The 288,358-nt window shown below is 42.0% G+C and overlaps 5 protein-coding genes across 12 annotated transcripts; 3 read left to right on the top strand and 2 right to left on the bottom strand.

The window, feature by feature from the left end:
• Positions 1–60,433: 60,433 nt before the first annotated feature.
• BRCA1 (BRCA1 DNA repair associated) lies at positions 60,434–163,429 on the bottom strand. Of its 2 annotated transcripts, none has more exons than XM_067470099.1 (21): positions 163,249–163,429; positions 159,709–159,833; positions 144,546–144,599; positions 141,378–141,455; positions 138,929–139,017; positions 134,333–134,478; positions 126,861–126,948; positions 123,696–123,744; positions 117,273–117,391; positions 109,676–112,876; positions 107,926–108,014; positions 101,271–101,430; positions 84,700–85,037; positions 81,908–81,995; positions 79,269–79,346; positions 75,519–75,559; positions 71,839–71,922; positions 68,217–68,271; positions 65,454–65,527; positions 64,831–64,891; positions 60,434–60,930 (listed from the first exon to the last, which is right to left on the bottom strand). In XM_067470099.1, the coding sequence occupies exons 2-21, from the start codon at positions 159,786–159,788 to the stop codon at positions 60,827–60,829; spliced, it is 5,076 nt and encodes a 1,691-aa protein (XP_067326200.1). In that variant the 5' UTR covers positions 159,789–159,833; positions 163,249–163,429; the 3' UTR covers positions 60,434–60,826. The 2 variants fall into 2 exon arrangements, with proteins under 2 accessions (XP_067326200.1, XP_067326199.1); XM_067470098.1 differs by having other exon boundaries at positions 126,861–126,951; positions 163,249–163,428.
• Positions 163,430–163,760: 331 nt separating this feature from the next.
• Positions 163,761–199,983, top strand: NBR1 (NBR1 autophagy cargo receptor). 2 transcript variants are annotated; one of them, XM_060781257.2, is made up of 22 exons: positions 163,761–163,929; positions 170,424–170,534; positions 172,258–172,320; positions 173,749–173,767; positions 175,452–175,474; positions 177,362–177,559; positions 180,636–180,692; positions 181,227–181,435; positions 183,051–183,212; positions 186,322–186,528; positions 186,837–186,993; positions 188,287–188,577; positions 190,838–190,990; positions 191,089–191,164; positions 191,386–191,496; positions 192,489–192,650; positions 192,745–192,876; positions 194,378–194,708; positions 195,136–195,227; positions 195,497–195,575; positions 196,776–196,881; positions 198,127–199,983. In XM_060781257.2, exons 2-22 carry the CDS (start codon positions 170,433–170,435, stop codon positions 198,304–198,306), a joined length of 2,910 nt encoding a protein of 969 aa, XP_060637240.2. In that variant the 5' UTR covers positions 163,761–163,929; positions 170,424–170,432; the 3' UTR covers positions 198,307–199,983. The 2 variants fall into 2 exon arrangements, with proteins under 2 accessions (XP_060637240.2, XP_060637239.2); XM_060781256.2 differs by lacking the exon at positions 163,761–163,929 and adding an exon at positions 169,928–170,017.
• Positions 199,984–207,739: 7,756 nt separating this feature from the next.
• TMEM106A (transmembrane protein 106A) lies at positions 207,740–226,229 on the top strand. 4 transcript variants are annotated; one of them, XM_060781251.2, is made up of 9 exons: positions 207,740–207,882; positions 213,365–213,541; positions 216,499–216,742; positions 217,409–217,472; positions 217,589–217,748; positions 221,213–221,353; positions 221,456–221,499; positions 224,261–224,314; positions 225,289–226,229. In XM_060781251.2, the coding sequence occupies exons 3-9, from the start codon at positions 216,517–216,519 to the stop codon at positions 225,392–225,394; spliced, it is 795 nt and encodes a 264-aa protein (XP_060637234.2). In that variant the 5' UTR covers positions 207,740–207,882; positions 213,365–213,541; positions 216,499–216,516; the 3' UTR covers positions 225,395–226,229. The 4 variants fall into 4 exon arrangements, with proteins under 4 accessions (XP_060637234.2, XP_060637231.2, XP_060637232.2 ...); XM_060781248.2 differs by having other exon boundaries at positions 216,421–216,742; XM_060781249.2 differs by having other exon boundaries at positions 207,740–207,903; positions 216,421–216,742.
• A 5,890-nt stretch (positions 226,230–232,119) lies between these two features.
• Positions 232,120–248,831, bottom strand: CCDC200 (coiled-coil domain containing 200). 3 transcript variants are annotated; one of them, XR_009631805.2, is made up of 6 exons: positions 248,643–248,780; positions 244,260–244,325; positions 244,049–244,163; positions 235,961–236,037; positions 233,449–233,569; positions 232,120–232,320 (listed from the first exon to the last, which is right to left on the bottom strand). XR_009631805.2 is itself a non-coding variant. In XM_060783158.2 (5 exons), the coding sequence occupies exons 1-5, from the start codon at positions 248,712–248,714 to the stop codon at positions 232,294–232,296; spliced, it is 357 nt and encodes a 118-aa protein (XP_060639141.2). In that variant the 5' UTR covers positions 248,715–248,780; the 3' UTR covers positions 232,120–232,293. The 3 variants fall into 3 exon arrangements, 1 of the variants encoding a protein (XP_060639141.2); XR_009631806.2 differs by lacking the exons at positions 233,449–233,569; positions 248,643–248,780 and adding an exon at positions 248,787–248,831; XM_060783158.2 differs by lacking the exon at positions 233,449–233,569.
• A 6,066-nt stretch (positions 248,832–254,897) lies between these two features.
• Positions 254,898–261,438, top strand: ARL4D (ADP ribosylation factor like GTPase 4D). The gene is made up of 2 exons (XM_060781247.2): positions 254,898–255,015; positions 260,500–261,438. The coding sequence occupies exon 2, from the start codon at positions 260,575–260,577 to the stop codon at positions 261,166–261,168; it is 594 nt and encodes a 197-aa protein (XP_060637230.1). The 5' UTR covers positions 254,898–255,015; positions 260,500–260,574; the 3' UTR covers positions 261,169–261,438.
• Positions 261,439–288,358: the final 26,920 nt, after the last annotated feature.

Genomic DNA, 288,358 nt, shown 5'->3' with positions numbered 1-288,358 from the left:
GCTAATGAAAGAAGATCTGCATGGACATCATTATGCTTCTGATAAGATGTTGAGAGAACTGTGAGATGCTGGTTGTGGAAACAGAGTGTCGACTTCTTCTGTGACGGCTTCAGAAAATTTATGAGAGCTGTTCAGCAGTGGAACTCTCTGCCTCGGAGTGTGGTGGAGTTTCCCTCTTTGGAAGCTTTTAAACAGAGGCTGGATGGCCATCTGTCAGGGGTGCTTTGAATGCAATATCCCTGCTTCTTGGCAGGGGGTTGGACTGGATGGCCCATGAGGTCTCTTCCAACTCTATGATTCTATGCATCGTTGGCAGAAATGTATCCAATTGTCTGCCAGTTAAAGAGCACATTGTAAGGATTATTTCTGCACTTGATTTATTAAAATATTCCCATCCAAACCCAAGTAACGAAGGTGGAGGCATTACTTTTCATTCAACCCTTGTATTTACATTATATTAGGTATTTCATTTGTTATTGTTGTGTGCCTTCAAATCATTTCCAACTTATGACGACCTTACATTGGGGTTGACATTACATTGCACTGGTTCATGTTCAATGCATAGTCAAGTGAGATACCTAGATCCATTCCACATGTCCTCCTGTCAGCCCATGGTTCCTCCATCGCATATTTACTTGTATTTTTTTCTTCCTGTTGAATTTCTCTTACTCATTCTGCATAGATCCTTTTGCATTGTGATCCTGTCTTCTGTGATGTTGCCTTTTCTTCTTAACTTTCTGTCATTGCTGAGCTGACCAGCATTTCCATGATACTCTTATTTAATTTTTTAATGCAGCCCAAGGCCTATAACAGATTCCTATAGTAGCTCTCTGGGCTACTACAGAGCACAGTAAAGAGCACATTGGGTTCAATTTACTGTGAAAATGCTCCTCTTTAATTTTGTTAATTTGGAAACATGTCATTTGAATGAATGAATGAACAGTACGGCTGTAGAACATGGTTGTGCAACTGTGACTCTCCGGTGGCTTTTGGGCCACAACTCCAACAATTGGCTATGCTGGGCAGAACTGGTGGGAGACATAGACCAAACTTACCTTGAGGTCCATAAATGCCCAATTGTGTTCTATGTATTGTTTCCCTGTGTCACACTATCTGGGTTGTAAGAATGTGCAAAAGTGGCTGAAGAACTCTGGAGTGAGTAGGAGGGAGGGCTCTGGTATTCTTGCTTCTGCCTCTGAACTGAATGTGTTTAATGTGTAAAGATAAGGCTGTGTAAAGATAAGGCAGCCCTGCCTGCTATTCCCCAAGAGTGTGAGTGTTGGCAGTTGTAACTCAACAGATGGTGAAGGGAAAGTATTCTTTCCGTGGTATTCTTTGCAAGCATCCTTGCAGGGTTCAAACTTGTCACAGAAAAAAGAGCCCTGCTCCAATAAAGTGCCAGAGTTGAAGAAGTAACTGAGCGTATTCATTAGTCTTTGCTTTCTTTGGGGTTTGTTACTCCTTGAATGATACACCACATCCTGCACGTATGTCTGTCGGCCTGTTGTTGCTAGGCATTTCCATGAGGTGTTGAAAGAGCTGGCTGTAGATCGGGTGACATCCAATTCAGCTCAACAATCAACAACAGAGAAGTGCCGTGGAAATACAGTTGCAGAATCCATGCTGGACGGAAGAGTTTGTGTACCTACCAAGTCCAGTCCTTGGCTCTAAAGTCCAGTGAACTTTGTTGCATCTACAAACATACAAATGCAGAGTATGGAGTATGTAAAACAACACTAATAGTTTCAGAGTCAATTATATTGAAAGCATAGATGCTTATCTAAATAAAAATAAGTCAACTTCACTGCCAGATGGTCAAGATACTACACCATCAAGACCTAGTGTAATTGTAATAATAATAATAATAATAATAATAATAATAATAATAATTTTACCATATAGTCCATCCTCCATCTCTCCAAGGGGACTCAGAGCAGATTCCCACAAACAAAAAACATAAGAGGCAAACATTCAATGCCTCACCACAAGTACAAGCATAAATACATTAACAACCCAACCAATCCCAAAGAAACAAACATCAAGCAACCAATCTATATAAATAAAAATGTAATGTTCGTATGTGGGATTAACATACCGTATATTCCGGCATATAAGACGACTGGGCACATAAGACGACCCCCAACTTTTCCAGTTAAAATATAGTGTTTGGGATATACTCGCCGTATAAGACTATCCTCTTCCAACACAAACCAAATAAAAATTTTAAAGCATCAGATTTGATTTCAATCTGGTAATTTTCCTATTACTGTCCCTCCTCCTCTGCCTCTCAGATCTCGCACATGCGCACGTGCACCGCTTCACTGCAGTCTTCAGGAGCGAGATCTGAGAGGCAGAGGAGGAGGTATGGTAATAGGATACAAGGGTGGGCCAGACAGGTAAAAGAGGTGTGTTTTTCAGAGCCCAGAGCCTATCTTTTTTTTCCCCGGGTGCCCAGGACGCCTGCAGCTTGCTCCGTCCTTCACTTACACCTTCCACATGAGGTGCCCCTTCACCTCCCCATCGGGACCGCACGAATCCATGAATCCTGATGAATGGATTTTCTTCTATCATACTTGTACAGCGTCGCCCTTAATGCTTTCATACAGTCACTGCATACGGCAGGGACGTGGCCACCCCCATTTTTGAGCTCCCCCCACAATATGCAGCAACCACAGATTCTCCAATCTGGATTGGAAGTTTCAGCACACTCTCTGTAAGATGACTCCTGGCGTATAAGACTACTCGCGTATATAAGACGACTCCCATGCATAAGGCTACTCCAGCGTATAAGACTACCTCCATATAAGACTACTCCCACGTATAAGACAACCCCTGACTTTTTAGAAGATTTTCTTGGGTTAAAAAGTAGTCTTATGCACCAGAATATACGGTAACTCAAAAACCACTGGACGAATTGCCACCAAATTTAGCCACAAGACACCTCCTAACCCAAGGAGTGACCATCACTCAAAAAAATTTGATTTTGTCATTTGGGATTTGTTGTTGCTGGCATTTATAGTTAATCTACAATCAAAGAGCACTCTGAACTCCACCAATTATGGAATTGAACCAAACGTGGCACATAGGACTCCCATGACCGACAGAAAACACTAGAAGGGGTTGGTGGGCACTGACCTTGAGTTTGGGACTTGTAGTTCACATACATCCAGAGAGCAATGTGGACTCAAACAATGATGGATCTGGCATGATCTAGTCCATATGCCCAACTAGGAACACAGATGGAGTTTGGGGGAAATGGACCTTGATATTTGGGATTTGTAGTTACTGGGATTCATAGTTCACCTACAATCAAAGAGCATTCTGAACCCCACCAACAACAGCATTGGGGCAAGCCTCCCACACAGAACCCCCATGACCAACAGAAAATACTTAAGGCCATCCAGTCCAACTCCCTTCACCAGGGCAACAAAATGTAATCAAAACCCTCCTGACAAAGAGCCATCCGGCCATAGATATAGATAGAGATATATGAGTCACACATGCACAGATATAGTATCATAGATTTGAAAGAGACCCCTAAAGAAGGACAATTCTGTGTTGCATGTTCCAGAATAGGCAAACCAGACAATCTCCACATCAACACTGACAAAGAAACAGCAAGAAATACTGCAAAAAGAATTTACATATATTAGAAACCAGCACTTTCTCATTACTTTATTTTCCAGATCACCAGACTGGGCCACAGCAATGTGTGGCAGGGGACAGCTAGTCTATATAAATAAAATGTAATGTTAGTTTGTGGGATTAACATAACTCAAAAACTACTGGACGAATTGACCCTAAATTTGAACACAATTCACCTATAAGGCCAACGAGTGACCATCATTCATAAAACACTGAAAAACACAGCAGCAGTGACTTTAAAAGACAAAAAAGCAAAAAGATTCTACAGCACATGCGCAAAAATGACACACAGACACAGACACACCCCGGCAAAAAAAACACACACATACACAATAGCATATCCACGCTCTCTTCTGGACTACAGCTCCCAGCATCCCCTACACCAGGCCCCTTTAGGAGAAGAGGATGATCGAAATGCACAGCTTCCAAGATGCAATCTTTCTTCTTGGATTTCTTTGAGAGCATCCCAATTCCTGCATATTTCCAATTTCCTATTCCTGGACTGCAACTCCCAGCAATCCTCTAGATAGATAGATTAGATCAGTGGTTCTCAACCTGGGGTCCCCAAATGTTTTTGGCCTTCAACTCCCAAAAATCCTAACAGCTGATAAACTGGCTGAGATTTCTGGGAGTTGTAGGCCAAAAACATCTGGGGACTCCAGGTTGAGAACCACTGGATTAGATAGAGATAAATAGGTAGGTACGTAGGTAGGTAGGTAGATTAATCAGGAGGACTGCTGGGAGTTGCAATCCATGAATAGGTAGAGAAGGAAGAACTGAGAGAAAGAGGAAGGGATAGAAAAGGGAAGGAAGGAAAGTAGAAGACAAGGAAGGAGAGAAGGAAAGAAAAAAAGGGAAGGAAGGAGAAAAAAGAAAGAAGGAGAGAAAGAGCGAGGAAAGGTTGGCCACAGCAATACGTGGTGGGTACAGCTAGTTATTAAATAAAATCTAAAATTACACAGTTCCATAGGTGAAGCTATGCTGCATCTCCTACCTTCTCACTTAGTAAACTGATCTTTGGTATGCCATCTTTCCTCAACACAGCCACAGTGAATGTGGAAGGGGGACTTCAGTAGTTGGTAGAGAGCAGGCCACTGAAGCCACTATAGTCAGGCCATACAGCCTGAAAAACTCACAGCACCTACGTGAAGATGCAGGTTTCTTTTCCTATCATTTATTTATTTACAGTATTTATATTCCACCCTTCTCACCCTGCAGGGGACTCAGGGCGGATTACAACGTTCATATACATGACAAACATTCAATGCCATAGACACACAACATATATAGACAGACACACAGAGGCTATTTAACATTCCAGCTTTTTCATGAGGGTATGAGGCCACCAGGGGAGCTGTTGCTTCACCGTCCATTTGTGACACTGATGAAGTACTTCCTCATTCATGCATGCTTGCTGGAGATTTTTATGGCGTCATAAATTAGTCAGATTAGCCTCCCCGCATAAGCGGCACCTAAATTTCCTACTTGAAAGATTCAACTGTTTTTCGGGCTGCAAAGGTCGATAGCAAGCTACACAAATTGGTTGGAAGCTCACTCCGACCCAGGCTGGCTTCAAACTCATGACCTTTCGGTCAGTAGTGATCTTAATGCAGCTGACTCCCAACCAGCTTCGCCACGGTCCTGCCACCCTATCATCCTATCACTGAAATATCCTTGAATGGAACTTCTTCCAAATCAGGGTGCATGAAAATATTGCAGTGAATGCAGACTGCATGGAAATGGTGGACAGAGATGCTGGTTCGTCATGAGAAAACCCACGGTTTCAGACCTCTTATACAAAATCATCCTATTTAGGTGTATCAACAGACATAGCCAAAGACATTCTGTTCCATAAAGAAAAATAAAAGATGTATGTCTTTCTCTGCTAGACCTACACACAGCTTCTACATATGAAAGTGACCAGCCTGTCATTATGTTTCATTGCTGAGACCAGCAGAAAAACCAAGGGGTAAGAGTAGGCTATACAGCAGTACATGCAGTTTATCATCCGACTGTCCATAGGTACCCACCACCTCTTTTTGTCTAATGCAGTGGTTCTCAACCTGTGGGTCCCCAGGTGTTTTGGCCTACAACTCCCAGAAATCCCAGCCAGTTTGAAGGTCAAAACATCTGGGGACCCACAGGTTGAGAACCACTGGTCTAATGATAGGATGAGTCAATTCTCTCTTGAAGATGCATTGGGTTCAAGCAGAATAATAGCGTCCTTGTAAACTATGAAGGGTTGAGTTCACTTTAGGGATAAATTTAAAGTCTCACCGCATTCTCATGAAAAATAGCACAACCATTTTGTCAAACGATTGTGCTCTAGGCACAAAAACATGTCTGATTAAAATAATGTCAGTCAAAAATATTGAATTAAGGGTGTAACATGTTAGAAAGTGCATAGCCAATCTGATTAAATTGGGGGGGGGGGCATTATATGCCTCCATGTTGACACTGATCCCATCCTACCGTTTTCTTGTCTCCTTTGGAGAGTGAGTCTCTATGGACAAGAAGGAATTTGAACCCTGGCTTATAGGGTCCTAGCCAACCATATCCTGGCACTCATGGAAGATGGGGCCTTTTTTTTAGTGCTTCTGAGGGACAACCAAATCAATGGGATCAAACTACAAGACTGGAGACTGCAAATAAACATTAGGAAGACTTCAACCATGAGAGGAGGAGGAGGAGGAGGAGGAGGAGGAGGAGGAGGAGGAGGAGGAGGAGGAGGAGGAGGAGGAGGAGGAGGAGGAGAACTTTATTTTTCTACCCCACCTCCAGCTCCCTGAGGGGACTCGGGGCAGCTTACATGGGGCCAAGCCTAAGACAACATACAATTAAAAGCAGAACAATAACATATTAAAATAGCATAAAAACAACATAAACAATAATAAACAAGCATCATAAGCAACAACAAACTCATTTGGGGGGGGAGGGGGCCAATATGCAAGACTAATTAGGGTTACAGCCTGTGTTGGATGGGGTCGCACTCCCCCTGAAGACGCAGGTTCGCAGTTTGGGTGTGATCCTGGACTCATCGCTGAGCCTGGAACCTCAGGTTTCGGCGGTGACCAGGGGAGCATTCGCACAGTTAAAACTCGTGCGCCAACTGCGCCCATACCTTGGGAAGTCTGACTTGGCCACGGTAGTCCACGCTCTGGTTACATCCCGTTTAGACTACTGCGACGCTCTCTACGTGGGGTTGCCTTTGAAGACGGCTCGGAAGCTTCAACTAGTCCAACGCTCGGCAGCCATGATACTAACAGGAGCGGAGCACAGGGAGCATACAACTCCTCTGCTGCACCAGCTCCACTGGCTGCCAATTTGCTACCGGGCTCAATTCAAAGTGCTGGCGTTGGCCTATAAAGCCCTAAACGGTTCTGGCCCAAGTTACCTATGATCTTTGATTGCAGGTGAACTATAAATCCCAGTAACTACAACTCCCAAATGTCAATGTCCCCCAAACGTATCTCTGCCTATCAGCCCGCCAGGACCCTAAGATCTTCTGGGGAGGCCCTGCTCTCTATCCCGCCTGCTTCACAGGTGCGGCTGGCGGGGACGAGAGACAGGGTCTTTTCTGTGGTGGCCCCTCGGCTGTGGAACACCCTTCCCATGGAGGTAAGATCAGCCCCCTCACTAATGGTGTTCTGAAGGAGATTAAAAAGTTGGATGTTTGAACAGGCATTTGCTTAATCAGTGCAATGAATGTGACGATTACAGGAATGGAAATATGGACGACGAATTTGGATCACGACTCTAGTTATAAGATGCATTGTGTTGTTATTGTTGTGTCAATATTGTATATTGTGCTCTAATGGTTTTAAATTGTATATCGTTGATTGATATTATCCTTGTTGTAAACCACGTTGAGTCGCCTGTTAGGCTGAGAAACTGCGGTATACAAGTAAATAAATAAATAAATAAATAAATAAATAAATAAATAAAGGATAGGTTGGTCAATAAGGTGGATAGAACGTATAGTAGCATAGGAATAGAGCAATTAAATAGGATCATTTCAGCTTAACTTAAAAGTGTAGTAATCAAATATAGGAATTTGGATTCAGGTCATAGTTAGAGACTATCTGTCGAAGGGGTCATCGGTCGAATGCACAACAAAACATCTCACAACCTCTGAGGATGCTTGCCATAGATGCAGGTGAAACGTCAGGAGAGAATGCTTCTAGAACATGGCCATATAGCCCAAAAAACCTACAACAACCCAACTTGTAGGTCAAATTCCAGACAGCCTTTACTTTTATTTTAGAGAAAGTGAGCAACGTAAACAGGAATCCTTGCTGGCACATTTCAAAACAGGGGAAAGGGAGGAGTAACAGCTGAATCTGACAGCTGTGGCAACCATCTGTATGTTTTATAAACGGCCTCTGGAACCTGCCCAGGCAGTTAATTCTTTGGTCACATTCACTGCTGGTTTGCTTGAGGGAATGAAGACGTTTGCTTTTGCTCATGCAAAGGACACCTGACTGTAGAAGCCTGCCTAGTGAGCAATTCGGAGTTTGTAATTTGCTTTGTGAAATCCTCCAGACCTCCTCCTTTTGAGCTTGCAACACTTAGGCTGGATTTATGCTGCCATATAATCCAGTATCTGAATCCAGATTATCTGATGGATTATAGGTAATCCAGTTCCAGGCAGATAATCTGGTATCTTCTTAGGAGATCCCTCGTTGTCTGAGTAGGATTGTCTTCCAAGATCAGTATACTGGTGGTGGGTCCTTAGGTGACTGTGGAGCCCTGTTCTTGATCTGCATCATCTCCCGCAGTGAGGGCATAGGTTTCCAGGTGGAAGGCGATCTCGGTCTGGGTTGGCTTGATGCACCTTCCTCTTGGCACGTTTCTCTCTTTCGCCCTCCATTCATGCCTCTTCAAATTCTACAGCACTGCTGGTCACAGCTGACCTCCAACTGGAGTGCTCAAAGGTCAGGGCTTCCCAGTTCTCAGTGTCTATGCCAGATTTTTTAAGGTTGGCTTTGACCCCATCTTTAAATCTCTTTTCCTGCCCACCAACATTCAGTTTTCTATTCTTGAGTTCGGAGTAGAGCAACTGCTTTGGGAGACGGTGGTTGGGCATCCGGACAATGTGGCTGGCCCAGCAGAATTGATGGCGAAGGACCATTGCTTCAATGCTGGTGGTCTTTGCTTCTTCCAGTACGCTGACATTTGTCCGCTTGTCCTCTCAAGAGATTTGCAGGATATTCCGGAGGCAGCACTGCTGGAATAGTTCTAGGAGTTGCATGTGATGTCTGTAGATAGTCCATGTCTTTCAGGTGTATAGCAGGGTTGGGAGGACAATCTATATAAATAAAAATGTAATGTTCGTTTGTGATATTAACAGAACTCAAAAACCACTGGGGGAATTGACACCAAATTTGGACAGAACACAGCATTCAGAGCAATCTATGTCCTGCACTCAAAAAATTTCCTCCCCACAAACAGTAAGACCTTAAATTTTAAAAGAGAACACTGCACATGTGTCCAAACCCATTCCCTTCCCCCCACTCCTGCCCCGCGAGTACAGCCAGCGCGAGAGGCACCAATGGCATGCCAGGCGAGGAGGCACCCCACAGCCATGGCAGAAGAAAGGGGCGGTGCTGGGTGAGTGAGGCCTGCCTCCAAAGCGCCTCCCTCCTGCCTACTCTGTGGATCCTTCTTTCCAGCGCCCAGGCAAGAGGTAAAGAAGGGAAGGAAGGGAAGTGGGGGAGAAGAAAGGAGAGAGAGAAAGAGGGAGGGAACAAAAGCAGGAAAGAGAGAAGGAGGGATGGAAGTGAAGAGCAAAGGAAGGAAAGGGAGAGAAGGAAGAAAGGAGAGGAAGAAGGAAAATAAAAGAAAAGGGGGGAGGGGAGAGGAAAGAGAGAAGGAAAGGAAAAAAGGAAGGAACAAAGGAAAGAGGGAGAGAAGGAAGGAAGGCGAGAGAGAATGACGGATGGAAGGTTGGCCACAGCACCTACTAACCCAAGGAGTGACCATCACTCAAAAAATTGAGTTTGTTATTTGGGAGTTGCAGTTCCTGTGATTTATAGTTCGCCTACAATCAAAGAGCATTCAGAACTCCACCAACAATGGAATTGAACCAATCTTGGCACACAGGACTCCCATGACAAACAGAAAACACTAGAAGGGTTTGGTGGGCATTGACCTTGAGTTTGGGAATTGTAGTTCACCTACATCCAGAGAGCACTGTGGACTCAAACAATGATGGATCTGGACCAAACTTGACATGAATGTTCCATAAACCCAAATATGGACACAGGTCGAGTTTGGGGGACATTGACATTTGGTAGTTGTAGTTGCTGGGATTTATAGTTCACCTGCAATCAAAGATCATTCCGAACCCCACCAATGACAGAATTGGGACTAACTTCCCACACAGAATCCCCATACTGAAGGCCATCCAGTCCAACTCCCTCCACCAGGGCAAGAAAACGTAATCAAAGCCCTCCTGATAAAGAGCCATTCAGCCATAGATTAGATAGATAGAAATGATTCACACGCACAGAGATATAGTATAGATTTGAAAGGGGCCCCTAAAGAAGGACAATTTCCATGTTGCATGTTCCAGAGCAGGGAAACCAGACAATCTCCACATCAACACTGGCAAAGAAACAACAAGAAATACTGTTGACCCACAAGCAGAAAGACATTACATATTTTAGAAACCAGCACTTTCTCATTACTTGATTTTCCAGATCACCAGACTGAGCCACAGCAACACGTGGCAGGGGACAGCTAGTAGCTTTATAAACCTTGATATCCCTACGGATGTCCAGTCCTCAAAAACTCTGTGCTTCATTGGGGAAAATGCTGCACTCGCAGAGCTCAGGTGGTGTTGTATTTCAGTGCCAATGTTGATTTTTGTGGAGAGGTGGCTTCCAAGGTAGCTGAATCTGGAATCAGATACTGGAATACATGGTGTGTAGATAGGGCCTCGGGTGTATATTTTTCATTCAATTCCTCCACCACCACGCCGGCCCCATGATTTTAGGTGAAGCAGCTCCAGCTCCAATTGTTAGGAACATTCAGCAGGCTATAAAACAGAGCTAGTGAAGTGCAACAACGTGTATTCAATTAGTGCTCAAAATGCAGGCTGTCAGTCACAGACAGTCGCTGTCACACTTGGATGCAATTAAACAAAAGTAAGCAAATGAACAAATTTAAGAAGAGGTAAGGATGGGGCACATGCGGCTTCTGTTCCTTTAATGATTGGGTAGAAGAGGGAATTACTCACACAATCAGATTAAAAAAAGCAACACTTGCTGAAAATGGCTAGGCAATGCAGCTATTAAAGGTACAAAAGCCTACTCCAGGTTTCAGTGTGGTAACCCAATGGCCCCAGATTTTCATGAAACAAAATCAGATATTCTAACCCTAAATGTGCCACAATAACACCTAAGAAATGAACTAAAAACAGTAAGTCACATCTCACAACCACCATGTCAGACTACACAGAGAAGCCATTGAAATCCACAAGCATGTGGACAATTTCAACAGAAAGGAGGAAACCATGAAGATGAACAAAATCTGGCTACCAGTATTAAAAAAACTCAAAAATTACAACAGCAAAACAACAGAGGGGAAACAAACAGGCACATAAAGTCACTCTCAACAAGAGATTCCCCCCAGGCGCTTCCAGGCTATTGAATGCAAATCAAGGTGATCAGCTGAAACATTACCCTGGTCATTCCACAGATATATAAACCCATTTTTCCTACTTCCAACAGACCTCACTACCTCTGAGGATGCTTGCCATAGATGCAGGCGAAACGTCAGGAGAAAAATTGCCTCCAGAACATGGCCATATAGCCCGGAAAAACCTACAACAACCCAATAAGTCACATCATTTGTAGTGCCTGGACAATATACCTATGCAACCAGACTAGGAGTATTTATTTATTTATCGTGTCAGGGGCAACCAGACCACTGTATTACATTTCTAACAGAACAAAACAAACAAACAAACAAACAGACAAAACACAAAGTTTGCAAGCTTGGTAGTTGATTAAATGTCGTTTGACCAGTATCTGGCCACTTGGAGTGCCTCTGGTGTTGCCGCAAAAAGGTCCTCCATTGTGCATGTGGCAGGGCTCAGGTTGCAGTAGTTTGCTCTTCTCCACACTCGCATGTCGTGGATTCCACTTTGTAGCCCCATTTCTTAAGGTTGGCTCTGCAGCTCGTGGTGCCAGAGTGCAGTCTGTTCAATACCTTCCAAGTCGCCCAGTCTTCTGTGTGCCCAGGGGGGAGTCTCTCATTTGGTATCAGCCATTGGTTGAGGTTCTGGGTTTGAGCCTGCCACTTTTGGACTCTCGCTTGCTGGGGTGTTCCAGTGAGTGTCTCTGTAGATCTTAGAAAATTGTTTCTTGATTTAAGTTGTTGATGTGCTGGCTGATACCCAAACAGGGGATGAGCTGGAGATGTCTCTGCCTTGGTCCTTTCACTATTGGCTGCTACTTCCCGGCAGATGCCAGATGGTGCAATATGGGCTAAACAGTGTAATTTCTCCAGTGGTGTGGGGCGCAGACACCCTGTGATAATGCGGCATGTCTCATTAAGAGCCACATTCACTGTTTTAGCGTGGTGAGATGTTTTCCATGCTGGGCATGCATACTCAGCAGCAGAGTAGCATAGCACAAGGGCAGATGTCTTCACTGTGTCTGGTTGTGATCCTCAGGTTGTGCCAGTCAGCTTTCGTATGATATTGTTTCTAGCACCCACTTTTTGCTTGATATTCAGGCAGTGCTTCTTGTAGGTCAGAACACAGTCCAGGGTGATTCCCAGGTATTTGGGTGCAGTGCAATGTTCCAGTGGGATTCCTTCCCAGGTAATCTTCAGAGCTCGGAATGCTTGTCTGTTCTTAAGGTGAAAGGCACATGTCTGTGTTTTAGATGGATTAGGGATCAGCTGGTTTTCCCTGTAGTAGGCGGTAAGGGCACCTAGAGCTTCGGAGAGCTTCTGTTCAACCATCTCAAAGCTCCCTGCATGGCATGATCGTCAGCACAAATGAAGCTCTCTGTCCCTTCTGGCAGTGGCTGGTCATTTGTGTAGATGTTGAACATGGATGGAGCAAGCACACTCCCCTGAAGCAGGCCATTCTTCTGTTTCCGCCATCTACTTCTCTGGCCCTGGAATTCAACAAAGAAACTCCTGTTTTGTAGCAGGTTCCCTATGAGGCGGGTGAGGTGGTAATCCTTTGTGATATTTACATTTTTCTCAGGAGGAGGCGGTGGTTTACAGTATCATAAGCCGCTGACAGGTCTATGAAGAAAAGCTCCTGTGATCTGCTGCCTTTCAAAGCCATCTTCTATGTGCTGAGTCAGGTTCAGCACTTGCGATGTGCAGCTTTTGTCTTTCCTGAAGCCAACTTGCTGTGGAATCAGACAGGGGTCTATTTTTTCCATAAATCTATGCAAAATAAGTCTCTCCAGAACTTTGTAGAGGTGGCACAACAGGGAGATTGGTCTATAGCTTTTTGGGTCATTATGGTCTTTGCCTAGCTTCAAGATGGCGATGAATCATAGAATCATAGAATCAAAGAGTTGGAAGAGACCTCATGGGCCATCCAGTCCAACCCCCTGCCAAGAAGCAGGAATATTGCATTCAAATCACCCCTGACAAATGGCCATCCAGCCTCTGCTTAAAAGCTTCCAATGAAGGAGCCTCCACCACACTCCGGGGCAGAGAGTTCCACTGCTGAATGGCTCTCACAGTCAGGAAGTTCTTCCTAATGTTCAGATGGAATCTCCTCTCTTGTAGCTTGAAGCCATTGTTCCGCGTCCTAGTCTCCAAGGAAGCAGAAAACAAGCTTGCTCCCTCCTCCCTGTGGCTTCCTCTCACATATTTGTACATGGCTATCATATCTCCTCTCAGCCTTCTCTTCTTCAGGCTAAACATGCCCAGTTCCCTAAGCCACTCCTCATAGGGCTTGTTCTCCAGACCCTTGATCATTTTAGTCGCCCTCCTCTGGACACATTCCAGCTTGTCAATATCTCTCTTGAATTGTGGTGCCCAGAATTGGACACAATATTCCAGATGTGGTCTAACCAAAGCAGAATAGAGGGGTAGCATTACTTCCTTAGATCTAGACACTATGCTCCTATTGATGCAGGCCAAAATCCCATAGGCTTTTTTTGCCGCCACATCACATTGTTGGCTCATGTTTAACTTGTTGTCCACGAGGACTCCAAGATCTTTTTCACACGTACTGCTCTCGAGCCAGGCGCCACCCATTCTGTATCTTTGCATTTCATTTTTTCTGCCAAAGTGGAGTATCTTGCATTTGTCACTGTTGAACTTCATTTTGTTAGTTTGACCCATCTCTCTAATCTGTCAAGATTGTCTTGAATCCTGCTCCTGTCCTCTGGAGTATTGGCTATACCTCCCAATTTGGTGTTGTCTGCAAACTTGATGATCATGCCTTCTAGCCCTTCATCTAAGTCATTAATAAAGATGTTGAACAGAATCGGGCCCAGGACGGAACCCTGCGGCACTCCACTTGTCACTTCTTTGTGACTCTTGCTTTCCTCCAGATTTTGGGGATCTGACAGGATGCAGTGCAGTTGTTCATCAGCTCCAGCAGCCAGCACGTTACTTTTGGACCAAAGTTCTTGATTTGTTCCATCCGTAGATCTAGGAGTGTGAAGGGATTAAAATTGACTGGTGCATGGAGTGATCGCCTACTCCATGTTGTAAGAGTGTCCTTGCAAAGGCAACTTTATCCTTCTTATATTTGCAGACGATACTATTATTTATTACACTATGTAACATGGTTTTTGTTCCTTTCTTATAAATATAATTTCCTAATCGGTTCTGTTATAAAAACATGGAAAAGGTTTATTAAACTGCAAAAACTTTGTTTCTGCGGCACATCCTACGGTACATTTTGCTATAGTATTTCATCGAGTCTAAACCAATTCAATATAGTATGTTGCAGCCACAAGAACAAAGTTTCTGGAGTATAAGAACTACTTTCAAAATAAGTACCACACAATTAAACAGGAAATAACACTTTAAAACCAGGAACATATTTTTTAATTTGTTATATAGTGTTATTATTTCCTCTCAGGCTAAACAGGTTCAGAGCTGATTAATACTTGAATGGTAGATAGTCAGCAAATGCCAGGTGCTTAGGGCTATATTTCAGAGGAAGGAACTGGTAAAACCACCTTTAAGTATTGCTTGCTTAAACAAAGTGTATGAAATTCATAAGGTCACTATTAGTCAACAGATGACTTGAAAGCTCAAAGGCTCATGCTCAGGTTGAAGGGTGAAAGGTCAAGGAGAGGCTTTGCTCCCTGAGGGGGGGGGGGGAATGCATTTAGCAATGCTATACCACTGACAAAATTTGTAGGGAAAAAAGCGGAGACCAAAATTTTTGGAAAAGCATTACTTTTTATATCATAACCTTTTGGAAAAACCAAAATCTCCATAACCTTTTGGAGAATAATGACATTCACAACCATTTGAAAATCATAACCTTTTGGAAAAGTATGATCTTCCAGAGAAGAGCCAACATTTGTTTGAGTAAAATCTTCTCTTCAGTGGTATATAACCACACGTGAGATCGAACCCAGAACGCCCTGCTTTGAAGCTGATCTGACCCGCAGCAGGGAGTTCCTCAGTTCTCCACTGCCCGCTTGGGCCATCTTCCCAGGAACGTGGTCACAGCAGCAGCTTCAATCAAGAATCTCTTAGACTGCTTCACTTTCTTCCCCCCTCCTAACATTGTAGCAAATCCCCTCAATACAGTATCAATTAATTGTAACTATTTCCTCTCTATAGTGTTACTTTGTGTCTTTTTATTGCCTCTAACCTCTCTCTGCATGAACCTTTCCTCTCCCAAGCTGCAGATGGCTGCCGGCTTGCCCAGGATGCGATTTTCGTGTCCCGGAAAGGCCGACACTGCGCTCCCCTGAACCGCGGATATGGAAACCCACCGGGCCCCTGTATCCGTGAATCAATGGATCACCTCAAAATCGGTGCCATTCTACTCCTGGGAGAATTTGTAAGACTAATGGCTATCTTGGTTTCGCTCTGCTAATCCCTCAGACCTGGGAATAACCATTTGGTGAGTCTGATAGATCTTCGCCTCCTGGCAAAGACCCCTAAATTCCTGCTCAATATCACATGTACTCATGCAAGGCAATTTGGTTTTCAGTTGTCAGACTGATAACCTAGTTGCCTCTGCTCTGTTAGGAACAGAGATTATGCCAATGCACAAAAGAGTAGAGTTTCAGAAGTGTTTTCTTCCAGTGCCTACAAACATCTACTCTCCCATAAAATAACTTGTTTATATATCATGCTCTCAAGAGACAAAATAAAGTAGACTTCATTAAAAGTAATATATCTGGTGTACTCACAGCCTTCATGTATTCAGCATACAAGTACATGACTTGTTAATTCAGTTACAGATAGGATTTGAAATAGTTTCTATGTGCAGATAACACAAGGCATCTTTCTTACAATCAACAGCAACATGAGTTTGCTCTTAACAGTCCAAAGTGTCATGGAGTCTGTGCTCTAATGGAGTCTGAAGTCTTATTTCTTCCTTGATTTCTTTGCAGTATTTATATACCTCCCTGTTGCACACCAAGGTTGGGATTGGCACCTTTGAACCCGTAAACACACCAGTGTTCTTTATAAGCTAAGCAGTTTATTGGAGTTTAATATAGCAATAGCCAAAAAAGGTAAAAAGCATTCAAACGAATAGTAAGGAGATGTCCACAAAATAGTAAATTGAGCAATGTAATATAATCCAGTCAAAATCCAAGTCAGGAAACAGAAAAGTCCCAAAGTCCAATAAACAAGTCCACAGGAGTAAAGTCTTTCAGTTCCCTTGAAGAAACAGAAGCAAACTTGAACCAATAAATCCAAATCCAGGAGTTTGAAACCAAGACAAAAAGCTTACAAAAATCTCAGCATGAACATGAATTCAAAGCAGGAGTATACAGGAATCTCAGCATGAACAGGAAAGCATAGATATCAGGCATGAGGCAAAGACATGGTTGTACATGAAAACCAAATGCTGGACTCACTAAAGGCTATAGATTCACAGGTCCTATATTTATTCAGAAAGCCATAGCAAAAGCATTCAGTTTCCCTTGGGAAACCTCTCCCTGACCCCTCTTTTCTCTCAATCTTCCAGAGTGCTTCCTCCCTAATTCCAGGTGGCAATCCTGATAAATCTGGCCTTTTCGGTCAAAGATTGACTCCCTCGGTTTGCCGATTAGTACATTCCTTTCACTATCACTATTTAGTCTTGATTGTTCAACCTCGGCCTCTTTCTCTGCCTGCACTGAGGCATCTTTGCCTTGTGAACCAACTATCCCATAATCCTCAGGATCAGTCTGGTTAACTGTATTTTCTTGATCATCATCTCCATTCACAAACCCCTGAGAGTCAGCAGAAACCTGATCATTTAACTCAGACATTGGAAACTCTGCAGGCTCATGATCATTCTCCTTTGAAGCCTGAGGCAAAGAGACATCACAGGCTGAGCTCCTACACTCCCTTCTCACCCTGCAAGGGACTTAGGGCAGATTATATATGTTGTGTGTCTATGGCAAACATTCAATGCCATAGACATACAACATATATCGACAAACACAGAGGCAATTTAAGTTTCATGAGGGTATGCTTGAATTCCAGCCACCGGGAGAGCTGTTGCTTCGCAGTCCACTTGTGACACCGAGTCCTTGAAGGAGTACTTCCTCATTCTTTCAACCACTGCTGGAGATTTTATGGTGTCATAAATTAGTTAAATAGGCCTCTCCACTTAAGTGGTACCTAAATTTCCTACCTCATAGATGCAACTGTCTTTCAGGCTGCAAAGGTTGACAGCAAGCTAGACAAATGGTGGGGGGGGGGGGTTACTCTGACCCGGGCTGGCTTCGAACTCAGTCAGTGGTGATTTAATGCAATGGACTCCTAGCCAACTGTGCCACAGCCCAGTCTAAAGCATCTCTTTGCTTTAAAATGGAGTCTGAGATCTCAAAGTACTCCCAGTTCTGATCCTGTGGTCTGCAACCTCTCCCACAACTTCAAGAAACATAGAGCAAAAGGAAAGCTGCATACCAAAACATACATATACAGTACACTAAGCAAACAGAATCATATACAAACAAATTACTAGTGGAGGCTTGAAGAAGGTTGCTATTTCCAACAAAAATGAACCCTACAGGTTTTGGATCACCATCCCAAAATCATAGTTCCCAACAGCTTCCTCGCAGTTTCTTTCAGCCTCATTTCACTTCTCAGGATGTATTGCCAGGACTATGATTTGTAAAATGTGGTGGGGCAACAGAGGCTGGCATTCTTTGGCCCCAAGCCGAGCGAGCGAGCAAGCTGTTGGGAACCATGTCATGGTAGCACAAACACTTCCAGATTCTCCTTGCCTGCCTCCTCACATGTGTTCAGTTCCAAACAAACAGGCATATGCGGTCTTTGCTATCAGCTGTTGCAAGGATGGCACTACAAACTGTTTTGGATTTTATTTTTTATCAAGTGGGTTTGTGGTTAATTTGCAAAAAAAAAAAAGAAAAAAAAAGAGGAAACGGAGAAGGTGGCACAGCTAATGGGCTTTGTGGCAACCTGGAAGCTACATCTTTGTGGTCTTTGTGTTCATTTCAGCCGCTTGTACAGAGACAATCCACTTGTATTCTCTATCACTCATGTTATTAGTTGTGTCAGGACCCTGATAAATTAAATAGAGCTTGGATAAGGTTGCTTTTGGGGAGTATGATGCCTAGACTCCTTGAGCCAGCATGCCTTTTTTCCAAGCTCTGTTAAATTGGTCCTGGGGCTGTAATACTGGACTATTGCTATGCACTCTACGTGGGGCTTCCCTTGGAGATGGCCCAGAAACCCCAATTGGTCCAACGTTCGGTAGCCAGATTACTAACTGGGGTAAATTAAAGGGAGCGGTCAACCCCCCTGCTTAAGGCGCTCCATTGGCTGCCGTTCATCTTCCGGTCCCAATTAAAGGTCCAAATTATGACCTATAAAGCCCGAAATGGCTTGGCACTCACATACCTGTACCCGATTGTTTCCATCAGTGCCTCGAGGCCATTACTGGATGGCAGGTTGAGGGTGAATCCACAAAGATGGAGATCCTATGGCTGGGTCACCCGGGCAGTGGGGATATCCAGCTGCCTACCCTGGATGGTGAGGCGCTACACCCTTCATCACTGGTAAAGAGTCTAGGAATCCTTTTGGACCCTCTGCTGACGATGGAGGCCCAGGTCTCCGCCACTAGCAGAACCACCTTTTTTCATCTGCGGCAGGCTAGACGGCTGGCTCCCTACCTGTCCAGGGACAACCTAGCTATGGTGATCCAGGCTACGGTCATCTCAAGACTGGACTACTGTAACGCCCTCTACATTGGCCTTCCTCTGTCGGTGATCCGGAAGCTCAAGCTGGTACAAAAGGCAGCTGCTCGGTTTCTTGCGGGAACTCTGATGAGATGCCACATAACACCAATCTTACTGCAGCTGCACTGGTTACCAATTGAGCACCGGATCACTTTCAAAGTGATGGTACTTACCTTTAAGGCCTTGCATGGTCTGGGGCCGATGTACCTGAGGGACCGCCTCACCCCCTACCAACCCAGAAATCCCTCCGTTCTGAGGACCAAGATCTATTGGAAATTCCCAGTGTCAAGACCTTGCGTCTAACAGCAACCAGACGCAGAGCCTTCACAGCAGTGGCACCATCACTCTGGAACACTCTGCCACCTGAAGTCCATGCCTTGCGGGATTTATCAGCTTTCCGCAGGGCATGTAAGACTTATCTAAATCCCAGCAACTACAACTCCCAAATGACAAAATCAAAATTTTTAGTGAAGGACATACATTGGGTTGTTAGGTGTATGCTGCCCAAATTTGGTGTCAATTTGCCCACTGGTTTTTGAGTTCTGTTAATCCCACAAACGAACATTACATTTTTATTTATACAGATACCAGGTGCCAGTGTTGCCAGATTAAACATGGAAGATGGCTCCTTGTTGCTGGCTACGTGAGAAGTAACACATTCTGAAATTCCTTCTTCTACCTAAACATTAAAGGCACAGGAATAATTTCCCTTTTTACACCTGGCTACCTTATCAAGGTACTGGGAAATGAGACTGGTCTCAGCCCTGATTCCTATTGAAGTTTCCATCTGCAATAGGTGCTTTATAGTGCTCACTATAATTTCTTGAAGTCAGATCACTGATTTGGCTAGCTCAGCTCTATCCATACTACTTAGTGATGCCTTTTCAGGATTTGGACAGTCATCCGTCATTATTATGAGGGCCTGGACCTTGTCTCTTCTGCACACAAACCCTGTGCTTTGCCACAGAGATGAAGCCTTTCTCTGTTTCATAAACAAATAGGGGAGAAATCCTCCCTTGGCTCCACAGGGTTCCATATCCAATCACACTGGCATCTCCATTTAAAGGAAGAGGAGGAGAAATAGTGCTGCATTCCTGGACCATTAAGCAAGAAAATCCTCCCAATGGTGTTCTCTCCCCCGCACATAGGTAAATAGCAGTGACAAAGAGGATCACCTATCTGAAGAGTTTAGAAAAGTCACTTGATTGGACTACAATGTCCCAAGTCCACCAACCAATACAGCTACTGTTGCCAGCCCTGTTCATCCACAGGCAACGTTCCCATAATAAGAGTTCATCCACATTGCAGAATGAATGCAGCTTGTTGACACCACTTTAACTGCGATGGCCCAATGTTATGGAATAGTGGGAGGTGTAACTTGACAATGTCTTTAACTTTCTCTACCCAAGAGTTCTGGTGCCTCACCAAACTACAAATCCCAGGATCCCAAAGTATTGAACCGTATTTTATTTATTTATTTATTTATTTGCTTTATTTCTATACCGCGTTTTTCAGCCGAATTAGGCGACTCAATGCGGTTTACACAGTGCAAGTTATCACAACAATAAACAGTTAAAAACACATCATATACAATAGCAAAATCAACAATTATTATCAATTCATGACGCCTCGATAACAGAGCAAAATCCATTCTCATAATCCTTGTGCCATTCCTATGTTCAATTTTACCGTCTTCCTATGTTCAGTTGCACTATTTAGCCAAACGCTTGCTCGTAGAGCCAGGTCTTAACCTTCTTCCGAAATGCCAGCAGCGAAGGGGCCTGTCTGATGTCTATGGGTAGGGCATTCCATAGCCGAGGGGCCACCACCGAGAAGGCCCTGTCTCTCGTCTCCGCCAACCGTACCTGTGATGCAGGCGGGACCGAGAGCAGGGCCTCCCCGGACAATCTTAATGTCCGCGTCGGTTCATAGGTGGAGATACGTTCGGAGAGGTAAGTGGGGCCGGAACCGTTTAGGGCTTTGTAGGCTAACGCCAACACCTTGAATTGTGCACGGTAGCAGATTGGCAGCCAGTGGAGCTGGCTCAACAGAGGAGTGGTGTGCTCCCTGAGTGCCGCTCCTGTTAGCAACCTGGCTGCCGAACGCTGGACCATCTGAAGCTTCCGGGCAGTCTTCAAGGGCAGCCCCACGTAGAGTGCGTTGCAGTAATCTATACGGGATGTAACCAGAGTGTGGACTACCATGGCCAAGTCAGACTTCCCGAAGTATGGGCGCAGCTGGCGCACGAGCCTAAGCTGTGCAAATGCTCCCCTGGTCACCGCCGAGACCTGGGGCTCCAGGCTCAGCGATGAATCCAGGACCATAACAGTTACAGTGGTGTCAAAAGGCATTAACTCAACAAGGTAGATGTACCACAGGCCCCTTCTACACTGGCATATAAAATCCAGATTATCTGCTTTGATCTGGATTTTATTTATTTATTTATTATTTAAAATATTTTTTATTGAATGCGTTTCAATGATTACAAAATTAAAAACTTAGGGAAAGTGTGTTTTGGATAGAGAAGGGAATGGAATGGACCAATGGGCAAGAGTTGGAGGGGGGGGGGTATACTTATTTATTTACGTACAATATTTATAGCCCGCCTTTCTCAGCCATACAGCGACTCAAGGTGAGTTACAGATTGGCAAATTCGATGCCAGGCATTCATAAAAGTGCCATTAAAAACAATCAACATTACAATATAAAACATAAATAAATGCCATTAAAGCATATACTCATTGGTGTCATCCTGTTAAAAACATGATCCAGTAACATCATATGGCTATTCCATGTTCATTCAAAGTTCCATGTTACCTATTCCACTGCATTCTCAAAAGCTTGCTTTACTTTTTTCCGGAAAGTCAAGAAGGGAAGGGGCTGATCTAATATCCCTGGGGAGGGAGTTCCATAGCTGGGGGCACCACTCAGAAGGCCCTGTCCTTCGTCTCTGCCAATCGCACATGTGATGCAGGCAGGATTGAGAGCAGGGCCTCCCCAGATGATCTTAAGCTCCTAGATCAGGAGTCCTCAAACTTTTTAAACAGAGGGCCAGGTCACAGTTCCTTAAATTGTTGGGGGGCCGGATTGTAATTTAAAAAAACATGAATGAATTCCTATGCACATTGTACATATCTTATTTGTAGTGCAAAAAATTACAATCATTAAAATGAAGAACAATTTTAACAAACATAAACTTATTATTATTTCAATGGGAAGTGTGGGCCTGCTTTTGGCTGATGAGATAGGGTTGTTGTTGTCGTTGTGTGCTTGAAAGTAATTTCAGACTTAGGTTAAACCTGAGTGAGGGCCGGGTAAATGACCTTGGAGGGCCATTTCCGGCCCCCAGGCCTTAGTTTGAGGATCCCTGTCCTACATGGTTCATAGGAGGAGATACGTTCGGACAGGTAAGCTGGGCCAGAATCGTTTAGGGCTTTATAGGCTAAATTGTAACATGCACAGATATCTATAACAACAATTACAAAAACTGTAGATTGCAAATCACAATTTCTATATTCGAAGAATTTCTACATTGAATGTAACATGAGAACATTCACACGATTAATTAAAAACTGTTTATAATTGGAAGATAATTTTTCAATACTTTGTTAACACAGTAAAACTAGAGCTTCCAAAATCACAATTAAATAATGTCAGGCACAGTGACACAAAATAACACTTCCTATATTATCGAAAGATCTTCTTCCATAAACAACATCAGAAATAGTGACACATGGTTTATCAATATCTTGTCAACACAATGAACTTAGAGCTTCCAAAATAACAGTTAAACAATATCCGGCACAGTGGCACAAAATAACACTTTCTATGTTGTAATTTACTTTCTTTGTTGTCGAAAGATCTTCTTCCATAAACAACATCAGTGACAGTGACACACAACAAGGTCTCCGGGGTTGTTTCCCTTGGCCCAGGTAAGCTGGGCCAGAATTGTTTAGGGCTTTATAGGCTAAAGCCAGAACTTTGAATTGTGCTTGGTAGCAAATTGGCAGCCAGTGGAGCTGACACAACAGAGGAGTAGTGTGTTCCCTGAGTGCCGCTCCTGTTAGTAACCTGGCTGCTGCCCGTAGGACCATTTGAAGCTTCCCAACAGTCTTCAAAGGAAACCCCACATAGAACGCATTGCAGTAATCTATTCGGGATGTAACCAGAGCGTGGACCACCGTGGCCAAGTCAAACTTCCCAAGGTGTAGGCGTAGCTGGCGCACAAGTTTTAACTGTGCAAATGCTCCCAAAACTTGGGGTTCCAGGCCCAGCTATGAGTCCAGGATCACACCCAAACTGCAAACCTGCGTCTTCAGAGGAGTGTAACCCTATCCAACACAGGCTGTAACTCTATGCCTTATGTAACCCTATTCATTCATGTTTTTTTCAAATTATAATCCAGCCCTCCAACAATTTGAGGTTCGCAGCTTGGGTGTGATCCTGGACTCAGCGCTGAGCCTGGAACCCCAGGTTTCGGCGGTGACCAGGGGAGCATTCGCACAATTAAAACTTGTGCGCCAGCTGCGCCCGTACCTTAGGAAGTCTGACTTGGCCACGGTAGTCCACGCTCTGGTTACATCCCGTATAGACTACTGCAACGCTCTCTATGTGGGGTTGCCTATGAAGACTGCTCGGAAGCTACAAATGGTCCAACGATTGGCAGCCAGGTTGTAACAGGAGCAGCACTCAGGGAGCACACCACTCCTCTGTTGCGCCAGCTCCACTGGCTGCCAATCTGCTACCGGGCACAATTCAAAGTGCTAGCTTTAGCCTTTAAAGCCCTAAACGGTTCTGGCCCGACCTATCTGTCCGAATGCATCGCCCCCTATGAACCAGTTAGGACATTAAGATCGTCCGGGGAGGCCCTGCTCTCGATCCCGCCAGCCTCACAAGCACGGCTGGTGGGGACGAGAGACAGGGCCTTCTCAGTGGTGGCCCCTCGGCTGTGAAATGCCCTTCCCACAGAGATTAGATCAGCTCCCTCCCTACTGGCATTCAGGAGAAGAGTGAAGACCTGGCTCTTTGAACAGGCGTTTAATTAAGCAGTGCAATTAATTGATTGATCATTGGAACATGGAATAATGGACAAGGAGATCGGATTATGATTTTACTGATGAGACGTGATGGATTAGTTATATGGATGTATTGATGTTATATTGATGTATTGATGTTTTGTTATATTGGTGTAGTTGTCATGGTTACTGTTTTAAATGCTAATGTTGTGCACTTTGTATACTGATTTGGTTGTAAACCGCTCTGAGTCGCCTACGGGCTGAGAGAGAGCGGTATACAAATGAAGTAAGTAAATAAATAAATAAATATGCCCTGTTCGGCCTTGCGACTGACCAGGAGTACCTCTGTCTTGTCTGGATTCAATTTCAATTTGTTTGCCCTCATCCAGATCATCACAGCAGCTGCAGAGTTATGCCAGGTTAGCCGACCCTGAATGGACTTTTATAGGACATTATAGACTCATATAATCCAGTTCAAGCAGATATTGTGGATGCTCAGCTTTGATAATTTGATTATATGGCAGAGTAGAAGGGGCCGTAGTCGAACAAAAAGGGCATCTGAATCTTTATCCAATTGCCAGTAAGACGCAGTCCTGGCTGCTGATACCTATGACAGTAGGACTGCAAACCAGGTCCCTCTTTTAGCTCAGACTTCAAGGAACTCTCCAAGGTGCTGAACCACACTCATAAAACATGTTCTATGCTTTAGAGCAGTGGTTCTCAACCTTCCTAATGCCGCGACCCCTTAGTACAGGTCCTCATGTTGTGGTGACACCCAACCATAACGTTATTTTTGTTGCTACATCATAACTGTAATTTTCTGTTGTTATGAATTGTAATGTAAATATCTGATATGCAGGATGTATTTTCAATCACTGGACCAAATTTGGCACAAATACCCGATACGCCCAAAATTTGAATACTGGTGGGGTTGGGGGTGATTGATTTTGTCATTTAGTAATGCTGGAATTGCTGGGATTTATAGTTCACCTAAAATCAAAGAGCCTTCTGAACTCCATCAATGATGGAATTGAATCAATCATGGCACACAGAATTCCCAAGACCAAGAGAAAATACTGGGAAGGTCTGGTGGACATAGACCTTGAATTTTTTGAGTTGTAGTTCACTTACATCCAGAGAACACAGAGAACAAGCAATGATGGATCGGGATCAAACTTGGCACAAATACTCAATATGCCCAAATGTGAACACTGGTAGAGTTTGGAGAAAATAGACCTTGCCATTTGGGAGTTGTAGTTGTTGGGATTTATAGTTCACCCACAATGAAATAACATTCTGAACCCCACCAACAATAGAATTGGACCAAACTTTCCACACAAAACCCTCGTGACCAACAGAAAATACTGTGTTTTCTTATGGTCTTTGGCGACCCCTCTGACACCCCCTCGCAACCCCCACAGGGATCCCGATCCCCAGGTTGAGAAACACTGCTTTAGAGGGCTCCTTTAAAGTTCAGACCAAAAGCAAGAATGGATTGATACAGATGGCCACCTTTTCTCGTTGGCTGAGCTTCTATGCCTTGATCAACACCTTGACAGGCACCTCCAAGGCTGTGCCTCCCATAAAAATGAATTGTGACAAATGCACTGAGAGATTAACTCCCTTGCTCACCAGCCAGGAACAGAGCAAGAGTAAAAGTCCATTCAGGGTCGGCTAAACTGGCATAATAGTTATTAACTCTACAGCCTCTGGGGCCAAGCCCACCTATACCTTCACTCTCAATTCTGCTCGCTTCGCAGACGGCATTCTACTGCTGTATATGAGGGTGACGTAATGTAGAACAAGTGCAGCTAAGCAGACGCCGCATATGACGGACGCCTGCATTGCGCCGTTTCCCCAGCCCTCCTTGCTGCAAGCCTCACATTTCCCAGGGAGGGTGCGCAGAAGCACATTTAGTCAGTGTGCCTGGCTCATTCACAGCTGTGGCTGAGCGCACAAGAATGCTATGGCAGCAGCTGCTGCTTAGATCCACACAGAGAGTGTTTTGTGAGCCTATGCCAGTGTCTACATGGCTCTCTACTTAGTCTGTTTCAGGAGGTTGGCTGCCCTATTTGTCACGCCAGCTAGACTAAGACCAGAGCTTCTTTCTTCCCTTGTGACCCCTTTCCTCTTGAGACGTTTTAATATGACCCCAAGTATATGGATATAGAAAACAGATACAAAAATCAAACATTTACTTTTAGAATCATAAAATCATAGAATTGGAAGAGACCTCATGGGCCATCCAATCCAAACCCCTGCCAAGAAGCAGGAAAATCGCATTCAAAGCACCCCCCACAGATGGCCATCCAGCCTCTGTTTAAAAGCTTCCAAAGAAGGAGCCTCCACCACACTCCGGGGCAGAGAGTTCCACTGCTGAATGGCTCTCACAGTCAGGAAGTTCTTCCTCATGTTCAGGTGGAATCAGATGGATCCGTGCTGCCAGCAAGATCAAATTTCCTCTTGCAGAGGCAAAGCTAGCCTGCCATTTTCCTTTTATAATAATCCATGAATTCCCCATTTGCCTCCTCTATATAAATAAAAATGTAATGTTCGTTTGTGGGATTAACATAACTCAAAAACCACTGGACGAATTGACACCAAATTTGGATACAATACACGTATCAGGCCAACAAGTGACCATTCTCATAAAAACACAGTGGGAGAATCATAGAGTCATAGAGTTGGAAGGGACCTCATGGGCCATCCAGTCCAACCCCCTGCCTAGAAGCAGGAAAATTGCATTCAAAGCACCCCTGACAGATGGCCATCCAGCCTCTGTTTAAAAGCTTCCAAAGAAGGAGCCTCCACCACACTCCGGGGCAGAGAGTTCCACTACTGAACGGCTCTCACAGTCAGGAAGTTCTTCCTCATGTTCATATGGAATCTCCTTTCTTGTAGTTTGAAGCCATTGTTCTGCATCCTAGTCTCCAGGGCAGCAGAAAACAAGCTTGCTCCCTGTGACTTCCTCTCACGTATTTATACATGGCTATCATGTCTCCTCTCAGCCGTCTCTTCTTCAGGCGGAACATGCTCAGCTCTTTAAGCCGCTCCTCATAGGGCTTGTTCTCCAGACCCTTGATCACTCTGGACACATTCCAGCTTGTCAACATTTCCCTTCAGTTGCAGTGCCCAGAATAAGACACAATATTCCAGGTGTGGTCTAGCCAAGGCAGAATAGAGGGGTAGCATGACTTTCTATAATGCACAGATATCTATGTAACAATGTAACAACATCGGTTTCAATAGCCAAAAACAATTCAAAACAATAAGAATTCCACAATTGTTTTAGTCTTGCTTCACAATTCCAACTGGGTTCTAATTGTAACTATACTGTAACTCTAGACATGGTCTACATGAATGTTCAAAGGAAAATAGTACACATGTCAAATATTATAAACACAACAACAAGTAATCCCGGGTACACTATTCTTGTTTCGGGGATTCTTCTTCAGGTTGTAAGTAGTCTATAACAGTTTTTTGGTGTGTATTTTCTTCATATACTCCATAGTCACAATGTCCCAGTCCTGCTCAAGTTCTAGGTTGTAGCATATATTGTCCTGTGGCTCAAACCAAGCTCTATTGGATCTTTTTTCTTGCAACTGCTGTGTCTTTAATTGCACTTGCTCAGTCCTGTTACAATTCCAGGCTTTGTGGTGTTTCTTGTATTCTAAACAAAACATAAGTACATACTACTAGTAATTTTACTAAATAAACCAGAATAGATAAGTACAATAAACCCCTGTGTTCTCCATAACCTTGTTAGAATATATACAGAATATAAAAATGATATTATATAGTGGACTTACATGCTGTGGCTCATGCAGAGCTCTGTATATTTTCTCTACCTGCAAGTTCCTTATGGTTTACATCCTGTCTTCAAATAGTTAGTTGCACTAAAGATAACAGGTGAAGTCCAGTCTGTCATTAAGGCCTTTGGGGAATGTAGAATTCAATTTAAAGGACCAGAAGGTCTCCCTTTGTAAAAGAAGTTTTTTTACATCACCTCTGGGTTTGACTTTCTCTATAGCAAAAAAATTAAGACTCTCATGGGAATGAGAGTGCTGTTGTTGTGCTGTTGTAATTTTAGAGTTTTTTAATACTGGTAGCCAGATTTTGTTCATTTTCATGGTTTCCTCCTTTCTGTTGAAATTGTCCACATGCTTGTGGATTTCAGTGGCTTCTCTGTGTAGTCTGACATGGTGGTTGTGAGAGTGGTCCAGCATTTCTGTGTTCTCAAATAAAATGCTGTGTCCAGGTTGGTTCATCAGGTGCTCTGCTATGGCTGATTTCTCTGGTTGAAGTAGTCTGCAATGCCTTTCATGTTCCTTGATTCGTGTTTGGGCGCTGTGTTTGGTGTCCCTATATAGACTTGTTCACAGCTGCATCTAAAACACTAAAATTGCAACAGCACACAACAGAGAGGAAGCAAGCAGGGACATCTAATTACCTCTCAACAAAAATTTGCTCCAGGCACAGTCAGCCCATTGTATGCTAATCAAGGTGGTCAGTTGAAACATTCACACCTAGCTCCAGCAAACAAGAGTCCTTTGTCCCACCCTGGTCATTCCACAGATATATAAACCCTTTTTCCTAGTTCCAACAGATCTCACTACCTCTGAGGATGCTTGCCATAGATGCAGGCGAAACGTCAGGAGAGAATTCCTCTAGACCATGGCCATACAGCCTGAAAAAACCTACAACAACCCAGTGATTCCGGCCATGAAAGCCTTCGACTCTGCTTGCAGTGGAGGCCTGGGCATCCATCGTCAGCAGATGGTCTAAAAGGACTTCCAGACTTTACCAAAGATGACTGGCATAATGTCACACCATCCAGGGTAGGCAACCGAATCACTCCTCCGTCCGGGTGACCAAACCAAAGGATCTCCGTCTTCGCTGGATTCACCCTTAACCTGCTGGCACACAACCATCCAGTAACGGCCTCAAGGCATTGATGGAAATTATCGGGTATGGAGTCTGGTGGGCCTTCCATCCTCAGAATGAGTTGAGTGTCATCAGCATACTGATAGCACTCAAGCCCAAAGCCTCGCAACATTTACACCTAGCTCCAGCAGACAGGGGTTCCTTGTCCCACCCTGGTCATTCCACAGGTATATAAACCCTTTTTCCTAGTTCCAACAGACCTCACTACCTCTGAGGATGCTTGCCATAGATGCAGGCGAAACGTCTGGAGAGAATGCCTCTAGACCATGGCCATAGAGCCCAAAAAAAAAAACCTACAACAACCCATATTATTTTGATCCTATGAAGTTGTGGATCTGCAATCCTGTTCTATCCTGTTGAATGGAAGCCAATCCTTTACTCACTACACGTAAGTTTCTGCTGCTTATGAACTGTGAGGGTTATTTTTGAGCCTAGCAGCTCTTGATTCCCTACATGAAGCACAGCCAGGAAATACAGGGAAAATATGACATTCTAGGAAGAAACAGCAATAAGTTCATTTCTTTTTAAATTGGTAAACTATGGGATTTCCCCCTCCAGACAAAATAAGGCCTTCAGGGGAGCCTACAGCTATTTAGAAATGTGCAAGTGTGTGTGTGTGTAATAAATACATAATGAAAGCCAAAACTAAATATACTAAATAATGATGTGGAGCAAACAAAAATTAAAGAGGAACCTGGACGAAATATTGAGATCTGGCTTTGCTATTCCTTAGTCCAGGGAGGGTTGGCTGATGCTGTCATTTGCTCTTGCTCTCTGGTTCAAGATGAAAATCATCTTTTCTCTTCTTAGGGCTTTTACAATCTGTCCATTTTAAATGAGTTTCTCCAGTGGGACTCAATGCTGCTCTGACAAGTCACTGCCAAGAGAGCACTCCAAAACCAAAGTACCCGCGCAGAAGAGATGCCATCTCTGAAAGCGGCTTGTCTTCCCTTAGTAGGGAAGGACATGAAGACAAAGGCACCAGAGAATGATAGCTGGCGAGGCTTATGTGGGACAAGGTGAACTTTTAAGGAGTCAGGTACCAAGGTATTTCAAAGCATTGAAGGCAAAAGCAGTACTTGAAATGGTGCACAGAAACACTGGTAGTCCTTGTAACTCTTTCAGGCCACGTACATTTCAGAGGATGGAACTTCTGCCATTTCACTCTTCTCCAGTTTGTTTAGAACTCATCTCCTTTCCATAATAATAATAATAATCATCATCATCATCATCTATAAATAAAAATGTAATGTTCGTTTGTGGTATTCACAGAACTCAGAAACCACTGGATGAATTGACACCAAATTTGGACAGCATACACCTAACAACCCAATGTATGTCCTTCACTCAAAAAAAAAAGATTTTGTCATTTGGGAGTTGTAGCTGCTGGGATTTATAGTTCACCTACAATCAGAGCATTCTGAACCCCACCAACGATGGAATTGAACCATCTCCCATGACCAACAGAAAATACTGCAAGGGTTTGGTGGGCAGTGTCCTGTGGTTTTGGAGTTGTAGTACACCTACATCCAGAGAGCACTGTGGACTCAAATAATGATGGATCTGGACCAAACTCTACATGAATACTCCATATGCCCAAATGTGAACACCGGTGGAGTTTGGGGAAAACAGAATCTTGACATTTGAGAGTTGTAGTTGCTGGGATTTATAGTTCACCTACAATCACAGAGCATTCTAGTATGATGACTGACCACTGTAGTTTTGAATATATTTGTTGTTTTAATGTGTTATTGTAATATGAACTATGATGTTTTTACCGATTGTATGGGTTTTTATGGTTGGAAACCGGTCTGAGTCCCTCAAAATAGGTGAGAAGGTCGGTATATAAAACTTTGAAATAAATAAATAAATAAATTCTGAACCCCACCAACGATAGAATTGGGCTAAACCTCCCACACAGAACACCCATGTGGGCCACAGCAATGCGTGGCAGGGGACAGCTAATATTATTATTATTAATAATAATAATAATAATAATAACCTTTATTTATACCCCACCACCATCTCCCCAAGGGGACTTGGGACAGCTTACATGAGGCCAAACCCAGCAATACAGTAAAACAATATACAAAAACAAAACAAAACAAAACAAAACAAAACAAAACAAAACCCAAAACCCAAAACCCAAAACCCAACCACCCAACCACCCAACCACCCAACCACCCAACCACCCAACCACCCAAAACCCAACCCCCCAAAACCCAACCCCCCAAAAAACCCCAAAAAACCCCCCAAAACCCCCAAAAAACCCCAAAAAAACAAAAACCAAAAAAACCAAAAAACCAAAACCAAAACCAAAACCAAACCAAACCCCATTTTAAACACATCAACAATATAAAATCATAACATTTAAAACACGAAAATTGATCACATTGGGCGGGCCGATTCAAATAGATTAAAAATTGAAAACACTGGTGAGATAGCAATGTAATGAGACAGCAATGTAATGTGTCTGGACAAAGGATCTGAGAGGTAGATTAGGGTATGGTTGTACTAGCAGGTAAAATAACGTGTTACCAAGGGTCATTTTACAGAGGTAGGTCATGTCAGGGTGTTATTGTTCATTCGTCCATTGAAGGCACACCGGAACAGCCAGGTTTTCAAGCTCTTCCTGAAGACTGCTAGGGTGGGGGTTGTCTAATATCTCTGGGGAGCGAGTTCCAGAGTTGGGGGGCCACCACAGAGAAGGCCCTCTCCCTTGTCCCCACAAGTCATGTTTGCGATGGGGGTGGGAGCAAGAGAAGGGCCTGTCCAGAAGATGGAAGGAAGGAACATTTGTACTAGGGGTGTGCAAATCTTCATTTTTAAATTGTTAAGTTGTATCTAATTTGTAAGTTTTTGATATACAAAGAGATATTAACAAACATGGGGGGAGCACTCACGCAAAAACTTAAGAATTAAAACTCACCCAATACTATTTTATTTGAATTCTGTAATGCTCAGAAGTCAGTTTCATTTTAATCGCAAGGAAGGCGAAGCCAAAAAGGCTCCCATTCCTCTTGAAATTAAGACGAGATAGGCTGCCTCTTGCCACGAGGGGAGGAAAGCAGCAGGTGGGACGAGCTGAGTGAGCTGGGAAAGAGACTGAGAAAGCACAGAATTCTGGGAAATGTAGTTTGGGAAGGCGAGGAGCCTTATGGCAAAGAATTCAAAATGCCCTTCCCTAAACTACATTTCCCAGAATTCTGCTCAGCATCAGAAAGCCCCAATTAGGAGAGGGGAGAGATTTGTCCCTGCTAGCAGCAGCCAGAGTTCCAATAAATTGTTGAATCTGCAAAGAGGAGGACTGTTTGATACTTCAATACTAGTAAGTAAATCAGTCCTGGACTGGTGAGAAGTCCCTAAAATGAAGTTCTATTGGTTATTAATATGTTGTGCTGTGTATCATACAGAGAGAGGCATTCGGTAATAGTATGATAGCTGGGTCTGGAAGTGCCGAGCGTTACGCAAATTCCGCAATGGTGGTTGTGAATCAGGGAAGGGGAGAGCGGCACACTGAGGGCAGAAATATACTTCAATTTGGTGGAAGGATAGAAAGGAGGGGAGGGTTAGGATAAAGTTTAGGATGAGGTTTAGGGTTTGGGGTAGGTAGGTTAAGTCTTAGGGTTAGGGTTAGAATTAGGCTTAGGGGTTAGGGTAAGATTTAGGGTTCGGATAAGGATTAGGATTCAGGTTTGGGTTAGGAGTAGGGTTAAGGATTAGGATTAGGTTAAGGTTTAAGTTAAGGCATAGGGTTCGGGTAAGGGTTAGGGCTTTACCATTAAATAATTCTTACGTTCCTTCTATAATATCTGTGTTCCATTCTGTGTTGTGCAAACAGCGCTCCCGAAGGAGTGAAGTGGAAAGAGGGTAAGGCTCAGAGTTTCTGGACCCAGCTGTCATGCTATTACCAGGCACTCAATGAGATAGCTGTTGTGGCTTTAAAAAATGTGTTTGTCAAAACTTTAAAAAAATCCCAAAAATCAATAAATGAATGAATATTTCTGAAACTTGAGCAGAATGATCCCCTGTTATCTTGTGTCACTGTATAGAAAATTCAAGGAGATATCGCTCATCATTCTTTTAAAACGTATTGTTTGTAAAAACTTTGAAAATTCCCCAAAAATCCATGGATGAATGAAACGTTCTGAAACTTGATGGGCTAACAGTGGTAAATGTGTTCTATTTGGTTATGTAATTTTAATTAATATCACTGCTTAATTGTTATGTAATTGATTTTATATTGCTGTTTTATATTGTTGTTTTGATACTGTTGGCATTGAATAGTTGCCTGTGTTAGCCGCCCTGAGTCCCCCCTCGGGGGTGACAAGGGCAGGGTAGAAATAGTCTAAATAAATAAATAAATTGTAGCAAGTTTCATGCTAATGGGGTAGAAAGGGGCCCTTGAAGTTTCCCAATTGGCACAATCACGTAACAAAAGTAACAAAAAAGTAGTTAACTTGTTATAGTTACGATACAGACCCTGTCCAATTTTGGAAACACTTTAGGAATTATCCCCCCCCCCCCCCAATTTCATAATTAGTATTGAAGCATTGTTTTCATTGATCACACAGGCCTCACTTGTACATACCTAGTGTTCTTTACATCCAGCGAAATATCCTAAAGGTATCAGATCCTGTCTGATCTTGGAAGCTAAACATAGCCCTGGTTAATATGTGAATGGGAGACAACCAATATATACCAAGAACTATAGACTATGTGTCAGGGGAAGAAACTGGCAAATCACCTTTAGATATTCCTTGTCTAAGAAACCCCAGTAAAATTCATGGCTGACGTGACTTGAAGGCACATAGGCTGACGTGACTTGAAGGCACATAAATACTCAATAGGGATGTTACAAAAGCATAACTGTTTTTCTGTTGCATGTGAAGTTACATCTAGTGCACCATATTGAGTTGGCAAAGATGCATCATGTCATAGAGGTCCCATGGCACCCTATGCTCCTTCTCTCATACACAAAACATTCCTAACAACACCCCTGGCTCAGAGGTTCAACCTCATGGGAGATTACAGATCAGCATATGAACACTTCCAAGCTTTGACCAACTACTCATCTGACCCTCACTTTGTCCACTATGGATCCTAGAGAGTGATCCACAGCTTCATTCAAATTCCATAAAAACCAAACATAGCATAAGGGGGGGGGGTGCCTTTGGTCACAAAGCAACACCAACACTGTATCCTTAGGTGACCCTGTTCACTGGCTCTACGTAGGTGTTGAACAACACAAGAGATAACATGTTAGAGCTAGCAGCATCTGCATGCCTATGCTAATAGCTAGTTTGCACATACTTTGACATCTTGTTTACTTCCAATCACCCTTTTCTTGCATCTCATGTAACTTGCAGCCATTTTCATTTCTCTTCACTTCCCCCTTAGAGCATGTTTAGGGACATGGGTTTTTTTAAACAAATAAATATATATTTTATGTTATACTAGTCGTCCCCTGCCATGTGTTGCTATGACGCAGTCTGTGTATATGTGTTTTGTGTGTGTTTTGTGTGTGAATATATGTGTACATATGTGGTTTTGTGCATGCGTTGTAATGTACTTTTTATTTTCTGGCTTTTAAGTCCCTTCTGTTGTGTTTCTCAGTGTTTTTATGAGTGATGGTCACTCATTGGCCTGATTGGTGTATTGTGTCCAAATTTGAGTCAATTCGCCCAGTGGTTTTTGAATTATGTTAATCCCACAAATACACATTACATTTTTATTTATATAGACTAGCCGTCCCCTGCCACACGTTGCTGTGGCCCACATGGGGGTTCTGTGTGGGAGGTTTGGCTCAATTCTATCGTTGGTGGGGTTCAGAATGCACTGTGATTGTTGGTGAACTATAAATCCCAGCAACTACAACTCCCAAATGTCAAAGTCTATGTCACACAAACTCCACCAGTGTTCGCATTTGGGCATATGGAGTATCCATGCCAAGTTTGGTCCAGATCCAGCATGGTTTGAGTCCACAGTGCTCTCTGGATGTAGGTGAACTACGACTTCAAAACCAAGGGACACTGCCCACCAGGCCCTTCCAGTATTTTCTGTTGGTTATGGAAGAACTGTGTGCCAAGTTTGGTTCATTTCCATCGTTGATGGGGTTCAGAATGCTGTTTGATTGTAGGTGAACTATTAATCCCAGCAACTACAACTCCAAAATGTCAAGGTCTATTTTCCTCAAACTCCACCAGGGTTCACATTTGGGCATATTGAGTATTAGTGCCATGTTCTAGATCTATCATTGTTTGAGACTACCGTGCTCCCTAGATATAGGTGAACTTCAACTCCCAAATTCAAGGCCAATGCCCACCAGGCTTTTCCAATATTTTCTGTTGGTCATAGGAGTTCTGTGTGCCAAGTTTGGTTCAATTCCATTTTTGGTGGAGTTCAGAATACTCTTTGATTGTAGGTGAACTATAAATCCCAGCAACTACAACTCCCAAATGACAAAATCAATCCACCCACAACCCCACCAGTATTCAAATTTGTGTGTATGAGGTATTTGTGCCAAATTTGGTCCAGTAAATGAAAATACATCCTGAACATCAGATATTTACATTATGATTCATAACAGAAGCAACATTACAGTTATGAAGTAGCAACGAAAATAATGTGATTGGGATCACCACAACATGAGGAACTGGATTAAGGGGTCGTGGCATTCGGAAGGTTGAAAACCACTGTTATAGGACTACATTTCCTATTCCAGAATGGAAGTGTGAACCAGAAATGTATAACTTCTAACTGTCTTGATTTGGCAGGGCCAGTCCCAAGTAATCCTTTCTCATCCCGCTTTTTAAGTCACGTTCAAGTGGCACAATTTTCTTTCCTCCGCTCACTTTCCGTCTTTGTACTCGGCTTTTTCCAATGAGTCTAAAGCAGTGTTTCTCAACCTGGGGGTCGGGACCACTGAAGGGGTTGTGAGGGGGTGTCAGAGGGGTCGCCAAAGACTATCAGAAAACACAATATTTTCTGTTGGGCATCAGGATTCTGTGTGGGAAGTTTGGCCCAATTCTATCGTTGGTGGAATTCTGAATGCTCTTTGATTGTAGGTGAACTATTAATCCCAGCAACTACAACTCCCAAATGTTAAGGTTTGTTTTCCCCAAACTCCACCAGTGCTCACATTTGGGCATATTGAGTATTTGTGCCAAGTTTGGTTCAGATCCATCATTGTTTTAGTCCATAGTACTCTCTGGATGTGGGTGAACTACAAATCCAAAACCCAAGGTCCGTGCTCATCAAATCCTTCCAGTATTTTCTGTTGGTCATGGGAATTCTGAGTGCCAAGTTTGATTCAATTCCATCATTGGTGGAGTTCAGAATCCTCTTTGATTGCAGGTTAACTATAAATCCCAGCAACTATACCTCCCAAATGATAAAAATCAATCCAGGCCCGGACCAGGCTCGTAGCCAGAATTTCAATTCGGGAGGGGGGTGAGTTTTTTTCAGGAGGGGTTTCGGGGGGGGAGGGCTGAGTTTCGGGGGGGGCTGAGTCTGAGTGAAAGAGGGTCTAGCCTAGCAAACCTTTTGTATCATTACCCCAATACCCCCATGCATATGGGATATATTGAGCATGGTGATCAGATCATGATATGAATAAACATAACAGTTTAAATAATGCACCAGTAAGGCCTTTTCGCTGAAGCCCTTCAACCCCCCCCCCCCCCGGCTACATGCCTGGCCCGGACCCCACCAGTATTCATATTTGGACGTATCAGGTATTTGTGCCAAATTTGGTCCGGTGAATGAAAATACATTCTAAATATTAGATATTTACATTACATTTTAAACAGAGGCTGGACGGCCATCTGCCAGGGGTGCTTTGAATGCAATACTCCTGCTTCTTGGCAGGGGGTTGGACTGGATGGCCCATGAGGTCTCTTCCAACTCTATGAATCTATGATTCTATAATTCATGACAGTAGCCAAAATTACAGTTACGAAGTAGTAACGAAAATAATGTTATGGTTGGTGGTCACCACCAAATGGGGGGCTGTATTAAGGGGTCACGGCATTAAGAAAGTTGAGAACCACTGGTCTAAAGTGCAAAAGTCAGTGGCATTCGATTAATTTGGGTCAGGACAGTGAGCAAGACACTGAATGTTGAAGGGTTAGGAAAGCTGAGACAAAAGCAAACTGCTGCAGCTTTCCTTAGTTTCCGGATTTTCCAAATTCAGGCATTTACATTTGCCATCTCAACCACATGTTGCTTGAGGTTGCTTTTGGCCACATGTGCCCTAGTTTCCATCTGTGAAATGTTGGAGGGTAGAGAAATGCCTCTTTTCTCACAAACTGCTTTGTAGGGGTGGGTCCTGCATTTTTTCCATCCCCACCCCTTTGGTGTGATTTCCGTTTGGACCCTCCTGGCATTTGGCAAAGGAACACCACGCACTGTGGATACGAGCAAAGAAGCAGGTGGCCCCGGGTGGAACAGTGAGCAAACCATTTAATAGGAAGGCGAGGGAAAAGTAACTGGCAGAGCGTCAACAACCCCTTTGGAAATGTTCAAAGGAGCAGCTTCTTGGCAAGCTTACTACTCATCACTTTTCGTCTTTGCGTAACAGGCAGAAATCAACAGTTGAAGCTTCTCGTGTTGTGATACTTCTCCAAATCTGGCTGGAAAGTTTGATCTAGCCTGTGTTGAAAACATAGTTTTTTAAAAATGGGTAAATCCAAGATAAGAGCCAGCATAGCATAGTAGTTTGCGTGTTAAACTACATCTGAGGGTATAATGGTTCAAATCCTCACTCAACCCTGAAAACCCTTGTTGTGTCTTGGTTTCCCTTTCACAACTCTGATTCTAATTCTCTGAGTTTTGCTTGGGTTCTTGAATAAGTTACAGTTCTTTCATTTCCTTTAATTGCCTCTTGCTATATATACATGACGTATAGGTTAAAAAGGTAAAGGTTTTCCCCTGACATGAAGTCCAGTCATGTCCAACACTGAAGGTTTGTGCTCATCTCCATTTCTAAACCAAAAAGTCGGCGTTGTCCACAGACATCTCCAAGGTCATGTGGCTGGCATGACTGCATGGAGCACCGTGACCTTCCCGCTGGGAGCAGTGCCTATTGATCTACTCACATTTGCATGTTTTCGAACTGCTAGGTTGGCAGAAGCTGGAGCTAACACCGCTCCCTACATTCAAGGTTGTGACCTTTCGCTCAGGAAGTTTAGCAACTTAGCACTTTAACCCTAAATAAAAATGTAATGTCAGTTTGGGGAATTAATATAACTCAAAAACCACTGGACAAATTGCCGCCAAATTTGGCCACAAGACACCTACTAACCCAAGGAGTGACCATCACTCAAAAATTGAGTTTGTCATTTGGGAGTTGTAGTTGCTGGGATTTATAGTTAACCTACAATCAAACAGCATTCTGAACACCACCAATGATGGAATTGAATCAAACGTGGCACACAGGACTCCCATGACCAACAGAAAATACTGGAAGGGCCTGGTGGGCATTGACCTTGAGTTTGGGAGTTGTAGTTCACCTACATCCAGAGAGCACTGTGGACTCAAGCAACAATGACAGCAACAACAACAACAACAACAACAACAACAACAACAACAACAACAATAACTTTATTTCTACCCCGCCACCATCTCCCCAATGGGGACTCGGAGCGGCTTACATGGGGCCAAGCCCGGACAACATAATACAGCAATAAAATCAAAGCATATACAACAAACAACAACAGCATTATCAAAATGACATTAAAATAAAAAAATCATAAAATAAACATTCCAATAAACACAATCACGGTAGTGATGGCAATGGGTGGGCCACATATTCAAGATAAAAACAGTTAACAAACTATGATGAGATAAAATAGGAGCAGGACGTTTATATGGAACTCATAAAACACAGAGAATTGTGAGACTAAACATCCTATTTGGAGGGCACGAACTCAATTAGCAGAAAACATTGAGGGGTGCAACATATCATGCTGTGTACTTACTCACCAAAGGCGCAGCAGAAAAGCCAGGTTTTGAGGTCCTTTTTAAATGTCTCTAGTGAAGGGGCTTTCCTGATCTCCCCAGGTAAGGAATTCCAAAGTTGGGGGGCCACAGAAGAGAAGGCTCTCTCCTTTGTGCCCACAAGACGAGCTTTTGAGATTGGTAAAGGTGAAAGGAAGACCTCCCCCGAGGAACGAAGGGCCCGGGTTGGTACGTGGAGAGATTATGGATCTGGACCAAACGTGGCACAAGTATTCCATACGCCCAGCTAGGAACACAGATGGAGTTTGAGGAAAATAGACCTTGACATTTGGGAGTTGTAGTTACTGGGATTTATAGTTCACCTACAATCAAAGAGTATTCTGAACCCCACAAATGATAGAATTGGGGTAAACTTCTGACACAGAACCCCATGACCAATAGAAAATACCTAAGGCCATCCAGTCCAATTCCCTTCACCAGAGCAAGAAAACATAATCAAATACTGTTTACCCACAAGCATAAAGAAATTACATATATTAGAAACCAACACTTTCTCATTACTTTAGTTTCTAGATCACCAAACTGGGCCACAATGTGTGGCAGGGCACAGCTAGTGTGTGTGTGTGTGTGTGTGTGTTTTATGACAGGTTACATGGTGGCCATTTTTGAATGGGCATCATAAATACACATACATACATCAGCTGTTATGTGAGAATTCTCAACATTTCAACAAAGGTTGGGCAAGAACACCATGAAGGCTGGTAGTTTATACCCAAGTATCAAATTGAATTAAGGATGGTGGTTTCCAACCTTTGGTCCTCCAGATGTTTTGGCCTTCAGCTCCCACAATTCCTAACAACTGGTAAGCTGAATGAGGTGTCTAGGAGTTGAAGTCCAAAACATCTGCAGGACCAATGGTTGGGAACTGCTGCACCCAGTAGATGCCCATATGGCTGGTATTCTTGCACGCAATGAAATAGTCCCATCAACTGCTGCCAACTAGTACATGAGTCACTCCCTGGCTGAGGATGGATGCCCAGAGGATGCCAGAGCCACATCCCAGCTCAAAAATTACATCATGTGGCTTGCATCTCCAGGTGTTGCAGGGTGGGGATAAGATACCCAGCAGCTATTTTGGAGAGATCTTAAAGTTGCTCTGTATTTATTTTTTGTGTGTGTCCAAATGCCCCATGGTAGACAAAGCTGAAGCTGGTAACTAATTATCTCAAGGAGCATCTATACTTTACAATTAATGCACCACTTTAACTGCTGTGGCTCAATGCTGTGGAATCTTGGGAGTTGTAGTTTGGTGAGGCACCAACACACTTCAGCAGAGAAAAATAAAGGCTTTGTAAATTACAACTCCTGTGTTTCCATAGCATTGATCCTGCGGCTCCTCCATGATGTCATGATGGCAACAATCGTGGACAGCAATGGCCCCCAAAGTGACCCATTTAAGGTGGAATCAGGAGTGGGGTCAAATTACATTGATTCTATGGATGCATCCTCAATTTCTTATTTGAAAGTTTGGGAGGAAAGTTGCATGAACAGACTGAATAAGACAATAGGAATAGACTCAGGCTGAAACTTGTCATGTATCTATTTTCAGTGTCCTTATCCTTGTTCATATGCATCTTGTATTGCACGTTGTCCTGCATTTAATTAGTTTTATCAGTTTATTAATCTGTTTGCAATTGTGTACCTTTTACCACTAAGACAATTGGGTTTTCAGACTATAATAAAGTTTTCATTCCTGACTGAATAGGGAGTTAATGTCTATATTAGATACATTTTTGATAACCTACACTGACCTATATCTCAGGATCTGATCCCAGATTATTTGTTTTGAACTGGATTATATGAGTCTCCATTGCCATATAAGATGGGCTCAAAGCTCTCTGGACCATCCTCCAAAAAATTGGGTGCCCTAACAAATTTGTGAACATCCTGCGGCTCCTCCATGATGTCATGATGGCAACAATCTTGGACAGCAATGGCCCCCAAAGTGACCCATTTAAGGTGGAATCAGGTGTCAAACAGGGATGTGTTATTGCCCCAACCTTATTCTCCATCTTCATCTCCATGATACTTCTTCTTCCCACCAGAGTTGAAATCATTTATCAGACAGATGGCAAGCTATTTAACCTCAGCAGACTGAAAGCCAAAACAAAGGTTACAACAACATCTATTATAGAACTCCAATATGCTAATAACAATGTTATCTGTGCACCTTCAGAAGAAGACCTACAAGCCACTCTAAACACCTTCGTAGAAGCATACGGGAAACTCGGCCTGGCATTGATCATCAAGAAAACCAAAGTGCTCTTCCAGCAGTCGCCAGCCAATCCCTCTCCAATGCCAGAAATACAGCATAATGCTGTAACATTAGAAAATGTTGACCATTTCCACTATTTTGGCAGACACCTCCCCAGAAAAGTCAACATTGACACTGAAATACAACACCGTCTGAGTTCTGCGAGTGCAGCATTGTTCCAAATGAAGCACAGAATGTTTGAGGACTGGGACATCCGTAGGGATACCAATGTGCTTGTTTATAAAGCTATTGTCCTTCCAACCCTGCTATATGCCCGCGAGACGTGGACTATCTACAGACATCACATGCAACTACTAGAATGATTCCATCAGCGTTGCCTTCGAAAAATCCTGCAAATCTTTTGGGAAGACAAGTGGACAAATGTCAGCATGCTGAAAGAAGCAAAGACCACCAGCATTGAAGCAATGGTCCTCCGCCATCAGCTCCACTGGACTGGCCACATTGTCTGAATGGCCGACCACTGTCTCCCAAAGCAGTTGCTCTACTCCGAACTGAAGAACAGAAAATGGAATGTTGGTAGGCAGGAAAAGAGATTTAAAGATGGGCTCAAAAACTCTGGCATAGACACTGAGAATGGGGAAGCCCTGGCCCTTGAGTGTTCCAGCTGGAGGTCAGCTGTGACCAGCAGTGCTGTAGAATTTGAAGAGGCACAAATAGAGGGCAAAAAAGAGAAACGTGCCAAGAGGAAGGCGCACAAGACAACCGCGACCAGCATTGGTTTCCACCTGGAAACCAATGCCCTCACTGTGGGAGAAGATGCAGATTAAGAATAGGGCTCCACAGTCACCTGCGGACCCACCAGAATACTGATCCTGGAAGACTATCCTACTCAGCCAACGAGGGATCGCCTAAGTAAGTGCTAGGGAATGGTACCATATTTCTATTCATAGACTGCAACCATTCCTTTTGCCTGGCACACACATCTTATGGGCTGGCTGTCACTTTGAGCAACACTGTCGTAAAATATATGTCCCTGCTGAATCAAGTGGTTCAGGCCCAGAGCCTGGGAAAGTTACTTTGGGTACCGCTAACTCCCAGAATCACCCAGTTAAGCATTCTAAAAGCTATCATCCAAGATGTGACTTTTCCAGGCTTTGGCCCAGGCAATCATTAGGAATTGGCTCCCAGAGCTAAATTTCTAAGAAAAAATAATAATGGAATGTACCTATAAGGTATATTGCCTGAGACAGAAAACTTTTTTCTCCAGTCTCAAAGGAATCCAATTAGACATTGGTTCCTGGAGAAGAAAGGCAGGAACACACAAAATACATAACCAGTGGTCCATTTTATCCTTGCTGAAAATACTGCAAAAATAAATGTTTTGGTTGGGAGGAGAGGTGAAGCCACTAACTAGGACTGTGGATAAAAGGATCCGTGCCCGGTAAGTGTATCCTAAACCAAATGGGCCAGGACAGAGAAACATTCACCAGACTGAAGACAAGCCACAGAGGTTTATTCATTTCGACCAAAAGGGATGCAGGTACAAGTTGATGCTTCAAAAGTACAAGCATAAAACATAGAGAGAAAGTATGACATACAGTTTGACATCTATTCAAAACTCCCACTCCCTCCACTGATTGGTCAGAAAGGGGGCCAGTTAGGATCTGTGCCCGATTAGCCAGGGGTCCCGCTGACATCACCACCTCCAGACGGGGATTCCCGTTGGCAGGGAAATGATTACAGCCTCAAGTGGATCATTTAACTAGACATATAATTCTGTGCTTATTTGATCTAGCATGGAAAACTACCTATCTCCAAATATATGAGCAATGGATTTTGATGATTGTCTGTCTGGGAAACAGCCAGAGGGATTTGCCCGACCGTCCTGTTCTCACGGAAAGATCTCAGCAGGGTTATGGAAAGGTGACAGTCTCTGGGCTACATCTTGTTATATTTTATAAAGAAGTTTATACATCTTCTATAAGAAATAGATATAGTACACGGAACGATACAAGTTACACAAAAAAGTAAAACAGATACAGTTTATTAAAGGGTTAGAAAAGATGAAATCATGGGATGGGGGTGGGTTAAGGCTGACACTGGTTCCTGATCTCTGATGATTCAAAATAGCACACATTCAAATATATATATATCTTTTTGAATGTATTGCCCTTGGAAAAGTATAGATCTTCTGAAGGGGAAGGTGTCATTGTGGTTCGACAACAAAGGTATAGCTGCCGAGGAGACAAATTGGGAGCTCCTTCCCCAAATAATGATTTTGCACTGCAGTGACATTTTTCTTCAGTCTCCAAATTTCTAGCACTGCAGAGTGAGACACTGAAAGTCTTCACATGTAGAATTTTTATACAGGGTGGACCAAAAATTATAACGCCATCTCATGTTTTAATAACTTTTTCAGAATTTTTGTTTTAAAAGATTTTGTACATATAGTGTTCCCTCACTTATTGCTCGGGTTACATTCCAGGACCTCTCGCAATAACTAAAAAACTGCAATGTAGGGACACTATATTTATTTTAATATTTATACATTATTTTAGTAGTTATACATTATTTTAAGTCTTTATAAACTTAAAATAAAGTGAAGGAAAGGAAGGAAAGGCCCTTGAAGGCTGGAGGGAGGGAGGGAAAACTGAGGAGGGAAAGCGCTTCGAAGAGCGGTGGCGGCAAAACCCTGCGAAACAGCAAAAATACTGATATATATATTTTAAATTAATATTTTTTGAAAACCGTGAAACTGCGAGTCTGCTAAAAGTGAACCGCGAAGTAGCAAGGGAACACTGTAATGAAATTTTATTTTCCATATAGACTGTGTATGATGCTATTGTAACTAAGGTAAAGGTAAAGTTAGTCCCCTGACATTAAGTCCAGTCATGTCTGACTCTGGGGTGTGGTGCTTGTCTCCATTTCTAAGCCGAAGAGCCAGCGTTGTCCGTAGACACCTCCAAGGTCATGTGGCCGGCATGACTGCGTGGAGCGCCGTTACCTTCCCGCCGGAGCGGTACCTATTGATTTGCATGTTTTCGAAATGCTAAGTTGGCAGAAGCTAGGGCTGACAGCGGAAGCTCACGCCACTCCCCGGAATCGAACCTGCGACCTTTCGATCAACAAGCTCAGCAGCTCAGTGCTTTAACCCACTGCGCCACCGGGGGCTCCTTTATTGTATTGTATTGTAACTAAATTGTATTGTAACTAAAGAAGGTATTAAATATTGAAATCCCTTTGTGATTTTTGACCCATCTTGTATTCCCTTGGTAATTTTCCTGCACATAAACTGTATTTCTAAATGTAATGATAATGTAGTAACAACTGTAATGATGATGTAGTAACAGCATACATAGCTTTGAATTGTATTAATATTTCATACAACTGTTAATGTCGATTCATGTAGTTTCTTTCCATTCATTATACCACGTGCTTTTCTTTTAATAGAAGTCCAGATCCTGCTTTTGGAAGTTAAGCAGGTTAAGAGATTGCCAGGAACATATTCAAAGGAAGGCAAGGAGAAGTCTGCTCTAAATAAATCCTACAAAAAATCCTAGGATAGGGCCACTGCAAATCAAGACCAGCTTGAAAGAACATAACATTATCTTTCCAATATTTATTTATTAATTATTTATTTATGACATTTATATTCTGCCCTTCTCACCCTGAAGGGAACTCAGGGTGGCTTAAAAGTAATAATACAATAAATAAAATAAATACAATATCTTCCTGGACCCCTCTCTTTATTCTGGTCCCAGAGCAGCAGTTGGTGTTGGGGAGAGGGGCTCCCAACTGATGACACTGAAGACAAGATGGCACTGTCTTCTTGGCCCCTCTTTTTACTCCGGTACAAGAGCAGCAGTTGGTGTTGGGGTGTGGGGCTCCCAACTGATGACACTGAAGACAAGATGGCACTGTCTTCTTGGCCCCTCTCTTTACTCTGGTCCAAGAACAGTAGTTGGTGTTGAGGGGAGGGGCTCCCAACTGATGACACTGAAGACAAGATGGCACTGTCTTCTTGGCCCCTCTCTTTACTCTGGTCCCAGAGCAGAAGTTGGTGTTGGGGTGAGGGTCTCCCAACTGACGACACTGAAGACAAGATGGCACTGTCCTCTTGGCCCCTCTCTTAACTCTGGTCCAAGAGCAGCAGTTGATGTTGGTGACAGGGCCTCCCAGATGATGACACTGAAGATAAGATGGCACTGTCTTCTTGGCCCCTCTCTTTACTCTGGTCCCAGAGCAGCAGTTGGTGTTGGGGTGAGTGGCTCCCAACTGATGACACTGAAGACAAGATGGCACTGTCCTCTTGGCCCCTCTCTTAACTCTGGTCCAAGAGCAGCAGTTGATGTTGGTGACAGGGCCTCCCAGATGATGACACTGAAGATAAGATGGCACTGTCTTCTTGGCCCCTCTCTTTACTCTGGTCCCAGAGCAGCAGTTGGTGTTGGGGTGAGTGGCTCCCAACTGATGACACTGAAGACAAGATGGCACTGTCCTCTTGGCCCCTCTCTTAACTCTGGTCCAAGAGCAGCAGTTGATGTTGGTGACAGGGCCTCCCAGATGATGACACTGAAGACAAGATGGCACTGTCTTCTTGGCCCCTCTCTTTACTTTCTAGGTTCTTCCAGCAGAGATTATATTCAAATGTTTTCCACAATGTTGTTAGCCTCTTCTTGATACCAGCCTCTGACAGACAACCAATTACTGTTTGAATGAGGGTAACTAATTAGCAACTGGGAACAATTATCTAACCTCAGTATTGCAATCCCTATTTAGGAATAAACTTGACTGAGATTTGCCCACAAGTAAAAACTGCAACTGCAGTCTTTGTTGAAGAGGAACTATAACTCATTAAAAGTAGTCTCAAACTTTTTTTAAGGTACAGAGATGTCAAGAAGATTATGCATTAAGAGCAAATTATATGTAAGACTCTGGATAATTCCTTTTTGAGTCTCTCTTAAACGTTTCCTTGCAAGTCTGCTCTCGCTTTCATCAGGAGCCAGTGTTAGATCAGATAAGGGCAGATTTTCCTTCCCACATCACTTTTGCCAGACAGTTAAAGAGGTAACCCAAGAACTTTCAATTGCCAGGCACACAACACACCCCGTGTAACATGCTTTCAAGTTGCTGATGCTTTCTTTTTCAATGCAACTAAAGCCATCAAGCGAAGGGAAGGAAGCTGGCTGAGCTACTTGGGGAGATAATAGTCTCAGCAGAGGAGAAAATTGGAAAAAGAATAGGTTTAAGATTGATGGGATGGAATGCCTGGCAGAGAAGGGATCAAGAGCTGCTCACAGTGGGAACATCTGGAAGAAGTAGGATGTTCTACTGTAGGAAAAATATGGTTAAAGGAGATGGAAAGAGGGACTGTAGATCAGTGGTTCTCAACCTTCGTAATGCCGCGACCCCTTAATACAGTGCCTCACGTTGTGGTGACCCCCAACCATAAAATTATTATTATTGCTACTTCCTACTTATAATTGTGTTACTGTTATGAATCATAATGTAAAAATCTGAAATGCAGGATGTATTTTCATTCACTGGACCAAATTTGGCACAAAATACCCAAAAACAGCACTCCATGTCGTCATGTCAGCCACATGACCTTGGAGGTGTCTATGAACAACACCGGCTCTTTGGCCTAGAAATTGAGCACCAACTCCCAGAGTTGGACATAACTGGACTTAATGTGAGGGGAAAACTTTTATCTTACGTTATCCAATATGCCCAAATTTGAATACTGGTGGGGTTGGAGGGAAAATTGATTATGTCATTTGGGAGTTGTAGTTGCTGGGATTTATAGTTCACCTACAATTAAAGAGCATTTTGAACTCCACCAATGATGGAATTGGACCAAACTTGGCACACAGTTCTCCCATAACCAACGAAAAATACTGGAATGGTCTGGTGAGCACTGACCTTGAGTTTGAGAGATGTAGTTCACCTGCATCCAGAGAGCATTGCAGACTCACACAATGATGGATCTGGTCCACACTTGGCACAGATACTCAATATGCCCCAATGTGAACACTGGTGGAGTTTGGGGAAAATAGACCTTGACATTTGGGATATGCAGTTGCTGGGATTTATAGTTCACCTGCAACGAAGAGCACTCGCTTGCTCCGCACCCCCGCCAGCCGGCGGGAGAGCGGAGCAGGCAAGGACGCCTGGAGAAGGCCTTGCTCCAAAGGCCCTCGCCTGCTCCGCCCCCCCCCCCCCCGGCCGGCAGGACAGCGGAGGAGGCAAGGGCGCCTGGAGAAGGCCTTGCGCGGCGCTAGGCCTCACGCCGGGTCCCCCTCACCCGCCTCTTGCTCTCGCCAAATGGCAAAAGCAGGAGGCGGGCAAGGAGGCTTGGCGCGGCGCTAGGCCTCATGCCGGGTCCCCCTCGCCTGCCTCTCGCTCTCGCCGAATGGGAGTTCATGGCAGGCGAAGGAGCCCTCACCTGGCCTGCGCCCTTGGGGCGGGGCCCACGGAGGCGACCTCGCGACCCCTCCGAAATGGCCAGGTGACCCCCCTGGGGGTCGCGACCCCCAGGTTGAGAACCGCTGCTGTAGATGGAAAGACATCAAAGACAGCCACCAGGAAAGAGTGGATGGAAAGGAATATGATGCATATCAGAATTTAAGGGCTTTTAGGAAAGCCTACAACAATGAACACCAAGGCCTACATATCCTGAAGGCAACAGACTCTGTCTGATATGAGATGCTAAGGAGGGTTAGGCCTGGTTCATACTTTGATATGGACTGTTGAGGAAAATACCAGCTGATGTTTGCTATACTTGAATTGGCAATGAGAAACCACTTCCAATCACACAATAGTCACACTTTTTATCCCTTATTTTTGGCTGAAAAAAGAAGGTGCGACTATTATGTGGTGAAAACATTCCAGCTGTAAGGCTTCGCTCAACCAGCAGCCAAGTGAAGCCCCGTAGCTGGAAGGGGGTAGGTGTGCAGGTAAGCAATTGAAGGATGAAACTATTATGTGATGAAAGCAAAAATACAAACTATTGGACTAAATAAAAAGAGTGTGTGACTATTACGCAGTGGCTACTATTACGCAATGAAATATTGTGATTCTTGCCTAAGAAATTAAGGGGGGGGGGTTATTTAGGTGATATGTAGGGAGTGGTTTTGTTCAGGAGTATGGTTTGTAGATGACATTCCGCTCTATTATTCCTTTCCAATGAATTCCAAGGAAGCCTTCTGGATCGTGAAGCAGTGCCTGGCAGCTGTGATGGACTGGATGAGGGCTAACAAGCTGAAGCTTAATCCAGACAAGACTTAGATCCTTCTGGTCAGTTGATAAAAAAAAACATGGTTCAAAATTGGTGGTTCGATTCTAAAGTCAATTCCGATTTTTACAGAAAAAAAATATTCAAAACTTTTTTAAACTTCTGAGACTTCCGAATCCTTTTGTTAATGGTTTGAAAGTGTTATCTCCTGTTTTATTGGGTGGTCTTTACTTTGAAAGTAGTTTTACTCAAGAAGCGGCGAAAAGCAAGCGGAGGAAATTCCTTCCTTCTCTGGTTTAAACCTGGCTTCTCTGGCTTTAAAACTGGCTTCTCTGCCTCCAGCTGAAGTCAGGAAATTCCTTCCTTTTCTGGTTTAAACCTGGCTTCTCTGGCTCCAGCTGAAGCCAGGAAATTCCTTCCTTTTCTGGTTTAAACCTGGCTTCTCTGGCTTTAAAACTGGCTTCTCTGCCTCCAGCTGAAGCCAGGAAATTCCTTCCTTTTCTGGATTAAAACTGGCTTCTCCGGCTTGAGCCAAGGCCAGGAAATTCCTTCCTTTTCTGGTTTAAAACTGGCTTCTCTGGCTTTAAAACTGGCTTCTCTGGCTTGAGCCGAGGCCAGAAAATTCCTTCCTTTTCTGGTTTAAAACTGGCTTCTCTGGCTTTAAAACTGGCTTCTCTGGCTTGAGCCGAGGCCAGGAAATTCCTTCCTTTTCTGGTTTAAAACTGGCTTCTCTGGCTTTAAAACTGGCTTCTCTGGCTTGAGCCGAGGCCAGGAAATTCCTTATTTTCTGGTTTAAAACTGGCTTCTCTGGCTTGAGCCGAGGCCAGGAAATTCCTTCCTTTTCTGGTTTAAAACTGGCTTCTCTGGCTTTAAAACTGGCTTCTCTGGCTTGAGCTGAGGCCAGGAAATTCCTTCCTTTTCTGGTTTAAAACTGGCTTCTCTTGCTTTAAAACTGGCTTCTCTGGCTTGAGCCGAGGCCAGGAAATTCCTTCTTTTTCTGGTTTAAAACTGGCATCTCTGGCTTTAAAACTGGCTTCTCTGGCTTGAGCCGAGGCCAGGAAATTCCTTCCTTTTCTGGTTTAAAACTGGCTTCTCTGGCTTGAGCCGAGGCCAGGGGGCACTTCATGAGTCGTAACAAAAATGGCGGAAAAAGCTTTGGGAGGGCAAAGGGACTTCTTAAAAACTTCAAAATTGTTTCAAAAAGGTAATTTTTCCAACTTTATTCCAAATTACGAAGATTCCAATGGTACCTAACCATGCCTGTTACTTATTAGTGTGACACACCATTTAGAAAGCTCTGGTCTAGACTCTAGGGCAGTGGTTCTCAACCTGTGGGTCCCCAGATGTTTTGGTCTTCAACTCCCAGAAATCCTAAGAACTGATATTGCTGGGATTTCTTGGAGTTGTAGTCAAAACACCTGGGGACCCACAGGTTGAGAACCACTGCTCTAGAGCATGGAAAGAATGTTTATGGGTATGCATGTGTTATCCTCATTCTAAGAAGCAGGAGAAAGAGTTGCACCTTCCAGATTTTCTGGAAACGTTCCAACCAAGGCCTAAATTCCTGTTGCCACGCATGGATCTTTTCTTCCTCCTCAGTCCGGTTGCAGACATTTTTCCGAAGGCCGTGCATCTGTGCTCACCTCCCAAATGGAGAGATAATTTCACAGCAGTGCCGATGGGGGCACGTTGGCAGTTTCTTCATATTACCTGGGCAACATTTTGCCAGATAACTATAATCTCCCGGAAGGCAGATAACAGAAGCCAAGGTGGACTTTGAAGATAAGCAAGCTGTCAGTCAGAAGGTGAGGATGAATTGACAGTTAAAAAATGTTGTTGCATAAACTCTTGGCAGCGGATGGGGACAATCTTGATGCAATCAGGCGCTGGAGCCCAGCGCTTGCTAATGAGCTCTCGTTAGGAAGCTATCTGCCTTCATTACGCAGTCCTTGAACATACAATGGCGCATCCAGCAGACATACCCTTTTTGGAAAGTGTCATTTTTACTTTGATGAAATATCTGCAGCACTCCTCTTTCTGCTCCCAGAAGGGACTTTGCAGAACAATGTTGCTTGTATCCTCAAGGCTAAGAGGCAATGATGTCTAAGGGTGGCAGCTGCCTTTGAGGGATTGTGACGTTGATTGCTCCGTTTCTTTACAAACTGTGATTCAGTTCCAAGGAGTTTCTGTGAAGGTTGAAACAAAGGAGACACACCAGAACTTTCAATGAACTCTGTGTGTGTGTGTCTGCTTCAAAGCTGCCAGATGGCCCAGAGACTCTCCTATATTATATACTTGCTTGGGGACTCAGCAATGCCTTGAAAAAGGCATTGTTTGTTTTGCGGTGTTAGGTAATATCACTGTGGTAATTTGTAACTCTATTTCTTAGGAAAAAGTAAGCCTTTCCTGTTGCTTTTTATGAATACTCCCATTATAAAAATGCATAAGGATGTGGGTAAACTGCAATTTCCAAAATCGTGAGCCAATAACCTCCCAAAAGTATTGTCGAAGGCTTTCATGGCTGGAATCACTCAGTTCTTGTGGGTTTTTTCGGGCTATATGGCCATGTTCTAGAGGCATTTCTCCTGACGTTTCGCCTGCATCTATGGTAAGCATCCTCAGAGGTGAGGTCTGCTGGAACTGGGAAAAAGGGGTTTATATATCTGTGGAATGACCAGGGTGAGACAAAGGGCTTTTGTAAGTTGGGCTAGGTGTGGATCTTTCAACTGACCACCTTGATTAGCATACAATGGGCTGACTGTGCCTGGAGCAAACTCTTCTTGAAAGGTTTATATATCTGTGGTCATTCCACAGATATATAAACCCCTTTTTCCCAGTTCCAGAAGACCTCACCTCTGAGGATGCTTGCCATAGATGCAGGCGAAACCTCAGGAGAAATGCCTCTAGAACATGGCCATATAGCCCGAAAAACCCACAAGAACTGAACCTCCCAAAAAATTTTGTTTTATTATTTACTTTATTTATATACCGTTTTTCTCAGCCCTCAGGTGACTCAAAGTGGTGAACAACATCAATACAAAACATCACGAACAAGTATAGGGCAATTAAAAACAATTGTAACATAAATCATTAAACATCCGTATAACAATAATTAGCGCCTCAACAATAAAATCAGAATCCAGTCTCATCATCCATTATTCCGTATTCCTATGCTCAATTACACTGTTTAATCAAATGCTTGTTCGAACAGCCAGGTCTTCACTTTCCTCCGAAACGCCAGCAGGGAGGGGACCAATCTGATATCTGCAGGCAGGGCGTTCCACAGCCGAGGGTCCACCACTGAGAAGGCCCTATATCTCGTCCCCGCCAAGCGCGCCTGTGATGCAGGCGGGACAGAGAGCAGGGCCTCCCCAGATGATCTTAATGTCCTAGCCAGTTCATAGGAGGAGATGCGTTCGGAGAGATAAGTAGGGCCAGAACCGTTTAGGGCTTTATAGGCTAACGCCAGCACTTTGAATTGTGCCCGGTAGCAAACTGGCAGCCAGTGGAGCTGGCGCAACAGAGGAGTAGTATGCTCCCTGAGTACCACTCCTGTTAGCAACCTGGCTGCCGAACGCTGGACCATTTGAAGCTTCCGAGCAGTCTTCAAAGGCAACACCACATAGAGAGCGTTGCAGTAGTCTATACAGGATGTAACTAGAGCGTGGACTACCGTGGCCAAGTCAGACTTCCCAAGGTGGCGCACAAGTTTTAACTGTGCGAATGCTCCCCTGGTCACCGCTGAAACCTGGGGTTCCAGGCTCAGCAACGAGTCCAAGATCACACCCAAGCTGCGAACCTGTGTCTTCAGGGGGAGTGTGACCCCATCCAACACAGGCTGTAACCCTATGCCCTGTTCGGACTTACGACTGACCAGGAGTACCTCTGTCTTGTTTGGATTCAATTCCAAAATCGTGAGCTAATAACCCCCAAATCCACCAGTATTCAAAGTTCACCATGTTGGGTCTCTGTGCCACGTTTGGCCCAGATCTGACGTTGGCTGTGTTCAGTGCTCTCTTGATACAGGTGAACTACAAATCCCATATGCCAAGGACAATCATCCCCAAACTCCGCCTGTATGCACAGTTGGCCATATTGGGTCTGTGTGCCAAGTTTGATCCAGCTCTGACGTCGGTTGTGTTCAGTGCTTTCTGGATAAGGGTGAACTACAACTCCCAAAACCAAGTTCGATTTCCCCAAACCCCTGTGGTATGTTCAATTGGTTATGGGCTTCCCTATGCTGTGTGGTCCCAGTCCATTATCAGTGGGGGTCACAATTCTCTTTCCCCAAACCCCCGCAGTATCTACAGTTGGTCTTGAGGTTTCTTTGTGTCAAGTGTGGTTTTGGTCCGTTGTTGGTGGGGGTCACAGTATTGCTGGATGCAGGTGAACTATAATTCCCAAAATCAAGATCTGTTCCAACAAATCCCTGCAGTAAGTTCAGGTCATCATGGGGCTTCTCTGCGCCAAGCTTGGTCCTAGTCCATTGTCAATGGGTGTCCCAATTCCTGGATGCAGGTGAACTACAACTCCCAAAATCAAGATCTGTTCCCACAAACCCTTGCATTATGTTCAGGTCATCACAGTGCTTGTCTACACCAAGTTTGGTCCCAGTCCATTGTTGATGGTCACAATATCGTTGGATGCAGATGAACTACAACTCCCAAAATCAAGATCTGTTCTCACAAACCCCTGCAGTATGTTCAGTTGGTCATGGGGCTTCTCAGTGCCAAGTGTGCTCTTGGTCCATTGTCAGTGGGGGTCACAGTATTGCTGGATGCAGGTGAATTACAACTCCCAAAATCAAGATCTGTTCTCACAAACCCCTGCAGTATGTTCAGGTCATCATGGGGCTTCTCTGCACCAAGCTTGGTCCCAGTCCATTGTCAATGGGCATCCTGATTCCTGGATGCAGGTGAACTACAACTCCCAAAATTAAGATCCATTCCCACAAATGCCTGTATTATGTTCAGGTCATCACAGGGCTTGTCTACACCAAGTTTGGTCCCAGTACATTGTTGATGGTCACAATATTGTTGGATGCAAGTGAACTACAACTCCCAAAATCAAGGTCCATTCCACCAAGCCCCTGCAGTATGTTAAGTTGGTCATGGAGCTTCTCTGTGCCAAGTTTGGTCCTGGTCTATTATCACTGTGGGGGGTCACAGTTTCTGTGGATGCAGGTGAACTATAACTCCCATCATCTGAGGTCCATCCTCCCCCAAACCGCACCAGGATCTCACCTGCTTTGAAATGTCAGCTTTAGGAAGCAGACAATATAATTAGCTTTCAGGCTGGAGTGGAAATCATACAGACAGCTAAATGTTTTGACTGCAGTTCCCATCATTCTTCACTATTGCCTATTCTGGTTAGAGATGATGAGATTCGCAGTCTGACAATATCTGGATACACCCACAATTACCATCACCAATAAATGGGAAAACAGCAAAGGTTGCCTTTCTCCAGGTAGGGGGATCTTCATTCCTCAACCAGGGCTCTCTCACATTAATAACTGTAGTGCTATGACAGCACTTGAACTGCCATGGCAACATAAAATGGTATCCTGTGGTTTGTACAAGGGTTGAATGAAAAGTAATGCCTTCACCTTCGTAACTCCTCAACAGATAGCAGTACTGCTAGGCGGTATGTACTGGCTTGCTTAGCAGACTCTCCTCTACAGTTCTTTTGGTGAGAAGCCTTAGCATTGAACAGTTGTGTTGCTAAAGTGCAAAGTATGGAAACCTGTGCAGACGGTCAATGCGACTTAAACCACATGCAGTCATTGAATTCTTGACAGCAGAGAATGCAAGCTGTTTATGGTGATTGTGTTGATGTGAGTACTGTGCGTCGTTGGGCAAGTAAATTTAAAGATGTTGAGGAGGGAACATCTGACTTGCGTGACAAACAAAGAGTTGGACATCCTGTGACAGCAACCACTGAGTTTCACAAGCAATAGGTTGACAGATTGATTCAGGATGATCGTTGTATCACTCACTCAGAGAGAAATTTCAAGCATAATCGGCATTTCACAAGAACGTGTGGGTCACATTATTGCTTTGCTTGGCTATCGGAAGATCTGTGCATGATGGGTACCCAGGATGCTGATGCCGGTTGCAGAAACAGAGAGAAATTTCAAGCGTAATCGGCAATTCACAAGAACGTGTGGGCCACATTATTGCTTTGCTTGGCTATCGGAAGATCTGTGCATGATGGGTACCCAGGATGCTGATGCTGGTTGCGGAAACAGAGAGAAATTTCAAGCATAATCGGCAATTCACAAGAACAAGTGGGTCACATTATTGCTTTGCTTGGCTATCAGATCTGTGCACGATGGGTACACAGCAGAACTTCAGAGACTGGATCTCACCACCGTATGACATCCTCCATACAGTCCAGATTTAGCACCGTATGACTTCCATCTGTTCCTGATAATGAAAGAAGATCTGCAGGGACATTATTATGCTTCTGATGAAGACGTTGAGAGAACTTTGAGATGCTGGTTGCAGAAACAGAGTGTCGACTTCTTCAGTGACGGCTTCAGAAAACTTGTTCATTGTTGGCAGAAATGTATCCAATTGCCTGGTGATTATATGTAAAAGTGAATAGTGATAGTTAAAGAGCACATTCTAAGGATTCTTTCTGCGTTTGATTTATTAAAATATTCCCATCCAAACCCAAGTAACGAAGGTGGAGGCATTACTTTTCATTCAACCTTCGTAATTTGGGATCTCTGGCTGAGTACTCAACATAACACTAAATTACAGATGGCAGGATTCCACTGGAAGTGGCCTTGAGGGGAAACATGGGATCAAAGTGCTATAATTACATAGAACGAAAGGGTTCCAGGAGGGTAGGAAAGTGAAGGCTAGGAAGAGCAACCAGGTTGTCAAAATGCATAAAAGGATCCTTGGAGGCTGAAAATCTGAGTAGTTTGTACCTTGTGATCTGTCCATGGTCCTGCAAGACTTGGACCTATCCTTGCTTCTCATAAATGGCAGGCTGCCTGCGTCTGTCTGAGAATATTTTACTGGTGTTTCCTTCACATTAGCTGGACTTCCACACTCCTAGATTTTTGAGACTATTAAGGTTCAGGACTGAATCATGGCTTGCCTGAAGTGACTATTATAATTTCAAATGTTTTGTTGCCTAATCAAACATGGGCACATTTTTAGCAATAGGTTTTAATTAATCCGACTCGTGAATTAATTAAAATGTATTAAAGCGGTCGTCTTAATACAGCCTTTATATACACAAGAGTGGTATCTAGAATAATAAAAAGTGTGTGTACATGTGCGGCAGGATTATGAAACCTTAACACCTGAAACTTGGCACATGCCAGGGTTATTTGGATTTTTTAAATGGATCAGGAGTAGATTAAGGAAGGAAGAACTTTGTGGGTTCTCAATGATTAGGTACAGAGGTAGAGTTCTGTGTGTGTGTGTATATATGTGACAAGCGGACAAATGTCAGCATGTTGGAAAAAACAATGTCAGGTTTTACAATGTATTGTAATGTAATATAGCTGAGTCATGCACTGCTAATAGGCTTCTATTGGAAATGCTGAGTCATGCATTAACTGTATATAGGGAATCATTTGGGGAATGTGTTCTGGCCTAGTCCAGGTGATTGTGAATGATGTAATCCTGAGTCTGAGTTAAGTTAATGAGTTGGGAACCAATCAGAGATTGCTATGTGTAATTGTATAGAATTGTATATAAGGAAGTCATGTACAGTGTATTCTCTCTCCTTGTGCTGTGATGTCTGCTAAGACAAGATATAACTGCATGCTGTGGTAAGTTTATAATGTCATCTAGACTGGGGGAAAGACAATGGTAAAACTGACAATGGCCAGGCATGTGCTCAAGTGTCTGTAAAACATTCCAGAATGACTGCAGGCTGTGGGAGCAGTTGACTGAAAATACTGTGCAGGAAGAAGCTACTGGAAAGTGCTGAAGTTGTGCAACTGATGTGCTGCTGAATTGTGAAATTAATCTCAACAAGCAAAGACCACCAGCATCGAAACAATGGTCCTCCGCCATCAACTCCGCTGGACCAGCCACGTTGTCCGGATGCCCGACCAACGTCTCCCAAAACAGTTGCTCTACTATGAAATCAAGAACGGAAAACAGAATGTTGGAGGACAGGAAAATAGATTTAAAGATCTGCTCAAAGCCAACCTTAAAAACTCTGGCATAGACACTGAGAACTGGGAAGCCCTGGCCCTTGAATGCTCCAGTTGGAGATCAGCTGTGACCAGCAGTGCTGCAGAATTTGAAGAAGCACTAATAGAGGGCGAGAGAAACGTGCCAAGAAGAAGGCACGACAAGCCAACCCTGACTGGGACCACCTTCCACTTGGAAACCAATGCCCTCACTGTGGGAGAAGATGCAGATAAAGAATAGGGCTCCACAGTCACCTACAGACCCACCGCCAGGATACTACGCTTGGAGGACCATCATCCTCGGACTACGAGGGGTCGCCTAAGTAAGTAAGTAAAGTCTTCTGAAGACTTCCAGGATCAAAACAGTTTGGGAACTGCTGATCTAACCCATAAAAAGGAAACATTTACTGAAGATATTTAGGTATTTCTAAGTAAGGAGGACATTGAAATTATGCAAACCAAGCTTATCTACACACACGCCTTTCCCCCAGATATTTAGGAGTCATTGTTTTCCGGAGTAAGTAGGAAGTATGGCTGCTACTGACTACTAAGATCTCTTGGTATAGCTGGTTTTAACGCTCCATTGACTCTTCAGTCTTCAATTTTGGGACGCAATGGTCTTAACTGTAAATCTCTGCTTGCCGGGTGCATGTTTAATTTATTAATGTCCTTTAAAAATCATATAAACCTGCTGAATCCAGAGAGCCGCAGGGCAGGTAACAACCTTATAAAAACAGAATGCCAGTAAATGGCTGTTATAAAATATTTAAAATATTAAAACACACACAGTAATATAAGTTCCCAAGAAAGTTCATACTGATTCGTGGAAGAAACAAAGGAGACCTATTGAGTGGTAAGCTTGACGTTATTCCACTTCTTCTGGGCTTATCCTATCCTCTTTTGGGAATGGAGAAGGAAGGAAGGGGGCTGGAATTACATCCTTCTTGGGATGAAGCCAATTTCAGACAGGCTTGTTGACCTTGAGTAGGTTGAATGGGCCCGATGAAGCTGAAACTTGGCACCTTGTGAACTGATGGCAATTAGTTTTATGTACTGTTGTTTTAAAATTGTATTATTTTGATTTTATGCTACATGTGTTGACGGGGGTCGTTGTTATAATTTTATGTGGCTCATTTTTACCTGTTGTATGTTGTATGTGCACCCTGGGGTGCCTTGTAAGCTGCCTCGAGTCCCTTTGGGGAGATGGTGGCAGGATATAAATAATGATATTGATGTGGATGTTGATGATTATTTGAAACAACAAAATGAGTCCACAGCAGACACTCTGCGGGCTGTTGTATTTGATTACACGGCGGACACTTCCCAAGTGTCTACGACTGTGTGATGTATCGGCGAATAATGCATGCAGATCCCAGTAAGATGGCCTTCTGCAGTTCGCAGCTGGTAATTTTGTCAGCGCCGATTGTGTTTAAGTGCAGGCCAAGATTTTTAGGCACTGCACCCAGTGTGCTGATCACCACTGGGACCACCTCGACTGGCTTGTGCCAGAGTCTTTGCAGTTCGATCTTTTGCAGCTCGGAAATTTCAACTAGTCCAACGGATGTTAATTGGTGCTCCTTACAGAGAGAGGTCAACCCTCCTGTTCAAGGAGCTCCACTGGCTGCCATTCATTTTCCAGTCCCAATTCAAGGGGCATGTGCTCACCTACAAAGCCCTTAATGGTTTGGGACCTGCCTACCTGCATGACCGCATCTCCGTCTATGAACCTGCACGCTCTCTTCGTTCATCCGGAGAGACCCTGCTCACGATCCCACCTGCATTGCAAGTGCAGCTGGTGGGGACGAGGGACAGGGCCTTCTCTGTGGTAGCCCCCCGACTCTGGAACTCCCTCCCCAAGGACATCACACAAGCCCCTACGTTGGCAGTCTTTAGGAAGAGCTTGAAGACCTGGCTATTCCGGTGTGCCTTTCCAGAATAGGAAACACCAGCAACAGGGGTCCCGACCTCCAGGTTGAGAAACACTGCTTTAGATAGACAAGGGTTCTTTCTCTCACCCTGGACAATTCACAGGTATATATATATACCCTACTTACCTCACTAGCAACAGAATCTCTGGAGATGCAGCCAGATGCAGGTGAAACATGAGGACAGAATGCTGTTGGAACATGGCCATACAGCCCAGAAAACTCACAGCAACCCAGTGATTCTGACCATCAAAGCCTTTGACAATACATTAAAACAGGGGTCCTCAAACTTTTTAAACCGGGGGCCAGTTCACTGTCCCTCAGACCAATGGAGGGCCGGACTATAGTTTTTTTTAAAAAAAAATCAATAAAAAAATTCCTATGCACATTGCACATATCTTATTTTGCTGTGTGGAAGGGCCCTTAGAGGGGGTTCTTTCTAGCCCTCTTTAGTTAGTAATTCCAGGAGCAGAGAATGGGAAATCTTCCTATTTCTAGTCTGAACAAAATCCGGCTACCAGTATTTAAAAAACTCTAAAATTATAACTGTAAATAAAGAACAACACTCAAACACAGGGGAACTCCAGACAAGAAACAATCAGGGCCAGCTAATCACCTCTCAACAAAGGATTCTCCCTAAAAACTGTCAGGCTATGAAATGGTAATCAAGGTGGCTAATTGAAACATTCATACCTACCTCCAACAGACAAGAGTTCTTTCTCCCACCCTGGATTTTCCTGGTTAAAGGTTTTCCTCTGACATGAAGTCCAGTCATGTCTGACTCTGGGGTGTGGTGCTCATCTGCATTTCTAAGTCGAAGAGCCGGCGTTGTCCGTAGACACCTCCAAGGTCATGTGGCTAGCATGACTGCATGGAGCGCCAGGGCAGCCTCCCTTGGCTGGCTCACGCTGTCCATCGGGCCCCATGGACAGCGTGAGCCTGCCAAGGGAGGAGCAGGCCCACGCGGCCTACTTACGAGGTGCTTTACGCACGAGTAGACCACGTGGAGCAGCCTCCCTTGGCTGGTTCACACTGTCCATCGGGCCTGACGGATAGCGTGAGCCAGCCAATGGGGGGGCACTGTGGGGGGGGGGGCACGCTCCTCCTCCACGGGCCGGATCGGGGCCCTTGGCGGGCCGGAAGTGGCCCGCGGGCCGTAGTTTGGGGACCCCTGCATTAAAAAGCAGTTAATATCATTCCAAAATCAAGTGTTCAAATTTCAGCCTTATGAGAAACTTGGATGGCTCTCTTATACGTGCAGAGATGTGCCAGCAAGAGAACCTGCACCTAATGTGCTTTCAAAATTATAGAACACCGAGGGATCATTCCTCACATATTACACAAGTCTCCGAACGAGGCTGAGCTTTACTCAGCAGGCTTCTCTATTAAACATAGAGCTTTTGCAAACTATTGTCAATTTTTCTGTACCAAAGAAAATAAATGTCTACGCATAGGAGGCATGGATTTTTTTTGGCAGCAAACCTGCAAGATTATTTATAAAGCTCAATTACTTGACAATGTGAAGAAGCAATAAATACTCCGCTGTCTCAAAAGCACTTCTCTGTTCTGGCAGTGCCAGAGCCAGGCAGACATTTTGAGAGCATGGATTACCCAGTGACAGATGGGGTGAGTTAGTGAATCGCGTACTGTGCCCAATCCAAATATCTTGTCTGAGCCTTCACTGGGACCAAGCAACGTACCAATGAAAAACTGGTTAGCCATCCATCTACTAGAAAGATGAGAAGTTAATTTAGTCAGATCACTTGAGGATGATTCATTACCACAACGCATTCGACTCAGTACATATCTCCTTATGGTGCAAGGAACATTTCCAATGTGTTTTTGTGCCACCGCAAATCTGGCAACGCTTTGGCTTAAAAGAAGACACAACACCAGAGAGCCAGCATAAGTGCAACTTTATATGTGAACATTCCCACCATAAACTATGATTATCTGGTGAAGTTAATTGAAACCCTGAGCTCCATATAACTAGCAAATGATTACATCTTAAAGATGTCATGAAGAAAAAGAAAGCTTCCCAAACAAGATAGCAGTTAGACAGTAAATAATGCATTGGTATAAGAGCAGAGCAACTATATCTTAGCGCACTGCAAGAACTGAGCCAAAGGCGGAAGTTTTACAGTTTTAGTTCTGATTTTGGCAAGAGACAGGGCGTTCTTATGCCAACTGAAGTGCACATCTTGCAAGCTAAGCCACACGCTCTGTGTGTAAATCTTTCATAAAAAGTGCCACAGACTCCAGTCTGGAAGATTCCTGAGTATTTCCCAAAGGGTCAGTGTATGATGTATCCATCGAATGGCTGACGTTGGTAGCAGGCAACACTGTCCAGCACCCATTCGCGCAAAACTACCGTAGCGTTGCATTGAGGTGGGAGCCCTGAAAAACAAGACCAAGAGTGAGATTTTTAGAGCCTACTAGCTGTACCCTGGCCACGCGTTGCTGTGGCCGCAGACAACAAGAATCCCAGACATGAAACAATCTGGGCTAGGGAACACCTCCCCACAAAGCTTTCCTGTAGGCAGGAAGAAGCCAGGCTTTTAAGCTGCAAGGCTTTTCAAAGGTTATGAAGGTGGGCAATGTATGTGTATATGTATATGTGTGTGCATGTGCATATATATGTGTGTGTATATGTATATATTTGTGTGTGCATGTGTATATGTATATACGCTAGCGAGACATGGACAGTCTACAGATGTCACATGCAACTCCTGGAACGATTCCATCAGTGCTGCCTCCGGAAAATCCTGCGAATATCTTGGGAAGACAAGCGGACAAATGTCAGCATGCTGGGAGAAGCACTGAAGCAATGGTCCTCCGCCATCAACTCCGCTGGACCGGCCATGTTGTCTGGATGCCCGACCACCGTCTCCCAAAGCAGTTGCTCTATTCCAAACTCAAGAATGGAAAACGGAATGTTGGTGAGCAGGAAAAGAGATTTAAAGATGGGCTCAAAACCAACCTTAAAAACTCTGGCATAGACACTGAGAACTGGGAAGCCCTGACCCTTGAGTGCTCCAGCTGGAGGTCAGCTGTGACCAGCAGTGCTGTAGAATTTGAAGAGGCACGAATAGAGGGTGAAAGAGAGAAACGTGCCAAGAGGAAGGCACGTCAAGCCAACCCCGATCAGGATTGCCTTCCACCTGGAAACCAATACCCTCACTGCGGGAGAAGATGCAGATCAAGAATTGGGCTCCACAGCCACCTATGGACCCACCGACAGAACACCGACCTTGGAGGACCATCAACCTCGGACTACAAGGGATTGCCTAAGGTAAGGTATGTATATGTGTATATGTTTATGTGTATATATATGTGTGTGCATATGTATATATATATATGTGTGTATATATGTATTTATGCGTGTATATATGTGTATGTATATATGAGTGTATATGTGTGTGTGTATATATATATATGTGCATGTGTGTGTTGTTTGTATATGTGTGCAGGCCTGGGTCTACTTGGGCCCTCCAGATATTTTGGACTTCAGTTCCCACAATTCTTATCAGCCAGATTAGCATGGCTGTTAGGAATTGTGGGAGTTGAGGTCCAAAATGCCTAGAGGGCCCAAGTAGGCCCAGGCCTGGAGTATGAGATGTTACCGAACCCCATGTCTCTTTCGAGGCCTGTGCAGCCTCCTCCTGGCGTGGCTCCTCTTCTCTCCCTCCCTTCCCTTTCCCTCTTGCCTTCCTTGCCTGACGGATGCAAAAGCAGTACATGTGAAAAACATCTTGGAGTCCTCGTGGACAACAAGTTAAACATGAGCTAACTATGTGATGTGGCGGCAAAAAAAGCCAATGGGATTTTGCCCTGCATCAATAGGAGCATAGTGTCTAGATCTAGGGAAGTAATGATATCCCTCTATTCCGCTTTGGTTAGACCACACCTGGAATATTGTGTCCAATTCTGGGCACCACAATTCAAGAGAGATATTGACAAGTTGGAATGTGTCCAGAGGAGGGCAACTAAAATTATCAAGGGTCTGGAGAACAAGGCCTATGAGGAGTGGCTTAAGGAGCTGGGCATGTTTAGACTGAAGATGAGAAGGCTGAGAGGAGATATGATAGCCATGTATAAATATGTGAGAGGAAGCCACAGGGAGGAGGGAGCAAGCTTGTTTTCTGCTTCCTTGGAGACTAGGACGCGGAACAATGGCTTCAAACTACAAGAGAGGCGATTCCATCTGAACACGAGGAAGAATTTCCTGACTGTGAGAGCCGTTCAGCAGTGGAACTCTCTGTCCTGGAGTGTGGTGGAGGCTCCTTCTTTGGAAGCTTTTAAACAGAGGCTGGATGGCCATCTGTCAGGGGTGATTTGAATGCAATATTCCTGCTTCTTGGCAGGGGGTTGGACTGGATGGCCCATGAGGTCTCTTCCAACTCTTTGAGTCTATGATTCTATGAAAAGGCCTCCCCTTCCTTCCTTGCTTGCTTCTTCTGTCCCTCCATCCGTCCCTTTCCCTCTCTCTCTTTCTGAGGAGGCTCTAAAGGCTGCTTTTCAGAGCAGCTTTGCCGGGCTGATCTTTTCCTGCAGGGCCTTTCTCCTCCTCTTCTTGGCTGGCTTCTCGGCTCGCTGTTTGCAGGGCTCCTGGCTTGGCTCCCGAAGCAAGGACAACCAGCTGCTTTGCTATGGATGGCTGTTTGTTTCCCCCTCTTGCACAGGATGAGGCGGGGCTAGGTTTTGTGCATGCCTTGTAAGTTATTTTTCAAGAATTTTAAAGCTATTTTCACGGTTTTGGGTTTTTTTTTTAATTGTTGGTCATACCTTGGGGTACGAGACGTTTGGAGGCCAAATTTGATATCAGTTGGCCCCAAAGTTTGTTTATTTTTAGCCTACACACGACACACAGAAGCTTTTTATATATTAAGATGCTTTCATCTCTCCTCCCATCAGTGAGGCTCAAGCGTGCATTTTCGTTGGAGAGCTTCTTTTATAAATGGCTTTTTGAAATGTCATGACACCGAGACAAGAGATGACAAGGGGAAAATGCGGTGAGTTGGTTAGAACTCTTGCTGTAATATTCCTCTACATTTCTAGTTGGCGATTTGTTTCACAGCAGCAGTGACAGGGGCACACGTAACGTGCGTCAAGTTCACCTTTCCCCTCCTCAGACAGGAAACAGTCCCTCCGCCTAAGCTGTTCATGTTAGAGATGAGAGGCAAGCAATGTGTGACAACCTCAGAAAGGATGGCTGACTGTATCTCCTTCTGACTCCCTTGAGCCATTTTGGGACTCATACACAGAAACCAGAGAAAAGGCAACTAGGAAGCCAAGCAGGCCCTACAAGTCACAAGGGTTTAGCTCTACTCAACATAATCATGAGGATGAAAAATGAAGCTCTCCAATTACTCTCGGTAGGAATCAGAAAACCACTTGTCAGCTCACCAGGAGCAAATGACTATAGTTCTTTTGAGAACAGGATGCCAGCAGAGCATAGATTGCCTTTCCCCCAGGAGCTCACATTTGCATTGTAATCTGGGGAAAGCAAGAAAGTAGGCATATTTTTGGATTTGTGGAAGTGTCTTACTTTCTCCATATCTAGCATCTCTCTCTCAGAAGAAAGTTGGGGGGTTGATGACGATGGAAAACACAGCCAGGAGAGTAAACCCAAGGGCTGGAGGTTTAGCATAGCTGGTAAATCAGCACCTATAAGATCTATCAACTGAAAGGCTGCAAGTTCAAAGCCCCGGGTCGGCATGAGTGGCTGACCGTCAGCCCTGCTCACTGTTTACCTAAGCAGTGTGAAAACAGCTTTAGCTGTAATTAGAGAAATTAGGTGCCGCTACAAGCAGGGGAGGTGTTTTACAATGCCATAAAGAAAAAGAAGATCAGAAAATGCTGAAATGAGGAAGTCTTTGTCATAGAGGATGGAGTGATAGCACCCCCTGTGGACTCGAGCCCAACCATCCATGGTATCGAAACAACACCTCCTTCTGTGCTGTCTGTTTGTGTACTGTCTATACAAACAGCATTGAATGATTGCCATGTATGTGTACTTGTGATCCGACCTGATGTCCCTTTGGGGTGAGAAGGGTGGAATATTAATAAAGTGTATTATTATTATTATTATTATTATTATTATTATTATTATATTTGCCGGTCCCTGGCCCACAGTTTAGCAGGTGAGAAGCAAGAAGCTGGACAAACCTCAGAAAAGCCAGTTGATCACAGCTCATGGGATGCTGTACAACTGAGGGGGGAAGGGCATAAAGCAGAGGCTTATCAGTGAAACAGTTGGTGGTGCATTGGGTGAAACTCATGGCACTAGAATCTCACCTTGGCAGGCAGCGTCTTCACCCCAGACATCAGGCTGAACAACGATCACAGCAGAGGAGTTCTAAGTGGTTGCGAGATAAAAAGACAAACTTGAAGATAGAGGTAGCATTACCTAAAGTGTACAAAATCAATTGCTATCTTTGACTGCAAACAAACAGAAATACTGGAGCAGTCTGGCATTCACTTTGGTGTAGTACTCCAGACTGGAAGTTGAGGAGAAAAGCCTCCTCTCCCAGGTTGTTTTGTCAAACAAATTTGATATAGATAACAAAAGAACATGAGTGAGAGCAGCATTGGAAAAGTACAAACAGGTAGAACTGGAGTGTCCTACCGGCATACTGAAAAATGCACTCTTCCCAATACATGCTGCATTTCTCCAATAAATACATGCTCTCACTTGCCATATTGATCCCAAATTAACTCTCAGACAGAAAGTCAGGTATTACAGTTTCAAATACTTCTCTCTCCCTCCCTTTGTGTGTCTATGTGTGTATCTCATCAAAAGAAAACACTAGAGCCAGCAGAAGCTGACTTTTTATTGAAAAGGCAAGAATACATTGCATGCACCTCTTCTTTAAGCTGACTCATTGTCTCTACCCACAATAATTAAAAAACTGACTTACTGTTGCATGTGCAAATAAATGAGGTTGCTTCACAAGAGAGGCCCCGCACAGCTCTACCATCCATTCCAGTTGTTCTGAGCAATTCCCAAACAGAAGGAGAAAGATAAAATACAACATTAAACCACAATGGCAGAGAATCTTGCTCCCTTCACTCTCATAAGTGCACCGCTCAAATTGGTCCCTAATTTCTGTTGGGAGAAATAATGACATTGAAGCAAAATCTAGAAATTCAAGCAGCCTGGGAACTTTCTTAGAATCATAGAGTTGGAAGAGACCTCATGGACCATCCAGTCCAACCCATGACTAAGAAGCAGGAAAATTGCATTCAAAGCACTCCTGACAGATGGCCATCCAGCCTTTGTTTAAAAGCTTCCAAATCGAGCCTCCACCACACTCCGGGGCAGAGAGTTCCACTGCTGAACAGCTCTCACATTCAGGAAGTTCTTCCTTATGTTCATATGGAATCTCCTTTCTTGTAGTTTGAAGCCATCGTTCTGTGTCCTAGTCTTCAGAGCAGCAGAAAACAAGCTTGCTCCCACCTCCCTATGGCATTCCTCTCACATATTTATACATGGCTATCATTATTATTATTATTATTATTATTATTATTTATTAACTTTATTTATACCCCGCAAAATCTCCCAAAGGACTCGATGCGGCTTACAAAGGCCAAGGCCGCCAACAGACAATAGTATACAAGTACACAATAAAACTCATAAGCAAATAAAAACATCTGTGATGAAATTGGAGTCTAGCTCAAGGCGTATCTGAGCAACTTTGCCTGCAAAATGGTGTGCGAACTCGCAACACCGAGTTGCTGGGTCATCGAATGTCTCCTCCACCACGGGTGGGTGAAGGAGTTCCCCGACAACCTGAAACAGCTCCAAAGATCTACTGGCTGCAGATGCTATACGGGTAGTCGTGAAGGACTCCCTGGCTACCCGTATAGCCGTGGTATACGCCCTAAGAGAGGCAGGTGACCGTGCTTGGTCAGACACGTCTCGAGATTTCCTCCAAATGCTCTCTAGCCCCCTTTTCGTGTGTTTCATCACAGCCAGCTCCTCGGTGAACCAGGGAGATGGTGTATCTCGACGCAGCGAGATGGGGCATTCGGGAGCGATCATATCTATCATGTCTCCTCTTAGCCTTATTTTCTTCAGGCTTAACATGCCCAGCTCTTTAAGCCGCTCCTCACAGGGCTTGTTCTCCAGACCCTTGATCATTTTAGTCACCCTCCTCTGGACACATTCCAGCTTGTCAATATCTCTCTTCAATTGTGGTGCCCAGAATTGGACACAATATTCCAGGTGTGGTCTGACCAAGGCAGAATAGAGGGGTAGCATGAATTCCCTGGATCTAGACACTTATACTCCTACTGATGCAGGCCAAAATCCCATTGGCTCTTTTTGCCGCCACATTACATTGTTGGCTCATGCTTAACTTTTCAAACATACTGCTCTCTCTTGATGGTGTGGAGTATAATTCTTATAATCTCCAGTCAGCATGTCCAATGGTGCTGGATCATGAAAGCTATAGTCCTGGAGATAACCCTAAGTATGCCAACCAAATTTGATATGGTTGTTGAGACAGTTTTAACTATTGGATTTTAACACCAAGATAAGTGATTTTAATGCTTTTGTATGTGTATGGTCTAATATGTTTCGGCATTGAATGTTTGCCGTTTATATGTTGTGTTCCACTCTGAGTTCCCTTCAGGGTGAGAAGGGCGGAATATAAATGCTTTAAATAAATAATAAATATTTTGCCTTCCCTTTGCAAGTACAGAATTTGATACATATTCCTAATTCATATGGTTGTGAAAATTCAGGAAAGTGTCAACAGTGACTGCCCAAAAGCCAGAGGAAGGTAGGCGTGGATTCAAATTGCAGGGAAAATTATTCCTTCTAAACATTAGGAAGAACTTCCTGATGGTAAGAGCTGTTTGGCAGTGGAATATGTGGCCTTAGAGAGTGGTGAAATCTCCTTCTCTGGAGGTTTTAAGCAACAGATGGCCATCTGTTGGGAGTGCTTTGATTGTGTGTTCCTGCATGGCAGGGGGTTGGGCTAGATACTCTTGTGGTCTCTTCCAACTCTATGATACTAAGTAAAAGTCCAAGAATTCAGGGAAAGAGATTCTGGCTCCCACGGCATTAAGGTAATCAGAAGGAACATATATGAATGGAAAAATAAGTAAACAAATGCACATTCACTCATACAATACAGTCAAGTACTAGAATTTTTGGGGTTGGGGCAGAATATCAAAAGAGGATTACTCTCATCACTGTCCATATGTGTATGTGTGTGTGTATGATTAAATAATTTCAGATTATGATCATATAGCACCAACTTTTTGATTTTTTTTTGTCGTGTCAGGAGCAACTTGAGAAACTACAAGTCACTTCTGGTGTGAGAGAATTAGCCGTCTGCAAGGACGTTGCCCAGGGGACGCCCGGATGAATTGATGTTTTTATCATTCTTGTGGGAGGCTTCCCTCATGTCCCCGCATGAGGAGCTGGAGCTGATAAAGGGAGCTCATCCGCCTCTCCCTGGATTCGAACCTGCGACCTGTTGGGTCTTCAGTCCTGCCGGCACAGGGGTTTAACCCACTGCGTCACCAAGGGTTCAACTTCTTGATGACTGAACCATAGCAAAGATTATAGTTTTGCTACTGTTCACACGATACCTTATCTTTGAATGAAGAAAGCTACTCCCTGAAATTCACCTGATCTTCTCAACTCATGCCAGCCATTTCAATCCGCTTACCTGGCAGCATGTCTGTGAATGGCCCATAGCAGCATATTTCCAAACCTTGGAAAAGCTGGAAAGGAAAACAAGAGCGTTACTTGGCCTGCATAACTGAAGTCCTTGAAACACAGGCTCTGGAACTAGTGTTGTTGTTCATTCATTCCATCACTTCCGACTCTTCGTGACCTCATGGACCAGCCCACGCCAGAGCTCCCTGTCAGCCGTCACCACCCCCAGCTCCTTCAAGGTCAAGCTAGTCACTTCAAGAATACCATCCATCCATCTTGCCCTTGGTCGGCGCCTCTTCCCCTTACCTTCCATTTTCCCCAGCATAATTGTCTTCTCTAAGCTTTCCTGTCTTCTGGAACTAGTACAGGCATTAAATAAACTATCCAGAAGCTAATTTGATTAGAGCAGGTTAAATAGAAATATATTTAGCAGGAAAAGCTACAATGTATTTTATCTTTAAGCCGCTCCTCATAGGGCTTGTTCTCTAGACCCTTGATCATTTTAGTCGCCCTCCTCTGGACACATTCCAGTTTGTCAATATTTCCCTTCAATTGTGGTGCCCAGAATTGGACACAATATTCCAGGTGTAGTCTAACCAAGGCAGAATAGAGGGGTAGCCTGACTTCCCTGGATCTAGACACTAGACTCCTATTTATGCAGGCCAAAATCCCATTGGCTTTTTTTGCTGCCGCATCACATTGTTGGCTCATGTTTAACTTGTTGTCGACGAGAACCCCAAGATCTTTTTCATACGTACTGCTCTCGAGCTAGGCGTCCCCCATTCTGTATCTTTGCATTTCATTTTTTCTGCGTAAGTGGAGTATCTTGCATTTGTCCCTGTTGAACTTCATTTTGTTAGTTTTGGCCCATCTCTCTAATCTGTTCAGATCCTTTTGAATCCTGCTCCAGTCTTCTTGAGTATTGGTTATCCCTCCCAATCTTGTGTTGTCTGCAAACTTGATGATCATGCCTTCATCTAAGTCATTTAATAAAGATGTTGAACAGGACCGGGCCCAGGACGGAACCCTGCGGCACTCCGCTCGTCACTTCTTTCCAGGATGAAGTCGAAGCATTGGGGAGAATCACCCTCTGGGTTCGTTAGCTTAACCAATTACAGATCCACCTAACCGTAGTTTTGCTTAGCCCACATTGGACTAGTTTGTTTGCCAGAAGGTCATGGGGAAATCCCTCTTCCACACAGCCCCTTCCACACAGCTGAATAAAATCCCACATTCTGCTTTGAACTGGAATATATGGCAGTGTGGACTCAGATAACCCAGTTCAAAGCAAATATTGTGAGATTGATTATCTGCCTTGATATTCTGGGTTATATGGCTGTGTGGAAGAGCCCACTGTTGCAGAGTAAACAAGCTAAGAATTCAGACTGAAGAGTAAGGGGGCATCTACATAAATAAAAATGTAATGTTCGTTTGTGGGATTAACAGAACTCAAAAACCACTGGACCAATTGACACCAAATTTCGACACAATATGCCTAACAACCCAATGTATGCCCTTCACTCAAAAGAATTGATTTTCTCATTTGGGAGTTGTAGTTGCTGGGATTTATAGTTCACCTACAATAAAAGAGGGGATTGAACCAAACTTGGCACACTGTTCTCCCACGACCAACAGAAAATACTGGATGGGTTTGGTGGACAGTGCCCTTTGGTTTTAGAGTTGTAGTTCACCTACATCCAGAGAGAACTGTGGACTCAAACAATGATGGATCTGGACCAAACTCTACACGAATACTCAATATGTCCAAATGTGAACACTGGTAGAGTTTGGGGAAAATAGAATCTTGACATTCGGGAGTTGTAGTTGCTGGGATTTATAGTTCACCTACAATCACAGAGCATTCTGAATCCCACTAACGATAGCATTGGGCCAAACCTCCCACACAGAACCCCCATGTAGGCCACAGCAACGAGTGGCAGGGGATGGCTAGTATCAGATAAATCTGGTATCATCAAAGGAGCATTTTGAACACCTTTTGCAGCAACTATTGGTAATATTATGCCTTCCCTCTTTGAGGAACTAGCTGTTACTTTCTCTCTACAGCAACAGGGCAACATGACATTTTATTATGTTGCCAGCATCTTTTCTTGTATATATTAATTCCTAGTACTTAGAACATTCCTGGTACTTAGAACATTAAATTCTTTTAAAAATAAAAAAGAACCAACATGTACTTGCTCTCTTAGCAACCCAACTTCAATTACAGGAATTAGAACATTTTCGTTGTTTATACAATTGGTCCTCCACATCTATGGGTTTCACTTTTATGGATTTAATTACTGTATATACTCGAGTATAAGCCTAGTTTTTCAACCCTTTTTTAGGCTGAAAAAGTCCCCCTCAGCTTATACTCAAGTCAAGGTTATTTATTATTTTCCTCTGTTATTATTTTTATTATATTTATAATTTTACTCTATTATTATTACATTTATTATTTTACTCTATTTATTATTGTTATTACATTTATTATTTTACGATATTTTTCCCCCCGACTTTTTATTTTTACAGTACAGAAAATACATACCTTGCACACACAAAACATTTACAATTCCCACCACCAACATGAGGATTATTATCTTTCACATATTCATTTCTTTTTGAGACAATCATTATTTCTTTATCTTTATACATTTCCATCCTGTATGCTATATAGCATTTGTATCTTATTTCTTATGACTTGATCTCCGGAATGATTCATAATATAGTTCATTACCCTTGTCCATCTATCTTCCATTTCTCTCATTCGATTTTCATTGATTTTTATTTTACGATATTATTACTGGTATCATTACATTTCCATTATTTTACTCTATCATGATTGGAAGGTTACGTAAGCACATTTACATTGAAGAAGGTTAGAATAATGGTTTAATCAGAGTTGGGCAGTCTTATCTTAAATTACACTTTTATGCAAATATTTAATCTACTGATGCCTTATTTAATTTTATTGGTATCTATTTTTATTTTGAAATTTACCAGTAGATGCTGCATTTCGGCTTATATTCAAGTCAATACGTTTTCCCTGTTTTTTTTGGCGATAAAATTCGGTGCCTCGGCTTATATTCGGGTCGGCTTATCCTCGAGTATATACGGTAATGTTTTCTCTGGGTCCTCCAATGCATTAGAGGACCCTGAGAAAACACTTCTCTGGGCATTTACTAGTCTTTCAGAACAATTCTATTGGAAAATTAAAAAATAGTAATTTTTATTTTCACATTTTCCACTTTCATGGGGGTACTGTACCCCGAGCTCCAGTGAATATATAGGATGGCTGTTCTGAGCATCAGAAAGACTAGCACAAATAGATGTCATCATATAAGTTACTCCTGGGAGCAAAGTTAGACAAATAAATGCATACATAGATGAACATTCAGGACAGTGCGAGCCACACATTATATGCTCAGGAATACATTTTCTATTTATTATCCCCCATAAGCATAATCAGATTCAGACTCAGGATTCTCTTTTCTGAGAGTTTCTATAAACAGAGAGTAACCATAGTCTATGATCCTGGGATGGATGTATTCTAGGAGAAAGTACAAATGGAAGTTGTCCATATTCCCCCCTCATTTTAACATCCCTTGAAGTGAAAATGGTTAAAGCATTCATACTTTTCCAGGAGGAGATTCCCTTGATCTTTTGGGTCCTTGGTGATTTCTGCCATTGATTACATCTCCTCTTACTTCAAAGTCCTCCTGAAAGACAACAGAGATGTAGTGAAACTTCCTTTGGGTTAGCTCTGTGCTGCTAAAGCAGGGAAGGTTGTATACACAACAGCCCCTCATTTCATAGCTAATATCAAGAAACCTTTTTATAAATAAAGGGAAAACTTGGTGAATTACATTTAATGAAAAAATAACTATTACTTAATTAAGAAATCCCTCCTTGGTATTTATACTATTGATGAAACTTCAGGGATGAAACAGCAGCTTAGCAAATGGTACAGGAAAATGGTGCATATAGTAAAAGCAAAGGCAAATCGCTTTTTGTTTATGACATGTAGACTGAGTAACCAAGAGGTGATACACAAAAATGCCTGAATCCATTTATTAGACATAAAACGCAGTGGCTTATGACTAGATCTCATTACAGATTCTCCTAACTGAAGAGAGATTGGACCACAATGGTCTCTCCTCTGATATAGAATAATAGAATCAGAAAGTTGGAAGAGACCACAACAGCCATATAGCAGACAAGCAGTAACCACACATAAATGTATTGCCCAAGCCTTCCCTTGCCCCTTAACTCGGAAATGTCAATTATTTATTTTTTTATGATATTTATATGCCGCCCTTCTCACCTGAAGGGGACTCAGAGCAGCTTACAAGATATATATATATATATATATATATATATATACACACACACACCAAAAATATATTATATTATTAGCATAGTACAATATCAGTAATATATATTTCTATACTGTACCATTATATTGTAATATTATTAGTAATATTGCATGTAATATAAAATATATAATTATAATATCATATTATTATTTTGAGTATTATATTGTATTACATTATAATGTTATAAATATTATATGTATATACAATATATTATATTATATTATATTATATTATATTATATTATATTATATTATATTATTAGAATAGCAAAGGAGACAAGGTGGAACTGTCTTCTGCCCCCCCTCTCTTCACTCTGGCCCAGAGCGGCAGCTGGTGCTGGGGGGAGGGATCCCCAACTGATGACATATGCAGGAGACAAGATGGTACTGTCCCCTGGCCCCCCTCTCTTCACTTTGGCCCACAGGGGCAGCTGGTGCTGGGCGGAGGGGGTCCCCAACTGATGACATATACACGAGACAAGATGGAACTGTCCCTGGCCCCCTCTCGCTTCACTCTGGCCCAGATCGGCAATTGGTGCTGGGGGAGTGGTCCCCAACTGATGACATATACACGAGACAAGATGGAACTGTCCCTGGTCCCCTCTCGCTTCACTCTGGCCCAGATCGGCAATTGGTGCTGGGGGGAGTTGTCCCCAACTGATGACATATACACGAGACAAGATGGAACTGTCCCTGGCCCCCTCTCGCTTCACTCTGGCCCAGATCGGCAATTGGTGCTGGGGGGAGTGGTCCCCAACTGATGACATATACAGGAGACAAGATGGAACTGTCCCTGGTCCCCTCTCGCTTCACTCTGGCCCAGATCGGCAATTGGTGCTGGGGGGAGTGGTCCCCAACTGATGACATATACAGGAGACAAGATGGAACTGTCCCTGGTCCCCTCTCGCTTCACTCTGGCCCAGAGCGGCAGTTGGTGCTGCAGAGAGAGGTCCCCAACTGATGACATATGCAGGAGACAAGATGGAACCGTCCCCTGGCCCCCTCTCTCTTCCCTCTGGCCCAGAGCGGCTGTTGGTGCTAGGGGGAGGGGTCCCCAACTGATGACATATGCAGGAGACAAGATGGAACTGTCCCCTGCCCCCCTCTCTCTTCACATTATGCTCAGCTACTGGTTGTTGTATAATGAAGTATGTTTTTAATTATGTTTTTATATTGTTGCATAGGAATTTGTATATATTTTAACTCTGTTTGACTGGACTTAGTCCTCATGTGAGCTGCCCCAAGTCCCTTCAGGGAGATGGTGGCGGGATACAAAAATAAAGTTATTATTATTATAATAAATATTTTCCCCTTTTCTCCAAACCTTCACTTGACAGAAGAGGCTCCAGCAACACTCAGTACTCTCTTGCAAAGTCAGCTCTTGGAAAAGCCTACCTCAACTGACCTACCTACATAGAAACTGTGCTCGGCAATGCCAAGAGAGTGAGGGAGCCTGGTGAAGGCACCCAGAGTCAGTTCAGTTGCCAGAGACAAAGGGAAGGGGAGCAGGCATGATAGACATCTTCTTTTTATGTCCTGCCAACAGAGGAATATTACACACCACAGGTACTTGAACTCTACATGCTCCTGCAACAAGACTGCACTCAGCGTTCCCTACAAGATTTCTGATGAAGCATAAAGAAAAATCCCAGGTAAATATTGTGGCTTAAGGAACAGTGAATTCACAGTGTCTATAACCGATAGCACTACTAGGAAGTGGAATTTCAAGAGATCTAAAAAAAATTACACCCCGAAATATTCATGAGAAATTAATGCAGGAGCTGATATTCCCAGAAGGGTCATCATCTACAGTGCATAATTCTCATCCTTAGCAACTATTTCAGCTTTTCAAATGTGACAATTAAAAATAACACAATTAAAGCAACAAAACTAGTAGTTATGATGGCTTTGGGATTCTGGGAGCTCCAGTATAAAAATTAAATGTTTCCAAACTGTCGATTTAGTATGCCATAAGAAAAAAAATACCCATGCATCTACAGGGTTGGAGGAGTAAAGCAAGGCGGCCTTTCCCTATCCAACTAAACTTTGGTGCAGGGTTCCCTAAAGCAAGGCCCATGGGCCAGACACAGCCCTCCAAATCATTTACCCAGTTCCTGTCCTAAACTTTAAGGGGTCGCCTTAAGTCTTGAAGACACACAACAACAACCCAAATTGACTTGACTATATGATCAGCCAAAAGCAAGCTCACACTTTCCCTTGAAATACTGATATATTTATGTTGGTTGAAATTGTTTTCATTTTAAATATTGTATTTTTTCATGGGTTTTATTTTTGTACTACAGAAAAGATGTGCAATTTTGTTTTGGTTTTTTTTGTTGGTTTTTTTTGTCACGTCAGGAGGGACTTGAGAAACTGCAAGTCGCTTCTGGTGTGGGAGAATTGGCCGTCTGCAAGGACGTTGCCCAGGGGATGCCCGGATGTTTTGATGTTTTACCATCCTTATGGGAGGCTTCTCTTGTGTCCCTGCATGAGGAACTGGAGCTGATAGACGGAGCTCATCTGCGCTCTCCCCGGATTCGAACCTGTGACCTGTCGGTCTTCAGTCCTGTCGTCACAGGGGTTTGACCCACTGCGCCACCGGGGGCTACTAAGATGTGCATAGGAATTTGTTCATGTTTTTTTTCCAACTATAGTTCAACCTCTTAACGGTCTAAGGGACCACAAACCAGCCTTCTATTTTAAAAAGTCTGAGGATCCCTGCTTTGGAGGCTGATTTTCCACTCCAATGTTAGCAGACCTCTTTCCCATTAAAATAAGGGGGAAATCAGAGTTAAACCCTCTACCCGTGCCCCCTCCCAGGACTGTTCAATTCTCATTCATGTATTCACAGCATTTAAATGAACAGTAAATAATGGGCTCTGCAAACAGCTCTGCAGACTAATAAAAAATAACGATGACAACAACAAAATACAGCCGTACCTCATTAAGTACTCTTTCTGCTTGGAGTGATTGTTCAATCCCTAGGACAGAACAAACAGGGATTAGTTATTATTATTAAAGCAATCACCAGCCCTTTTTTATCACATGCAACATGATTTCTAGTCCCTGCCTTAAGTTAGGAAAGGAATCTGCATCACTGTGGTGCAAAGGAACAAGCTTATCTAAATAAATAAAAATAAAGTTCTGTGGGATTAAAAGAACTAAAAAACCACTGGATGAATTGACACCAAATTTGGACACAAGACACCTAACAACCTAATGTATGTCCTTCACTAAAAATAATAATATGTTTTTGTCATTTGTGAGTTATAGTTGCTGGGATTTATAGTTCACCTATAATCAAAGAGCATTCTGAACCCCACCAACGGTGGAATTGAATCAAACTTGGCACACAGTTCTCTCATGACCAACAGAAAATACTGGAAGGGTTTGGTGGGCAATGTCCTTTGGTTTTGGAGTTGTAGTTCACCTACATTCAGAGATCACTGTGGACTCAAACAATGATGGATCTGGACCAAACTCTACACGAATACTCAATATGCCCAAATATGAACACTGGTGGAGTTTGGGGAAAATAGAATCTTGACATTTGGGAGTTGTAGTTGCTGGGATTTATAGTTCACCTACAATCACAGAGCATTCTGAACCCCACCAACGATAGAATTGGGCCAAACCCACACAGAACCCCCATGACTACCAAAGTGGGCCACAGCAACGTGTGGCAGGGGACGGCTAATATTTAAATGATACTGCTTATTGGCAGTATGATTGTTCTGATGGAAAAATGTATACCTCCCCACCTGACTCCTTAGAGATACTAGATGTTTTCTTTAACAATACCAATACTCTAATAACAGAAACAATTGAGGCTCTCTTGCAGAGATTTTTAAAATACTCATCCTTCTAAGAAGAATTAATGCATTGAAATCCAAATCAAGAAAAAATACGTAGTGATTATCAGGATAAAGTAAAGGCAAACATTTCCCCTTGACATTAAGTCTAATTGTGTCTGACTCTGGGGGGTGGTGCTCATCTCCATTTCTAAGTCAAAGAGCCACCGTTGTCTGTAGACGCCTCCTAGGTCATGTGACCAGCATGACTGCATGGAGCGCTGTTACCTTCCCGCAGAAGCAGTACCTATTGATTGACACACATTTGCATGCTTTCGAATTGCTAGGTAGGCAGAAGCTGGGGCTAACAATGGGAGCTCACTTTGTCCATGGATTCAACCTGCCAACCTTCTGATCAGCAAGTTCTACAGCTTAGTGGTTTAACCCACTGCACCACCACAGCCCTATAATTATTAGATTACATTGAGAAAAATTCAATCTGGTTTCATCTGTATTTTTAATTCAATAAGTCTGTTCTAGTTTGGGCTATGAATGGATTCGTTTCAAATCTACTAATTTTTTCCTGGATGATACACTGCACACTTAGACACACAACTGTCTCATTTGTAGGGTGTGACATTCATAGTCAATGTGGAGTATTGCAGAGACAGAGCTGAAAAACAGCTAGCTGGGTATATCAGAGCCAAGCTAGCTAGACTACTAAAAACCCAAAATGGGATCCATTGCAGTTTTGTTTTGCTTAATTTCAAAACAGGCAGGGAAAATGGTTGTGAAAACTGAGACTGCAGCTCCATTTTCTTGATCTAAACACCCCCATCCAAGCTTCTGTTTTATCTAGAGAGAAACAATGCAATAGTATGGCACTTCACCCCTAAGAGGAAGATTGTACACTGGGCATCACTTATTTAAATGAGAAAACTGGAAAGGATTACCCCATGTGAACTGTGAAAGGATTACCCCATGCTATTCCTACAATCTACTCGGGCATTTCCATTGCTATTTTACACTTTTTTTAAAAAGGTAGAGATAGAGCTGATATCATACTCCCAGAATCTTGTTTCCTTTGACCCTCCTCTCCATCATAGCAAGTCCAACAAAATCCTATGGCAGACAGAACTTTTCAATGGCATATGCTGAGAAGCTACGTGCCCCAAGAGATATGTTCGACTGTGTGCATTTCTTATGATGTGCTGGGGATTAATTTATTTAGGCAAGCTTTTAAGTTTGGTAGCTGACATTCCCTGGACAATGGAATTGTGTATTTTTAGCTGCTAATATCTTTCTATGGTGTTTTAAGCCAGTGGCAGCTACTGGCTTCTAAATCAGTATTTCTGTTTTGGGTTTTAATCTGAAGTTTGAAGTTGGAACTCAAGTTGCCGAACCCTATCCCTCCTGAACAGGTTCAGCACCTGAGACACTTTTTTGAAAATTTGAGTGAAAACCCAGAGTAGGTTTACTGGCAAAATGACATGAAAGCTACTAGCCGCCACTATTTTAAGCACTTGATAATATACTAGGGTTGAATGAAAAGTAATGCCTCCACCTTCGTAACTCCTCAACAGATGGCAGTACTGGTATGCGGCAGGTACTGGCTTAATCAGTAGACTCTTCTCTATAGTTCCATTTTGGCGGGAAACCTTAGCGTTGAATGGTTGTGTTGTTAAAGTGCAAACTATGGAAGCCTGCACAGATGGTCAGTCAATGCAACTTACGCAATGTGAAGTCATTGAATTCTTGACAGCAGAAGGTGGCACCCCAAAGGGGATTAAACAGAGAATGCAAGCTGTTTATGGTGATTGTGTTGATGTGAGTACTGTGCGTCGTTGGGCGAGAAAGTTTAAAGATGTTAAGGTTGGAACATCTGACTTGCGTGACAAACAAAGAGTTGGACGTCCTGTGCCAACAACCACCAAGTTTCACAAGCAAAAGGTTGACAGACTGATTCAGGACGATTGTCGTATCACTCAGAGAGAAATTTCAAGCATAATCGGCATTTCACAAGAACGTGTGGGTCACATAATCATAATCATAATACTTTATTTATACCCCGCTCCATCTCCCTCAAGGGGACTCGGTGCGGCTTAAATGAGGCCACGCCCATCGAAACAATACAAACAATATAACACAAAAACATAATAGAACCAAACAAATACATAAAATGCGAAATCAATATAATACGACACAACAATATAAAATCAAGCATTAAAAACACATAAAATTTCACTAGGCAGGGCGATTATTGCTTTGCTTGGCTATTGGAAAATCTGTGCACAATGGGTACCCAGGATGCTGTTGCCCGAAATGAAAGCGCACAGACTTAAAACTTCAGAGACTGGATTTCACCACCATATGACATCCTCCATACAGTCCAGATTCAGCACTGTCTGACTTCCATCTTTTCCCGATAATGAAATAATATCTGCGGGGACATCATTATGCTTCTGATGAAGACGTTGAGAGAATTGTGAGACACTGATTGTGGAAACAGTGTTGACTTCTTCTGTGACGGCTTCAGAAAACTTGTTTATCATTGGCAAAAATGTATCCAATTGTCTGGTGATTATGTGGAAAAGTGAATAGTGGTAGTTAAAGAGCACATTCTAAGGATTATTTCGGCATCTGATTTATTAAAATAGTCCCATCCAAACCCAAGCAACGAAGGTGGAGGCATTACTTTTCATTCAACCCTCATATTCTGTCGAATTGTCTTCAGTTGTTCTTGGCTGGTTTGAGGCAGAAAGGCAGTATATATGTTTGTATATATTTGTATAATATGCACAGTAAATATATATGAAATAGATAAAATTATTTATTAAGGATAACACTTTCACAGCATAAAAAGAAAGCGAGGTCACAGGCAAGGAAGTTTGACACTTACATTGGTAGCTCACCACCCATTTTTGTGCAGCAATACCTAAAAAATACTTCAGGGTTCGTTCACAGACCCGATCCTCATCTGAAGACGAAGCAAAAGAAATCATTTAGTGCTTGATGCCAGCCCTAAAAGGGTCCAAACACAACATCAACAACAAAATCTCTTTGTGAGTCCTACTAAAGGGGTTCAATCCACAGCCAATTTTGAAAATTATCTACAAGTTTGCTGGGTGACAAAAGAGGAAAATGTAAAAAGATGGAACAAACCCTATAGACATACAAAATTAGATACAGAAATTATTTGGATTCCAGCCATGAGGTCTGATAGACAAAAATAGGAGGATCTGCCAGGTAACTGTCAGGACATTGTGTAGATTCACAAATTGCATCTTCTGGCAGACATTTTTTTTTAATTCTTACACATTCAAAGCATTCTCCACACACAAACACTTTCAAGGTGAAAGGATCTTTTTGAAGAGCAGAATTTTTTATTTCCTAGTTCTTTGTGGTGATACTCTGGACTTTATGGCAAAGGAAGTTGGCATTCACAACCTGAAAAATATATTCCAATAGAATATGTGACATATTTAATTTTGCTTTTGGCAGCCCTGATGTGGACAAGGATCTAAACTATTGGAGACATGATCACGTCCCTCACATTTACTGGTGTCCTTCATTTTGCCAGTGTTTTCCTTTTTTTCTAGTCATAAGAGTTAGTTTCAGATTTATGCTACAAATCCGTAAGAATTGGGTCTCGGAATCTTGAACTCAACTTCTGTATGGTTTGATCATAAAAGCCAAGACTCATACCATCTTTCACAATTGTCAAAGAACAGGAAATAGCGCCTAAATTGGACAGGGCTGTTTGGACTATCTCATGAACTTCACAAAATTTCACTAAAATATTGCAAGAATTGCCTCCTGAGATCTACCTAAAGTCCCGCATTCTATGTCCAACAGTGGTTCGAAAGAATGGCAGTACACCATTCTTTGTTAATGAAAGTAATCAGCATTTCAACAACTCTCAACATGGAGGCCCTGGTGATCTTTATGTCTAATAGCTATTCACCTAATTATATGAATGTATCTATCTATCTATCTGTCTGTCTGTCTGTCTATTTACTATATTTATATACCGCCCCTCTCAGCCCAGAGGCGACTTGGAGTGGTTCACAATTTGGCAACAATTCAATGCTTCAACAATTATAACAAGTAAAAACAATCACGAAATTCTGTTAAAAACAATAGCATCTAAATAAATAAAAATGTAATCTTAGTTTGTGGGATTAACATAATTTAAAAACCACTGGACGAATTGAACCAAAATTTGGGCAGAATACGCCTAACAACCCAATGAGTGACCATCATTCAAAAAAATTGATTTTGTCATTTGGGAGTTGTAGTTGCTGGGATTTATAGTTTACCTACAATCAAAGGGCATTCTGAACTCCACTAACGATGGAATTGAACCAAACTTGGCATACGGGACTTCCAAGACCAACAGAAAACAGTTGAAGGGTTTGGTCGGAATTGACCTTGAGTTTGGGAGTTGTAGTTCACCTACATCCATAGAGCACATTGGACTCAAACAATGATGGATCTGGACCAAACTTGGCACGAATCTTCCATATGCCTAAATATGAACACAGATGGAGTTTGGGGGAAATCGACTCTGACATCTGGAAGTTGTAGTTACTGGGATGCATAGTTCACCTACAATCAAAGAGCATTCTGAACCCCACCAACGACAGAATTGGGCAAACTTCCCACACAGAACCTCCATGACCAACAAAAAATACTTAAGGCGATCCAGTCCAACTCCCTTCAACGGGGCAAGAAAACATAATCAAAGCCCTCCTGAAAAAGAGCCATCCAGCAAAAGATAAAGATAGATATATATGATTCACACACAGAGAGATATAGTATCATAGATTTGAAAGGGACTCCTATAGAAGAAAAATTATATGTTGCATGTTCCAGAGTAAGTTAACCAGACAATCTCCACATCAGCACTAACAAAGAAACAGCAAGAAATACTGTTTACCCACAAGCATAAAGACATTACATATATTAGAAACCAACACTTTCTCATTACTTTATTGTCTAGATCACCAGACTGGGCCACAGCAACGCGTGGCAAGAGATGGCTAGTATGATATAAAAAATTATAAAAACCATACAAAGCCTTAAAACACTATCATGAGCGTCTCCGTGTCAAATTGTTACTCCATTGCGCTATCAAGTAGTTCCATAATTCCGTTTAGCTATGCCGTATTTGGGAAGGCCTGCTCAAAAAGCCTGGTTTTCACCTTTTATTCGAAAAATCAAGAGGGAGGGAGCCGATCTTGTATCTCTAGACAGGGCGTTCCATAGTTGAGGGGCCACCTCTGAGAAGGCCCTGTCTCTCATCCCCACCAGACGCATCTGCGAAGAAGGTGGGAGCGAGAGCAGGGCCTCCCCAGAAGATCTTAACATTCTAGATGGTTCATAAGGAGAGATGTAACCAAATTTTGAATGTAACCAAAAGGAGAGATGTTATTCTCAGATTATTAACATGAATCCCAAGAGTACCACAGGACTCATTCATCCAAGACTCACTAAGGCAATGTAGCTGGAAAAGTTTTCCCTATGCTCCCAACTTACCGGTTTTCATTATTACATGGGTTGTTTCTTCAGTCATTTTATTTGACCAAGTGCTCTCGGTTTTCCGGACAAAACGCTGTACTAGTCGCTAGAAGCAAAGTAAACAGTGAATTAGAAATAATTCAGAATGTTAAGTACTGTTGGCATTTTTGAAAGGAGACTTTGTGTACATCCTGCTTTTCCATTCAAATGCCTAAAATGGTTAACAACATTTGCATGGTTATCTACAACAAAGCAGTCATTTAAAACTCACTTGATAGACGAGAGTGCAGATAAAGTCTCTAAGATTAACAAGGCATGAAAAATTAAGAAGCTAACAATTTGACAGGCTAATTATCTGTCACACAAAAAGGATTTCAGATGGTGATGGAAACCCAGGGAGGTAAGGAAGACCTCTCTACCAGAGCCTCTACGTGACCACAAGCAAGCTGTCTTCAATGTCCCAGCCAAGTACAGTTCATCTAGTCTCTCCGCGAATGCATCTCTTTCTAAGAACCAGCGCGAACTCTAAGATCTTTCAGTAGGCCCTCCTCTCACTCCCACCACCATTACAAGTATGGTTGATGGGGATGAGAGAGGGCCTTCTCAGTGGTGGCCCCCTGCCTCTGGAACACCCTCTCCAGGGAAATTAGACAGGTCCCATCCCTCCCCTCCTTTCGTAAGAGCTTGAAGACCTGGTGGTTTCAACAAGCCTTTGAGAATGACTAGTTCTCGCTCAGCCCTAGACATTGTTGAATATGGACTTATTCTTCCTACCAATTACCCAGGTCACTTCCTCTAATAGACCCCGGAAATGAACAGCCATAGACCTGTGCCTATTATTGTTGTTACCTGCTATAGCACTGCATTTAATTCCCGGGGCCCGCTAGAATTTTTGAGCTTGCACTAATCTCGGCCTGGCCTTTTAAATTGCCTTGAACAGGCAGGATTACTTTTAATATAAGTGTTATGGCGACAATGTTTATGCTTATATTGTTTTGTTAATCTTATGGTTATGTTGTTTACTCTGTATGTATTGATGATGTTACTTGGAAACCGCTCTGAGTCCCCTCAGGGAGATAGAGCGCTATATAAATAAAGTTATTATTATTATTATTATTATTATTATTATTATTATTATTATTATTATTATTATTCACTAGCTATCCCCTGCCACGCGTTGCTGTGGCCCAGTCTCGTGAACTGGAAAATAAAGTAATGAGAAAGTGTTGGTTTCTAATATATGTAATTTCTTTATGCTTTTGGGTAAACAGTATTTGTTGTTTCTTTTTCAGTGTTGATGTGGAGATTGTCTGATTTGCCTACTCTGGAACATGCAACATATAATTGTCCTTCTTTAGGGATCCCTTTCAAAACTAGGGTACGATATCTGTCATATACATATATATGTGTATGTGTGAGTCATATCTATCTATCTCTATGGCTGGATGGCTCTTTGTCAGGAGGGCTTTGATTACGTTTTCTTGCCCTGGTGAAGGGAGCTGGACTGGATGGCCTTAAGTATTTTCTGTTGGTCATGAGGGTTCTGTGTGGGAAGTTTGCCCAATTCTGTCGTTCGTGGGATTCAGAATGCTCTTTGATTGTAGGTGAACTATAAATCCCAGTAACTACAACTCCCAAATGTCAAGATCTACTTCCCCCAAACACCATCTGTGTTCATATTTGGGCATGTGGAATATTCGTGCCAAGTTTGGTCCATATCCATCATTATTTTGAGTTCACAGTGCTCTCTGGATGTAGGTGAACTACAACTCCAGAACTCAAGGTCAATGCCCACCAAACCCTCCTAGTGTTTTCTGTTGGTCATGGGTGTCCTGTGTGCCTATTTCGGATCAATTCAATCATTGGTGGTATTCAGAATGCTCTTTGATTGTAGGTTAACTATAAATCCCAGAAACTACAGCTCCCAAATGACCAAATCAATTTTTTTGAGTGATGGTCACTCCTTGGGTTAGTAACCTATAAAGCCCTAAACGAACCATCAAGATTATTAAGATCGTCTGGAGAGGTCCTGCTCTCGGTCCCACCGGCCGCACAGGCGCGCCTGGTGGGGACGAGGGACAGGGCCTTCTCAGTGGTGGCCCCGCGACTCTGGAACTCTCTCCCACCAGAGATCAGAACCGCCCCGTCTATCCTAACATTTAGGAAATGGGTGAAGACGTGGTTGTGGAGACAGGCTTTTGATGAATGAGACAACACCCTAGGATTTTGGATGGAAGATGATGTATATTTGATTTTAATATGACGACTGACCACCGTAGTTTTAAATATATTGTTATTTTAAATGTGTTACTGTAATTGTGAACTATGATATTTTACTGATTGTATGTGTTTTTATGGTTGGAAACCGGGCTGAGTCCCTCAATGAGGTGAGAAGGTCAGTATAGAAAACTTTGAAATAAATAAATAAATAAATAAATAAATAGGTGTCTTGTGGCCAAATTTGGCAGCAATTCGTCCAGTGGTTCTTGAGTTATGTTAATCCCACAAACGAACACTACATTTTTATTTATATAGATATATTGACAGACTGCACAGTAGTGTCCACGAAGTATGTAATAATGAACAGGCTCATACAGGACGAGGATGTTCTTTAAGCCCATACTTTAGAAAAATTAACCCATATGTTGCATGTGCCTGGAAACTGTACAACAGGTAGTTAAATCATTTAACAAAGGAGACACACATACATCCTGACTATAACTGGATAGAAACACCAGCCTTATCATTGCATTCTGGATTGGCTGAAATTCCAAGATGGCATTCCAAGAAGCATAGCAGAGACTACTTACCAACTCGCCTTGGTTCAGACCTGATGCCACCAGAGACATATTCTTCTTGCTGTTCAGGAATGAGTTCTTTGTCTTGGAACAATAGTGTGCTGTAGGTGTCAAGGGAGAGATTAGACTTCTTTGTGCCTCGCGTCTTGGCGTAAGTGGTCTTCTGAATGTGCCTGGGTTGGTAGCGGGAGACCTGTTTGTCTTGGTGGTCAAGTCACAGGAAAATAGCTCTTCAGGATTTGAGGAAGGGATGTAATGACTATCTAGAGTCCCGTGTGTGCTTTTGACAGTCGAGAAGGAATCACCTAGGAAGCTCTGTTTGCTTCCAGAAGTCAACTTCATTGTATTTCCTGGAGGTGAAAGGAAAAAAATCTCCATCACTAACGTATTTCACAAGACCATTTATTTCTAAAACAGACACGAGGGCCATCACTGGCTGACACTATCAGCAAACTTACTTTCTAGGGCTGCTGTCAGGTCCATTTTGTCTTATTTCTTTCTTTTTAATTAGTTTTTATTGATTTTGGGATGAACAGGAAACGAGGAAAAGCATAAACAAGATCATCCAAGCAATTTGAAGATCAAAATCAACCACAGTTGAATAAAACAAAACAGCACAAAGTAAGATCAAGTGTGATGTGATAGTACCTCATTCCATGAACCAAGATTATACTCTCTTTTGCAACATGAACATATAGTACATTATAAGAATATAAAGTATATGATATTCAACCACCTGACAATTTATACTGCTTGCGCACTTATGAAATTTTAAAGTATAAGTGCCTATGTTTTATTGAAACAATAACTACAAGTAGACAACGCTGCAAGATACTGCCTCTTAAGATGCCCCAATAATGTAGTTTTTGCCAAATGGGAAAACAGGAATAGCAATACAACTGAAATGGAAATGGAAAAAACAAAGATTATTTGTAGTAAACAAAGTTCTATTCTCTGGCCTTAGAAACAGTATGAAGATATCAGCATTATTATGCAGAAACCAGGGGAAAATGAAATTCTTATAATGTAATTAAGGAGTGGCAAAAATGTTCACATAATTGCATCATTACTGTATATAGCAAGGCTGCAGTTCTATTTACATTTACATAAGAGAGATACTGCACTCGGTGTGACCTTTGAGGAAGCATACATCAGAGCAAGGAACCTGGGAAGTGGAGTGTCTCTGAACAATCTACAATCTTAAAATGAAACAATGGCTAAATTTTACTTGGATCTAGCATTCACTTCCCAACCATGTAATCCAAATGTGATTATTTTTTATTGTTTTCAAAATATTTTATTGTTATTATTCAAGAAAAAAGATGAAATAGAACACACCAACTATATATATATAGAGAGAGAGAGACGGGGAGAGAGACAGAGGGGGGGAGCTTCTGTATAGTATCTACTACTACTACTACTACTACTACATTACAATATTCTTCAGACCTTCAAATATTACTTCTTCAATGGAATGTAATTTTCTAACAGTGGTGATTGGGGATTTTATTTTTTAATACTTTTTAATTTACATACATTAACAACTTACATTGTAAACAAAAAACAAAACAAAACAAAACAGTGAACATTTTATAACCACATAGCACCACCATCAAGGCCTGAACAAGTATCCTTTCCATCGCCATATATTTATAAGTCAACCATTAATCAAATGTCATATCCAAAATTCCTGACCAACAGGGTTATATTGTTTTCCATTTTCACTCTCTAAAGCAGGGATCCTCAAACTATGGCCCAGGGGCCGGATACGGCCCTCCAAGGTCATTTACCCGGCCCTCGCTCAGGGTCAACCTAAGTCTGAAATGACTTGAAAGCATACAACAACAACAACAACAACAACAACAACAACAATCCTATCCCATCAGCCAAAAGCAGGTCCACACTTCCCATTGAAATATTAATAAGTTTATATTTCTTAAAATTGTTCTTCATTTTAATCATTGTATTGTTTTAAGTGTTTTTTGATATACAAATAAGATATGTACAGTGTGCATAGAATCCATTCATTTTTTTTTCAAATTATAATCTGGCCCTCCAACAGTCCCACAGTTTGAGGGACTGTGACTTGGCCCTCTGTTGAAAAAGTTTGAGGACCCCTGCTCTAAAGCATATTTAATAAAGACTGACCAGTATGCACCAAAAGTTGATCTGTAAATTTCCCCCTGAATACCCTCATTTCCATTGATAGTTTATCATTTAAGGCTACGTTCCATACCTCCCTATACCATCCAAATGTTATTCCTGATCCTACAAAGGAGTCTGGAGTTTTGGATATTAGCTGTATAGAGTCCAAAGAGGCTGTATAAGGTCCAGGGAGGCTTTTCTTATGAGCAACTTCTATATATAGACTAATTTGTGCAAACTGTTGTTGACACATACAAAGAGAATTCTGAGAGTGCCTTGGACCGCTAGAAGATCCAACCAGTCCATACTTCAGGAAATAAAGCCCAACTACTCACTGGAGGGAAGGATATTAGAGGCAAAGATGAAGTACTTTGGCCACATCATGAGAAGACAGGAAAGCTTAGAGAAGACAATGATGCTGGGGAAAACGGAAGGAAAAAGGAAGAGGGGCCGACCAAGGGCAAGATGGATGGATGGTATCCTTGAAATCTGGCTTGACCTTGAAGGAGATGCGGGTGGCCATGGCCGACAGGGAGCTCTGGCGCGGGCTTGTCCATGAGGTCACGAAGAGTCGGAAGCGACTGAATGAATGAACAACAACAAAGTAGTCCAACACACCGAGATGACAAGATTTCAGGGAAAGTTGCTCAACTAATACACAAAGCAAGGCCCTTTCTACACTGCCATATAAAATCCAAATTATCTGAACTGAATTATATGGCAATGTAGACTCATACAATCCAGTTCAAAGCAGATCATGTGAATTATCTGATTTGATAATCTGGATTATACGGCAGTGTAGAAGGACCCAAGATAATCTCATTTACTCGGATTCCTGCAGGATACTCTGAAAGCCTGTTGTAAAGTATGTCTTCCATGAAAAAGCAGTGATATAATGCATAGCTAATGATCATGAAATGATACCAGTCTTAAGAAAAGGTTTAGTATTCTGGTGATTTATTATGGAATATGAATGATGGAAAGTAGGACCACATTAACTCTTGACTCTAGAGAGCAGCTTTATCCTTAATGGTCCATAAAACGCCCACAGACCTGCAGCAGTATATATAATATACAACCCACTCGAAACTCAAATTACATTTTGAATATTCAATCACATTTTAAGAAACACAAGGTGTCAAGTGATGCGTTTGGTGGAACTAATGACAAAACAGCAGAAGGAACATGGAAAGAGCAGAACAGGCCTGAGGCTTCTTTCTCTTTGCTACTTTTAAGGGCTTGTTATTTATGATGCTTCCGTATGACATGAATACATCTCTTCTCCCCGGAAAGTGATTACAATGAGGCAAGAGGCTTTCCAGAGTAGCCAAGAGAAGAGCATTTGTAATTAAGCCATCAATAAACATAATCAGGTTGAAGTTTTTATAAGAAGACCCCAAATACTTTAAGGTAAAGGTAGTCCCCTGACATTAAGTCCAGTCATGTCTGACTCTGGGGTGTGGTGCTCATCTCCATTTCTAAGCTGAAGAGCCAGCGTTGTCCATAGACACCTCCAAGGTCATGTGGCCGGCATGACTGCATGGAGCGTCGTTACCTTCCCGCTGGAGCGGTACCTATTGATCTACTCACATTTGCATGTTTTCGAACTGCTAGGTTGGCAGAAGCTAGGGCTGACAGCGGAAGCTCACGCCGCTCCCCATCACTCTGCAAAGGCCTCGTTCCACAACCAAACTTCACTTGCTTCCTAAAGGTCAGGAGGGAAGGGGCAGATCTAATTTCATTCGGGTGAGTTCCATAGCCAGTGAGCCACCACAGAAAAGGCCCTGTCTCTCATCCCCACCAAACACGACTGCGAAGGTGGCAGGAACGAGAGCAGGGCCTCTCCGGAAGATCTTAATGCTCTTGATGGTACGTAAGGGAGAATACGTTCGGACAGGTAAACATGTTGGCTATATGGTATCACCGTCAGCAATTTTGCACTAACTGTAGCTTACAAGTCATTTTCCAGGGCAGACCCACATAGAATCATAGAATCAAAGAGTTGGAATAGACCTCATGGGCCATCCAGTCCAACCCCGTGCCAAGGAGCAGGAATACTGCATTCAAATCACCCCTGACAGATGGCCATCCAGCCTCTGTTTAAAAGCTTCCAAAGAAGGAGCCTCCACCACACTCCGGGGCAGAGAGTTCCACTGCTGAACGGCTCTCACAGTCAGGAAGTTCTTCCTCATGTTCAGATGGAATCTCCTCTCTTGTAGTTTGAAGCCATTGTTCCGCGTCCTAGTCTCCAGGGAAGCAGAATGCATTACAGTAGTCTAACCAGAAAGCTTCCAATGTATGGACTACTGTGATTTGGTTATGCTTGGCCATAGCTGCAGTCCAGAACTCCAAACCAGAGTCTGCTCAGGATTAAATGTTCCACTGTAACTTCACTTCCACAAAGAAATTGGGCTGTTCTAGTCAAGGGCACCATTTTGTTTGGAACAGGTTATATTTCCCCTTGATATTAAGTCTAGTCATGTCCAACTCCGGGGTTTGGTGCTCATCTCCATTTCTAAGCCCAAAAGCCGGCATTGTCCGTAGACACCTCCAAAGTCATGTGACCGGCATTACTGCATGGAGTGCCGTTACCTTCCTGCCGGAGCAGTACCTATGAATCAACTCACATTTGCATGCTTTCGAACTGATAGGTAGGCAGAAGCTGGGGCTACCAATGGGAGCTCACTCCGTCCATGGATTCAAGCTGCCAACCTTCTGATCAGCAAGTTCTGCAGCTTAGCGGTTTAACCTGTTGCACCACCACAGCCCTATGATTATTAGGTTACATTGAGAAAAATTCAATCTGGTTTCATCTGTATCTTTAATTTAATCAGTCTCATATTTGCATGTTTTCAAACTGCTAGGTTGGCAGAAACTGGGGCTAACAGCGGGAGCTCACGCCACTCCCCGGATTTGAACGTGTGACTTTTCGATCAGCAAGTTCAGCAGTTTAGCTGTTTGACCCACTGTGCCACTGGGGTCTCCTTTTTTTTGCAGGGGGAATAGAAGTCTTGAAATATTATTCAGGTCTCTTGTGTTGGAGAGCATGGGGAAGGGGGAGTCAAACTTTACAACATCACTAATTCTGCTTATAACTCTTCAAAATGCAGAGTTAGGTCCAGCTAGCATATTCAATTTTTACCATTTCACAACCGGGGAACACATTTAAGAGAGTTGGAAAGGAGAAGCAAAAATATACTGAATCATCTCTGCATAATGCAGGGAGGGCAAGGTTTTTAAAAAACTTCATTGTGTACAGTCTGGCAGAATGACGCTAGCAGCAAATTAATTCTTTATTGTTCCAAACCAAAAGGTCTCCTTCCTTGCATTTGTTATTGTTTAAAAGGGACCAAAGCTGACATACTGGAGTGCTTGGTGAGATAACTAGGCCAGTCTGCTTCCTATAGAAGCAACATGTCAGCACCAGGTCATGCACTCTTGAAGCATTTATAGCTGCACATGAAATAGAGAAATTGAAAATGACCACGGATGGTGAGATCTGGGCCGTGGATACTGGAACCTAAAGGCGCAGATATTGGGTCTGTTAAGTGGCTGCTGGTACCTGTTGACAGCTGTTTCGTGCACCTGGAGAGCTAAAAGAGATGCTGATGTCCCGAAATAATGCTCACCAAGTTGGAGAAGTCACCACAGTATATTATTCAATCAGCTGGTTGAGATCTCAGCCCGCAGTATCCCACCAAAATAAATATATGGTAAAACCAAGATTTTTTATACAGTACAGATTCAAGGAAATCAGATGACGCTTACTTCTTGGGAGAAGAGCAATGACCAATCTCGACAAAATAGTGAAGAGTAGAGACATCACACTGGCAATGAACATCTGCATATTATTCCTCGTAGTAACCTATGGATGGGAGAGCTGGACCATAAGGAAGGCTGACCGAAAGAAGATAGATGCTTTTGAACTGTGGTGTTGGAGGAAAGTTCTGAGAGTGCCTTGGACCGTGAGAAGATCCAACCAGTCCATACTTCAGGAAATAAAGCCCGACTGCTCATTAGAGGGAAGGATATTAGAGGCAAAGATGAAGTACTTTGGTCACATCATGAGAAGACAGAAAAGCTTAGAGAAGACAATTATGTTGGGGAAAATGAAAGGAAAAAGTAAGAGGGGCCGACCAAGGACAAGATGGATGGATGGTATCCTTGAAGTGACTGGCTTGACTTTGAAGGAGCTGGGGGTGGTGACGGCCGACAGGAAGCTCTGGTCCATGGGGTCATGAAGAGTCGGAAGCAACTGAATGAATAAACAAAAACAAATTCAAAAGTTCCCACTGACCCCAGCTGGATCTGGCTTGGCTATGATTGGCCAAGCTCCAGTGACGTCAGAGAGGTCAATAGGAGAGTATTCCTTGCCCCGATGCAGATGTAGTGCTCTCCAATGACTGAAGAGGGGCCAGACGGAAACTTTAGACAACAGCAACATAGTATCATGAATGAGTTACATTGTTCCCCAATTGGAACAAACTAATTGGATTAAGAAATTCCTGAGTCTTTTATTGTTCTGCAAATGGTCTTGTGAATCCCGGCCTAGTGGGGTTATGACCCCACACCACTGGTCCATTGTTGTCCTGGGAAAGGGAAGTGGCATGAAGGAAACAAGACAATGAACTTCTCCACATTGGGAACACTTTATGTCTAGGTGGCTTGAAGGTGTCTCTGAGTGAAGACAAGCCAATTTGAAATATCAATAGTAATGAAATAATCTGAATGGAGCCATTAAGGAATGTAATATGGAATTTAGGGATCAGCTGAAAGCACTATGAGGATGAAATCTAGCTCCTCCACCAAGGAGGCGGTGGAACCCTTAGCATTGTCTAGAGGCAGTAAAGAATTAGATATAGGTATATAAACTGAGACTCAGTCCAAACAAGATGGAAGCAGCATTTACAACTGGAATCCCAACCTGTTTGGAATGTGCCCGCACTCCTTCTGAAATATCAGATCTGTAGCTTTCCTGGCGTCACTTACATAGCTTCCCAATTTGAGCACCACAATGGGCTTTATGAAGGGTGATCTTGGAAAAGTGCTCCGAAACTATAGCTAATGAAAATGTAGCAACCAGACTGTTATAAGCAGTGTGCTTTACAGACCATACATCACTGGTTACGCATCAATTCGCTTCCAAACTCAAATCAAGGTTTTGATTCATTGGGGCCAGAGTATCTGAAAGACTATCACCTCCCACATGAATCTGCCCTAAATTTGAGGTCCTCAATGGAAGGAGGATAATTTTGTGAGGACATGTGACTGAACTTCAAGGTGCTAACTTTAGCCTATAAAGCTCTGAATGGTTCGGGCCCAGCCTACTTAACCGACTGCATCTCCTTCTATGAACCCACATAAGCCCTGGGATCATCAGGAGAGGCCCTACTCTCATTCCCACCATTGTCCTTAGTCCATTTGGTGGGAATGAGAGAGGGGTTTTTTCCGGTGGTTGCCCTGTGGCTCTGGAACTCCCTTTCTAAAGAGGTTAGAATGACTCCCTCCCTGTTATCATTCAGGTACCAAAGTGGAAACAGGCCTTCCCTGAAAGAGAATGAATGCTAGATCTATCATGTGCAATATTTGATCTAAACTGGATTTTGGGCAATGGACCTGACAACAGCCTAAGTGACTTAATTACTGGGTAGGTTATTAACCTATTGAAGATTTTAACCATGTTTAATTGTGTTTTTTGTTTAGATTTTAATTATATTTGATGTGGATTTTATTAGATGGAAATGTGTTTATGATGAGATTGTTTAATGTCATTGTATGTGATGTCTTTGCCTTTTATATGTTGTTCACCACTTTTGAGTCCCAATGACGGAGAAAAGCAGGATAGAAATAAATAAATAAATAATAGTAACTTTCTTTATAGTGTCATACTAACTGAGGAATTCACTCTCAAGGGAAACCAGGTTGACCTCCATTCCTCCTGAGATTCTGGTAGGCAATTAGAACTATCTATATAAATAAAAATGTAATGTTCGTTTGTGGGATTAACAGAACTCAAAAACCACTGGACGAATTGACACCAAATTTGGACACAAGACACCTAATAAACCAATGTATGTCCATCACTCAAAAAAATTGATTTTCTCATTTGGAAGTTGTGGTTGCAGGGATTTATAGTTCACCTACAATCAAAGAGCCTTCTGGGCTCCACCAATGATAGAATTGAACCAAACTTGGCACACAGTTCTCCCATGACCAACAGAAAATACTGGAAGGGTTTGGTGGGTATTGACCTTGAGTTTGGGAATTGTAGTTCACCTACATCCAGAGATCACTGTGGATTCAAACAATGATGGATCTGGACCAAACTCCACACGAATACTTAATACGCCCAAGTGTGAACACTGGTTGAGTTTGGGGAAAATAGAATCTTGACATTCGGGAGTTGTAGTTGCTGGGATTTATAGTTCACCTACAATCACAGAGCATTCTGAATCCCACCAACGATAGAATTGGGTCAAACCTCCCACACAGAACCCCCATGTGGGCCACAGCAACGCGTGGCAAGGGACGGCTAGTTAATTCATAAATCTGTTGGTCCTGAAAATCAATAATGCTGCCCTGTTGTTTCAACTGCATGTGATTATCAAACTATTTTTTAAAACAATTGTATTAGTTTGCTTTTAAATGGTAGTTTATCTATTCTTTCTGCTTATAGTTAATGCTTTAAATAAAAATTTTATCTGTTACACATTGCCTGTGGGTCCTGGTGGGCTGAAAGGTGATAAATTCTTTATATAAAAATAAATGAAGACAGGCCTGCACAATTTTGACTCACCAAGCTGAACAGCCCTCCAGGTTCAACAAACCTTGTTTTGCTGCTTGGCAAGGACTGGAAAGACAGGGTTGGTAGTCTGAAAATGCTGTATCATCTTGAACATTTGGTCTACCTCACTGCCCCCATCCCTTCCGGCAGCTTTACTGCTCTCTTCCGCTAGTGTTTTACAACTGTCTCCCCTGCAGGCATCCCGGGAGAACCTTTAACCTGAAACCTGGTGGAAATTAACATTGTTCTGTTCCAGTTGCCCAGCCTTCTGCAAAAGACTCCTAATGATGCCTACTAGTCATAGCTCTATGTACCTCAATGGGATGTCAAAGAATATAAGCACCTGGGAGCCTGGTACAGCCAAGTTTTGTGATGTTGTTCCAGTAACTAGGTTTGGTTTTATTGTTTATGTGGGAAATCAGTTGATCTTGGCCACCCAGAGGCACAATCCCAGCAAGAAGCAGTTTTAGATGAGTTTCCACTTCTTTGGGTAGCATTTATAAGTAAATCTGGTCACCATAAGCTGACAGGTGACTTAAAGGCACACACACACAAAAGTCACAATATCCAAAGAAGAGCGTCTCCTGCAAACACAGCACGGCGTCTTAACTTTGTCGAGAGCGAAAGAAAACAAGCTGACCCAATACACTGTCACAATGTGTAATGAAAATGCATTTTAAAATGACTGCCATGGCAACAGAGCTCAAGCTAAATATGCATAAACCATACTGTAACAAGGCAAAATTAACTCCGTAACTCATCAGAGACAGAGTCTTCAGCATGATATTTGTGTCCACAGAAGAAATTGGGTTTTTAAAGAATGAAATGGTGGGGATTAAAAAGGAAGAAAAGAAACCAGAAAGGGGATTAGAGTATCAGACTTAGCTGGAAACCTTCCCTTTCATCAGCTGATGGAGGATACCTAGAATGGATGGCTCCTTCCACTTGCCACAAATCTTGCAAATCTATTGTCGAAGGCTTTCATGGCCAGACTCACTGGATTGTTGTAGGTTTTTTCGGATTATATGGCCATGAGGAGAGAATGCATCTAGAACATGGCCATATAGCCCAAAAAAACCTACAACATCCCAATCTTGCAAATCTTACTTCTTCTTGTGGGAAGAGCATGTCTTTACTGAGTTTCAGAACATATTATGGACCTAACACTCCAAAGTACCAGTGGCCAAACACAATTGGTAGTCCCAATCAGAGCTGATGAGCTGAATCAATGAAATCTATGTTGGCTTACCAAAATGTTATGATTCAATGGGGTTATTCTGCTTGGGTCTAACAACTGCATTTTGATCACTGTAAGAAAATCCACATATTACATAACAAGAGTAGGGGAGAAAACAGCAGATCTCAAACCAAGCCTAAATGAATGCCCTCAGGAGACAGAATGAGTCACTCTTAACTGTCTATTTGCTGTTAGAAAGATATATAGCTCAACTCAAGACTCAGATTCAAGTTTCCTTGCCAGTCACAGAGGACACTGTGCATATTTTGATGTATTGTCGAAGGCTTTCATGGCTGGAATCACTAGGTTCTTGTGGGTTTTTTCGGGCTATAGAGCCATGTTCTAGAGGCATTTCTCTTGACGTTTCGCCTGTATCTATGGCAAGCATCCTCAGAGGTTGTGAGGTCTGTTGGAATTAGGACAATGGGTTTATATATCTGTGGAATGGCTGGGGTGGGGCAAGGAGCTCTTCCCTGCTGCAGTTAGGTGTGAATGTTTCAGCTGATCACCTTCATTAGCATTTGAAGGCCTGCCTGAGCCTGGGAAAATCTCTTGCTGGGAGGTGTTAATCTGTGCCTGGTTGTTTCCTCTCTGTTGTTTTGCTGTTGTAATTTTAGAGTTTTTTAATACTGGTAGCCAGATTTTGTTCATTTTCATGGTCTCTTCCTTTCTGTTGAAATTGTCCACATGCTTGTGGATTTCAATGGCTTCTCTGTGTAGTCTGACATGGTGGTTGTTGGTGTGGTCCAGCATTTCTGTGTTCTCAAATAATATGCTGTGTCCAGGCTGGTTCATCAGGTGCTCTGCTATGGCTGACTTCTCTGGCTGGAGTAGTTTGCAGTGCCTTTCATGTTCCTTGATGCGTGTCTGGGCGCTGCGTTTGGTGGTCATGGTATACGGTAGACTCCTGCAGAGGTGAAAGGATCCCTCGTGTCCTTTGCTGAACGTAGCATTTGTTGGATTTTCTTGGTGGGTTTGTAGATTGTTTGTATGTTGTGTTTCCTCATCAGCTTCCCTATGCGGTAAATGGTTCCCTTGATGTATGGCAGGAACACTTTTCCTCTGGGTGGATCTTCATCTTTACTCTCGTGGCTTGTTCTTGGTCTTACAGCTCTTCTAATGTCTGAGGTGGAGTATCCATTGGCCTGGAGAGCCCAGTTGAGGTGGTTCAGTTCATCTTGGAGGAGGTGGGGTTCGCAGATTCTTTTTGCACAGTCTGCCAAGGCTTTAATGGTGCTTCTTTTTTGACTTGAGTGATGGTTGGAGTTTTTATGTAGATATCTATCTGTGTGTGTGGGTTTTCTGTAGACGGTGTGACCCAATTGTTGATCTGGTTTGCGGATGACTAGGACATCAATTTTCTGACTGATTCTTTTACACCCGTCACTCTACTCCCCTGCTTTCATTTTATAATTTAATCCCATTATACTAAACTTATGAGGGTTGAATGAAAAGTAATGCCTCCACCTTCGTTACTTGGGTTTAGATGGGAATATTTTAATAAATCAAACGCAGAAATAATCCTTAGAATGTGCTCTTTAACTACCACCATTCACTTTTCCACATAATCACCAGAGAATTGGATACATTTCTGCCGATGAACAAGTTTTCTGAGGCCATCACGGAAGAAGTCTGTGCACTTTCATTCAGGCGTCAGCATCCTGGGTACCCATCATGCACAGATCTTCCAATAGCCAAGCAAAGCAATAATGTGACCCACACGTTCTTGTGAAATGCTGATTATGATTGAAATTTCTCTCTGAGTGATACGACGATCGTCGTGAATCAATCTGTCAACCTTTTGCTTGTGAAACTCAGTGGTTGCTGTCACAGAATGTCCAACTCTTTGTTTGTCATGCAAGTTAGATGTTCCCACCTCAACATCTTTAAACCTACTTGTCCAATGACGCACAGTACTCACATCAACACAATCACCATAAACAACTTGCATTCTCTGATGAATCTCCATTGGGTTGACACCTTCTGCTGTCAAGAATTAAATGACTGCACGTTGCTTAAGTCGCATTGACCGACCATCTGTGCAGGGTTCCATTCTTTGCACTTTAACAACACAACCATTCAATGGTAAGGCTTCCTGCCAAAATGGAACTGTAGAGGAGAGTCTACTGAACAAGCCAGTACCTGCCGCATACCAGTACTGCCATCTGTTGAGGAGTTACGAAGGTGGAGGCATTATTTTTCATTCAACCCTTGTATTATAAAACAAGAGTAGAGGAGAAAATAGCATATCTCAAACCAAGCCTAAATGAATGCCCTCAGGAGACAGAATGAGTCACTCTTAACTGTTTATTTGTTGTTAGAAAGATATCTAGCTCCACTTTTATTTTCTTTTTGGGAAGAATCTACACTTAGTCTGCTGCAAGGCCAAAGTGATGCCCACCTGAAAGGTCACTTTAGCTCACAAAATGGGGTCCCTTGTCATGGTAATGAACTTATCAAAATTCTCTGACTTATTATTTTACACCCGTCACTCTACTCCCCCTGCTTTCATCTTATAATTTAATACCATTTTACTAAATTTATTATTTAATCAAGTTTTACTGTGTTTTTGTTTATTTTAGTTATCATTTACAGGAGTTTAAGGACAGCAATTAGTATCTACTTGTCTGTGTATTTTTGTTTTTGTCTTCTATTGTTGATACAGTCAGTGGGCTAATCAATAAATAGATCTATCTATCTGCTGTTAAATCTGCAAATATATTAGTAAATGTTAAGAAAGATTGAAGTCATGCCATCAAGATCAAGATGCTCTTGTCATGCAGCCTCCTTGCCTCCTATGCTCATTTTCTGATGAAAGCTCACTGCCTTCTTCCTCAAACATTTAGTAACAATGTGCAAAAGAATGGTAAGGACAGAATTCAAAAACAGAGCCATGCTAGTCTAGATCAGCATGTAAAGGAATGCTGTAGCACCTTAAGACTGAGAGAAAGACGTTGGCAATTTATATTTTCATAGACTAACTGTACCAAATGCAAGCAATGAAGTAGGACTTAAGCCTATGAAAGCTTATGCTACGCACTTCTTTCTTTTAGCTAAATTCAAAAGTGCTGCAGCTTTGTTACTTGGTTTGTCTGGGAGATGAGCTGATGGCATACTGAATACTTATCTTTTTGAATAATAGTGGAAGCAGGTATTCAGAATGCCACCAGCTCATCTCCCAGGCAAACCAAGTAACAAAGCTGATTACCTGGGAAACAAATTGAGGATTTAACATTCTTTGCACAAGCAAGAAAATTACTAAGAAAATCACAACAGAATCTATAACACTATGTAACAAAATCTGAAAAAATCTTCCTCATTTGAAAATGTTATTTTCTGTACAACTGCGCAGTACTAACTTTTGAAGTAGTTGTTATACTCCAGAAACTTCATTTTTTCTGGCTGCCACAAGCTATGCTGAATTGGTTGAGGCACTATGAGACATTCATAGAGCCCCCAGTGGCACAATGGATTAAATCCTTGTGCCGACAGGACTGCTGAGCAAAACGTTGGCAGTTCAAATCCGAGGAGTGGGGTGAGCTCCCATCTGTCAGCTCTAGCTTCTCATGTGGGGATATGAGAGAAGCCTCCCACAGGATGGTAACACATCCAGGCATCCTCTGGGCAATGTCCTTGCAGACAGCCAATTCTCTCGAGCCAAAGCAACTTGCAGTTTCTCAAATTGCTCCTGACACCAATAAACTATATTGGTGTGATGTTCGTTTGTGGGATTAACATAACTCAAAAGCCACTGGACGAATTGACACCAAATTTGGACACAATACACCTATCAGGCCAACAAGTGACCATCACTCATAAAAACATTGAAAAACACAGCAGAAGTGACTTTAAAAGCCAAAAAAGCAAAAAGACACTACAGCACATGCGCAAAAACAACTCCCCCTGGCAAACAAAACACACAATAGCATATCCACACTCTCTTCCGGACTACAGCTCCCAGCATCCCCTACACCAGGCCCTTTAGGAGAGGAAGATGATCCAATTGCACTGCTTCCAAGCTGCAAGCTTTCTTCTCTTTGGCTTTCTTTGAGAGCATCCCAATCCCTATGTTTTCCAATTTCCTGTTCCTTGACTGCAACTCCCAGCAATCCTCCAGATAGATAAGATAGCTAGATTAGATAGAGATTGAGATAGATAGATAGATAGATAAATAGATAGATAGACCCAATGTATGTCCTTCACTCAAAAAATTGATTTTGTCTTTTCGGAGTTGTAGTTGCTGGGATTTATAGTTCACCTACAATCAAATAGCATGATAAAATTGAACCAACCGGGGCATACAGGACTCCCATGACCAATAGAAAACACTAGAAGGTTTTGGTGAGCATTGACCTTGAGTTTTGGAGTTGTAGTTCACCTACATCCAGAGACTACCATGGACTCAAACAATGATGGATCTGGACCAAACTTGGCACGAATATTCCACATGCCGAAATATGAACACAGATGGAGTTTGGGGGAAATAGACCTTGATATTTGGGAGTTGTGGTTACTGGGATTTATAGTTCACCTACAATCAAAGAGCGTTCTGAACCACACCAATGACAGAATTGGGGCAAACTTCCCACACAGAACCCCCATGGCCAACAGAAAATACTCAAGGCCATCCAGTCCAACTCCCTTCACCAGGGCAAGAAAACATAATCAAAGCCCTCCTGACAAAGAGCCATCCAGTCATAGATATAGATAGATATAATTCAAACATACAGAGATATAGTATCATAGATTTGAAAGGGATCCCTGAAGAAGGACAATTATATGTTGCATGTTCCAGAGTAGGCAAACCAGACAACCTCCACATTAACACTGACAAAGAAACAGCAAGAAATACTATTTACCCACAAGCATAAAGAAATTACATAGATTAGAAACCAACGCTTTCTCATTACTTTATTTTCCATATCACCAGACTGGGCCACAGCAACGCGTGGTAGGGGACGGCTAGTACACATAATAAAAGTGAAAATGTGTGTGTGTGTGTGTGGCTGAGGTGTCCATTTACACAGACAAGCTCTTGCCTCCACAAACAGCTATAGCTCCCACTACTCAGGAGACATCAAAGGCCCTCCCTCCAATGACACTTCAGGTTATAGAGAGCACTGTGAACATGTACAAAAATCCTGCCAATGTCCCCCACAAACACAGTACTGCCCACTACCCAAGTGAAGGCTTTCATACAGGGACAATTTCATCCTAGATTTTATGTGTTTCCTCCACCACAGGCATCCTAGTGTTTCTTACTCTCTCCATTGGTAAGGAATTTGCATGACCCCTCCCACTGTCTCTTCCTTAACCCTTTCCTATTCTTTTCTATGGCACACAGCAAACAGAGGAACTAACCAGCAGCTGAACATACTAGAGAGGTTTGGGAAGAATTCACCATGATTTATAGGAGTTGTAGGCACTGGGATGTATAGTTCAACTGCAATCTAAGAGCACTCTGAACTCCACCAAGAATGGACCTGGAACTAACTTGGCACATAGGACCCCCATGACCAACAAAACATGCTGGAGGTCTTTGGAGGGATTCATAGGAGTTGTAGTTCACTTACATGCAGAGCATATTATGAACCCAACCCATGATGGATCTGGGCCAAACTTGGCATGCATACCCGATATGCCCAAATTTGAATATTGGTGGGTTTTGAGGAGAATTGGCCTGGACATTTTGGAGTTGTAGGGACTTGGATTTATAGTTCACCTGTAATCAATGAGAACTCTGAACTCAACCAAAGATAGAATTGAATCAAACTTGGCACACAGAGCCCTCATGACCAGCAAAAAAATATACTGGAGATCTTTGGGGAAAATTCACCTTGATTTGGGGGAGCTGTAGTTCACCTACATCCAGAGACCAATGTGAACACCAATACTGATTGACCTGGGCCAAACTTGGCACACATACCTGACATGCCAAAATTTGATTGCTGGAGGCGTTTGCGGGGAACTGACCTTCCCTTCTGGGAGTTGTAGTTCACCCACAACCAGGGAAACTGTGACCTCCACCGATGATGGACTTGGACCAAACTTGGCACACAGAGGGGACTGACTCACCATAGAGGGAGTTGTAGTTCATCCTACAGCCAGAGAGCACACTGAACCTCCCAATGATGCATCTAGAGCAAACTTGCCCAACATAACAAACTTTAAGTACTGATGGAATTTCTCGGCGTTAACCAGGCATGATGTCAATTGTAGTTCACTTCACCTTATGCATTTTGTACAATTAAAAAATGACTTTTTCAAATAACCTGGGCAACATCGGGTACCCAAGCTAGTTTGATAATAAAAAGAACAAATACAACTATTGTAAGGGTTTGTTTTACAGGTGAGAAAGCAAACTAGATTTTCAGACAGTCTTCATGGAAAAAGAATTGAGGACACTGCCCTACTCACCCTTTGGTGATCCCATCTCTTCTCCAGTGAAATCATCTTCTTTATCCAATTGCAGCCATTCTTCAGGAGCATCGTGCTGGTTTCCTTGTTTGAGAGCTGCCTCAATGATAACCATCTCATGCTGCAGTTTCTTTAAATCATTTTGCATGGCATCTCTTTGCTGCAAACAAGAGAGAAGTGCATGTGAGACTTACCTCTTGTAAGTTCTCTCTATTCACTAAATATATGGTTCTGAAGTGGAATAGATGATCACTGAAAAGGGCCTTTTTGTTTGTGACACTCTCTTCAAGGACACTTGACAGGCAACTACATCGTGTTTTTATATTGTTGTCATAGTTGAGGGGCAAAACAGGGGGAGTATTTGAAATTGAATTTATTTAGTTCAACTACTGAAATGGTTTTCCTTAGAATCGACAATACATAATTCACTGGATGCAAATCCCCACCCTTGGATCCGTGCTGCCAGCAAGATCAAATTTCCTCTTGCAGAGGCAAAGCTAGCCTGCCATTTTCCTTTTTAAATAATCCATGAATTCCCCATTTGCCTCATCTATATAAATAAAAATGTAATGTTCGTTTGTGGGATTAACAGAACTCAAAAATCACTGGACGAATTGACACCAAATTTGGACACAAGACACCTAACAACCCAATGTATGTCCTTCACTTAAAAAATTGATTTTGTCATTTGGGAGCTGTAGTTGCTGGGATTTATAGTTCACCTACAATCAAAGAACATTCTGAACCCCACCAATGATGGAATTGAACCAAATGTGGCACACAGGACTCCCATGACCAACAGAAACACTAGAATGGTTTAGTGGGCATTGACCTTGAGTTTGGGAGTTGTAGTTCGCCTACATCTAGAGAGAACTGTGGACTCAAACAATGATGGATCTGGACCAAACTTGGCACGATTATGCCATATGCCCAAATATGAACACGGATGGAGTTTGGGGAAAGTAGACCTTGACATTTGGGAGTTGTAGTTACTCGGACTTATAGTTCACCTACAATCAAAGAGCATTCTGAATCTCACCAGCGATAGAATTGGGGCTAAACTTCCCACCCAGAATCCCCATGACCAACAGAAAATACTTAAAGCCATCCAATCCAACTCCCTTCACCAGGGCAAGAAAACATAATCAAAACCCTCCTGACAAAGAGCCATCCAGCCATAGCTATAGATATATATGATTCACACACAGAGAGAGATATAGTATCATAGGTTTGAAAAGGACCCTTAAAGAAGGACAATAATATGTTGCATGTTCCAGAGTGGGCAAAGCAAACCATCTCCACAGCAACACTGTCAAAGAAATAGCAAGAAATACTGTTTATCCACAAGCATCAAGACATTACATATATTAGAAACCAACACTTTCTCATTACTTTATTTTCGAGATCATCAGACTGGGCCACAGCAACGCGTGGCAGGGGACGGCTACTCACTCATAAAAACAGTGGAAGAGACTTAAAAAGCAAAAAAACCAAAACAAAGCATTACAACACATGTGTAAAACCACATATATAAACGCAAACACACATATATACACATATACACAAATATATATACACACAAAATACATATACACAGACTGGCCACAGCAATGCATGGCAGGGGATGGCTAGTTTGCAAATAAAATCACATTCCCAGAAATGGCACTTATTCTCTAAACAAGAGTGTGCACCTTATTTTAAAGGGGTGTGTGTACTTTTGCTCTTATCAATGGTGCATAAAAGTCAGTGGCAATGGAGCACAACTCCACCATTGGCCTATGTAGCTCCTTGACCTCCAAATTTATATTAATCTCTGATTTAAATCAATCAAGTGAGTCACTTCTCCCACTTCCAATTAATCTCGCTCTTGATTATCTCAAGTGGAAGGAGCTCCAAGTTTCAAGATTTCACATAACAGAGAAAAAGTGAAGGAGACAATAAAACTATGAAGCGCTACTCGTAAATTTTAAACTGTGGCTGACAGTGCAGACTATTTTAAAAAGCAGCACAGAGAAGAAAGGGGAGGATAGGAGAAAAGGTAATCTTCAAGACTTAAATTATTCTGACCCAAAGCCCAAAGAATCAGAGGATCCTCCCAATCTGATGAGAAGCAATAAAACTTGGGTGGGCGAGTCCACTGAAGAGAATTAACTCAGCATAAGTTCAATGTTCCTTTCTCCTTGAATGAGAAGAGGTCAATCTAGATTTAGTTAAGATTAAAAGTCAGAATATTCAAACACTGTATTAATATTATTTATGGGCAGGTGGAATAATTATTGAATGGGAAATAAAACAATATAATAGGATGGGGGTTGTTATAGGTTTTTTCGGGCTATATGGCCATGTTCTAGAGGCATTCTCTCTTGACGTTTCGCCTGCATCTATGGCAAGCCTCCTCAGAGGTAGTGAGGTCTGTTGGAACTAGGAAAAAGGGTTTATATATCTGTGGAATGACCAGGGTGAGACAAAGGACTTTTGTCTGCTGGAGCAAGGTGTGAATGTTTCAACTGACCACCTTGATTAGCATTTGATGGCCTAGCAGTGCCTAGAGCAATCTTTTGTTGAGAGGTGATTAGTTGTTTGTTTCCTCTCTGTTGTTGTGCTGTTCTAATTTTAGAGTTTTTTAATACTGGTAGCCAGATTTTGTTCATTTTCATGGTTTCCTCCTTTCTGTTGAAATTTTCCACATGCGTGTGGATTTCAATGGCTTCTCTGTGTAGCCTGACATGGTGGTTGTTAGAGTGGTCCAGCATTTCTGTGTTCTCAAATAATATGCTGTGTCCAGGTTGGCTCATCAGGTGCTCTGCTATGACTGACTTCTCTGGTTGAAGTAGTCTGCAGTACCTTTCATGTTCCTTGATATAATAGGATAATAATATTTTAAAATGTTGGGACAAAAAAAGATCATATTTGATCAAAAGGGTAAAATTAAAAAGGTAATATGAGAAACAACTGATTTCATTTGAAAGGGAATAAAATGGGGAAGTTATTAAGATAATAATTCAAAGTTGAATTTATGAAAATGTATACAATTTGAAAATTCCATTAAAGTGGATAAATTGTTGATATTAATATTACTCATGGCTGTGTATTCATGTTAAATAGGGTGTCTTGTATTTAGCAGAAGTTGAAAAGTAATCAAGCAGAACAAGAAATACGTGTAATAATTTGATAGTTTCATTTGCTTGATGAACAAAAGTCCATTATGGGGTCGCGGTGACACAATGGGTCAAACCCTTGTGCTGCTGAACTGCTGACCAGAAGGTTGGAAGTTCGAATCCGCAGAACTGGATGAGCTCCCTCTGTTAGCCTTTGTTGTTCATTCGTTCAGTCGTTTCCGACTCTTTGTGACCTCATGGACCAGCCCACACCAGAGCTACCTGTCGGCCATCACCACCCCCAGCTCCTTCAAGGTCAATCCAGTCACTTCAAGGATGCCATTCATCCATCTTGCCCTTGGTCAGCCCCTCTTCCTTTTTCCTTCCATTTTCCCCAGCATCATTCTCTTCTCTAAGCTTTCCTGTCTTCTCATTATGTGGCCAAAGTACTTCATCTTTGCCTCTACTATCCTTCCCTCCAATGAACAGTTGGGCTTTATTTCCTGAAGTATGGATTGATTGGATCTTCTCAGAGTCCAAGGCACTCTCAGAACTTTCCTCCAGCACCACAGTTCAAAAGCATCTATTTTCCTTCGCTCAGCCTTCCCTATGGTCCAGCTCCCACATCCGTAGGTGACTACAGGGAATACAAATGTTTTTACTATGCGGATCTTCATTACCAGTGTGATGTCTCTACTCTTCACTATTTTATCGAGATTGGACATTGCTCTCCTCCCAAGAAGTAAGCGTCTCCTGATTTCCTAGCCCTAGCTCCTGCCAATCTAGCAGTTTGAAAACATGTAAATATGAGTAGATCAATAGGTACCACTTCGGCGGGAAAGACATAAGACATTCCAAGTAGTCATGCCAGTCACACGACCACCAGGTGACAATGCAGGTTCTTCAGCTAAGAAATGGAGAACAGCACCACGCAGAGCCAAAGATGAGCACTGCCTCCAAGCCGGAAATGAAAGGAGAAGCCTTTGACTTTGTTTGTGTTTTTCATTGTATTGTAACAAGGCATTGAATGTTTGCAGGTATCTGTTTACACTATAATCCGACATGAGTCATCACGAAGAGAAGGGCGAGATATAAATAAAGTGCTGTTCATTGTTGTTGTTGTTGTGTTTTGATGTTTTTTTATTTATCTTTATTTCTTTTCCATGTATGTTGTGGGAGGGTTGTGGGGTGGGTCATGGTGGGACTTTTTGATTTGCCATTTATGTGTGGTTTTTTGTTGTTGTCATTTTTTTATTGTATAATAAAATGAAAGAAGAAGAAAAAAGATCAGAGGAGAGAGGAAAGTGAGGTTAATCTAGCAAAGGAAATTAAATCCTGGACCAGCATGATGCTGCATCTGGAATCATTTCTGATTTATTTGGTGAAATAACTGCCTCTCAAATAATGTATCCAGAGGGGAAACTCTCCAATTTGTAATGGCAAACAAAGACAGATACAGAGGACCACCTTCTAATATTAGTAAAGATGTATTCATGTACAAAGCTTTCGAGGTTACTACATCCTCTGCAGTAAATCAAAGAATGCCCCGAGAGTGCCAAGGACTGATATTAAAGAATAATGCAAGCTCTGGCGCACTATAATAGGATGGTTTTAACTAAATTTCCCAGACAGAAGGCATACAAAAAGGCAGTGAAACTGACAGAAATGTCTTAGGTACAATATCTATGTACAGTGTTCCTTCGCTACTTGGTGGTTCGCTTTGAATGAACTCGCTGTTTTGCGGGTTTTTGAAAATATTAATTAAAATTATAAAATATTAAATATTTACATCCAGTGAAGGCCAGGGACCTCGGAAGTGTGGCGGCCTGTGGATTGTAGTTTATACAAATGTATACTGCACCAATAGAATACAGAGACCAAAGATCAAGCTCTAAATCTCTGCTTAGCCATGGAGACCCCCTGGCAAACTTTGGGTGACACTCTCTCAGCCTAAGACAGAAACAATAACAAACTTCTTCTCAATAAATCTTGCCAACAAAACCTTAGAACAGGGGTCCCCAAACTACGGCCCGCGGGTTGTATGCGGCCCGCCGAGGGCATTTCTCCAGCCCGCAAGGCCTGGCCTGGCCACGCCCACCTGGCGCCGCTCCGCCCATCGCGGGAACTCTCTGCTCTGGTCGCTCTGCTTGTGTGGCAGAGAGAAGCCTTTTGTAATTTACCTGCCTCCTTGGAGACTAGAGCGGCTGGAGCAGAGTGTTCCTGCAAAGGCCGGAGTGGCGCCGGGTGGGCGTGGCCAGCGGCGCGCGGGTGGGCGTGGCCGGCGGCGCGCGGGTGGGCGTGGCCACGCCCACCCAGCGCCGCTGGCCACGCCCACCCGGCGCCGCTCCGGCCTTTGCAGGAACACTCTGCTCCAGCCGCTGTGGTCTCCAAGGAGGCAGGTAAACTACAATTCCAAAACCAAAGGACACTGCCCACCAAACCCTTCCAGTATTTTCTGTTGGCCATGGGAGAACTGTGTGCCAAGTTTGGTTCAATTCCACCTTAGATGGGGTTCAGAATGCTCTTTGATTGTAGGTGAACTATAAATCCCAGCAACTACAACTCCCAAACGTCAAGATTCTATTTCCCCCATACTCCACAAGTGTTCCCATTTGGGCATATTGAATATCAGTGCCAAGTTTGCTCCAGATCTATCATTGAGTCCACAGTGATTGATGGAGGCAGGTGAACTACAACTCCAAAACCAAAGGACACTGCCCACCAAACCCTTCCAGTATTTTCTGTTGGTCATGGGATAACTGTGTGCCAAGTTTGGTTCAATTCCACCGTTGGTGGGGTTCAGAATGTTCTTTGATTGTAGATGAACTATAAATCCCAGCAACTACTACTCCCAAATGTTAAGATTCTATTTTCCCCCAAACTCCACCAGTGTTCACATTTGGGCATATTGAGTATTTGTGCCAAGTTTGATCCCGATCCATCATTGTTTGTGTCCACAATGATCTCTGAATGTAGGTGAACTACAACTCCAAAACCAAAGGACACTGCCCACCAAACCCTTCCACTATTTTCAGTTGGTCGTAGGAGAAATGTGTGCAAAGTTTGGTTCAATTCCATCGTTGGTGGGATTCAGAATACTCTTTGATTGTAGGTGAACTATAAATCCCAGCAACTACAACTCCCAAATGACAAAATCATTTTTTGTGTGAAGGGCATACATTGGGTTGTTAGGTGTCTTGTGTCTAAAATTGGTTTCAATTTGTCCAGTGGTTTTTGAGTTCTGTTAATCCCACAAACAAACATTACATTTTTATTTATATAGAAGTTTGGGTCTTTGTTTTTTGATTGGGGGGGATATGTGCAGAGTGCATAGGAATTCATTCATATTTTTTTTTCAAATTATAATCCGGCCCCCCAACAGTTTGCGGGACTGCGACCCGGCCCTCTGTTCAAAAAGTTTGGGGACCCCTGCCTTAGAAGATCAGAATCAATGCAAAGGAATACAACAAACACACTCACTAGTATATTTCTAACAATATTCCCTCTTGAGTTCATATTTTCCCTTGTTCTCGACGTCGTTACAGACAATCTCCTACCTGTGTGGTGAGGATCTCACTCTGGGACGACAGGCCCGATGAATCCCCCAGGTGGCTAGCTTCACTGTCATAACCCATGCATTCTTCACCTTCAAAAGACCATAAATAAATACATACACAAATTATATTGGATGGCAAAATAAAACAATTTCCAACCAGAGTTCTTGCTTCTTACATAAATGAGGTGTTGAACACACTATCTTACGAAACAAAGTATAAGAAGGATGACAAAGTTTTGAGAGTAGTAGAGTCCCAACTTTTCTGCCAAATAAGGACTACAACCACAGGAAATGCAGAGAAACACTTGCTCTTTTGGGATACTAAATTAAGATTTAAAAACAGACCTATGTTATAAGGTAAAGGTAAAGGTATCCCCTGACATTAAGTCCAGTCATGTCTGACTCTGGGGTGTGGTGCTCATCTCCATTTCTAAGCTGAAGCGGAGCGGTACCTATTGATCTACTCACATTTGCATGTTTTCGAACTGCTAGGTTGGCAGAAGCTAGGGCTGACAGCGGAAGCTCACGCCGCTCCCCAGAATTGAACCTGCGACCTTTCGATCAACAAGCTCAGCAGCTCAGTGCTTTAACCCACTGCGCCACCGAGGGCCCTATGTTATAAGTTGCTATAAATGTTATTAGGATCAACTGATACTGGAGCATGACAGATGCATCAGTATTAGTTGTAGTAAATATACAAAAATTGTAACATTTATGTATTTTTGTAAAACACAGATGACATGTAATATATACCTTCTCTGAATAAGCAAGAACTCTATTTGGATCCTAGATTATGATAATATTTTGACTACGCAGCTCACCAGTAACTTTCTTGTCCCTACTTGAAGTCCTGCACTTTACACCGGCCCGCACTTTACACTGGCATAAGCTCTACCTCAACATGTGTTATGACAGTATTTCCTGCCCAGTTTACTGTATTGTTGCACTTTCCTGCGCTCCTGTAAAAATGTATTGCACTCATTGAATCTGTACCTCAGCTATGTTTCTTTCAGCCGTATTGTTTTTATATTGCTTTCAATTGTGTTGTTATTTTATCTGATGTTTTAATTGATTAAAGTGTTTTACATGTGTGTTTTAATTGTAATCTTGGGCGTGTCCCTTGTAAGCCGCCCTGAGTCCCGTAGGGGAGATGGTTGGCGGGGTATAAAAATAAAGTTATTATTATTATTAAATTATTATTATTATTATTAAATTATTAATAATATTATTAAATTATTATTAAATTATTAATAATATTATTAAATTATTATTAAATTATTATTAAACCGCCTTGAGTCGCTGATTGGCTGAGAAAGGCGGTATACAAATACAGTAAATAAATAAATTATTATTATTATTAATGTTTATTCCATATTTTTTACTATAAACAACATTGTACTGAACAATGATAAATTACCATTACACTTTAAACCTAATTAAATTTTGAGAAAAGACTTTTTTATTAAAATTTGAGACACAGGATGAAAACTTTCAAGTGGAACAGAACTCCTTGAAATTCAGAAACAAATATGCAATGCTACCGCTATCTATTGCTTGGATGTTTATGTGTCTGGACATGCAACTTAGTCATAAGTTCACTTATAAAAACAATATGTTGCAGAACAGGAACATGCTTATCCCATGTGAGTCAATGGTAGGAGCAAAAAAAAGAGAATATGTATCCGATACTGGTGTTTACAAATCAGTTAATTATACCAACAATAGTAGAACTCATAATTATAACTTTGTACCTAAATTGGATTCTGAATTCACATATCTGGGCTGTTCATCTTTTGGTTGTACATCTTCTCTGGAAGCATCACCAGTGGGTTGACCGTCCTCTTTATTCTTTCTGGGAATTGTAGGCTTTTCTATGGGGCCAGAAACTGGGGTTAAATGCCTTGTTTCACAGGCCTTGTTGCAAGAGTCTTCAGATGCATGCGACTGAGAGGAAAACAAGTTCACGGAGCACTCCGACTCCTGGCTTGGAGAGACATCCTCGGCTTTGGAACCGAGATGATTTCTGCTGCTGTTCTGCAGTCCCGGCATCTCTACTGATGTCTCATTGTTTTTCAATGCCTGTGGTGATGTGCCAAATAATAGCGCCTGAAAACATGGCAGCTCTTCCTCTTCACTTGATTCATCCTCTTCCGAGGATGGCAATTTCCGCACTGGTTTCCGATGTGCCAAAACAAAGCGTTTCCTTTTCGACGTGGAATTGCCTGAGTCGTTGTTGCCCAGATCTTTCCCAACAAGAGATGGCCTGTCCATTTTAGAAGATACAACTGATTTGTCTTCCCTGTCTGCTTCTGGATTTGATGGCCCCTCTTTGCTTTTAATGGATGGATCCAGCAAGCCCTCTGGTGTCTCCGATGAGAGTTCAAAGACACAGGGCCTCTCCTCAGTGTATTGCTCCAACTTCTCTCTGGAAACTAGGCACTGAGGAACACCAATGCTGGAAATATCCATTGCTTCCTCTATGTCACTATTCAATTGCTTTTGTTCTATGATGCTTTTTGTTTCAGCATGGCTGGACTGAGGAAGCGATGGCTGACAAATTGCAGGACATGGCTGTATTGATTCTGGCTGAGTGCTTAATGCCAACCTATTGTGTTCAGCACCCGTGGTCTCGGCTTTTTGAATCTGGTCTCTATTTGAACATGTCTCATTAACCAAGCTTAAACTGGAGTTTTGGATGTTGCAATTTCTCAAAATACTTGGACTTCTGCCATTTCCACTCAGGCTTCTACTACTGCCACTAGTGTTTTCTCCTATTCCTGGAGATGCTCTTCTTTCAGTTGCGGGTATTTGGCTTTGAAGTTGATTTCCGTCCTCTCCGTTTTTGGCAAGTGACTGTACTGGCGTGGACAGCTTTTCTGGCAAAGGAGCTTCCAAAGCAAGCTGGAGGTGCTCAGTAGTATTCTCAAGCTCATGGAAACTGGAGCTAGAGGTTGCCAGTCTTTGGACAGCGATGTCTTTGTCTGCCACACAGGCAACAGCTTTGTTTCTTCCCTCATTTTGAGTCAATTTCTCCAAACAGTCAACCCTGCCATCTTCTACTTCGCCAACTTTCAACTTCCTCTGAATTTCAGCAGCGGATTCCTTTACAGGACCTGGATGCAGTAAGAATGAACGACGTTTGCTGCAGTTGAATATCTTCTGTACAAAATCTGCATCTGGTTCACTATCATCAGTTTCTGGGTTCAACTCCACGGTACCTGCAGCTTTATCATCAGGGAGACTGCAGTTTTCTGTGACAACAGCTGTCCAAGACCTATTGCCCTCTTCTGTCTGAACATGCAATGCACTCTTATCAAGTTGACCTACTAGGATCTCCTTGTTCTTATCAGAAGTGCTTTGCTTCACTGCTGTGGGATGGAACTGCAGAAGTGAAGAAACGCCTTGGGAGCGTACAGTGGGAGCAATGAAATAGGGACTACGATCCTCTTTAGTTTCTTCAACACTCAAACCTTTTACAACTCCAGCCATACAAGGAGAGACTAAAGAGCTAGGAGAAACTTTGTTTGCATCCTCTTTCATGTCCATCAGGCTGGTTTCAGACCGTTGCAAACCCTTCTGCAATGTCCTGGGGTCACTTTCTATTACAGACTGAGATTGAATTTTTCCTGCTTGAGGACTCATTGGTTTATTTTCTCTCTCATCCTCTTTTTTGTTCTCTCTCTTTGCTGGCTCGCTTTGCTTCCAAGCTCCTTCTGGTTGAAGCTGAAGTTCCTTGTTCCCATTCCAGGTTTCTTCTGTGAGCAACTGAAGCCTCCTGCTCCGCCTAATCTGTCTCTGGCCGGTGTCTCCTTTCGCTTCCCTGTCTTCTATCTGTATTTTTGACTGTTCAGGAGACCACGGGTTTCCACCCATCACAAACTGCAATGGACCATGTGGTCTAGACAGTTGTCTACTTTTCTTACTTGATGAGTTTGTTTTCTTTTTCTGATTCGATTCTGACAATTTATGGCAGATGCTCACAGCTTGTTCACTCCCAACTGTTTGCTTGATAGAAAGTTCTTCAGGAGACTCAGCATCTTTTTGGCGTGCAACAGGATTGCCATCAACATCAGCAAAGACTTGGTCACAATCTTCCCAAGAACCACAATCAACACCAACAGACCTTTTCCTACATTCTTTCCCATTCTGTCTTCTAATGAAGTCATCAGGTGTCAGTTCGGATGTGGCTTTCCTCTTTCGTGCTAAGGTTTTTTTCCTAGCGTTTGTGTTGACACCAATACTTTCCTCTGCTTGGATATGGATTGTGTCCTTATCATTCCGAAGTGGGGTTGATTTCCGTTCCCTCCTGTACGTTCTCCCAAATATTTTATCCTCAAGCTTAGAGGCGACTGGTTTGGCTACAGGCAGGTCACCTTCATGGCACATTGTAAACTCCAACTGATCTTCTATTTGTCCAGTTTTCTGAGATACACAGAGGTCTGCATCCAATGTACAAGGGCTCAGATCCTGATTCACTTGTTCAGAGTGATTGTCTTTAAAGGAGTCGGGAGGAACGCCCTCCTTGCTTTTGGACAGCCATTCACTGACCTTCTGGATACTCTGCATCAGTCGCTTTCCAGTGACCGGATTCAAAGGACTGTTAACTGAAACTTGGGTCTGCAATTGCTGTTCCTCATTTACATGGATCATTTGTGAACTTCCAGCGGGCATCATAAGATCAGCCCATTCTGTGCCATCACCTTCCTGCTTATCTGCAGTGAGATTTGCACCTTCAGCAACCGCCTGTTGAATACTGAGTGAAAAGCAAGATCCATCCTGTTGCAGGGAATGGGTTTCAGGTTTTGTGTCATGCTGTCCCATGGAAGGATCTGGAGAAGACGAACCCTGGCTTTTTAATTTAGCAACATTCTCTGCAGCAACGTTCACATTTTCGGTGATGGTTGGAGTGCATTCTATGCTTTCTAGTCTTTCTTCTGAGAAACCGCATGCACCTAAAAACAGAAGAGTTTAGAAAAAGTTATATTTTCTGCCTTTTCCTACCAGAATTCATGTTAGTTCAGGGGGTGCTTGGAATGCAATTTTCTTGCTTCTTGGCAGGGGGTTGGACTGGATGGCCCATGAAGTCTCTTCCAACTCTATGATTCTATGAAATGCCATTTGCTCTGAAGAAATACAAATTATTTGGGTTTGCTTTTTTTGTCGTATCAGGAGCGACTTGAGAAACTGCAAGTCGCTTCTGGTGTGAAAGAATTGGCCATCTGCAAGAACGTTGCCTACGGGACGCCCAGATGGTTTGATGATTTTATCATCCTTGTGGGAGGCTTCTCTCATGTCCCCGCATGAGGAGCTGGAGCTGATAGAGGGAGCTCATCCGCCTCTCCCCGGTTTCGAACCTGCGACCTGTCAGTCTTCAGTCCTGCCAGCACAGGGGTTTAACCCACTGCGCCACCGGGGGCTCCTTATTTCTTTGGTGAGTGTGCTGTGATCGATGGTGGAACTGAAACTACCTCTGAGCATATACAAAACTGCATAATGTTTCTAATTAAGACTACATTTATATTGGCCACACAATAATACTATGTAACTTTTTTTTAGAAAAAACATTTCTGGTTTGAAAGTGTTATTTCCAGTTTATGTTTGTGTTGCTTACTTTGAAAATAGTGTTATACTCCAGAAATTTCATTTTTGTGGCTGCCACAAATTATATTGAATTGCTTGAGACTTTATGAGATATTTATTGAAAAACTATAGCAAAATGTGCTGCAGGATGTACCGCAAAAACAAAGTTTTTGTAGTTTAATAAACTTCTTCCATGTTGGTTGTCGAAGGCTGGAATCACTGGGTTGGTGTGGTTGTATGGCCATGTTCCAGAAGCATTCTCTCCTGACATTTTGCCCGCATCTATAGCAGGCATCTTCAAAGGTTGTGAGGTCTGTTGGATACTAGGTAAGTTGAGGTTTATATATCTATGGAATGTCCAGGGTGGGACAAAGAACTACCTCCCATGAAGGAAGGAGCCAGGCTTTGAAGCTGCAAAGACATTCAACACTAATCAAGGTGGCCACTTGTAACATTCACACTTGCCTCAAACAGACATAAGTTATTTCTTGTGTGTGGGTGAAATGTCAGGAGATAATGCTTCTGAAACATGGACATACAGCGCAGAAAAATCACAGCAACTTTTCTATATTTTTATGATAGAACAAATTAGGAAATGACATTCATAACCTAGGAACAAAAACTATTATATAGTGCAATTATATCAACAGCAGCCCATGGCTCAGCAGTCCTCTTTTTATCTTTCCTCCTTTCTTTCTCTTTTTACTAAATTACAATAAATATATATTCCTTGCATTCATGTTTGAATACCAGCAGGCATCCAAACTACTCCTCCACAAGCCAGGAATCCCTTAATTGGACAGAGTTCTTTTCCATATGTATGAAGTACTTCTGAACAGAAAAGAAGATAATCTGCTGAGCACTACTGTGAATTGCAAACATTGCATATTCACATGCTCAGTCACTCTCTTTATCTCAAAAAAAGACCACGTCCGTAACAGGAAATATATCATTTTTTAAAATATTTAGAATTCAAACAGAGTCCGTATGAGACTTTTCAAATTACAAAAAAAGGGAAATACATCTTGTATCTGTTTTATTGACTAGATGTTAACAGGTGTCCTCCCCCTCTCAAATGATGACTTGGAGAACAGGCAAAACAGAAATCACCATCATATTTCTATTACTTTTGTTCTGGGAAACTGGAACTAGAGGTCAAATTATGTGTTACATTAAATATGTTTTCCAAAAACCAGTCTCAAGATGGCAATTTTTATTCTGAAGCACCACCAGTTATGCGTGGCCCTTAAGTCACGTAAAAACTAGGATTGCAAGTTTAAACTTACATAATAAATCAATTTAACTAATTCGAAAAAGCAAAGGCCAGTTGTCGCCTTTATTCAAACTATTTTAGAGGCTGGCAAGATAATCGATTGGCTAAAATATGTATTATTTATCAAGAGTCATTCCTACAAATGGAAATATTTTTGATTCAATTCTTAGTAGAAATTTTCCCAACTTGCACTCCTCAAATGAATTCATAAACCAAAAGTAAGTATCCTTCATTTTTACATGCAAACAATATGTACAATTAGGAAAGGTTGTACATATTGTGTACAAAAAAAGTATGAATACAGGCAACTAAAAAAAACCACAAATTAGTGTGCAATTGTGCCAAACAAATTTATTTATTACTAGCCGTCCCCTGCCACGCGTTGCTGTGACCCACTCTGGTGGTCATGGGGGTTCTGTGTGGGAGGTTTGGACCAATTCGATCGTTGATGGGGTTCAGAATGCTCCGTGAACTATAAATCCCAGCAACTGCACCTCCCAAATGTCAAGATTCTTATTTTCCAGTGTTCACATTTGGGCATATTGAGTATTCGTGTAGAGTTTGGTCCAGATCCATCATTGTTAGAGTCCACAGTGCTCTCTGGATGTAGGTGAACTACAACTCCCAAACTCAAGGTCAATGTCCACCAAACCCTTCCCAGTTTGTGCCAAGTTTGGTTCAATTCCATCACTGATAAGAGTTCAGAATGCTCTTTGATTGTAGGTGAACTATAAATCCCAGCAACTACAACTCCCAAATGACAAAATCATAATTTTTTGAGTGATGGTCACTCCTTGTGTTGTGAGACGTTGGCTTGCCAAATTTGGTGTGATTTCGTTCATTGGTTCTTTTGTTTTTAAGGTACTCATGATGCACAGAGCATATATATATATATATATATATATATATATATATAAGTATAAAATTTATTTAGGGCTTTTATATCCCGTCCTTTCTCAACCTCCGCAGAGGGACTCAGGACGGCTAACAAAGTGGCACCCCATGGCGCCCACATCAAAACATAAATATACAATTAACAGTAATGTAATAATAACAATATGAAACAGTATAAACAGTATAAAACCATATAAACAATATAAAAACAATATAAAAACAGACAACACATAGTCAGTGGTCACCGATTTAAATCATTATCCAAGGGCAGTCCATCAGTTCTAAGTGAGTCATCACGTCTGTAGGTCAGCCTATTCTCCAAAGGCCTGATCCCATAGCCACGATTTTACTTATTTCCGGAAGGTCGAGAGGGATGCAGCAGATCTAATTTCACTTGGGAGGGAGTTCCACAGCCGGGGGCCATCACAAAAAAGGCCCTGTCCCTTGTCCATGCCAAATGTGAATGTGACAATGGGGGGACAATGAGCAGGGTCTCCTCAGATGATCTTAGGGCCCTAGGTGGATTGTAGTGGGAAATACGTTCAGACAAGTAAACTGGGCCAGAACCGTTAAGGGCTTTATAGGCCAAGGCCATTACTTTGAATTGTGCTCGGAAGCTGATAGGCAGCCAGTGGAGCTGGCGTAACAAGGGTGTTGTGCGCTCCTGTACCCAGCCCCATTGAGCAGCTTTGCTGCTGAACGTTGGACTAGTTGAAGCTTCAGAGGCAACCCCACATAGAGTGCGTTGCAGTAGTCTATTCGGGATGTAACAAGAGTGTGGACCGTGGCCAAGTCAGGCTTCCCAAGATACGGGCGCCAAAAAGTACAAATGTATGCCAAAAAGTACAAATGTTATGGAGAATATGACAGGAAGTTTTGTCCTTCCCTATCAATACAGTGTAGGAATAGATTTTAAATTGGAGGGGATTCTAAGGAGAAAACCTTGCTCTTTGATGTAGAAAATTCAATTTGATGTGGCCCCATGTCTACAGATAGAGTACTCCCTATTCAAAATACCTAAGATCAGAAGTGTTTTGGATGTATTGGGAGAAGAATTTTCAAATGCCTATATTTACATATACATAGATAAGGAAATTATCTTCAGTTATGTTTCATATACACCTTGTGCATGCAATCTAAATACAATTGTATACAATATTTTAATAAATTTATGCATGAAATAAAGTTTGTGTACACTGAACCATCAGAAAGCAAAGGTGTCACTATCACAGCCATGAATGTGGCCAATTTTGGATTTCAGGTTTTTGAATAGGGGATGCTCAATATGTATACCTAAACACAGCTAACTTTATTGATTAGTTAATGAATATCCTGCCTTTTCCCCAAAGCAACAACCTTTTGACCTTCTGGATGTAGCAGAAAGCAAATGAGCTATTAATGAACTAACTAGCAATGAATTTGTCTTATCCCACCAACCAAGACCACAACATCTCATAAAAATAGACCCAGGAGGAGTATGGTAGTCCATTTTCAGAAGCTGCTTGTGAACTAACTATCCTGAGTTGCAAAAAGGGCTTGGCTAATATCAGGGCATTTGGACACCTGAATTAATTATTTCACCTAACCAGAAATCTTCATACCTAGAATAGTTAATGCTCCGTGTTCAGCACTTGGCCCAGGAAGGTTCATTGGACAATGGTTTTGATTCTCAGCACACTGTTCACCCATATAAGGCAGGGGTTCCTCTATGAAATCCACACTATGGAGAAGAAAAACAAATGCCCAGGTGATCAAAGGAATTACTCTTTTAAAAGTCTAGAATCTCAATCAAATACAAAAAGCCAGAAAAAACAATGCGGCACGGATGTAACACTTTCACATTCCCTCTATTAGTCATGGATGGCAGGAAGAGAACAAGTGAATGATAGAATTAAAGGGGGGGGGGGGGTCTCATTTAACATCAAGTCTCACCTCCCACTAAAGACGCAGTCTGTTCAGCGCCTTCCAAATCGCCCAGTTTTCTGTGTACCCAGGGGGGAGTCTCTCATTTGGTATCAGCCATTGATTGAAGTTCTGGTTTGAGCCTGCCACTTTTGGACTCTCTCTTGCTGAGGTATTCCAGCGAGTGTCTCTGTAGATCTTAGAAAACTATTTCTTGATTTAAGCCGTTGACGTGCTGGCTGATACCCAAACAGGGGGTGGGCTGGAGATGTCACTGCCTTGGTCCTTTCACTATTGGCTGCTACTTCCCGGCAGAGGTCAGCTTGTGCAATACTATCTAAACAGTGTAGTTTCTCCAGTGGTGCAGGGCGCAGGCACCCCGTGATAATGCAGCATGTCTCATTAAGAGCCACATCCACTGTTTTAGTGTGGTGAGATGTGTTTCACACTGGGAATGCATATTCAGCAGCAGAGTAGCAAAGCGCAAGGGCAGATGTCTTCACTGTGTCTGGTTGTGATCTCCAGGTTGTGCCAGTCAGCTTTCGTATGATATTGTTTCTAGCGTCCACTTTTTTGCTTGATATTCAGGCAGTGCTTTTTGTAGGTCAGAGCACGGTCCAGAGTAATTCCCAGGTATTTGGATGTACTTCAATGCTCCAGTGGGATTCCTTCCCAGGTGATCCTCAGAGCTCGGGATGCTTGTCTGTTCTTAAGGTGAAAAACACATGTCTGTGTTTTAGATGGATTAGGGATCTGCTGGTTTTCCCTGTAATAGGCAGTGAGAGCACCTAGATCTTCAGAGAGCTTCTGTTCAACCATCTTAAAGCTCCCTGCTTGAGCAGTAATGGCACGGTCATCAGCATAGATGAAACTCTCTGGCAGTGGCTGGTCATTTGTGTAAATGTTGAACATTGATGGAGCAAGCACGCTTCCCCGAGGCAGGCCGTTCCTCTCTTTCCGCCATCTGCTTCTCTAGCCCTGGAACTCAACAAAGAAGCTCCTGTTTTGTAGCAGGTTTCCTATGAAGCGGGTGAGATGGTAGTCCTTTGTGATATTTTACATTTTTCTCAGGAGGAGGCGGTGGTTTACAGTATCATAAGCCGCTGACAGGTCTATGAAGACAGCTCTATAATTGGTGTAATTGCTAAAATATTCTTACTGTCCTGACTCTAGCGTCCAACCTGGCCCTATCCTCTGCAAGGAGAGCATATTTTGGTTCATGTCACAACCCAAAAAATAACCTGAAAACCTCTAGAGTTAGGATTGAGAGAGATGAGCTTGCATAAAACTGCCATATAAAGAATGGGATCCAGAAGAGAACCAGTCCCTAGCATGGATGGGCTGAGACTACAGACTGGGAGCCGGTGAGTGGACTTACAGTATGGATTGGAAACTAGTCCAAATTGTCAGCCACTTTGGACTTGCCCTCCTGTTTCTAGCCCATCACTTGAATGAGAACAGAGAGAACAAAAGGAACCCTTCTGATTTTGCTCCTGTACGGTCTCTCCCTTCTGTTCTTCCATGTTGTTTTAATGATTTAGAAACAAGAGAAAGTTTATAGGAAAAGTGAAGAAAGCATATGACATGTCTCAAGTGAGAAAGAGGGTTCCATTTTCTATCCATTGGTACATCTCACCCAAAGGACTGAAGAAGAAGAAGAAGAAGAAGAAGAAGAAGAAGAAGAAGAAGAAGAACAACAACAACAACAACAACAACAACTTTATTTTTCTACCCCGCCTCCATCTCCCCGAGGGGACTCGGGGCGGCTTACATGGGGCCAAGTCCAAAGCAACATACAATTAAAAACAGAAATAACGTATTAAAATAGCGTAAAAACAGCATAAGCAACAATAAACAAACATCATAAGCAACAACAGACTCATTTGTGGGTGGGGGGGCAATGTGTGAAACGAGTTAAAGGATAGGCTGGTCAATAAGGTGGATAGAACGTATAGTAGCATAGGAATAGAGCAATTAAATAGGATCATTTCAGCTTAACTTAAAATATATCAAATATAGGAATTTAAATTCAGGTCATGGTTAAAGACCATCTGTCAAGGAGTCGTCAGTCGAATGCACAACGAATCATCCATGTCTTTAATTCCTTACAGACTGTGGATAGGGAGTGTGCCAGCCTAATTTCCCTGGGGAAGGAGTTCCAGAGATGAGGGACCACCACCGAGAATGCCCTTTCTCTCATCCCCACCAACCACGCCTGAAACGGTGGTGGGAGTGAGAGAAGAGCATCCCCGGAAGGATCTTAAGGACCATGTGGGCTCGTAGGGGAGGATGCGGTCACGAAGATAGGCAAGTCCTGAACCATTTAAATGCCAAAAAAGGCAGGTTGCCTGAAAGAAGAGTGCCCTTTCTGAACTGCTTCATCAAGCAGGTGAGAACTGTGTTAGGCATTACACGGAGAACATGGTTCTGTACATAAAAGCTAACTAAAGAATAGTTGCAACTGCAGAAGCTGAGATACAATTTCCCCCCTTCTCTATTCTGGGGTTTCTTTGTTGCACTAGATGGGACAGGCTGACTCTTGAGATGATATACCTGAAATAGCAAACCCACTAAGTGGCTGCTTTGGTCTACTCAGATTTGTGCTCTTGGCAGTTTCTGAGTGGATCTTAACTGGAATATAAAATCACAGCCATGATATGTTACTGTTGTTTTAAATATTGAGGGTAGCAGCTAGGTAGGATTTTTCTTTCTCCTTCCTTTTTGTTTTGCTATTCATCTAGGTATGTTCAATGACAAATTCTGGTGGCAACTGCTGTTTACCTTGCCTGTTGTAGGCAGTAGACACAGTTTCAGTAGGATCAGTAAATTAGAATTCTGGTCTATCACAGCTCAAGCTTTCCTACAATTTACTGTAGAAACACTACTATAACTCAATACCACAAAAACCTGTGCTTATTGAGCCCTCCCTCGCCATCCTCTCAGTGCCAATGTTGCTAAAAACATGCTAGCATAAGGCAATGCGGAAATAGGGATCTGGACAGATGGAAAAACAAGACTTTGTAAAAAGGAGTTTCTTCATCAGAGGCTTTGTTAATTAAAGCAAGCCTTCGAAGAATCCAAGAATGTATGTATAACTTCCTAAACAGTCATATAGAAGGCATTAAGATTTCATGCACAGCATCAGAAACGGTGCCAAGAAGCAAGATCTACTAAAAATGCTTCAGCTGGGACAGAAAGAGGCAAAGGTCTCAGTGACTCATCAGAGAACTGCAATTACTTTTTCTGACTTATCTCCGACATTACAAACTAGTCTAGCACACATGTGCATTGCCACACTAAATTTGTTCTCTACTTTCATGCCATAGCGTCAACAAGGTCAAATGTTAATACACAACTGGAACAGAGACCATAAAACCATTGAAAGAACCCACAACCTTAAATATTACTAGTTGACCCTGTAGGTTGGGGCAAATCCACACCAAAATGTAGCCCCCACAATGCTCCACCAACCTAACCTATGCCTCAGTTTTCCTTCCAATTGTTAGTACTCAAACCATTGGCTCTAAGCCTAATGTACGAGCTTCTTTCACCTGTGGTGTCTTCCTCAGCCCTTCTTTCATTAATCATTCTGCCTTCTCTGCCTATCCCTCCTTTTAGTCCCCTAACTGAGCACTATGCACTCTTGTTTTGTGCCAGTTTACTTCAAGGATGTCTTCCCTACCTAGCTTCTCAGTCAATAATTGGAGGGAGGGTATAGTTTGATTAGTGCAATACCCTATTAATATAACTAAAAACCCTGGAACTGGGATTGGGGGAACTGCTTGCCTAAGGCCATCAAATAAACAATGGGATCCTGGCTTTTAGGGAAAAAAATTAAAATCATGGTTTTGGGACCAGGCCTTTGGGCAGTAGAAGTAAATGTATGCAGCATTTCAGAAAGACAATGACTGGAGCGGCGATTCGATGGACAAGACTGTTATTGTTTTAATGATTGTTTTATTGCTTGTGGATGGACTGTTTTTAACTTGATTTATGTCTAATTGTAGTGTATAATTGTAATTGTATGTACTGGCATTGAATTTTGCCATTACTTATATGTAAACTGCTTTGAGTCCCCCTCGGGGTGAGAAAAGCGGTATACAAATACTGTAAATAAAATAAATAAATAAATCTAGGCTAAACCAGTTAAATTTAGGTCCCAACTGAAATCTATGGGACAAGTTAGTCATTTTTTGTTGTTGTTGTGTCAGGAGCAACCGCTCCTGTTGTGAGAGAATTGGCCGTCTGCAAGGACGTTGCCCAGGGGACGCCTGGATGATTTTTGATGTTTTATCATCCTTGTGGGAGGCTTCTCTCATGTCCCCGCATGAGGAGCTGGAGCTAATATAGGGAGCTCATCCACCTCTCCCCAGATTCGAACCTGCGACCTGTCGGTCTTCAGTCCTGCTGGCACAGTGCTTTAACCCACTGCACCACCGGGGGCTCCAAGTTAGTCATGAATTCCTCCATGAGTTTTGGATTAGTGCAACATATTTAAGGGATAAGAACAGAGCAGAGAAGATATCAATCTCAACAGTTAAGTCTAGAAGCAGCTGAGAAAGTAGGACAGAAGATCTTAACCTCCCAACAGAAATATGAGTAGTGCCAAAATAATGTATTTGTCAGATACCCCAATCAAAAATTTGATTAAAATTAGATGTAACTTGTTACAACCTTTGTTTTCTTTTTATTTCAATATAATAATAATAATAATAATAATAATAATAATAATAATAAAACAATTTTATTTTTATACCCCGCCAACCATCTCCCCTAGGGGACTCGGGGCGGCTTACAAGGGATATGCCCAAGATTACAATTAAAACACACATGTAAAACACTTTAACCAATTAAAACATCAGATAAAACAAATAACAACACAATAGAAAGCAATATAAAAACAATACGGTTGGAAGAAACATAGCTGAGGTACAGATTCAATGAGTGCAATACATTTTTACATCTTTCACACTATTAGATTTATTTAAAAAGAAGTATGAACTCATATCAAACCAAGTTAAACACAAATAAATATTAAACCATGAATGGAAGACTTAAGTCTCTATCCTCATACAGGAGTTCAAGTTTCATATCTCTGAGAGAAAACCCGTCTTACTGTTTGTACTGGTCCCACACCTGAGGCGGTTCAACAAAGTGGTTCAAAACTCTTTGAAACACTTTGAACAAGTATTTACAATTAAACAGTAGAGGTGAATGCCATCTTTTTGACAAGTTTGACAGTTACAAGTGCACATGAAAAACAACAGATAATTCACCTGTCACTTCACAGGTATTGAGGTTGAAAGCCAGTGGCTCTCCAGTGAAATCACACTTTTTAAGCAATAATATGCAACATCTCAGCAGTGATGTCTATCTCCCATTGCCTTCTTCCATATTTTCATGAAAAGCCCAGGGTAGCAAAGTAGAGGCGCATAGGCATTTCATATGAAAAATTAAACCTCAGGAAACAGCCTTTCATACTACTTCAGAACACTTCTTTTCATAAGATATTGTTGACTTTAGATGTCCACGAGAGATTCCCCTCTCCTTTTTCTGCATTTCACTAATCTAAAGGGTGCTGTAGTAACCTACGGATGTGAGAGCTGGACCTTAGGGAAAGCTGAGCGAAGGAAGATAGATGCTTTTGAGCTGTGGTGTTGGAGAAAAGTTCTGAGAGTGCCTTGGACTGCGAGAAGATCCAACCAGTCCATACTTCAGGAAATAAAGCCCAATTGCTCATTGGAGGGAAAGATACTAGAGACAAAGTTGAAGTACTTTGGCCACATCATGAGGAGACAGCAAAGCCTAGAGAAGACAATTATGCTGCGGAAAGTGGAAGGTAAAAGCAAGAGGGGCCGACCAAGGGCAAGATGGATGGATGGTATCCTTGAAGTGACTGGACTGACCTTGAAGGAGCTGGGGGTGATGACGGCCGACAGGGAGCTCTGGCGTGGGCTGGTCCATGAGGTCACAAAGAGTCGGAGACGACTGAACGAATGAACAACACAAAGGGTGCCTAGTAATATTATGAATAAACCCAACTCCAGAGTACTTATTAGATCTCTAGAGACACAATAAGAAAATAATAAATTCTGCAAACATGAAAGGATAACTTCACTTACCACTTGACCATAGTTGCCTTCTTATAAGTATCTTCAGATGAGTCTGATCCTTAAATAAGCAAGGTTTGCAGTTAGAATTCCTGACAGAAATGGAATGCAAAAGCCACAACTAGACCTTCTGACGTAAGATCCAGTAGGGTCACAAATGTCCTATGTTTCAAAACAGCATTTAATTTTTCACTCTCTCATAAAATTCAGTACTGGCAATCCCTGAGTTGCAAACATTCAAAATACAAATGATTCATAGTTAAGAACGGGGGTGAGACAACAGGAAGTGAGATAAATCGTGGTTGTTTCAGTGAGCCTTCCCAGAATAAGGAACTCCCAGCAATATGTCCCTAAACGCACTTTATTAGTGATCTAAGATTGTCTGCACATTTCATCCCTCTCCAAAACTTTTATCCCAGTTATATGTCACCTTGTCATGCCCAGCATTATATATATATATAATTATTACATTTGGCCCAGCCATAGGTTTTTAAACGCGTCGTGTTATTGTTAATGTTTATGGCTTGTTTTTGCTTATGAGTTTTATTTATTGTTTTCTATTATTGTTGTTATTGTTCATTGTTGTATTCTGGGCTCGGCTTCATGTAAGCTGCACCGAGTCCCTTGGGGAGATGGTAGGTAAAAGGTAAAGGTAGTCCCCTGACATTAAGTCCAGTCATGTCTGACTCTGGGGGTTGGTGCTCATCTCCATTTCTAAGCCAAAGAGCCAGCGTTGTCCATAGACACCTCCAAGGTCATGTGGCCAGCATGACTGCATGGAGCGCCGTTACCTTCCCGCCGGAGCGGTACCTATTGATCTACTCACATTTGCATGTTTTCGAACTGCTAGGTTGGCAGAAGCTAGGGCTGACAGCGGAAGCTCACGCCGCTCCCCGGAATCGAACCTGCGACCTTTCGATCAACAAGCTCAGCAGCTCAGTGCTTTAACCCACTGCGCCACCGGGGGCTCCTACTGATGGTAGCAGGGTACAAATAAATTATGATTATGATTATTATTATAAATCTATTCCTCGGAAAGGAAATTCACTTCTGGAAGAGTTATCATGGGGTAAAGGTGTCTCCACTGAAGTTTTTTCACCAAATCTTTGTTTCCATAACCACCAAATTTTTCAAAATACAACTATCACAGGACAGAAAGTGAGGGAAATCTTCTGAACAGGGGCATGGACAGCAAAACAATAAAAATGTACCTATTCCAACTTATAAATTCAACTAAATAACAAATTTACAGAACCAATCTTGTTCATAATTTGGGGACTGCTTGTATACCTGATTAAGGACAATCAGATCAGCCTAAGGACAGGTGACTGGGGGGGGTGGGTGGGATCTGGATGGGAATTCATGGAAGATAATAAGCTCATAGAATAGCCATAGAAAACATGAAGAGCCAGTGAAGCATTATTTATTTGTTTGTTTGTTTGTTTATTTATTTAGTATATTTATAAACCACCTTTCTCAGCCTGCAGGCGTCTCAGGGCGGTTTACAGTCAGCATCAAAGACATAAAATACAATTAAAACAGTTAATTTAAATATAAAACCAAATAAAACAATCAATATCAATAAAAACATGTATCAGTTGAGTCTCCTAGTTAAAAGCATTATCCAGTAGCATCATCCAGTTGTTCCCTTTTTTTCTCTATGTCTGTTATATTGTACCTGCAAACTCTTGCTCAAAAAGCCAAGTCTTGACTTTCTTTCGGAATGTTAAAAGGTAAGGGGCCGATCTAATATCCCTAGGGAGAGTGTTCCATAGCTGAGGGGCCACCACTGAAAAGGCCCTGTCTCTCGTCCCCGCCAGATGTACTTGTGACAAAAGCGGGATCAAGAGCAGGGCCTCCCCAGATGGCTGGAATTCTGGGTTTGGCTGTGGTAAATTCAAGTTCAAATTACCATTCATATATATCCATTAACTGGTGCAAGCTAATATTGTAAAACAACGACACAATTCCTCTATCTATGAGGGATATGTTCCTGGACTTCATGTGGGAGAATGAAACTGCTGTGAAAAGTGAATCCTATTGAAATGAAGGAAATGTCCCAAGAATACCATAGAGTCACTCCAGAGGACCTAGAAAATGTCTAGATATGACCAGTCTCACAGATACATGGGTGATACTGGACCAAGATCTGCCATTTTCATCTGCCCTGAACGGTTTGGGACCAGCCTACCTGCGTGACCGCATCTCCGTCTACGAACCCACGCGTTCACTTCGGTCATCTGGAGAGGCCCTGCTCGTGATCCCGCCTGCGTCTCAAGCGCGTTTGGTGGGGACACGAGACAGGGCCTTTTCCGTGGTGGCCCCCCGACTCTGGAACACCCTCCCCAAAAATCTTAGACAGGCCCCTACATTGGCAGTCTTCAGAAAGAACTTGAAGACCTGGCTGTTCCGATGTGCCTTCCCCGAATAGGAAATCTCCAATACCAAGTCCCAGAAGCACTTTATTAGAATTAAGATTGCCGCACACTGCACACTGCACTTGCCCTATAATCCTTACATATCATCTGTCACATCAGCACTTTTAATCCTGTACCCTTTACTCTGGCTCGGCCCAGTTTTATTGTGTTTTGGTGTATTGTTTATTGCTTGTTGTTTTGTTGTTTTAATATTGCTTTAATTGTTTTAATTTGCTTTAGGTGTATTGTTATGTTGTGTATTGAGGCCTTGGCCTTTGTAAGCCACATCGAGTCCTTCGGGAGATGGTAGCGGGGTACAAATAAAGTTTAATAATAATAATTTTCACTTTTATAGTATTTTATTGACACACACAGAGTTTAATGCACATCAAAACTCACCATTTTATTACAGATCGACAGGATTAATATAAGGTTAAATATTGTAGGGCTAAAAGTAAAGCCTTGGGGGTAAGGCATTAAAAGACTTCCACATAATGAATCTCTTAGAATTAGGCCCCTTCCACACTGCCCTATCCCAGGATCTGATTCCAGACTATCTGCTTATCACGGATTATCTGGCAGTGGAGGCTTGTATAATCCAGTTTAAAGCAGATAATCTGGGATCAGATCCTGGGATATAGGGCAGTGTAGAAGGGCCTTAGAGACACTATGTGGATTATAACCTCATCCACAGAGTATACAGGATTGAAGCATTACTGTATAATGGTGCTCTATATAAAACTCTTTAACAGGTGCTTACCAACTTCGAGGACAACAGAACGGCTTTTTCTTCTCAAGGAGTACCTTTTGTTCGTCTCACTGCATACTGGTAAGTTAGAGCTCTCACCCTGCTAAAGGACACAGAGATATAATTGGAAGCCTAGAGATATTTGTATTCAGTCTGGTAGCATTTTCCCATTAGGACCTTGTGTTCACAAAGCTGGCTCTTTAACCAAAGAACCCTTTAATATCTCTTGCTACAGAATTGCACTCTCTCTCTCTCTTGAAAGGTAAGCCAGATACATTTTATGGATCTGTAAAGAGTCTTTGATTTTAAGTAGCAACATAACGTAGATGAGACTCTAGCCGGAATAATGGGAGCAAAGAAATACTGCAGCACCTTAGAGAATAACAGAGACAATGAAGTTGGCAGCACAAACTTTCGTTGATAAAATAGATCTAGTCTACGGCTATATCTCTAAATTCTGAATAATGGGGGGAGCAATTAGGAAAGAGCAGATCATTAAAAATCTGCTTTCTTTCTTATCAGCTGCTGGCATTCAAAGGGCAAAAATGGAAAACTGGATTTACCACGAAATATCCTTCTAGACAGTAAACACAAGGGAGAGAGTATTGTCGAAGGCTTTCATGGCCGGAATCACTGGGCTGTTGTAGGTTTTTTCGGGCTATATGGCCATGGCCTAGAGGCATTCTCTCCTGACGTTTTGCCTGCATCTATGGCAAGCATCCTCAGAGGTAGTGAGGTCTGTTGGAACTAGGAAAAAGGATTTATATATCTGTGGAAAGACCAGAGTGAGACAAAGGACTCTTGTCTGCTAGAGCTAGGTGTGAATGTTTCAACTGACCACCTTGATTAGCATATAATGGCTTGACAGTGACTAGAGCAAACTTTTGTTGAGAGGTGATTAGAGGTCAAGGGAGAGAGTTTTTTCTTCTGTGCCCCCCCCCCCCAACTCTGGAACTCATTACCTGGAGAAATTAGGAAATCTCCTTCCATAGAAACCTTTAAAAAGAACCTTAAAACCTGGCTCTTCCGCTGCGCCTTTGGTGAGTAGGTATACAATCTCACACTATTGCTTAGGCTCAACGTTTTGTCATTGGAGTCTACGTCCCCCCTCCCCTTATGGGAAAGTTTATAGAGCCATGTTCTAGAGGCATTTCTCCTGACGTTTCGCCTGCATCTATGGCAAGCATCCTCAGAGGTTGTGAGGTAGCAGATATCCTGTCTCTTTCCAGGCTTCCTTATCTCACCCAAGTTTTTAATCAGTTTTTAATTAGATTTTCTTTTAATCATTACATGTAGCTTGCCCATTGTCACTGTGATTGTGTTTATTGTAATTTTATATAGTTATGCATTCATATGTTTTATGTAATTATGACATCATAATTACATAAAACACGGTGGCGCAGTGGGTTAAACCCCTGTGCCGGCAGGACTGAAGACCGACAGGTTGCAGGTTCAAATCTGGGGAAAGGCAGATGAGCTCCCTCTGTCAGCCCCAGCTCCTCATGCGGGGACATGAGAGAAGCCTCCCACAAGGATGATAAAAAAATATCAAATCATCTAGGCGTCCCTGGGCAACATCCTTGCAGACGGCCAATTCTCTCACACCAGGAGTCATTCCTGACATGACAAAAAAAAAATTGATGTCATTTATTGTTTTTGTTTTCGGTTTTATTTTGCTGTAATTTGTTGTTTGGGTTGGCCTCATATAAGTCGCCCCGAGTCCTATCGAGGAGATGGTGGCGGGGTATATAAAGATTATTATTATTATAATTATTATTATTATTATTAAACACAACAGAAACTGATAAAACTGCCAACCAGAGGAGGCAGGGCCAAAACAGTTGTCTACTTCTGTAAAGGAGGAGGAAGCCCCTTCTGGTCACAGAACTTGATTTCAGCAATAGAGCCAAGTGAAACTCATAAAGAAAACCATGTGAATCAGGAAAAAAACATGGGATATGGAAGAAACATAGGGCAGTCCTAACTAAATAGTCTGCCATAAAAACATGAAACTGAAACAATCCTCATTCTTATCACATAAGAAAAAACAGAGGATCAGGATCCTTGGCCCATTTTCTACTGACCAGAAGGACATCAAATATTCCATGACCTCACAACCTCTGAGGATGCTTGCCATAGATGCAGGCAAAACGGCAGGAGAGAATGCTTCTAGAATATGGCCATATAGCCCGAAAAACCTACAACAACCCAGTGATTCCAGCCATGAAAGCCTTTGACAATAAATATTCCATTATTGGTCAGTGAAGGAGTAGACACAATAGAAATCTATATAAATAAAAATGTAATGTTCGTTTGTGGGATTAACAAAACTCAAAAACCACTGGATGAATTGACACCAAATTTGGACACAAGACATTTAACAACTTAATGTATGTCCTTCACTTAAAAAATTGATTTTGTCATTTGGGAGTTGTAGTTGCTGGGATTTATAGTTCACCTACAATCACAGAGCATTCCGAACCCCACCAACGATAGAATTGGGCCAAACCTCCCACATAAAACCCCCATGTGGGCCACAGCAACGCGTGGCAGGGGACGGCTAGTAGACTATAAAACATATGGGTGGTTATAAAGCCACCTTAGAACCTTCTTCAAGAGAAAAGCAGTATACTTGATTGACTAAATAAATACTGATTGACTAAATAAATAAACATACATGAAAAAAACTTATAAAATATGCAGAGCAAACAGAGCTGAAATGTATTGTCGAAGGCTTTCATGGCTGGAATCACTAGGTTCTTGTGGGTTTTTTCGGGCTATAGAGCCATGTTCTAGAGGCATTTCTCCTGACGTTTCGCCTGCATCTATGGCAAGCATCCTCAGAGGTAGTGAGGTCTGTTGGAATTAGGACAATGGGTTTATATATCTGTGGAATGGCTGGGGTGGGGCAAGGAGCTCTTCCCTGCTGCAGTTAGGTGTGAATGTTTCAGCTGATCACCTTCATTAGCATTTGAAGGCCTGCCTGAGCCTGGGAAAATCTCTTGCTGGGAGGTGTTAATCTGTGCTTGGTTGTTTCCTCTCTGTTGTTTTGCTGTTGTAATTTTATGAAAATGAACAAAATCTGGCTACCAGTATTAAAAAACTCTAAAATTACAACAGCAAAACAACAGAGAGGAAACAACCAAGCACAGATTAACACCTCCCAGCAAGAAATTTTCCCAGGCTCAGGCAGGCCTTCAAATGCTAACGAAGGTGATCAGCTGGGGTGGAGCAGGGAAGAGCTCCTTGCCCCACCCCAGCCATTCCACAGGTATATAAACCCATTGTCCTAATTCCAACAGACCTCACTACCTCTGAGGATGCTTGCCATAGATGCAGGCGAAACGTCAGGAGAAATGCCTCTAGAACATGGCTCTATAGCCCGAAAAACCCACAAGAACCTAGAGCTGAAATGACGCTTCAGCCAAAATCATACTTATCCACCATACAATGCCTGATGAAAGTAGGAAGTAACCCATGTCAACACTTGGACTACCAGGTCCAGATAAGCCAACTGCTTCCATACAAGGAAGATGCTAAACTGCTATAGAACTAAAAGCTACAGCTGTGGAACTCCCTTCCTGGGAATATTGGACCAGCCCCCTCCCTCCTGACCTTTAGGAAAAGAATAAAAACTTGGCTCTTCAGGCAAGCTTTTGGAACCTCATTGTACCCAGATAAACTCAGTATTGTGAACGAATATGGAACGACTTAATGATGCGAATGGACATGGATTTAAACTTGAAAGTCATTGATTTTTAAAAGGTTTAAATTGTTTTTAAATGAATTTTATTATGTGATTTAATCTGTTTTAAACGAAGTATTTATGTGTGTTCGGCATCTAATTGTTGCCAGTCTGTACACCGCCCTGAGTCGCCTTCGGGCTGAAAAGGGCGGGATAAAAGCGCGGCAGAAAAATAAATAAATAAATAAATAAATAGGTATTGAAGAGCAAGTGATTATTTTAGCTCTCCTTCTGTGGTACTTTCTGAAGAGGGGGAAAGAAGGAAATGTGTGGACAAGCTCTGACGGCCACAGAGACAGCAAGGCATCCGTGGTCTCTTTGTAAAAGTCCAGTTACCTGCTGCTGCAGTTCTTTACCTCCTGCTCAGCAAATTGCCCTTCTCTAGATTTCCTTTTCATATATATCTGAATGTGATAGATTACAAATGAATCTCCATCCAACAGAGAAGGAAACTTATCTCTAATTAGTGAGCCTCAAATCAAGGATGCTCTGCTAGTTCAGATTAAAATTCACAGTGATGCTGCCTGCATAAAGCAACGCAATTTTAGCTCACACAAGTGAGGCAAAACACTATATTTCATCCTATTAAAAGTCCTTTCTTTAAAGATATTCAGTTCTCAAAATACTATCAGAAAAAGGGGCTTGCCTGTCAATGGAAGGACAATAAGAAAAGGTCATTCTAGTCCACCTGGGAAGCTCCAGAACCTAGGAGCAACCACCAAGAAGCCATGAGCTACTGCCTAGATAGAAGACCCCAAATAGGATTAAATCTCTCCTTTTAGGGCCACTACACCATTGACCAATAAGAGAAGTAGGGAGGCTAAAAGCTGGTAGAGCCCTCCAATCTTTAATAACTCATTTCTTTATTCTTTTGAGGTCTAGCAAGCTTCCAAGTCAGACTTTTATAGTTCACCTGATATCCCAATGAAACCCAGCCTCTGACCTAAAGGGCTTTCTCCTGACAATGTAATCTAGTGTCCTAATAATAATCTATGTAAATAAATTTGTAATGTTCGTTTGTGGGATTAGCATAACTCAAAAACCACTGGGCAAATTGACACCAAATTTGGACACAATACACCTATCAGGCCAAAGAGTGGCCATCACTAAAAAAAAACACTGGAAAACACAACAGAAGAGACTTAAAAGGCCAAAAAGTAAAATAATACATTGCAACGCATGCGCAAAACCACATATATATACGCAAACACATACACACACACACAAATACACACAGAAAGCACATATACACAGACTGCGCCACAGCAACGCATGGCAGGGGGCGGCTAATAATAATAATAATGTAGACTCTGCAAGGAAGCAGATGAAATAATAGATCACATCCTCAGCTGCTGCAAGAAGATCGCGCAGACAGACTACAAGCAGAGACATAACACCGTTGCTCAGATAATTAATTGGAACTTGTGCCACAAATATCATCTGCCTGTGACAACTAACTGGTGGGATCACAAGACGGAAAAAGTTACAGAAAATGAGCACGTCAAACTCCTCTGGGACTTCCGAATTCGGACAGACAAGAGTTTGGGAGCACAATACTCCTGACCTCACGATCGTGTTAAAAAACAAAGCATGGATCGTCGAAGTTGCAATCCCAGGTGACAGCAGGATTGAAGACAAACAACTGGAAAAGCTGATACAATATGAGGATTTAAAGATCAAACTGCAAAGACTCTGGCACAAACCAGTAAAGATGGTCCCAGTGGTGATTGGCACACTGGGTGCAGTGCCTAAAGACCTTGGCCTGCACTTAAACACAATCGGCGCTGACAAGATTACCATCTACCATCTGTCAGCTGCAGAAGGCCACCTAACTGGGATCTGCACACATTATTCGCCGATATATCACAGAGTCCTAGACACTTGGGAAGTGTCCAACATGTGACCCAATACAACAACCAGCAGAGTGATCTTGTCTGCTGTGGACTCATCTTGTTCTGTTTCAAATAATAATAATAATTTATTTATATTCCCCTCTATCTCCCCAAAGGGACTCAGGGCGGATTCCAAACATAAAAGGCAAACATTCAATGCCCGAGTACAATACATCCATACTAACAAAATTTATACAACCCAACTATGAATTATAACTTAACAAACTAAAATTAAATAAAAAGCATAGACTGTTATAACAGACATAAGACAAAACATAAAACATCAAATGGAAACAATAATTTCCCATTTCTTTGGAGCAAATTGATTAATCATTGCTCAAGATATCTATTGAGCTAGTGGGGTGAGCAGGGCATGGATACGGATGGCAACTATTAATTAGAGGTATAATGGTAGTATTACCCACTACTATTCCTCCTCCTCGTAAGCCAATGAGCAAAGGTATGTCTTCAGCGGGGAGGAAGGGGGCCATCTTTAAGGAAAGGAGTTCCAGAAGTGGGGGCAGCCACAGATAAGGCCCTTTCTCTCGTTCCCACCAGCCATGCTTGGGACGGGGGTGGAACTGAGAGGAGGACTTCCTCCGATGACCATAGTGCCTGAATTGGTCTGTAAAGAGAGGTGCGGTTTGTTAAATAGTCTAGACCAGGGGTCCTCAAACTAAGGCCCGGGGGCCAGATACGGCCCTCCAAGGTCATTTACCCGGCCCTCACTCAGGGTCAACCTAAGTCTGAAATGACTTGAAAGCACACAACAACATCAATCCTATCTCATCAGCCAAAAGTAGGCTCACATTTCCCATTGAAATACTAATAAGTTTATATTTCTTTAAATTGTTGTATTGTTTTTAAGTGTTTTTGCACTACAAATAAGATATGTGCAGTGTGCTTAGGAATTCATTCGTGGTTTTTTCAAATTATAATCCAGCCCTCCAACAGTTTAAAAAGTTTGTGGACCCCTGGTCTAGACCTAAGTTGTTTAGCATATGTTCTTTTATCATATGCTTTAGATCACTTGATTTTATGACATTGTTAGTATTTTCTCCGGTCTCTTTTAACTTGCTTCAGCCCTCTACTGTTTGGATATTCCCACATTAGCGCAACTTTGATACATTAAGGCAACTATATCAGAAACCAATGGAAGACACTCAGGTTTGGTGGGGGAAATCAGGAATTATTGTGGAGATCGGAGTGTTTTTATTTTCCAGTTTCCTGAAGGTGACTGCAATAATATGGCCACTCAATTTTAACAGACCAATGGTTTATTTTGAACAATTGCTCACTGAAGATTCCCTGCTATGCATTAGTGGAAAAACACAGCCTCACAGCAGCCATTTCAATGACTATTAAAATGCATTATGGCTTTGATGCTCCAAAGCAACAAATATAACTTTCATTCAGACACTTCTTAAAGATAAATAATTATGCTAAAGGGAAGGATTATGTACTAGCACTTTTCTGTAGCTGAGAAATCCAACTCAAGTGCTAATCTATGAAATTAAAATAAATCTTTTATGGAGAGCAGCAAAGTTTTTCCTCTCCATCTTTTTTCCCCATGTATCAAGTAGAAGTGGGAAATAATGCAGATCTCTAGGCATTGTTTGACGACAGGTCCCAGCATTCCTCACCACTGGCTATGCTGGTTAAGACTACTGGAAAATAGAGTTGAACAATACCTAGGCTATGTATTTCTTACCCCTGTCTTAAGAGTGTAAAGCCTAAGATAATGGTCATCTAAATTGTTGTTATTGATATGTAAACCACTCTGAGGATCCTTCTACAGTAGAAAATAAATGTTATAAAGATAGGAAACAGAAGGAAAAAAATGTTACCAAGATAGTATTTTCCTCTTCTCCTTCTTTCAATCTTTTCAATCTGTCCCTGTAGCCTTTTGAGTCAACGACAAGCTGTTCCTTCCATGAATTTTCAACAGAAATGGCTTCTGTGTCTTTCTTGGGAAAACACCGATCATCTGAAACTGAACCAATAATACAGAGAAGCTGCAAATCTTTATCTCTCCCTGAAGCATAAAAGGTGGCAACAGTTAAAAATGTCATAGACTATGCTGGTAACACATTTCTAAAAAGGTTTTGATCTTATAGACTTATACCAAATATAAGAGAAATAGAGCCAAAAGTTTTTGGCTTAGTTTGGGGAAAGTCTGATTTAAGCAATTTTGTAAGGCATGGACCACGGCATTCATTATCCTTTATAAGCACAACTTGAAAGCTGGTCAAGACAAGAAACTAAGCCTTATGCGGCTAGGTTATGAAGGGTGAAGTAAAAGCAGAAAGCACATAAGTAAAGATAAAGTGTAGCCATGTCAGACTCTTGGGGGGGGGGGTGCTCATTTCCATTTCTAAGTCGAAGAGCCAGCGTTGTCCGTAGACACCTCCAAGGTCATGTAGCTGGCATGACTGCATGGAGCACCGGTACCTTCTCACAGAAGCGGTACCTATTGATCTATTCACATTTGCATGTTTTCGAACTGCTAGGTTGGTAGAAGCTGGGGCTAACAATGGGAGCTCACCCCATCCCGCAGGTTTGAACTGCCGAACTTACCTCACTCCCCAAATTTGAACAGCTGACCTTTTGGTCAGCAAGTTCAGCAGCTCAGCGGCTTAACCTGCTGCGCCACCACATTGACACATACAAACACCAAATTTAACAATCTTGACAAATAGTTTGAAATTCACTAAAAATGGGCTCTAGTGATAAATATGGGACTCTGTTACCAGTATCGTATTTTGTTTTCAATATTTCAAAATATCAGTCTAGTTGGTATTCCGTATCTAATCTATAGTTTCAACCATTCACAGCTTGAAAATACCACCCCCTCATTTAAAAAAGACAATTTTCCTGCATAATTGTACGTAATGGGACTTGAGCATCCACAGGTTTTGGTATCCACAGGGGGTTCAGGAACCAAATCTCAGTGGATACTAAGTGCCCACTTTGGCAGATCAAAAGATAACCTGGTTAAATTTTACGACCTAAAAGAATCCTCCACCTTGTGCGACTGTGGAGCAGAACAAACAACTCAGCACCTGTTTGCTTGCCCACAATGCCCTGCCTCATGCACAGACAAAGAGCTGTTTAAAGCAGGGGTCCTCAAACTAAGGCCCGGAGGCCGGATACGGCCCTCGAAGGTCATTTACCCGGCCCTCATTCAGGGTCAATCTAAGTCTGAAACAACATGAAAGCACACAATAACAACAACAACAATCCTTCCTCATCAGCCAAAAGCAGGTCCACACTTCCCATTGAAATACTAATAAGTTTATATTTGTTAAAATTGATCTTCATTTTAATTATTGTATTGTTTTTATATATATATATATATATATATATATATATATATATATATCACTACAAATAAGATATGTGCAGTGTGCATAGGAATTCATTCTTTTTTCCTTCAAATTATAATCCAGCCCTCCCAACAGTTTGAGTGACTGTGACTTGGCCCTCTGTTTAAAAAGTTTGTGGACCCCTGGTTTAAAGTTACAGAAAATGCGGTCGCTGTTATCCGGTTTTGGTCTAAAATTATTTAGTTGCTTGTGTTCCCTCTATCTTATCAATGTTATACTAATTTATTTATGCAGTTTCTGGACACAAAATCAATAAAACCAAGTGTCCACTAGATAAACACTAAAATCTGAAATGTGTGTGTGTGTATAATATAAATACATAATACATTGAATCCTTCATATCGAAAACCACAAGATAGTGGTTGTAAAAGCAGAAACTTCTCCCCCTCCATTTATAACATACATTCTGACAAGTATTCAGTGTGTTATTTTTTAAATAAAAGAATTGTAATTAGTAGCAAACAATAATTAGGTGAAATATTTATAAAGGCTGAAACTGTATGTTAACTTACTTGGAGTAAGCTCCATTGAACTAAATGAGACTTATTCATAAGGAGACATATATAGGATTGAGCTGCAGATACTTCTAAAAGAACTTGGATTCCAGTGATCCAGCTCTGTATTAGATGTACAGTGCAAAACCAATTACTATAAAGAACTGGAAATGTAGAAATATAATTTAATTTATAAAATTTTATCTCCAAATTAGTATATTACTATCATAGTAATGGAAGTTGAAATCAAGGACGACAAATAAACAAAATATTTGAAATCACATATTTTGCATTGTATCAAAACAAAGACAAGAGCTTTAGATTGTGGTATTAAGAGTGTAACCAAAGCAAGCAAAGCTACACTGAAGACTGAATGCTTACATTTAAGACTGAATACTGTGTTGTATCAAAAGAAGGATAAGAGCAGGGGTCCTCAAACAGAGGGCCAGGTCATAATCCTTCAAACTGTTGGAGGGCCAGATTATAATTTGGAAAAAAAATGAATGAATTCCTATGCACACTGCACATATCTTATTTGTAGTGCAAAAACACTTAAAAACAATACAATGATTAACATTAAGAACAATTTTAGCAAATATAAACTTACTAGTATTTCAATGGGAAGTGTGGACCTGCTTTTGGGTGATGAGATAGGATTGTTGTTTTTGTTGTGTGCTTTCAGGTCATTTCAGACTTAGGTTGTCCCTGAGTGAGGGCCAGGTAAATTACCTTGGAGGGCCGTATCTGGCCCCCGGGCCTTAGTTTGAGCATCCCTGGATAAGAGCTTTAGAGTGTGGTATTAAAAGTGTAACCAAAGCAAGCAAAGTTACATTTAAGACTGAATGCTGGTATCCAGGATTTGTCTTGACTTTATGGGAATACAACACCTCAGTAGATCACAAGCAACTTATGTGTAAGTATAAGCCTAGTTTTTCAGTCCTTTTTTTAGGCTGAAAAAGTCTCCCCCAGCTTATACACGAGTCAATGTTATTTATTATTTTACTTTGTTGTTATTATTATTATTATGTTTATTATTTTATTGTTGTTGTTATTATTACATTTATTATTTTACTCTATTTATTATTGTTATTGTTACATTTATTATATTACTCTATTATTACTGTTAATGTTACATTTATTATTTTACTCTATTATTATTATTATTATTTTACTCTATTTATTTTTATTGGAGGACATGTAAGCATATTTACATTGAAGTTTAGAATAATGGTTTAATCAGAGTTGGACAGTCTTATCTTGAATTACAGTTTTATGTAAATATTGAAAAACATTTAACCTACTAATGCCTAAATTAATATAATTTTATTGGTATCTATTTTTATTTTGAAATGTACTAGTAGCTGCTGCATTTCCTACCCTCGGCTTATACTCGAATCAATACATTTTCCCAGGTGTTTTTGTTTTGTTTTTGTTTTTTTGTGGTAAAATTAGGTGCCTCAGCTTATATTCAGGTCGGCTTATACTCGAGTATATACAGTATGTTTCATTACTATAAATCAGTCTTCTAAAATACTGTAGAACCTAAATGCTTACTCCTAGTTTTCAAATAGCAATGTTTTACAGTTCTTCTGGGGGGAAAAAACCTGTGCACAGGCCTTACTCAGTTTCAAAACAAACTGAGATCCGCAGATTTAGAGCAAGTATCATATCTCACATTCTCTCTCCTTTCACCTTTGTTTCTTGAACAGGATGAATGGAAGAAGCACTTCATATGTTACAAAGATCTTGCCAATTGAGACAAGACAGAAGGGCATAATAGACTGACATGGGAAGTAATCTATTCTTTATTTATATTTATTATTACTGTATATACTCGAGTATAAGCCTAGTTTTTCAGACTTTTTTTTAGGCTGAAAAAGTCCCCCTCGGCTTATACTCGAGTCAAGGTTATTTATTCTTTTACTCTGTTATAAATACATAATAAATGCATCATTATTATTACATTTATTATTTTACTTTATTGTTGTTATTATTGCATTTATTATTTTACTCTATTATTATTTTTAATATTACATTTCCATTATATTACCCTATTATTACCTTTATTATTTTTATCTATTTATTTTTATTGGAAGGATACACAAGCACATTTACATTGAAGAAGGTCAGAATGATTTAATCAGAGTTGGGCAGTCTTATCTTAAATATTCAAAAACATTTAATCTCTTGATGCCTCAATTAATGTAATTTTATTTGTATCTATTTTTATTTTGAAATTTACCAATAGCTGCTGTATTTCCCACCCTTGGCTTATACTTGAATCAATCAATTTTCCCAGTTTTTTGTGGTAAAATTAGGTCCCTCGGCTTATATTCGGGTCGGCTTATACTCGAGTATATATGGTATCTAGTCCTTTCTCCAATGGATTTAAGGCAGGACATGTGACTCTCTGTGACTCATAGTCTGGTTATCAAGCCCAGAAGGCTTAAAGTGAAAATCAATTATAGGGAGGAAGATTGAGAAATAAATTCTCATGTCCCAAATTGTTCTTCCTTATCTAGCCCAGCTTTGATGCAGTTAATGGAAAAAAACAAATACCTACACTTGAGCCCCGTATCACGCTCAAAAGCACGGATGACATCCAGCACCACTTTGATGACTTGTTTAAATCGGACATCTTCCCTTAGACTTCTGAAACAAACAAGCAAACAACAGATGTGTAGCCAAGAGGATAAAATGTGTAATTTTCTCAACAGTTCCCTGAGTAACTAAGCTCAGGAGGAGGCCTGTGGAAATGGAATAAGGAAGACAGTAATAAAGGTTTCTAAGGGGTAAGCTGCAGCCTTCTATCTAATTAAAGAATTAGTCATTTCAGAACAGTCTACGAGACATTCAGCATTACACTTGCCATTTCATGCTCATTTAATCTGAGCGGCCTTTAGCATCAAAACAGTAGGTGAGTTTTAAACAACAGTTCCCCTGGTAATTCTTTTCAGGACACTTGTTTTTCTAAGATGCAGCATTTCATTATAGTGGGCTTTAGCAACTAGGTGTCCTCCAAATGTATTTATCTGTGTCACTCTTGCACAGTTGTTCGTAGCCTGTGCTCCGTGGAGCCCTAAAGGCTCCATATGCACTTCCCAGGGGTTCCACGGCCACTCCAAGAAAATAAAATAAATAAAAATGGAATTAAATTAAAGAATAAGAAACAAAAAGCAGAATCAAAATAAGAACTGAAATTTGCCAAGTTGTATTTTGAGCCTCCTCTACCACAGGAAGCTTGGTCATTTTGCTGTCACTAGCTCCAAAGTTATTGTAGCGCAGACTGATGACAAAGGTTTAACATGATCCCAGGCTACCATGCACATAAAAAATTATTCTAAAAATGGCTCTGCAAGTCAAAACGTTTGGGAACCACTGGTCTAGCACAATGGTCCCTATTCTCTAATGTTCCAGTTATTTTGGACTTATCTCTCAAGCTCCTTCCACACAGCTGAATAAAATCCCACATTCTTTGCTTTGAACTGGAATATATGGCAGTTATATGTTATAGAACTCCAGTATGCTGATGACAACGTCGTCTGTGCGCATTCAGAAGACCTACAAGCCACTCTAAACACCTTCGCAGAAGCATATGAGAAGCTCGGCCTGGCATTGAACATTGGGATAACCAAAGTCCTCTTCCAGAAGTCACCAGCCAATCCCTCTCCAATGCCAGAGATACAGCTTAATGGTGTAACATTAGAAAATGTTAACCATTTCCGCTACCTTGTCAGCAACCTCTCCACAAATGTCAACATTGATACTGAAATACAACACTGCCTGAGCTCTGCGAGTGCAGCTTTTTTTCCAAATGAAGCAGAGAGTCTTTGAGGACCGGGACATCCATAAGGATGCCAAGGTGCTTGTTTATAAAGCTACTGTCCTCCCAACCCTGCTATATGCCTGTGAAACGTTGACTGTCTACAGACGTCACATGCAACTTCTGGAACGATTCCATCAGAGCTGCCTCTGGAAAATCCTGCAAATCTCTTAGGAAGACAAATGTCAACGTGCTGGAAGAAGCAAAGACCACCAGCATTGAAGCGATGGTCCTCCGCCATCAACTCCGCTGGACCAGCCACGTTGTCCGGATACCTGACCACCGTCTCCCAAAGCAGTTGCTCTACTCTGAACTCAAGAATGGAAAATGGAATGTTGGTGGGCAGGAAAATAGATTGAAAGATGGACTCAAAGCCAACCTTAAAAACTCTGGCATAGACATGAGAACTGGGAAACCCTGCTCTTGAGCATTCCAGCTGGAGGTCAGCTGTGTCCAGCAGTGCTGTAGAATTTGAAGAGGCATGAATGGAGGGCGAAAGAGAAAAGCGTGCCAAGAGGAAGGAGCATGAAGCCAACCCCAACCGGGACCGCCTTCCACCTGGAAACCAATGCCCTCACTGCGGGAGACGATGAAGGTCAAAAATAAGGCTCCATAGTCACCTACGGACCCACCCTGGAAGATTATCCTACTCGGACAATGCAAGATCGCCTAAGTAAGTAAGTACTGGCAGTGTGGACTCAGATAACCCAGTTCAAAGCAGATATTGTGGGATTTTCTGTCTTGATATTCTGGGATATAGGGCTGTGTGGAAGTGCCCTCAGAAGCCCTGACTTGAAGCTGATTTCCAAAACATCTCAACACCTAAAGTTTGAGAATTACTGGTCTACTATACATCGTAGGGGACATCAGTTGGGCAAAGACAAGACTAGACAACTGTTTTATTACTCATCATCCTACTGCACTAGTATGTCTTTTCCCTTCTTGTGTCAGAAACTGTCTCTTTGAATGTGGGAGAGGATTGCATATAGACCTCTTCAAGGTTATAAGCTATTTTTGCTCCTCCCACTACCCATCCCCATAGCCATGCATCATTTCTGGCAGTAGGATCATTAAGCACCTAATGGACAAAGCTGACTACTAGCGCCATTCTCTCTAAGACTGGTCACACTCTGCTGCCTTCCATCATTCCTTGCACTGTTGATATTAAATCTGACCTCGAGTAATTTACCTTTTGGTGACCTTGGCATTGCAAAGTGGACACTGTGTTACACCTTTCTTTTGTCTAAGGAGCTTCAATGTGCAGAACCTAGGAAAGAAGATAGGCAAGATACCTAAGTTGTCAGTAAAACACTGGTTTTTTATGCAAAGTGCCACTGACGCCACTATACTTTGTCAAGATATCAGTTACTCCACAACAAAATGTACAAAGCAGTTGCAAAGTGATGGAGCCCATGTTCCTCCAGTCTCTCAACTGGATTTTAAGAGGCACGAATGTATCAAAAAATGTTTCACTTTTCCTGGAACTATTATTTCATTTCTATGGAGTCAATTCTACAGCAGAAAAGATATACTGACCTTGCAGTCCTGTACTTCATCCCTCAGACTTACTAAATCTATTGTGGAGGGTAAGGTTGTTGACATACTTGATAAGAATGTCACAGCAAGTAAAAGGAATCTGATTTCATCAAGCTCTTACATAGATATGTTTGAAGACAGAATTTTTATACAGAGACATCAATTTTTCTTAGATATTTTACTACCAAATGTATACCATGATTTCAGTAATTTCCAAACAATGTACCTTATTGAAGGTCTACCCCCCCCTCCCCCGCCCACCCTATTGAAGGTCTAACTCCACTGTTCCGTCCCCTACGAGTTCCTCCCCCAGAAATATACCTTTTTCATTGCTATCTCATGCAGAGTTTTATCATTTTATGTCGTGCATTTGGCTCGCCCACTGTGTTTGATTTTCCATTATGTTATTTTGCACTGTTTATTTTACCTTTTTTTATATAATAAATTTTATTAAGGGATTTTTTTACAGTGAGGGTTAAAAGAAATAGGAGTTGGGGTAGAAAACGTGGGGTAAAGAGAAGTAGGGGGAGGTTTGGGTCATGGTAGATGGAGGGGATAGGGATTTGGGAGAACAGGAAAGGTTCTCGGGTAGAGTAGGGGAAAGGGGGGGGGAAAGAAGGGGTGCGGGGAGAGAGAAAAATATTGGCTTCCAGTCGTCTTCATCTTTGGCTTCTGGTCTCTTTATTTGGGTATTCGAATGATTGCATCTTGTCCAGTTGTAATTTTGTTGTATTTTGGCTTGTTATTGTGTTTTAATTATCCATTTATAAATTTTTTGAATTAAATAGTTTCTTAGTGGGGACCAATCTGTTCTTGTTATCTTCATCTTTTGATTCGCCTTCATCAGGTGGGTCAATCTGTCCATATTCATGATGTCCGCTATCTTAAGTAACCACTGTTCTTGTGTAGTGATCTCCTTAGTTCTCCAATATCAGGCATAATAAATTCGGGCTGCCACTATTAAATAATTGAAGAGTTTTTCTTTGTTGGTTTCCAGGTCTGTCTCTGTAATTCCTAGTATGAAGAGTTCCAGCTTTGATTCAATCTTTATTTCCAAAATCTTTTCAATTATTCCATGAATTTCTCTCCAAAAGGATTTCGCGATTCTGCATGATCATCACATGTTTATTTTACCCGAATGTTTTATTTATTTTATTCTGATGTTATTTTTGTTGTTCATATTTTATTTTGCTGTAATGGCCTCATGTAAGCCGCTCCGAGTCCCCTTTGGGGAGATGGTGGCAGGGTATAAATAAAGATGATGATGATGATGATGATGATTATTATTATTATTTTACTGACACAAAAACACAGTATGTCACAGCAAATGAGATCTATATGCTGGATTTCGTATCACAAAATCACAAGTTGAACACTTCCCATGCATCTAGGACTGTGTGATGTATTTTTCGAATTATGCATGCAGATCCAAGTAAGGTGGCCTTTTGCAGCTGACAGATCATGATATTGTCAATGTTTATTGTTTCCAAATGCCGGCTTTCAGCATGGCATCCAGTGTGCCGATGACCACTGGGACCACCTGTGCTAGTTTATGCCAGAGCCTTTGCAGGTCAATTTTGAGGTCCTGATAACGGCTGAGTTTTTCCTGTTGTTTTTCCTCAATGTGACTGTCACCCAGTATGGCGACATCAATAATCCAAACTTTTTTTTCCACAATCATGATGTCCAGTGTATTCTGTTCCAAAACTTTGTCAGTCTGGATTCAAAAGTCCCACAGTATTTTTGCGTGTTCATTTTCCACTACCTTTGCGGGTTTATGATCCCACCAATTCGTTACTGCTGGCAGGTGGTACTTGTGACGTAAGTTCCAGTGAATCATCTAGGCCACAGAGTTGTGTCTTTGTTTGTGCGATTTTCTTGCAACAGCTGAGGATATGATCCATGGTTTCATCAGCTTCCTTGCACAGTCTGCATTTTGGGTCATCTGCTTATTGTATTGGTTCTGATGGCTTGCTCCTGGGCTGCAAGAATCAGGCCTTCTGTCTCCTTCTTCAGGATTCCATTCATGAGCCATAACCAGGTCTTCTCCTTATCAACTTTTCCTTCAATCTTCTCAAGGAACTGCCCATGTAAGGCTTTGTTGTGCCAGCTGTCAGCTCTGGTTTGGAGTGCAGTTTTCTTGTACTGACTCTTTGTCTGCTGTGCTTTGAGAAGTTTCCGATTATTGACTTCAACTAAATAAGTAGTAGTAGTAGTAGTAGTAGTAGTTATTATTATTATTATTATTATTATTATTATTATTATTATTGCCTGTGAGTAGCAACATTCAGAAAGACACCAGACATCCTTCACAAATCTATGTCAAAAAGAGAAAAACAGGAGCTATATTTTGTTATTATTATTATCACTATTATTATTATTGCCTGTGAGTAGCAACATTCAGAAAGACAGCAGACATCATTCACAAATCTATGTCAAAAAGAGAAAAACAGGAGCTATATTTTGAGTTCTAATTTTAGGTAGTTCTGAGTAGGTGCACTGCACAAATTTGACAACTTTACATATGTGAGATGGTTCCTTATACTACCTCAGCACAGTTCCTTACACTATTTCAGAACCAATGAGGGAGAGACTCTAATAGATAATTTACAGAAATTGAGTGGCAATAGGTCCCAACATAAGATGATTTTCAATTTCCTTCAAGTGGTCATCTACTCCATTAAAGAGGACCATAAATCCATCACTACAGCAAAACCAGCATCTGCCTCTTACTTTAGAGCAATATTATAAATATTAGAGATTAGGTTCTTGTACATGGAGAGAACTGTAATAATGATGACAATTTGAAGAGATGGCTTACCTGCAAAAGATATGGGCACAGTTTGTTGAAACTGGCTCCTTCATCACCTCCAGGCTGGAAGAAATAAATAAAACAGTCAAACTACTCATTTCAGGCATCCCCAACCAGATCTTAAAATATATTCCAGAGTAGAAGCCATTTCAGTATTTTACAGCAGGTATGTGCATGTCTCACAACATGTTAAAGCATAACAAATTTGCTGTGACAAAAGCCCAGTGAATCAAATGTGTGAAAATTACATCCTTGCTTGACATATAGCATATACAGTTTATCCATACTTTAGAATATTAGAACTAGATCTTGCACTGGGATCATAACTTGAGTCCTTGTTTTAGATAGACTCAATTGAGCCATGGGTTGAAATGAAAGGAAAGGAGCTTCCACCTGAACATTAGGTAAAAAATCCTGATTGTAAGAGCTATTCAGCAGTGAAACTCTCTGCTTCAGATTGTGGTAGAAGCTCCTTCCTTGAAGGCTTTTAAACACAAGTGTCTATCAGAGGTACTTTGGTTGTGCTTTTCCTGAATATTCGTGAGGTTTGAGGGAAACTGACCTTGAAATCTGGGAGTGGGTTGTTGTAGGGTTTTTTTTTGGGGGGGGGGGCTATATGGCCATGGTCTAGAGGCATTCTCTCCTGACATTTCACCTGCATCTGGGAGTTCTAGTTCAACTGCATCCAGAGAGCACTGAACCCAGCTGATAATGGATCTGGATCAAACTTGGCACAAAGACCCAACATAGCCAACTTTGAATACAGGCAGGTAGAAGGTTCTGGTCTGTGTGGCCTTCTTGCATCCCTTCCCCGTCTGGGGGGCAACATGGACTCAGCTAACCTCGTCCAAAGCAGGTATTAGACAGAAGAGAGATCACTGCCGGGATTCTGTTTGAGAACTATTTGTGTTTGGGCTTTTCTGGTCCACATCAGCCCAATGACCTCAGTTGACTACATAACCAACCCACACCCTTTTGTGAACCCTGGCTGGCTGTTATACAATAATATGGATGTTTGTTTAGATTTATGTTATTTTAGAATTTTGTCTGACTACATATAGTTCAATTTATTGATGTCAGCTTTAATTTACCGATGTTAAGCTTTAATGTTACTTTTATATGTGGGGTTTTTCCTGGGATTTTATGTTATTACTAGCCATCTCCTGCCACAGAGCCCCCGGTGGCGCAGCGGGTTAAACCCCTGTGCTGGCAGGACTGAAGACCGACAGGTCGCAGGATCGAATCCGGGGAGAGGCGGGTGAGCTCCCTCTATCAGCTCCAGCTCCTCATATGGGGACATGAAAGAAACCTCCCACAAGGATGATAAAACCATCAAATCATCCGGGTGTCCCCTGGGCAATGTCCCTGCAGACGGCCAATTCTCTCACACCAGAAACGACTTGCAGTTTCTCAAGTCGCTCCTGACATGACAAAAAAAAAATCTCCTGCCACGCGTTGCTGTGGCCCAGTCTGTGTATATGTGTTTTCTGTGTGTATATGTATATATTTGTGTATATGTGTATACATGTGTGTTTGCATGTGTGGGTGTGTGTGGTTTTGTGCATGCGTTGTAATGTATTTTTTATTTATTTCGCTTTTTAAGTCTCTTCGGCTGTGTTTTTTAGTGTTTTCATGAGTGATGGTCAATCATTGGCCTGATTGGTGTATTGTGTCCAAATTTGGTGTCAATTCATCCAGTGGTTTTTGAGTTATGTTAATTCCACAAACGAAGATTACATTTTTATTTATATAGAAGAAGAAGATGGATACTCAAGAGATGGTACAAATACAGCTAATAGAGGCAAACTCGCGACACAGTTAGGATTGTTCTGTTAAGTCTATTGAACCAAATCATTTATTGTTAATACAGAAACTGGTAAATTCAGTGTACTTGGGTCAAGGATGACTATTTGCCACCTTTCCAGCCCGGAATTGCCTAATATCTATTACTTATGGGAGATATTGGAAATTCTGCCAGCAACAAAATTTTACCCCTAAACTGAGCTTTGAAAACAGATACCCACTTTAGAAGCCTTCTACACCATTAGCAAAACACAGCATACAGATTTGTCATCAATTTCACTTACATCTTATTTCAAAATGTCTGAACTGAAATCTTTTTTTCCTGTTCTCTCTATGAGACTTATGTCATCCATTATTCAATGTAACAGAACATCTTTGTCTTGGGTGTATCAAAAACAAAAGAACAGTCTATAGCTCAATTCAGGCACAGCCGAAAGATGTTATAATCATATGTTCTTTTCTTTTCCCTTGAACAAACAGATGCCATTTTCTGATTTGTGATAACCATCATTTCCTGTGAAAAGAGTCTTGATGTGGTTGTACCCACTTCGGATAAATCTTCTATGCCAATTAGTTACAAACATAGTCAGCAATAACCACAGTTTACCTGATTCAGAGATCTTGACAATTATCATTATGAAACAGAAATGGCTATATATAAGGAAGGAAGACGATTTAAACCACCAACATGTTGGCTTCCCAAATGATTTAGTGTGCGAAATTATATATATATCTATATATATGAAAATACTCTGTGCATAATGAGTACCTTAAAAACAAAACAAAAACTACAGGGCCAAATGATCCCAAATTTGGCAGCAAAACTCTTCACAATTCAAGGAGTGACCATCACTGACCCCCCCCCCCCCCACACACACAACACCTTTAAATTCAAAAAAGGAAGAAGACAACACACCTCCCCTGCCCCCCTCATGCTGAGGACACAGAATGAGGGTTCTGAAGTAGCAGTGGCGGCAATGGTTGCTGCTCCCTGCATGTCTCTCGGCACTAAGGCAAGGGATCAGAAGGGCAGAGGCTGAAAAGGAGGATGGGGAGAAGAGAGGGGGGGGGGAGGAAAAAATAGGGAGGTGGACACACTCTGACTCTGTCTCCCACACACACACTCCCACAGCACAAGGGAAGGAGGAAGGTGCCATGATGGTGGTAATAGGGACACACAAAGCTGACATTGCTTGGAAAGGAGCTCCGAAGACCATCCAGCCCAACCTCATTTGGCAGTAAAGGAAGACACCATCAAAGCCCTCCCAACAGATGGCCAACCGGTCGGAAGGGAGCCCTAAAGGCCATCTGGTCCAACCCCCTCCTTCCCTCCCTTTCTCTACTTCCCTTCCTTCTCCTTCCCTCCATTCCCTTCCTTCCCTTTTCTCCTCGGCTCACCAGCTTCACCCTCCTTTATTAATCTACAGTGTAAAGGTAAAGGTAGTCCCCTGACATTAAGTCCAGTCATGTCTGACTCTGGGGTGTGGTGCTCATCTCCATTTCTAAGCGGAAGAGGCAGCGTTGTCCGTAGACACCTCTAAGGTCATGTGGTTGGCATGACTGCATGGAGCACTGTTACCTTCCCGCCGGAGTGGTACCTATTGATTTACTCACATTTGCATGTTTTCAAACTGCTAGGTTGGCAGAAGCTAGGGCTGACAGCGGAAGCTCACGCCGCTCCCCGGAATCGAACCTGTGACCTTTCGATCAACAAGCTCAGCAGCTCAGTGCTTTAACCCACTGGGCTCCCAAATCTACAGTGTATATGCACCCAAAGTCAAACCTTCCTCACTGCCATGTAAAATCCAGATTATCTACTAAGGACTGGATTATATGGCAGTGTAGACACACGCATGCATATGCACACACACATATGGATGGATGTTGGATCACTGGTTGGTGTGATATGTATATATATATAGAGAGAATTATAATACTTTATATATTACTATTATATATATTACTATACTAGCCATCCCCTGCCACGTGTTGCTGTGGCCCACATGGGGGTTCTGTATGGGAGATTTGGCCCAATTCTATTGGTGGGGTTCATGCTATGTGATTGTAGGTGAACTATAAATCACAGCAACTACAACTCCCAAATGTCAAGATTCTATTTCCCCCAAACTCCATCAGTGTTCACATTTGGGCATATTGAGTATTCGTGTAGAGTTTGGTCCAGATCCATCATTGTTTGAGTCCACAGTGATCTCTGGATGTAGGTGAACTACAACTCCAAAACCAAAGGACACTGCCCACCAAACCCTTCCAGCATTTTCTGTTGGTCACAGGAAAACTGTGTGCCAAGTTTGGTTCAATTCCTTCATTGGTGGGGTTCAGAATGCTGTCTGATTGTAGGTGAACTATAAATCCCAGCAACTACCACTCCCAAATCACAAAATCAATTTTTTTGAGTGAAGGACATACATTGGGTTGTTAGGTGTCTTGTGTCCAAAATTTGGTGTCAATTCGTCCAGTGGTTTTTGAGTTCCGTGAATACCACAAACGAACATTACATTTTTATTTATATAGATAACATATATTATATATATTATTGATATATATACTACTATATAATATAATGATTCATAGAATAGACTTAGAAGGGGCTCTACCATGGTATTGGGGGAGAACAGACAGGAAGAAATGAGGGAGAGAAAGAAGGAAAGAGGGAAAGAAGGAGAAAAGGAAAGAAGGAGACAAGGAAGGAAGGAAAGAAAGAGGTACTGAAGGAAGGAAGAGGAGAAAGTAGTAAGGAAAGAAAAAGGGAAAGAGGTAAAGAAGGAAGGAAAGAGAAAGGAAATAAAAAGTGAAAGAAGGAAGGAAACAGGGAGGGAAGAAAGAAGACAAAGGAAGAAGTAGAGAAAGGGGGAGGGAAGGAAGGAAAGAGAGAAGGATGAAAACAAAGAATGAAAGAAGGAATGAAAGAAAGAGGTAGAGAAGGAAGAAAGGAGAGAAAGGGGAAGGGGAAGAAAAAGGGGGGAAGGAATAGGTAGGTACCTCTCTTTCATAATAGTCCAGATATCTACCTCTACTTCAAAAATTCTTACTATAGGCCACGGCAACGTGTGGCAGGGTACAGCTAGTTTACCTATAAAATATGTTCTATGTCCAATGTTCTACCAAAGGCAGTTATTTATTATGTTTCTAAGTTATACAGATTTCAACAGAAAGATACATGCTTTCCAATAAACAACATTATATAAAAGGCTAAAAATAGACTGCTCACTATTACCTGTGAGTGCTTCCATTTCTATGTAATCATATTTTCCTATTATTTTGACTGTTCATAGTGAAGGTGCTGGCACCAGTTCTCTGATAAATTACTGATTATGTGACAAAGTTGGCAAAGAGAAGGAAACAGATAACAGGGCAAAACGTAGGGACTGGAAAGAAGTTGAAATTCTTTGTTCTTTCGATGTTTAAATTTTTGATTGACTTTATCCACAATTCTCGGTCCCCCTGGTTACAGTTTATTTCCTCATTCCATGCTTCTACCAATGTGGGTTTCAAAGTGCATTGTTTTGCTATTTATTTGTTGTATATGAATCCTGTAATTCCTTTCTTTTTCTCAATTTTTCATTGCAGTATTTGATCTATTTCTGTATCTGAACCTTTTCTCTTCCACTCTAATCTTTTGCAACATTGCACGCATTCTTTTTTATTCTGCATTATTGTGTTTATATGTTTTAACTGTTTTATAATTTGATATGTTATATCTATTATTGTATGTATGATGTGGCATTGAATTTTTGCCGTAATTTGTGAGCCGCTCTGAGTCCCCTTCGGGGCGAGAAGGGTGGGGTATAAATATAGGAAGTTATTTATTTATTTGTCGTGTCAGGGCAACCAGTCAATTATATTACATTTCTAACAGAACAAAGCAAACAAATAGACAAAATACAAAATGTGTGAGTTTGGTAGTTGGTTAAATGTCCTTTGACCAGTATCTGGCCACTTGGAGTGCTTCTGGTGTTGTTGCAAAAAGGTCCTCCATTGTGCATGTGGCAGGGCTCAGCTTGCATTGCAGCAAGTGGTCAGTGGTTTGCTCTTCTCCACACTCGCATGTTGAGGATTCCACTTTGTAAGCCCATTTCTGAAGGTTGGCTCTGCATCTTGTGGTGCCAGAGAGCAGTCTGTTCAGCGCCTTCCAAGTCGCCCAGTCCTCTGTATGCCCGGGGGGGGGGGGGGGGGTCTCTCATTTGGTATCAGCCATTGGTTGAGGTTCTGGGTTTGAGCCTGCCACTTTTGGACTCTCGCTTGCTGAGGTGTTCCAGCGAGTGTCTCTGTAGATCTTAGGAAACTATTTCTAGATTTAAGTTGTTGATGTGCTGGCTGATACCCAAACAGGGGATGAGCTGGAGATGTCTCTGCCTTAGTACTTTCACTATTGGCTGATACTTCCCGGCGGATGTCAGGTGGTGCAATACCGGCTAAGCAGTGTAATTTCTCCAGTGGTGTAGGGCGCAGACACCCCGTGATAATGCGGCATGCCACATCCACTGTTTTAATGTGGTGAGATGTGTTCCACACTGGGCATGCATACTCAGCAGCAGAGTAGCACAGCGCAAGGGCAGATGTCTTCACTGTATCTGGTTGCGATCCCCAGGTTGTAAGGAGGAGGCATCTCGGGTGCTAGACGAGTGCCTGGCCGCTGTGTCTATCTGGATGAGGACGAACAAGCTGAAGAATAATCCTGACAAGACAGAGGTCCTCCTGGTCGATCGTAAACCAGATCGGGGTATAGGGTGGCAACCTGTGTTGGACGGGGTTACACTCCCACTGAAACCACAGGTCCGTAGCTTGGGAGTCCTCCTGGACTCATCGCTCACGCTTGAGGCTCAGGCGTCGGCGGTGGCTGGGAGGGCTTTTGCACAATTGAGACTTGTGCGCCACCTACGACCGTACCTCGCTAAGGCTGATCTGGCCGGGGTGGTCCACGCCTTAGTCACCTCCAGACTGGATTACTGCAATGTGCTCTACGTGGGGCTGCCCTTGAAAACGGCTCGGAAACTCCAATTGGTCCAACGGGCAGCAGCTAGGATGTTAACTGGGGCCCACTACAGAGAGAGGTTAACCCTCCTGTTTAAGGAGCTCCACTGGCTGCCGTTTATTTTCCGAGCCCAATTTAAGGTGCAGGTGCTTACCTACAAAGCCCTGAATGGTTTGGGACCACCCTACCTGCGTGACCGTATCGTTGTCTACGAACCCACACGTTCACTTCGGTCATCTGGAGAGACCCTGCTCGTGATCCCGCCTGCGTCACAAGCGCGCTTGGTGGGGACACGAGACAGGGCCTTCTCTGTGGTGGCCCCCCGCCTCTGGAATGCCCTCCCGAAAGACCTCAGACAAGCCCCTACACTGGCAGTCTTCAGAAAGAGTTTGAAGACCTGGCTGTTCCAATGTGCCGTTTCAGACTAGGAACCCCAGTACCAAATCCCAGAAGCACTTTAGTTAGAACCAAGATCACCACACACTGCACACCGTACTTATATTATAATCCCATATCCCTCCGACACATCAGCACTTTTAATCCTGTACCCCTACTCTGGCCGGCTCAGTTTTAATAATGTCTTGTTGTACTGCTATTGTTATTGTTTTGCTTTACTGGTTTATTTGCTAGGTACTGTATTGTTGTATTGTGTGGGCTTCGGCCTGTTGTAAGCCGCATCAAATCCCTTGGGAGATGCTAGTGGGGTACAAATAAAGTTATAATAATAATAATAATAATAATAAGTAAGTTACTTTTAGGAGGCAGAGCTAAGAGAAGGAGATAAAGAGCTGAAGACGCAGGAGACGAAAAGCAAGCTGGTTAGAACCTCATAAGGAGCCTAAAAAAACCCAAAAAATAGGAATAATCCAGACTAAGAAATATTAGTGTAATGGATCTTTGGAACCTAGCAATAGAAACCAAAAAGCAGCAAATCCATGCTGATTTCTGTGTTATGAGATGGGATATAAACCCAGAAATGGAAAGCTCTTTTGGGTGAACGTAAAACCCCAAATTTCTACACAATGGCCACAGCAGGTGTGGGATTCTGGGAGTTTAGTCCCTTAAAGAAGCTTTCCCAGTCTCTGGGGAGATCTTATGTACTGATTTAAACAGCATTAGACTGCTATTTGTCTGAGGCATTGTTTTAAATTCAGATATGACCTCTAAAGTATAAGATTTCCTTAGTCGAAAGGATGTGGCAGGAAAAGTAATAATATTCAGAGTTGGAGACCTAAGGTACAATTCTATTTGAAGTGAATAATGGAGTTCAAAAGGGCTTACACCCAGAACAGCGCATATAGTATTAATGTCCAAGTCTCAGATTCCTGACTTGTCATGAAATTCACCAGTTGTCCTTCAAGCTGCAAAACACTAACATAGTGTTGTGAAAATAAAAGTCAGAGCTAGCAGAAATGCTTGTAATGAAAAAGCTTTACTCATTCAGAGTGTGCAGTATGAATATGTAATTATTTATTTGTTACTAGTCGTCCCCTGCCACGCGTTGCCCACATGGGGGTTCTGTGTAAGAGGTTTGGCCCAATTCTATCGTTGGTGGGGTTCAGAATGCTCTGTGATTGTAGGTGAACTATAAATCCCTGCAACTACAGCTTCCAAATGTCAAGATTCTATTTTCCCCAAACTCCACCAGTGTTCACATTTGGGCATATTGAGTATTCGTGTAGAGTTTGGTCCAGATCCATCATTGTTTGAGCCCACAGGGATCTCTGGATGTAGGTGAACTACAACTCCAAAACCAGAGGACACTGCCCAGCACACCCTTCCAGTATTTTCAGTTGGTCATGGGAGAACTGTGTGCCAAGTTTGATTCAATTTCATCGTTGGTGGGGTTCAGAATTCTCTTTGATTGTAGGTGAACTATAAATCCCAACAACTACAACTCCCAAATGAAAAAATCAATTTTTTTGAGTGAAGGACATACATTGGGTTGTTAGGTGTCTTGTGCCCAAATTAGGTGTCAATTCGTCCAGTGGTTTTTGAGTTCTGTTAATACCACAAATGAACATTACATTTTTATTTATATAGAAGACAGAGAGCAGCACTAAAGTTTTGGAGTTGTAGTTCACCTACATCCAAAAAGCACTGTGAATGATGGATCTAGACCAAATTTGGCACAAACACCCGATTTGCCCAAATTTGAATATTGGTGGGGTTGGGGGATTGATTTTGTCATTTGGTAGTTGTAGTTTCTGGGATTTATAGTTCACCTATAATCAAAGAGCATTCTGAACTCCACCAATGACAGAACTGAACCAAACTTGGCACACAGAACTCCCATGACCAACAGAAAATATTGGGTTTGGTGTGCACTGACCTTCAGTTTTGGAGTTGTAGTTCACCTACATCCAAAAAGCACTGTGAACTCAAACAATGATGGATCTGGACCAAATTTGGCACAACACCCGATTTGCCCAAATTTGAATATTGGTGGAGGGATTGATTTTGTCATTTGGGAGTCGTAGTTGCTGGGATTTATAGTTCACCTACAATCAAAGAGCATTCTGAACTCCGCCAATGATAGAATTGAACCAAACTTGGCACACAAACTCCCATGACCAACAGAAAATACTGGAAGGGTTTGGTGTGCATTGACCTTCAGTTTTGGAGTTGTAGTTCACCTACATTCAAAACGCACTGTGAACTCAAACAATGATGGATCGGGACCAAATTTGGCACAACACTCGATTCGCCCAAATTTGAATACTGGTGGGGTTGGGGGGATTGATTTTGTCATTTGGGAGTTGTAGTTGCTGGGATTTATAGTTCACCTACAAGAGCATTCTGAACCCCACCAACGATAGAATTGGGCCAAACTTCCCACACAGAACGCCCATGACCAACATAAAATACTGCATGTTCTGATGGTCTTTGGCGACCCCTCTGACATCTCCTCGCGACTCCCCAGGGGGATCCAACCCCAGGGGGGTTGCCTGGCCATTTCGGAGGGTCGCCAGGCTGCCTCCATTGGCCACGCCCCAAGGACGCGGGCCAAGCGAGGGCTCCTTCGTGCGAGGCCTGGCCTTGTGCAAAGCCCGTCTCGCATTCTCGCCATCGGCGAGGGCGCGAGGCAGGCGAGGGGTCCTCTGTGCGAGGCCTGCCCTCGCGCAAAGCTCACCTCGCCTGCCTCGCGTTCTCACCATTTAGGAGTTCTGTGTGGAGGTCTCAGTGGTTTGTGGAAGTCATCGCTGAATCGGTTGAAGGTACTGCAAATCCATATTTTTTCTGATTAATCATGATACTTTACTTATATTGAATGTGTAAAAATTAAAACACATCCTTCATATCAGATATTTACATTACGATTTGTTAACAGTAGCAAAATTACAGTTATAAAGGAGCAACGAAAATAATTTTATGGTTGGGGGTCACCACAACATGAGGAACCATATTTAGGGGTCCCGGTGTTAGAAAGGTTGAGAACCACTGATCTATACCATTAAAGCAGTAAAATACATTTAGATTTTAGAAGAAAACAAATACAGTACTATATTTCCAACACAACTCCCATGGCTTCAACAGTCAGAAGTTTTCAACTGTCAGTATAAATCAAATCAAAACTGGGAAGATATGGAAACTAATTTAAAAGCAAAGAGCTCGCTTTCTACTTATTCTGAGTCTTTGGCATTTTAAAGTCCTGATTTAAGCTCTGCAATAGGAACTGACTTATTTACCCACAAAGGAAACAAGATTGAGGCATAAAACAAAACATTAATGGCAGTATAAGCCTGCCTAATGCCTTGGCTTCTGCTGCCACCCAGTGTTTGCTACCATACTAACAAATAAGTAGCAGCAACATACAAACCTTTAGAACAGTGGTTCTCAACCTTTTTAATCCTGCGACCCCATAATACAGCTCCTCACGTTGTGGTGACCCCCAACCATATAATTATTTTTGTTGCTACTTCGTAATTGTAATTTTGCTACTGTTATGAATTGCAATGTGAATATCTGATATGCAGAATGTATTTTCATTGTTACAGATTGAACATAATTAAAGCATAGTGATTAATCACAAAAACAATATGTTTGGAGGAGTATGGACAACAGATGATGGGATTTGCAAAACCTTCAACCGATTCAGCTCTGTCTTCCACTGATCACTGACATCCCCCCCCCCCCCCCCGAATGACAGATCTGGACCAGACTTGGCACAAAGAACCTCAATGACCAACAGAAAATACTGGAGGGGGTTGGGAGGATTTGCAAGATACCTCCAAAGACCATCCAGTCCAACCCCCTTCTGTCTTCCTGCAGGAAAAGCACTATCAAAGACCCTAAAACAGATGGCTATTCAACCTCTGCTTAATAATAATAACAACAACAACAATAATAGAATCCAACAACAACAACAATAGAATCCTAGAGTTCAAAGAGACTTTGTGAGGACCATCCAGTCCAACCCCCTTCTACCTTGATGCAAGAAAAGCACAATCAAAGCACACCTGACTGTTAGTCATTCAGAATCTGCTTAATTCTGATAATGATAATAGGATCCTAGAGTTGGAAGGGACTCCCAAAGGCCATCCAGTCCAACCCTCTTCTGCCATAAAGGAACACAATTAAAGCTCTCCCAACAAATGACCACTCAGCCTCTGCTTGACAACAACAACAACAACAACAAAAGAATTGTAAGGTGGGAGAGACATCCAAAGGCTATCCAATCCAACCTCCTTCTCGCATACAGGAAATGCACAATCAAAGCACTCTTGACAGATGGCCAGTCTGCTTCTGCTTGATGATGATGATGATAATGATGGTGATAATAGAATCCTAAAGTTGGAAGAGACTTCCAAGAGCCATCCAGTCCAACCTCCTTCTGCCATAAGGAAATGCACAATCAAAGCACTCCTGACTTGGGTAGTCTGCCTCTGTTAAATAATAGTGATAATAGCCACTCCTGCAAGCTGGGCGGTGAGACCTGGTGAGCAGCTGCCCGCCCACCTGAGTATGAATGCCCAGTGTGGAACACATCTCGCCATGCTAAATCAGTAGATGTGGCTCTTAATGAGACATGCCACATTATCCCAGGATGTCTACGGCCTACACCACTGGAGAAATTACACTGTTAGCCGATATTGCACCACATGACATCTGCCGGGAAGTAGGAGCCAATAATGAAAGGATCAAGGCAGTGACATATCTGGGCCATCCCTTGTTTGGATATCAGCCAGCATGCTAACACCTTAAATCAAGAAATAGTTTTCTAAGATCTACAGAAATACTCGCAGCAAGCAAGAGTCCAAAAGTGGCAGGCTAAAACCCGAAACCTCAAGCCATGGCTGATACCAAATGAGAGACTCCTCCTGGGCAACTTGGAAGGCACTGAACAAACTGCACTTTGGCACCATGAGATACAGAGCCAATCTTAAGAAATGGGGCTACAAAGTGGAATCCACGACATGCGAGTGTGGAGAAGAGCAAATCACAGACCACCTATTACAATGCAATCGGAGCCCTGCCACATGCACAATTCTTACAGCAACACCAGAGGCAATCCAAGTGGCCAGCTAATAGTCAAAGGACATTTAGTATAATGCCATTTTTAAACTGTGTTTTCTTTTAAAGTACAGTACAACTATACCCTCAGTTCATCTCTGATACGATAAATAAATATGCCAGGCCAAGGTATAAACAATGTATTTTATGCAACTATAGTTCTTATTACTTCTATTGTACAGAAGATTCCTGGCAGAAATGAATATTATATAAAACATCTTATAAACTCCATCAATCACCTATAGAGTGGGTAAGGCCCCTTCTACACTGCCATCTAAAATCCAGATGATCTGCTTTGAACTGGATTAAATGGCAGTGTAGACTCATATAATCCAGTTCACAGCAGATAATGTGGATTTGCTTTGTTTGGATGATAGAAAAAAAGGCTGCATACAAGTTCTTATTATCCCAATTAATTTAGCTAGTGCTTCATGATGGGACTATCACTCATGTGCTCAAAATTGAGGAAGATGGTAAACATTCAATGAAAATCCTTTGTATACAAACTACAAACATTTAAGGAGTACTTGGAAAAGTTACTTGTTTGTCCATGGGGACTAAGGGAGTCCTCAAAATTATCATCTAAATTATCAGTCAACTGTATCATGTGTAAATTGAGGGCAGGTTTGGGAGCCAAAGTTATGAATGAGACTAAGGGTCCTTCTACACTGCCATATAATCCAAAATGTCAAGGCAGTTAATCCACATTATCTGTTTTGAACTAGATTATCTGAGTCTATACTGCCATATCATCCAGTTTAAAGCAGATAATATGGATTTTATACAGTTGTGTAGAAGGGGCCTGAGGAAGCCTTGAACTCACATGCTCCCACCTTCTCTTTCCTCTTTTGAGCCCATAAGACAAAGGTTGAGAACATATGTCTTTCCCATGTCATGAAGTCCTTAAATCCCCTCATTACACTCACCACCATGTTCAGCTCAATTTTGGGGCATTTTTACACAAGAGAATATTAAAAACCCCTTTTAGGAATGATTTGCAACATCCAAAGATGCATCGACCATGCTATATATAATGCATTATGAGGTTAGATGCTGCTTTCTCTCCTCCTGATTTAAATCTTGGATTAAAATCTAAACCAAGGGTCCTCAAACTAAGGCCCGGGGGCCAGATATGGCCCTCCAAGGTCATTTACCCGGCCCTTGCTCAGGGTCAACCTAAGTCTGAAAAGACTTGAAAGCACACAACAACAACAACAATCCTATCTCATCAGCCAAAAGCAGGCCCACACGTCCTATTGAAATACTAATAAGTTTATAATTGTTAAAATTGTTCTTCATTTTAATTGTTGTATTACTTTTAAGTGTTTTTTGCACTGCAAATAAGATATGTGCAGTGTGCATAGGAATTCATTCATATCTTTTTCAAATTATAATCCAGCCTTCCAACACTTTGAGGGACTGTGACCTGGCCCCTCTGTTTAAAACGTTTGAGGACCCCTGATCTAAACAATCCAAGAATATAGGGCTCTTCTACACAGCCCTATTTCCCAGAATATCAAGGCAGGATATCCCACATTTTTTATTTGGGTTTAACTGGGTTATCTGAGTCCACACTCAGATAATGTGGTATTTATCTGCCTTGATATTCTGGGATATAGAGCTGTGTGGAAGGGCCCATAATCAGAAATTAGTACAGTACAATGGCTTTTATCAATAGAACAGATATCAACAGTTTCATTTACCCAGCTTCCAAAAATATATTTCCCCAGTGCTATTCTATTCTATTTATTTTATTATTTATTTATTTCCAGTATTTCTACCCCATCCTTTTCAGCCCCCAAAGGGGGACTCAGGACAGCTTACATTTGACACAATTTGATGCTATTAAATATAACAAAGCAATAGAACAACAATTAAAACAATAAATAGAACATTAATTAAAACAATAAAAACAGTATTAATCGCCGTATCACCATTTCAGTCGAATTCCATATTTATGCCTGCTGCCCAAAAGCCTGGTCTCAGAACCACAACTTCAATTTCTTCCTAAAAAACAGGACAGATGAATCCGATCTTACCTCGTTGGGAAGCGAGTTGCACAGGCGGGGAGCCACAGCCGAGAAGGCCCTGTCTCTCGTCCCCGCCAAACGTATTTGCAACGCTGGTGGGAGCGAGAGCAGGGTCTCCCCGGGTGATCTTAAACTGCAAAGCGGGACATAGAGGGAGATGCGTTTGGACAAGTAAGCTGGGCCAGAACCGTATAGAGCGTTATAGGTCAAAACCAGCACTCTGAATTGAGTTCAGAAGTGGATCGGCAGCCAGTGGAACTGACACAACAAAGAGGTGGTGTGCTCCCTGTATGTCGCTCCAGTTAGTAATCTGGCTGCAGCCCGTTGGACTAGTTGAAGTTTCCGAACAGTCTTCAAAGGCAGCCCCACGTAGAGTTTGTTGCAGTAATCTATTATATGGTATGTTTCCAGCCCAGACATAGTCCAAATATAAGGTTTGCTATTATCTTGGAAGAAATACAAACATGGGGCTGTAAAGGCAGTCCACTATCATGCACTATAAGCTAGATCTTTGCTCCAGCCTATCAGATCCACAATATATATCTCTAAAGCTAAAACTGCGATAAGCAATTCCACCAGGCACCTCACTGGCAAAATGAAGGAGCAGCCACAGAAATTTGAAATAAAACTATCATACCAAAGCTGTAAGAAACATTTCATAGACATACAGGATAACATTTTGTAGATTGTACCTTTTCCTAAAAGACTTTCTGTCTGATTGTTATTAGGCAAAGGTGGAAACAGGTTTTATTACAACAAAATTATCAGTTCTAATTTCTGCCAAGCTCAGGGTGACATTTTAGACTGACATTTTGTTCCTCAATTGTCATACCATATGGGGCATTCTAAGTTTTTCTGCAAAGCCAGCAGCATTCCACGAACTTCAGTAATGGTTGGAACGGAGGGATCCATAGCTTCTCAGTCACCTTCAAAAGGAAAAGGCCTGGTATTCTGGATCTGAAGGACATAAACAATTAGAAGAGACATCATAGATTAGATCAAAGACATCTAATTAAACACTTTATTCACACAGTGGCCCTTCAGGTACTGAAGGGCCTGGCCTTGTGCGAAACCTCCCTCTCCTGTCTCTCGCCACTTGCCGGCCGGCGAGGGCATGAGCCAGGCGATGAAGGCTCCGCTCAGTGCCAGGCAAATGGCGAGACCCAAGCGAGGGAGGCTCTGTGCAAGGCCAGGACTTCCACGGAGCCTTCACCTGGCTTGCACCCCTGCCAGTCCAGCAAGCAGCAAGAGCCAGGCGAGGGAAGCAGCCATTCTGAGGAGGTGAAGGGGGCAGGGCCAAAGGAGGTGGCCTCATGACCCCTCTAAAATGGCCAAACAACCCGCAGGTTGAGAACTGCTGCCCTAAATGGTTCTGGTCCAACTTATCTGTCCGAACGTGTCTCCCGTATGAGCCTACTAGAATTGTCTGGGGAGGATCTGCTTTCGGTCCCATTCTCTTCACAGGCGTGATTGGTGGGGATGAGAGACAGAGCATTCTCAGTGGTGGCCCCTTGGCTGTGGAATTTCCTCCTAGTGACACCAGAAAGGCCACACCCCTTCTAGTTTTTAGAAAAAAAGTTACATGGTTTTGCACACAAATGTTCGAAGAATAAGTGACTACGGGCTTCGACACGGTTTGAATATGGATTATGAACAAGGATTTTGGACAAATGGAACTATGCACTTTATGTTTCACTCTGTTTACTGTTTTATTGTGTTTATTGACTAATTAACCATTTTAATGGAGGGGGTGTGTTATTGTTTTTACCGGTATTGAATTGTACCGGAGTTGTAAACCGTCTTGAATCCCCTGTGGGGGAGAAGGTTGGGGTATAAATGAAGCAAATAAATAAACAAATAAATAATGAGAGTTGCAGTTTTAAGTCTCTCACAGCACTCAATTTTAACATATGAATTTTAACCTGCATTTTATTGACAAGTTTACTCTGCATTTTACCAATGTATATTTGCTATAGGTTTTTTAAATAGTGTTCAGTTTTATCATGTTATCATGTGCATTACCTGCCTCGAGCCACGAGGAGAGGTGGGTAGTAAATAACTTATATTATTAATTCTATTAATTCAAGAGTTTGGGAGCCTCATCCCCTACAACTCCCATGATTCCATAGCATTGATTCATGGAAGCTAAAATGGTGTCAAACTGCATTAATTCTACAATGCAGATGCACCTAAAATCTATCCATCTGTTTTCTTTTTCTGTTGCCATCTACCTTACCAAGCATTGTATTTTCCAGGGAGTCTTGATTACACAGTGATTAGTTGGCCTATTTAATTACTTGCGGTTATATATTAATTAGCTGACTTGTATATTATTATACCCTAATTAGTGAGCCTATTTATTTATCATCATACATTGATTATCTGACCTGTTTATTTATTATATGGCGATTATCTGAGCTATTTATTTCTGATTACACTATATAACAAAAAAAATGTTCCTGTTTTGAAAGTGTTGTTTCCTGTTTAATTGTGGGGTAGTTGTTATACTCCAGAAACTTTATTTTGTAGCTGCCTCAAATGGTGTTAAACTGGTTGAGACTCTGGCCTCTTCTACACTGCCATAAATTCTAAATTATCTGCTTTGAACTGGATTATATGGCAGGAGACTACAATGCCATATAATTCAGTTCAAAGGGAATCATCTGGATTTTATATGGGAATATTAAACAGGGCTCTGTGAGATAGTCATTGAAAAACTGGAGTAACATGTGCTGTAGGATGTCCTTCAAAGAGAAAGTTTTTTGCAGTTTAATAAACTTTGTCCATGTTTTTATGATAGAACCAATTAGGAAATGACATAGTGTTAGTTGATGTATTTAATTACTTATAATTATACATCAATCAGCTGTGATTAGTGAGCCTATTTGTGATCATACATTGATTATCTGGCCTATTTATTATATGCTGGTTGTCTGACCTATTTGCATTTTAATGTATTTTTACTGCTGTTGACCTGTTTATGTTAATTGTACTTCCACTGTTTCTTTGTTGGCATCTAATGACTGTCAATTGTAAGCTGTCCTGAGTTGAGAAGGATGAGATACAAATGCTCTAAATAAACAAATAAATAAATATTTATTTCTGATTATATATGTTGACTAGCAAAGTTGTTTATCTCGCTGAATATCAAGCTCCCCATTTTTACTTATTAAAAATAAAACATAAAGCCGTTGCTGTTAGAAACTTGGGGCCCTTCCCCACAGCCATCCCACACAGAATATCAAGGCAGATAATCCACAATATATGTTTTGAACTGGATATGCGAGTCCACACTGCCATATAATCCAGTTCAATGTGGATTTTATACAGTTGTGTGGAAGAGGCCTAGGAGAATAACTAAAGACAAGCTCCTCTAGGGCCTCATCTACAATGCCATATAACAGAGTCTGAAACTGCATTATAGGGTCAGTGCAAACTCTGGCCCCTTCTACACTGCCATATAATCCAGATTATCAATGCAAATAATCCACATTATCAGTTTAAACTGAATGATATGAGTCCACACTGCCATATAATCCAATTCAAAGCAGGCAATCTGGATATAATCAAAATGGACAATCCACATTATCCGTTTTGAATTGGATTATGTGAGTCTACACTGCCATATAATCCAGTTCAAAGCAGGCAATCTTGATATAATCAAAATAGATAATCCACATTACCCGCTTTGAATTGGATTATGCAAATCCAAACTGCCATATAATCCAGTTCAATGTGGATTTTATACAGTTGTGTGGAAGAGGCCTAGGAAAATAACTAAAGACAAGCTCTTCTAGGGCCTCCTCTAAAATGCCATATAATAGAGTCTGAAACTGCATTATAGGGTCAGTGCAGACTCTGGCCCTTCCACACAGCCATATAATCCAGATTATCAATACAAATAATCCACATTATCGGTTTGAACTGAATTATATGAGTCTACACTGCCATATAATCCAGTTCAAAGCAGGTAATCTGGATATAATCAAAATAGCTAATCCAGTTTATCTGCTTTGAACTGGATTATGTGAGTCTACACTGCCATATAATCCAGTTCAAAGCAGGCAATCTGGATATAAAATAGTCCACATTATCCGTTTTGAATTGGATTATATGAGTCTACACTGCCATATAATCCAGTTAAAGCAGACAATCTGAATTTTATATGACAATGTAGAAGGGGCCACATATAATGGAGTTCCATGCAGTTGAGCTACACTGTATGAGTCTATACTGATCATATAATGCGGTTTCAAACCAGTGTAGATGGGGCCTATCTCAATCTCGCATTCCCCTCAGACCTTGCTCAGTCTCGCCATCCGAAACGCTCTCACACGTACATTCAACTCGACCACGCATCCCTCGCTCTTACCCGACGCTCACTTTCCTTCTTCTCTACGCGAGTTCAAACTTAGCCATTGCTCCGTTTTCTTTTCGCGCCTTCTCCGGAGCCGTTCCCGGGGCAACCGCTCGCCAACCAATCACTTCGCCGCTTCCGCGTCCGTCGCGATGACGTCAATCACGGAGGAGGCTTCCGATTGGTTCAACGAGGGAGGAAGAAAGAACTGCGCGAGTCAATTCGGTCCCGCCCACGTGACGCCAAGAAGCGTTTGCGTGGCTCTGAGTCAGATTGAGTGCAATTGGAGGGGGGGGGATATTGGAGCAGACTCCGCGCAGGCGCAGAAAACACCCCTTTTTGTGTGCGAAACGGCTCCTCCCAGACTGAACCCGGAAAATCCTTCTCCGGACAATAGGAAGCGCCTCTCTCCAATGTTGTTGTTGTTGTTCTTCTGAGAGACTTCTCTCTTGCTTCCATCCCGCCTCCGGGCGTGAGTCGCAGCCAATGGAGTGACGCAACGAGTGAGTGGCAGACGAGGCGGGCCAATGGTGTGCGAGCAGACGCTGTTGCGAGGGGAAGCTCAGCCAGTCTGCCTGGTTTCGCGCGTCACAGCGCCTGAGGGGGCCAGGGGACGGAGGCGGAGGGAGACTCCAGTCCCCGAAAGGCCTCGCACTCGGCCTTCCTCCGTGGCTCCGGCACCGGCTGGGAATAACGGTGAGACAGCTACTTCGGCCTTTTCCTCACTGCCTCGAAACAAGGACTCTGTAGGGACGCCAGGGCGGGGAGGGGGGGGGAGGAGGTTGTATTTCCTGTGTTTCCTCATCAGGATTCCCCTCCTTCCCTCAAGTGATGTCTTGCTTTAGTTTGGGCCTTCTTAGCTTGAAAGCAAAATCTATATATAGCAGATCTTTACAAGCATTTTTTTTGCTTCATCTACTCTGTAGAGCAGTGTTTCTCAACCTGGGGGGTCAGGACCCCTGAGGGGGTGTCAGAGAGGTCGCCAAAGACTATCACAAAACACAATATTTTCTGTTGGGCATCAGGATTCTGTGTGGGAAGTTTGGCCCAATTCTATAATTGGTTGGGTTCAGAATGCTCTTTGATTGTAGGTGAACGATAAATCCCAGCAACTACAATTCCCAAATGTCAAGGTTTGTTTTCCCCAAACGCCACCAGTTCTCACATTTGGGCATATTGAGTATTTGTGCCAAGTTTGGTTCAGATCCATCATTGTTTGAGTCCACAGTACTCTCTGGATGTAGATCAACTACAACTCCAAAACCAATGGACACTGCCCACCAAACCCTTCCAGTATTTTCTGTTGGTCATTCAAAGTGCAGGTTCTTACCTTCAAAGCCTGCTGCGAGTCGTCTCTGGTTGCTTCTTGATTGAGAGAATCAGCCGTCTACGAAGACGTTGCCCAGGGGATGCCCGGATGTCTTGCAATCCTGCGAGGAGGCTTCTCTCGTGTACCCCAACTTCAACGACTTAAATCAAGACATAGTTTTCTTAGATCTACAGAGACACTCGCTAGAACACCCCAGCAAGCGAGAGTCCAAAAGTGGCAGGCCCAAACCCAGCACCTCAATCCATGGGCGATACCAAATAGGAGACTCCCCGCTGGGCACACAGAGAACTGGGCGACTTGGAAGGCGCTGAACACACTGCGCTCTGGCACCACGAGATGCAGAGCCAATCTAAAGAAATGGGGCTACAGGGTGGAATCCACAACATGCGAGTGTGGAGAAGAGCAAACCACTGACCACCTGCTGCAATGCAAGCTGAGCCCTGCCACATGCACAATGGAGGACCTTCTTGCGGCAACACCAGAGGCACTCCAAGTGGCCAGATACTGGTCAAAGGACATTTAACCAACTACCAAGTTGCAAAATCTGTGGGTTTTTTTTCTTTTTAATCTGTGTGTTTGTTTTGTTCTGTTAGAATTGAAATACAATGGTATGGTTGCTGATGACACGATAGATAAATAAATAAATGAATGAATAAACCTTCAAAGCCCTGAACGGTTTGGGATCCGCGTACCTGCGTGACCACATCTCTGTGTACGAACCCACACAATCTCTTCGTTCATCTGGAGAGGCCCTGCTCTCGATCCCACCAGCATCGCAGGCGCGATTGGTGGGGATGAGAGAGAGGGCCCTTTCGGTGGTGGCCCCTCGACTCTGGAACTCACTCCCTAAGGACATCAGGCAGGCCCCAACTCTGGCAGTCTTTAGGAGGAGCTTGAAGACGTGGTTGTTCCAGTGTGCCTTCCCGGAATAATGATCCCATAGCACAGTGTTTCTCAACCTTCCTAATGCCGCGACCCCTTAATACAGTTCCTCTTGTGGTGGTGACCCCCAACCATAAGATTACTTTCGTTGCTACTTCATAACTGTAATTTTGCTATTGTTATGAATCATAATGTAAATATCTGATATGCAGGATGTATCTTCATTCATTCAAATTTGGCACAAATACCTGCTACATCTAAATTTGAATACTATTGGGTTCAGGGGGGGGGGGTGCATTTTGTCATTTGAGAGTTGTAATGCCTGGGATTTAAAGTTCACCTACAAGCAAAAAGAATTCTGAACTCCACCAAGGATGGAGTTGAACCAAACTTGGCACACAGAACTCCCATGACCAACAGAAAATACTGGAAGGGTTTGGTGGGTGGGCATTGACCTTGAATTTTGGAGTTGTAGTTCACCTACATCCAGAGAGCACTATGCACTCAAATAATGATGGATCTGGACCAAACTTGACACGGATACTCAATATGCCCAAATATGAACACTGGTGGAGTTTGGGGAAAATAGACCTTGGTATTTTGGAGTAGTAGTGGCTGGGATTTATAGTTCACCTACAATCAAAGAGCATCCTGAACCTCACCAATGACCGAAATGGCCCAAACTTCCCACACAGAACCCCCATGACCAACAGAAAATACTGTGTTTTCTGATGGTCTTTGGTGACCCCTCTGACACCCTCTCACGACCCCCCCCCCAGGGGTCCCGACCCTCAGATTGAGAAACACTGCCATAGCACTTTGTCCCTCCAAAGCACTTTATATTTTTAGGTCTGCTCGTATGTCACTATCACCTTTTCGTCCATGCCTCAGCACTATTTCCAATTTTAATTTTTACATTTGGCCTTCCCAAATTTAATTTAATTGTATGTTGTCTTATTGATAATGTTATATGTTTATCATCTATGTTTTATTTTAATTGCTTATATTGTTGTGATTATTGCTTGTATTTTTGTGTTTGGGCTCGGCCTCATGTAAGCCGCACCAAGTCCTTTGGGGAGATGGTAGCGGGGTGCAAATACAGTATTATTATTATTGGTCATGGGAATTCTGAGTGCCAAGTTTGGTTCAATTCCATCATTGGTGGAGTTCAGAATGCTCTATGATTGCAGGTTAACTATAAATCCTGGCAACTATACCTCCCAAATAATAAAAATCAATCCAGTCCCCGACCCCACCAGTATTCAAATTTTGACGTATCAGGTATTTGTGCCAAATTTGGTATTTGGCACAAATATACATTCTGAATATCAGATATTTACGTTACATTTTATACAGAGGCTGGATGGCCATCTGCCAGGGGTGCTTTGAATGCAATAGTCCGGCTTCTTGGCAAGGGGTTGGACTGGATTATATGGCACTGTGGGCCCTTCCACACAGCCATGTAACCCAGAATATCAAGGCTGATGATCCACAATATTTGCTTTGAAATGGATTATCTGAGTCCACATTGCCATATATTCCAGTTCAAAGCTGATAATGTGGGGTTTTATTCAGCTATATGGAATAGGCCTCAGATAATCCAAAACAGGTATTGTGGATTATCTGCCTTGATATTCTGGGGTGTATTACTATATGGAAGGACCCTGAGTCTACACTGCCATATAATCCAGCTCAAAGCAGATAATATGGATTTTATATAGCAGTGTAGAACAGGCCTATGAGACAGTTATTGAAAAACTACAGCAAAATATGCTGCAGGTTTATAACCTAGGAACAAAAATTGGGTTACGTAGTGTAATCTGGTTTTAGAAACTGGATTTTATGGCAGTGTAGATGGGGTTGTAAGAGTCACCTTTCTTGCAGCTTTTTCAACAGAGGCTGGGTGACCATCTGCCAGGAGGGCTTGGGTTGTGTTTTCTTGCATGGCCAAATGAAGTTGGACTGGATGGCCTTTGGGATTACCTTCCAACTCTAGGATTCTATGATATTTTAATTAAATACTGCATTAATTCTGCCCCATAGATCAGAGCTTTCCAAACATTTCATGTCGGTGACTCGCTTTAGACATGCATCATTCCATGACAAGTCATTCAGTTTCTAGCAAACTAGAGGTTAAGCCAACCATTCCTAAGAGATACAGGCACAGACATAAACGATCATGACAAAATGTATGGGGGTGCAACATATCTCATGGGAACCTTTCATTATATATATTTAAAATATATGATTTATAGCTTATTTTGTATGAGTTCAACATTTTTTGTTATATTCGCACGACACACTGGAGCTGACATACTACTGCAGAGCATTCCAAACGTTTCATATTGGGGGACACTTTTAGACCTGCATTATTTCATGACACAGCAGTTAAGTTTTACTAGCAAACTGGAGGTTAAACCAAGCACTTACAAGAGATGCAGATGCCTACATAATAACTAAACATGTGGGGACACAACATAGCTTGTTAAAACATTTCATCGATAGTTTTTAAAATATGATTAGTCAGGTAAGTTTGGTCATTTCTGAGTAACAATATGTTACTCATACTGATATTAATAATGTTACTAATAAAACCTTTTCCAGCATAAAAATAAATGCATGTTATTACTGCTTTTTTCACATAGAGGTTTCTCATTATCTTCACACAACACAACTATGCACAGCAGATGACACTTTGTGTCATGACACACAGCTTTGAAAGCTCTGCTTTATGTTGTAAGGTGCCAATAATAATAATAATAATAATAATAATAATAATAATAGCTGTTAAAGTGCATTAAATCCATAATGTAGAACAGACATTTCCAAACATTTCATGTTGGTGACACACTTTTTAGACATGCATCATGCGACACAGTCAATCAGTTCTATCGCCAAACCGGAGGTTAAACCAATCCTTTATTAATATATATATATGTATGTATATGTATATATAGCAATAATGAAATGTAAGGGGGACACAATATAACACATACCAATCTTTCATTTATATTTAAATATATATTATTTATTTCACATGGACTCAAAGGTTTCTCGTTATGTTTGCACAACAATTTATACACTGCAGCCGACACATTAATGTATTGTGACATATACCTTGGAAAGCTATGCTCTATTAAGCTTTGTACCCCTGTGTTTTGTTGAATGTATTTTATAGTGGCGAGTTTCGATATATGAATTTTGTTTGTATTTTATGTTAATTTTTATTTTATTTTTTTGCTATACTGTACCCCACCTCAAGTCATGAGAGGCGGGTAACAAATGATTTTTGTGTTGTTGTTGGTGGTGGTAGTGTTATTTAGACTGAGTATCCCTTATCTGAAATGCTTGGGACCAGAAGTTTTTTGGATTATTGAATATTCGTATTTGTGTCCACATACATAATGAAGTATCATGGAGATAGGATGGAAGCATCACTCTCTCAGCCACCATTTTCTTATTTTGAAATATTTCAGAATTCTAGAACAGGGATGCTCAGCTTGTATTTTTATTCTAAACGGTGTTATACTTCCTGCAATTGCAGGCATTCCTTGTAAAATTTGCTGATAACTTTCTGTTTTGTCAACATTATGCCCAAAACATTGCAAGAGCATTCAAAAAGAGCTGAAATATTCTATCAGATTGGGGATATTAAATTGGCCAATCCTGTACAGGTTAAGTTCTTCATTCTTGAATGCACAAGATGCAAAATCCAGGGTCTCTGTAGGCAAGTTCATAGTGTCTGGCTTTAGGACATTATTACTGAAGAATTATTTCACCAACGTTGCAAGTAGGTCATGCAGATGGTGAATTTCTGGTATGCATGGTACAAAATGTAATTTCCTGTGCTCAGTCTTTGCAAGATGGGGACCCAATAGAATGTTTGTGGAATAAGGATGTATTTAAAATTATATTTAAATGGGATCTATATGAGATTTTCTTAACGTTTGCAAATTTTCAAATATATCAGAACATCCCCGCCTCCAAAAAAAAGGTGCAAGGTAAAAGCTCATTACGTAGGTCAGACCTACAATTGGATGACACCACAGTTTGAATAAACTGGAAATAATTAAAGGGGACATTACAGAGGCAGTCGTTTTGAAAACCTTTACAAATCAAATGTTTTCATTTAAAAAACTGGATTGCAGGTTGAAATAACAGGCGGCACAAGGCCTGCAAACTTATGGCATAGCCTATTTATATCTTATAGGCTGTGTTATGTTTGCAGAAAGACACAACTCAAAGGGGCTTCAGAATCTCTGCTCTGGAACTGGGCTACGCTTTGCAGTTGAGGGCAAATGAATTCCATTAAGAGTGTGGCATAGACGTCGCAGTGAGATAAATCCTTGTGTGAGCAGGATTATGTGAAAGAGGAAGAGGTGCTAGTGGGTGGAGTTTGGGCGTGTATGTGTCCTAGTTCATTTTATGACGTTCAGGTGAATTAGAATCAGCTGACTGGAAGCACCAAATCGCCAGACAAACAGCTGCCTGAACTAGAGGTCATCCAAAATAAGGCAGAGACTTCTGGGAGTAGCATGCATGGAAGGAACTTAGCCAAGTGAATGATTATAGGTGAATACGGAAGTTTTTAAAAGTACTTTGTTATAAAATCAGTTTTGTCTCTTGTTAGCTGCGTTGGGAGACAGTGTTGTATATGTGGCATTTTACTAGTTTTATTTACTGTATGTTTTTTACAGTTATTTATAATTCAGTTTCCCCAGGGTCCTATTTTCAGTGGGAAAGTTAATTATTTGAATAATAATAAAGAGAGAAAAATATGTGTTCGTATTGTGAGATCTGGGGAGCAAGGTGTTAAGAGCAGTGAAAGAAACAATAAGGCCCTATTGCCTTCTTATCTGACACTGTTCTTACTTGGTTTCAAAAGCCCTGCCAATACTAATTTTTATAATGGCTCTTTTCTTTCTCTCAAAAGGGAAGTAAGTTTTAAAAATGTGGCATTTTTGTCATCTTTTCATAGTCCTGCAGAATGGATCCCCAAGTCAAGCTCAATGTGACCTTCCAAAGTGACACCCAGAGCTTTCTCGTTTCTGATTCAGCTAGTACCACATGGGCTGATGTGGAAGCCATGGTGAGTTGGATCTTTGTTAGATGAACTTCAGTGGTCAATATTGAAAGCATGGAGATGAAACAGAACTTTTGGAATTCATAATAGAGAGAAACATACATGATACAAAAGCCAATGACATCAATTTCATGTTTTGAATTCCCCTTGGTGGGTGTGCTGCCCGATCTGGCAGCAGAAAAAGGAACTCTCTTTCCAGTTTGAGATCTGACGGAGATAGATGGGTAGTTTTCTTAATATGATTTCCTCACTCTACCACCAGCTTCAAAGTTAAGAAAGCCAAACACAAGCATTAAACTATGAATTAGAAACAATGAAAGTAATGGGTCTCTAATGGTGATAATTAGAAAAGTATATTTATGATTCCAACCTAAGCATTTCAGTATTCTCTTTAGATGTACTAAGCCTTGTAGAAATTAGAACAAATGAATAAAGAGTTATGCTAAATCTGTGTATGAAGCTGACCTCCATACTGCGTCGTAGCAGGAGGTAGATTAGGATTGAGTCGCAATATGTGAAGAGACAAGATGGGTCGTTCTATCCACCTGCAGGGAGGACCCCTTAGATCAGGGGTCCTCAAACTAAGGCCCAGGGGCCGGATACGGCCCTCCAAGGTCATTTAACCAGGCCTCGCTCAGGGTCAACCTGTCTGAAATGACTTGAAAGCACACAACAACAACAACAATCCTATCTCATCAGCCAAAAGCAGGCCCACACTCCCCATTGAAATACTAATACGTTTATCTTTGTTAAAATTGTTCTTCATTTTAATTATTGTATTGCATTTAAATGATTTTTTTGCACTACAAATAAGATATGTGCAGTGTGCATAGGAATTCATTCATGTTTTCTTTTCATTATAATCCGGCTCTCCAACAGTTTGAGGGACTGTGACCTGGCCCTCTGTTTAAAAAGTTTGAGGACCCCTGCCTTAGATACTAGTTGTTGGATGTGCTTCAAATAGGCCATTGTCTAGTGCTAAAAGTAAGGGGAAATAGAAAATTCCCAGTAGTTGTAATGATGCTGGTAAAAGCAAGCTTTACTGGATATATTTTGGGTGAGGTAGCCTGACTTCAAATTGTAAAAAGCAAATTGCATTGATTTTCTGTGTTTTTGCTAGAGGATGATTATCTGGACTTTATCGTGAGTTTGTTTGGACCTTTGTACTCAGGTGTTTACCTTGCCTGAGCACGTGCAGGGTTTTATGAGCCTGCTGCCTGACCTGATTGATATATTACACGTTTGTCAGGAGCACCCAGCAAAATTATACTGAACCGAAATTTCATACGTTGTGAAAAGCTGCTCTGGTTTGGGGAGGTACTGTATATTGAAATTGCTGGTGACTATTTGAACTCATGAGACTGAGGTTTGATGAGCTCTCAAACTGGGAGGGGGGTGACAACTTTCAAAACCAGTACTCTGTCTAGTCTGTTGATCATCTTTATGACTAAGAACCACAAAACAATGCAAAAATGATTTTGGTATAAATATATATCTAGGTTGTAAAGTTCCATAATCCTGACACAGAGTTTTATTTTAATTTTTAAGAATATAGCATACAATGTTCAGATATGAACAAAGGGAAGAAGAATCCTGTCTTCACATAGTCAGACGTGAAATGCCCAAAAAGAGAGAACTCGATATTTCCTTAGACATGAATCTTTTCCACTTTTCTGATAATAATGAAGTATGTAGCAGTAAGTTTCGCAACATGTCATTTCTCTTGCAGGTGAAAGTCTCATTTGAACTGAACGAGATCCAGATTAAATACCTAGATGAAGATCAGGATGAGGTACTCCATGTTTCCTATTAAGGGGGTTGTCTTCATGGTGGAAAATTTGGGGAAAATGTGTAGTTATGCTTCTGGGAGACACGAAGCAATTCTGAGCATAATAGATTCCTGTTTTTGATTAGCATTTGGCTTGCATTGGATAGTATTTGGTTGGATTCTCCATTATTAATCTCTCTTGAAATCATTTTAAATAATATTATCTGAAAATACTGAAGAATAGATACTGACTAGTTTCAGCTAGATAGCATTTTGTTATTAGCTTGGATTACACATAGGCTGAATTCCCTAATATTGGTGAATTTTGATTTTTGGAAAGATATGCCACCACAGATTCAGGTATTTTCTTACAGGGAGTTCTGCCACACACACAAACACGGATATGTGGAAATAAATGTCCAGATTTTGTTACCTGAGAATAACTAGACTTAATAAAAAAAAAAGAACAGACTCATGATTCAGATTTTAAAGAGAGGAACCAAGGCAATCACAACCTATCCCTTTGCCTGACATTTCCTTACTGCCACTGTGAAAGCCTAATATTTTCCCAGCACGCAATAAAAGAGGTTCTTCTTTTATCTGGATTTCTGTATATAAGATTCATATTTTTAGATCACCCTGTACTTGTTTCAGCTGTTTTTGTTTTTTTGGATGGCAGTTCCTTTCAGGTCTAAACTGGTAGGGCTTTTGATGAGAGAAGGTGGGGTATTGACACATAAACAGATTCCCCAGCCCCATTGCAGAACAAGAATGAGAAACGTGGCTCTCCAGATGCTCCCATTATGTTTGATCATTAGTTGCATTGAATGGGACTAATAGGATTTGAAAGCCCAACAATATTAATAAAGGTGAACATTCTCTGTTATCTAGAGTAGAGCAAGGCTGTGGGCAGAGGAGATACTTTTATCTAGTTTTCAGAACTTCCATTACTAAGCATTCAAACTGAAATAAATTTGTTATCTTAAGAATAGCTGATTCTCCTGCATTATTGACCAGTTTAATTGCTACTGATGATGAAAACTTGACTGAAGCCTACAAAATTCCTCCTGAGATGTGATAGTACCGGTGAGGTGCATCTGGTTTTTTTTAAAGAAAAGAAAGTTATGGGGCCTAGATGAAGTTTCACCAACAATGCATTCTTCTGGGTGTCCTTTGTGAAATCTTGTAAAATAAAGTAGATGACTTGTTAGGCTGGGCAGTGCTTTGAAATGTAGGACTGTTTTGGGAAGGATACAAAACTCAACTTTTCACTAAAGAGGTCATGAACAAGCTCATGATAGGCTGGAGCAAGAGGAATACATTGGAGTGATGATAGAAGCCAGACAAGAATACCCCTTAATCCTTGGATAGAAATCTGGCTTTAATATTATGTTAGTGAATGCACCAGCAGCTGAGAAATGTTTGTCATTCATTCTTTGTTTCTTTTTCTAGGTATCTGTCAATACTGCAGGTAAGTTGCCTTTGGCTTGCTTATTATAGCTGTTGACAAGTCTCGGCTGCTGTGTATATAAAAATAGAAGCTTTATATACTTCTGCAGGGGAAATGCAGAAGTAAATGTTTTTGCAGTACTGTACACACATCTTAATACACAATATCCTCCATTTTCTACTAATGAAGACTATATTTAGAGCTACTACATAGTTTATTCCAATATCTGCCAGATCTGTAAGATCCTTGCAAATAGCCTGCTTCCTGAAATTCACATGAATTACAGTGAAACATGTAGCCAAAGATTTGGCCTGTTAACGTAAATAAATATATGACATGTAGTCCTCCCCTGGTTCTTTTGAGTTCCATTGTGTGATAAAGATGTGTCTTTTTCTTTAACACCTCTTTATCACATTTTCTTACCTAGTTTGCCCATTTACTGTATTTACTCAAATCGAATGTGCTATGGAATCTAATGTGCACCTCAGTTGTCAAAATCTTGAAACAATAATATGAGTTATGTGAGATTACATAACTCAAAAACCACTGGACGAATTGACACCAAACTTGGACACAATACACCTATCAGGCCAATGAGTGTCCATCACCCCTAAAACACACACAAAAAAACCAGCAGAACGGACTTTAAAAACCCCAAAATAAACTATATATACATATACACATACACTCACATACACATATATGTAGAAAAGCACACATACATATAGACATGCACACATACACATATATTTACATATACACATGCATACATATACACATATACATATAGACATACATATACACATGCATGCATAGACATATACACAAGCACACACATATACACAATATACATATACTCCTATAAACACAGAAATATATAAATACATACACACTTATACGCACATGTATACACACATGCACACACACATATACATCTATCTATATATTTGTGTATATATGTGTGTTTGCATAGATAGATAGATATAGATATATACACACACACAAAACATATATACACACTGGGCCACAGTAACGCGTGGCAGGGGACGGCTAGTTATGTATGTGTATATATATGATGACAAATGTAAGGCACAGTGGCAAGAAGTGCACCCTTTATAATTTGGCCAAAAAAGCTGTGTGTTACAGTTGCTGAATGCTTAGATTTCCCTCTAATGTTAGAACACCAAAGCTTCCAGCGATGGGAAAGACAACCAGAGAAATAGGTAATCCTTCCCTCAAGGCGCCTCTACTGTTTATCACGCCTCATCTTCCTTGGGATGCAGCTATGCTGTAGAATGAATCCATCTTGACACCATTTTAACTGTCCTGCTATGGAATAATGGGGGCTGTCATTTTACAAAGTCTTCAACCTTCTCTGCAAAAGAAAGCTGGTGCCTCACCAAAGTACAAATCCCCGGATTCCATACCATTGACCCACAGCAGTTAAAGTGACGTTAAACTGCATTAATTTTACAATGTAAAATGCACTCCGGAGAGCCAGAAGTGAAAAAAGTTGCCATAGAACTTTTCAAAATGAGATAAAGAATCTTATAACCAGGAATAAGAGTTACGACTCTCTGGAATAGTCTGCATCTTCAATTATTTGACTCTGCAGGTGGCCCTGAATACAGCTTATAATATATCAAGCAGTCTTTTTAATGGATGTGGTTGTGTTTATTGCATTTCTTGTGTCTTTTATTTTCAGAGGAATATGAAGAGGCTTTGAAGGTAAGTGATGTGGCTTGTATTTCTGGATATTGGTTGGTAATAGTACTACTCCTTGTTGCAATGTGAAAATTATTTGTTAAAATTGCCTCCTTCCATGTTCCATTGGGTTTCTCGTTTAAATTGATACTTCTTTTAAGAACCTTTGCTTGAAAATCAGTGGAAATGATGTTTCTTTCACCTCCTCCAAGATCCGTTTTTAATTTATGAAGCAGAAAGGACTGATTATATCTTTAAAGTGTGCAATTCATTCTTAGGGCTGCTTATGACAAACTATCGCCACTTATATACCTAACTAGTGTGGACCTCCCTTTCCTAGGCAGCAAAAAACTTTCTTATTCACCAGGCTCTTTAACTTGTTGGTGTGTGCAAGGGATTTGCTCTTAGTATGTAATTGTGTTCATTGTGGGTTTTTTAATTGTTTTAAATTAATGTTTTGTTTGGTTTGATTGGTTAATACTTTTTAAGGATTTGTACTACATACTCTTTCAGCTAATTCATTTATATTGTGAACTATGTGTGGTCCTATATCGGGAGACAGGCAAGATGTAAATCAAATTAACAACAATAATGTAGTAGTAGTATATTTTGAATTTGCATTTTCTAGATCAGTATGTTTTCTACAAGGCTTTTAATTTCATCTTTTCAAGCCTCTCCGTGATTGTAACATACGTACTTCACTCTAGGTTAAACCAGCCCTTTTAACATACTGGTGCATTCCTTCGGCCCTCCGTCCAGGCGTTTTGGACTTCGGCTCCCACAATTCCTAGCAGCCGTACCGGCTGCTGGGGATTGTGGAAGTTGAGGTCCGGGGTGCCTGGGCGGAGGGCTGAAGGTGGCCCATGCTTGCTGTAAATTGTGCTGTTTCTATTTATGGAGCCAGCCCAGCAAGAGGTCCTAAAGTTAAATGGGGGCTTTGATGTTGGTCAAGATATTGTTTTTTTATAATAATAAATGCCAAAATAGCAATGTGGGTTGCCTTCCTCCCTGAAGGAAATGAGGAGGCAAGAATGTCGGGTGGGAGTTTTCCTCGGGAGGTAAAATGGCAGGAATGAGGCAAAAATGTCTTTACTAATAATATACTAATAATAATAATAATATATATTGTGTGTATATATATATAATATATATAATATTATATTGTAATACAATATAATACTAGTAATAATACAATATTATAATTATATATTTATATTACATGTAATATTATGAATAATATTACAATATAATGGTATAGTGTAATTTAGTAATATATAATACTGATATTGTACCAATCTGGGGTCCCCAGATGTTTTTGGCCTTCAACTCCCAGAAACTCTTATCAGCTGGTAAACTGGATGGGGTTTCTGGGAGTTGTAGGCCAAAAACTTTTTTTTGCCTCATTCCTGCCATTTTACCTCCCGAGGAAAACTCCCACCCGACATTCTTGCCTCCTCATTTCCTTCAGGCCCCAGGTTGAGAACCACTGCCCTAAGGACACTGCCCCCTTCTGTACAGGGATCCTGATTCCTCCAAGAAGTGGTTGAGCACCAGTTAGATTGACTATCTCTGAACAGTACCACTATTTTGTGCAGATTGAATCTCAGTGTTTTTGCCCTCATCCAGTGCTTTGCTGTGCCCAAGACCTGATTCTTGGGGCCCACAATCTCACTTATGTCTGGTGGCAAAGAAAGATAGAGGGAAATATGTCATCCATATACTGGTGATTGTGGGTTTTTATTTTAATATTTTGTATTTCTGTCCCAGCAGCTGTATTTACTTTTGAAGAATGAGATTTGCTCATTCATGATTGATGTACAACTTGCTTTGCCCTTCTAAGAGAGCTTTGTGCATACCTCTTGAGTGTGCATGCACTTTAAAGAGTATCCTTATTGCAAATTCTTTGTTTAGATTGCAGTGAAACAAGGCAATCAGCTACAGATGAATGTGTATGAATTAAGTACTGCTTCAGACATGCTTCCACAGCAAGCTCCTGAGACATCTGAGAGACCAGTTGTTTCTAAAGATGGGAAAAAGCCTCTTTCTCACTATTCTTCGCTTGCTCGGACCTTGGCACAGGACAAAGTCATGGAGAAGGAAAGGGAACAGGTAAGAGCAAAAGATGGATATCCTGTAAACCCAACCTTGAGCTTGTCAGATGCTTTCAGTTTAAGCCATTCTAGCATATGCTTCAGCAAATATCATTCATGGGAGCTTCCCTAAATGTCATGCTATGGGAAGTACAGCAATAATAATGACAATAATATGTTTTTTTATTTGTTATCTGCCTCTCATCACGGATCGATGTGAGGTGCAATATGGTTAAAACAAAGGACCATAAAAATACTTAGTTTTAAAAACTAGGACAAATATTAAAATACCATTGCTAATGAAATGTAAATTTAAAATTAATACTTTAAAATTGACTGGGTATGCCTTTTAGAAGAGTTAAGTTTCAATTTTGTGTTAAATTCCAACAGCTGATTTAACTGTCATTGTATATCTTATGGAAAGGAATTCGATTATGTATTGTGTTACAGAATAGTTCTTTCTTATATATGAATAGACGAGCCCTCGGTGGCACAGTGGGTTAAACCACTGAGCTGCTGAACTTGATGACTGAAAAGTTGGTGGTTCAAATCTGGGGAGCGGGGTGAGCTCCTGCTGTTAGACCCAGCTTCTGCCAACTTAGCAGTTCGAAAACATGCAAATGTGAATAGGTCAATAGGTACTGTTTTCAGCGGGAAGGTAACAGCACTCCATGTAGTCATGCTGGCCACAAGACCTTGGAGGTGTCTACGGATAATGCTGACTCTTCGGCTTAGAAATAAAGATGAGCACCGCCCCCCAGACTCTAACATGACTAGACTTAATGTCAAGGGAAAATCTTTACCTTTAAGCTGAAAAGTTTGGAAGTTGCTTTTAACCTTTTCTTTCTGTTTTTTTTTCTCTTTCCATCTATCATTTCTAATTTATTTTTTGCATTTGAAAAAGTTAATAAAATATTTTTAATAAAATAATTAATTTGGATTTTTTTTCCTTTCTTCATTTTGGGACTGGTGTACAAGATGAATTCTTACAGCTAAGTTTTAAAATGCTAGTTTTATCACGCCTGTGTATACAGTTCTGTTCCACGCAATACTTTCTTCTCTTTGATAGCTTCTCCGCCTTGGGGCTAAATCCATTTTTAATCCCTAAATAGAGAATATGTAAATAAATAGCACTAGTTAAATTAATGCTTCCTATTGATACAGTTAATCAATTCTACTGACAGTTCGATATAGCCCTCAGTGTTTTCATTTTTCAGCCCTTTCCAATTTTGGCAAAAAAAAATAGATTGACAAAATCTTATCAAAGTGCTCAGTCTGTTTGTCCACAAAGTGTAAAAACAGATCATAAATTGAAGGAAATATAGCTTTTCTTTCAAACCTTCGCCTTTCATTTGTTTGTGAATATCAAAACTGAAAAAAATGAACAATCCAGTACACAATGCATCATGCAAGAACAGCTATTATTTTTATTAGCTCCTTATTAGTTTCAAACAGATTTAAAAGTATTTTCCACCAGTACTCCCACCTGTTGAAGAAATAGTCTGTATTGAGGAAAAGTGAATGTCGTTTGGAAAGCCACAGAAGACATTTTTCTTGGGTTTTTACAAAATTAGGGTACTTGAATAAATGTGGAACTTTCTGAAATGGCTTGTTGCAGCAAAATGGGTTAAATCTCTTGACATTTTAAAGATTAACAGATTTTATTTGTCATAAATATTCATGGACCGCAGCTCACTTCATCACATGTTTCTGATGTAGTGTAGTGGTTCACCAAAAGCTTGTGCCATATAATTCTTTTTTTTTTATTGTGCGTTTTTTAAGTACATAAAAAGTTGTGGAACAAATTGGGTTGTGATAGAAAGTAGGAAAGGGAGGATATGGATGCCCATGGCAGAGGGCATATCTGTAAAAGGAGGGATGGGCGTGACGGGGGCTAAGGGGAAAAGAAAAAATAAAATTTAAAAAAATAGAGGCGGGGGGCGGACTTTCACACTCCCATTCACTTGCAATCATTTATTCAACGCATTCATGGGGTGAGGGATTCTTTCTCGGTTGTAATGCACTTCCCAGTTGTCTAGGGTTCTTCTTGGGTACTCCTTTTATTGTAGGACACCTGTCTGGTCCTCTTGTGAAACGTGAAACTCCCAACTGTTCAAAATTTTAGCTCAAGTTCTTATTTCTAGGGAAAGTTCCCTTTTGTATATTTACTTGCTAGTTATGTTGTCGTTGTTGTTTGTTGTTATTTTCTTGCTTTCTTCTGCTCCTCTACATATTTGAGGAACTTCTCCCAGTTCGTTGTTTTGGCCGTATTGCTATTTTGTGATAGTCTTTGTGTAAGCATGTCCATATTCATAATATCAAGGACTTTTAATGTCCACTGTTCTAGTGAAGGGACTTCCTGGGATTTCCACAGCTGGGCCAGCTTCCGTCTAGCTGCAGTTTTTAGGTAGAAGAAGATCTTGTTCGTGTTTGTATCCATGTCAAAGTTGGTGATGCTTAACAATAAATACTCCAGTTTTAATTCAAATTTTATTTGTAAAATTGCTTCTAATTTTTTGTGGATTTGTCGCCAATAGGACTTGACTTCCCTGCATTTCCACCACATGTGGATGAAGTCTCCTTTCTCTTTCCTACATTTCCAGCATTTTCTGTCATTTCTTTTTCTATTGAATTTTGACAATTGATCTGGGGTTAGGTACCACCTATAAAATAGTTTGTACCAATTTTCTTTAAAATCGGCTGAGTAGGTATATTTTAACTTCCTTGACCAGATCTCCGTGCCATATAATTCTGTTAGTCTTCAGAGTGCCATGAAATGCTTTGCTAAATACATTTGACAAAGTCTCAAATCTCTCTTTCCCAGTACAAAAGTTCAATTTATCTTCTACTCTGCCAAAAAAATGTCATTTCTGTTTTTTTTAGCAGGAAGTCAGCCATCAGGTTTTAGTAAGAAAAAGCAGCCAAGATTGAAGAGTTACATGTCTCTGTTTGCTTAGTCTTAAAGGTTGGATATGAATGGCTACAAGGAAGTTGACATAATATCCTTGTACTTGTTCATATTCAGCATGAAAGATTAAGTGGTCCTAAGATGTGCGACTGTATTCATTTGTTTCTGTTTTTTTCAATCTCCCTAGAGTGGGCCCCATCTCAGTGAAGCCCCACCTGAGTGGTTCACAAGCTACTTGGAAAAGGTTAGTACTGCTACAATTATCCTTCCAAGCCTTTTGAAAAGGGTTTGAGGACATTAAAGGGATGTTGACCCAGACCTTTAAGAACAATGGAGCTTCTTTCTATTTGTGTGTCCTCGCTGTAAAAGAATTTTCACATACAAGTTAAAATAGGATGCAAACCACATAAAATGCCAAAATGGTTAAGCACACATGAGATATGGCTTGTATTCTTAAAAAGACACTTTGGCAGTCTTAGAGGTTGCACTGAAATCAAAGATGGCAGAGAAAATTGTATGGGAATATTGGAAGATATGTCTTCTCCTCTATATCTCTAGTAAATGGAAGCATCAAAATCCAATATCCCAGATTCTACAACAATTTGTGTTATGTTCAGTGTTAACATTTGTTGCTCTCTCAAGCTTCATCTCTGGCCTAGTGTGTGACAGCATATACATATTCTGGGATTGTAGAACAGAGTGGGATGTGAGTGGCTTTGGGAGTATTCCTCTGAGATGTTACTCAAGATACATCTCTTTACTCTCCACAATTCTTCAGTTCCGTGAACAAGTGGTCCAAGAGACAGTCGAAATGCTCGAACAGAAGTTGAATGAGAAGCTTCTCCTCTACAACCAACCTCCCAGTTCCTTGAGCAGCTCAACCCACCAGGCTCCTGTGAGCCCTCCAGTGCAAAGCAATCCTTTTGACTGGCTCCTCTCCTGCAGCAACTGTCAGGCCCCCATCGTGGGCATTCGCTACCAGTGTAGGTAAGAATGGACAGAAGAGGTTAAATGCAAAGTTGTGTGACTCTGCTTGTTCCCCATTATTCCATAATTTAGCATCCTAAGATTCAAGGGGTGGGAAGGGAGGGATGCAAAAGAACAAGTTTCTAATATTTATTATTTACCCTTTTTTAAAAAAAACCCTGTTTAGACATATTCAATCTCTGTTCACACCGTGTTTTTAAATTTTTAATCTATTATTATTATTATTATTATTATTATTTATTAACTTTATTTGTACCCCGCTAGCATCTCCCGAAGGACTCGATGCGGCTTACACAGGCCGAAGCCTCAGAAACACAATACAGTAAAACATAACGCAACAATAGTAAACAAAGCAAATCAAATAGTTAAGCAAAATAACAAACAACAGTAACAATACATCAAGACACTTTAAAACTGGGCTGGCCAGCGCAATGGGGTACAGGGTTAAAAGTGCTGGAGTGGCAGGAGGAACATAGGATTAAAAAAATAGTGCGATGTGCAGTAATATTAATTGTACTAAAGTGCTTCTAGGACTTGGGATGGGGGATTCCTAATCTGAGAAGGCACATCGGAACAGCCAAGTTTTTAGGTTCTTTCTGAAAGCTGCTAAAGTAGGGGCCTTTCGAAGATCTTTTGGAAGGGCATTCCAAAGTCGGGGGGCAGCCACAGAAAAGGCCCTGTCCCATGTCCCCACCAAGCGCGCTTGCAACGTGGGTGGGATCACGAGCAGGGCCTCCCCAGATGACCGGAGCGAGCGTGTGGGTTCGTAGATGGAGATGCGGTCACGCAGGTAGGGTGGTCCCAAACCGTTCAGGGCTTTGTAGGTGAGCACCTGCACCTTGAATTGGGCTCGGAAAATAAATGGCAGCCAGTGGAGCTCCTTAAACAGAGGGGTAGACCTCTCTTGATAATGAGCCCCGGTTAGCATATTACATTTGGCCCTGCCCACAGTGTTGGATTCCTATGTTTTAAATTTCTTGTGTTGTTGTTTATATGCTATTTATAATATTTTGCATGTATTTTATTTTGCTTTGCCTGTGTTGTGTTTTACTGATGCATTATTGTTGGGGCTTGGCCTCATGTAAGCCGCACCGAGTCCCCTTGGGGAGATGGTGGTGGGGTATAAATAAATTTATTATTATTATTATTATTATTATTATTATTATTATTATTATTATAAAAGGAGGATTCTCTTCTGACTGACGTTTGTTAAATATCAGTCACTGAGACTTCTCTGAGACAAGACTTCTCTGAAACGAGTGTTGATGTCTGTCAAGACCATTTGCGTGAGTCTGCCCCCACACATACTTGTCAGTCAATATAGTTGTCATTTAGAAACCTGTCCTCCTTTTTCCTATAACATTTGGGTCATCTCTCCGTGATTTCCTACTGATTTTCAGTGGTGCGGCTGGAATTCTACAGTTGTAAAATGTCTCCTAGATTTGCAGAAATTGCTTACCCCAGCTGCTGGATCGATATTAAGAACATTACCATTATTTTGCTGTGTTTCTCACTAAAAGTCATTATGTTTCTATAGAAAGAAATTTAACCAATCAAAGTAATAGTTGAAAAAGCGATGCAACAAATGACACCCATGCCCATCCTCTCTTTACAGTGTGTGCCCATCCTACAGCATCTGTGAATTGTGTGAAGCAGGAGTCTATGCCCATGATCCTAACCACGTGCTTTTGAAGCTGCGAAGACCGATCTTGTGCATCTCAGAGTCATACAACCTTGGACAGTTCTCCCCTCGCCTTGCCACTCTGGAACAAGTCAGGTCAGCACATGTTGTCCTGAATTTCATGGCCAGTGGAAACCACTTCGATTTGATCTAAGTGTTTGCAGGTGGTGTGGAATAGTGAGTCAAAAACCGGAGAAGAAAGCAAGTTGGTATATCTAGACATGTGCAGTCATGCAACATAGTCAAATTAGTATAAGAATGTAAGAAAAACAGACTTTGGATCCTTTGGGTTGCCCTTCTCTATAAAATTGTGTTGAATTAGGCCAAAGGGTTACTGTTCAACAGAGTTTTCTACAGTGATAGGAAGCCCACAAGCAAGACATTAGCATAACAGCATCATCCCACTCATATTTCCCTACCAATCAATATTTGGAACTCTACTGCCTCCGATTCTGGGGATAATGTACACCTATCATTTCTAGTAGTAGCTACTGTTAGACTTGGTTCCAAGAATTGCCTAATCCCCTTGTAAATCTATATGGTAGGTGGCCATCCCCACATCTTATGATAGCAAATTCCATTGCTTATGTACTATATTAAATACTTTTTATCTGTTCCAAATCTCCCACTGCACTGCTCAATTTCATAAAATTACCACCAAATTCTAGTACTTTTATATAATAAAGTATTTTCAGAAGTATTATCCACTTTCTGTATTTACAATGCTATTCTGACTCATCCTCCCCTTTGCTTATCCTTTTTCCAAGTTAAATATCCCCAAGTGTTTCATCATAACAGGTTTCTACAGAGCCTTTTTTGTTACCTTTTCCTACAAATTTGGGTTACTTTTTCTACACATTTGTTATATGAAATTCAGCCTTCATCCTACCCCCTGAATGTTCTGTTGTCATCCCCATCACCGCTGCTGTCTCCAAATCTCTGTGACATGCCCATTTATTTCCTTCTGTAGCACTCAAGGTTTAGTGTAGGTTAAGGGGAGACAAGAAGTTTGAGATATATGACACAGCCACCCATCCAGCAATCTGCTGTGTAGAAGAGAGGTGATTATTTGGGCTGAGGAGCCAGACTAAAAGCCCATTCTTCTGATCTAAACTGCAGTTGGGTGAGACATCTCAACTGACTAAATAACACTTGGGAGCAATGTCATGCCCCGGCATCACAAAGTGATCAGCATCAGCTGAATGACTTGGCCTCCCTTGTAGGAAGGGAACTGGCTTTGCTATCCCTTCCCTGCGGAGGGAAAGTGGTCAGGAAGCAAAATAATGCTCATTTGATGCCTCTTTACCTCTTTTGTGCAGAGAAATTAAACAAGGAACAAAACCACATTTTTTCAGCAAAGGCTTCTCTATCAGAACTGAGGGGGATTTTCTACCTTTTTAAATAGTTTATTTTATACTAGCTGTCCCCTGCCACACGTTGCTGAGGCCCAGTCTGGTGATCTGGAAAATAAAGTAATGAAAAAGTGTTGGTTTCTAATATATGTAATTTCTTTATGCTTGTGGGTAAACATTATTTCCTCTTGTTTCTTTGTGAGTGTTGATGTAGAGATTGCCTGGTTTGCCTACTCTGGAACATGCAACATATAATTGTCCTTTAGGGGTCCCTTTCAAATCTATGGTACTATATCTGTCATATACATACATATATGTATGTGTGTGTGATTCATATCTATCTATATCTATGGCTGGATGGCTCTTTGTCAGGAGGGCTTTGGTTGTTTTCTTGCCCTGGTGAAGGGAGTTGGACTGGATGGCCTTAAGGCAGCATTTATCAACCTGGGGGTAGGGGTCATGACGGGGTGTCAGAAGCGTCGGCAAAAACCATCAGAAAACACAATATTTTCTGTTGGTCATGGGGGTTCTGTGTGGGAAGTTTGCCCCAATTCTATCGTTGGTGGGTTCAGAATGCTCTTTGATTGTAGGTGAACTATAAATCCCAGCAACTACAATTCCCAAATGTCAAGATTTATTTCCCCCAAATTCCACCAATAATAATAATAATAATAATAATAATAATAGTAATAATAAACCTTTATTTATACCCCGCTACCATCTCCCGAAGTACTCGGTGCGGCTTACAAGAGGCCGAGCCCAAATACATCAGTAAAAAAGCAACAACAACAATACAGACAATAAATAAACTCATAAACAAAGCAATAAACAGTAACAATAACACCACGATGCATTTAAAACCTATGGCAGGCCAATTGTAATAATTAAAATTTTAAAAATGCTGGGCATGTCAAGGTAACATATAACTAGGATTGGTATTTGGAGAGAGATGGAGCGAGCAGACAATCCAGTATTTGGATATATGGAGTATTCGTGCCAAGTTTGGTCCAGATCTATCATTGTTTGAGTCCACAGTGCTCTCTGGGTGTAGGCAAATTATAACTCCAAAACTCAAGGTCAATGCCCACAAAACCATTCAAGTGCTTTCTGTTAGTCTTGGAAGTCCTATGTGCCAAGTTTGGTTCAATTCCATTGTTAGTGGAGTTAAGAATGTTCTTTGATTGTAGGTGAACTATAAATCCTGGCAACTACAACTCCCAAATGACAAAAGTATTTTTTGAGTGATGGTCACTCATTGGGTTGTTAGGCATATTCTGTCCAAATTTGGTGTCAATTGGTCCAGTGGTTTTTGAGTTATGTTAATCCCACAAATGAACATTACATTTTTATTTATATAGATTTTTGTTTAACTGCTGTTCTAAACCGCCTTGAGTCTTTGGAGAAAGATGATATAGAAATTTCCCAAATAAATAAATAATACTGCCTCTGATTGGAAATAGCAAGAAGGATCCCTTTGAGCATCCACAAACTCTTATCTTCCTTAATTGTGAATGAGAGGGGATTTGGAGAGGAAAAAGTTTGGGAGTTTCTGGGGGATCTAATTAGGGTTCCAGTAAAAGTCTTTCTCTCCTGTATTAGAGTGTTCACATTCACATTTCCTTGCTGCCTGTTGGGGAACATGATTCTTTGCAGAACCCACCCCTCATTACTTGCATTTCTGTGACTTGCGTGTCCTGGTAAACAATAAGTCATAATAGCTGCATGAACAGTTTCAACAACACAGCCTTTAGAGCCTGGAGAGGACACATGGTGGCTTTTAGTTTCCTGAATCCAACTCTAGATGTGCAGAACCTCCAAAAACAGAGGCTGATCTTGCCCTTTGGTTTCTACAGACTCCAAAAACAGATGGATAAGCGTTTCCTGAAGGCTGAGAAGCAACGCTTGCGAGCAGAGAAGAAGCAGCGCAAGGCTGAGGTGCGGGAACTCAAAAAGCAGCTGAAGTTACATCGGAAAATCCATCTCTGGAACTCTAGTCATGCTCTGGAGAACACCAGCTTAGCTGTTACCAAGACTGAAAACCTACAGTCCAGTACACTTCTGTAAGTAATCTCTAGTCTGGACCAAATGCAGGAAATAATTGTTCCCTACAGGTTTAAATTTTGATGGATTCAGGGGGATGCTGTACCTTAGCCAAACTATGGAGTTTGTATCTAAAATTCTTCACTCAAAATTCCTGGTCCCTTTTTTAACCAATTTCAAAGCCTTGTTCAGGAGGAGCCATAGTGGTTTGTAGTACATATCCACACTCAACTTCAGACTAGTCTAGATCTGCTTCAGTGGGAAGGAATGAACTTTCCTACATTGAGCTTGAGCTGAATAACATCAAAGGTCCCCCTTTTCTTCACAGTCCCCTTCAAGGTTGTCCTGTCATTGTCCCCACTCTGAGCGCTGCCTTCGTGGATGAGAATCTGCCAGATGGAACCTGTCTCAGGCCAAGGACAACCTTCATCAAACATTGGCGGATGAGGAACACTGGCAACATGGAGTGGAGCTCTGAAACCAAGGTGTGCTGTGGTGCTTAATCTGTACAAAAGGGAATACTACATCTCTTCTTTCTGGCCTCTTGATCAGCAGGCATTCAAATCACAAGCATGTCTATTCAAGAGTAACCTCTAGGACAGCAGCTTTTCAGTCTGTAAAGCACAGAACAGTCCATTTAAAGTTTGAATAAACGCATTCGTGAGAGGCTGCTCATGAATGCCAGGTGTTGTAGGCTATGTTTCAGAGGAATGAAATGACAAAACCACCACTGAGTGTTCCTTAAAAAACCTTATGAAATTCATAGGGTCACTATAAGGTGACAGTTGACTTGAAAGTATACACGCCTTGAAACACATTTTCTCTGAGAGATCATTGAAGTGGAGTAGTTGAATGGGACAGGAAGTTCCTTGTCTCTGTTTTAAAATTCAAACAGTATGTGAACGGTCTCCTTCGTCTGTTGGTCATTAACTCATTTCTTCAGAGTGAATTTATGTATGTATTTATTTATTTATTTCATATATTTATATCCCGCCCTTCTCCCCACAAAGGAGAATCAGCGCAACCTCACATGAGCATCAGAGGATGCTAACAGCATAAATACCATAAAAATTACAACTCACAATAAAATCATTTCAAATCATTGTACAACATCATCAGTAAAATTTAACAATAAATTAATAGATTAACGTTCCAGTAAAACCAAGCCGAGCCGGGAGAATCCATATTGCAAATCCAAATGTCCTTTTCCTATTGCCGCTGGCCTCTAATCGAACGCCTGGCCCCAGAGCCAGGCCTTCAGTTGTCTTCTAAAGGACAGGAGGGAGGTGACCAACATGATATCCTTAGGGAGAGAGTTCCACAAACGGGGGACCACTGCCGAGAAGGCCCTGTCTCTCATCCCCGCCAACCGCATTTGCGAGAGTGGTGGGATCGAGAGCAGGGCCTCTCCTGATGATCTTAAGCTTCGTGATGGTTCATAGCAGGAGATACGTTCAAATGGGTAATCAGTTTCTTTCTTTCTTCAGTCCCAGAGGATTTGGTGCTAAAGAACTCCAGGGGACTTTGGGTTAGTAAACAGCCCAAAGCTTTATGGAATTATGAAATATTCACGGTAGTCTATTCTTGGGTGTTTTAGGACAGTATCCAAACCCAGCCAGAAGTCCAGGCCTGAATGGGGGTTTGACCTTTAGCATTCCACTCTGACCAACTGATTATTTGTCAGAAAAAAATAACATTTCAATATCTGGAAAATAATTAAATATCTGGAATGACATGGAAGTAATGGCTTTCTGTTTTGTTTCTTCTTTATCCTTCAGCTAAAATTTATGTGGGGGAACTTAACCCTGTTGTCTTCAGAGAAGAAGGATGTGATTGTACCCTCCTTGCTACCTGGCCAGGTGGGAGTTGTCTCAGTGGAGTTTGTGTCCCCGGCAGTGGAAGGAACCTACACATCTCACTGGCGGTTATCACACAGGGGGGAGCAATTTGGCCCCAGGATCTGGTGCAGCATTGTTGTCGACCCCAATTCCTCCAATACTGAATATACAGAGAATTGCAAGCTGGTATCTACTTTCTGCCAGAAGGGCAGATCCCTTTGTAAGGAAGAGGTAAGGTCCTCATGTCGCTGAGCTATGTAAGACTCCTCGCCAGTCCTGTTTTCTTCATGTACACTTGTCTCCTTCCTTTTATACCTCTTCCCCTTCTCTCATGGCCCACGCTTCCCAACTTGCCACATATGTTTTTATCCTTCCTTCAGCTAGGAGGATTATTTAACTTCTTCAACTCAGTTATTGCCCCTTTTCTTATAAGTTGTCTGTATTTGCAGTAATGTGTGGCATAGCTTGAGCTAGTTGACACTGTGTCACAAACTTACTGCTGTTTGGCTTCTTAGACAATGACTAGCAGATTTGAGAGGGGGAAAATTAAAAGCAGGCTGCACTCTATTACTACTGTCTTATATGTACATTGGTTGGCTTATGTCTTTCTCTTTCACCCCGATTTAAAAACATTTAGATGAAGATAATCTTCTCATTAACCAATAAGCAATTTGTCATACATATTTAGTTCATTTGTTCCTTTTTTGATAATGAGATTGCTTAGGATTTCTTCAAAATTAATCAAAGAACCAGGAAGCTGCACTAAAGTTTACAGGAATTGTTTTTTTATGGACAAGCAAAATGTGTATTTGAAATTATACAACAGCAATAGTTCTTACGTTAGTGGGAAGTGCCATCACTCATTAGTCGGGCCTGTACTTTGTATTCATAAGGTCCTAATTTAAGCCCTAAAACAAGCAAAGAGAGAAAAGGACTTCGGCTTGAATGATGATCAGTTGCAAATTGCAGCATTCCTTGCCATTTTGCTATGCTGGCTAGCTACAGGTACTGAAGACTGTTCAGCCTCTACAGGGAAAAATATACACACATAGCCTGCCCAAGAAACCTCTTGCCAGTCAATATAGGCCACACTTACCCAAATAAGTGCATTTCAGGTGTATTGAACTACAGCTGTCATAGTCCACTACACATACAAGCTTTGAATGTGTTCTGGAGGTGGGTTGTAGGGAAAAAAAGCAGGGGTCCTCAAACTTTTTAAACAGAGGCCCAAGTCACAGTCCCTCAGATTGTTGGAGGGCCAGATTATAATTTGAAAAAAACATGAATGAACTCCTATGCACACTGCACATATCTTATTTGTAGTGGAAAAACACTTTAAAACAATACAATAATTAAAATGAAGAACAATTTTAACAAATGTAAGCTTATTAGTATTTCAGTGGGAAGTGTGGGACTGCTTTTGGATGATGAGATAGGATTGTTGTTGTTGTGTGCTTTCGAGTCATTTCAGACTTAGCTTGACCCTGAGTGAGGGCCGGGTAAATGACTTTGGAGGGCCGTATTTGGCCCTCGGGCTGTAGTTTGAGGACCCCTAACCTAGAGACAGGGGCGGCTCAACCTATTACGCAGTATAGTTGATTTTGCCCAGGGGCGCTCTTGAGGCGCTCTTGGGGGAAAACAGACCTTGACATATGTGAGTTGTAGTTACTGAGATGTATAGTTCACCTACAATCAAAGAGCATTCTGAACTCCACCAATGATGGAATTGAACCAAATATGGCACACAGAACTCCCACGACGAACAGAAAATATATATCAGTGATTGGTTGGGGGGGGGGGGGGCAAAATACTGTTTGCTTACATTTGAAAATTACCTAGGGCCACCTCTGCCTAGACAGTTCTGATAATGACAATATTAAGCTAACGAATGGCCTTGCTGGGTGGGGCCATTTCCTTTGTTTCTTGATGGAGTATAGGTGCAGCTGAACTTGTATGAGAGTTATATCTATTTCCTGGGACAAAAGCAAACTTTTTTATCCTGGTTTTTAAGACCAGTTATTCAGAGAACAGGATTCTAAAAGCTTGTTTTGCAACCTGCAGTGCAATATTCAATCTACAGTATACAGAGCCTGTATTCCATAATACTCTTATCCAAATAGGAAATAAAAAGAAATTCTAGACTCTCCGCATATTCTGTATTCATTTTACTTTTTTTCTGAATGATACTTAGAACAAGAGTGGAATTCAATTTACTGAGGGCCCTTCCAAACAGCCCATATAACCCAGAATATCAAGGCAAAATAACCCACAATATCTGCTCTGAACTGGAATATCAGAGTCCATACTGCTATATATTCCAGTTCAAAGCAGATAATGTGGGATTTTATTCAGTTGTGTGGAAGGAGCCTGAGATAGCAGTATAGCATAAACAGGAATAAGATGGGGCATTTGCTTGTGTTATTTAAGGTGAAGCTAGTTGCCTCAGGTGACATCTCTCTACTCCTGTTAGTAATAATCTTGTTCCCTACAGGAAAGACTCTCTAAGTTCAAGGCAGAAGCTCTGCAGGCTGTTGATAGTGCCATGCAGGGAGGTTTGGTCAGCCGGACTGCTCCAGCCAATGTCAAAAGCATCCTAAGTGCTAGAGAGTTTTACATCCCTTCAGTCGACCTTCTCACAGCTCAGGTGAAATTTTAGTGCACACTAAGATTGTGGATATTTATTTCATGCCTGTTTTTTCTTTCTTTACTTTGATCTTGATTTCTCTGATTTCTTTCCATTAGGATTTACTCTCTTTTGAATTGTTGGATATTAACATTGTGCAAGAACTGGAGCAAGTCCCTCGCAACACTCCTGTTGGTAAGCATGTTGCCTCCCTAGAAGGCTTTTGAGAGAAGGTGATATTAATGATGAATACATTCCCACTCCATTCCCCAAGAGATACACTTTTAGTAGTTCACCTAGGGTTCATGTTAGGATCCATCACTGGGCACTTACCAAATCATATATTCTCATAGAGGAACTGTGTCTAGTCGCTTGAGCTCTTCCTCACAGCCTCTGTTTTTGACCTGCCCTTCCAGACACGACTCCAGATATGTCAGTCCTGCCCCATGATGGCTCCCCGTTGGACAACACCAGTCTGGACCAGAAGCAGGAAGAAAGGGAAGAAAATACATGTAAACAATTATCTGGTAAGCAGTGAAGATCATTGAGCAAGTCTTAAGTGATCCTTCAGTCCTTTGATCTGAAGCCTCCACTGTCCCATATGACTAGGTGGCTTTTTATTTTTGGAAATGAGTTTTGTTCCAAAGTGGATATGTTCAGAACAGTCTGATATTCTTAATAACACATAGCCCCCCTCTACATTACCATATAATCATAGCAGATAATCTGGATGTTATATGGCAGTGTAGAAGGGGCCACAGTAACAGGCTGTCTATACTCTGGCAAGATAAACTAGGGAAGGTTAATGGGCTTTAGCTACCTAAATAAACCATGGAAGTTTAGCATTTTTCTTTCTTTTTTATGTGCTTCAGCACTAGCGCCAGGATATGAGTTGTGCAGCAACACACACTTACACCCAGGTGTTGTTGGACACCTGGTCTCACCAACCCTAGCCAGTTAAAGCCATTGGTGAGGAAAATTTGGAATTGCAGTTGAAAAGCATTTGGAGACAGTATGATTCTCATCCCTGCTTCACCAAGTCTATTTTCTTCTACTCTCTCTTCAGCTAGTGTATGGAAAGAGATATTGACTGATGATTGAGAAAGAAAGATTATAAACTCCCTTTGAGAAACATGCATAATTTAATATAATGGAGAGTTGGAACTAGCAAGAAAAGTGGCACTCTCTTGCCCTGATTTAGGGAGACATCGCTGCCTTTGCAATATCTTCTGTCTTTACTTAATTCCTGGCTCTCCTGTCAGATCTACTTGCATGTACCCAACTAATTTCCCTGAAGTGAAAGGCAAAAAAGTGCCATGCTCAACAGCGTTGGGAGAAAAAAAATAAACATTGATATAAGTCAAGTGAAATCAGTGTAAAGGACCTAAAGGGCCACAGAGTAAGAATCTATTCCTGGGGAGTCTCAGGGACACATTCTGCATGCTTCCAACCTCTAGAGAGGTCCTATTTCTTATCTGTGTGACTTCTAAAGCTGGTGACAATTACTGTTAACCAACAGATACTCTGGTGGGGAAAGGAAAGACTGAAAACTCAGCAAATCTAGAGGAAGCAGAAGAAGACATGAGTGGGAGACAGTTTGTGTGTGAAACAGTCATTCGCTCTCTCACGTTGGATGCTGCACCTGACCATAGGCCCCCACAAAGGAAGAAGTCTTTGCAGGGTAAGTGCTTTCTGTTGCTCTGCTGCCAGCATTGTGCCTACAGAAGAAGCTCCTAGTATATGGTTCTCATCCTCTTGTGTTTTTCCTGATTTAGGGTCTCTGCAAACACTACAAGATACCATCCACTACAGCCCTAAAAGCAAGGACCCTGTTAGCCCTGTTTCTACACCAAAAGAGCCAGAGTCTAGCAATCGAGGCATGGAGATAGCTAGAGAACTTGACTTCGGTAAGGGGACTTGACTGGAGTTTGCTTTTCTTAGGAGTTATGGTGTCTCTGTCCTACTGACGGATTGCTGTAACAACAAAGTATTGGTATTTGAAAAGAGGAAGGTCAGATTTTTCTAGATGGTTGTTGTAAGCCGCCCTGAGTCCCTTCTGGGAGAGGAGACGGGGTACAAATAAAGATGATGATGATTATTAATTATTAATTAGTTAATTAATATTATTATTGGATTATGGTGAATAACAGAGTTGGCTTGGGTGATGCATTCCAATATCTAGGCATCTGGTTCCATGAAACTAAACAGGAAAGTACATTCAGTTTAAAACAGAACAAAATATGGGATCAATAATTTGCTTCTTTTTTTTTTGTAAATCTCTCCCAGCTGCCATCAAGATTTTTAAAACTGAAATTGTTTCTCTAATTAAAGAGTTTGGTTCCTCTCTTTATGACCACACTTGAAAGAATTCTGATTTTCTTGTTAAGGTTTAAACTTGGCGTCCCTAAGTCTTTTTGGAACCATTCTTAATCTAGAGCAGTGGTTCTCAACCTGGGGTCCCCAGATGTTTTCAGCCTTCAACTCCCAGAAATCCTAACAGCTGGTAAACTGGCTGGGATTTCTGGGAGTTGTAGGCCAGAAACATCTGGGGACCCCAGGTTGAGAACCACTGATCTAGAGGCTTGTTCAAAATTCATTATAATGTTTGGCATGGAGTTACTTTATAATTTGCTTTGTTTCCATGGAGAAAAATAGAAATGACCTGGAGGACTAAGGAGATGTTCTCACAGATTTGTTTATTAAAGGCTCTTTTATTTGTGGTTTTTCCACTTTCCAGAAAATACCTGTAACTGAATTGAATTCAAATTGGAACAAATCAATAAAAAAGTGCAATAGCAGGAATAATAATAATAATAATAATAATAATAATAATAATAATAATAATAATAATCTTTATTTATGCCCCACCACCATCTCCCCAACGGGGACTCGGGCCGGCTAACATGAGGCCAAGCCCAAAAATACAATACACACAATAAAATACAGAATGCAGTGACAAAAAATTACATCAGAAAATAGTTACAGTAGCGAAATAACATAAAGAAAATTAGCACAATGCAAAATTGAACAGGATGGGCAGGCGAAATGGACAAGATAAAATGATAAAACCCTGGGTGAGGTAGGAATAGAAAATATGTAAGTGAGGGGAGGAATTGTGTAACTTATTTTAGAAACGGAGATTAAAATATCTTCCACTTTATTGCTCCCAGTTTCTGTTTGTAGCATGCTATTCTAGATTATGTGGGCTGGCTTTGGAAAGCAGACAGCGTGTAAGAGGATTGGGTGCAATTTTGGCCCTTTCTAATCATATAAGAAGCTGTTCCTGGAGTTGTCCTGATTTATGATTGGTGTCGTTTTTTTAAAAAAAAACTACATAGAGACAAAAGAGTCAATGAAAGGGAACTGAATCATTTGTGTAGTGAAACCTTGTGCTCTGTGTTCTGTTAGAGAATCTCTCAGTGCATGATGGGGAGGAGCCGAGGGATGGGGAAGCAGAAGATGATGCCAAGGATGAAGTCTGCAGCCAAGCATCGTCTACCTCCTCTGAGGATTATATCATCATACTCCCAGAGTGCTTCGACACTAGCCGTCCTCTGGGCGACTCCATGTACAGTTCTGCTCTCTCTCAGCCAAGCTTGGAGAAAGCGGCAGAGACCTCAGCACATCCTGAAGGAGTGAGCCACTTGCCAGTACAGAATATCAATGATATACTGACCACTTCGCAGACACTGGATGAAGTACCGTTGATCCCTCAAATTGTGGAACCGCAGCCCACAAGGTATCAAGTGGACTAAGAGCAAAGAGGAAATGGTAGACAGAGTGGGCTACTGAGAGGAATATAAACCTGGTTCAGTAACAAATTTTTATCTGTACTGGGAGAAAAGCCATGACCCATTGTTACAAGAGGAATTGGCTTGAATGTTTGAAGTTATGTAGATCCAAATGTTTAGATTAACCAAACGTAAGTTGTAAGGAACATAAATACTCAGAAGACAATAGATCCCATCTGATCTTGGAAGCTAAGCAGTCAGCCCTGGCTAAGATTTGGATGGCAGACTGCTAATGAATACCAGGTGCTGGAGGCTATATTTTATATAATTAATTAGCAAAAACAGTCAACTCGCAAGAACGTACACAAGAATAGTTGTAGTGTTATTCCCTGTGACTCTTGGGATTTCACAAATATCTATTTTGTTTTATAACAGAATTCTGGCACCTTCTCAAAATAACAGTTCCCCAGCAAGTAGTGCTCCTAATAGAGAAGAAGCTCCTTTGATTCCTGACCAAATGAGAGAAGGTACCATACTATAATTTTGTGTTATGGATGCTTAGTTGTTTCTGACTCAGGTCAATTCATTGATAGCCTTTCTAATTTTTGAGACTTGAGTCAAGTTGGGTAAATGTAATGTGTATATTGTATCTTCGTACACACATGCTATTATGTAAGACCAGCAAATTCTTTATGTTCAGTAAGGAAATTACTTTTGTTTTTAAATCTTTCCAGTAGTCAGAACAATGTTCTCTGCTTTCCATTTCTGCTCTCATACTCTGTTTTTGTGCTTCTAGAGATCCAAGGAGGAGAGATACCCGAGCCTCCTCCAATAGGGAATGAAAAGATCACGCAAACATGCCCAGAATTATCCAGGTAACAACAATGGTTTCTTGCCAGGATTTCACTCTGATCTGTCTTGTTGAATGGTATCATGTTTTTCAGCTAGTGTATTTGTTAATATTTGCACAAAGAAATCTCTTCCCTTGTCCCTTCTTTCCCAGCTTCCTTAGTCTTACATTTGTGCAAAATAGTACAGACTGAGGTGTGTGTATTAGAAATTGGAGCACAGATGCATGGGATTTGGTCTAGAACAGGGGTCCTCAAACTTTTTAAACAGAGGGCCAGGCCATAAACCCTCAAACTGTTGGAGGGCAGGATTATAATTTGAAAAAAAATGAATGAATTCCTGTGCACACAGCACATATCTTATTTGTAGTGCAAAAAAACACTTAAAAACAATACAATAATTAAAATGAAGAACAATTTTAACAAATATAAACTTATTAGTATTTCAGTGGGAAGTGGGGGGCTGCTTTTGGCTGATGAGATAGGGTTGTTGTTGTTGTTGTGTGCTTTCAAGTCATTTCAGACTTAGCTTGACCCTGAGTGAGGGCCGAGTAAATGACCTTGGAGGGCTGTATTCGGCCCCTGGGCCTTAGTTTGAGGACCCCTGGTCTAGAACAAGACTTCAGCATGTTGAAACTTCCACAGACATTGGCTTGCTATAAGAACTAGAGGTGTGTTTTCAAGGCCATGCTGTAAGTCAACCACATTTTCATTAGTTAAACCTGGTCTTTTATGCCCAGTAAAATGTTTTTCCTTTCTATTTCAAACAAAAGCAGATGTTATATGGCCTGAAAAACCAATACACACAGATGTTTCAAACTTCTATGGCTTACTTTGTGTGGGACAGTAGCTCATTAGAGGAGCCTGTTCCTTGTATTCACAAATTCCCAATGACAATCTTCAGTGGCAAGTTTGGAAAGTTGCCAATGGTTCAAGGAACTTATACTGAGCTAGATAAACCAGTAGTCTGACTTGTAACAATACCCTTTGATATATTCAAAGGGTATTGTTCCAAGGGTCCTGTTTTCCTGTGTATTTTTTCAAAGTACAGAAAATATATGGTCAGGATAGTTTTAGCAATACATTAATGAAGAAATCCTCCCCTCTTAGCTTTCCTCTATCTCCAACATTAAACAAATTGAAAACTAAATCCTAGTGTGTGGTCTACTGCAGAGAATCTTTTCTTACTTCTTTTTTATATCTTTTTTCCTTCCAACATCTCTGCAGACATACGCAGGGAAACAGCATCGCTGGTGGCTTGGTGAAGGGGGCCTTGTCAGTGGCTGCCTCCGCCTACAAGGCTTTGTTTGCCGGACCACCTTCCTTGGACCAGGTAAATCCATGGGTTTCCCTTTAGGTTGGAAAATAAGGGGTTTAACATCAGAAATGTCTGTGTTCTCTCTTCTCCATGATTGCATCAGGCAAGAGCAGCAAATTTGGGACTGGCTGCACTGTCTTGAAAGTAAGATTCTAACTGTTTGTTGCTATTAAGGTAACTTGAAAAACTGCATCAGGAATTACTGGGACCAAATGTAGAGTTCTATAAATTCTTGTTTAACAATTTTCAATTTAAATTTAAATTTGTCTTTTTTTGTATAGAAAGCATTATTATCTCCTGTTTCTTAAGTCTTTTTCACACTCCAGGCCAGGTGCGGGTGACTGGTACTCTTTCCCCCATTAATAACAATAAGACATTATTACAAATGGGCAGCTAAGTTTTCCCTTTAAAAAAAGGGGTGTGGTGGTTAAGAAAGTAGAAAATAAGGTAGAAAATACCCAAGTCTCATTGTCTATTTGCTGAAGCAAAGAAATTCCACTTTGAGTCTATATTAAAAGACAAGCAGGATATAAGTAAACAAACAAAATCCTTGGCTGTCACGCTAAAGGTTTCCCCTTGACTTTAAGTCTAGTTGTGTCCAACTCTGGGCACGGTGCTCATCTCCTTTTTTAAGCTGAAGAGCCGGCATTGTCCGTAGACATCTCCTAGGTCATTTGGCCGCCATGACTTCATGGAGTGCTGTTACCTTCTCGCCACAGCAGTACCTATTGATCTACTCCCATTTGCATGTTTTCGAACTGCTAGGTTGGCAGAAGCTGGGCTAACAGCAGGAGCTCACGCTGTCCCGCAGATTCGAACTGCCAACTTACCATTCAGCAGCTCAGCAATTTAACCCATTGTGCCACTGTGACGCCTATAAAGCTAAAAGCTGGCAAAATCAAACATGGGAGCCTCAATACCAGAAGACTGAAAATTATTGTGATCATGTTCCCATTTGTGTACTAGAGGAGAGGATTAACCTTGGTCAATCCTTGGTGAAATTTTAGCTTGCTAGATGTTGAACTCTAATTTTCATCAACTTTAATAGCCTCAGTGGTCAGATATGATAGGATTTCCAGAGATCCTGTTTCCCTTCCTAGCACATTTTTTGGGAGAGTTGAATTGAAGATGTGAGCCTGAAGGAAGCATTTGCAAAGAATCTCAGATCTTGATGTATGCTTGCTTGTGTAAACCTTACTTCACATGTGCATGGAAGCTTCCTTCTTTGGTTTAATACTTCTGTCTCTCTTGTCTGTCAAGGCTCTTCCTGTGACCACTGAGGATCATATGGCCACCTTCCTATCCAACCTGAGCGAGATGGGCTTCCGTGACCGGCACCTTAACCTCAGGTTGCTGCGTAAACACAACTGTGACATGGCCCAAGTTGTCACAGAATTGTTACAGCTAAGTCACAGTGACTGGTATGAAAACCAGTACTGAACTTTGTTCCTCTTGCTCATTAAAAAAATGAGCAGCAAGTGGCACCAGCAGCATTCTGCTCCCTTCTATTCCAGCATACCAGAGATGATTGGGCTCTGTTTTTCAGCACCGTATAGTTCCCAATGTACCAGTTTCCCATAGATCAGACACTAGGATTTTCTTTTTCTTTAAACCCTTAAACACTAGTCTTCAACTGACATAATGCAAGAGTCTTTGTAGAAGAAAAGAGATGAACATACATGAGGAGCTCTGTCACTAACTTGTAGCTATTGTTGATGTGCTGCAAGAACACAAGAAGTTGGCATGGAGTGGGGGGCATCTTTCTGAAGACCCATCTCCAAATTCTGTCAATTTGTGAAGGAAGTAACCAAGCGGTTTATTCTCTAGTTTGTTTGAAAATGCCCCTATGTCTTATTGAAGCAATAATTTTATCGCCAACTCCATGTTGTGTGTCTCGCAGGCACGGGCACTGCCTGGAAAGCAATTATATTCTAATTACTGTTTTCTCCTGTCAAGACTCATCTGTCCTTTATATGCTGCTGTTTGAGGGTTCATTATTGGGAACGGAATAGTGTTAAAAGAGCCAAGTAGGTAAGAGAATTCACTGGGTGGCTTGCCATGCAAAATACCAAAAGAAAGAGCAGTTGCTCCAACTATGTAAATCTTTAGAGCTATTATTGATAGTTAATGCTGGGAAGTATTGGAAGGGCAGACGGTCAAGACACACATGAGTGTTTCAGAAGCTATTTTTGTAGACATTTTTACCGCTCAAGAGTTTCAGAGGGATAGAATCCCAAACGCAGTATTCTTGATTCATTCTGCCTAGATAATGGACCAATTTGGGAGTTTTAAAATTAAATGACTTTAATTATGCTTGATATAGTTCAAATATGTTAGTAGCGCTATTCTTGCATGACACAGAGCAGGCAAAAAAAAATACATTGGAAATACTGGAAAAGAGAGAGAATTAAGCAAAAGCTACCTACATCCCTCAATCAAAAGATATGGGACTCAAAATACAGTAGGGATTTTTTTTCCCCCTAACAATCTTACATTAAATCTGAATTTTGTCAGTTCCCACTGGATTGTCCTTTTACTTTACTCTCAGGTGTTCCTTTGAATTTTCAAATATTATTGAAATAATGGATGCTTACTCTTTCAAAATGTGGTGATGGCGTAGACCAGATCTGCTTTTTCTGTGATTAATAATACAGTTAATGAGGAAGCCAGAATCTAGAAATGAGTGGGAGAAAAGCCTCTTCTTAAGAAGAAAAGAAATGTATGGAAAACGTACTCATGCAGAATGCTACTTTGGGAAAGAAAATTACTTCACGGAACGCTAAAACCTTAGAAGAGAAACATTCACTTTTGGAACGTCTTATTGTTGAGGCGATGGGGAGAGATCTTGATATTCCCAAATAGATTTTCTTGGTTTTGTATCAATTAGTTTTATTGCTACAAGTTCATTCTGAACATTTCTTGTTAGACTTAGAGAGAAGAACATTCTTTTTAGGTTTCAAAAAAGCTGAAATTTTCTTTTGTTGGCTTTATATATTTTATGAGAGGATGCATGGATGATAATTTAAACAGTGCAAATCTTTGTATATTATTTAGAATAAGCACTTTGAAACTGTCTTTTGGGTGTGACAAACATTAAATAAAATATACATGAAAGGAGCTTTGTTGTCATGAAAATGAAATTTGTCCGTTGCCTAACTTTGCTTCTTTAAAGACCTGAAAGGAACCTGTGTCTTGAAAAATGCTTAGACTGAGAGCAACATAAAGACACTGAAAAGTGCATTTCTTGCATTTCATGATTGCTCCTTGCATGATTTCTATCTCAGAAAACATATAATTACTTTGAACATACAAAGGCCTCTTTGTCTTCCTTAAACTACAGATACCAAGGCTTATTTATTTTATTTATCGTGTCATCCGCAGCCAGAACATTGTATTACATTTCTAACCGAACAAAACAAACAAACAGATAAAAAATTTAAAAAACACACAAATTTTGCAAACTTGGTAGTTGATTAAATGTCCTTTGACCAGTATCTGGCCACTTGGAGTGCCTCTGGTGTTGCCGCAAGAAGGTCCTCCATGGTGCATGTGGCAGGGCTCAGGTTGCATTGCAGCAGGTGGTCAGTGGTTTGCTCTTCTCCACACTCGCATGTCGTGGATTCCACTTTGTGGCCCCATTTTTTGAGGTTGGCTCTGCATCTCGTAGTGCCAGAGCACAGTCTGTTCAGCGCCTTCCAAGTCGCCCAGTCTCCTGTGTGCCCAGGGGGGAGTCTCTCATCTGGTATCACCCACGGATTGAGGTTCTGGGTTTGAGACTGCCACTTTTGAACTCTCGCTTGCTGAGGTGTTCCAGCGAGTGTCTCTGTAGATCTAAGAAAACTATTTCTTGATTTAAGTCGTTGACATGCTGGCTGATACCCAAACAAGGGATGAGCTGGAGATGTCTCTGCCTTGGTCCTTTCACTATTGGCTGCAACTTCCCTGCGGGATGTCAGGTGGTGCAATACCGGCTAAGCAGTGTAATTTCTCCAGTGGTGTAGGGCCCAGTCACCCTGTGATAATGCGGCATGTCTCATTAAGAGCCACATCCACTGTTTTAGTGTGGTGAGATGTGTTCCACACTGGGCATGCGTACTCAGCAGCAGAGTAGCATAGCGCAAGGGCTGATGTCTTCACTGTATCTGGTTGTGATCCCCAGGCTGTGCCAGTCAACTTTCGTATGATATTGTTTCTAGCACCCACTTTTTGTTTGATGTTCAGACAGTGCATCTTGTAGGTCAGAGAACGGTCCAGAGTGACTCCCAGATATTTGGGTGCGCTGCAATGCTCCAGTGGGATTCCTTCCCAGGTTTTCCATGAAAATAAGGTTTGCTATTCTACAGGACACCTGGGAGCATATCCACAAGTGGATATGTTTGTCATGCTGTAATAGCCTTGGTATCTCCGATCCAGAAGCAACCAGAGATACCAAGGTTATTACAGCATGACAACCATATCCACTTGTGGATATGCTCCCAGGTGTCCTGTAGAATAGCAAACCTTATTTTCATTGTATTGTCGAAGGCTTTCATCGCCGGAATCACTGGGTTGTTGGTTTTTTCGGGCTATATGGGCATGGTCTAAAGGCATTCTCTCCTGACGTTTCGCCTGCATCTATGGCAAGCATCCTCAGAGGTAGTGAGTATTTTCATTATGATGAATGACAGACGTACTGAGAAGAGAGTGTATCTTGAACAAAAGACTGTTAATAAGTGAATTCTGTGTATATTGCTTCTATTAATACAAGGGTCGGGCTGGACTAGTCTAAATGACTGCAGTATTTTCACTGCATTTCATGAACTAAGTTAACTGCTTTAACCATTGTCAAGGGCTGAGTAAGCAAAAGAGGACATATAGGAAAGCAATTCAATTGATTTTAAGCATTGTCTAAATCAGGGGTCCTCAAAGGTTTTAAACAGTGGGCCAGGTCACAGTTCCTCAAGCAGTTGGAGGGCTGGATTATAATTTGAAAAAAGCGTGAATGAATTCCTATGCACACTACACATATCTTATTTGTAGTGCAAAAACACTTAAAAACAATACAATAATTAAAACTAAGATCAATTTTAGCAAATATAAATTTATTCGTATTTCAATGAAAATGCGGGCCTGCTTTTGGCTGATGAGATAGGATTGTTGTTGTGTGCTTTCAAGTCATTTCAGACTTAGGTTGACCCTGAGCGAGGGCCGGGTAAATGACCTTGGAGGGCCGTATCCGGCCCCCGGGCCTTAGTTTGAGAACCCCTGGTCTAGATTAACCAAACAGTTGAAGCTAGCAATCTGTTGTTATACAGCAGCCATTTCCAAGATTTTTTGGTCATTGAATCCTTCATTAGCATAGCAAATTGTAAATAATTCAGGATCCAACAAAACTGAAAGATCCACAGTTGCCTAACCCTAATCTAGAAACTGACAAATATGGGTTGAAGTTGCTAGTAATCCCATTCCTCAGAAAACATACCATTACTTTGAAAATGCAAAGGCCTCTTGGTCTTCCTTAAACCACAGATACCAAGGTTATTACAGACACATGTTATTCAATGGCACACCCCTCAAAGCATACCAGACATTATCCTGAATTAGATTAAACCATTGCTGGGCAAGAAGACCTAGGAAAGATCAAGGTACTCAACTTGCTTTGTAGCAGCGACCTATTCTTTGAAAATGATGTGAGTGGTTTATAAATATATTCAAGAGTCATTTCCAGCTACATCTTGTACACCAGTTGTGTTCCATGTATATAAAACTTTGTTTCGCACACAAAATCAAACGTGTACAAAATTATCATCAGGCAATATTGTGTATAAGGCAGAGCTTTCCAAACTGTAGCAGCAAATTAATATGCCACCAGCAGTGTGTATGTGTGTTACACGAATGTAACAAGAAACCTCCGAATCTACTATGTGTAAAGGTAAAGGTTTTCCCCTGACATGAAGTCCAGTCGTGTCCGACGCAAATGTGGTGCTCATCTCAATTTCTAAGCCTAAGAGCCGGTGTTGTCCATAGACACCTCCAAAGTCATGTGGCCGGCATGACTGCATGGAGCGCCGTTACCTTCCCATGAGTATTGATCTACTCACATTTGCATGTTTTCGAACTGCTAGGTTGGCAGAAGCTGGGGCTGACAGCAGAAGCTCATGCCGCTCCCCGGATTCGAACCTGCAACCTTTCGGTCAGCAAGCTCAGCAGCTCAGTGCTTTAACCCACTGCACCATATGTACTAAGTAATAAATCATTTTAGAAATTTTAGAAATACATAAATGAAAGGTTTTCATGCGATAGGTTGCGCCCCCATACATTTCACTATTGTATTTGCTTACATTCCCTCTTTCTTTCCTTCATGTCCCTTGAAGGATGGCAGTGAGACACTTCAGTGCCACCGTCAGTGCCCTGAAGGTTGAATTTCAACAAAATGTGTCTGCATCCTGTGAAGGTGATGGTTTGCAAGTACAGTATCCAACATAAACAGGCCGGCAGAACGCTGGATAAGTGAAAATGTTGGATGATAAGGAGGGATTAAATAAAAGCCTATTAAACGTTAAATTTTGCTTTTGGGCTGGATGTTTAGCACAGCTGATAAATCAGCAACTATAAGATCTATCAACCAAAACGTTGCAAGTTCAAAGCCCTGGGTCGGCATGAGCAGCCGACTGTCAGCCCTGCTCACTGTTTACCTAAGCAGTTCGAAAACAGCTTTAGCTATAGATAAATTAGGTACCGCTAAAAGCAGGGGGGGGGGGTGTTTTATAATGCCATAAAGAAGATCAGAAAATGCTGGAATGAGGAAGTCCTGACGACTCTTCGTCATAGAGGATGGAGCGACAGCACCCCCTGTGGATTCGAGCCCAACCGTCCATGGCATCGAAACAACACCACCTTCTGTGCTGTCTGTCTGTGTACTATCTATACAAATGGCATTTAATGTTTGCCATGTATATGTACTTGTGATCCGCCCTGAGTCCCCTTTGTTGTTATTAACTATTATTATTATTATTATTATTATTATTATTATTATTATTTTACAAATTAAACACCAAAACATCATGTTTTGCAACAAATTGATATAAAAAGCAGTTCAATACGCGACAATGTTATGTAGTAATTACTGTATTTACAAATTTAGCACCAAAACATTGCAATGTATTGAAAACATTCACTACAGCAGACTGCACTGGATAATACGGAACGTTGGATGAGTGAAGGTTGGATAAGCGAGACTCTACTGTAAAACTGAACGACTGTGTCGCAAAACTATGCATGTCACCAACATTAAATGTTTGGTAAGACCTAGTATCAGATGTTTATGAAACATACATGAAACTATATTTTTGCACAGTAGTCACAGTTTGCGTTCCCGGATGTTACGCAGCAACAACTCCCATCGCTTTTAATTATCCACCATGCAGACTGGGGATAATGGGACTTGCAACCCAGCAGCACTTACAACTCTGTGGTCGGGGACAAAGTTAGAGGACATTTTAAAATCAGACATCGTATCCACAACCTTTGGATTTAAATTCAAACCATACTCTCCTGACTAAACAAAACAAACCGCAGCTTTTCAGATGTGACTGTATCACAACTCCCATAATCTGCAGTCATGGGTGTTTAATGATGAGGAAGGCAGGAGTTGTAGTCCAGTATCTGGAAAGCCACAAAAAAAACATGGGAGCGCCAGATTTGGCCTGCAGGCCTTGAATTTGACACATGGGTCTTAGAAGCACATAGAATTGGAGGAGACCACATGGGCCATCTAGTCCAACCCCCACCATGCAGCACAAAGCACCCCAATAATGGTACATTACACCAGGTATAGGCGAACTTGGGCCCTCCAGGTGTTTTGGACTTCAACTCCCACCATTCCTAACAGCCTCAGGCTCCTTCCTTTCCCCCCTCAGCTCTTAATAAGCAAACTTGGTCCTTTCAGGTGTTTTGGACTTCAACTCCCACCATTCCTAACAGCCTCAGCCCCCTTCCTTTCCCCCCTCAGCGCTTAATAGGCGAACCCGGGCCTTTCAGGTGTTTTGGACTCCAACTCCCACCATTCCTAACAGCCTCAGGCCTCCTCCTTTTCTCCCTCAGCGCTCAATAGGCGAACTTGGGCCTTTCGTGTGTTTGGACTTCAACTCCCACCATTCCTAACAGTTTCAGGCCTCTTCCCCCCTCGGTGCTTAGTAGGCGAACTTGGTCCTTTCAGGTGTTTTGGACTTCAACTCCCACCATTCCTAATAGTCTCAGGTCCCTTCCTTTCCCCCCTCAGCACTTAATAGCCAAACTTGGGCCTTCCAGGTGTTTTGGACTTCAACTCCCACCATTCCTAACAGCCTCAGGACTCTTCCTTTCCCCCCTCATCGCTTAATAGGTGATCTTGGGACTTCCAGGTGTTTTGGACTTCAACTCCCACCATTCCTAACAGCCTCAAGCCCCATCCTTTCCCCCCTCAGCCGATTAATGGGCGAACTTGGGTCTTTCAGGTGTTTTGGACTTCAACTCCCACCATTCCTAACAGCCTCAGGTCCCTTCCTTTCCCCCCTCAGCACTTAATAGCCAAATTTGGGCCTTCCAGGTGTTTTGGACTTCAACTCCCACCATTCCTAACAGCCTCAGGACTCTTCCTTTCCCCCCTCATCGCTTAATAGGTGATCTTGGGACTTCCAGGTGTTTTGGACTTCAACTCCCACCATTCCTAACAGCCTCAAGCCCCATCCTTTCCCCCCTCAGCCGATTAATGGGCGAACTTGGGTCTTTCAGGTGTTTTGGACTTCAACTCCCACCATTCCTAACAGCCTCAGGCCCCTTCCTTTCCCCCCTCAGCGCTTAATAGGTGAACTTGGGCCTTTCAGGTGTTTTGGACTTGAACTCGCACCATTCCTAACAGCCTCAGGCCTCTTCCTTAAGCGGCTGAGGGGGGAAAGGAAGGGGCCTGAGGCTGTTAGGAATGGTGGGAGTTGAAGTCCAAACACCTCAAAGGCCCAAGTTTGCCCATACCTGATCAACACTCAAGACCTTGTCAAACGACAACTTCCCATGATTCCACATCATTGAGCCATGGCAACATTATTATTCCTATGTCTTAACTTATGTATTTTAATATGTATTTTATGGAAATACTAGCCGTCCCATGCCACGCGTTGCCGTGGCCAGTCTGTATATATGTGTTTTGTGTGTGTATATATGTGTTTATATGTGTCAGGCACGTAGCCGGGGGGGGGGGGGGGTCTTGGGGGGCTTCAGCCCCCCCCCCCCCCCCCCCGAAATTCTCATGATGGTCAGCGAGAAGGCCTTACTGGTACATTATTTAAACTGTTATGTTTATTCATATCATGATCTGATCACCATACTCAATATATCCCATAAACATGGGGGTATTGGGGTAACGATACAAAAGGTTTGCTAGCGTAGACCCTCTTTCACTCAGACTCAGCCCCCCCCCCCCCCCCTCCGAATCTAAATCCTGGCTACGGGCCTGATATATATCTGTGTGTGTGCATATGGGTGTATGTAGATGTGTGTGTTTATATGTGTATATGTATATTGTGTACATGTGCGTGCTTGTCTATATGCATATTTGTCGGTATATGTGTGTGTATGTATGTGTGCATGTGTATATTTGTGTGTGCATATGTACATGCATATATGTGTGTATGTATATGTATTTGTGTGTGCTTGGGTATATATGTGTGTATGTGTGCATGTGTATATGAGTGTATGTGTATATGTATATATGGTATATTTTGGGGGGTTTTAAGTCCATTCTGCTGGGGTTTTTTGTGTTTTTAGGGGCGATGAACACTCATTGGACTGTTAGGTGTATTGTGTCAAAATTTCGTGTCAATTCGTCCAGTGGTTTCTGAGTTTTGTTAATCTCACAAGCAAACATTACATTGGGTTGTTGTGGGTTTTTCCGGACTATATGGCCATGTTCTGGAGGCAATTTTTCTCCTGACGTTTCGCCCACATCTATGACAAGCATCCTCAGAGGTAGTGAGGTCTGTTGGAAGTAGGAAAAATGGGTTTATATATCTGTGGAATGACCAGGGTGAGACAAAGGACTTTTGTCTGCTGGGGCTAGCTGTGAATGTTTCAGCTGATCACCTTGATTAGCATTCAATGGCTTGGAAGGACCTGGGGGGAATCTTTTGTTGGGAGTGATTTTATGTGCCTGTTTGTTTCCCCTCTGTTGTTTTGCTGTTGTAATTTTTGAGTTTTTTAATACTGGTATTCAGATTTTGTTCATTTTCATGGTTTCTTCCTTTCTGTTGAAATTGTCCACATGCTTGTGGATTTCAATGGCTTCTCTGTGTAGTCTGACATGGTGGTTGTGAGAGTGGTCCAGCACTTCTGTGTTCTCAAATAATATGCTGTGTCCAGGTTGGTTCATCAGGTGCTCTGCTATGGCTGATTTCTCTGGTTGGAGTAGTTTGCAACAAAACAACAGAGGGGAAACAGGCACATAAAATCACTCTCAACAAAAGATTCCCCCCAGGCCCTTCCAAGCCATTGAATGCTAATCAAGGTGCTAATCCTTGCCTCACTACCTCTGAAGATGCTTGCCATAGATGCAGGCAAAATGTCAGGAGAAAAATTGCCTCCAGAACATGGCCATATAGCCCGGAAAAACCTACAACAACCCAAACATTACATTTTTGTTTATATAGAAGATGTTTGAATATGTGTAGTCTATAGAGTATTTTGAAATGGTGGGTCTACACTGCCCTGCATCCCAGGATCCGATCCCAGATTGTCTATTTTGAACTGTATCATATGTGTCTACACTGCCAGATGTTGTGGAGAGAAGGAGGGAGGGAAGGTGGGAGGACTCTTGCTTTAATGGCAGAGAGAGAAAGGGAAGTCGAGGAGGGGTGGAGCCCTTGTGGTGTTTCCACCTCCCTCAAGCACAGCCAGGAGGGAGAAAGAGAGAAGAAGGCTGGGTCGCTTTCGCTTCTGCGTTGTGTGTTGTGGTATTTTGGGGGGAAACGTCGATTCCTAGGGGCACAAAGTCGGCCTTCTTTGAGGGTGAGATGCAGCACCAAACAGGTGCCAACTTTGTCCTCTCTTCAGGAGCCAAATGTCACTTCGCTCTTCAAGGAAAATTCTTGTCTTTGCTTCCTTTATTTCCTTCATGTTCTTTGAAGGAAGGCAGTGAGACATTTCAGTGCCACCGCCAGTGCCCTCAGGGTTGAATTTCAACGAAATTATCTCAGGTGAGGGGACGAAGTCCCCTCACCTGAGATAATTTCGTTGAAATTCAACCCTGAGGGCACTGGCGGTGGCACTGAAATGTGTCATTTCCTTCAAGAAAGAACTCTTCCTTCCTTATTTCTTTGCCTACACCATACATGGTGTAGTTTTGACTTTGCTTCCCTTTGGAGGCTGAGAGTGTGTGACTTTGTTGGCCTAAGACAGGTTTCGTGGAGACCCGGCAGCCGTGAAAGCCGCCTTAGCTGAGTAACACTCTCTCAGCCTCAAAGGAAAGGCTAACTGTGAAACAATCCTGTGGTAAAGTTTGCCTTTGGTCGGAAACAACGTATCGAAGGCTCCTTCCACACAGCCGTACAAAATCCACATTGAACTGGATAATATGGCAGTGTGGAGTCAGATAACACAGTTCAAAGCAGATATTGTGGATTATCTGCCTTGATATTCTGTGTGGAAGGGCCCTTAAATAGGCTTAAAAAAAGGAAGGGGTCTGAGGCTGTTAGGAATGGTGGGAGTTGAAGTCCAAAACATCTGGAGGGCCTAAGTTCGCCCATACCTGGAGTAGATGTACTATTGTTGTGCATATTGGGATACTTTGTGCTTTTCCTGCATGGCAGGGGTTGGACTAGATGACCCCTGTGGTCTCCTCCAACTCTATGCTTCCAAGGCCCTAGTTCGTCCATACCTGATCTACATCAATACCTTGCCAAACGACAACTTCCTGTGATTCCACATCATTGAGCCATGGCGACATTATTATTCCTATGTCTAACTTTCGTTTTATGTATTTTAATGTGTATTTTATGGGAATATGTTTGAATCTTTGTGGTCTGTAGAGTGTTTTGAAATGATTCTGCATTTTGATTCTGTGTTTTAGCAATGCAACCTGCCTCAAACTATGAAAAAATACTATTTAAAAAACCACTTCAAGCCCTGAAGAGTGGCAGGTCACAAGTGAAATGTTTATTATTATTATTATTATTATTATTTCACAGTTTTTCTTGGTTTCTAGGCCCGTTCCTGGGATTTTTTTGGAGGGGGGGGGTCACGATTTGGAAAATTGCATTGGCTAGACAGGCTCAGCTCTCGTTTCTGTTGTTCATTCTACTATGCCATATAATCCAGATTATCAAAGTTGATAATCTACATTATCTGCTTTGAAGTAGATTATATGAGTCTAAACTGTTATATAATCCAGTTAAAAGAAGATAATCTGGATTTTATAGAGCAGTGCAGAAGGGATCTCAGGCCTTTTCTACACTGCCACTTAATCCAGATTATCAAAGCAGATGATCCAAATTATCTGGTTGAACTGGATTATATCCACACTGTGATATAAAATAATAATAATAGTAATAGTAATAATAATAATAATAATAATAACAGCAACAATTTATTTGTACTCTGCTCTATCTCCCCAGGGGGACTCAGGGTGGATAAAATCCAGATTATCCGCTTTGAACTGAATTATACACAGTATAGACTCATATAATTCCCTTCAAAGCAGGCAATGTGGATTATCTGCTTTGCTAATCTGTATTATATGTCAGCGTGAAAGGGGCCTAAGATTACACTGACTAAAAATGATAATAATAATAATTGTCATTATTATTTTATTTGTACCCTCCTTTCTTCTTGGTTCAAGGCAAGTTACAGATTATCAAAGCAGATAATCTGGATTATATATGGCAGTATAGTAGAAGGGGCCTCAGATATCCTGTATTAATGTGGCATGTCTCATTAAGAGCCACATCCAATGTTTCACGTGTGAGATGTATTCCACACTGGGCATGCGTATTCAGCAGCAGAGTAGCAAAGCACAAAGGTGGATGTCTTCACTGTATCTGGTTGTGATCCCTAGGTTGTGCCAGTCAGCTTTCACATCATATTATTTCCAGCACCATTTTGCAGTATGCAACCATACAAAATTTACTATATCTATATATATAAATTTGTTAGGGGCATCCAACGAGGAAACAAAACTCAAAAACCCCCCAACGAAACTTAACCAAAATTCCCATGCCCATAACACAACCCACAAGGTACAAACATATCTACTCAAAATGAAAAACAACACAACAACACACTCACAAAATGGCAAAACAACAAAACTCAAAAATCCCCCAACGAAACTTAACCAAAATCCCTGTTCCCATAACACAACCCACAAGGTACAAACATATCTACTCAAAATGAAAAACAACACAACAACACACTCACAAAACGGCAAAACAACAATCCCCCAACGAAACTTAACTAAAATCCCCGTGCCCATAACATAACCCACAAGGTACAAACATATCTACTCAAAATGAAAAACAACACAACAACACACTCACAAAACGGCAAAACAACAAAACTCAAAAATCCCCCAACGAAACTTAACCAAAATCATCGTGCCCATAACACAACCCACAAGGTACAAACATATCTACTCAAAATGAAAAATAACACAACACACTCACAAAACGGCAAAACAACTGAGCATGCGCATTGGCGCCCAGCCACAAGTTCCATCGCGCGCGCACATGGCCTTCCGGCCAACGTTCCCTCTGCGGAAACCATGCCCACTCCAAGCCCCGCCGCACCGCTTCCCGCACACACACACCCCCTGCCGCACACACACACGCAACCCCACGCTCCATCACTCCCCCCGCCGCCGCACACACACACACAACCCCACGCTCCATCACTCCCCCCACCGCCGCACACACACGCAACCCCACTCCCCCCGCCGCCGCACACACACACACAACCCCACGCTCCATCACTCCCCTGCCCCAATCTTACCTCCTTTTACTTCAGGCCACCTCCAAACCCCACCCCGCCCCTTCCCGCCCTGTCAAAATCTAGGAAAGATAGGATGGAAGGAAAGAAGGAAGAAAGAGAAAGGGAGGTAAAGAAAAAGGGGGAAGGAAGGGAAGTTAGAGGAAGAAGAAAAGGAAAGAAAAGGAAAGATGGAAGGAAAGAAAAGAGAGACAGCAGAAGAGAAAGAAAAAGGGAAGGAAGGAAAGAGATAGAGAAAGAAGAGGAGAAGGAAAGATGGGAAGGAAGGAAGGAAGGAAGGAAGGAAGGAAGGAAGGAAGGAAGGAAGGAAGGAAGGAGGGAGGGAGGGAGGGAGGGAGGGAGGGAAAGAAGGAGAGAAAGAGGGAAGATTGGCCACAGCAACACGTGGCGGGTAAAGGTTGTTATTTCTATTATTATTATTATGCTATTGTTCCTATGAGACCCTTTTAGGGGGAATGGGAGAGGTGTCAGGTCCCAGAGGCAATGCATTGCATTATTGTTATTGTTATGATGGTGGTGAAATAAAAGGAAATAAAAAGTGAAAGAAGGAAGCAAACAGGGAGGGAAGAAAGGCAAAGGAAGAAAGGGGGAGGGAATGAAGGAAAGAGAGAAGGATGAAACCAAGTAGTGAAAGAAGGAAAGAAAGAAAGAGGGAGAGAAGGAAGAAAGGAGAGAAAGGGGGAGGAAAAGGGGGAAGGAATAGGTAGGTACCTCTCTTTCATAATAGTCCAGATATCTACCTCAACTTTGATAAGTTTTACTATAGGCCACAGCAACGTGTGGCAGGGCACAGCTAGTATTACTATAATTCTTCAATTGTCTTGCGAAGATATTTATAAATATCTATGGTCATCCCAGGGGGGAAAAACGGAGACATCAAACACAACAGAAGGAGAACAACCCATTATAACATTATATAATCTGGGAAATCACCTTCTCGAAAAGGAACTTTTGTTGTTGTGTAATTTGTTGTTGTTTTTTTTAAATGACTCTGAAAGTCAAGGAGAAACTTCTTCATTTCAGATCTATAGTGTAATCCTGGCTCCTCCCTGTTCCCACTTCTCTTGATTCACTTGGATTAAGGGCACAGGACTACTGCAAAAGTGGGGTGTGCTTTTGCTGGAAGTTGATCCTAGAGATATGTTGGAGGACCAAGCGATTTCCAGGGCAAATAATCAAATTCACAAAATTTAAACCCACAAATGTAGATTTAGATAGACATACTAGAGACATGGATATTCTGCATAAAGGGGAAAGAAAAGAGGTGGTCAATGTCTTTATTATTATTATTATTATTATTATTATTATTATTATTATTTACAGTATTTATAAACCGCCTTTCTTACTCCTAGGGGGACTCAAAGCAGTTTACATATAAATAACGGCAAAATTCAATGCCTTACATTGGGCACCGATACGATGCCAATACAAACAATTACAATAGTAAAACCACAATTAAACATAAATCATAATTAAAACAATAAATCAACAAGCATTAAAACAGTCCCATCAATCAAATTGCCATTCCAGTCAATGTCTCTCTAAAATGCTACATACATCTACTGCCCAAAGGCCTGGTCCCAAAACCATAATTTTAATATTTTTCTAAAAGCCAGGAGGGAGGGAGTGGATCTTACCTCATTTGGGAATGTGTTCCATAAGGGGGGGAGAGCACAGTCGGGAAGGCCGTCTCTCGTCCCCACCAGATGCATTTGTGCTGTTGACAGGAGCGAGAGCAGGGCCTTCCCGGATGATCTTAGATTACGAGGTGGGACGTAGGGGTGGATGCGTTCGGAGAAGTAAGCTGGGCCAGAACCATATAGAGCTTTATAGGTCACAACCAGCACTTTGAATTGGGCTCGGAGCAGTGGAACTCTCTACCCCGGAGTGTGGTGGAGGCTCCTTCTTTGGAAGCTTTTAAACAGAGGTTGGATGGCCATCTGTCAGGGGTGATTTGAATGCAATATTCCTGCTTCTTGGCAGGGGGTTGGACTGGATGGCCCATGAGGTCTCTTCCAACTCTGATTCTATGATTCCGGAGAGGCTCTTCTCTCCCCCCTGCCTGTATCGCAAGTGTGACTTGTGGGGATGAGAGAGAGGGCCTTCTCTCTCGTCCTGCCCAGTGAAATTGTTTGTGTTTTAATGTTGGGTTTTATATTGTTTTGTCGCTTATTATATTGGTTTTGCATTTTATGTATTTTATTTTCTGGTTTTGTTATGCTTTTGTGTTATATTGTGTGTACTGCACTTATGAACATAGCCTCATGTAAGCCGCACCGAGTCCCACTGGGGGAGATGGAGCGGGGTATAAATAAAGTATGATTATTATTATTATTTCTTCATTTAAAAAGGGGGAAATTAATGGAAAAACCTTAAATCCATTAAATTTTCAAATAAAGTTTGCTCTTAAGTTCCAGGGACTTGGTCCCCATTATCAAATGTTTTCAACCCAATAATGATCTCATGTCCTTTCCATTTCTTTTCTATTTCGTATCTAATTTATGTGTTGTAGATATGATACACAGCATTTAAGAAGATCACCTTAAAGGAAATGTAAACATTTGACTGGTTGGGAGATTGATGGGAAATAGTGGAAATATCTCCTAGTGCTCCCTCCCTTCGATTTTTAGCTTGAGTGGGAACATCTGGGAGTGATCCTCTGTTGGCCTCTGCCCTCTCTATTTGTCAGGTAAGTAAGCTCACTTTGCTTTATTTGCACTTTGTCAGCTTATTTTGTCCTGGACGGAGGACATGACTGAGCAGCACCCTGAACACTAATAGTACTCTGAAGTGTTTTATTGCACAACTCACTTTTACAATAACGAATGGCAACACGAATCCAAAGACAAACATGAATGGAGTCCAAAGGGAACCTGTGAAAACATGCATATTGGTTTTAAAATTGTACATTTTCTTTCAAATCACCAAGTTTCCTTTAAAAAGTCAACCTGAGCAAAGGTATACTATAAATCCTCCATACTTGGGCACAGCTGGTTCTTTGTTGGAATAAGTCTCCCATGTAATGAACCTACAGCAGAAAAAAAGCTCTGTTCAGAAGTCCATCCAGTTGTGCGCTCTCTCAGCAACAACTCTTTAAAAGAGACTCTCCTCACAATTGCAAATATTATTAGAGCATAATTTTAATAGATAATTCCTTCCATTTAAAGGAGGGTGATAAAAGCACTGTTCCCTCAAAATCACAAAAGGAACCCAGGGCCTGTAAATTCCAACCAGAAGTAGATAAATAATGCCCTCCAATTGTGATTTCTGGTCTATTTTCACAAAAAATGGGACAGTTTAACCCAATGATGGGCAATCTTTTGAGCTTGGTGTGTCTATACTCGCCAAGAAAACCGAGCATAACTCGAGTGGGGTGTCACTTTGAGAAAAAAAACATAATTTCATGGTATTTATAGTTTAATAACAAAAAATTATTATTTTAATATATAACTGTATTTAATAATCCAAAAACTAATTATTTAACTTCCCTGCTTTTTTTTTTTATAATGCCAGATATCTCGGCATTATAGAAAAATGCTGGTGTAGGAGCCGAGGATTAAATGTCCTTCTTGGGATGCAGCCCCATCTTCTCTGTATGCGGTCGCATGCGGCTGTGTGTCATCGAAAATGGCTACACGTGTCAGTGCTGACACACGTGTCATAGGTTCGCCATCATGAGTTTAACCCATCAGAGGTCCAGAGTATGTGAAAATTGGGCCCATGATCTTTCTCAGGGTCCTTCCACACTGCCATATAATCCAGTTCAATGTGGATTTTATACGGCTGTGTGGAAGGGGCCTCTGATGTAAGATATCATTCTCTAGTTCATTATTCATATAGTGATTTCCCTTTGAGAAATCTTTTACAAATAATCTTAATTCAGTTTTCTTTGTTACATTATTTATTTTATTGTATGCCTTGTACATCCTCAAAGTGATTTCTAAATTGGATTAGAACTAATTCAAAAAACAGAGCAGGTAAATCCAACATCTTCATAATAATAAAATCTAACAGTGTCAAGAATATGTCTAGTAACACATAAATAAGAACACATCTAAAAGATCTCTTATTTCTCAGCCACTCTCCATTGCTTTGTTTTTACATTGTGTTATTTTACACCAATGTAGGAAATCAGAAGTATGAGAAATGTTGATTTGAGTCAGGCCCCTTCTGCCATATAAAATCGAGGTTATCTGCTTTGAACTGGATGATATGGCAGTGTAGATTCATATAATCAAGTTCAAAGCAGATAATGTGGATTATCTGCTTTGATAATCTGGATTATATGGCAGTGTAGAAGGGATCTCAGAGACAATTTTTAGGGGTAGATAGCAATATGAAGAGGGCACTACAGTTCAGGAATCCAAAGGGTTTATATATCCAAGGCAGTTGGCAGTATTATTAAGATACATGATAATTTCTAAAATGCCTACATAATGAAGGATTATGTGTCTGTAGAGTAAAATATCACGCAACCATACTTGCAAACTCATGTTATAAAGCTGCAGGAAAACAAAAGCTTTAAGATGCTTGACTTGAGAGACCTTTAACTTCCTACATGTGCATACATTTATTTTGTCCTTTGTCACCTAGTCAAACTGACATTGCGGTTGTTGCAGGGAGGGGGACACCATTCTGTTTGCCACCAAATGAATATTAACATTTGGGTATAAGCTTTTATTCTCTGAAGTGACCACAGTCTGTTTCCAACTGATGCGACTGGACATATAAGAGCCAGTTAGGCCCCTTCCACACAACTATATAAAAGCCACATTGAACTGGATTATACGGCAGTGTGGACTCAAATAACCCAGTTCAAATCAAATATTGTGGATTATCTGCCCTGATATCCGGGGTGATAAGCTGTGTGGAAGGGCCCTTAGACAGTACTAATCAAGGCCTCTTCCGCACAGCTGTTTAAAATCCCACAATAACTGCTTTGAACTGGGTTATCTGAGTCTACACTCAGATAATGTGGGATTTCCTATCTTGACATTTTGGGATACAGGGCTGTGTAGAAGGACCCTTGGATAACCCAGTCCAATGCAGATATTGTGGATTTTCTATCTTGATATTCTGGGTCATATGATTGTGTGGAAGGGTCCCAAGTCCGTCCAGTGATCACACTTGGAAAAGTTATCTCTTTAGAAGGGCCCAGGGTCCCACTGGAGATGGGACGGGATATAAATAAAGTTGACTTGACATAGTCATATCTTGTTTGGGGAATTTTGAGAATTGTCTTCCTAAGAAGTAACTTTCCAGTGCTGACACTTTATTGACTTAAGATCAAGCCCAGGAAGGGTTGGAAAAGACCCTTCTCTGATATCCTTGCATGTCTGTATCTAATCAGTATAATAGTCAGTTTGATTGGTCAATAATCTGACTGTGTAAAACAATTCCCTTTGTTCTTAAACAGGCAAAGTAGTAAACGCAACAGCCCAAGGAGCCAAGCATGTGTCTGGATGTAAAAAATTATAGAATAGATACAGGAATGGAGCTTGAGAATATATTATTATGATACCAAATGTGTGTTACAAGTGTACTGAGTTTTACAATCTCTAATTTCAGAAATTAATCACTGCTTGAGGGAATTTATCAGCTTGCCCAGATTTTGGTGTACTAACAAGTCATCGCTTCCTGCCCCAGGAAGACTATATTTGAGCAATGGAGAAAATAATTTCATGGTTAAGGAACTTGTGTCCTGGGAGTGAGACAGATGAAGGAAAATCAATTCTACAAAAAAGCCCAAGTGCTGAGGATAAGGAATCATACTATGCTAGCATCAGTGAAGGGGACTCTGCAGATGTGTCCTGTGTACCTTGGCCAGGCATCGCCAGCCGGGACTCTGTCACCTGTCCTACTTGCCAGGGTACTGGGAGAATCCCCCGAGGTAGGTGCAACTTCCAAGGCTTTTTTCACCCTCACTCTCTCCTTTGAAGCCAGTCTGAAAATTGTCATAAGTATGAAAAAGGGTTTTTTTCCACCTCAGTGAAACAGATCCTTCAGCTTGCGGATTAGTCCCACCTTTCTAGATTGTTTTTTGAGGCCTCTTAGTTAAAAAATATAGAAAAAAATATTTGGGGGGAGGGGGGGGGAATGTCATTTTCCATTTCAGGAAGCATCTAAGAGCAGAAATTTGACTACAAAATGGGAGACAGGGCTTCAAAGGTCTTTAATCCCCCACCATAGAACCATGAGATATTTCAAGGAAATTGGCTGTTGGGATTTTTCCACATGTCTTTGAGATTGATGCAGTCTGTTATGAATTCTTGAAGTGGAAAATAGATTGGCGGGTCTTTTCCAAAGGTGTTGTTTGATATAGAAATGGTCAGAACTATGAACTTTTTTGTTGGGTTTTCAAAAGGATACATTTAGGAGACTCCCCGCTCCACAACTATGGAGGGGTGACCTTGTGATATAATAATACTTTATTTCTAGACTGCCCTGTCTCCCCAAAGGAACTATAATGCCTATGTTTCTCCAATTCTGTCATTACATACTGGTGGAGGGAGTCAAAAGTCTTCTGATTTTTCTCTCCCCTTCTTTCCTGCTTCAGAACAAGAGCAACAGCTCGTAGCCCTCATTCCATATGGAGATCAGCGACTGAAACCCAGAAGAACGTAAGTCTGCGTTTTCACTGGTGATGCTCCATCTTCTTCCTTTCTATTCCCCACTTCCTGTGTGGAAGATGATCTGTCACTAGTGCTTATGATATGCTTTTAATGTTTTGTTGCAGGAAGCTGTATGTAACCCTTACAGTGGCCATTTGCCTGCTGATGACATGTCTCATGATGTATTTCCTGTTCCCACGCTCCATTGCAGTGATCCCCAGTGGTCTCAATGCCTCTTCCATCTCCTTTGACAATTCTACTCCCAGTATCACCCTCAATATGACTGTGAGTAGCTTGTGGCTGTGTTGTTTGTTTATTTATCGTATCAGGAGTGAACCAAGGGTATAGTTGTAATGTATTTTAAAAACTTGGCATTATACTAAATGTCCTTTGACCAGTAGCTGGCCACTTGGAGTGCCTCTGGTGTTGCTATAATAAGATCCTCCACTGTGCATGTGGCAGGGCTCAGGCTGCATTGCAATAGATCAGGGGTCCACAAACTTTTTAAACAGAGGGCCAGGTCACAGTCCCTCAAACTGTTGGAGGGCTGGATTATAATTTGAAAAAAAAAAACATGAATGAATTCGTATGCACGCTGCACATATCTTATTTGTAGTGAAAAAAAAACACACTTAAAAACAGTACAATAATTAAAATGAGGAACAATGTTAACAAATATAAACTTATTAGTATTTTAATGGGAAATGTCAGCCTGCTTTTGGCTGATGAGATAAGATTGTTATTGTTGTTATGTGCTTTCAAGTCATTTCAGACTTAGGTTGACCCTGAGCGAGGGCCGGGTAAATGACCTTGGAGGGCCGCATCCGGTCCCCGGGCCTTAGTTTGAGGACTCCTGAAATAGATGGTCTGTGGTTTGCTCTTCTCCATACTTTTAAATGTTAATATTATTTTAATATGATCTATCAGATCATTAACATAACATGCATGTATTGTTGTGATTAATTTAGTACTGTATATGTTGGTGCTCTTAGAAACAATAAAGTTTCTAGGTTCAAATTTCCAGAGGGACATGTAGTAGTAGTAATAATAATAATTTTATTTCCTACCTGCCTCTCCTTGAGGCCGGTCACATGTACTCTGTGATCTAGTTACCTTCGAGAAGGATTATATTTGGCCACTTAAAGTAGCATTTACACTGTACTTTAAAGTATTGTGTTTCTTCCACTCCCTCAGTAATATATGCAGTAGATTAGTTTGCAGTTGCATGCCTGCCATTCCCATGCTATGTATATTGCAAAATGTGTACATTAGTGACTCAGTAACTTACTGTAAATGTTCTATTGCTCTACATTAGTGCAGGCAAAGTGTGCTCCCCAAAGACAATCCAGTGATCAAAAATGTAGTTGTTTTCAACAACAACAAAAATGTTTGAAAGCAGGTATATGGGCTGTTTCCACAATGTGTGGGTCCCTCTAGCCCAGTGGTTCTCAACCTGTGGGTCCCTAGGTGTTTTGGCCTACAACTCCCAGAAATCCCAGCCAGCTTACCAGCTGTTACGATTTCTGGGATTTGAGGGCCAAAACATCTTGGGGACCCACTGCTCTAGTCCAATTGAGACCCAGGAAATACTTTTTTTAAAAGGAAGTTAACAAGATAGTTCCAGAATTCAAAATAATGCTTCTAGATCAAAAAATGATCCAGAAAGGTCCAAACCTGCTAAAGATGCCCCTATATCACCTAGGCCTAGAGAATTTTGTTGTTTATTCATTCACATACTTCCAACTCTTTGTGACCTCGTGGACCAGCCCACATCAAAGCTCCTTGTTGGCCATCGTCACCCCCAGCTCCTTCAAGGTCAAGTCAGTCACTTCAAGGATACCCTCCATCCATCTTGCCCTTGGTCGGTCCCTCTTAGTTTTTCCTTCCATTTTCCCCAGCATCATTGTCTTCTCTAAGCTTTCCTGTCTTCTCATGATCTGGCCAAAGTACTTCATCTTTGCCTCTAATATCCTTCCCTCCAATGATCATTCGGGCTTTATTTCCTGGAGGACGGACAAAAATGTGTGTGTGTGTGTGTGGGTGTGTGTGTGTATGGAAGCAGGCTCTCCAAGGCGTCCTGGGGGCTCATGCATCCCACTAGCCTTTCACAGTCACCTCCACCTATTTTGTATTAGCCATGTCCCATGTTTTAGACTGTTTAGCAGGTTTGGAGTCTAAGGAAAAGGTATAAAATGCAGAATGGTAGAGGAAAGGCATATGGACTAAACGTTCATGTCAGATCTTGAAAGATTGATGTGTTTATGAAACAATGCAGGACTTCCTGCAATCTGGTTAAAAGGTGAATGCCACTTCTGATGGTTTCTAAGGGCCCATCCACACTGCCATATAACCCAGAATATCAAGGCAGATAATCAACAATATCTGCTTTGAATTGGGTTATCTGAGTCCACACTGTCCTATAATATAGTTCAATGTGGATTTGATACAGCTGTGTGGAAGGGGCTTCGATAGGTTAATGATCCTCTCTCGCTCTTTTTCTTTTCCAAAACCCTCCCTGTCAAAAGCAGATGGTTCCTGTTGATTTTGAGCAGCAGCTGATGAGGTTAAATTAGGAGTACCACCTGACGTTTAACATGACATTTTACCTATTGTTCATTTCACTGTAACTCAGGCCCCTTCTACACTGCCACATAATCCAGTTTATCAAAGCAGATAATCCAGATGATCTACTTTGAACGGGATTATATAGCTTTAGTCTTCACTGTATATAAACCAGTTCAAACCAGAACATCTGGATTTTATATGGCAGTTTAAAAGGGACCAGGGAGAAACCTATTCCAGGTATTTTCTTAGTCAGAACATGGGAAAGTTCCTTTTTTTAACTACAATTCCCATCTATTCCCCACTAACATAGCTACAAAGATTCTGAGTTGCAGTCCAAATATACAATTTTGCCAGCTTCTGTTTCTTGGTGGCAAAAAAAGCCAATGGGATTTTGGCCTGCATCAATAGGAGCATAGTGTTTAGATCTAGGGAAGTAATGCTACCCCTCTATTCTGCTTTGGTTAGACCACATCTGGAATATTGTGTCCAGTTCTGGGCAATTCAATTCAAGAGAGATATTGACAAGCTGGAATGTGTCCAGAGTAGGGCGACTAAAATGATCAAGGGTCTGGAGAACAAGCCCTATGAGGAGCAGCTTAAGGAGCTGGGCATGTTTAGCCTGAAGAAGAGAAGGCTGAGAGGAGATATGATAGCCAAGTATAAATATGTGAGAGGAAGCCACAGGGAGGAGGGAGCAAGCTTGTTTTCTGCTTCCTTGGAGACTAGGATGCGGAACAATGGCTTCAAACTACAAGAGAGGCGATTCCATCTGAACACGAGGAAGAACTTCCTGACTGTGAGAGCCATTCAGCAGTGGAACTCACTGCCCCGGAGTGTGGTGGAGGCTCCTTCTTTAGAAGCTTTTAAACAGAGGCTGAATGGCCATCTGTCAGGAGTGATTTGAATGCAATATTCCTGCTTCTTGGCAGGAGGTTGGACTGGATGGCCCATGAGGTCTCTTCCAACTCTTTGATTCTATGATTCTATGAAATACAACCCCTACCCTGCCTTACAGATAGGAGCTACGCAATTGTTGTGTATTACATAGCACCTTCCTCTTGAAATATCTGCATCAGTGGCACAATGGTGCCTATTACAAGAAAGACTTCTGTTGAATGGATGGACGCCAACCAGTTCTTGTGTCAGATCACCACTTCTCCTCACCTGCTTGTCTTTCTCTTCAGAATATCCTCAATGTGACAAACAACAACTTTTACCCAATACGTGTGATTCAGCTAGCTCTTGAAGTCTTGCACAAGACACTGGTGATTGGGAAAAACACAGTGATGACCCAACTGGACATCCGACCCCTGCAAGGTGCTCAGGTGAATATTTGTGTGGGCGTGTTTGCTTGGCTGGATCACATGGGCTGCAGTTGAACACACACCATTAACATTCTGTCTGTTTCTTTCTCAATTTATTTTTAGATACTTTACAATGTCTCCAGTACAATCCTGGATAATAACACTTAGTAAGTATATCTGAGACAGCTGTCTCTGGGGTTGGAACTATTAATCCTTCTTAAGTAGTCCTATCAAGTAAAGGACACCTTCCCTCTTTTTGTATTACTGTGGCTGGCTGTTAACATGTAAATCAACAGTTGGTTGATTTACATGTTGCAGACTTAATTGAGATTTCTTTTTAAAGTATAGAGTACGTAATAAATAACCTCAGTTTGAGCAGGGTTTTTTTTTCTTGGTCAAATTTTATAATACAGACTATCCTCATTACAGTAATGTAGCATAGTACCCCAAAAACTTACAGAAACAAGTACAAGGTACATCAATATTGACCAAGATCTAGGTAGATTTTATTGCTGTTTGGTTTAAATGGAACAAGGTTTGCATTAATTAACTGGGGTTTGTTTGTTTTTACTTGTAGGAAGACAGGCATTTCGTTTTTACCCTCAATGACAAACTATCTGTTAACTTTGGGCTCTTCCACACAGCCATATAGCCCAGAATATCAAAGCAGAAAATCCCACATTATCTGAATGTAGACTCAGATAACTCAGCTCAAAGCAGATATTGTGGGATTTTTCTGCCTTGATATTCTGGGATATAGGACTATGTGGAAGGCCCCCTAGAATGTATTAAAAATAAAACCTGGAAGAAAAACCACACACACACACACACACACACACACATATATATATATATATATATATTCTAGTTTACTGTAGAGAGCTCAGCTGCTATTGGTGTATTTCCCAAGCACTGCAATTTTGTTTGGTAATGACACTGGTGACTGAGCACATCTTTGATTAGATTAATCTAATTATTTCAGTTTGCCAGATGGTTGCAGAGCCCAGTCTGTCTTCTTCTGTGCTCAAATAGGGCTAAGTCAACATCACAATAATCTCCCTCCATTATGGGAAGATCAGGTTTCAGGTGGATTTATTTGCGGGAATTGTCACCATCCCCAGCCTTTTGCTGACATACAAGATTATTTTAAACTCAGGTTGGTTTTGGAGCTCTTGTTAGCATAGACAAACATTAACAGCTGTCCAGTGGCACAGGAGACTTCTTTTATCTTGGGCCCCTTCTACACTGCCATATATTATCAAAGCAGATAATCCACATTTGAACTGGAATATGTGGCAGTGTGGATTCAGATAATTTAAAGTACCATATATACTCAAGTATAAACTGACCCGAATATAAGCCGAGACACCTAATTTTCCCACAAAAAACCGGGGAAAACATATTGACTTGAGTATAAGTCGAGAATGGGAAATGCAGCAGCTACTGGTAAATTTCAAAATAAAAATAGATACCAATAAAAGTGCATTAACTGAGGCATCAGTAGGTTAAATGTTTTTGAATATTTACATAAAACTGTAATTTAAGATAAGACTGTCCAACTCTGATTAAAACAGTATTCTAACCTTCAATGTAAATGTTCTTACGTATCCTTCCAATAATAATAAAGAGAGTAAAAAATGAATGTAATAACAATAATAATAGAGTAAAATAATGGAAATGTAATAATAGTAATAATAGAGTAAAATGATAAATGTTATAATAACAATCATAATAAATAGAGAAAAATAATGACTGTAATAATAATAGAGTAAAATATAAATGTAATAATAATAAAAATAGAGTAAAATAATAAATTTAATAATAATAGAGTAAAATTATGTATATGTAATAATAATAATAATAATAGAGTAAAATGATAAATGTAATAAAAATAATAATAACAGAGTAAAATAATAAATAACTTTGACTCGAGTATAAGCCGAGGGGGGCTCTTTCAGCCTAAAAAACGGCTGAAAAACTAGGCTTATACTCGAGTATATACCGTAGATATTGTGGGATTTTCTGACATGATATTCTGGGTAGTATGGCTGTGTGGAGGGGGCCTCTAGTGACCTTTTTGGATACCTTTTACATTTGTCTGCAGTTTGAGGCTGGGAACAATCTGTGAAATGAATTCTTCTTTGTTACTAGCCTGCTTGCACAGTTATGGTAGCTGTTGGGTCATTCTTGTACAATTCAGTTTTTTTCTGCATTATATAACTCTTGGATGTCCATTGTCCATCATGCCTCACCTGCGGTGTGTGTGCTTGTGCGTGCTAACCCAACGGCTCCCTCTTGGAGAACTTGATCAGTGGCCAAGAATAATCTGCATAGAGTTTGTTTGGGAGCCCAATTCTACCATTAACCGTAAAGAGATGCTGGGCCCTATCAGCAAAAGAGCTGGAATGCTTCTCTGTGTATCATTTACCACCGACAAATCTTATGCTATAGCAGTAACCTGTGCCAGTGCTAGTACTGAAAGAACCCTTGGGGAACTGAATCCAGTTCTAGAACTTGACACCATCTACCCCACCCAGTACTGAGTAGCTGTTTTAGGTTATATATTCCTTCAGCACTGCTTCCAGGAGTGGAGATGTTGAGAACAAAACAGGTATATATTTGCATACAAAATGGCAAAGCTTGGGAAAGCTACTGTTTTGGATGACAAGTCCTACAATTTCTCTGTAGCTATGCAGACTGGGGGAATCTAGGAAGTGTAACTCATAGAAATAATATTGCTAAATTGAGCATATCATGCCACTGAGCTATGGGTTCTCTCTGCTTGCAATTGCTAGTGTAAAGCATTCCAATTACAACCACACAGCTAAGCAAAGCTATTGCAGCTCAGTTCATGCATACAGGGATGTTGAATATACTGATAAGCATATCTGAAACCGAAAAACTACTCCCTTCTCTGTTTTCTTTCAGCAAAATATGCACGTGGTCTAGAATAAAAGTTCACAATGTTCTACTGCACATACAGTAAGTTCGTATTTCTTGGCAATACCTGATCTGACTCGTTAACCTTGCCTTTTTATGTTACTCTGACTGGTTTCTGTTTATTTTGTGACACAATCATATGAAGCTAGTGCAAATATGAACCACCGCAGAGCTCAAGATCTTCTGGGGAGGCCCTGCTCTTGGTCCCACGATCATCACAGGCGCGTTTGGTGGGGACGAGAGACAGGGCCTTCTCAGTAATTGCCCCTCGGCTATGAAACTCCCTTCCTAATGAGATCAGGTCAGCCCCCTCCCTCTTGTCCTTTAGAAGGATTATAAAAACGTGGTTGTGTGACCGAGCCTTTGGGACTGTACAATGAGGCAGCGATAGGAACCCTTAGTATGCCAACCAAATTCGATATGGTTGTTGAGACAGTTTTAACTAGTGGATTTTAACATTAAGATAAGTGATTTTAATGCTTTTGTATGTGTATGGTCTAATATGTTTCGGCATTGAATGTTTGCCGTTTATATGTTGTGTTCTGCTCTGAGTCCCCTTCGGGGTGAGAAGGGCAGAATATAAATGCTTTAAATAAATAAATAAATAAATAAATAATAGCAAATATTGGCAACAATATTTATTTCTAGTTCCGACTAGAAATAATCCCAGATTGAAGTCCACCACTAGTTGTCATCACTGTCGTAGGAAAAAATTGTCTCTGTTTCGGTTGAGAGGCACAGGAATCCAAATGTAGATTCCTGGACTGCGCCCTGCAATCACCGCACATACTCAGAATATTTTATTTCAATATTTATTTATAGAAAAGAAAATCCTGGGATTGAATCCTGGATTTACATTGAGCCATGGCTGGGAGGCCATGGCAATGTAAAAGTTGGGGATTTCTGTGTGTTTAGTGGCTTGTAGAACAGATTAGGGAGATATGTTATGGTTAGTTAAAGGCTTTATGTTTGCATTTGCTATTCCCTTGAACATTCATTTCTTTCTCTCCCACCAGAGGTACTCTGACTTGCTCTTATCTCTCACACACGGAGCAGCTGTCCTTTGAAAACTACCAGTATGTGGACTGCAGAGGCAATGCCATCATCCCCATTATGTCATGAATCTACAGCTCTCTGTGGCTGCTGTGAACTCCTAGGGGAGCTGCTGCTGTGGGCCTGCCTTTGGTTCTCTTCGGTGAAAAGGCTGCTGCATCATTTTCAGCCCATCCATGGGACTCAGGTGGGAGTGGCAGGATGAAAGGATCTGCAGCTTTGATTCAATATTACCAAGAAGGCAGCATCTGTGGCAGGACATGTCTTCTCATTTAAAGATCTGAGGACATTATTGACTAAAAGGAGCAGCTCTATTACATCCCACTGTGTAATGCACAGAAATGCAGGATTGTGTGAAGGAACTTGCTTAGAGCTGTGCTGCATGACGCATTGGCTGACTGCTGAAATTGCATTGACCTTTTGTAAATGTTTCCTGGAAGCTGCTGGCCTGGAGCTTGATTTATCAGTCCTTGAAGGGCTGGAAGCTGACCTCTAAGGCTTCTTCATTGGTTAAAACTATGTTTGCCCATATTTAACCAGGAGGGAGGAACTTTGTTTGGACTTTGCACCATGACTTCAGCAGGCAAGCACTTGTTGGAATGAAGCACTGTGTGTATTCTTCTCATCCCTTATTCTTCTCCCCCATCAATTGGTCAGCGTTTTGTAGTGTGTCCACAAAGAGATTGGGGGAGGAGAGTATATAGCACAGAGAAGTCTTAGGAAACCACAAATAATTCCATGTTTAATGTCTATGTTTTAAAAATCCATCTTTCTACATCCAAAACTCACTCACTTTGTCTCCCCCCTTTTGAGTAGAGAGAGAAGAAAAATAAAGTTCTATTGATATCATTTTTGTCTGGGCAATGTGGACATTTTCCAAAATAAATAGTTTCATGCATTGTTATCTGAGTTAGTGTGGTATGTTTATCTTGGCTTACATACATGGAAGTCAGTTAGGAGCATGTCTGCAGTGCTATCTGGTGGACAATGGGAGGTATTGCAAGAAAGAAATACCAATAGAAATACCAATAGAAAGAAATACCAATAGATATAGGAGAAAAATTGCCTCCAGAACATGGCCATATAGCCCGGAAAAACCTACAACAACCCTACCAATAGATTGTCGAAGGCTTTCATGGCCGGAATCACTGGGTTGTTGTAGGTTTTTTCAGGCTATATGACCATGTTCTAGAGGCATTTTCTCCTGACGTTTCGCCTGCATCTATGGTAAGCATCCTCAGAGGCACCTCACTACCTCTGAGGATGCTTGCCATAGATGCAGGTGAAACGTCAGGAGAAAGTTATTACTATTATTATTATTAACTTTATTTGTACCCCCGCTAACATCTCCCGAAGGACTCGATGCGGCTTACACAGGCCAAGGCCTCAATAAAACAACAGCATAACAAAAACACGTAACTTAAAGCAAATCAAACAATAGCAGTAAACAATAGAAACGACACACCATAACACAATAAAACTAGGGCCTCTAGAACATGGCCATATAGCCCGAAAAAACCTACAACAACCCAATGCCAATAGACTCGTCTTGTTCCTTTCATACACTGCCATTTCTTAGGAATTCCCATTCTTTATTGACTCAGAGTATCAGAACAGTATTGTCCTATGATTGTTGTAATCAACTGAGTTCTCCTTGCCCATTTTCATTCCAGACCTAATTTGTGATAAATATTATTTATTTATTCATGTAGACATCAAGGGGATGGGCAAAGTGCAAACTTTTTTGTAACTCACTCCGACTATAGGAAATTCTACTGATTTTTCCAGAGGCAATCTTTTTGCAAGTTTCAGGATTGGCAGGACCCAAGCCCCATGAACACAACAATCTAGAAGCATTTCCGTTTCAATCTCATTATTTCAATTTTCACATTTTTCACCAAGGTCAAGCCTTTTAGAGACCCAAATTTGACCCTTGGACTTACCACAGAGACTGCTTTTCCCTCCCATTCTAATAAAAGATTGTTATTCATAAATTGTACATGCTTCCATAGCTTCCTTTGGGCTGAGGCAGCATGCTTAATGATGGATAGCCCCTAGATTGTCCCGATGTGAGGTTTCTCTTCTTGTGGAACAGAGCAGTTACGGTAATTACTTATTTCCTCTTTTATGCAGCAAAATTATGCTAACTCATTATTTAAAAATGAAAAGGAGGGAAATGAGTCACCAAGGCCCATGTCACTTCCCCTGGTTAGGAAACAGTAGTTTGTCTTGGATGAAGAAATAATTTTCTAATCCTCTACCCTACCCCGCCAGCTTTAATCAGCAAGAGGCAATATAAATATGATTAGCAAACAAGTAGGGAGCCCCTGGTGGCGCAGTGGGTTAAACTGCTGAGCTGCTAAACTTGCTAACCAAAAGGTTGCAGGTTCAAATCGGGGAGTGGCATGAGCTCCCACTGTTAGGCCCAGCTTCTGCCAACCTAGCAGTTCAAAAACATGCAAATGTGAGTAGACCAAAAGGTCCCACTCTGGAGGGAAGTTAATGGTGCTCCATGCAGTCATGCTGGCCACATGACCTTGGAGGTGTCTATGGACAATGCCAGCTCTTCAGCTTAGAAATGGAGATGAGCACCAACCCCCAGAATTGGGCACAATTGGACTTAATATCAGGAGAAAACCTTTACCTTTACTGGCAAACAGGTATTTCTTTCCAGAAGCCCTTTGAATGTGACTTACTTGCAAGTATCTGTCACTCCTTCCCACCTGTTACCAAGGAGGCTGTCGGAACTTTGAACCGGTCGAAATTGAATCCAGACAAGACAGAGGTCCTACTGGTCAGTCGTAAGGTCAGTCGTAAGGCCAAACAGGGCATAGGGTTACAGCCTGTGTTGGATGGGGTTACACTCCCCCTGAAGACGCAGGTTCGCAGCTTGGGTGTGACCCTGGATTCATCGCTGAGTCTGGAACCCCAGGTCTCGGCAGTGGCTGGGATAGCTTTTGCACAGTTAAAACTCATGCGCCAGCTGCGCCCGTACCTTGGGAAGTCGGATCTGGCTACGGTGGTCCATGCTCTTGTCACATCCTGAATAGATTACTGCAACACGCTCTACGTGGGGTTGCCTTTGAAAACTCTTCGGAAATTGCAATTAGTCCAACGGGCGGCAGCTGATTACTCACCGGAGCGTCATACACCCCCCTGCTGTGCCAGCTCCACTGGCTGCCGATCCCTATACGGCTCCGGTCCAGCGTATCTGTCCAAACGTATCTCCTTCTACGTCCCACCTCGGAGCTTAAGATCGTCTGGGGAGGCCCTGCTCTCAGCCCCGCCTTTGTCTCAAACACACTTGGCGGGAACGAGGGCCTTCTCGGTGGTGGCTCCCTACCTGTGGAATTTGCTCCCCGGGAAAATTAGGTCATCATCATCCCTCCTCACCTTTAGAAAAAAGGTTAAAACGTGGCTGTGGGACCAGGCCTTTGGGCAATCAGGTTAAAGGACAATTGATAATGTTGACTATGGCATGGAAGAGGATTTGGATAAGTTAAGCAGAGTAACCATTAGTAGATGGCTAGCTAAACAGCCACCAGACGGGCAATAGCTAATCAGAGTGTAAGTATACTGTTTTAATCTTTATTTATTAATGTTCATGTATCATTGTTATATTTGTTATTCTGTATTTTATGATGCGGCATTGAATTATTGGCAATTATAAGCCGCCCTGAGTCCCCCCAGGGGTTGAGAAGGGTGGGGTAAAAATGTTCAAAATAAATAAATAAATAAAATAAGTAAACATCAGATAATTAGAAAAAGAATTCCCTGTTGTCATGGAGCATGGTTTGAATAACACCATATAACACAATTTTTGTTCCTAGGTTATTAATGTCATTTCCTAGTTGGTTCTATCATAAAAAATATGGACAAAGTTTAAAAACTGCAAAAAACTTTGTTTTTGTGGGACATCCTTCAGCAGATTTTGCTATAGTTTTTCAAGGAATATTTCATCCAGTCTCAACCAATTGAAAATAGTTTATGGCAGCCACAAAAATGAAGTTTCTGGAGTAGAACAACTATGTTCAAAATAAGTACCACACAATTAAACAGAAATAACACTTTCAAACCAGGAACAGTTTTTTTCCAGATTTTGTTATAGCGTACTATAGCATTATATGAAGTGATATATGGAATGTTTTCAAAATTGTTTCCAGCTAATTTTGTCTGTGGCATATGCATGTGCATGTACATGCTTTCAAATTTCTATTCCAGGAATACTCGTAGGTAGTTTGTCATTACCTTCAGCACCTTATAGTCATTTGTGGCTAACTATCAAAGAAGGAAAACGTGGAGGCCGTGACAGACTTTGTATTTCTAGGTGCAAAAATTACTGCAGTTGCAGACTGAGCCAGGAAATCAGGAGATGCTTACTTCTTGGGAGGAGAGCAATGACCAATCTAGATAAAATAGTGAAGAGTAGAGACATTACACTGGCAACGAAGATCCGCATAGTCAAAGCAATGGTATTCCCCGGTCACCTACAGATGTGAGAGCTGGACCATAAGGAAGACTGAGTGAAGGAAGATAGATGCTTTTGAACTGTGGTGTTGGAGGAAAGTTCTGAGAGTGCCTTGGACTGCCAGAAGATCCAACCAGTTCGTACTTCAGGAAATAAAGCCCGATGCTCATTGGAGGGAAGGATAGTAGAGGCTAAGATGAAGTACTTTGGCCACAACATGAGAAGACAGCTTGGAGAAGACAATGATGCTGGGGAAAATGGAAGGAAAAAGGAAGAGAAGCCGACCGAGGGCAAGATGGATGGATTGTATCCTTGAAGTGACTGGATTGACTCTGAAGGAGCTGGGGGTGGCCACGGCCAACAGAGAGCTCTGGCGTGGGCTGGTTCATGAGGTCACGAAGAGTCAGAAGCAACTGAACAAATGAACAACAACAAATCCAAGAACTAACCAGAGCTGATCCTGCTTAGTTTCCAAGATTATCTGGGATCTGGTTCTTTGAGATCATTTAGGCCCCTTTGCAATGGTAAAGAGTCACAGAGCCAATGCAATTGAAAGCTTTGTTTTATAATTCATCCTCTATCACAAAAATGGGCAAATGGACTATAGACATGATCATTTATCATTAGCTATGCTAGATAGGACTAATTGCTGCCACAAACTAAGTTTCTGAATAATTACAGTTGCCCATTTCTACTACAAGAGAGATATTGATAAGCTGGAATGTGTCCAGAGGAGGGTGACTAAAATGATCAAGAGTCTGGAGAACAAGTCCTATGAGGAGTGGCTTAAAGAGCTGGGCATGTTTAGCCTGAAGAAGAGAAGGCTGAGAGGAGATATGATAGCCATGTATAAATATGTGAGAGGAAGCCACAGGAAGGAAGGAGCAAGCTTGTTTTCTGCTTCCCTGGAGACTAGGACGCGGACCAATGGCTTCAAACTACAAGAGAGAAGATTCCATCTGAACATGAGGAAGAACTTCCTGACTGTGAGAGCTGTTCAGCAGTGGAACTCTCTGTCCCGGAGTGTGGTAGAGGCTCTTTCTTTGGAAGCTTTTAAACAGAGGCTGGATGGCCATCTGTCAGGGGTTATTTGAATGCAATATTCCTGCTTTTTGGCAGGGGGTTGGACTGGATGGCCCATGAGGTCTCTTCCAACTCTTTGATTCTATGATTCAGATTCTCATCCACCCTTTCTCCAAACCAGGGGATAAATAACTGGACAAGTTTGTTTCATTACAAATATTCTTACTACTGACATCCATCACTTCCTTTTCAGAGAAGCGAGGCTGCTCTCCAGCCACAATTCACAATTATGGCTGGACATATTGTAGGTTTTGTCCCCGTCTGGAAATATTGTCGGTTTTGCCTCCCACAAAAAAGATAAGTAGCCGCTCTATAATAGCTGAACATTTCAAGGACCAGCAATGGGGAAAAGCCATAACTTGGTTACACCCAGTTTCACACAAATGAAATATATTTATAATATTATAATGTAATACAATATAATAATAATAATAATAATAATAATAATAAATATTATAATTATATATTTATATTACATGTAATATTATTACTAATAATATTACAATATAGTAGTATGGTGCAATATAACAATATTTAATGCTGATTTTGTACTATGCTAATAATATAATATATTGTATGTAATATATACCTTGTAAGCTGCTCTGAGTCCCCTTCAGGGTGAGAAGGGCGGCATATAAATCTATATAAATAAAAATGTAATGTTCGTTTGTGGGATTAACATAACTCAAAAACCACTGGATGAATTTACATGAAATTTGGATACAAGACACCTAACAGGTGCATAATTAGCACAGGTATGTTTTTCACTAAAAAAAATGATTTTGTCATTTGGGAGTTGTAGTTGCTGGGATTTATAGTTCACCTACAATCAATGAGCATTCTGAACCCCACCAACGATGGAATTGAACCAAACTTGTCACACAGAACTCCCATGACCAACAGAGAATACTGGAAGGGTTTGGTGGGCAGTGTCCTTTGGTTTTGGAGTTGTAGTTCACCTACATCCAGAGAGCACTGTGGACTCAATCAATGATGGATCTGAACCAAACTTGGCACGAATATGCCCAAATATAAACATAGATGTAGTTTGGGGAAAATAGACCTTGACCTTTGGGAGTTGTAGTCACTGGGATTCACAGGTCACCTACAATCAAAGAGCATTCTGAGCCCCAACAATGATAGAAATAGGCCAAACCTCCCACACAGAACCCCCATGTGGGCCACAGCAACGCGTGGCAGGGGACGGCTAGTGTCGTAAATAAATAAATAAAATGAGCCATGCTTTGGGTCTGCAACCTGGGAGAGTTTTTTTTATTGCAAGGTAAGGTGAGTTCCCAATGCATGGAATCATTAACTCTTTGCCATTCTGTCTTGCACCACTGATGTCAGCAACACTGAGTTCCAATTCAGAGCTACAGAAGAGACATTCTTCCGGCAGCTATCTGCTGCTCTGCAGTTAACGCTGTTGTACATACTCAGTGGCCTAGAAAAGAACAGAGACCATCGGTACCACATGGTTATTGTGTAGTGTCAAAGGACTCACATGCTCAACTTCAGTTAAGTCATCTGATGCATCCTAGCTATCACGTTCTTCTAAGAAAAGCTGCTTTTTTATTAAGAGGAACAATATGTCAGATCTGACTGCCAAGGGGAGTAATTTATTTTGAATTATCAGATCTGTGTTTCATATCTACAATTTCCTTCACTGCTTCTCTTTGGTCTCCAGAGGACCAGCCATCTCACGTCCATTTATGAGGGTTGAATGAAAAGTAATACCTCCACCTTCGTTACTTGGGTTTGGATGGGAATAGTTTAATAAACCAAACGCAGAAATCATCCTTAGAATGTGCTCTTTAACTACCACTATTCACTTTCTCACATAATTACCAGACAATTGGATGTATTTCTGCCAATGATGAACAAGTCATCCCAGAAGAAGTCGACACTCTGTTTCCGCAACCCATCGTGCACAGATCTTCTGATAGCCAAGCAAAGCAATAATGTGACCCACACGTTCTTGTGAAATTCTGATTATGCTTGAAATTTCTATCTGAGTGATACAACAATCGTCCTGAATCAATTTGTCAACCTTTTGCTTGTGAAACTCAGTGGTTGCTGTCACAGGACGTCCAACTCTTTGTTTGTCACGCAAGTCAGATGTTCCCACCTCAACATCTTTAAACTTACTTATCCAACAACGCACAGTACGCACATCAACACAATCACTATAAACAGCTTGCATTCTCTGATGAATCTCCTTTGAGGTGAAACCTTCTGCTGTTCAAGAATTCAATGACTGCACGTTGCTTAAGTTGCATTGACCGACCATCTGCGCAAGATTCCATACTTTATACTTTAACAACACAACTGTTCAATGCTAAGGCTTCCTGCCAAAATGGAACTGTAGAGGAGAGTCTACTGAACAAGCCAGTACCTGCCACATACCAGTACTGCCATCTGTTGAGGAGTTACGAAGGTGGAGGCATTCGTTTTCATTCAACCCTCGTAACTTGCTCCACAATACCAAATTCCAACTATAATTTTCCCTTGCTTTGATTGGCTTCTCCCTTTTTTTCATCCCCCATTGCGTAACAGAAGTAGCTTTACTCACGAATTCTTGTGCATAATTAGCACAGGTTCATCTTCTTGATGAAAAGTAAGAACAGAGAAAGTACTACACTGTATCAGGAGAGTTGGAGAATCTCACCCAGAGAAAGACGTTACCACATATGCTTCATGTAAGAAAGGCAAGGAGAAAAAAGAGATACGAAAGGAGATCAGACCCCAGAGAACAAAGAAAAGGCTATCTGATGTAGGTGTGAACAAACACACAAACGGATGGGAAGACTTAAACATGATGTGCCAACATGATGTGCATTCTAACTACCACTGAGGATGCATCCATAACGTAGAATTAATGCAGTCTGACACCATTGCCATGGTTCTTCCTGAGAGTTTGAGGCCCCATCTATTTATTTCTTTAAATTATTTATATTCTGCCCTTCTCACCCTGCAGGGGACTCATGGCGGATTACAATGCACATATACATGGCAAACATTCAGTGCCTAGACATACAACATATATAGACAGACACAGAGGCAATTTAACATTCCAGCTTTTTGGCTTCATGAGGGTATGCTCGATTCTGGCCACAGGGGGAGCTGCCGCTTCACCATCCACTTGTGACACCAAGTCCTTTGATGGAGTCCTTTGATGGAGTACTTCCTCATTCTTCCGCACACTGCTAGAAGGTTTTATGGTGTCATAAATTAGTTAAATTAGCCTCCCCGCATAAAGCGGTACCTAAATTTCCTACTTGACAGATGCTACTGTCTTTTGGGCTGCATAGGTCAACAGCAAGCTAGACTATTAATGGTCGGGAGCTCACTCCAACCTGGGCTGGCTTCGAACTCATGACCTCTCAGTCAGTAGTGATTTAATGCAGCTGGCTAACTAGCTACGCCACAGCCCAGTCTTCTACACTGTCTTATAAGATTATCTGCTTTGAACTGGATTATAAGGCAGTGTAGACTCATATACAGTGTTCCAAGATGATAAGTAAAAATCCGTGAAGTAGATGTTGTGACTCAGCTTGACTGAGTCTGAAGCTGAGCTGTTTGGGCCTTCTGATCCTGACTTTGGGCCTTCTGAGCCTGATTTCCTGCAGGGTGACGAGGAGCCTGATGGGTTACAGATTCCTGTACATGTTTCAGATGGGGCTGATAGTGTGGCTGCTGAAGGAGAAGCACCAAGTCAGTTCCCCGGGGAAAGAAATGTTCCTGCAGTTAGAGAGATTGATAGCGAGGGTGAAATCCCATACGGCCAGGTGGAGGATCTGTCCCAGCTGGACCCAGATAAGGGGTTGCATAGCCTTGCAGATAATGAATTAATGAGCAGACAAGATCGTTTGCAATTAAGGCTTTGGAGAAGCACTCGCTTGGCCAGCAAGCGAGAAGCCAAAGGTGCCCAAGGTCAATGCAATGCTTTCATGTTCGCAAAGGGTATTTAGTCTTGCAGCTGACAGGCAGCTGTTGTCAGTCCAACATTGCTCTTCCCATCTTAACTTCTGGAGATTTTCCTTGGCTTTTCGCAGCACGCTTCTAGCTTCCTGAGTCTGGGATTTGGGTCTTGTTTTCAACTGTTTACCATGGACTTTTGTTTGACCATTGCTAAGGGATTATGCTTCATGTTTTTGCCTTTGGACCTTGGGAACTTTGCCTTTACATTTAAGTCTCTGTTTTGCCTATGGAACTATTGCATTTCTATTTCTTTGTTTTGATGTTGTTTTTCTCAATAAACTACAAAAACCTACAGCCTTGGTGTGGTGGTGTCGAGCAAGGTGAAAACTACCCCGAGTTGCATCAGTAGGGATGTTTACAGTATATGTACAGTATACATACGTATACGTATGTCCCCCGTCCGCCCTCCCACTAGAAGATGGCCCCTCTCTCTCTCAAACAATCTCTCTCTCTGGGCACTGCTGGGTGCTGCTTTTCCTGCTCCATGGCGCATGCGCAGTGGTGCCGAGGAGGAGGAAGAGGAGGAGGAAGGTAAAGAGAGCAAGGAGGCTGAGCCTATGCAGAGATCCATCCATCCATCCACCCCTCCTTCCTTCTCCAGTGTTCCTTCGCTACTTGTATACAGTACTATATTTTAAATTCATTTTTTTAAAAACCACGAAACAACAAGTTTGCAAAAAGCGAACTGTGAAGTAGCGAGGGAACACTGTAATCCAGTTCAAAGCAGATAATCTGAATTTTATATGGCCATTTAGATGGGGCCTGAATCTTACAATACCTGTTGCGTATTTGCCAAAGGGTGCTTGTGTCTCACCAAACTACATATCCCATTATTCAATATACTGAGCTGTGGCAGTTAAAGTGGAATCAAACTGCATTAATTCTTCAGTGCAGATGCACTCTGAGTATAGGCATGCAAACGTTGCAAACTCTAATAGTAGTCAGCAACACCTGGAGGACCACACGTTCTGCAGTCCTGCTACAAACCTTAAGACAAGAGTATGGACAGAATAGATTGCACAGGACTTTATTGCTCCACAGTTGGCTGCGTTGGGACATGCTATAAACAAGACATCTTTGTTTCATTTTGTCTCTTCACTTACCGTGTATCTTTTCAAGAGTTTGCCACTGTTCTTCAGGACATGGTCGGTGTTACACGGGCAACGTTCTTCTTTTACTTCTGCAAGAAATTAAGGTGAGAGCCAAGCATAAAGTGTAAATTCTGTACTTTTGGTGGAATTCGAGGTTATGGTGCCATGGCGGTTGGTGGATTCTCTTCAAAGAAGTCCGCTTTCAAAGAAGCATTTATAGCCTCCACACCCAACTGACCAGTCCTCGTCCAGTAGCTTTACTTAGCCAGAATGGACATGGTACTAACAGATAAGTGCCAGAGATACAGCTTAATGGTGTAACATTAAAAAATGTTGACCATTTCCGCTACCTTGGCAGCCACCTCTCCACCAAAGTCAACATCGACACCAAAATACAACACTGCCTGAGCTCTGCGAGTGCAGCATTTTCCTGAATGAAGCAGAGAGTGTTTAAGGACCGGGACATCCGTAGGGATATCAAGGTGCTTGTCTATAAAGCTATTGTCCTCCCAACCCTGCTCTATGCCTGCGAAACGTGGACTGTCTACAGACGTCACATGCAACTTCTGGAACGATTCTATCAGCTCTGCCTCCAGAAAATCCTGCAAATCTCTTGGGAAGACAAGCAGACAAACGTCAGCATGCTGGAAGAAGCAAAGACCACCAGCATTGAAATGATGGTCCTCTGCCATCAACTCCGCTGGGCCGGCCACGTTGTCCGGATGCCCGACCACCGTCTTCCAAAGCAGTTGCTCTACTCTGAACTCAAGAATGGAAAACGGAATGTTGGTGGACAGGAAAAGAGATTTAAAGATGGCCTCAAAGCCAACCTTAAAATCTCTGGCATAGACACTGAGAACTGGGAAGCCCTGGCCCTTGAGCGCTCCAGCTGGAGGTCAGGTGTGACCAGCAGTGCTGCAGAATTCGAGGAGGCACGAGTGGAGGGTGAAAGAGAGAAACGTGCCAGGAGGAAGACGCGTCAAGCCAATCCTAACCAGGACCGCCTTCCACCTGGAAACCAATGCCTTCACTGTGGGAGAAGATGCGGGCCAAAGCCACCTACGAATCCACAAGGAAACCCATCATGGAAGACCATCTTACTCATCCAACGAGGGATTGCCTAAGTAAGTAAGTAAGTAAGTAAGTAAGTAAGTAAGGTCTCACTTTTCCTAGCTATTTGTCCACATCATCATGTTGAACGAACTTAAACTCATCCTTCAAAACTGGAAAAAGTACATTTCAAGTTCTAATCCCAGGCACTAACTTCAAGTCCTGACTTACAGGGTTGTTGTATCAACATTTCTAAGATAACTGCTGTGTATTATGAACACCTGAAATCATAAATGAGACACTTATAGATACAGAAGAATTGGGAATTAAAATAGTAACAACAACAACAACAACAACACTTTATTTATATTCTGCCCTATCTCCCCAGAAGGCTTGTCCTGTCAAGTCATCTCAGGAGTTGTTCACCACACTAAAAATCTAAATGGGGTTATTTGTGTAAGTTCCATTGGATTTCTGTTTGACAGTACAATGCATCCTTGTAATGTGACCCATCTTACAAAGCTACTGTCCAAGACATCCTACACCAACTTGTCAAATACCTCCAGCATATTAATATTTCATGCACCAAGGACGATGTGGGGGGCAAAGTGTGGATAACTGTTTGCCAGTTTTCTGTTTAGAAGCTGAGTTTGCTTCAAAATAAGAATCTCATGTTCTGATCTTGGGAGCTAAAATTAGGAATAAACTCTTCCGATAGTGACTGAAATAATAGCACTGTATTAGTCTCTTCCTTGACAAATTGTTAGACAGAACTCGCTCAGCATCTTATCCATATACCCCAAATACTTTTCTATATCGCTATAGACAAATGTAACATAACATGTACCTGAAATAATAATAATAATAATTATTATTATTTCAGGTTTACAACAACTTATAACAAACAACAGTATACAGTTTAAAAAGCATAAAAACATAATCCACAATACATATATCAATAAACAATCCAATACATCTCTTGACTAAAAACGTGATCCAGTTTCGTCGTCCAAATTGCCAGTCCTTCAATCAATACCCTTATTGCACTGGGTTAACCGAACGCCTGCTCGAACATCCAGGTTTTTAGTCTTTTCCGGAATACCATCAATGAGGGGGCTGATCTTACCTCCATGGGAAGGGCGTTCCAAAGCCGCGGGGCCACCACAGAAAAGGCCCTGTCTCTCGTCCCCGCCAGCCGCACCTGTGAAGCAGGCGGGATAGAGAGCAGGGCCCCCCCAGAAGATCTTAGGGTCCTGGTGGGCTGATAGGCCGAGATATGTTCGGATAGATAAGTTGGGCCAGAACCGTTTAGGGCTTTAAAGGCCAACGCCAGCACTTTGAATTGAGCCCGGTAGCAGATCGGCAGCCAGTGGAGCTGGTGCAGCAGAGGAGTTGTATGCTCCCTGCGCTCCGCTCCTGTTAGTATCATGGCTGCCGAGCGTTGGACTAATTGGAGCTTCCGGGCCGTCTTCAAAGGCAACCCCACGTAGAGAGCATTGCAGTAGTCTAAACGGGATGTAACCAGAGCGTGGACTACCGTGGCCAAGTCAGACTTCCCAAGGTACGGACGCAGTTGGCGCACGAGTTTTTATACTGCATTTCTATACTGCTTTTCTCACCCCTGGGGGGACTCAAAGCGGTTGCAGCTTTCTGACTCCTCTACTTTGTGTTTGGGTAACTGCTTGTCATATTGTAAGAGTCTTTTCCCTCTCTGATTGTTTTATTATTAAAATGTGGAATAATTAGTTGGTCAGAGGGTTCTAAGATGGATAATCAAAACTTCGTTGAGTTTTTGCTTATAAAATACTTTAAACAGGTCTAGTTACAAAGGGATCCATGATTATGGCACTGCACTTTGTAATAATTTGAAATAGTTTTTATATTCAGACTAACCTACCCATGAGGATTGGATATTGGTGCTGTTGTGACCATTCCTTGTAAGGAGAGGTGGGTAAATAATAATAATAATAATAATAATTGTATTGTCGAAGGCTTTCATGGCCGGAATCACTCAGTTCTTGTGGGTTTTTTCGGGCTATATGGCCATGTTCTAGAGGCAATGCCTCTAGAACATGGCCATATAGCCCGAAAAAACCCACAAGAACTGAATAATAATAATTATTATTATTGCAACTAATTATATTATTATTAGTGCAAATAATTATTGCAATTTATTATTATTGCAACTAATTCCATTATTATTAGTGCAAATAATTATTGCAATTTATTATTATTATTATTATTATTATTAGAAACACAACAAGATGAGTCCACAGCAGACACTCTGCTGGCTGTTGAATTGGATCACACGTTGGACACTTCCCAAGTGTCTATGACTGTGTGATGTATCGGCAAATAATGCGTGCAGATCCCAGTAAGGTGGCCTTCTGCAGCTGGCAGATGGTAATTTTGTCAGCGCTGATTGTGTTTAAGTGCAGGCCCAGGTCTTTAGGCACTGCACCCAGTGTGCTGATCACCACTGGGACCACTTTTAGTGGTTTGTGCCAGACTCTTTGCAGTTCGATCTTTAAATCCTCATATCGTGTCAGTTTTTCCAGTTGTTTCTCTGCAATCCTGCTGTCACTGGGATTGCAACATTGACGATCCATACTTTGTTTTTTAACACGATTGTGAGGTCAGGAGTATTATGATCCAAAACTCTGTCTGTCTGAATCCAGAAGTCCCATAGGAGTTTGGCATGTTCATTCTCTGTAACTTTTTCTGGCATTATTATTATTATTATTATTATTATTATTATTATTATTGCTACAACTAATTATATTATTGTTGTTGCAAATAATTATTGCAATATTATTATTATTATTATTATTATTATTATTATTATTATTATTATTTGAAACACAACAAGATTAGTACACAGCAAACAAGGTCACTCTGCTGGCTGTTGTATTGGATCACACCTCAGACAGTTCTCAAGTGTCTAGGACTGTGTAATGTACTGGCAAATAATGCATTCAGATCCCAATAGGATGGACTTTTGCAGCTGGCAGATGGTAATTTTATCAGCGCCAATTGTGTTGAAGTGCAGGCCAAGGTCTTTAGGCACTGCATCCAGTGTACCGATCACCACTGGGACCACCTTAACTGGCTTATACCAGAGTCTGTGCAGTTAGATCTTTAAATAATAATAATAATAATAGTTATTATTATTATTATTATTATTATTATTTAAAGATCTAACTGTACAGACTCTGGTACAAGCCAGTTAAGGTGGTTCCTGTGGTGATCGGCACACTGGGTATTATTATTATTATTATTATTATTATTATTATTATTATTATTATTTGAGTACAATGCAACTTGAATCATTTACTTTTAATGGTTAGTTTCTCCAAAAAGAAGCACTGAAGCCTTGATTTGCCTGGAAACTGAAAAAACACAAGGGCTGAACTGGTTGTGTGCATTTAGTGAAGAGTCATAAAATGCCTGCTGCACCTCCACAGGCAGGACAAGCTTTCATCTTCGACATGGGGCCTTCTGACTGATGTTGGACACCAACTTCCATCATCCCTTAACCTTTGCTATGGTGTGTTTGGCAGATGGGTGTGTATTTCAACAATATTTGGGGGTCATGTATGCCTCGCCTCTCTACAGATAATATATTCTAACTGTACATTAGTTTCAAAAACAGGATAAGAAGCAGGATTATATTTTGGATGGCAGGTCTCAGCATCCCCTCAATCACATATGTTTTTATTCCTACCTCATCCATGGTTTTATCATTTTACCTTGTCCATTTGGCCTGCCCATTCTGTTCGATTTTATATTGTGTTAATTTGTTTTATTTATGTTATTTTACTACAGTACGTATTTTATTTTGATGCAATTTTTGTTGTCTGCAGTTTTTTATTTTATTTTTGCTGTATTGTACCTTTGGGCTTGGCCTCATCTGCCCAAATCCCCTTTGGGCAGATGGTGGCGGGGTATAAATAAAGTTGTTGTTGTTGTTGTTGTTGTTGTTATGCACCACTGGCTATGCTAGCTAATATCACTGAAAGTTGCTTTATTCCCACGCCTGGATTAAATTCAGGATCAAACTCGGGCCCCATCTACTTTGTCAAATGATTTTTTTATTTATCGTGTCAGGAGCAGACCAAATAGTTGCGTTGCATTTTTTAACAAACAAACAGACAGACAGACAAAACACAAAGTTTGCAAGCTTGGTAGTTAATTAAATGTACTTTGACCAGTAGCTGGCCACTTGGAGTGCCTCTGGTGTCGCTGCAAGAAGGTCCTCCAATATGCATATGGCAGGACTCAGGTTGCATTGCAACAGGTGGTCTGTAGTTTGCTCTTCTCCACACTCACATGTTGTGGATTCCACTTTGTAGCCCCATTTCTTAAGGTTGGCTCTGCATCTCATGGTGCCAGAGCACAGTCTGTTCAGCGCCTTCCAAGTAGCCCAGTCCTCTGTGTGCCCAGGGGGAGTCTTTCATTTGGTATCAGCCATTGATTGAGGTTTTAAGTTTGAGCCTGCCACTTTTGGACTCTCGCTTGCTGAGGTGTTCCAGTGAGTGTCTCTGTAGATCTTAGAAAACTATTTCTTGATTTAAGTCGTTGACGTGTTGGCTGATACGCAAACAGGGGGTGGGCCAGAGATGTCACTGCCTTGGTCCTTTCATTATTGGCTGCTACTTCCTTGAGGAGAGAGGAAAGCCTAGAGAAGACAATTATGCTGGGGAAAGTGGAAGGCAAAAGGAAGAGGGGCCGACCAAGGGCAAGATGGATGGATGGCATCCTTGAAGTGACCGGACTGACCTTGAGGGAGCTGGGGGTGGTAACGGCCGACAGGGAGCTCTGGCGTGGGCTGGTCCATGAGGTCACGAAGAGTCGGAGACGACTGAACGAATAAACAACAACAACAACTTCCTGCGGATGTCAGGTGGTGCAATACCGGCTAAACAGTGTAATTTCTCCAGTGGTGTAGGGCGCAGACACCCCATGATAATGCGAAATGTTTCATTCAGAGCCACAACTACTGTTTTAGCTTGGTGAGATGTGTTCCACACTGGGCATGCATACTCAGTAGCAGAGTAGCACAGCACAAGGGCAGATGTCTTTACTGTGTCTGGTTGTGATCCTCAGGTTGTGCCAGTCAGCTTTCATATGATATTGTTTCTAGCGCCCACTTTTTGCTTGATATTCAGGCAGTGCTTCTTGTAGGTCAGGGCACGGTCCAGAGTGACTCCCAGGTATTTGGGTGTGCTGCAATGCTCCAGTGCGATCCCTTCCCAGGTAATCCTCAGAGCTCGGGATGCTTGTCTGTTCTTAAGGTGAAAAGCACATGTCTGTGTTTTAGATGTATTAGGGATCATCTGGTTTTCCCTGTAATAGGCAGTAAGAGCACCTAGAGCTTCGGAGAGCTTCTGTTCAACCATCTCAAATCTCCCTGCTTGAGCGGTAATGGCACGATCACCAACATAGATGAAGCTCTCTGTCCCTTCTGGCAGTGGCTGGTCATTTGAGTAAATGTTGAACATGGATGGAGCAAGCACGCTTCCCTGAGGCAGGCCGTTCTTCTGTTTTCGCCATCTGCTTCTCTGGCCCTGAAACTCAACAAAAAAGCTCCTGTTTTGTAGCAGGTTTCCTATCAGGTGGGTGAGGTGGTAATCCTTTGTGATATTATACATTTTTCTCAGGAGGAGGCAGTGATGATGCAGTTTCAGAATGCATTTTAACCGCAATGAACTGCACTATATGAGTCTCCTTCCTTCCTTAGGCGATCCCTCGTTGGACGAGTAAGATGGTCTTCCATTATGGGTTTCCTTGTGGGTCCGCATGTGGCTGTGGAGCCCTATTCTTGCTCTGCATCTTCTTCCGCAGTGTGGGCATTGGTTTCCAGGTGGAAGGCGGTCCCAGTCAGGGTTGGCTTGACGTGCCTTCCTCCTGGCACATTTCTCTTTCACCCTTCACTCGTGCCTCCTTGAATTCTGCAGCACTGCTGGTCACAGCTGACCTCCAGCTGGAGCGCTCAAGGGCCAGGGCTTCCCAGTTCTCAGTGTCTATGCCAGAGTTTTTAAGGTTGGCTTTGAGGCCATCTTTAAATCTCTTTTCCTGTCCTCCAACATTCCGTTTTCTGTTCCTAAGTTCAGAGTAGAGCAACTGCTTTGGGAGACGGTGGTCAGGCATCTGGACAACGTGGATGGCCCAGTGGAGTTGATGTTGGAGGACCATCACTTCAATGCTGGTGGTCTTTGCTTCTTCCAGCACACTGACGTTTGTCCGCTTGTCTTCCCAGGAGATTTGCAGGATTTTCCGGAGGCAGCGCTGATGGAATCGTTCCAGGAGTTGCATGTGACGTCTGTAGACAGTCCACGTCTCACAGGCATATAGCAGGATTGGGAGGACAATAGCTTTATAGACAAGCACCTTGGTATCCCTACGGATGTCCCGGTCCTCAAACACTCTCTGCTTCATTTGGGAAAATGCTGCACTTGCAGAGCTCAGACGATGATGTATTTCGGCGTCGATGTTGACTTTGTTGGAGAGGTGGCTGCCAAGGTAGCGGAAATGGTCGACATTTTCTAATGCTACACCATTAAGCTGTATCTCTGGCATTGGGGAGGGGATGGCTGGTGACTGCTGGAACAACACTTTGGTTTTCTCGATGTTCAGTGATAGGCCAGGCTTCGTGTATGCTTCTGCGAAGGTGTTTAGAGTGGCTTGTAGATCTTCTTCTGTATGCACACAGACAACATTGTCATCAGCATACTGGAGTTCTATAACAGATGTTGTATATATGAGTCTACGCTGCCGTACAATGACATTAAACTGCATTCTGAAACTGGATTATATGACAGTGTAGATGCAGGTCTCTGTATCACTCACTTCAATGAAAGTAGTAATAAACTGACCACAATCTGTAGGAATAAAGTCTCTAACCATTTAGACTTTCTCTATAAACAACAGTTATATGCAAAGTTTGAGCAGGTAGGACAGGATGAACTGCTAGTTGGATTCCTCTCTCTGCTAGTGCCATATAATCCCCTAAATAATCCCTTCTCTTCTATGAACATCCTGTACTCTTACCACGAGAAGGTGGAGGTGGAGGTGGTGGCGTTGATGGGCGGTTCTGAGACTTCTGGTAGGGGGCCTGCTTTTTTGGGACTTTCTGGGGCTGCACTGCTTCAGAGAGTCTTCTCGTCTACATAACACACAGAGAGAGAGCCAGTGAACATTACAAAGCAAGCTTAGCCCAGTTAATGCCACTTTAACATTCACCCTCCCCTGTGCTCCATACCAGTCCAGTGCTGTTCCTGGCCTGTCCCTCGAGGTCCCGTCTTGGGTTCTTTTCTTCACTTCCTCTCTGTTTTGAAATAATCAGAATATTCATCATCGGCATGTTGTCCATGTGCAAATAGCTATCTTCACTTTGCTTTGATGGCCAGGTTACCTGACTATAATAAATCTATATAAATAAAAATGTAATGTTCGTTTGTGGGATTAACATAACTCAAAAGCCACTGGACAAATTGACATCAAATCTGGACACAAGACAACTAACAACCCAATGTCTGGGAGTCACTCAAAAAAATTGATTTTGTCATTTGGGAGTTGTAGTTGCTGGGATTGATAGTTCACCTACAATCAAAGACTATTCTGAACTCCACCAATGATGGAATTGAACCAGACATGGCACACAGGACTCCCATGACCAAGAGAAAACACTAGAAGGGTTTGGTGGGCATTGACCTTGAGTTTGGGAGTTGTAGTTCACCTACATCCAGAGAGCACTATGGACTCAAACAATGATGGCTCTGGACCAAACTTGGCAGAAATATTCCATATGCCCAAATACAAACACAGATGGAGTTTAGGGGATATAGACACTGACATTTGGGAGTTGTAGTTACTGGGATTTATAGTTCACCTACAATCAAAGAGCATTCTGAACCCCACCAACAATGGAATTGAACCAAACTTGGCACACAGAACTCCCATGACCAACTGAAAATACTCGAAGAGTTTGGTGTTGGTGGGCATTGGCCTTGCATTTGGGAGTTGTAGTTCACCTACATCCAGAGAGCACAATGGACTCAAACAATCATGGATATGGACCAAACTTGGCACAAATATTCCATATGCCCAAATATGAACACAGATGGAGTTTGGGGGAAATAGAGCTTGATATTTGGCAGTTGTAGTTGCTGCGATTTATAGTTCACCCAAAATCAATGAAGATTCTGAACCCCACAAATGGCAGAATTGGGGCAAACTTCCCGCACAGAACTCCCCAAGACCAAAAGAAAATACTTAAGGCCATCCAGTCCAACTTCCTTCACCAGGGCAAGAAAATGTAATCAAAGCCCTCCTGACAAAGAGCCATCCAGCCATAGATATAGACAGATAGATAGAAAGATATGATTCACACTCACATAGATACAGTATCATAGATTTGAAAGGGACCCCTAAGGAAGGACAATGATATGTGGCATGTTCCAGATTAAGCAAACCAGACAATCTCCACATCAACACTAACAAAGAAACAACAAGAAATACTGTTTACCCACAAGCATAAATAAATTGGATATATTAGAAACCAACACTTTCTCATTACTTTATTTTCCAGATCACCAGACTGGGCCACAGCAAAGCGTGGCAGGGGACGGCTAGTGTAATATAAATATATAATTATATTATCATATTATTAGTATTAGTATTGTACTGCATTACATTATAATATTATAAATATTATATGTATATACAATATATTATATTACATACTATTGTATTATATTATTAGCTTAGCAGAGCTGGGCATTGGTGTTGCCGCTCACAATGTCAATGTGAAAAAGAGTTTCACCGAAAATTTGTTTGACGAATTGAGCGAGACTACCTTGATTTATGGAAAGTATGCCCTTGCTCATTGTTGCTAGTGGTTGTGTAGCAATTTCTCACTGCCTTTCTTCATTCCATCAGGTTTCTATCCAAGTTTAGAGGCTCAAAAGCTTATATTAGATAACACAGAAATGCCATTGTCTCTCTCCAGGCATCTCAAATTTTCCATTTTGGTCTAAGCAGCAGAAGAATTGGTGGGCCAAAGGCGTGCCTCACTATCTCACAGAATAGATATTTTAATATTTTTTTTCTCGTGTCAGGGCAGCCAGTCAAGTATATTACATTTCTAACAGAACAAAGCAAACAAACAGAGAAAATACAAAATGTGTGAGTTTGGTAGTTGATTAAATGTCCTTTGACCAGTATCTGGCCACTTGGAGTGCCTCTGGTGTTGCTGCAAGAAGGTCCTCCATGGTGCATGTGTCAGGGCTCAGGGTGCATTGCAGCAGGTGGTCTGTAGTTTGCTCTTCTCCACACTCGCATGTCGTGGATTCCACTTTGTAGCCCCATTTCTGAAGGTTGGCTCTGCATCTCGTGGTGCCAGAGCGCAGTCTGTTCAGCGCCTTCCAAGTCGCCCAGTCCTCTGTGTGCCCAGGGGGGAGTCTCTCATTTGGTATCAGCCATTGGTTGAGGTTCTGGGTTTGAGCCTGCCACTTCTGGACTCTCGCTTGCTGAGGTGTTCCAGCAAGTGTCTCCATAGATCTTAGAAAACTATGTCTGGATTTAAGTCTTTGACGTGCTGGCTGATACCCAAACAGGGGATGAGCTGGAGATGTCTCTGCCTTGGTCCTTTCACTATTGGCTGCTACTTCCCGGCGGATGTCAGGTGGTGCAATACCGGCTAAGCAGTGTAATTTCTCCAGTGGTGTAGGGCGCAGACACCCCGTGATAATGCGGCATGTCTCATTAAGAGCCACATCCACTGTTTTAGTGTGGTGAGATGTGTTCCACACTGGGCATGCATACTCAGCAGCGGAGTAGCACAGCGCAAGGGCAGATGTCTTCTCTGTATCTGGTTGTGATCCCCAGATATTTTAATGCAAGGTATGATCAGGAGGACACCAGTTTGGAGGAACCAGTATTTTGGAATAGTACATGCAACCGAAGATCTCTAATCCACTGCCTCTCATCAGATGTGGGGGATCCAACATCAAGAATTTTCATGTCAGGCTTTTTTTTTTTTTTGTCGTGTCAGGAGCAACTTGAGAGAATTGATGTGAGAGAATTGGCCGTCTGCAAGGACATTGCCCAGAGGACGCCCGGATGATTTGATGTCATGTCGGGCTGTATTACACTATGTAACAATATTCGTAAAAAAAAAAATCTGTCCCTGGTTTGAAAGTGCTATTTCCTGTTTAATTGTACGGTACTTACTTTTAAAGTATTTGTTATACTTTGTTTTTGTGACTGCCGCAAATTATGTTGAATTAGTTGAGATGAGATGAGATATTAATTGAAAAACTGTAACAAAATGTGCTGTAGGATGTCCTACAAAATGCCCACCAAACCCTTCTATTGTTTCCTGTTGGTCATGGGAGTCCTATGTGCCAAGTTTGGTTCAATTCCATCGTTGGTGGAGTTCAGAATGCTCTTTGATTGTAGGTGAACTACAAATCTGAGAAACTACAACTCCCAAATGTCAAAGAATCAAAGAATCAAAGAATCAAAGAGTTGGAAGAGACCTCATGGGCCATCCAGTCCAACCCCCTGCCAAGAAGCAGGAATATTGCATTCAAATCACCCCTGACAGATGGCCACCCAGCCTCTGTTTAAAAGCTTCCAAAGAAGGAGCCTCCACCACACTCCGGGGCAGAGAGTTCCACTGCTGAACGGCTCTCACAGTCAGGAAGTTCTTCCTCATGTTCAGATGGAATCTCCTCTCTTGTAGTTTGAAGCCATTGTTCCACATCCTAGTCTCCAGGGAAGCAGAAAACAAGCTTGCTCCCTCCTCCCTGTGGCTTCCTCTCACATATTTTATACATGGTTATCATATCCCCTCTCAGCCTTCTCTTCTTCAGGCTAAACATGCCCAGCTCGTTAAGTCGCTCCTCATAGGGCTTGTTCTCCAGACCTTTTATCATTTTAGTCGCTCTCCTCTGGACACATTCCAGCTTGTCAATAAATGTCAAGATTCTATTTTCCCCAAACTCCACCAGTGTTCACATTTGGGCATATTGAGTATTTGTGTAGAGTTTGATCCAGATCCATCATTGTTTGAGTCCACAGTGATTTCTGGATATAGGTGAACTACAACTCCCAAACTCAAGGTCAATGCCAACCAAACCCTTCCAATATTTTCTGTGTGCCAAGATTGGTTCGGTTCCATCGTTGGTGGAGTTCAGAATGCTCTTTTGCTTGTAGGTGAACTTTAAATCCCAGCAACTACAACTCCCAAATGACAAAATCAAATGAAGGACATACATTGGGTGGTTAGGTGTATGCTGTCCAAATTTGGTGTCAATTTGCCCACTGGTTTTTGCGTTCTGTTAATCCCACAAACGAACATTACATTTTTATTTACATAATTAACAATATATATTACAAATTGTAAAATATTTATTATAGACACATTTGAGCCTCCAGTGTTTGCAATTGCCTTTCTCTAAGGCTGAGCGGGGATTCGAACCCTGGAGTCCAAAGCCATAGTCCAGCGCGCTAACCACTACCCCACGTTGGCTCTTAGCCCCGCCCCTCTGCTACCCCAGTTACCCTTTTGAGATCCCTATGCTTGTTCTATTGAGCCCCCCTCGCTCTGCTCAGCCCTGTTCCACCTCCACAAAGCCACCTGTATCTTCTGCAGCCGGCGCTCCATCGCCAATTGCCTCCGGCGGGCTTCCCAGTGGTAAGCGCCGGCCATGGCGCCGCCCGCCTGCCCGGCCACCCCTCTCCTTTCCCGGCTTCGCCGTCGCTGGCTCCCGCCCAGACTCACAATGCCTTGATGCCCAGCAACCAGCAAGGACGCCGCCGGATCCTTCCTGTGCCTTCCCGCGGGTGGCCACCAGGGGGCAGCACCAACCACGCGGATTTCCTGCACTGAAATACTGTATATTCTCTAGAGCAGGAGTTCCCAAACTTTGTTGTTCATGGAAACTTTTCAGTAGACATTTTTTTTCTTTCTCCCTGATCTATTACATCAAAATATCATAGCATCCCACACTTAGAAGGAAACCCCAAAGGCCAGTCAGTCCAAACCGGTTTGGCCATGCAAGAAAACACAACCCAAGCCCTCCTGGCAGATGGTCATCCGGTTTGGCCATGCAAGAAAACATAACCCAAGCCCTCCTGGCAGATGGTCATCTAGCCTCTGTTGAAAAACCTGCAAGAAAGGTGACTCATACAGCCTTATCTACACTGCCATATAATCCGGTTTCTAAATCCAGATTATACTATGTTCCAAAGTGACCCATTTAAGGTGGAATCAGGTGTCAAACAGGGATGTGTTATTGCTCCAGGTTTATTTTCCATCTTCATTGCTATGATACTTCATCTTGTTGACGGGAAGCTTCTCACCGGAGTAGAAATCATCTATCGCTATTTAAAGTCAGCAGACTGAAAGCCAAAACCAAGGTTACAACACTATGTTATAGAACTCCAATATGCTGATGACAATGTTGTCTGTGCGTGTGCTGTCGTACGCTGGGCCTGGGCCTAAAACTGTAGACAGGACATAAATTCTGTGTGCCCAACGGGACGCTGGGGCTGCCTCAGATTAAAGGCCTTTTGGATATCCTTAAAACAGAGACTTTAGATTGCTTAAAGGTTCAACAAAGTTCTTTATTATTGAAAACAAACAGGTACTTTAAGGCTTTCTTATCAGTCTATTGGCTCTCTCTCAAGCTTGTCCACAGGGAACAGGCACTATCTTCATAGCTGTAACTAATGGGGAAATCCTTAACTTCTAATCTGGGCAGTCTGTCTTTGTTGGCGTGGAGCCCCTGCACCCGGTACCAACTGCTTCTGGCTTCCGCGAGTGACCCTTACCAAGCAGAGCTTTGTAGACTTCCAAGGGAAAAGGAGTTCAGGTTTCCATGACGGCTGACTGAAGTCCTTCAGCAAAGGAGATGTAGGGCTGTATAACCCCAGCCAAGCTGTGGGCTGTATATCTCCCTGGCCAAGCCGTAGAAGACGAAGTTTTCTACAGGAGCTCTTGATATTATGTCCTGCATGGAAAGCTTCTCTGTGTGGACTGAACCCAAACTGGCTCCTATTCCCTCCAAAACCCAAAAAAGGGGACGGGACCAGGGAACCTAACTATAATTGACCGGTGGCTTGCCCTATGATTGCAGCCAAAAGAAGCCACCTATCTGCAGAGTCCCTGAAACTTAGGACTACAACATACATTCAATGCAAAGCAAACACAATTGGAGCTCCTGGTGCAGTTGTATCTGCACAGTGCGCATTCAGAAGAAGACCTACAAGCCACTCTAAACACCTTCACAGAAGCATACAAGAAGCTCGGCCTGTCATTGAACATTGAGAAAACCAAAGTGCTCTTCCAGCAGTCACCAGGCAATCCCTCTCCAAAGCCAGAAATACAGCTTAATGGTGTAACATTAGAAAATGCTGACCATTTCCGCTACCTTGGCAGCCACCTCTCTACAAAAGTCAACATTGATACAGAAATTCAACATCGCCTGAGCTCTGCGAGTGCAGCTTTTTTCTGAATGAAGCAGAGAGTGTTTGAGGACCGGGACATCCGTAGGGATACCAAGGTGCTTGTTTATAAAGCCATTGTCTTCCCAACCCTGCTATACACCCGAGAGACTATCTACAGATGTCACATGCAACTCCTGGAACGATTCCATCAGCGCTGCCTCCAGAAAATCCTGCAAATCTCTTGGGAAGACAAGCGGACAAATGTCAGCATGCTGGAAGAAGCAAAGACCACCAGCATTGAAGCGATGGTCCTCCACTATCAACTCCGCTGGACCGGCCACCTTGTCCAGATGCCCAACCACCGTCTCCCAAAGCAGTTGCTCTACTCCAAACTCAAGAACGGAAAACGGAACGTTGTTGGACAGGAAAAGAGAAGTAAAGATGGGCTCAAAGCCAACCTTAAAAACTCTGGCATAGACACTGAGAACTGGGAAGCCCTGGCTCTTGAGCGCTCCAGCTGGAGGTCAGCTGTGACCAGCAGTGCTGCAGAATTTGAAGAGGCACAAATGGAGGGCGAAAGAGAGAAACGTGCCAATAGGAAGGCGCGTCAAGCCAACCCTGACCAGGACCGCCTTCCACCTGGAAGCCGATGCCCTCACTGCAGGAGAAGATGCAGATCAAGAACCGGGCTCCACAGTCACATACGGACCCACCGTCAGCACACTGATCTTGGAGGACTATCCAACGAGGGATCACCTAAGTAAGTAAGTAAGTAAGTAAGGTAACATGATTTTTGCTCTTGGGTTATAAATATCATTTTCTAATTGGTTCTATAATTAAAAACATGGAAAAGTTTACTAAACTGCAAAAATATTTTTTTAAGGGACACCCAGCAACACATTTTGCTATAGTTTTTCAATTAATGTCTTAGAGCCCTTCCACACAGCCTAATAATAATAATAATAATAATAATAATAATAATACTTTATTTGTACCCCGCTACCATCTCCCCAAGGGACTCGGTGCGGCTTACATGAGGCCGAGCCCAAATACAACAATACAAGCAATTAAAATAAAACATGGACAATAAAATAACATAAAAATTAACAGTAAGACAACACACGAATATAACCCAGAATATCAAGGGAGATAATCCACAATATCTGCTTTGAACTGGATTATCTGAGTCCACACTGCCAGATAATCAACTTCAATGTGGATTTTATACAGCTGTGTGGAAGGGGCCTCATATAATCCAATTCAAAGCAGCTAATCTGGGATAATAGGGCAGTGCAGATCCAGCCATGGGTCCCACTGAGGTGGGGAAATCACCACCAGTAACCATTGTGATCTGATATTCTTTTTCTCTTGGTCCTGGAAAGGGGTTTTTATCATTTGTTGTGGTATGGCGCTCTGTACATGCTCAGAGAACAGAGGATTATTGCCTTATGTATGTCTTAATGGAGCAGTAGTCCGGGAGCCAGGGTTGGGGCCATAATCCTGGGCCGGGCCTGGGCCACCACCACACAAGAAATTCGGGGAAATGTGTATCAAGGGTGTGCCAGGGACTGCAGAAACCAGATAAGTGTTGCCGCCTTCACTCAGAGAGTCAGCAAAAAATCTACAGAAAAACCCAAGGCTCAGGAAAGGCCTGACCCAGAGTGAATCTCAGGGCAAGAGCAGAACACTTTTTTCCAAAAGGTGCATCTACACTGTAGAATTAATGCAGTTTGGCAAAATTATCAAAGCAGATAATCCACATCTGATTTGAACTGGATTATATGCGTCTACACTGCCATATAATTCAGTTCAAAGTACATAATCCGGATTTTATATGGCAGTGTAGAAGGGGGCCTAAGAAATACCCATAAAATCCCGCCTAATTTAGGAAGCTAAGCAGGGCCAGTCTTGGTTAGTCCTTGGATGGGAGACCAGTAACAAATACCAGGTGCTGTCGGCTATATTTCAGAGGAACTGACTGGCAAAACTACCCCTGAGACCCCTTCTACATTGCTATATAAAATCCAGATTACCAGTTTAGAACTGGATTATATGGTAGTGTAGACTTTGATAATCCAGTTCAAATCAGATGTGCTTTGATCATCAGGGGGCCCTTCCATACAGCCCTTTATCCCAGAATATCAAGGCAGAAAATCCCACATTTTAGTAATTTTAGTTTTTATCTTGCACATGCAGCCCACTCATTGTTATGTTATGTTATTTTATTTTACTGTGTAAGATTTTGCTTATTGTTTTTGTACTCATATGTTGTATGTATTTTATTATGTTATTATTGTGTTTTGGTTTTCCTTTATTGTAATATGCTGTTGGGCTTGGCCTCATGTAAGCTGCCCCGAGTCCCCATTGGGGAGATGGTGGTGGGGTATTAAATAAAGTTTATTATATATTGTCGAAGGCTTTCATGGCCAGAATCACTGGGTTGTTGTAGGTTTTTTGTTGTAGGCCATGTTCTAGAGGCATTTTCTCCTGACGTTTCGCCTGCATCTATGGCAACCATCCTCAGAGGTTGCGAAGTCTGTTGGAACTAGGGAAAAGGGTTTATATATAGGCTTATATAAAGGCCTGAAAGGTTTGGGACCCGCCTACCTGCGTGACCGCATCTCTGTATACGAACCCACACAATCTCTTCGATCATCTGGAGAGACCATGCTCTCAGTCCCACCAGCATCACAGGCGCGATTGGTGGGGACGAGAGAGAGGGCCTTTTCTGTGATGGCCCCTCGATTCTGTAACTCACTCCCTAAGGACATCAGACAGGCCTCAACTTTGGCAGTCTTTAGGGGGAGCTTGAAGACATGACTGTTCCAGTGTGCCTTCCCGGAATAATCATCCCATAGCACTTTGTCCTCTAAAGCACTTTTTAGGTCTGCTCGTATGTCCTTCCACAAACGCCACTATCACCTTTCGTCCATGCTCCAGCATTTTTAATTTTAACTTTACATTTGGCCTTCCCACAGTTTTAATTGTATGTGGTCTTATTGATAATGTTGTATGTTATTGTCTATGTTCTTTATTTTAATTGCTTGTATTGTTGTGATTATTGCTTGCATTATTGTGTTTGGGCTCGGCCTCATGTAAGCCGCACCGAGTCCCTTGGGGAGATGGTAGCGGGGTACAAATAAAGTGTTGTTGTTATTATTAATATTATTATTATTATATTTATATATCTGTGGAATGACCAGAGTGGGACAAAGGACGCTTGTCTGTTGGAGCTAGATGTGAATGTTTCAACTGACCGCCTTGGTGGCCTGGCAGTGCCTGGGGCAATCTTTTGTTGAGAGGTGATTAGATGTCCTTGTTTGTTCCCTCTCTGTTGTTGTGCTGTTGTAATGTTAGAGTTTTTTAAATACTGGTAGCCAGATTTTGTTCATTTTCATGGTTTCCTCCTTTCTGTTGAAGATGGCCATATAGCCCAAAAAAACCTACAACAACCCAAAGTTTATTATTATTGTTATTATTATTATTATTATTATCTGAGTGTGGATTCAGATAACCCAGTTCAAAGCAGATATTGTGGGATTTCCTGCCTTGATATTCTGGGATATAGGGCTGTGTGGAAGGGCCCTGGATTATATAGCAGTGTAGAAAGGGCCTGAGTATTCCTTGCTTAAGAAAACCGAACGTATTCTCCCTTACGAACCATCAAGATTATTAAGATCGTCTGGAGAGGCCCTGCTCTCGGTCCCACCGGCCGCACAGGCACGCCTGGTGGGGACGAGGGACAGGGCCTTCTCGGTGGTGGCCCCGCAACTCTGGAACTCTCTCCCACCGGAGGTCAGAACCGCCCCGTCTATCCTGGCATTTAGGAAACGGGTGAAGATGTGGTTGTGGAGACAGGCTTTCAATGAATGAGACAACATCCTAGGATTCTGAATGGAAGATGATGTATATTTGATTTTAATATGACGACTGACCACCGTAGTTTTAAATATATTGTTATTTTAAATGTGTTACTGTAATTGTGAACTATGATATTTTACTGATTGTATGTGTTTTTATGGTTGGAAACCGGGCTGAGTCCCTCAATGAGGTGAGAAGGTCAGTATAGAAAACTTTGAAATAAATAAATAAATAAAACCCATAAATCAACTTTTAAACAGAGGCTGGATGGCCATCTGTCAGGGGTGATTTGAATGCAATATTCCTGCTTCTTGGCAGGGGGTTGGACTGGATGGCCCATGAGGTCTCTTCCAACTCTTTGATTCTATGATTCTATGAAGGCCCCTGTGCATATTGGCCAGCCAGAATTAGCTGTAATACGAGCGTGTTTAGGACCCTGAGGCGTAGAGATTCCCGCGGGCGGGTTTGAGCAGTTCTTCCCTCCCAGAGCCCTCCTCCTCGGACGCCCCGCCCCATTGCAGCTTACTCTGCTCCAGGCGAGTCCTGATTGGCTGTGGCAGTAGCCACGCCCCCAATTTGGCCTCTCTGGTTACTGCCGCCTGCTTGCTGCCATTCAGATGGTGTTGGGTGATCGGCTGGAACGGATGTGCAATTTGCTGACTGTGGATAATCGACTTTTGTGGCTTGGCAGCTCAATGGAGGTGAGAATGTCCTGGAATTTGTAAGCTTTGCCTGATGGCCCTCTTTCTTTAGTACTGGGGAGGTAGATCTCCCAATTCTTTCCTTTATGGCCCCAATATGAGTGTAGTAATGCAAGTTTTGGAGCATGTGCAGAGTGATTTCCCCCATGCACACATCATTATAGAGAATGTATAACCAGGGACAATAGAAATACCCCGAAGAGTAGTGTTTCTAGGGAGAGTGGAGCCCTTTTTCTGCAAAGTAAGCATCTTTTTTTAGAGGGAAATAAGAGAAAGAAAGAAAGAAACCTTACACTCTTACAAGAATATATTGCAATTAATTACATTGCATTAGGAAGGTATTTTGAAGCCTCCCATTTTGATCATTGGGCTTTGTCTACTTGTATACTGCCATATAATCCAAATTATCAAAACAGATTATTATTATTATTATTATTATTATTATTATGTTACTGACACAAAAACAGTATGTCATAGCAAATATGCTGGATTTCATATCAAAAAATCACAAGTCGAATACTTTCCAAGTGTCTAGGACTGTGCGATTTATTATTATTATTATTATTATTATTATTATGTTATTGACACAAAAACAGTATGTCATAGCAAACGAGATCAATATGCTGGGTTCCATATCAAAAAATCACAAGTCGAACACTTTCCAAGTGTCTAGGACTGTGCGATTTATTATTATTATTATTATTATTATTATTATTATGTCATTGACACAAAAACAGTATGTCATAGCAAACGAGATCAATATGCTGGATTTCGTATCAAAAAATCACAAGTCGAACACTTTCCAAGTGTCTAGAACTGTGTGATGTATCATTATTACTACTACTACTACTACTACTAGCTGTCCCTGCCACGCGTTGCTGTGGCCCAGTCTGGTGATCTGGAAAATAAAGTAATTGGAAAGTGTTGGTTTCTAATATATATAATTTCTTGATGCTTATGGGTAAACAGTATTTCTTGCTGTATTATTATTATTATTATTAGAGCCCCCGGTGGCACAGTGGGTTAAACCCCTGTGCCAGCAGGACTGAAGACCAACAGGTCGCAGGTTCGAATCCGGGGAGAGGCGGATGAGCTCCCTCTATCAGCTCCAGCTCCTCATGTAGGGACATGAGAGAAGCCTCCCACAAGGATGATAAAAACATTAAAAATCATCCGGGCATGCCCTGGGCAACGTCCTTGCAGACGGACAATTCTCTCACACCAGAAGCAACTTGCAGTTACTCAAGTCGCTCCTGACACGACAAAATATTATTATTATTATTATTATTATTATTATTAGCCGTCCCCTGCCACGTATTGCTGCGGCCAAGTCTGGTGATCTGGAAAATAAAGTAATGAGAAAGTGTTGGCTTCTAATATATGTAATTTCTTTATACTTATAGGTAAACAGTATAGCTTTCTGTTTCTTTGTCAGTGTTGATGTGGAGAGTGTCTGGTTTGTCTACTCTGGAACATGGAACATAGAATTGTCCTCCTTTAGGGGTCCCTTTCAAATCTAGGATACTATATCTGTGTATGTGTGTGAATTATATTTATATTTATCTATCTATCTCTATGGCTGGATGGCTCTTTGTCGGGAGGGCTTGATTACATTTTCTTGCCCTGGTGAAGGGAGTTGAACTGGATGGTCTTAAGTATTTTCTGTTGGTCCTGGGGGTTCTGTGTGGGCAGTTTGCCCCAATTCTGTCCTTGGTGGGGGTTCAGAATGTTCTTTGGTTGTAGATGAACTGTAAATCCCAGTAATTACAACTCCCAAATGTCAAGGTCTATTTCCAAACTCCATCTGTGTTCATATTTTGGCATATGAGTATCCGTGCCAAGTTTGGTCCAGTTCCTTTATTGTTTGAGTCCACAGTGCTCTATGTATGTAGGTGAACTGAAACTCCCAAACTGAAGGTAAATGCCCACCAAACCCTTCTAGTATTTTCTGTTGGTCATGGGAGTCCTGTGTGCCACATTTGGTTCAATTTCATCATTAGTGGAGTCCAGAATGCTCTTTGATTGTAAGTAAACTATAAATCCCAGAAACTACAACTCCCAAATGACAAAATCAATTTTTTTCCAGTGATGGTCATTCCTTGGGATAGTAGGTGTCTTGTGCCCAAATATGACAGCAATTCATCCAGTGGATTTTTTGAGTTATGTTAATCCCACAAACGAACATTACATTTTTATTTATATAGACTAGCCGCCCCCTGCCACGCGTTGCTGTGGCCCAGTCTGTGTATATGTGTTTTGTGTGTGCGTATGTGTGTATATATTTGTGTATATAATAATAATAATAATAATAATAATAATAATAAATATTTATTATTATTATTATATGTGTATATATGTGTGTTTGCATATATGTGTGTGTGTGGGGTTTTATGCATGCATTGTAATGTTTTGTTTTGTTTTTTAATCTCTTCTGTTGTGTTTTTTGGTTTTTTTAAGAGTTATGGTCACTCGTTGGCCTGATAAGTGTATTGTGTCCAAATTTGGTGTCAATTGATTCGGTGGTTTTTGAGTTATGTTAATCCCACAAACGAACATTACACTTTTATTTATATAGATTATTATATTAGTATTATATCATTATAATAAAACATATTAACAATACACTATTGTTACAATGATCCACATTATCTACTTTGAACTGGTGTATATGAGTTTACTTCCATGTAATCCAGTTCAAAGCAGACAATCTAGATTCTGTATGGCAGTCACATAACCTTGGGACAAACAAACCAGGAAATAGGGTTTTCCCCTGAATCCTAAACATCTCCATTTTAAACTATGCATTTTAAATTTGCATCTTATTAGTATTGCATCCTATTATACTATGTATTGTAATAATACATGTATTTATCTGCGTAACAACATTTAAATTTATTATGTCCGGATCTAGACCAGGCTGGAAAAGGAAGCTATTATTTAAGATCCTTTTTGTTGATTTGCTTACTTAAAAAACATGTTATTGATTGATTTTCCCAAAGTAAAAAAAAAATCCTCCAAAGTGAACTCCTCTCCTACCCCTAGGAATTGGGTCTTGCCTCTAGTAGCTCCTGTTTTGTGGAATTGCAGCAAGATTGAGCCTGTGCAGGCTTCCCTAATAACTAGGCGAAAAAGAGCCAAATCTCTTGTTATGCAAGGCCCCTTTTACACTGCCATATAATATCCAGTTGATCTGCTTTGAACTGGATTATATGGCAGTGTAGACTCATATTATCCAGTTCAAAGCAGATAATCTGGATTTTCCGATTTCATAATATGGCAGTGTGGAAGGGGCCTAAGAATTGAGGAAATACAGTAGAGTGGCCTTGGAGTATTTAAAAATGGAAAAGAAAGGGCTCTGTTAAGTGAGATGTGAAGTAAGGCAAAATGCATGGAATCTCATGGAATTCTATGAGATTTCACTATTGTCTCCCATTCCTCTGTTCTAATGGATACTCTTATGCACCTATGTCAATAAGTTATGTATTGGGAATTTTGAAAGGTCTAATTGTGGAATTATTTTAGAGTCCGAAAAGTATGTGAAGCCATCAAATAGTTCTGCTGTGTTGTCGTTAAAATGCTTGAAATGTTAGACTAGGGGTCTCTTAGGAACTCCTGGTGGTGCAATGGGTTAAACCCTTGTGCCGGTAGGACTGAAGACCGACAGGTCGTGGGTTCGAATCCAGGGAAAACACGGATGAGCTCCCTCGGTCTGCTCCAGCTCCCCATGCGGAGACACGAGAGAAGCCTGCCACAAGGATGGTAAAACATCAAAACGTCCAGGCATCCTCCAAGCAATGTCATTTCAGATTATCAATTCTCTCACAGCGGAAGCAACTTGCAGTTATTCAAGTTGTTCTTGTCCAAACGTATCTCCCGCTATGAACCACCTAGGACTTTAAGACCGTCTAGGGAGACCCTGCTCACTGTCCCCCCACCATTGTAATCGCAGTTGGTGGGGACAAGAGACAGGGCCTTCTCCGTGGTGGCCCCTTAGCTATGGAATTCTCTTCCAAGTGAAATCAGATCTGCCCCATCCCTTTTGACCTTCCGGAAAAAGTGAAATCCTGGTTGTGGGATCAGTCCTTTGCGGACTAGACTGACTTGATAGCAAAGATATGGTTGTAATGGACTCTGATGGACTGCTTTTAGGATGACGACTTAAATTGGTGATTGTTTTAATGTTTTTGTAATGTTTTATACTGTTTTTACTTAATATGTATATTTATGTTTTTTTGTTGTTAGCTGCCCTGAGTCCCTCTGCAGAGTCGAGATAGGACGGGATATAAATGTCCTAAATAAATAAATAAATAGACCCAAAAAACTAAGGCCCCTTCTACACTGCCATATACTGAATATACTCGAGTATAAGCCTAGTTTTTCAGTCCTTTTTTTAGACTGAAAAAGTCTCCCCCGGCTTATACTCGAGTCAAAGTTATTTATTATTTTACTTTGTTGTTATTATTGTTTTTGTTGTTTTACTTTATTATTGTTGTTACATTTATTATTTTACTCTATTATTGTTATTGTTACATTTATTATACTATTATTATTATTATTATTATACTCTATTTGTTATTATTGGAAGGATACGTAATTGAAGGAGGTTAGAATAATGGTTGAATCAGAGTTGGACAGTCTTACGTTGAATTATAGTTTTATGTAAATATTCAAAAACATTTAACCAGCTGATGCCTCAATTAATGTAATTTTATTGTTATCTATTTTTATTTTGAAATTTACCAGTAGCTGCTGCATTTCCCACCCTCGGCTTATATTTGAGTCAATCCAAATTTGAGTCAATCCTTGGCTTATATTCGGGTCGTCTTATATACAGTAATCCAGATTATCAAAGAAGACAATTCACATTATCTGCTTTGATCTGGATTATCTGAGTCTACACTGCCATATAATCTAGTTCAAAGAGGATAGTATAATTTTTTTATGGTAGTGTATAAGGGGCCTAAGGCCTAGATGCCAGATGCTGCCCTCCAAGGTGATTTACCCGACCCACACCCTAAGTCTGAAATGACCTGAAGGCACACAACAACAATCCTAATTAACTTGACTAACTCATCCACCAAAAGTAGGCTTAGGCCTCTTCCACACAGCTGTATAAAATCCACAATATCTGCTTTGAAATGTGGAATCAGATAATCAAGTTCAAAGCAGATAATGTGGTTTATATGCCTTGATATTCTGGATTATATGGCTGTGTTGAAGGGCCCTCACACTTCTCATTGACATACGGATTAAGTTTATGTTGGCTAAAATGGTTCTTCATTTTAAATATTGTATTGTTCTTTCAAGGGATTTGTCCACATTTTTTTCAAATTATAATCCAGCCCCCCAACAGTCAGAGGGACCGTGAACAGGACCTTTGCTTTCAAAGTATGGGGACATCTGTGTTAGACTCTTAGGCACATTGAATTACATATGACAAAATATTTGCACAGGTCTTAAGTGTATCTTTGTGTCTTTCCATAGTGTTGCAACGGCTGCAAGCAGTGCTAATCCAGCCACCAGCGCTCCTTGAGATTCGGCGCCACTGATCCTTGGACTATGGGGAACCAGCTGGCCCCAGTGCCCTCCTTCCGGCCCCATCTCCAGGCTCTGCATGTGGTGGTGGTAGGGCTGGACGCGGCCGGCAAGACATCCCTGCTGTACCGCCTGAAATTCCAGGAGTTTGTCAAGAGCGCACCGACGAAAGGCTTCAACATGGAGAAGATCCGAGTGCCGTTGGGCGGCTCTCGCGCCATCACTTTCCAAGTCTGGGACGTGGGGGGTCAGGAGAAGTTACGCCCGCTCTGGAAATCCTACATGCGCCACACCGATGGGGTAGTTTTTGTGGTGGACTCGTCCGAGGCAGAGCGCCTGGAGGAGGCCCGAGTGGAGCTGCACCGGATCGCCCGCTCCTCGGACAATCAAGGGGTCCCTGTGTTGGTGTTGGCCAACAAGCAAGACGTGGCCCAGGCGCTCTCGGTGGCCGAGGTAGAGAAACTGCTTGGCTTGCATGAACTTTGCACCTCGACTTTGAGCCACATCCAGGGCTGCAGCGCCGTCAGCGGACTGGGACTTCAGCCAGCCCTGGAGAAACTCTACGAAATGATCCTCAAGCGCAAGAAGGTCCTTCGCAACAGCAAGCGGAAGCGCTGAGAAGGAGGTGGCAGCCAGGGAAGCTGGCCATTTGAACACTTGGCACCTGGGTGTCGGTTTATGACCACCCCTGGCAGTATGTGGACTAACACTGGACTTGCCTCATTGAGGCTCAGGGATTGGGATCCTTGAAAACATCACCTCACTTCAACCACAAACTTTGTATCTTCTTTTTTAAGTTGTCACAGTGGGCTCTTTTATGAGCTCTTGCTTTTTTTGTAGAAAACAAACCTTAAATTATTAAATACTCCGTATTGCAACATTGGGCAAGGCAGTTTTGTAACTTTTGTTTTCCACTCAGAAGGGTGGGAGATAATGATTGGGAATGAGCTAGATAAGACGAGAGACATGAAAAGACCACATTCCTTGTGCAGTGGTTGGAAAATGTTGTTTTCCACTGGAGAACTAGACAATGCCTGATTTCCAAACAAAGATGTGCTAGAGCTCAAGGCAGGTCAGAGGTCACTTTCTTTTCTTTGAGTGCTATTCCCACATAATCCCAGAAACACCACCATGAGATGGCTGGTCAGAAATAAGGGAAAGTCCACCAGAGCTTTGAAATATTAGGGTTTCTTTGGACGACATCTTGAATGGATATGGGGCTGTGATGGCTGTGGATTCTGGGAATTACACTCCAGAGAGATAATGCTTTCCAAACTTTGGGAGAACTAGAAACACACTACATATGTTGATCTCCCAACTTCCTCAGCTAACATGGTCATTGCCCTGACCATTTCCTTGTCTACCACACACACAAGGGCGATCCCTCGTTGGCCAAGTAGGATAGTCTTCCAGGATCAATGTTCTGATGGGTCCGTAGGTGACTGTGGAACCCTATTCTTGATCTGCATCTTCTCCCGCAGTGAGGGCATTGGTTTCCAAGTGGAAGGCAGTCCCAATCAGGGTTGGCTTGACACGCCTTCCTCTTGGCACGTTTCTCTCTTTCGCCCTCCATTCGTGCCTCTTCAAATTCTGCAGCACTGCTGGTCACAGCTGACCTCCAGCTGGAGCGCTCAAGGGCCAGGGCTTCCCAGTTCTCAGTGTCTATGTCAAAGATTTTAAGGTTGGCTTTGAGGCCATCTTTAAATCTCTTTTCCTGTCCACCAATGTTCCGTTTTCCGTTCTTAAGTTCAAAGTAGAGAAACTGCTTTGGGAGATGGTGGTCAGGCATCCAGACAACATGGTCAGTCCAGCAGAGTTGATGGCGGAGGACCTAGGTTTGTTTTTATTTTCTTTGGAAGACGCCTGTGCGTGAGTTTTTTTAATGTGTGGAGGTCAGTGCACACTGATCAACACACAGTCTTCACAGAGTGAGGTTCCAGTTGCTCTACTCCGAACTCAAGAACGGAATGTTGGTGGATAAGAAAAGAGATTTAAAGATGGGCTCAAAGCCAACCTTAAAAACTCTGGCATAGACACTGAGAACTGGGAAGCCCTGGCCCTTGAGCGCTCCATAGTATCTCTTCTGGATACTATACAATTTATGAGCCTGATTCAAAAGAGTTAGAAACCACTGTTCCATGCAATGAAAATACCCAGTGAGTTATTTATTTACCACACTTTTATCCCGCCCTTTTCAGCCCGAAGGCGACTCAGGACAGCATATAGACTGGCAACAGTTAGGTGCTGAACATACATAAATACATTGTTTAAAACAGGTTAAATCACATTTAAAAAATCATATAAAAACAATTTTAAACTGTTAAAATCAATGACTTCTGGGTTTAAATCGATGTCCATTTGTATCATTAAGCCGTTCCATACTCATTCACAATACTGAGTTTATCTAGTTACAATGAGGATCCAAAAGCTTGCTCAAAGAGCCAGGTTTTTACTGTTTTCCTAAAGGTCAGGAGGGAGGCGGCTAATCTAATATCCCCAGGAAGGGAGTTCCACAGCCGAGGGGCCACCACTAAGAAGGCCCTGTCCCTCATCACCGCCAAGTGTGCCTGTGAGGCAGGCGGGATCGAGAACAGGGCCTCCCCAGACTATCTTAAAATCCTGGAAGGTTCGTAAGGTTATCCATGCAAGTTGTTGCTTTCAAATAATTTCTGACTTTTGGGGACCCTATCACAGAGTTTTCTGGAGCTGAGAGTATATGACTTGAGCCATTGTCTAATGCTCAAACCACTATATCACAACAATATAGTCCTTGCTGAGCTTCGATGCTTTTTGTACTGAGATTTGACGCTGAGCATGCAAATGCTGTGCTTTGCTTGCCATCAGGTTGCTCCAAGTGGACCCTGTTTTCTAGCCTCAGGCATAGAGAGGATTATGTCTACAGACTGTTTTTAGTGACAGCAATCATTTCCTGGTGTTCTAACCCCCATCAACTAGATAAAAATCAGCATGTTTTGGCCACAGTCTATTGTTTTGCAGGATAGGCAGCAATGGTTCAGCCTTGAGACTAAAAGGAATGTAACCTTGTTAGGGTGGTATTGGCAAATCACTTAGTTAAAATGTCATCTGGCAGCTTGAGCTGAATTTATGTGTATTTGTATAATTAAAGAATAGATTTAGCATTGTATGAAACAATCCAGATGTCATGGAGCAGTGGTTCAGCAAAGACTTTGCTAGGAAAGAATTCCTGTGCCTGCTAATTCTCCCTTGGCATCAAATGCCTCCCTTTATCAAGGGCATTTCTTTATTTTTCTTTCTTTTAAAAAGATGGAATGACTCTTGGGAGTTGTGATTTTTTTTTAAAAAGTAAATTCCATGCTGTTTTGGAACCTGAAAAGTTAAAATGGAATCTTATTTGAGAACACAGAAATGCTGGACCACTCTCACAACCACCATGTCAGACTACACAGAGAAGCCATTGAAATCCACAAGCATGTGGACAATTTCAACAGAAAGGAGGAAACCATGGAAATGAACAAAATCTGGCTACCAGTATTAAAAAACTCTAAAATTACAACAGCAAAACAATCTGGGACATCTAATCACCTCGTAACAAAAGATTGCCCCAGGCACTGCCAGGCCATCAAATGCTAATCAAGGTGGTCAGTTGAAACATTCACACCTAGCTCCAGCAGACAAGAGTTCTTTGCCCCACTCTGGTCATTCCCCAGATATATAAACCCTTTTTCTTAGTTCCAACTAGACCTCACTACCTTTGAGGATGCTTGCCATTGATATAGGCGAAACATCAGGAGAGAATGCCTCTAGAACATGGCCATATAGCCCGAAAAAACCTACAACCCAGGAATCTGAAAAGTTTAAATGGCCTGAGGGCATTTACATGGAAATGTTGTTAAGCAACATTTACTGCCCCTTTCAAATATTTCCTTTTGCCCTCAAAGTACTTTGCTGGAAAATTTCTTTCTTTTTGACATTTATATGCCGCCCTTCTCACCTCAAAGGGACCCCAAAGAGAGATATATGTATATACATACAATACATTATATTATTAGCATAGTACAATATCAGTATTATATATTACTATATTATACTATGTCATTATATTGTAATATTATTAATTATATTACATATAATATAAAATATATAATTATATCATATTATTAGTAGTAGTATTATGTTTGTTGTTGTTCATTCGTTCAGTCATCTCCGACTCTTCGTGACCTCATAGACCAACCCACGCCAGAGCTCCCTGTCGGCCGTCACCACCCCCAGCTCCTTCAAGGTCAGTCCAGTCACTTCAAGGATGCCATCCATCCATCTTGCCCTTGGTCGGCCCTTCTTCCTTTTACCTTCCACTTTCCCCAGAATAATTGTCTTCTGTTATTATTGTATTATTTTGTATTATGTTATAATATTATAACTATATGTATATACATTATATTATATTATATTATATTATTAGTATAGCACAGGAGACAAGGTGGAACTGTCCCCTGCCCCCCCCCCCTTTCTTCACTCTGGCCCAGGTTTGAGGACCCCCACCAATATTTTTAATTAGAGGACCCTCTGCTTTGTCCTCCAATTGCGAAGTCCTGCATTTTGAAAACATGGGGTGCATATACAGTGCAGAAATAACATAGTTTCACACCACTTTAATTTCCATGGCTCAATGCTATAGAATTCTGAGGTCTGTAGATTGATGAGGCCCGATATTCAGGCAAAGAAGGCTTAAAGACCTTAAAACTACAACTCCCAGGACTCCATAGAATTGAGCCACAGTAGTTGTGTCTAACTGCATTAATTCTACAATGTCAATACACTCACGGAGGAGTTTTCTGAATTTCAAATTTCAAGAATACAGTGTTCCCTCACTTATTGCGGAGGTTACGTTCCAGGACCTCTCGCAATAAGTGAAAAACCACAATGTAGGGACACTATATTTATTTTAATATTTATACATTATTTTAGTCGTTATACACTATAAGTCTTTATAAACTTAGAATAAAATGAAGGAATGGAAGGAAAGGCCCTTCAAGGCTGGAGGGAGGGGGACTGAGCAGGAAAAGCGCCTTGGAGAGCAGCGGCGGAGGCCAAAACCCACAAAACAGCGCAAATACCGGAATACATATTTAAAATTAATGTTTTTTGGAAACTGCGAGTCCGCTAAAAGTGAACCACGAAGTAGCGAGGGAACACTGTATAGCTTTTGGGTTGTCGTAGGTTTTTTCGGGCTATATGGCCATGTTCTAGAGGCATTCCCTCCTGATGTTTTGCCTGCATCTATGGCAAGCGTTCTCAGAGGTAGTGAGGATGCTCTGAGGATGCTTGCCATAGATGCAGGCGAAACATCAGGAGATAATGCCTCTAGAACATGGCCATATAGCCCGAAAAAGCCTACAACAACCCAGTGATTCTGGCCATGAAGGCCTTCGACAATACACTGTATAGCTTTTGTTTGTCTTTCCTCCTCTGAGGATCATTCTAACACTGTGCCGAAAGCAACGCCTTAGCTTGATGCATTCATTTCTTGGCTTCCTCAATGGAGAGAATATGTAAGTTATTCCACCAATGCAGTTCCTCCTGTCTTCCTTGTCACCTTGCCCTACACTCAGCTGGAGCCACAGCGGAAAAGCTGGTTGGGAACTGGTTTGGAGTTTGTCATTAACCATAGCCGAGAGCAATTGTCACGATGCAGAAGTAGTCCTTGACTTTAAAATGGAGAGGTAATGGAGTTCAGCTGTTGCCTAGAAATCATAGTGTCTTACCTGTGTGTTTTCTCCCATCCACAGCATCCTGGGAGGGAAAGGTTACAAAGGATATTGAGAACTGAGCCTAAGTTTGTGCACTTTTTGTTTCTTTGCACGTTCCTAGGGTTGCTGAGGTCTGCCACAAATAAATGTCGTGACTCAATATTGGCAGTTCTCCTTCCCAGCCAATGTTATTTGTAATTGGGTGAACAGGTGCATCAGATAAATAAAAACTAGCTTCAGGTAGGAGGAGAAGTTGTTCCCGGGGTTGGCCTGGCAGTGGCCTTGTGTGACTGCCATCGGCTTTGCCAGACGGAGGTTACGGAGGACAAGCAGTTGCTCCGCTTTCTGGGAGCGTGCCTGGGCACTAATGCCTGCTTTTATGTAAGAGAATTGAGGGCAGCAGGTTTAAATCTCCCCATAGAACTGTTATATAAGGGCTTTCCAAATCTGCCGTCCTCTCTGGCGGCTGCACCACTCCCAGGATTAGTCGCACTGACTCATTTATCATCTTTTTTTATTGTTGCTGCCCAGCTGCTCACTCTTGTATAGACAGTTGGTTCAACTCACAGAGCCATGCTTTACTTGCTTTACTTGACCCGAAGGAAACTCCTAGCCCTCCAGATGTTGCTGAACTATAATTCCCCTTGTCTCTGACCATTAAGCATGCCAATTGAAGCTGGCAGGAATTGTTCTCCAAGTACATCTAGAGTGGGAATATTGGAACACCAGAGAATGAGAGTGCTTCGAAAGTGTATTTGGGAATTTAGGGCTGGTTGCCTGGAAAGCTTTATTTATTTATTTATTTACCATATTTATATACCGGCTCTCTCAACCCAGAGGCGACTCGCGGCTTACAGTTGGCATTCAATGTCCCCAAACAATAATAATAATACTATAATAATAATAATAATAATAATAATAATTTTAAAAAACTTTATTTGTTGTTGTTGTTCATTCGTTCAGTCGTCTCCGACTCTTCGTGACCTCATGGACCAGCCCACGCCAGAGCTCCCTGTCGGCCGTCACCACCCCCAGCTCCTTCAAGGTCAGTCCAGTCACTTCAAGGATGCCATCCATCCATCTTGCCCTTGGTCGGCCCCTCTTCCTTTTGCCTTCCACTTTATTTATACCCTGCTTATAAAGAAACTGTGCGATATCAATCTTGCCACTGGCACCAATTATAGAGAAGTGCGAAGTTATATCTTATTATAAATCACGCCGTTTGCCACCAATATAACAGAATGCGTGTTTTATCTAACACCAAATATCCCACAGCTGAACACCACTGTAAAAGATTATATGTAATATCACACCACTGTACACTAGTATGGTAGCGAGATGATGTTAGGTGTGTGAAATGGTAGAGTCTTCTTTTGGTTTAATGCTGCCACCAACCCAAGATGTCTTAGGATTTTTAAAATGAATTTTTGAGGTAAACTTTTCCCTTCTCTGCCAACACAGCTCTTCCCTTAGCTCCCAAAATGACTGTTTGGATAAGAGACCTTTTTGTGGTATTAGGATGTTAAAGAGGCTAGAATTATCACAAAGGATTTCTGATAGATTGAGGAACAATAGAGACCTTTTTTAAAGTTAAATAGAAAAAGATTTATTTATAAAAACAACAGACAACTAACTTCTTCTGAGAGGCACAAAACGCTTGATTTGTTACAAAGGTGTACTATAGCTTGAGGGTTGCTTGAAAAGAGTTCCTTCACTTAGTTACATACAGAGCTAATCAAGCAGATATAGCTGCTGGTTACAAAAATCCCTAACTCTACTTCAGAGAAATAGTAATGAGTCACTGACTAACCTAACCTAGGTAGCCCCCTGAGTTATCAGCTAACTCTCCCAGAGTTCTTACTGCTAGCTAACTCAGTCTAGAGAGCTAATCCCTTGTGCTATCTCCCACAAGAAATCAGGTAGCTGTCTAACACTTCCTGTCAGCTAATCAGCCTTGCCTGACACAGACACTCTCTCTGAAAACCTAGTTTCTTCTCCCACCAGCTCCCAATTCTCTTCTCCAAAGAATCTGAAATCTTTTTCCCTCCTAAGGCTTGGCTCCTCCCATCTGCTTTAGCCAATCCAGGAGACCTCAAACTCCTACCATCTTCTAGCTATCCTCACTCAAGATGGCTGCTTCCCTGGCATACACTCTCAAAATGGAGGTTTGCCCTACTGTTATCCAGGCTTCTTTTTCGGCCAACTAGGTAAGATTCACTACACCGCTCCATCTCCCCCAGGGGGACTCGGTGCGGCTTACATGAGGTCACGCCCATCAATACAATAAACACAATATAACACAAAAGCATAACGAAACCAAAACATAAAATACATAAAATACAAAAACAATATAATAAGCAACACAGCAAAATCAAATCAAAACATTAAAAACACAGATAAATATAAATACAGTTAAAAATTACATATAATATAATAATAAAATAGTAATAAAACTTTATTTATATACCGCTCTATCTCCCCGAGGGGGACTCAGGGTGGTTTCCAAGGAACACCACCGAAACATATAAAGTAAACAGCCTAACATAAAATTAACAAAACAACATAAGCATAAAAATATCACAATAATACATGTATATTAAAAACAATCCTGCCTATACAGAGCAATTAAAAAACCGGGCCAAGGCTAGTGCAAACTCAAAATATGAGGGGGCTGGGAATTAAGTACAGTGCTATGATAGGCTAATGGCAATAGCAAGTACAGGTCTGTGGCTGCTCATTTCCAGGGCCTATTAGAGGGATGACCGGGGTAATAGGTAAGAGTGAAAGGCCATAGTCAACAACGTTTGAGTTGGATTAGAACTGGTCATTCTCAAAGGCTTGTTGAAACTACCAGGTCTTCGAGCTCTTACGAAAGAAAGGGAGGGATGGGACCTGTCTTATTTCCTTTGGAAGGGAGTTCCAGAGGTGAGGGACCACCACTGAGAAGGTCCTCTCTCTCGTCCCCACCAACCGTACTTGTGACGGTGGTAGGAATGAAAGGAGGGCCTCCCCGGAAGATCTTCGAGTTCGCATCGGTTCATAGGAGATGCGATCGAGGAGATAGGCAGGGCCCGAACCGTTTAGGACTTCATAAACCATATAAAAGCAATAAAACAATAAAAACCATAAGGCACAAGTCCTCAGCGTCTCATCACCAAAATCATTTTTCCGTCACATTGTCCAATCATTGCATGGATCTCCTGTAGTTTTACAAGGTCTTTAGCCCTCTCTGTCACATAGTGCTGGTGCCTCATCAAATTACAAGTTCCAGAATTCCATAGCAATTCGGAAAGGCAGTCAAAGTATTATCAAACTGCATTACTTCTACAGTGTAGATGTACTCTCACAGTGTAGATGTACCCTTCAGATGACTACTATTCCCATCATCGTTACCCAAGAAAGCCATGCAGTCATTGGGTGACCTTGGGCAAGTCACATAGGAAGAGGAAGGGAAAGGCCCTCTAAACAAATATTTCCAAGAAAACTCTAGTATTTGGGTTGCTGTGGGTTTTCTAGGCTGTATGGCCATGTTCCAGAAGCATTTATTTATTTATTTATTTATTTATTTATTTATTCATTCATTCATTCATTTGCAGCATTTATATGCTGCCCTTCTCACCCCGAAGGGGACTCAGAGCGGCTTAGAAGATATATTTTCATACGATATATTATATTATTAGCATAGTACAATATCAGTATTATATATTACTGTATTGCACTATGCCCTCATATTGTAATATTATTAGTAATATTACATGTAATGTAAATATATAATAATAATAATAATAATAATATTTTATTATTACTAGTATTATATAGTATTACATTATAATATTACTAGCTGTCCCCTGCCACGCGTTGCTGTGGCCCAGTCTGGTGATCTGGAAAATAATGAGATGGTGTTGATTTCTAATATAGGTAATGTCTTTATGCTTGTGGGTAAACAGTTTTTCTTGCTTTGTCGAAGGCTTTCATGGCCGGAATCACTCAGTTCTTGTGGGTTTTTTCGGGCTATATGGCCATGTTCTAAAGGCATTTTAGAACATGGCCATATAGCCCGAAAAAACCCACAAGAACTGAGTTTTTCTTGCTGTTTCTTTGTCAGTGTTGATGTGGAGATTGTCTGGTTTGCCCACTCTGGAACATGCAGCATATAATTGTCTTTCTTTAGGGGTCCCTTTCAAATCTATGATACTATATGTGTTTTTGTGAATCATATATATCTATCTCTATCTATGGCTGGATGGCTCTTTGTCAGGAGGGTTTTGATTACGTTTTCTTGCCCTGGTGAAGGGAGTTGGACTGGATGCTCTTAAGTATGGGGGTATGGAGCCCCCGGTGGGGCAATGGGTTAAACCCCTGTGCTGGCAGGCCTGAAGACTGACAGGTCGCAAGTTCGAATACAGGGAGAGGCAGATGAGCTCCCTCTATCACCTCCAGCTTCTCATGCGGGGACATGAGAGAAGCCTCCCACAAGGATGATGAAAACATCAAATCATCCGGGCGTCCCCTGGGCAACGTCCTTGCAGACAGCCAATTCTCTCACACCAGAAGCGACTTGCAGTTTCTCAACTCCTGACACGACCAAAAAAAAAAAGCATGGGGGTTCTATGTGGGAAGTTTGCCCCAATTCTGTCGTTGGGGGGACTCAGAATGCTCTTTTGGTTGTAGGTGAACTATAAATCCCAGTAACTACAACTCCCATATATCAAGTTCTATTTCCCCCAAACTCCATCTGTGTTCATTTTTGGGCATATGGAACAAGTTTGGTCCAGATCCATAATTGTTTGAGTCCACAGTCCTCTCTGGCTGTAGGTGAACTACAACTCCCAAACTCAAGGTCAATGCCCACCAAACCCTTCTAGTATTTTGTGTTGGTCATGGGCAGGGGTCCTCAAACTTTTTAAACACAGGGCCAGGTCACAATCCCTCAAACTATTGGAGGGCCAGATTATAATGTGAAAAACCATGAATGAATCCCTATGCATACTACACATCTTATTTGTAGTGCAAAAAAAAACCCACTTAAAAACAATACAATAATTAAAATGAAGAACAATTTTAACAAATACAAACTTATTAGTATTTCAATGGAAAGTGTGGACCTGCTTTTGGCTGATGCGATAGGATTGTTGTTGTTGTGTGATTTAAGTATTTTCAGACAAGTTGACCCTGAGCGAGGGCCGGGTAAATGTCCTTGGAGGGCCATATCCGGCCCTCGGGCCTTAGTTTGAGGACCCCTGGTCATGGGAGTCCTGTGTGCCACGTTTGGTTCAATTCCATCACTGGTGGAGTTCAGAATTCTCTTTGATTGTAAGTAAACTATGAATCCCAGCAACTACAACTCCCAAATGACAAAATCAATTTTTTAAGTGATGGTCACTCCTTGGGTTAGATGATGTCTTGTGGCCAAATTTGGCAGCAATTCGTCCCGTGGTTTTTAAGTTATGTTAATTCCACATTACATTTTTATTTATATCGATTATTATTATCATTATCAGGGTGATTTTCCTTATTGGAATGTTGGAATGTTTCTGGGTTTGAAATTGATGGCATTCATCGACCTTGCAAAGGCATTCGACACAGTGAATCGCAGCGCTCTCTGGACCATCCTCCACAAAATCAGGTGCCCAAACAAACTTGTGAACATCCTGCGGCTCCTCCACGATGACATGATGGCAACAGTCTTGGACAGCAGTGGCTCCCAAAGTGACCCATTTAAGGTGGAATCAGGTGTCAAACAGGGATGTGTTATTGCCCCAACTCTATTCTCCATCTTCATCGCTATGATACTTCACCTTGTTGATGGGAAGCTTCCCACCGGAGTGGAAATAATCTATCGGACAGATGGCAAGCTATTCAACCTCAGCAGACTGAAAGCCAAAACCAAGGTTACAACAACAGCTGTTATAGAACTCCAGTATGCTGATGACAATGTTGTCTGTGCGCATACAGAAGAAGATCTACATGCCACTCTAAACACCTTCGCAGAAGCATATGAGAAGCTCGGCCTGTCACTGAACATTGAGAAAACCAAGGTGCTGTTCCAGCAGTCGCCAGCCAATCCCTCTCCAATGCCAGTAATACAGCTTAATGGTGTAACATTAGAACATGTGGACCATTTCCGCTACCTTGGCAGCCACCTCTCCACCAAAGTCAACATCGACGCCGAAATACAACACCGCCTGAGCTCTGCAAGTGCAGCATTTTCCAGAATGAAGCAGAGAGTGTTTGAGGACCGGGACATCCGTAGGGATACCAAGGTGCTTGTTTATAAAGCTATTGTCCTCCCAACCCTGCTATATGCCTGTGAGACGTGGACTGTCTACAGACGTCACATGCAGCTCTGGAACGTTTCCATCAGCGCTGCCTCCGGAAAATCTTGCAAATCTCCTGGGAAGACAAGCGGACAAATGTCAGTGTGCTGGAAGAAGCAAAGACCACCAGCAATGGTCCTCCAACATCAACTCCGCTGGGCCGGCCACGTTGTCTGGATGCCTGACCACCGTCTCCCAAAGCAGTTGCTCTACTCCGAACTTAAGAACGGAAAACGGAACGTTGGTGGACAGGAAAAGAGATTTAAAGATGGGCTCAAAGCCAACCTTAAAAACTCTGGCATAGACACTGAGAACTGGGAAGCCCTGGCCCTTGAGCGCTCCAGCTGGAGGACAGCTGTGACCAGCAGTGCTGCAGAATTTGAGGAGGCACGAGTGGAGGGTGAAAGAGAGAAACGTGCCAGGAGGAAGGCACATCAAGCCAACCCCGACCGGGACCGCCTTCCACCTGGAAACCAATGCCCCCACTGCGGAAGAAGATGCAGAGCAAGAATAGGGCTCCACAGCCACATACGGACCCACAGGGAAATCCATAATGGAAGACCATCTTACTCGTCCAACGAGGGATCGCCTAAGTAAGTAAGTAAGTAAGTAAGTAAGATTTTCCTTATTGGAATGTTGGAATGTTTCTGGGTTTGAAATTGATGGCTTTGTATTAAGAAGTTATTCATTTTAAGATTGCCATACAGAACAGGGGTAGCAGGACCATTTGCAATCTGTTATGAGATGACAACTCCCATCGCCTCCAGTCACTCTCTGCACTGGCTGGAGGTGATGGGATTCAACCATGTCTGGAGGACCAGAGATTCTCCGCCCTTGAGAAACTGGTTTGTAATTTCATCTCTAGTTGGGGAGAATTGGGCCTCTAGCTAAGTTTCTATTGGAAGCACCGTGACCTTTAGGGGAAAAGAATGCTTTTGCCAACACAGCAATGATGTAGAAACTGCTCTAGTATCTCCTTCTCCATCACTGTTTGATAAGGAAAGGAAAGTGGTAGGTGGAGGCGCAGTCATTTCTTCCAAGATCAACCCAGACCAAGAGCTGATTTAAAAGGAAACTACTTTACATATTTAATCTTCCCTTCACAGCTGGAGTGAGACTTTGTGCATGGAGGGGCTTCCTGTTTTCATGCCAGCACACTCTCTTATGACAAAGAGCATAATAGAACATGTGCAGAATGCCCTCAACTTGTGCACTTTCAAATAATTTCTAATTTACGGCCACCCTATCAGAGTATGTGTTCTTGAAAGCTTTCATGGCCAGAGTCACTGGGTTACTGTGAGTTTTCTGGGCTGTATGGTATTTACTAGGTTCTTGTGGGTTTTTTCGGGCTATAGAGCCATGTTCTAGAGGCATTTCTCCTGACGTTTCGCCTGCATCTATGGCAAGCATCCTCAGAGGTAGTGAGGTCTGTTGGAATTAGGACAATGGGTTTATATATCTGTGGAATGGCTGGGGTGGGGCAAGGAGCTCTTCCCTGCTGCAGTTAGGTGTGAATGTTTAGCTGATCACCTTCATTAGCATTTGAAGGCCTGCCTGAGCCTGGGAAAATCTGTTGCTGGGAGGTGTTAATCTGTGCCTGGTTTTTTCCTCTCTGTTGTTTAGCTGTTATAATTTTAGAGTTTTTTAATACTGGTAGCCAGATTGTGTTCATTTTCATGGTCTCTTCCTTTCTTTTGAAATTGTCCACATGCTTGTGGATTTCAATGGCTTCTCTGTGTAGTCTGACATGGTGGTTGTTGGTGTGCTCCAGCATTTCTGTGGTCTCAAATAATATGCTGTGTCCAGGCTGGTTCATCAGGTGCTCTGCTATGGCTGACTTCTCTGGTTGGAGTAGTTTGCAGTGCCTTTCATGTTCCTTGATGCGTGTTTGGGCAATGCTGCGTTTGGTGGTCCCTATGTAGACTTGTCCACAGCTGCGTGGTATACGGTAGACTCCTGCAGAGGTGAGAGGATCCCTCTTGTCCTTTGCTGAACGTAGCATTTGTTGGATTTTCTTGGTGGGTTTGTAGATAGTTTGTATGTTGTGTTTCCTCATCAGCTTCCCTATGCGGTCAGTGGTTCCTTTGATGTATGGCAGGAACACTTTTCCTCTGGGTGGATCTTCATCTTTACTCTCGTGGCTTGTTCTTGGTCTTGCAGCTCTTCTGATGTCTGAGGTGGAGTATCCATTGGCCTGGAGAGCCCAGTTGAGGTGGTTCAGTTCATCTTGGAGGAGGTGGGGTTCGCAGATTCTTTTTGCACGGTCTCCCAAGGCTTTAATGGTGCTTCTTTTTTGACTTGGGTAATGGTTGGAGTTTTTATGTAGATATCTATATGGTATTTGTTCCAGAAGCATTCTTTCCTGACATTTTGCCTACATCTATGGCAGGACTGGCCAGAGTGAAACGTTTTTTACAGCCGAAGGATCTAAACCAGAGCTTTCCAAATTCGTTTCACACAAACATAATGAGAAATCTATGCGAAATAAGGGGACTCGGAGCGACTTACATGAGGCCAAGCCCAGCGATACATTACAGCAACATAAAATATAAACAACAAAATAACATCACAATAAAATAAATAAACCAATCTAGTAAAATAAACAGTACAAAATAACATAATGGAAAATACAACACAGTGGGCGGGCCAAATGCACAACATAAAATGATAAAACACTGGATGAGCCAATCGGAAAAGCCAACCATCGGAAAAGCCAAGTCTTTAGATCTTTCTTAAAGGCTGCTGGGTTGAAGGCTTGCCTAATCTCAACAGGTAGTGAGTTCCATAGCCGGGGGGGCCACAGCGGAGAAGGCTCTCTCCCTTGTTCCCACAAGTTGTGCTTGTGATAGAGGAAGAGGTGAGAGGAGGGCCTCCCCCAAGGATCGGAGGGAACGTGCAGGTTTGTGGAAGGAGATGCGGTCATGATGGTAGGTGGGTCCCAAACCATTTAAGGCTTTATAGGTGATAACCTGCACCTTGAATTGGGGCCATAAAATGAATGGCAGCCAATAGAGTTCCTTAAACAGGGGGGTTGGCCGCTACCTGTAATTCGCCCCACTTAATAGTCTGGCTGCCGAACATTGGACCAATTGAAGTTTCCAGGCCGTCTTCAAGGGAAGCCCCATGTAGAGTGCATTGCAGTAGTCCAGTCTACAGGTAACTAAGGCGTGGATCACCATGGTCAAGTCAGACCTTACGAGGTATGGTTGCAGCTGGCACACAAGTTTTAATTGTGCGAAGGCCCTCCCAGTCACCACCGACACCTGCACATCACAACCTCTGGGGATGCTTGCCATAGATGCAGGCAAAATGTCAGGAGAGAATGCTTCAATAACATGGCTATATAGCCTGAAAAACCTACAACAACCCAGTGATTCCAGCCATTAAAGCCTTCGACAATACATTAAGCAACAAATGATATATATTTTAAAATATAGATGACATTTTCATGAGATGTGTTGAATTACTGTGTTGCGAAACGATGCCGGTCTAAAAGTACTAAATGTTCAGAAAGTTCTGATCCAAATATTAAAGTTCTGATCCAAATATTAAATGCTCGGAAAGTTCTGATCCAAAACCTTGAGGGAATGCTAAACTAAAGAGTGCCTTTGAGCACCTCACTTTGTAAGAAAAGCAGGCAGCCTACACACATTCACTATCTGGGATTAGCGAGAAGACAAGAGCTTCCTGTTCAGAAGGTTGTGATTTCCAGGCAAGCTTCTATTTGTCACACTCCCATCCACTCTCAGGGCGTGTGTATGTGGTTGAAACTTGAACCTAGATATGAGCAGCAGTTACAGAAACCACAGCATGTAGGACGCATCTCTGAGGGCAGGTTTAGGTGCCTTCAGCAGAGTGCTTCCACCCAACACGAGCCTCGGAGGAGGACCTGCACAGGAAAAGGCTGACTTTCCGATCTAGAGAAAGGAACAGGGAGGGTTTAGCATCCTTTGCCAGTGCTGAGCCAGGCTCTTTTCTGAAATTCAAAAGCATAACAGACCTCTCTTATCCCTTGATCATTTCTCAGACCACATGGCTTCAGTCGAGACTCTGAACAGTTGATCTTCTCTCAAATCGTATTTACAGCTGCCATACAGGTTTGCTGTAACAAGATGGTTGGTGATCTGAAAAGTTTGAAAGCATTAATTTTGGTGGTTGTACTTTTACTGCTAAAGAAAAAAAAATTGCTTGTGACTTCTGTCTTATGTTTTGTTTTTGTTTTTGTTGTGTCAGGAGCGACTTGAGAAACTGCAAGTCGCTTCTGGTGTGAGAGAATTGCCTGTCTGCAAGGACGTTGCCCAGGGGACGCCTGGATGATTTGATATTTTTATCATCCTTGTGGGAGGGTTCTCTCATGTCCCCACATGAGGAGCTGGAGCTGATAGAGGGAGCTCATCCACCTCTCCCTAGATTCGAACCTGCGACCTGTCGGTCTTCAGTCCTGCTGGCACAAGGGTTTAACCCACTGCACCACTGGGGGCTCTTCTGTCTTATGTAATTACCCATTATGGTATAGTGCTTTGAGCATTGGGACTTCATCACTTGCAAGTTTCCCCCAGTTTCCACACACTTCTAAACAGTTTGTAGACAAAGTACCATGGAGCCCAGATTTCTGGCTGTTCTCCATAGTGTTTAGTCAGTGAACTGAGTCAGAAGTGTGGAGAAACAGGGGAACTAAAGCCAGGGAGAAATGGTCTTCAGAGCTCCTGATGCATTTGGAAATGGGAGAAAGCACTTAGAAACATAAGGGATGGGATCTGTCTGATTTGCCCATTTTGAATGGTTTCAGTGATGTGGAGGAATCTGCATTCTTAAGAATGATGCCTTGCATTTTCTCTAGCGTAATGGGATCGAGGAGAAAGTCAAGGAGCCTATCAGAAGAACAATGTCTTAGGTCTTCTCTAAGTGAGGCAGAGGGAAGCGATCCTGTGTGATGGATGGAAAGCTTCTACTTTTTAAAGATGGAATCCTACCCAAAGATGATTCTGCATGCAAGAAGATGGTTTCACCCATGTTTCCAACTCCGTCTGATGAAGTCCTTGGTCTACAACTCTAGAGACCAGAATTTGAATCCCCACTTGACCATAAAAACCCACTGAGTAGCAAGTCATAGTCTTCGAGGGTTGTAATTTTTGTGTGTGTCATGAGCGACTTGAGAAACGGCTTCTGATGTGAATTGGTCGTCTGCAAAGACGTTGCCCAGGGGACGTTTGGATGTTTTACCATCCTGTGGGAGGCTTCTCTCATGTCCCTGCATGAGAAGTTGAAGCTGACAGATAGGAACTCACCCCACTCCCCAGATATGAACCGCTGACCTTTTTGTCAGCAGTCCCGCCAGCACAAGGGTTTAACCCATTGTGTCACCAAGGGATCTTAGAGGGTTGCAATGGTAAACCTCTTCTGAATAAATTTTGCCAAGAAAACCCTGGGATAGGGTTGCCATAGGTCAGAAACAGCCCAATGGCACACTAAACAACAATGGTGTGCATGCCAGGATAGAAGGTTTCAATCTTAAGGGAAAAAGAAGATATAGGGGAAACAGAACAATGATAACATAATATTAATTCCAAATATACTGAATGACCATCAAAAGCAAGAAGGACGTCAACAAATATCTATTTTTTTCTTTTTTACAGTTTTTAGAATGTTGAATTTTTCATTTTTTCTCTTTTACCTCTTTCTTTCCTCTTTTTCTTTTCTCTTTTCTCTCTTTTTCCTACTTTCTATACAAGCAAGTGTTCTCCCACTTTCAATATAAAGGAAATACTATCTTTAGGTTTCTTTTTTCATTTTCTTTATTTCACATGATAAAATTTCAATAAAAAATTCAATTTAATATAGGATTGAAGGTATGGAAAGACCATTGGGTACTCCATCTCATAGGAAGAAACTGCTTTGTGCAGGTGTTCATGCCCACTGGGAGTTGCAATCCAGCAAGTAACTTTTCCCAGACCTGACTGCAGTCCGTAGTATCTCCCTACCTCAGTTTCAGGTCTTACCCAAAATCACCGCAAATAAACACTGCGCTATATCAAAAATCTGACTAACTGTTACTAACCACCCAGCTAGACTTTCATTCTCCCTGGTTTAGCCCATATCTACAGAAGGGCCTCTGTCTCAAGGTGGAGGCATAATTAGTGGGAAATAATTGGCAAGGAAGGTGCTGAGGCAAGGATGGCCACGAGCAGGAAGGAGTCACGCTCCTCTTGTTTGTCAAGAGATGGAGGAAAGTAGAGGGAGGCAGCAAGATGCAGGAATGCAGCGACAAGTGGTTATTATTCCTGGGTGGAGGCTTGGCTGGCAGCAGTTTCGCGTGCTGCCGACGGATGGGTGCCTTCCCGGTTGGGCTGCGGGGAATCCACACCCAGGAAACCTCCTCAGAAGTCTTCCAGGAAGGGAGGCATTATGCGGTATGCATAAAGTTTGGTCAAACTGAGCCTAGGCTTAGTCATGAGATGTCCTCCTTTGGACAGTGGCAACAGGTGGAGTATCCCTCATCCAGTATGCTTGGGACCAATACTTTGAATTTTATATTTCTGTTTATTTATTTTGGAATGTCAGTACAATCAGCCCTCCACATTCTCTAGGGCAGTGGTTCTTAACCTGTGGGTCCCCAGATGTTTTGACCTACAACTCCCAGAAATCCCAACTAGTTTACTAGATGTTAGGATTTCTGGGAGTTGAAGGCCAAAACATCTGGAGACCTACAGATTGAGAACCACTGCTCTAGGGCCAGGGGCAGAGGATCCCTGCAAACACAAATATTGCATTTCATCAATCCTAAGATGCCGTTTTCACCCCTGAAACTGAGTTTCCAGATTGAGCTGTGTCTTATAATCAATGGTGTCTTGCAATGAAGACAATCTATATAAATAAAAATGTAATGTTTGTTTGTGGGATTAACAGAACTCAAAAACCACTGGATGAATTGACACCAAATTTGGACACAAGACACCTATCAGGCTGACGAGTGACCATCACTCATAAAAACACTGAAAAACACAGCAGAAGAGACTTAAAAAGCAAAATAAAACAATAAAAGCATTACAACGGATGCGCAAAACTACACACACACGTATATGCATATATATACACACAAAACACATATACACATACTAGGCGAATTGAAGGCTCCTCAGCTCCTCCTCGCTTTCGGCCATCAGAGTCGTGTCATCTGCATATCTGAGGTTGTTAATGCTGAAAGAAACATTAACAACCTCAGATATGCAGATGACACGACTCTGATGGCCGAAAGCGAGGAGGAGCTGAGGAGCCTTCTAATCAAGGTGAAAGAAGAAAGCGCAAAAGCCGGGTTGCAGCTAAACATAAAAAAAACCAAGATTATGGCAACAAGAATGATTGACAACTGGGAAATAGAGGGAGAAAACGTGGAGGCCGTGACAGACTTTGTATTTCTAGGCGCAAAGATTACTGCAGATGCAGACGACTGTGGCCAGGAAATCGGAAGATGCTTACTTCTTGGGAGGAGAGCAATGTCCAGTCTCGATAAAATAATAAAGAGTAGAGACATCAGACTGGCAACAAAGATCCGCCTAGTCAAAGCCATGGTATTCCCTGTAGTAACCTACGGATGTGAGAGCTGGACCTTAGGGAAGGCTGAGCGAAGGAAGATCGATGCTTTTGAGCTGTGGTGTTGGAGGAAAGTTCTGAGAGTGCCTTGGACTGCGAGAAGATCCAACCAGTCCATCCTCCAGGAAATAAAGCCCGACTGCTCACTGGAGGGAAGGATACTAGAGACAAAGTTGAAGTACTTTGGGCACATCATGAGGAGACAGCAAAGCCTAGAGAAGACAATTATGCTGGGGAAAGTGGAAGGCAAAAGGAAGAGGGGCCGACCAAGGACAAGATGGATGGATGGCATCCTTGAAGTGACTGGACTGACCTTGAAGGAGCTGGGGGTAGTGACGGCCGACAGGGAGCTCTGGCGTGGACTGGTCCATGAGGTCACGAAGAGTCGGAGACGACTGAACGAATGAACAGGCGAATTGACACCAAATTTGGACACAATACACCTATCAGCCCAATGAGTAACCATAACTTCTTTAATGGAAGTTTTTAAACATAGGCTGGGTGGCCATGTGTCGGAGGTGCTTTGAACGTGATTGTCCTGCTTCTTGGCAGAATGGGGTTGGACTGGATGGCCCATGAAGTCTCTTCTAACTCTATAATTCTATGACTCATAAAAACACTGAAAACACAGTGGAAGAGACTTTAAAAGCCAAAAAAAAAATCCATTACAATGCATGCACAAAACCACATATTCTTATTCTTCTTACAGAGAGCTGTCAACCCTCCTGTTTAAGGAGCTCCACTGGCTGCCGTTCATTTTCCAGTCCCAATTCAAGGTGCAGGTTCTGACCTACAAAGCCCTGAACGGTTTGGGACCCGCCTATCTGCGTGACCGCATTTCTCTTTGATCATCTGGAGATGCCCTGCTCTCGCTCCCACTTCCTTCGCAGGCGTGATTGGTGGGGATGAGGGAGAGGGCCTTCTCGGTGGTGGTCCCCTGACTCTGGAACTCACTTCCCAGGGACATCAGACATGCCCCAACTCTGGCAGTCTTTAGGAGGAGCCTGAAAACGTGGTTGTTCCAGTGTGCCTTCCCAGAATAAGGAAAACTCTCGGCAATATGCCCTCAAAATGCACTTTATCATTGAGTTAGGACTGACTGCATTCTCTCAGTTCTCTCTGCATTATATTAATTTAATCTTTTACATTTGGCTCAGCCATTGGTTTTTAAATGCTTGTATGTCACTGTTGATTGTATATTGCTTATTTTTGTTTATGTGATTTATATGAATTGTATTGAATTGATTGTTTTATTGATATTTTGTTTGTTGATGTATCGTAGACTTGGCCTCATGTAAGCCGCACCGAGTCCCTTGGGGAGATGGTAGCGGGGTACAAATAAAAATTATTATTATTATTATTATTATTATTATTATTATTATTTGCACAAATATACACATATCCACACACACAAAACACATATACACAGCCTGGGTATTAGTACACTAATAAAATTGCAAATTTCTTACCTGAGAGAATAACTCTCTAGGATTACCTAGTTTCTCCAACATGACTCTTTGTTCAGTTTCTGCAGGATCATCCTGAAGGACCTAGCAATTCCTAGAGATGTTCTCTCTAGGTCCTTCAGCATGATATCTATGACATCTATTCAGTTCAAAGCAGATAATCTGGATTTTATATGGCAATGTAGGAGGGCCCCAAATCCAGCACATACCAAGGGTTCACTCAATGCATGCCCCACAATATCCAGCAGCAAGGATATGTTTGCCAGCTTCTCGGCTGACTTCTACTCCAATGCCTTAAGGAGAAGTATGTTGTGCAGACCACAACATCTAGCTGTCTGCAGCAAAAAGCTTTTGTGATTCACCAGTAAATTACAAGAGCAGATTGTAGAATTAGTGGCAACCTGAACAGAGCTGCCAAATGCCTTGAGCAACTGGATTCAATAGGACTTTCCCTCTCATGATCCAGTGCAAATTGCAGTTGTTGGAGCAAGAGCAATGATAATAATTTTCATTGAAACTACAGCAGTCCACAACAACAGTCCAAATGAGGTGTTTTAGGCTGGGCAGTTTAGAATGCTGTGCAAAAAAGACATTGGGTTCAAAGGATACTCGTTTGAATAGGACTGAAAGGTCGTAGGTTCAAATCCGGGGAGTGACATGAGCTCCCGCTGTCAGCCCCAGCTTCTGCCAACCTAGCAGTTTGAAAATATACAAATGTGAGTAGATCAATAGGTACCGCTCCGGTGGGACAGTAATGGCGCTCCATGCAGTCATGCTGGCCACATGACCTTGGAGGTGTCTACAAACAACGCCGGTTCTTTAGCTTAGAAATGGAGATGAGCACCAGAATCGGACACGACTGGACTTAATGTCAAGGTGAAAACCGTTACCTTTTCCTAACTCTAAATATTGCTCAAAGCACCAAATCCTGTCCAATCTTGAAAGCTAAGCAGAGTCAGCTTTGGCTAGGATTTGAATGGGAGACCACTAACAAATCCCCTGGGTTGTAAGTTAGACGAGGGTTGAATGAAAAGTAATGCCTCCACCTTCGTAACTCCTCAACAGATGGCAGTACTGGTATGTGGCAGGCACTGGCTTGTTCAGTAGACTCTCCTCTACAGTTCCATTTTGGCAGGAAGTCTTAGCATTGAATGGTTGTGTTGTTAAAGTGCAAAGTATGGAACCCTGCATAGACAGTTGGTCAATGCGACTGTTGACAGCAGAAGGTGTCACCTTAAAGGAGATTAATCAGAGAATGCAAGCTGCTTATGGTGATTCTGTTGATGTAAGTACTGTGCGTCATTTGGCGAGTAAGTTTAAAGATGTTGAAGTGGGGACATCTGACTTGCATTTTATTACATTTTTATTACATTTTTAACAAAACAAATAGACAAACAGACAAAACACAAAGTTGGCAAGCTTGGTAGTTGATTAAATGTCCTTTGACCAGTATCTGGCCACATGGAGTGCCTCTGGTGTTGCCGCAAGGAAGTCCTCCATTGTGCATGTAGCAGGACTCAGGTTGCATTGCAGCAGGTGGTCAGTGGTTTGCTCTTCTCCACACTCGCATGCATGACAAACAAAGAGTTGGATGTCCTGTGACAGCAACCACCGAGTTTCACAAGCAAAAGGTTGACATATTGATTGAGGACGATCGTCATATCACTCATAGCGCGCGACAGAACAGAAACAGAGTGTTGACTTCTTCCGTGAACTTTTTCATCATTGGCAGAAATGTATCCAATTGTCTGGTGATTATGAGGAAAAGTGAATAGTGGTAGTTAAAGGATTCTAAGGATTTATTAAAAGGTTCTTGTGGGTTTTTTCGGGCTATAGGGCCATGTTCTAGAGGCATTTCTCCTAACGTTTCGCCTGCATCTATGGCAAGCATCCTCAGAGGTAGTGAGGTCTGTTGGAATTAGGACAATGGATTTATATATCTGTGGAATGGCTGGGGTGGGGCAAGGAGCTCTTCCCTGCTGGAGCTAGGTGTGAATGTTTCAACTGACCATCTTCATTAGCATTTGAAGGCCTGGCTGAGCCTGGGAAAATCTTTTGTTGAGAAGTGTTAAGATGTGCCTGGTTTTTTCCTCTCTGCTGTTTTGCTGTTGTAATTTTAGAGTTTTTTTTAATACTGGTAGCCAGATTTTGTTCATTTTCATGGTCTCTTCCTTTCTGTTGAAATTGTCCACGTGCTTGTGGATTTCAATGGCTTCTCTGTGTAGTCTGACATGGTGGTTATTGGTGTGGTCCAGCATTTCTGTGTTCTCAAATAATATGCCGTGTCCAGGCTGGTTCATCAGTTGCTCTGCTATGGCTGACTTCTCTGGTTGAAGTAGTCTGCAGTGCCTTTCATGTTCCTTGATTCATGTTTGGGCAATGCTGCGTTTGGTGGTTCCTAATGTCAGGAGAAATGCCTCTAGAACATGGCCCTATAGCCCGAAAAAACCCACAAGAACCTAGTGATTCCAGCCATGAAAGCCTTCGACAATAGATTTATTAAAATATTCCCATCCAAACCCAAGGTGGAGGCATTACTTTTCATTCAACCCTCATATTTTGCAGAAAAGAACAGGCAAAACCTTTTTTGAATATTCCTTGCCTTTTAAAAACTCCTATGAAAAATTCATGGCGGAAGGTGAATGAAAGGTGCGCACACACACACTTTCAATATACAAGGCACATACTTTCCCTCTCTCGTGCTATTGCCCAAGGTCTCTTTCTCTCCTCTGAAGTATGACAGAAACTGTGCTTTCCTCCTATAACCAAAGCTGCTGCCCTTAATTAATCCCTTCGTAATGAGGGAAACTCTCTCCTTCCTTGAGGCAAAGTTTCAGGAATATTGTAGCACCAGTTCTGCGCCTTGTAAGACAAGGCTACTGCAGGGCTGTTTTGGAGAACAAGGGAAAGTCACTGGTAATTGGAGGCTCTGCTGTTTCGGGGAAGTTCTGGTGCTTAATCCACCCACCAAGTCACATCATTTAATGCAAGAGTGGGCAAGGGCAAGAGGTCCAGAGACTAATTTTCTTTTTCTCAGACCTTCAGAAGGGCTGTACCAAAAGCCAAAAATACCTAAAACCAACAGAGAAAACATTCTAATAGGCTGAACCACCTTGATTTAGAGAAACGGGCATCTAAAACATGATGAACAAGGCCGAGAAGGTTGGAATCTATTTAAAAGCCAAACTCCAAGGCTGGATCTGCACTGCCATATATTTATTTATTTACAGCTTTTATATTCCGCCCTTCTCACCCCACAGAGGACTCAGGGCGGATTACAGTGTACACGTAAATGGCAAACATTCAATGCCAATTTTTGACATATAAACATATACAGACATACACAGAGGCTATTTAACTTTTTATTTATTTATTATTTATTTACATCACTTATATCCCGCCCATATCAGCCTGCAGGCGACTCAGGGCGGTCTACATATCGGCACAATTCGATGCCATCAATACAATACAAAAGCAAAAACAATTAAGTGCATTTAGACAAAAAAGACAGTGCAATAACAATTTAAAAAGAGCTATATCCTCTCAATCCAATCCTCATCCGTTTCATCGTCTTGGCCGTTCCTGGGTCATTCTCCATCTCAAGCTTGACTATTCCGGGGCTCCGAATGCCTGCTCGAAGAGCCAGGTTTTCACTCTCTTACGAAAGGTCAGGAGGGAGGGGGCTGATCTAATATCCCTAGGCAGGGAGTTCCACAGCTGAGGGGCCACCACAGAGAAGGCCCTGTCTCTCGTCCCCGCCAAGCGTGCTTGCGAAGCAGACGGGATTGAGAGCAGGGCCTCCTCAGATGATCTTAACTTCCTGGAGGGTTCGTAGGAAGAGATGCGTTCGGATAGGTAGGCTGGGCCAGAACCGTTTAGGGCTTTATAGGCTAAAACCAGCACTTTGATTTGGGCCCGGTAGCAAACTGGCAGCCAGTGGAGCTGTCGCTTTCTTCGTCCATCTGTGACACTGATGAAGCACTTCCGCATTCCCCACTGGAATGCTTTGCTGGAGTCTTCTTTATGGCCTCATAAATTAGTTAATTTCGCCTCCCCACACTTTAAGATGGTACCTTATTTTCCTACTTGACAGATGCAACTGTCTTTCGGGTTGCAAAGGTCGACAACAGGCTACACACAATTGGTTGGAAACCCACTCCAACCCGGGCTGGCTTCGAACTCATGACCTTTTTGGTCAGAGTGATCTTAATGCAGCTGACACTCAGCCAGCTGCGCCACATTTTCAACACGATGTAGTGTTGAAATCTATTATATGGTCAGTTTATGCCCATATAATGTAGTTTAATTTATTTTTATTTCGAACACTTTTACCCTGCCCATCTCAACCCCTCCGGGGGGGGGGGGGGCTCAGGTTGGCTTCCAATTGGCAACAATTCGATGCCACATAATAAAATACAAAACACCAATAATTATAATAGTTTAAAACATTAAAACAATATACTTACAATCTACTGAACTATTACCCATCTGGTGGCCATTACCTAGCTGAATTATATGATTGAGTACTCAATTTATTTATCCATAATCAATTTTCAAGCCATTGTCAACATTGTCATTGTCATTTCTGCCTAATTACCCGAAGGCCTGGTCCTACATCCACATTTTTACTTTCTTTCTAAAGGTGAGGAGGGATGACGATGACCTAATTTCCCGGGGAGTTAATTCCACAGGTGGGGGGCCACCACCTAGAAGGCCCTGTCCCTCATCCCTGCCAAGCATGTTTATTTGCATTGAACTGTATTATATGGGGCACCTTCCACATTGCCATATAAAATCCAGGGTATCTGCCATACAATTCAGTTTCCGAATCCAGATTACCCTATGTAACCCGATTTTTGTTCCTGGATTATAAACCTGCAGCATATTTTGCTACAGTTTTTCAGTGCATGTCTCATAGGCCCCTTCTACACTGCTATATAAAATCCAGATTATCTGCCTTGAACTGGATTATAGAGTGTAGACTCAGGCCCCTTCTACACTGCCATATAATCCAGATTATCAAAGCAGATAATCCACATTATCTGCTTTGAAATGAATTATCTTAGACCCCTTCTACACTGTCATATGCAATCCAGATCCTCTGCTTTGAACTGGATTTTATGGCAGTGCATACTCACCCCCTTCTACACTGCCATATCATCCAGATTATCAAAGCAGATAATCCACATTATCTGCTTTAAACTGGATTATCTTAGACCCCCTTCTACACTGTCATATACAATCCAGATCCTCTGCTTTGAACAGGATTATATGGCAGTGTAGACTCATATAATCCAGTTCAAAGCAGATAATGTGGATTATCTGATTTGATAATCTGGATTATATGGTAGTGTAGAAGGGGTCTGAATTATATGGATCGACACTATTTGTGTAGATCCTGCAAAGTTGTCATTATTTTTCTCTAGCAAAGTCCAATCTGAAAGCCAACAAAGGTTCCTTCTGAGGTCAAACCCAGAACTCCCTGCTTTCAAGCTGATCTGACCTGCAGCAGGGAGTTCCTCAGTTCTCTATTGCCCCACTGGGCCAACTTCCATGAACGTGGCCACAGCAGCAGTTGCAACCAAGAAGTCTTCTTATTGCTTCACTTTCTTCCCCTTCCTAGCATTTTAACACCCCCCCCCCCAATAAAGTATCAATTAACTGTAATTTTTTCCTTTCTATAGTGTTACTTTGTGTCTTTTACTGTCTCCAAACTCTTTACTGTATGAACCTTTTACCTTCAGACTATGCTGCCATGTAATCCAGTTCAAAGTAGATAATCTGGATTTTATATGGCAATGTAGATGGGGTCAAATACAATTCAAAGCAGATAATCTGAATCTTATATTGCAGTGTAGAAGGGGTCAAAACTAGCAATGGCCACGGTTACTCAGTATTACCTCCAGTAACATAGGCTTTGTGTTTATTTCATGTTTATTTCATCAAAGTTCTCCAGATGTAATGCTTCCTAAACTGCTTTAATGCTGAAGCAATCCAGAATATAGTGGGATGGGGAAAAAAATCACCTTTGATGTGTCTCTCTTTTAGAAGATAGGCCCTGACGTGAAAGATGCATGGCAATTTTCATGGCTGTCAGCTGTTTTTGTGGAGTCCGCCTCATATATATGTATTTGTGTGCGGGAATGTGCATGCGCACACTAAAATAAGCATGCAAATCAGACACAAGGGATGAGGAAGAAGCCGACGGACAGGCAGATTAAGTGTTCTGCTGGAAGGAGAAAGGCATCACCTGCTTGGCATGGAATGTGCACATGGGCCACGTGGACGACTCTTTGGAAGTGTTCCTTGGCATGTCTTTCTAGCTTGCCTAACCTGTTCCAATAACTCTGAAGAGTGCTGAAATCTGGGGAGGAGCCGTTTGTCCTCTGTACATAGTTCTGTGTTGTCTGTATAGCCTCTCAGAAGCACAAAGTCTTTCATCTGGTTTTATCCTGAAAGACTGGCTTTCAAACCAATTGTGCAAAGCTTTCCAAACTGTGTGTCAGGACCAGAGGCGGCCCTAGGTAATTTTCAATGGTAAGCAAACAGTATTTTGGCGCCCCCCCTCCCCCAAAACCAATCTCTATCTATCTATCTATCTATCTATCTATCTATCTATCTATCTATGGGGGCATGGACAAATTTTGGCCCTCCAGGTATTTAGGACTTCCTACTGGCTGTTTGGAATTGTGGGAATTGAAGTCCA

The sequence above is a fragment of the Anolis sagrei genome, chromosome 6 (genome assembly GCF_037176765.1).
Source record: "Anolis sagrei isolate rAnoSag1 chromosome 6, rAnoSag1.mat, whole genome shotgun sequence".
Taxonomy (NCBI): Eukaryota; Metazoa; Chordata; class Lepidosauria; order Squamata; family Dactyloidae; genus Anolis; species Anolis sagrei.
This window is presented reverse-complemented; position numbering and strand designations above follow the sequence as displayed.

Excerpts from the sequence above, each read along its gene's own strand:
- BRCA1 (XM_067470098.1), bottom strand. The coding sequence starts at position 159,788 with ATGGATCCCTCCGTTCCAACCATTACTGAAGTTCGTGGAATGCTGCTG. Across the intron at positions 117,392-123,695 it reads AAGGCAACTATGGTCAAGTG|TGTGGATTTCATAGAGGAAC; the intron begins GTAAGTGAAGTT and ends TCTTCTCCATAG. Across the intron at positions 60,931-64,830 it reads TGAAGACGCTGCCTGCCAAG|GGCTCCCACCTCAATGCAAC; the intron begins GTGAGATTCTAG and ends CTTGTTTTTCAG.
- NBR1 (XM_060781257.2), top strand. The coding sequence starts at position 170,433 with ATGGATCCCCAAGTCAAGCTCAATGTGACCTTCCAAAGTGACACCCAG. Across the intron at positions 170,535-172,257 it reads GGGCTGATGTGGAAGCCATG|GTGAAAGTCTCATTTGAACT; the intron begins GTGAGTTGGATC and ends TTTCTCTTGCAG. Across the intron at positions 183,213-186,321 it reads GCCACTCTGGAACAAGTCAG|ACTCCAAAAACAGATGGATA; the intron begins GTCAGCACATGT and ends TGGTTTCTACAG.
- TMEM106A (XM_060781251.2), top strand. The coding sequence starts at position 216,517 with ATGGAGAAAATAATTTCATGGTTAAGGAACTTGTGTCCTGGGAGTGAG. Across the intron at positions 217,473-217,588 it reads CGACTGAAACCCAGAAGAAC|GAAGCTGTATGTAACCCTTA; the intron begins GTAAGTCTGCGT and ends GTTTTGTTGCAG. Across the intron at positions 221,354-221,455 it reads GACCCCTGCAAGGTGCTCAG|ATACTTTACAATGTCTCCAG; the intron begins GTGAATATTTGT and ends ATTTATTTTTAG.
- CCDC200 (XM_060783158.2), bottom strand. The coding sequence starts at position 248,714 with ATGGCCGGCGCTTACCACTGGGAAGCCCGCCGGAGGCAATTGGCGATG. Across the intron at positions 236,038-244,048 it reads TCCACCTCCACCTTCTCGTG|AAGTAAAAGAAGAACGTTGC; the intron begins GTAAGAGTACAG and ends AATTTCTTGCAG. Across the intron at positions 232,321-235,960 it reads AACTCTTGAAAAGATACACG|GCCACTGAGTATGTACAACA; the intron begins GTAAGTGAAGAG and ends GTTCTTTTCTAG.
- ARL4D (XM_060781247.2), top strand. The coding sequence starts at position 260,575 with ATGGGGAACCAGCTGGCCCCAGTGCCCTCCTTCCGGCCCCATCTCCAG.